General features: G+C 34.9%; 1 protein-coding gene across 12 annotated transcripts; it reads right to left on the bottom strand.

The window, feature by feature from the left end:
- Positions 1 to 86,535: 86,535 nt before the first annotated feature.
- On the bottom strand, positions 86,536 to 279,353 carry Adgrl2 (adhesion G protein-coupled receptor L2). 12 transcript variants are annotated; one of them, XM_071617972.1, is made up of 22 exons: positions 278,956 to 279,050; positions 277,748 to 278,092; positions 240,629 to 240,799; positions 180,626 to 180,839; positions 142,563 to 142,672; positions 135,655 to 136,455; positions 129,509 to 129,802; positions 128,867 to 128,970; positions 127,847 to 128,032; positions 126,993 to 127,031; positions 123,913 to 124,096; positions 114,694 to 114,819; positions 114,096 to 114,301; positions 112,843 to 113,016; positions 111,443 to 111,652; positions 110,268 to 110,488; positions 108,875 to 108,941; positions 101,292 to 101,383; positions 99,286 to 99,454; positions 96,357 to 96,485; positions 95,710 to 95,806; positions 86,536 to 90,511 (listed from the first exon to the last, which is right to left on the bottom strand). In XM_071617972.1, exons 3-22 carry the CDS (start codon positions 240,699 to 240,701, stop codon positions 89,757 to 89,759), a joined length of 4,251 nt encoding a protein of 1,416 aa, XP_071474073.1. In that variant the 5' UTR covers positions 240,702 to 240,799; positions 277,748 to 278,092; positions 278,956 to 279,050; the 3' UTR covers positions 86,536 to 89,756. The 12 variants fall into 12 exon arrangements, with proteins under 12 accessions (XP_071474073.1, XP_027790919.1, XP_071474075.1 ...); XM_027935118.2 differs by lacking the exon at positions 278,956 to 279,050 and adding an exon at positions 93,905 to 94,033 and having other exon boundaries at positions 277,748 to 278,530; XM_027935132.2 differs by lacking the exon at positions 278,956 to 279,050 and adding an exon at positions 93,578 to 93,630 and having other exon boundaries at positions 90,415 to 90,511; positions 277,748 to 278,530.
- Between the last annotated feature and the right edge of the window lie 9,005 nt (positions 279,354 to 288,358).

The following is a 288,358-nucleotide window of genomic DNA, read 5'->3' as shown; positions in this document are numbered from 1 at the left end:
AAACACAGGGTTCTATAACCATTTTATTGCCACATTTGACAGAAGTAACTTTGAGGCTCTGAGGTATCTGCAGTCTGCTTGCTAGTTCCTGATAGAGTTTGCATCTTGAGAAGGGAAAGAAAAAGTGAAGAGAGAGGAGAAAGGGGAAGGACACATTTTTACCAAGATTACTGAATCTTTAAGTAGTAGAATAATAACGAGACTGAGAGGGGAAGGGAAAACTCTTAGCTCAATCATCCATTGCATTTCACCAATATTAAAGAGTACTTTCTACTTGCCTCACACCTGTTCTTTGTGCCTATGTAAAACTCACCCATCTTCTCAAGGTTTCTCTGCTCTCCTTACGAAGTCTAGTGTGACTATCCAAACCAAGCATTCTTTAGGGGTTCCGGGGTCACCTTCAGAGTTCCTATAAATCTAAAATTATGTTTTAATGGGCATGAGCATATTTTCATTTTCATAGAGGAAAATTCCATGTTCTTAGAGGAATTTCAAAAAAGGACTTCAAACCATCAATTGATCAGTAGTGAAGAACCTCTGACGCTCTAATTCTTGCCCATATCTGTTTTTAAGTCATTGATATCAACATTTTAGTTGTAAAAGTCATCATATGCCATTTGAAAATGGGCTCCTCATGAGGCAATTCATGCTGCCAACCCAGTTCTGTGCTCTCACTTACTTTGTTCAAGAAACAAAAGAAAAAACAAAAACATGGAAGTTCAGCAACCATTGGGAGGGCCTCATTTAACTGTGGGACCTGGTATCTCTTCCCAATCTGGCATTCTTCCCTTCGTCCTTCATTATCCACTTTTGTCACCTTTCACTCTTACAGGATTGTTGTCACCATTCCTCCCTCAGCTTTGAGCTCCCCTGTGATCTCCCCAAGTGTGCCCTAGATGTTAAAAGCTATATTGTTCTACAGTGTGTCCTTCCTTCTTTGTCTCTTTCTTTTTCAAAATCCCATTCAAGAAACAGCAAAGAAAAGGTCAGGATTGGCCTTGGCCAGAGATCACAATATGCACCATCCCTCACCCTTAGCCCAGGGCCCCTGCAAAAGGGCTGCTATCTTTTTAATGCCTTTGAAATCATCAAGGGAAATCAAAGAAACCACTTCCAATCCTATCTTTATAACCAGAAGCCCATTGATCAGTGTAGGTAAAGGGACAAGCACATCAAGAGGGGGACGGCATTTTAGAAAGAAGTTATGATTGATCCATACAACTCAGTGACAGCTGCAAACTCAAATCCCACATGAGCTAGAGAATAAATCAGTACTAGGGTCAGCTCTGAACCACCTCATTCATGAGGAACAGGTTAGAAATCACCCTGAGTTGCCATTAATTATCAAGTACATTTGAGTTAAGAAAGTACTTTACCTATGCAGTGATCCACCTACAGCATGTGCAGGGTTGTACAATTGAGAGAAGAACATAAGCCACAGAAATTCAGTACAGTGTGGTATCTAACATCAAAACTCAAGCCATAGGCTACTTAATGGCTGGGAAATGCAGTCCCTCAAGTGGGCACACAAACTGTGGAACACGGTTTATCTAAAATATGAGAGTTGGGTGATCTCTCAAGAGTCAGGTTAAAGTACAGGTTATAATCTTGAACTCTGAAATCAGAGACACTTGAATTCAAGCACAAACTCTGACATTTACCACCTTGTGACCTTAATCAAGCCAACCAACTCCTCCCAGGCCCAGGTTTTTATTTGAAAAATGGGAATAAAATTTGTGCTGAACTTAGTAGTTATATACATATGTGTTATATGACTCAACAACATGGTCAGAATTATAAGAGCATATTTCAATTTTTAATCATTAGAAGGTACTTTCATTGACTCTAAGACCTGTTCTTCCTACTTATAAAGGTTATTGTGAATACCTACTGAGATAATGTCAAAGTACTTCAAAAGCTGTATATAACTATATAAACATAAGGAAATATTTTTCACATTATTTCACCTTTAGTATTTTTAAAAGTGCTAAAAAGATTCCTGTCACAATGTTTTTATTCCAATATCAGACTGATACTCATTTGAAATTTAGAAAAAAACTACCTTAGCCCTAGCAAAATTATTGCACAAAGGAAGTTTAAGAGAGACACATCCTTGAAAACAATTTCTAAAAATGAGTACAAGCCTCAGTAATTTCCATCAAAAAATTAGTATTGCTAATTATTAACCATAGTCTGGTTAATTCTGTCAACCAAATCACTAATCACTGATGGGGGATTGCCCTCAGTTTTCAACATTAAGATGAATCAGATTATTTTTACTAGACATGAATTTTAATGATAGGTGTTATATCACAGATAAAATGGAGCCAACCCTAATGGACTTCGCCTCAATTCTGAGAAACCTGAAAGTAATGATTAACAAGGAAGGAAAATACAACTAAAAAACCGACACATCTCAACCAGACATTTCCTGTTTCCTAATATCTGAGTTTTGGCCCTCAGATTTTTGTACTTATCATTTATTTATTTTTTTCCTTTTCAATTATTTCAGGTAGGACACATGCAAAATCCTAGCTATTTAGAAAACAAATCAAACACTTACATGAAGTTGTTGCTATTAGTACATCTCCAGGCTGTTGGATTAGAAAATGCTTTACAGCTGTTTAAACTGTATACTGTTTAAATTGTAAACCCTTTTATTATTGAAATTTAAAAACAAGTTCATTAAAATTTTATTATGACAGTCAAAAGTGGTAATTTTATCGGTTTCACTCAATTTTGTAATTTTGAAATTCCTGTTCATAAAGCATGAAAAGGGAAAAATTGGTAAAAGTAAGTCATACTGAAAAATTTTCTTAAACCACCAAGGTACCACTTCACAAAAATGATGTTGACCTGTCAGTTATACCTTCTTTTCTCTGTGGGTATGCCTCCATTTTGCAGGGGAGATATACATAGTGGCATGTATTAAAATAGTCTGAATCAAATTATCATCTAGTTGAGATGGGGATGTAGCAAGGGGATGTCTCCATGACTCAAAATTCCTCAGAGAGGAACTGCAGTGTCAAATTTGTGATATGGTGTCAAGATGAAATATGCTTTGAATTTTATTAATAGTATGGAGCATATTTCACTGCTCATTCAAGTGTCATGCTAGAACTAGGTAAGTGTTGCCAATATAAGCGGATGGAGATCAACACTTTTTGACACTCTTGCACCAAGTGCCTATAAAATGTTTATACCTATAATTGTGTCAAATTATGCTAATTGAGTACTGGAAAGACACTAGTAAGCTGAAGTATTCAAAAAGTATATTTTTCAGAATCTCATGGGGCTCTTCAAGCTAGGCACTCCAGGGACCTTTTTTCCCTCTACCAAGTACCGTCAAAATACAATGTCATAAAGTGTCATCTTGGTCTTAATTTAATTTTTGAAAACTAAGTACCAGAAAATCAGATTCATTTAAATTCTTGATCATACACATATAAGTTATTAGTGGTTTCACTTTCCAATAGGCTCCTTTTTAGTTCAGTCTTATCAGTACTAGTTAGGAATATTTATTTTATGTAAAATTTGTGTGTATTATATACTTCATTCACAGCTGAGGATCTTTAAGTACCTCAGCCACTGGTAGATGTTAACAATAAATCAGGTGTGATAGTGAGTCAGGAAGAAAATGAAATAAAATATTGGTTCCTGGGAGAATTTTTTTTTTCCTAACTCCTTCTCTCAGGTCAAAATAAATAGAGGTTTTTTTCTGAATGTCATTACAACTTCAATGAGTTCTCAATTTTATGAGCGAATATTCTACTTTCAGGAATACAGATAACAATCCTTGAGTTCCCAAATTCTGACCATATTCTATTAAAATCATTTTTCCACTTTTCTGTTAAACTGTATTTAATCCTTTGTGTCAATGTGCTGAGGAAGATAGTAAAGATATATCTGAACTTTGCCTTAAACTTCTTTAATCTTTTTTTAAGCTCTCATTCATGTAACACCGCTTCAGCAATCTGATTTCAACACCCCGTCTCCCGGGGGGAAAATGCTAAGATTTCCAAGTTCAGAGACCAGTGTGAAACTGGTTCTCCTCAACTAAAAGATATTTAATTCTAACCACAGATTCTCCACAGTGCCTCCTGGAGGCCTTTCAAGTCTTTTGAATTCCAATGGTAGTAAAGAGGGTTTTTGTAGTGGCTAAAGGGCCCTAGAGCTGAGGGGACTGGTAATGACATAAGGCACAGGTGGTCACAGAGGATTTTTATCTGGTGTTGGAAAAAAACATCAACCCTCTTACAAAAGCAGCATATGCTGCCAAGGACACATTTGCCCAAAACCTTTGTTCTTTGTGCTGGCTACAAGCACAACTTAGCAACCATTTTAAATTCTGTTTCATTTTCAAGGCACTTAATGATGGGGGATTCAGCTATGGAAGAAACCAACTGAGAGTGGCATGTTCTGCCACATCCCTTTGCCTTCATCCAGCACAGAGGGGGACAAATCTCTCCAGAAATGTTTGCTTGCAGGCCTGAGAGTCTCTTCCTGGCCTTCAACTCTTCTCTCCCAATTCCAAGAGTGCTCTCCAGAGTCAAGTAGTCCTGAACTATTTTGCCTACAAACAATGAACCCCACTGTTTTTGACCATTCCTCACTGCCTCTATTCAATGTCCCTTATCTCCATTAAAATAAAAGTCACTTTATCTCATGCCCCTTTGGTATATTTCTAATATTTTTTGCACAAGAAATTAGGTATTTAAATAGCAGTGATATTCCCAGGCCTAAGGATATCTGTTGGCAGATGGAGAGTAAGTCAGAGCTCTCTAGGCCTGAACTGACAATTAAAATATCCAGCCCAGATTGGTGGTGATTACTGTCTACCAGTTATCCAAAGGCTTTATGACCCAAGCTGACAGCAACAGTCCATGCTATGGCAACAAAACCAAATCACATTGAAGCACATACTTGATAAAGAGCCTTTCATTTATGTGAACAGCTTTCGCAATTAGTTTCTTTGTAACAGAGAGAGCAAGAGAGAGAGTGATAAATTGCACTCTCCGAGTAGCTTATGACAAAAATGTAGAATGATTTTTAAAAGCCTTAGCTTTCTAGAACAAAGATAAAAGCTATTATCCTTATGAGCAATATATTGAATTGCACTACTGATCACCTTTTACAGACGCTAAATTAAAAGAATATAATGCCCAGTGGTGATCACTGCACATGCCATTTTAATATCAGTTCAGTTTCCTGTTTCTAGAAACATGTTAGACAATGGAGACTGTTTGATTGTTATTCCAACAACCACTACTACTAGAAGAGTGTCTCTACAGGGCAGAACCAACTGTCTTAACCAACCTAGGTCTTTTAGCATTGCGCATTGTTTTTCCTTTGGAAGCCTGTAATTTCTCATAGAAAAATGATTTTTGTTGTTCATCGCACTTCAAGTCAGTGACAGTTTTAAATGATCATCTCATCAGACAGATAACTTGCTATCTTTCTTACCAAGTAAAGACAAGGCAGCAAAGTTGAAAGGAAAATATTAAATAATCAAAGTTATTTTAATGAATGGAACATCTGTACTACTAACACAACTTGGTAGAGGATTCATTTCTACAACTGTGTCAGCAACTGAGAAAATATATTTTTAAAAGAAATGATGATAGGGGGTATCTTAAGGGGACACCAGAGCTCCCAGTGGCTTAAGAGGAACAATTTGAGGGGGGAAAATTTTTTTAAGTAGCATTGGCTTATAACCCAAATCTTAAAATAAAAATCCAAAATTATAAATTTTGAATCAATGATAAAGTAGGAAAAAAATACAGATCCTTCATGCAAAACTCCAAATAATTTACATAGACATACCATGTTCAAGGAAGTAGAACCTAGCTCCCCACTCCATGTCAGCTGCTTGTAGTGACTTCCTTCCAAGGATACAAAATGGAAAGAAAAAAAACTATAACTTAACAGTGCAGAAACATGACAAAACTAACCTCAGCCAAGTGGTCAAGGTCAATATCAACAGTGATACATTGTGTTAATGTCACATACACTTGATATCATGTAATGAAATGACATTTACCCTCTGCAGTATTTTTCCCCAAAACCCATAATCCCATTCTACTCAGGAGAAAAGTGTCAGACAAATCTCATGGGAAGGATATCCCATAAAGCATCAACAGCCAGAGATATGAAAAGCTGTCAAGAGTCAAGAGACTAAATGTTATGGCGAGATTGGAATAAGTCACGGACTGGATCTTAAAGCAGGAAGATGCATTCACCAGCTGTAGGCCAAGGTGCAGGCTGCAAGTCTACACCCTTCAATCCCCTCCAAGGGTTAGAGTACATCTTTATAGTCCAAAACCACATTAATCATAAGTGGCTGTTGTTATGATTCAAAACCATAAGCAAACATCATGAGATCTAAAATCATAAGCAGGAGGGGAAGTATGTCAAAATGACCCTAGTTGAGTACAAGTTAAAGAATAGTTACTAACGTCTAGACAATCATTCTCTGACAGGGTATATTGTTCAAGAAAAGTAGGAACCAAAAAGAGAACAATTTTACATTGTATAAGAATTGCTGGGCTAAAGATATAGCTCAGTTGGTAGAGTGCTTGCTTTGCATGCACAAGGCCCTGGGTTCAATCCCCAGCACCACAAAAAAAAAAAAAAAAAAAAACTTGTCATTTTGTGTTGTCAAATATGCTATGTAAGCAACTGTTGATGGGTACAGAGATGAGGTATTCCCATGGGAAAAGCATTTCCTACATAACATGGAGTCTTAGGGTAAATGGAGTCTGTTTGGTCGTTGCCCATATAGCCTGGCCCATAATATAAGGAGAATCCTACTAAATGTAATGTGGTATCCTGAATGAGACCTGGGAACAAAATATCAGGTAAAATCCAAGGAATTCTGAGTAAAATATAGACTTTAGTTCAAATGATTGTTAATAATTGCCATACTAATAATAATATGTAATGTATAATATTAGGGAAAACTAACTGTGTATTCACTTTTTTTCCATAAATCTGAAACTTTTAAAACATTTAACCTCTACAATCCATGGGATTTGTCTACAGTTTGCTTCCACTTTAATGCTCATTTTATCTTAGCTAAGCCAGCTCACTGCCTATCTCAGATTCATGCTCATACATACATCTATATAGAAATTTTGCTATAATCTGTAGTGCTATTCAACATAATTCCTGTTCTCCTGTCCCCTTTGAAGTTAGGGACAATCCTATTTCTTACCTTGGTCAATGAACTAAGAGAGGAAGTAAATGCATTGCTTTCAGGTGCAAGATTTAATAGGAGTACCATACTCAACACGTTCCCTTCCCCCAGCCACAGTCATAGTAGAAAGACAGTTGAGATAGTGCTTCTATGGCCCAGATTCTCAAGGCAGTACCAGGAGCACAGCTCCCTGCTGTCTTGAAATTGGAGAGAAATAGCCTCTGTTGTGTCTATTTTTTTTTCCCTCAATGAGAACCTGAGGTTGCTGTTACAGTATAATTTGACCATTGTAGCAGATACACATAAGTTCACACATCCATCATGTGATGACACAGCAACTCTCGAAAAATCACAGCAGAGTGTTAATTCTTTAGGGAACATGTGCTTATCACAATGAACTTATATTATGGGAGTAAAACAAGCATTTGAATTAGAACTAGAATAGGAATAAGTTTCTTACATGTTCAGCTTACTGCCAGTTTAGAATTTTTAAACCTTTTCAGCAAATTTCTCACCTTGTAGCTATGCAGCGTTATTTCCAGTCGTAAGTAGGAAAATCCTTCCTGATATAGCTGGTTCTGGATTTTTCAGGTAAATTTAGGGTTAAATTCACTGTGCCTGGAGATAATTTGGGAGTTTGCTCTCTCCTCAAAGCACTCTTAACATCGGCTCTTTCTTCCTTAATGAGAAAGGACAAGTAAAGTGGCTAATATTTTTTTAAGAGAACATAAAAGTTTTACAAAAAGGAAAGAAAGAAAAATCTTGAAAACACATCCAGCAATAAAGCTGTGGGAAGATTCATTTTTTATAATGCAATTTTAAGAGGAAAAACAATCTTTTATGATACTTATAAATAGGTTAGTTAGATATTCCTTCCACACTGATGTACATTAAAAAACATAAAAACTGCTGTAGAGAAATAGACTAATGACCCTCTTGAGGAGGTGTAAAACCTCCATAATGCACTTGATAGTATAGTCTTCTGGGGTCTCAAGAATGGATAATTCCTTCATTTTCCTCTCAGAACTTGGCTTATGCAGGAAGCATTAGAATTTTAAGACTTCATGGCCCTCAACCAGACCCCAGTCAGGGCCATAACTTTCTACCTTCAATAATGTCTTCTGGAAACAAGCTCTAAAATAAAAATTTGTTTTATTTAAAATATATTTGCCAACTTAGAGAGAGACAAATGTAGACTTCCCTTTCTTCGCTAAACAAGGAAATATCACTGGGCCTAGGGAATTTAAGTCATTGTTATGTGAACTGCCCTTTCTTAAAAATAGAATACAAGGCCTACCATATTCCTTTCTAAAAGACTATTCTAAAGAGCTTATTTTTTATTAAAACCGACTTACCCTGGCCAGTGAAACATGAGAGGAATGAAAGTATCTCTTATTTTCCACAAAAGCATATTTTTAAATATACATATTTTATGTTTTATATAGTCTTAGATATGATATTTCAAAACATTGTCCCTGTGCTCATCTCAACAATCTCATTTAAATGAGTCTGGCAAAGAGTTTTTATTGCCTCTCTATCTTCATACGCACTTGAAATAAGGGAAGAAACAGAAAAAAACCGTCCTTATCCCACTTATCAGCTTAACCATATAATCATGGCTGACACTGAACAAAATTGGAGCTGGAATGGGAATTTTTCCCAAAGGAAGCAGAAGAAAGATTTTTAATGGGACCAAATATTAAGAATTGATGTCATAAGAAGATAGGAGGTTTTTATTACAGCTACATAGAAACATATGCAGGACCAATAAACTTTAGGTAGCATTAATAGAAGGAGATCATTGGTTTGGGGTAGTAGGATTGTAAGAATATGGCTTTTAAAACTAAAATAAACACTAACAAAATACTTAAAGAAAGAAGATAAGTTGATTGGCAAGGGCAATAAAAGAAAAATGTAAAAAATATAGGCAAAATATTCAAAATTTTAAACTTTTACAAGTAAAATCTCTTTTCTTTAGCACCTTAAACTCCTGAAAAATAACCAAATGGTATTTTTTTTCTCCTCAAAAATCCTTTTAAAATTGAATACATAACACCCAGGCATCCCACTGAGTTCATCTCTTCTTTTGAAAACTGCTATGTATACTTTAAATAGTCAGGGTCTGGATGTTATGGTTGGGTTTATAATCTTCAACAACACACTTCTTATTTCTTACAGGAAAATCATTTTCCACAATGACTCTCTGGCATTTCTCCCTCTAATCATCATTTCTGCTGCATTTAGGTACAGGATCCATGGTGTCCTCTCCTCAGATGCTGACAGAATGACAATGAGCCATGAGCTGAAAAAGACACTAAGAGGAGCTGAGAAGCTGCGCCATGGCTGCAGAGAGCATGCTGAAGGCCTGCTTCCCAAAGCTGGATGCTAGAAGCCTTCCAGGCAGCAAAGAGCAGGACACAAATGAGACTCATCAAGAACCAAGGATAGCTTTGGGGACATAGCTCAGTTGGTAGAGTACCTGCCTCGCATGCACAAGGTCCTGGGTTCAATCCCTAGCAACACACACACACACACACACACACACACACACACACACCCAAAAAAAAAAAAAAAAAAAAACAAGGATATCCTGAGAAGGAATTAAACTAGGAAGTAGCACAGGCTGTAGATTTCCAGATACTCTGCCTCTAGAGCTTTCACGAAGCAGTACCATGTTTGTGTTAGTCTTTTGAGATTCATGTAGAGTGAGGAAGCAAATACCTCACCAATTGTTACCTCTTCAACTTCTAATGTGATCTGAACCCTGTCACACCTCCGATGTTTAAAGAAAAAAAAACAAGTACCCTGGACAATCTACTGGAATTAAGTTCATAATGGTAAAATATAATGTTTTTAAGTAACTTTCAATATTCTACCCTTGTTGACCCTTGATAGTTAATCATATGTGTCACTTGACTTGGCCATAGAATGCCCAGACAGTTGACAAAACAATATTCTGGGTGTTTTTTGTAAAGGTGTTTTGGGATGAGGTTAAACTTTATGTTTGTAGATCAAGAAAAGCTGATGTCCCTCCACAGCATGAGTGGGCCTCATTCAAGGCTTGAATAAAACAAAAAAGCTGACCCTTCCCACAACTAGCAGAAAATGTTCCTGGCCTGACAGACTTCAACTAGGAAATTGGCTTATCTCTTGCCTTTGGGCTCAAACTGAAACTTCAGCTCTTCATGGGTCATGAGCCAGCCATTCTTCAGACTAGAACTACATCATCAGTGCTGTTGATTTACAGGCTTCAAACTCAGAGTAAAACTAGCCCATTGGCTCTCCTGGGCTTCTAGCTTAATGACTACCCACAGACTTTGAAACTTGTCAATCTCCATAATCACGTGAATCAATTCCTTATAAGTCTCTTTATTATGCATATAATGATATGTATTATATAATCTAAATATATATGTATAAATATATATACCTACATATACTTATATATAAATATATAGTGTATACACACACACACACACACACACACACACACACACCCTATTGATTCTATGTAGCCATTATTAATACAAACATCATTGCATAGGAAAAGAGTTTGGCTTTCCAATTTTATAATTTGCTGAGTAGTACAGTGGACAAATCTTGTTTCGCTGAGTTGGCCAATCAATTTAGAAAAACATAATCACAAAATGTTTGTTTTTGTTGAATGGTGTGGTCAGTTTAAAGGTCAAATGAGCTATATTAAGAGACAAGTCCAAAGGATATGTCCTAATTTATAAATTCTCACAAAAATTATAGCACAAAATGGAAAATCACAAATTTCTCAATTTATACTTAGTAATATTCATTTCTCAGATCCTTATTCTCTAGAATTGTCTATTAATCCACAGAGGGTTACTTAGATAGTAACATTTCTGAGAAAAGCATCATGACCATAAAGAAAAGACACCAAACAACTCAAGAATTATGGGAAAGAGTAATTCTTTGAGTTACTATGCATTGTTCCCAATGCTATTCATAAACTCTGAATATAGTTTGTTCTCTGGGACTCAAGGAATCCTGAGATGTTTAAGGCTCAACCTTAAAAAAAACAACACACAAATAATAACATCCTTCCATGTCAGATACGCCTACATGCTAATCCAAAAATTGGGGGTGGAGGATATTAACATAAAGTATGGGATAGTGATTAAGATTCTATATAAAAGAATATTTATCAAACATTTCACTTTAGGAAGTATAAAGTTTTCTTTTAAAAGCACTAAGGAACAAGTAATAGTTAGAAAACCTGCAGGAGAACTTTGTATCCCTCATATTTTTAAACTGAGACAATTTCCAATAACTGAAACACATGTCAGAAATATCATGTCCTGAATAAAGGGATCATGAATTAAAGGCAGCCTTTAGATATCTAAAGTTCCCTATACAGTGAATCTGGCAGAATATCAGAGGCAGAAATGATCTGACACATAATCTCTTAGCTGCTCTCAGAAGGATCTTTGTTCGGCGGTTGGACAGATTTCACTGATTGCTGGCCCTGTGGATGTCCGCAGTGCCACACACAAAAAGAATACACAACCCAGCAGAAATAGTGAAGACCAGGGAGAGTTGAAAGTTTATGATGATCTAGTCCAAAAGGAAGAAAATCTTTGCCTAGCCTGATAAATATAACTTTAATTCTAAGGATTACATGATCCTGTGGTTGTATCCTCATTTGAGAGAATTTCTGTGAGTTTCTATAATAACTTGAACATATTTTTAAGTGATTATAATTTCTCTGAATTTATGATTTCTCAGAATTTTTCTTTATCCTTGGCACAGTGATAATCAATTATAGTAACATTAATTTCATCATTAGCCTCCTTCACTAATTCAGTTCCAATTCCAATTAGTTCCAACAGAACCTATGTAATTTGACTGAAAACTTGACAAACTCTTACAAGCAAAATTCTGGGTTTCTATTGCTCTCAAGTTTATTTTTTCTCATTTTAAAATATTAATAAGATTATTTATTTTTACTTTCTTGGTTTAGGGTGGATTTGACCTAGCCATGACTGTTTTTGCCTTTTAGGTATAATTTACCAATCCATCACTTCAAAGGCTCTCATTTAATAGAAAATAAGGTAATAGAAATATAAAATAGAAAAGCAGAAAGATGATTGGGCCAGAGGGAGATTTTGCCATTCTATTTGTTTACTTTGCTATAAATATTATACCAAACTTTTTAAGCGTGGGGAAAAGGAACTAGGTTTAAAAATCAACAACAACAACAAAAAATATTATAACTCTGCAATCAATTTGTTAAGCAAAATTACTTAAACTCTCTGACTGTAGTTTCCATGTCTGAAAAATAGAGAAAAATGATACCAATCTTATATATAATATGTAAAATACCAAGCCCAAGAGTGTGGAATGTATAAAGTAGTGGAAAGAGATCCTGACCTCTTATTAGTCTATTACTTTTGTTATTAGTCTCCTGCTAACAAAGTTCATCTCATCAGACTGGGATGTAGCTCAGGGGCAAAGCATTTGCCTTATATTTGTAAAGCCTTGGGTTTGATCCCAATGTTCCAAAAAAGACAAGGAAAAAAAAAAAGAACCCCACCAAAAAATAATAAGATTTTTTGATTACTTCTTTTATAATTTATTCTAATTTGTTATATATGACAGCAGAATGCATTAAAATTCATATTTCACATATAGAGCACAATTTTTCATATCTCTGGTTGTACACAAAGTAGAGTCATGCCATTCATGTCTTCATATATGTACTTAGGGTAATGATGTCCATCTCATTCCACCATCTTTCCAACCCCATGTCCCCTTCCTTACTCTCTCACCCCTTTGCCCTATCTAGAGTTCCTTTAATCTTCCCATGCTCCCCCCACCCAACCCCATGGGACTCAGCATCCTTATATCAGAAAAAAAACATTCAGCATTTGATTTTTTGCAACTGGCTAACTTCACTTTGCATTATATTCTCCAACTCCATCCATTTACCTGCAAATGCCATGATTTTATTCTCTTTTAATGCTGAGTAATATTTCATTGTGTATATATACCACATTTTCTTTATCCAGTTATCTAGGTTGGTTCCACAGTTTAGTTATTGTGAATTGTGCTGCTATAAACATTGATATGGCTGTGTCCCTGTAATATGCTGTTTTTAAGTCCTTTAGGTATAGACCAAGGAGTGGGATAGCTAGGTCAAATGGTGGTTCCATTCCCAGTTTTCCAAGGAATCTCCAACTGCTTTTCACATTGATTGACTGCACCAATTTGCAGTCCCACCAGCAATATATAAATATGTCTTTTTCCCTACATCCTTGTCAACACTTATTATTGCTTATATTCTTGATAAATTCCATTCTGATTGGAGTGAGATGAAATATTAGAGTAGTTTTGAATTGCATTTCTCTAATTGCTAGAGATGATAAACATTTTTTCATATATTTGTTGATTGATTATATTTCTTCTTCTGTGAAGTGTCTGCTCATTTCCTTGGCCCACTTATTGATTGGGTTATTTGGGGGGTTTTGGTTAAGTTTTGTGAGTTCTTTATATATTCTGGAGATTGCTTTGCTGAGAAGAAACTTCTTAGTTTGAATTCATTCCATTTATTTATTCTTAATTTTACTTCTTGTCCTTTAGGAATCTTGTTAAGGAAGTCAGGTCCTAAGCCAACATGATGAAGATTTGGGTCTACTTTTTCTTCTATTAGGCACAGGGTCTCTGTTCTAGTGCCTAGGTCTTTGATCCACTTTAAGTTAATTTTCATGCAGGGAGAGAGATAGAGATTTAATTTCATTTTGCTACATATGGATTTCCAGTTTCCTCAGCACCATTTTTTGATGAGGCTATCTTTTTCTCCAATGTATGTTTTTAGCACTTTTGTCTATTATAAGATTACCATATTTATATGGGTTTGCCTCTGTGTCTTCCATTTTGTACCAATGGTCTACATGTATATTTTAATGCCGATACCATGCCATTTTTGTTACTATTGCTCTGTAGTATAGTGTAAGGTCTTGTATTGTGATGCCTCCTGCTCCACTCTTCTTGCTAAGGGTTGCTTTGGCTATTCTGGATCTCTTATTTTTCCAAATGAATTTCATGATTGCTTTTTCTAGTTCTTTGATGAATGTCATTGAGATTTTTAATAGGAATTTCATTAAATTTGTATAACAGTTTTGGTAATATGACTACTTTTACTATATTAATTCTTCCTATACAAGAGTATGGGAGATCTTTCCAAATTCTAAGGTCTTCGATTCTGCTCCATCTTTGAGACATCGTTATTCTGCTTACCACACAGATCTTAAAATATATTATCCTGGATTATCTGGGTGGGTCAAATATACTCACATGAGCCCTAAATGTAGACAAAAAATAGTGCAACAGGCAAAGAGATCCAATGACAGAAGAAGTAGGAGAGATTCCTACTCAACAAACCATTGCTAGTTTTGAAGATGGACTAAAGAGCTATGAACCAAGCCATGGGTGAAAGAAGCCTCTAGAAGCTACAGATAGCTCTCAAATTACAACCAGCAAGGAACAGGAACCTCAGACCTCAAGTCACAAGGAAATAAGTTCTGTAAATAATCTTAATGAGCCCTGTCAACACTTTGATTTTAACCCAGTGAGACTCAAGTTGGACTTCTGACCACATAACTCTAGGGCAATAAATTCGGATTGTTTTAAGTCACTAAATTGTGGTAATTTATAAGCCACCAAAAGAAAACTAACACAGTCAATATCCATTGTTGCCTATTATGTTCTAAGAATTGTTATAGAAACATTGAAGAAAAGTAGACAGGGTGTACATGCTTTTGTCCATCAGCAAGTTTCTAAGACATGCTCGACAATGATATATATCTTGGTTATGTATACTTATGAGTGCCTTTTCCTAATCATGAGTTTCTTCAGGTATGTGGGGGTCCTAATTTCTGCCTTCTCCCTTTTGAGTACATATAATATGTAATGAACTTAATAAACATATAATAATATATATTTAATAAACATATATTAATCACCCATTACAGCAGGTATCTTGTCAAATATAGGAGGCTTAAAGAGAGGTTGCACACAATTGTCCATTCCTAGAGCTCACAATATTGTGAGAAAGACAAAATAATATATTTTAAATATCACAAATTAATTGCATTAGTTTTTATAGCAAAGTATCATAGACTGGGTGACTTGGTCAAGGTCAAGTTTCTGCAAGGTCTCTATTCTGTATGCAGACTTCCAGCTTCTTCTTTTTTTTTTAAGTTGTAGTTGGACACAATACCTTTATTTTATTTATTTATTTTTATGTGGTGCTGAGGATCCAACCCAGTGCCTCACATGTGCTAGGCAAGCACTCTACTGCTGAGCCATGAACCCAGCCCCCAGCTTCTTATTATCTCCTCACATGGCAGAGAGAGGGTACGGGAGCTGTTTAGGGTTTATAGAGGTGCCAACCCCCTTAATGAGTACTCTACCCTCTCGTAATCTAATCATTCCCCCAAAGTCCCATCTCCTAATACCATCACATTAAGAGTAGAGATTTCGACAAGAATTTGGGGATATGGAATGGTGAATTTTATGCATCAACTTGACTGGAAAAGGGATGCCGAGATAGCTGTTAATACATTATTTCTGGTTGAATCTGTGAGGGTGTTTCCAGAAGAGATTAGCAGTTAAATCTGCAGACTAAATAAAGAAGAGGCCAGGCTCCGAAATGTGGGCATACATCATCCAATCTGCTTAGGGCTCAAATAGGACAAAAAAGGTGGAGGAGAGGTGAATTTTCTCTCTTTTTGAGCTCATGCATCCATATTCTTCTGCCCTTGGACATTGGAGCTCCTGGATCTTGGACCTTCATTCTCTGGTACTTACATCAATACTCACCCCCAGTTCTCAAGCCTTTGTACTCAGACTGAGACTTATCCCTTCATCTCCCTGGGTTCTTATGCTTCCCAGCTCAGACTGAGTCACACAATGGACTTCCCAGTCTGTAGGCAGCAAATGGTGAAACTTCTTGGCTTCCATAATCAATCATGCAAGCCAATTCTTATAATTTCTCCCGAAAGACACAGATATAGGCATATCATATTGTTTGTTTCTCTGGAGAACCTTGACAAACACAGGGAGACACAGACATTCAGTCCATAACAGTGAAATTAAAGTGATCTCAGGATTACAGCTTAAATTGCACTCCAAATTTCACTTATCTATCTGGCCCAGCAATCAATGTCACCAGCTGCCACTGACCCAGGTTCATAGATTTCTTGCCACCAAGCCCAGACCATGGGTTCACAATGTTCCCAGGCTCCATCATCACAGTTATAGTTGCAGGATCACAACACCAAGGATGATTTTACTTTGACTTTTTGGATATTGCAATGGACTAACTGTTATTTCTCCAAAATTTATATTTCCAAATCCTAATTGTCAAAATGATGGCAGTAGGAGGTGAGACTTTTGAAGGGAATTAGGTCATGAAGGTGGATCCCTCGGGAATGGGATTAGTGCACATATGAAAGGGACACTAGAGCACTCTCTCCCATTCTTTCTGGAAGTAAGAATACAAAGAGAAGTCTGCAGTCTGCATTCAGAAAAGTCTCTGCACCCAGAACTTGACCTTGCTGACACCCTGTCTTGACCTTCAGCCTCCACAACTGTCAGAAGTAAATGTATATGTGTGTGTGTATATATATATATATATATATATATATATATATATATATATATATTATAGTGCACTAATAAAAAATTTTTTTGGTATGGAGGATTGAACCCAGAGATAATTAAACACTGAGACACATCCCCATCCCTTTTTTATATTTTTATTTTGAGATAGAATCTAAGTTGCTTAGGACCAGCTAAGCAACTGAGGCTGGCTTTGAACTGAAGATCCTTCCTGCCTCAGCCTCCCAAGCCACTGGGATTATAGGTGTGCACCACCATACCCGGCATAAAAACTTTTTTTAAAAAAGAAAGATTTTTTTTGCTATTTATAAGCCACTTAGTCTACACTTTGCTATAACAGCTCAAACTAAGAAAAGCTATTTCAATACTCAAAGAAGAGCAAAATAAGGGTGTTTGTAAAAAAATAAATGCATTTAGACTTATTCAAATGAAGAACTTAGAAAGGTGACTCTTGTTTTTTCTTCTTGAAATATACACACAAAACAACATACTTTCTCACAAGTTCCTTATAATTTCAAATGTTGAAACTACCACATCAAGAAAAAAAAAATATAGCTATACAGAGAAGAAACCCAGCAGACACTTCCTTAACCAAGGGATCACACTCATCATCTCTAGTAATAACAAGTCTACGTCACGGACTTTATGTGTGGTGCACTGAAGAGGACAAAGCATCACCTCTGGGATATTTCTGCCAACCATGCTTAGCTTTAATCCAGGGACCAAAAAGTATTAGACAAACCAAGTTTAAAAACACATTCTCCAACTAACTGACTAATACTCTGGAAAAGTGTTAAGATCATGAAAGACTAGGAATGATCCAAGATCTGTCATAGATTTGGAGAAGACTAAGAAGAAATAACAATGACATGCACTGGAGATTCTAGGGTTGAATCCTGGAACAGAAAAAAGGCATTAAAAGAAAACCCAGCCAGGCTTTGGTGTTATACTCTTGAAATCCCAGATACTCAGGAGGCTGTAGAAGGAGGATTGCAAGTTCCAACCACAGCAACTTAGTGTGACCCTGTTGCAAAAAAAAAAAAAAAAAGTGAGGATGTTTACTTATAGAACGCTTGTGTAGCCTGTGTGAGATCCTGGGTTCAATTCCAAGGTGGGGTGGGGGAAGAAAAGAAGGAGAAAAAGAAACTAATAGATTTTGAATAATCTTAGATTTCAATAAATTTGAATATCCTAGAATTCATTTAATAGTATTAAAACAATTTTAATTTTCTGATTTTGATCACTGTACTGTGGTTACATAAGTTGTTAAAATTAGGGTATATGTGAAGTGTCTACACGGTTTTTGCAAATGTTCTGTTAAGGCTGAAATTGTTTACAAACAGAGTTTTAAAAAAAAACATATCCAGAGTCAGAGACCCCCAAGTAAACTTCCGTAAATTTACATTATTCTCCCTAATAATTCTCCCTTCTATTGTCATATTCATTTAAGTATCTCAAAACCTTTTCTTCTCCAAAGTAATTCCTGGCCAATTACAGACAAGAGGGAAGCTCAGGCATGAGACTGGTGAAATGTTTTGATTGAGTGGACTAGGGGAAGCTGGGAATTGAATTTAGACAGGCCTGCTAATTTCACTCAGACCACCTGCCTGGTTCGGATACAAGCCAGTGACCTAAACATGATGGGCCATTACCAGCCCTCTGCTGGCATTCTGAAATGACTACATGAGAGACAAATTCAGGAATGCCAAGATTTACAAATGGCATAAGAACAACAGAGGAGTAATGACTTTTCCTGGGCATTCTGAGATACCATACATGCGTGCACGCCACACACACACACACACACACACACACACACACACACAGTCACCAGGAGCCATGCTACATGAATTAATAGAACTATTCACCCAAAATAAAAGTTTTTCTTAATAAGTTGTGACATACAATGTGATATATTATTAAAAAAAAAACTCTAAATAGAACCTTTCATCACATTTCCTGAGGCAATTGAATGGAAACTTTTTTAATACAACAATTATTTCTTAGTTTGCTCCTTTTCTGTCAAGCATGCAACTGCTTTTCTTTTCTTCTGAAGTAGTTCATATTATGATGAGTGAAAGGAGAGAAAGAAAGGAGCTATGATCATGTCAACCACAACTGAACAAATACATTTATTAAAAAGAACTCCCACCAGAAATCTCAGAAGCCTCACAAAGTCTTTTTTTTTGTACACTAACACTATTATAAACTGAAACATCCCTCTCTTTTATTTTAAATTATTGTCATCGTCCCCTGTGCATGTACTAACCAGTGATTTACACTGTGTCAGATGATAATACACTAGTAAGTTTAGTATTTTAATGGCTATAATAGCTGTAATAAAGAAATTAAGTCAGATGTCATATGTAGAATGTACATTTTTTTACTGCTAACAATAAACTGAATTATAGCAGACTAAATATTAGAAAGGAAAATATATATCATTTGCAGTCGCAAGTGCCTGGTGAAATAACTATAAGATAAGCAGAAGAAGGTCTGCTAGTCTAGCCTTCTCTGACGCTTTTCTACTTCTCAATTCTTTCCAGTCATTCTTTATGACTATTCACTCTAAACTTCATCCTGAAGAGCATCACGCTGTACCATTCTGCTCCTCTTAGTCCAACCCAAATCCTAGAACCCCGGTCCATAATTTCAATATGCATATAGTTTCTCAGGGTTGATGAATCTAACACACCATGGGTAAACAGCAGGGAGGGGCTAAATGGAAAACTCATTTGTTAGTTTTCCCACTTGGAGGTGGTTATTTTTTAAATTACTGATATTGGACACTGTAGGAGTGCCCCTTTTCATATACACTGAAGCACTCCACTGGCCCCAGGAGTCACTAAGACTAGTGGATTTTAATAGTTATAGATCTTAAATGGAGGGTTAGAAATTGTTTCTTTTCATTACAATTACAACAAGGAATTAACCCCAAGGGTATCCACTTAATTTCATAATATATAGACTGGAACGCTAATGTGGCTCTTCTACAGTGTAATAAAGAGGCAACTGGCCCTTCTCTCCCCAGGGTGGGTTTCTGTAAAATGTATCACACAAAAAAATGTAAAATGAAGAAGATTTGAAGTTAACAAGCTTCATAATGTCACCAGCTCTGGTGCCCGGTGTGAGGAGGCCCTCATAGGCATGGAGCTCTGCTTTTTTTTCTTCCAGTGGGAGCTCAGCCCTAGCACTTTTCTTTGAATCGCTTCATTGACACAAGGAAAATGGAAAGTGAGAGAAGGAAAGATAATTTACAATCAAGCACAGAAAGTCAGAAGGATGGTGGAGAGACATGGAGCGGGACTTGTTAATTACCTCGTTTCTGAGATGGGACCAGCAGTGCATGCTAGCCAATTCTGGTCATGTCAGTTTAACCCTCTGCACTCTGCCAGTGACCTCAGCTCTATTATATGGGAACTCTGCCTACTTGCTGGAACCCCGAGTAATACCAGGGGTTAGGATTTTCCATCTTCGGGCTCCAAGTGTCTGAAGGTACTTCCTGGCAAAGATTTCAAATCCTGGATCCCTGCTGACTAGCCCTCTCAGTTAAAGGCCGTTTTATTTCCCAATGCTTTTTTGGTGATATTTGATGACAGCTCTGCGGGACAAATGAGAAAAGGACACTATTTCAGAAATAGAGCTTTAGCCAGAGGTGGGGATAGGGACAGCGGGAGAGGCAAATGGCAATTCGATAAAAGCACGACCCTTGGAGGAGAATGTTGTTCTCTTATATTATACACTTCCAACGGCTAGTGTAACATTTGGCCCACTACAGGCCTCCAGCCAGCCATAACCTGAGACTCACTTCTTCCTTTCTACTGAAAGTGTCAGCTCGGTAGAAATCTGCAGATTTCCCAGTCAACTGGGGAAAAACTGATGATCCAAAGAGAAGAAAGAGCAGATAGCCCGACTCACTTGTTCACATCCATCATGCAGATCGCATTTCCAGAGACAGATAAGGTTGTATATAAAAGCCACAAAGGAGCTCTGGCTTCAGTAAAAAGGACCCTTTTACAAATCAAAATTCCTAGCTTCCCTCCTGAGATAGAAGGCAGTGGCTTGAAGCAGATGTCAAGAGGACCACAGGAGAGTGTCAGAGATGGGAAGTCTCCAGGGAGGAGCAAGGCAGACGTTTGTCACAAGAGAAAGCGAAAAACATGGAGAGTCCTCCTCGCTGGCACCAAGCTACAGAAACAATGTCTAGAAGAGTTTATTATCATTCCCAAATGTACAAGTAGCAGAAAGAGGAAAGAGAAGGCCACACCATCCCCAGCACAAGCACAAGGAGGAATTCCCCAGAAAACAGTGAGACAGTGTATGTGACTTAGCAGGTGATTCTGTTCAGCCAAGTGGTCAAGCCTTTGCAGGAACAAGCCATGAATTGTGTCAGGGGTGATGGAGTAATGCAGATGCTGGTCAACGGTCACAGTTCCTCATTCTCCATTTTCATCCCCCTATACACCACCTGTCTCTATACACTATGTTTCCTGAAAATATCAAACTTTGACTTATTAAAGGTCATGTTTGTCTCAAAATAGCTCCTTAAGTGTTTTTCCCGAATGATTTTAATTGTGTTTATTCTGGGCTCATAAACTTGTGGAACTTGAAGCATTTTGAACACACACACAAGTGTGATACCAAGTGTTTTGTTTTTTTCTAAGCTCCATGCACCCTAATTGGCTCTTTCCTTTTAAAATCATAATTAAAAAGAGTAAGCTCACCTATGTAGAAATTTCTCATTGCTTTCTCTACTTTAAATCACTTCATGCAGGAAACTGTTACTGTTCCTTGTTTTGTTTTGGTTTGGTTTTTTATTAAATAGAAACAGAATACAAAACAATTCTCTAATTAGAATTACATGGGATATATACCTTACAAGTTTGATTTTCTGAATTTCCCCCTGACATTATCAAATTGAATATCATCTTCAATATCAACCTAACCAATAAAAAAGCAATTTAATTTTTAAAATGAACCAAGAGAATATCTAAATTTAGTATATTAGACAGATTTTTGTCTCTATTGAATTGTTTTAAGAGATGGTTTAGCTAAACTGACTCACAATAGCAAATTTCATATCCTTTAAGTAATATAAGACTGTAGTCTCCTGGCATATTATCATTATCTAGGGCTAAAACTTACTCATATCAAATAACACTTGGTAAAGTGTCCAAAATATCTAGTACTATTTATTCTGTTTACAACACTATTTGCTTTATAAGTCTTCTTAGAGACAGTAATCTTTTGATATCAGATACAACATCAGAGTATTTGATATGTTCAATATCACCATGCTAGCGATTATTTGAAGTTCAACCAAAACTTCCAACATAATTTAATGTTTCTTAAATGATAAAAACATGTGCTATAGACTAAATAGGCTAGGCAAACTATTGAACATATATTATTTCCCCAAGATGATAGAAGCTGTTTCAAAATTGAATTTAAAAAAAACGCACACTCACACCAAAAATGTTTTGATGTTTTCTAGACTCCCAAGACAACACTGGTAAGTGACTAGGTGAGAACAAAAATCATACTTCTGACAGTTATGCTAATCTCTTGAAATTTGCCCCAAAATGCCCAGTAACCATGAGGATGCGGTCCAAAATGAAGGCTTTGGTTTCTCTCATAAAACTCTTTCTTCTCTCATATTTCCCTCTTCGACAATAGGACAAATTATTTCCTAAGGCTGTAGGGACTTCTTTAAAATTTGTTTTTGATATGTTAGGTTAGATACTATGAGACTTGCATTTGTATATATTGGGCAACCTTTTAGATAAGAGTTGGGCCTCTAGTCTAGAGAGAGAACTTAGGGAGCGACGGATAAAGAAAGAGAACTTAAGTCTGTGAAATTGCCTAAGTGGTGAATGTAGAATAAAAGAGAGTTGACTCTCAGGAACTCAAAAATCTGGAGGAAATAAGAGGGAGTTCTCCAAGGATATGAGCAGGAACAGTCAGAGAAGTAGTAGCATGAATCTGGACAAGTGTAGTATCATGTATTTTGATTGAAACAAATATTTCAAAGAGGGTAATCAACTATGTTTACTACTATTGATAGTACAGGGTTAGATAACCAACACCACTGTGGTTATCAGTGACCTTGATAACAGCTGCTTCAATGAAGGGAGTAGGTGAAACATGGTCTGGATGACTAGGAAAGAGAATGTAAATACAAAGAGGAAAGATTTCAAGGAATTTCGAATAAAAGTGAATGGATAATTGAGAAAGTTCATGGAGAGAGATGGAGAGCATTTTTAATAATAGAAAGAAATTACACTATGTTCATGGATCAATGGAACTGAATTACTAAGAAGTGAAAAAAAATGTGGCTTTACAGTAAAGCAAGGAAATAATTGTCATGTGGTTTCCTTGAATGGGAAAGAGAGGATGGAATCCAGTTGACGAGAGGCAGACAGATGAGGGAGAGTTCCTCAAATGCACAGGGAGAAGAGCAGAGTTTGCAAGGTGGACAGAAGTAGTAGTGGTAGCATATGACACTTTCTCAAATGATAAGTTGTCTTATCATTCAGGTCTCAGTGTTGCTCTCACTGTTTGGGGAACCTTCCTTGACCACTCAATTCAAGCAGCTCTCCCTTTCAGGGAGGCTGCTGCAAACCTATTTTACCCTCTGATGGCACTTGTAGCTCTTTGACATTGTAGTTCATGCTTCATTTGCTTGCTCATGTATCTCCCAACTAAGAACACAGACTTCCTTCTTTTCTTTACCGCTATGTCCTTAATTTCACAAACAGAAATGCAAGGAACACAAAGAATAAGTTTAATATATAAATGTTGAATGAGTAAATCAATAAAAATGCAGAAACAAGCCTTTTCTAGAATTTAATTTGTTTTAAAATGTGCTGTTACCAGTATCAAGCATTTTTTTTCTAGATTTTTTCTTTTTTTTCATATAGGTAGCAAAGTCTGTCGTAGTTGTTTCTGTACTACTTGCTCTACTGTAAAGGCACACTCCTGAGAGTTTTGTCATCATGAACTGGATTTCTCACAGACATGTTACAGTCTGCAGACAGGGAGCATTAAGGGAGAGGAACAGCTCTAGCCACAAAAAAAGGTTCAGCTCATCTTGCTGAAGCACTGTAAAGGATGATGTCGAGAAAGGAAAAGATCATTCAGAACATTGTAAAAAGCCCAGAATTCAAAACCAATGAATAGGAGAGAAAATTACCCTTAAATGTTTGTCTAGCACTTGATATTTGTTTAGCAGAATTTTTATTAATACTGCACCAAATCACTTTGGAGGTCAGTTAATATTACTGCACTCATTCTTACACTTTTACAGAGCCGTAAACTGAAACTGTGAGAGATTAAGTGCTCTGTACAAAGGAAGTTATGTGCAGCTGCTGAAAAAGGAGCTCACAACCATCCTGCCTGCTTTTCTTAGCCCACCTAAGCCTCCTATCCGGCTAAGAACAACAGTGTGACAGAGTCAATGGCTGGATGATTACCAGCAGCAATAATTGACCACTATATATATATACTTTTTTATAATACTGATTTTGCTTCTCTGGGCTAACATGTATTGACCTGAAGAAAATATAGTTCATTCATGAATACTGAGTCCAAATCAAGCTAGAAGTGCATAGGCCTTGGTTGAACTATGCCAAAAAAAACAATTAGACATTACCCAGCGCCCTGCATTTAACCTGTTATTTATACCAGTTAGGCATGGGGAATCCTTGAAATTATCTATGGCTAGACACCTTGGAAATTTTACCAGTTTATTTTTCAAAGTTCAACTGGTCACCGTTGCCAAATAGAAATTGAAAAAGGCAAAGAAATTGGGGAACTGAGAAAAAGGAACACACACTATGAAAATAAAAATTAAATTTAAAAAGAAAAACAAGTTTGGTAGAATGCAAGGGAATTTTGATAGAAGAAATATAAAATGAAATCTAAGCATTCCCCTTTGCCTCTAGTTTTATAATTTTTAGTCCTGAAGGTTTTGTTTTGAAAAGTTGATCATTCTTCTTTCAAACTCGTGTTCCCAAATGAGAAATAGCATTCCATTCTCCTCTGTCTCCAATGAAGAGAATTTCACACCCCACTTCCAAACCACATATTAGAATAATAATATTCTGCCTGGGATATAGAATGACTTCCATAATCCTCCTCCTTATTCACCACACAAAGACTTCTGCAAAAATAGAACATAAAGAAATATTGTTTGATTATGTTCCCTCAAATGAGGTAAGTGTCATGTAGTCAAAGGGCAAAATAGAAGATCCACTTACAGGATCTATAAATGTGGAACAATCATTCAGGTTTGCTCATTCTTTTGTAATTTTTTTCCACCTTCCCTTCTTTCTTTTCTTCTAATTTTTTTCATGATGTTAATTGCTAATTTTTGATCTTCTCAAAGAATCAGGCCATGATCTTGTCATTAATAAAGGTCATCCTCCAACCTTTATTAATATAAAAGGTAAGAAAGTGGGTTCTATTGATAAAACAGTATCTTTCTATGCTTCATCTCCTTTATTACTCTCATCTTTTCAATTTCTTCCCCCTTAACCTTGAACCCTGATTCATTTTTTTTAACTTCTGGAATTCCATTCTAAATCATAGTCCTAATTTGAGGAGAAAATTGAGGACAAGACAATATTTGTAAAGTAAAAAATAGAATTGGATAAACCTCCCCAAATAGAAATAAATTCAATTTTCTTTTCTGTGAGATATAGTATAAAAATATTTAAATATTACAGAGAATATTCAATACTTTGGAAATTCATGTTAAATGAAAAGACTGGCACAAATAATATAAGTATATGATTATAAATATATATATGAAAAAGAAAAAAACAGAAATACAAGTCAATGTTAACATATTTGTTAAGTATTATTTTGTTCTTTTTTCTGTATTCTACATTTTTCTATAAAATACACCATTTTATTTAATCTTTTGTAATGTAAAAAGACCCACATTAATTCTTCTTCTTCCTTTTCCCCTTAAGGCATTTCTTGATTCTTAGAATGGATGTTTGTGGGCAAAAATATATATATTTGGATTAGACCAAGTTTCTGTTCTCTGAGCCAGTTGATAAGGCAGGGATTTAGAAGGAGAAAGAGTTATATAATCGGAATTTTATTAAAACTGTCTGGGATTTTATAGATCATCTTTTGAAAACCTGCATTTTATAATGGAGGAACTGAGGAGGATAAAACTAGAAAAATATAAAGAGCAGATATGTAGATGGAACTAGTAGACATGTTGGGAGTTGAATTGAGTTTTTGCATTTGTAATTATCTCAGAGGCCTCTGAATATGATTAACATATCTAGGTGACAGAATATTGCTAACCTTCTAACTCACCCTCCTTGCCCCCACTGCTTTGCTAATGCCTTTCAGTTCTCTGCACCAAATGGCTTCTTTCTCTGAGAAATCTAGAGAGCCAGTGTTTACAAACCCCAGAGTGAGAGAAGAAGATATGTGTTAAAATTGTCTGAGATCTCGGAACAGTGTGTGTAGTAGACCTGTGGAGCTCATCCAGGTACCCCTCCCCTGCCGAGGTTCCCATTCAGTCAGCTTCTGACAAAGGCTGCCAACTATTCCCTGATGAGTCACTCTCTAGGATGTGTCCCTTGTCTTTGATCAAGGAGACCTTCTTCAAGTTAGACCCCTCCCACAGAGAGAGCATTCTGCACTTAATGACGGGTCCTGTAAGGGAATAAAGACCCATTCCATTTGCCTCCATTTGGGACAATGTTGAGAGCCCTTTTATTCCCAGAGCTCTCTGTATAATCAGCTGTAACTCTGCTGCAATTGCACTGCAGGTCTTCAGGTCAGCTTCTCCCAGTATTCATCTCAGTTCCCTTGTTTTTCCAGTCAAACTCATATGGACAAATCTGTCTCAGTCTGTTTCACAATGAATCCATCCTAAACCAATAAAACAGTACCATCATTTAAGAAGTTCATTACAAAATTTATAATTCAGGTTGAATGAAAATATGTTGCTCTCAACTTCTTACTGATGATAAAAGAAAAACAAGGACCTGGTTTCAGAATTACAGACCCTCCCTTCCCAGAAGCAAAATCTGACAGAGTTGAACAATTATCTATTGAATTTTATCAATTTAGACAACTAACCTGGCTCGAGTACTCCTTCCTGTAAAAGGAAGTTTTTACACTGATTAATGTTCTTCTTTATTTCTACTTTTTACCTCTGTTGATGCTTCAAGTGTATATAATAGGAAAATTAATCTGTGGGCCTTCATCATCTTTACTACTCAAAGTAAGGTAACTGTACGAGCAACAGGGGCATTACCTGGGAGCCTGTAAGAAAGGCAAAATCTCAAAGCCTACCCCAGACCTACTGACATGATCAATCTTTGATCAAGATGCCCAGGTGTTGCCTGTACCTGGAAGCTTAACAACCAACAAACTACTCCATTGTTGTCAAATCAGCCTGCTCATTAAGCATAGACATTTGCAGAAAGAAAACAGCATTGAACAAGACTTAAGCTTCTGCTTTCATTGTACTGAGTGCCTTGGGCAAGTACATCTTCATTTCCTCAGTGTCTGCTCACTCTTAAAAATTCCTGCCTGAGCCTCCTATGTAGCTAGGATTATAGGCATGCACCACTCCACCTGGACATATATGACTTTATTCAATTTTTTTACAGATTTTTACTGAGCGTCTATTTGGGATCAGGCACTATTTTAAAGGTACCACTACTATAAAGAACAATACAGATACAAGTTCTACCTGCCAATCATTCTGCACATATGCACTGAGTATATACTGTATGTTGTACTATAAGGATTATAATAAATAAGAAAGATTTACTTGGAGCCAACAGTTGAAGACAAGACAAACACTGAATAAATCACTACCAAAAATGTGTCAGTGCTATAAAGGAGAACAAAAAAAGCACAGTCAGAGCTTATACTAAGGGAATTAGACTATGTTAAAGGAACTTCTCAAAACATATCTACCTTGATGTTACTTCCTTACTAATACAGGTGCACAGACAAATAAACATGAAATCCCAAAACCATGGCATGAATGATGTAAACAGTGATGTGTGGGTGCTTAGGAGGCCTTTAATGCAGAGTTAAGGAGAGAATATAGTACAGAATACTAATGGATGGGCAGGGCTGACAGAGTTCTCTCAGAGGCAATGTCATTTGTTAAGACCTTGTAATATTAGTATAAAAAAAAAAAAAGAATTCTGAGAAACATGGAAGCTAGAATGCCCAAATAGGGAGAAGAGCATGTATCAGAGTTTTGAAACAGAGAAGTAACATAATCAAAAACACATTTTAGAGGCATCTATTTTCACTATAGAGAACGGATCAGTAGTGCACCCTGTAAACACCTCCTAACTGGTCTCCTAAGTAGAATTCAGAATTACTCCATTTGAACTTGTTTTTAATTTCATCTCTGTGGCTACTCTGAGCCGGACTCTCACTTCTCCTGTATATTGTTGTATTAACCATGCCAATTTATCTGATATTTAAACATCTGAGGAATTGCTCACCCTGGAGGGACTCTGGCCCTCCCTGTAATAGAAGAGTGTGTTTTTCATACTCAGACAAACCAATACAGAGCTCAAGCTCTAACTACTTTCTTTGTCAGCCACTCTCCTATTTTCCTAATCACCTTAGGGCCAGCACCTGTCAACAAGAGACAGTTCCTACACCTCAGAGCCCACTGAAATTATACCAACTCTATAGCTTGCTTTGCCCATCCTTACCTGGAAACAACAAAAAATCCTTCCTTGCCTATATTTTCCCTCACTACCTCTACTTCTTAACCAGTCCTGGAGTTTCTCTGTGTGGCCCTCTGTGTTATGGTAACCAAATACAATTGGTTCACATATTGGTGAGCACAAAGTCAAAAATCACCACTGGGAGATGAGAGAGAGGAGAAAGATTTATTACCTGTAGCAGGTAAGGAGACATCTTGGTTTATTTCTAAAGTGATGTTCTCCCCGAGGAAAGAAAGCATTGGGTTTTATTCTGCAAACATATATATTCAAATAGGAAAACACATTAGGGGTTGGCACATTTCTGAGCATGCTCAGTTTAAGGTCATAGTTCAAGAAAGAAAACTGTCAGACATATTCCTGGGCATGCTCAGCTCAAGATCATAGAGCACATATTCAAAGAAGAGAGATAGCAATGCTAATGCTTCTGGCTAGTCTCCGTATATTATTATAATGAACCAAGTTTACTATAGGTCGCCTAAAAGAATGAGTGAGAGTGGCTCATGACCTTGCCTTCTTCTCTCCAAGTTCCTCCAAAAGGTGATAGCTAAAACAAAAAGAAAAGACAATTCTCAAGGTACATTAATGCAGGAATTTCCGCCCCCCCAAGGTGCCATCTTTACTTAGCAGCTAACATTATATCTTTCCCCTCCTCTTGGGAACTGTGAATATCAAACTATCTTTTCAATAGCGATCATCTTCTGATCTGTTGACTTTACCATTCTTGAATAAAAATAAAACCTATAGTTTAAGACAGCTATCTCATTTAGGTTGTATAACACTCTTATAAGGAGGGGTTCATTTTACCCATTTTTTGAGATGACTAAGCTGAAACTCATGCATCTTAGAGCTTTATATTTTTTTAAAACCAATATGATATGGGGAAAAGTAATATTTCTAGTATAACAGGCTAGCCAGAATTCAAATCCCACTTGGTATGAGTCTGGCAGTAACAAAGAACCTCAAGAATCTTAGTCTTTTATATATAAAATTTATGATCTATTCACCAAGCCCTTTACAAACCAGGATGCTCTCCAGGGCACTTCGATTCCCAGCATCGAAACCTGGGTCCTTCCAGGTGCTGTTCTGTGGCTCCACCATCTCAATACATGGCTTGTTTGGTATCAAAACAGACAAAGAAAGAGCAAAAAGAACTAATGACTGACCATAAGTATCCTAAACAGGAAGTGACACTGTCACATCTATCTATAGACCATTAGCAGAACTTATTAGCTAACCTAACCACAAGAAAGTTGTAAAATATAGTGGAGTGCATAGATTTTTTGTGAGTATTACTGCCTGAGACACACACTTCCACCAATTTTTAGGTTTTTTTACCGTGGGAAATAGTCTTACATTCCACCAGCATATTATAGTGTCCCAAGTGCAGAGTTCAATGGCTGTTGTATTGGAAAAACTCAGTTGTGAATCATTCCTTCCATTTTTAACACATGGACACATTTAGAGCTTAATATATTATTCCCTTTATAACCAGTCAGAGCACCAATATATTTTCATTGGTGAAATAACTTCTTTGCTTACTTATACTTACAATATAAATTACTAAAATTGGATTCTACTTTTTTCTGATAATCACTTTCAACTTTGGTTTGGGACATCTTGTATGCTTTTATTTGCAGTTGTTCAGACTTTTTTTTTTAATTCATATTCTAGAAACTGCATCATGCACAGATAACTCTCAATATTCAAATGCTGTAGGTCTAAAGAAAAAAAAGGTCTTTTGGGATACTACAGAAATTACATCAACCTCTCATTCCCTGTTTAATCCATGTCATTATTTCTCTATCAACTGCTTCTTCCTGTCGCATTAATAAGTGTCTGTATATTTCAAGATCCCCCAAGTGAATGATCTAATCGGTATAGTTAAACATTTTTTCCATTGTAGCAACTCTTTGAGGCCAAGTTCTCATAGGGGGCCCCTTCATGGACCACTGCTTAGGCTATCCACTTGGTGCCTTGGTCAGTCACACAACCCTTCAACAATCTTACACAGAGCTGCTGAAGCTCATATAACACAATATGCACTATAAGTCACCTCTGACTGCCTGCTCAGTAGATAGGTCAGGGTGTTGCAAAGTCAGAGTTTCATGGATCCCTCTCCAAAATAGCGTTTTTTATCCATGAATAGAGCTACATTTGTTATTTTCAGTTTAGTGTTGGCTTAGTATTCTGGAGAGTAGGAAAATATTGAACCACAGGGTAAACCACCCATGGCATAACCAGCAGATGGGTTCTTCCCGACAAAGAAAAATATATGAAAAGCATGTCTTCTAGCCAATTTCATCTCTGTCACTCATAGCATTTTTTTAAAGGATGCCTACAACCTTTTACAGATTTCCCCCAACTGTTTGTTGTACTATTGGATTTTGTTAATTTACATTTTGAATTATTGTAGAAATGGTACTGTTACCATGACAAAGAAAAACGCAAACTGGGTTATGATCTCAAACACCTAGGTCATCCAGTGAGTGCACAAGAGTAGTATGATAATTGTAAATTTAAACAAGAAGAGAAAACAGATCAATTATGAGCAAAGAGCATGACTAATCTATAAGTAGCCTTTCTACTGTGGAGCATTGTGTAAAATATTAAAGGATTTTTTAAAGGGTAAAAAAAAATACTGGAACAAAGACTAAAATCTCTCATAAATTCAGTTTTCCATAAACAAAAGGAAGATAAATTAAAGAAAAAGAGCCATCACTTAATTGGCAAGTATATTTTCCTAGATCAGTTCAGTGGAGCATTAGTTATGATTAGGGAGGGAACATTGGAAGTAGCCTGTGTTCCTTGCTGGTTGAGTGGATGACCAAGATGTGCCAGATGCATTTCATGGAGCAGTATGGACTTTAGAAGCAACATATTATATTTTTTTCTGGCAGCACACTTAAAAAATTGTAAGAACATTGAGATATTTACATGATATCACATATATAAAAAAATATATACATATAGTGTGTGTGTATGTATATATATATATATATATATATATATATATATATATATATATATACACATACATACAATAAAACACAAAATGAAACCAAAAGACACATGTTGATATATTTGCCTATGGCAATAGAACCAACACTTTTCAGTAAAATACCTGAATGGCCCAAGAACTTTCTGAGTACAATTCAAACTGTCCTGTGTGGATAATCCCATTTTCAATGGCCAAAGACGTGCCTCAAATTTCCAGACTACAATTCTGGCGCCCCTTCCATCCTGCCTACCTCTGCTCTGAGGAGATTTGGACTGGTAGAGATAAAAGGAAAGTAGGTTAAAGCAAAAAACAGTCTTTGTGTTGGACAGACGCTAATTTTCCTGTTGGGAAATAGACATTGCATCTGAGATCCCAGAGAGGAGAGAGAGACAGTCCTCTTCAGTCATGACAGCATGTTTACTACTTAATGTATATTTTAGTTTATACAGGGCTTTTTGGTTTTGTTTGGTTTTGCTTTGCATTGTCTTTAATAATAGTCCATCCAAACATCAACAGATTCAAAAGACTATCCAAACAGCCAGGGAAACTATTATAGTTAATAACCAAGCCTTAGCAACCATTCAATTAGTTGCTTAACACAGTACAAATAAATCGAAAAGCAATAGACTCAAAACTACATAGAAATGTGGATTAATTGTCAACAGTACATCCATCACCTGGTTAGGTTTGGGATTCTGTGAGCCACAAATATGATGTTCCACCAGCTAGGATGTGACAAGTAGGCAGGAAAATAAAAGGTAGTCATGGTACTGAGTATTACAGGTGACCAGGTGTCAGGTCCCAAGCTTTTGCACAATTGAAAATGATTACAGAGTATTCCCTTTGATAAAGGTCCAGGGCAGTAGATACTGGTAAGTGTGGCAAAGGGAACTTTTCAAGTATAGCTAAGGGAAAGTTACGAGGGCCTAAGTAATAGAAAAGAGCCAAGACCAATTTGAAAGCTTCCAATCACACGTAACAAAGCACTTTCTTTTTCATGGGAATTGTGGCCAGGTGAGGGATCGGCTTATAAAGGTAGTCTCTGAGTGACATGATTTATCAGGAGGCCCACAAACTCAATGACACAATTCCACACCATGATACACTGGACAAGTTATATGAGTTTCTAAATGAGATGGATACAGGATGAGAAATGGAGACAAGATTGTATGATTTAGGAAACAAATCATAGCCTTCCTGAATTTGCACATTTAACACTTAATCTCTAAATTATTGCAACCAGAGAAACCAACATTTTCATTCCTGCAGAATGACTGACACATGGTTTAATGTTGCTCTCCTCTCCTGGGAATGTGCTTTCCCTAAGAGCCTAGTGAAAAGAGGCTTGTCTGGTCCTATCTCTGGAAAGAGATCATTGACAATGCCAGCTTTGATATTTATTACCTTCACAGTGAAGCTAGAAAAATTATGAAAAGAAACTTATAAGTGAAACAAAGACTGTCTCAATATTATTCACATAGAACAAGTTGTGTTTGGGGCAACATTCTTTCTTCTCCTAAGGCCAAGGGTGACATTCAACATATGAAAGAGCCAATGTGGCACAGGCACAGACCAATCAGGCTGCATAAAAATCAACTATAGTTACACTGGTGCATATTGGCAGAGAACAGCCTAAAGCCACAATGAAGTAACTTCCAAATATTAAGAGACTGTTTTTCTACTTTGTATTGGAGGAAGTCCAAACAGCTAGTTTTGCTTTCCAGATTACATCAAAAAAACTTGCCAAAGGTGCCTGGAGTCCCTATGGTCCCCACTGTAGTTTCATATTGCAGGAATCCCCAGGCCTCTGCCAACCATTCTCTGTCCCAGTCAGACTTCACACACAATGCAAGAGCAGTTCCTTAGAGTGACACTCTGGACCTGGACCTAGCCCAATAGTGATTATCACTCCATTCTGTACTCAGCTAAAGGATGAAGAGGTCTCCAAGTGCCCACATTCTGTGAACAAATGCACCAGGCTCCAACAGTGCTTGAATGTCTGAAAGATATGGGAGCATTAACTGGCCACCCAGTCCCGTGGCTCCACCTTCATGGCTTCCTTGCTCCTTCTCCCTCCTCCTTGAAAGGCCTACTTCAAACAGAAGGGGGGAAAGGAAGGACAGTAGAATAAAATAGACATTATTATTGCTGTGTGTATATACGTGACTGCATGACCAATGCAACCTGTACACTCAGAATAATGAGAAATTATATCCCATCTGATTCAAATGTATGATATGTCAAGGTCATTGTACTGTCACAAATAAAAAATAAAAAATTAAGAAAAATAAAAGAAAGAAACATTATAGGTGTCATCTTTTCCACGTTGCTGGGGAAGATTCTTGCCATTGATTACAACACTCTACAGCCTTCCTAGAACAATGCTTGAGTACAATGGTCGCTTGGTATTCACAGGAAATAAACTTCAGGACCTCTCAGTAATCATAGTCTATGGATGCCCATGTCCCTTTAATAAAATGACCCAATATTTGCGTATAACATTCATACATCCTCTTGAATACTTTGAAGCATGTCTAAATTACTTACAATAACCAATGCAAAGTAAATGCTGTGCAAATAACTGTCATGCCATATTGCTTAGGCTGTAATAACAAGGAAAAAAGTCTGCATTTATTTAGTATGGGTATAGGGTTGTTTGCTTGTTTGCTATTATATTTTTGATTTGCAATTGGTCATATCCATGGATGTAGGAACTATGAATACTGAGAGTTGACTCTATGCACATTTAGGAATTAATAAGCACTTTACCTGGAAATGTTATCCTGTCACTGTTCTCTAATACAGATATTCTAGCCACTTCCATAAAACAACACTAATATACAAGGAGTCAAATAAATATAGTAGAGTGGCTAACAACACAAGCTAAAGCCAGACTCAAATTCTGGCTTGTCCACTGAATAACTTGGAAACCTGGGATCAGTATCTTACTCTTCAGGTTTTATATCTATAAAATGAAGACAATAAAACCAACATCCTAGAATACTTGGGAGTCTTAAATGATTTACATGTAAAGGTGCTTAGAGTGATATGCAAAGAGGGCATTCTACAATTATTAATAAATGGGAAATGTCTCCACAGCACAGACAAATTGGGAATTGATTCTGATAATTCAGTTGAATAATCAGATTTTCTAGGATCCTAGAGTTCACAATTTACCAAAATTTTGTTCTCCTAGATTCATCCAACAGACATCTCTAGAGAGATTGGAATGTGCCAAACTATGTGCCAACAGTTGGCAATATAAAAAGGAAAGAGATGGAGTTCTTATCATGTAAACTTTGCAATTGATTATGGGAGACAGATAGGTACACACATGAGAAAATACAGAGTGATTTTAGATGGGGCACATAAAAATGGGTTAACCCACATCAGAAGGACAAGTTGGTATATGTCCCACACAAATCTTTGAATAGTGATTTTGTGAGGTCAAAACTTATAACTATACTATAAATAGAGACTCACACTCCAGGAGGCCTCATTTTCATTGATGGAAGAAGCAGAAAACAGATCTTGGGACTTCACATTAACTTAAAACAATCTCTTTTGGATAGTCAGATGCAATGCTTTCCCCAACATTATTCACCCACCCACAGAGGGAGCTGTGGCTTGTCCTATTATTAAAGAAAGGACATCTAGCCCTTGCTTTGTGTCTGAGCTCTGGCCAGCCCCAGACACTGTACTGGGTGTGGTGCTGATCTGTGTTCTGATCTCTCAGCATAGGGATGGAGATGGTTGCTTTCAGGACGCTCAGCTTTTCTCTCATTACCCCATCAAGATTTACCTTGATGCTGGCACCATAGCAGGTGTTTTAAGATTTAACTACATTTCCCTATGGCCCTGCTTTGCGCTATCTGTTTACGCTGTGGAAACCTCCTGATAGACATTCTGATTTCTCTTTCTGGGATACCATCTCATGCCCCAGCTGTAAGGGTATATAGGGAACTTGCCTGGATCTGTTCTCTGGATCCAAAGTGGATTTGGGGGTAGTAGGAGGAGGTACCTCAGGCCTGGTGGAGAATAGCACCACAATTTCTGTTCTACTGAAGACCCCATTTGAGGTAAGATCTCTATCCTATGCTCTAGGCAATGTATGTAAATCCAGCCTCTCAAATCAAAGACTTTCAAAATCATCTGGATATCTGTCAGCCTCAGGTCCAGAAACTAGCCCCAATGCAGAGCTCACTAAACTTGCTATCCTCTCCCCTTTTTCTCCAGATAGCTCCTCCCCACCAGTTTTCTTATTTCCAGTGTATGGAAAATTACCTTTATGCCATACCCTACATTTTCTCTATTCAGTAGCTTACAGTAAATCTTCCTTCCTTCAGCCCTCTAAGTTCTTAATATTTTAAGGGACTAGTTAATATTTAAAGGAAAGCTTCTGATTTCTCTTTCAACAAGCCTAGGTATTGCAAAGTGAATACCTTGGCTTTTCACTACTGTTGTCTCTGAAATTAGCTTCAAGAGCATGTTTTGGAATTCAAAAACCGAACATTGTCTCCTTTGTTCTTGGCTGGGTTCTGCCTCTCCCTGAAGCAATGGATGTCATGACTCAACAGGAGGGAGCTATGGTGCCGAATGGACTAAGGGGAAATTAAAAAAAAAAAAATACACAGAACAGAGAAATTCAAAATATTATTAAGCCTTCTTGGTCGCTGTTTTTTTGGTGCACTTTTTTAAAAAAATCCTAATTCTGAAAGATCAGGGAACAAAATAGCATTGGGCACATCTGTTCTCTAACACACCTTTGCTATCCAATGGCCTAGAGTGTGTCACAAGAATATAAAAGCAGGAACATTCATGAACAGGTGAAGCTGCATCATCACCCTGATTCAAAGGGTGAGTGAACAGTCCAACATCAGCAAAAAGAAGGCTTTGCCTCTGTCTGCAGTAAGCAAGGTTGTTCAGGAAGAGGTGAGCAGAAGGACAATGTGGGGAGCCTGACATGAATGACAGAATTGTGGGTTGAAAAAAAATCTATATAACTTCCCACAAGTGGATCATCAAATTTTTACCTAGTTATATCTTCCAGAATCAACTGGAGAATAAAGAGAGCCATTGTTCTAACTCTCCACAATTAACTAAATGCTGTCCTGTCCGTTATCTTACTTGATTCTTTGTGTGAAATAATTACAGTAACCCAATTTCCACTTAAAGAACCCAAGCCTTGCTGGCTTTCTTTAAACCAAAAGGTAGTTCAGACCTCTCCACATTGTCATCCTTTTAGGCCTAACTCTTTTATGCTGTTTCCTAAAGATCAATCCTGATCTCTATCATATGGCTTATTATTATTTGCTTATGATGTTTATTCATCTCAAATACCTGATCAACTTCAACTGACAACTAACTCATGCAGCATCCTCCAACCAGTGTAGACAGCAAAGCTTGCTTACTGTGCTGAATATCAGGTATCAAGTCATCTGTCCCTGATGGTTCATCTGTCCGCTGAAATGACTTCCAATTTTGAGGAAGCTCGTAGTCTTCATGAGAAGCTTTGTCCGGTCTGCCTATTTTGTTTGTTCCCCAAAGAACTTTTTTCCTTTTCACTTTCCAAATCCATTGAAGTTATCTAACCCTCTATTTCCCAGGAAATCTCCTTCCCAAGGGATGGTCAGATCTTACCACCATTCTTGGCAAAATAAACTGTTAGGTATTTTATCTTACCTATCAGTGACAATTAATCTTTATGGCATAATAAGCCAAAAGTGTATTGGTTTAAAACATCCGTTTACATAACTTGTGATTCTGCAGGTGGGTGATTTGGGCTGGGGATAGCAGGCAGTTCCAGTTTCAGCTGGGCTCAATCAGCACCCTCTGGGGTCACCTGCCAGGTCAGCTGGAAACTGGTTGGTCTAGAATGACCTCAGCCAGAATGGCTGTTCAAACATACTCACAAAGCAATTGAGCAGAATTTCAAAGATCTAGACTTGAAACTGACAGACCATCATTCTGTCATATTCTATTGGCTAAAGTAAATTTCAAGGTCAGCCAAGATTTAAAGATTGAGTAAAGACACTTTGTCTTTTGAGGGAAGCTGCTGTAAAATCCCCATTGCAGAGAACACAAATACAGGGAAATTCGAGCAATTGTAGCCATTTTTCTAAGCTATCCACCAAAATATGACTGAAATTAATAATACAAAAAATATGTAAAGTTTTAACTACATAACACACTCTACTACGTGCTCCTTACATAAGTATACACTTAATCATTTTTCAACAAACATACTTACTTGTTAAAATGAAGCAGGTATTTAAAATAAATTCAATTAGGTTTGCCAAACATTTCTCTGTGTAATGCTAGGTATTGCACTACTCACGGAACATTATGGGCAAATGAGAAAATCACTACCACTAAGAAGCTTTCAGTCCAGTAGGAGAAACAAATAGGAAAATATATGTAATTATAGATATAGAAGCCCAAATGGGATTATAGGAGAAGGGCACATGATTTATAGCAAGTGACCCAGAGAAGGTTGTGGAGTGTCAGATATCAGAGAAGCTAAAAAGAATGGGAGATATGGCATTCCAAGCATTTGGACACATAACAATGAATTCTGAATTCATAGCTCCCCACCTTTCAGAAGGTGAAAAGTAATAATAATAATAACAGTAAAATTACTTAATTCACTGAGACTTGCGTTATCAAGAATAACATATTTGATACTAGAGATTGAACTCAGGGGCTACCAGTGAGTTACAACACATTTTGTTTCTTATTTTGAGACAGAGTCTTACTAAATTTCCTAGGTTGGCCTCAAACTTTCCATCCTCCTGCCTTGACTTCCCATGTTGCTGGGATCATAGATGGGCACCACAATCGCCAGCAATACAAGGAACTTTAAATAAGGTACCATTAAAATGGTCCACCAGTCCCTTTCTATTACTTGCATATATTAATCCCAGGCAAACTTTGGTCCTTGTTCTACACCTAAATGTAATATTAGTTTCATTTTAGTCAGTTTTTTTTTTTCTGCTGTCAACAGAGGACCCTACCAGAACAATTGTAGAGAAGAAAAAGTTTATTTAAGGGCTCACAATTTCAGAGATCTCAGTCCATATACAGACAGCTCCATCATGGTGGAAGAGTATGGCAGAGGAAACCAACTCACATGATAATCAAGAATCAGAGAGAGAGGTCTCCACTTGCCAAATACAAATATATATACCCCATAGCCACACCCCCAATGAGCTACTTTCTCCAGGCACACCTCACCTGCCTTCAGTTACTACCCAGTTAATCCCATCAGGGATTAATTTACTGATTAGGTTAAATCTATAACCCAATCATTGCTCCTCTAAACCTTCTTGCATTGTCCTGCACATGAGCTTTTGAGGGACACCTCAGATCCAAACCATAACAATGTTGCTTGTTTTTCTGACTCTCTAGCATTCCTTAACACTCAATTACATTTAGTATCCATGTTCCTCTATTTTTAGCATTTAGGATTTTAGGGCTAGTTCATTCTCAAAAATGATGTGATACCCCCCCTCCCACTTCAGTTGACTTGGGCATTTAAGTATGCATCCAATTTTTGAAGTCCCAGTACCAATCATACTTTCATTCATATAATTATCAAGGACTGGCTACAGGTTATTACTATTATATAATAGTAAACAAAACAGTGACAACCTCCCTTTTGGTGACTCTTATAATCTCTAGAAATATGTTGATATTGATGCAAGAATTACACAAATGACTTTCAGTTGTGATTATATACCCTATAAAAATAAGTGAGTATTAGAACAAAACAAGAAACATTTCATTAATCTCCTGACAAATAAACTGAAATTAACTGTTGGAGGGAACTGGAGAAGTGTCCCAGGCTGAGGGCATGTGTGCCAGAGCTGGGTGTGAAAGAATCTAGCAGTTTGGCAGAGCAAGAAGATGGCCAATATGGCTGGATCCAACTGAGGAGGAAAGAGACTCATAAGAGATGGGGCCAGAGGGTCAGGAAATATCTCATATTCAGGACTGGATCTACCCCACTGCATAAGTATACTTTTATCTGAAATCATGCCATACTTTGGATGTGTGTGACTTCAATGCAACCCTAACATAATTTCCTATTTTATTTGCAATTTATCATTCAAATGATATCTAACTTCTCACTTCACCAAATCACCTTCAATTCCGACAAATCATTTTCTTGAATATTTCTTGAAAAAATCCTCAGGAAAATAAGGCTGGATGAAATTTGACCAGTAGCAAGGATCTAAATAGTGTTCCTAGTATATAAAATGTTTGACAGTATTGAAAACATCTCCTAGGATATAGGATAGAGAATGGTAAAACACTAGAACTGGAGTCTGATTCACTTGGCTTTCTGCCTCTTTAAGGATAGCCAACCTTAAAGTTATGCTTCCCATTCTTATCCCTGGAATTTGAGAAGGTCAGACAATTTCCCAGGACATTTGAGGTATTCAGCCAAATCTTCCTCATCTTTGTTACTCTCCAAAATCTTTGTCTTGAATCTTCTGTTTTAACTTCTCTTGAATTGGAACTTGGAGCAAATGTGCCCCACATGCAAATACTTGGCTGTTTTCGCATGCAAGGCAAAGTTGAAAATCAAAACTATAAAAACAAAAATAGAAAACCCTAAAAACTGGGCAGTGGATAGAGAGCTCAGTGGTAGAGCACTTGCCTAGCATGCATGCCCTGGGTCTGATCCCCAGCACCTAAAATAAAGAAGAAAACCTTTAAAACCCACATTGATGGGGAGCATGCATGTTGTGTTTTGAGGATGGTGGGGGAGTTTGATAGAAAGCAAATCAATCCTGAAAGGGGAAGTCAGGCTCCTTCTTACTTCTCTGAGGCTGACATTCTTGATCACATTGTTGTTTAGTTTCCCTCTTTTCCTATATACTGTCTAGCAAAGAATTAACATGCTACCTTTGTTCTTTGCTCCTATATCCCCTGTGCTACCCCTTCCCCAAACCAGCATTAAAATCACCCTACTCTAAACTTACAGCCATTTGGGGTTTTCCCGTACCATAACACAAAAATCCATCCTTTATTTAATTCACCTACATTTTTCCTACACTTTACTCAGCATGTGACACTTTGGTACATACTTGTCAGTTCACCTGAGTGTAAAGAAAACCTGTGCAAACTTTGAGGTCAAAAGTTTCTGAATCACTCCTTTACCCTGGAGGCCACTTTATCTGAGAGTTGTGATGCCATTTATTATCAATTATCAGAGTTGGAAACGTAATGTTGAATTAAAACACTTTCCATTTTAGGAGCTTAGTTCCTGCGCTGGATTCTGTTATTTTAAAACTTTAGCTAAAAATTTCCCCGGAGGTGACTGAGTTTTCTTAGTCCCCAGGGGAAGCGGCTGTGAATGACTTCTCACAATGCTTTCTCTGAGAGTCGCCAAGTTCACTTTTTGCAACCTAAGTGTTATGAGCTTCAGTGCCTGCCAGGGGCATTCAAATTAAAGGAAGGAATGAAAATTCTAAATGAAAGCTTTAAAATAGAGAAAGCGTAAGGAAAAGAGGTAATAAAGTGGAAAACAAAGCTTGGAGTTCTAATCTCACCCTAAGCAGCAGAACCTGAAGCAAACGGCTTCTGTTTTCCAGTTCCATCAGAGACTCAAAGGCTTTCCTTCGGAGATGAAATGTATTAGCACAGTAAAGCACCCAGGACTCAGTTGGTACTCAGGCTTGTTAGTTTCTTGACCTTCGCTTTCCTAAGGTCTAACTAGCCAATGTAGGACAGGGAATAACTCATGTTTTGTTTTTTAAATGAACTAATGGAGGCTCATTGATTTATGCAGTCAATTATAAGTGTGAGCAACAGCCAAACAGGCAAGTTACTTCAGGAAAAAAAAAAAAAATCCTCAGGTCACTGAAGTGGCAATTAGCAAGTATTGTGGGGAGGAGGAGGGGAAGTGGAGGAAGGAGGAGGAGAAAGGGCTGATGAAGCAAATTGCCTTTAATTATCCTTAAACATTTTCTCCTCTTCTTTTGATGCCATAAGACCCCCTGCAGTTCCAAAATAAAATAAGCCTGAGTTTTGTTTTGCTCTTTTAAATAGAAACATAATAGCCACTGTGGAAACATGTTCTTAATCAAAGGTATTAAACTCCTGGCTGCTCTTCTCCGTTTGAAATTGCCTGGGTTCATTATTATCAAGGGGAAGAGAAGTCTAGTCACCATTTAACTCTCTTTTTTAGTAAATTAAAATATTAATTACAAAATACGTTATTTTTATCTTATATCGTAAGCTATTAGTTACTGTGGCTGGAGAAAAATCGGCTTCATTCTGCTCTAAAGTAATTTTCCTAACAAAGCATTCATAGTTACTCTCTAGTTCCTGGAAATCAAATCAGCACATGAAATGCTGCATTTTGAGAGCCATCTGAATAAATTAGATAGCAACTTCATTTATTTTTTGTCTCAGAGATAAGTGTGCAATTACAGTTGCCGGGTCCACGCGCTCAGGCCATGTGACCGCTCAGACTAAGCAAGGGGATGCAGCCAATGCCAGGCAGAGCTGGAGAGGAAAGAAAAGAATGTTTCCCTTTCATTTCTGCCGCACAATGCAGTAATCGATCTTATGCCCGTAGACACAAATGCTCAATCTCTGGGAAAGAGGCAAATAAAGCCACAGAATAGACATTAGAGCCAACTAAAACCCTCATTGTCTGCCTTTTCAAAGACTCAAATTACTAGCAAGGTACTGCAGTGACGGTAGAAAACTCAGGCCGGTGGCCATCAAGCCCACGGAGCATATGAAGATAACTGGTACCAGGGAACTGAAAGTCATCACAAGATGAACTGAAGCTGGAATCACTCCTACAGGTGAGAGTTATATATACGGTAATTATGCATTAAAAGGGGTTATTCAGGGGAGGGTCTAAAAGCCACCATCCCCCTTGAAAAATAGTTCCTCCTTTCCTACTACTGGTATGGTCCCTGAAATAAGATCTTTCTCTCTCACATTTGGAAGGATATTCAGCTTAAGGGGTCACCATTTAATTTTAGAAACAGCTAGGAAAGTAATACTTAGAGTCAACACCATTTATTAAGTGCCCACTATGTCCTAAGCACTTTACGTATATTATTTCTTGAATTGTTCCAATCATCTTATGATGTAGATATTTTTTATGGTACCATATTAGTCGAATGAAAATTGAAGCTCAGACAGATTAAGCAACTTGAACAACTGGCAAATGATAGAGGAAAGACGTAAATTCAAACATCTGATTGTAAACCCTGACTCTTGCTATATCTATCAACTTCTAACTTTTGGTGTTGTCTGAGGGTGTTGGGGACAGGGTGAATAGACTTTTGAAAACGGAAGGGAATACAAAAAGGGAGGTGGACGGAGCACCAGCAAAAAGAGAGAATCAGCCCTAGATATGCCCTCTGAAGAGAAACTGTTCTTTGCCAGACTGCCAGATGGAAACATCAATGCTTGGCCTGCTCATCCCTCCCACTAAACACCATCCAAACCAACCTTCTTTTTAGGCCTTTGTACATATGTCTCACCAAATTGCACAAAACCCACAGCTCCTGTGGATAAGCAAAGCAGTTTTCATTCTTTCACATGCAGTTCTCTGAGTCCTTAGCGAATTAAGGGCAGGCTTAACACATCAAAGATACTTGGAGGCAGGGGACTGCAGGGCAGTGTGGCAGGGCATGGCTGCACTGCCATCTGTGGAGCTTAGGGTAAATTACTTGACCCTTCGTGCCTCTGATTCCTCATCTGACAAGGGCGGGTAAGGGCAATGCCTCCTTTGCAGGATTGCTAGCAGGTAGAAAATGTTGAATGGATGTTATAGCAAATAACACTCATCATTTGATTTAGCTGAGTAGAATAGCATTCCTCTGAGGTGTTCTATAAGATAATTCCCAAGCCACGCAAGTTCAGTAAATGTCAACTACTTGATCTGCTCTTACAAAGGCACAACGTATCTTGGCATGTAAAAGATGCCCCCAACCCCAGTAAGAAACCTGTTTTAGTATATTTGCAATGATAGATATTTCATGAAGCACACTTCAGGTATTGGTGTTCCAAAGAACTCCCTACAGAAATGTTGAACTAGAACATAGTAATGTGAACACTAGTGCACTTAACTGTATATGTATATGTTTTACTGCATATGTTACAGAGCAGGAAAGGGAAGAAGAAAACGTTCATACTTGGAACCAAAACCCTTTAATTGATTCTGAAGTCAGCTGACCACGTAAGAGAACCACTATGAACAAGTTTCTAATTGCCAAATTCTCGGTCCCTAAACACATGTCCATGAGTCTGTCTCATCGATAGGAATCAGTGTTATGCATCTTTGAATTTCCAGCATCTCAGAGATCAAAACTTTGTCATTGCTCAGAATGTTTGTGGAACAAAAGAGCAATACCCAACCAGGAAGTGGATATCCAAGAATGGGTGATCCAGTGAAAACTTATCACCAACTCAATTGAGTTAACTTTTGCTGAGTCAATGCCAAACCCACCTGAAGCAGACTCTGAAGCCAAGCAAAGAGTGTAAGAGATTAACCGGGGAGACAACACTGCATGAAAGACAAAGAGCAGGAAGCAGAACTGGGTGAGGAGATTCCCCCAGCCTGCAATGCAGATCAGAGGGACATTCCAACCACCCAATGCAGAACCCCAGAACAGGACTGCAGAAATGGTCACAGCCCAGTTCCCCTGCTGAGCTCAGTCATGGGGTGGGGGGTGGGGGCTGCTGGGCCTTGGCTTGGACACCACAGCAGCAGATCTCCAGCGCTGCAGCTGGAGACTGTCAGCTAACTGCATTCCTGGAAGCTGAATGGGAAATTCTTTCTTGAAGCAAGAACCAGCAGTGCACCTTTTTTGGTTGCTACAGAGAGCCTCTTCTATGTGCCAAGCTCAGTAGGAAGAGATAAGCAAGGATTAACCTGTACACTAGAGGAGTCTGTAGTTTGACAGGGAAATAAACCAAATACTTAAATAAATCCCAGAAAGCTGAATGTGGATAGTCTTTCTACGGAAAGAAAAATCTACCATGGGTGATTGATTAACAATGTCTGCCATGAACGAAGGAAGAGGTAAGTTGGAATAGACACATATTTTCTATTCCTGGCCTATCCCTCCTCTCTGTCAATTTAAATTTCAAGGTGCCCCTGAAGTCTCACACTTTTATAATTTTCTTGAATATTACTATCTCTCCTTTCGTAGCCAGCTCAACTATTTATTACCTTCTCATAATTTACCACACAAATCACCCACTGTTCCTGTGTTATGCTCTAATTGTTCCTATTACACTTGTCCTTACAAACCAAACCATGAACAGTCTACAGTATTTCATACTTTCCTATCCTCCCCGTTTTTGAATAGCCCACACTCCTTAAAACATTAGAGAAAAAAAAATAGTATCAGTCCATATCTACACTTGTATATGAGGCTCATTTGACTAGATTCATACTTTCTGAGGAAATCAAAAATGTTGTTAAAGAATCCAACTATTTTATATATTTCTTTCAGAATTAATACTCCAAAAGAAAGAAGCATTGTTCTCAGCTGGGACATGTCTGGGTCTATACTTGTACTTGTTTGCTTCAAGTATATATGCTTTTACTGGACACCACAGCAGCAGATCTCCAGTGCTGCAGCCCATTGTAGCGGATTGAATTGGGTCCTCCTTTTAAATACGTTGAAGTCTTAGCCCCCAATACCTCAACATTTGACCTTATTCTGTGTGCAGCTATAGGTTAACTAAGGGAGAACATGAAGGCTTTAGGAACACTGTGATAATCTGGGTCAGTTTTGTTCCACCACCTTCCAAAATGTCTACCTTTAATTTTGTAAGTTAACGTAAATTGCCGTGCAAATAAAAAGTTATCACCCATACCCCTTCCAATAAAACTACCACCATAAGCTACAAACAGGAATTCTGGAATGGCTTTTGCTACTTTCCTTGGAAATGCATGCAAATAATAGAGTGTAGTCTCCAGTTCTATTTTCTCTGTTGAAATCCTCCAAGGACTGGTGAAGTCAACTCTACTTCCTTAAAGTCACCACTTCTGCTATTTTGGTTCACATCCAACCTCTCTCCAAGGATCAACTTTCCAGTTAACTCCCTATAGAAAGAAACAAATGTACCAAGGAGAGAAGAATAAGGTTGAAATGAATCATGATTTCTTTTTATAAATTAGTTTGCCTTTTATGCATCTGGCTTTATTTACCAGAAAAGAAAGACATTTGTTTCTAAATATACCAAAGTTGAATCTACTCATTTGAATCAGTTTATCTTTTTCTTTGTTTGCCAGTTCGTAATGTTCACAACACTTAAAGTAAATAACGGCTTTCATGAAAATCTCTTTAAAAGCTTATCCTAAAAATTAGTTCTCATCACGTTTAATATGTTAACATGGTCACAGTCACCATCTTTATTTTAAAGCTCACTTAAAAGAGAGTCAGAATATAAGTGATTTGCTGGAGGTCACGGTGAATCCAGGATGAGTCAGAAATAGAAGCCAGCTGTTTGGACGAACTGCCCTGGGCTCTAATCACCTCAAAAGCATTCATTCCCACACACCCCATTATTACAGAGACACTGGTCCCAGAGCCCTGTCCAATCCATTTTCTAAAAAGGGATTTTAAAAAGTTCAAACTTCCCCTCTCACTTCTCAAATTTGATTTTGACTGATTGCAATTTTTTTAACCAAAGTCAAGTATAGCCGTTTGATAATTTTCATACCAAATAATCTATTTAATAAATTGGCAGTCTCTTTCCTTATTTCATATAAAATGGCACTGTAAATTCTAAACAGTTTGCAAATCACAGGTCCAGAATTTTTTTTTCCACTTCATATCTTCCTGATATGAGTTCAGCAGAGGCTCCCAATATGCTAGGAACGGTGACAAACTATTAGAGACACAAATCTTAATTCTTGGCTTCAAATTTACCACTTATTATGGAAGACAAACAATGAAGCAGCAACACAATGTGTAAAGTCGCCTTGTTGGAGGAAGTGCCAAGTGCCAAAGATCTCATAAAGATAGTATTTAATCTCAGTTCAGGAAACACAAAGATTACTTAGAAACAGTCCCCAGAGATGAAACTAGCCCATTGTAGCGGATTGAATTGGGTCCTCTTTTTAAATATGTTGAAGTCTTAGCCCCCAATACCTCAAAATTTGACCTTATTTGGTAGTAAAGTCTTTACTCAGTTCATCAAGTAAAAAATGAGGTGATCAGAGTGGACCTTTATCTGAGAGGTGTCCTTCTGAAGAGAGGAAATTTGGACACAGAGACAGACCACCCAAAGGGAAGACATGTGAAGACAGAGAAAGACACATGAAAATGGCAGATTAGAATGATGCTTTTACAAACCCAGGAATACCCAAAATCGATTGTTAGCAAACCACCAGAAGCAAGGACCTGCGATGCTTTGATCTAAGGCTTCTGGCCTCCAGGACTAGGAGACCGTAACTCTCTGCTGTTTTAAAGTACCCAGTTTGTTGTACAGGTACAGGGAATTAGCAGCTCTGGAGTGCTCTGTGTGCCATATTTAGCCTGCACTTTGCTACAGCGGAACCTCTGCAATCCGTGTCTCTATGATGGACATTGTTCTGCACATCAGCTGATAAGCAGTAAACCCTGCATTTCCTCTGCAGTCAGCAGCTTGAAGCATCAAAGCTTCTGTTCCAACACCACATCAAAACTCAGGAAGCTTTAAAGTTCATCCAAATACCCAGCCCTTGCTGAAAGAAGACACCAGACATCGGGACTCCAGAAACAAGCCACACACTGTCTCAAGAATCCCTCTGAAAAGAAATACCAGATAGGTGGACCTTTATTTACATCCTGGAATGTCCTTTCCTGTTCCAAGTCTACTCCAGCCAGAAAATACAAGACGCAATGTCAGTTCCTTTTCAGGGAGGGCAGCAGCCCCCCGCCCCCCCCCCCCCAGGAGTCATGGGACAAGTGGAGCAGAACCCTGGCACCACTGTCATCTCCATCACAGAAGCATCTGAAGAGGGCACCCAGCCACATACACACACATTCTCCTGGGAATGCACTAAAATCAGCAGTTTCTAGTCCTCTTTGAAATATCCCTACACTAAGGAAGGCATTTTAAACAAACTGTGTGTCCAAAAAGTCCAGTTTAATATATTTCCTGCCAGGCAGTTAGCTCAGATGATCCACCAAATCAGGAAAGTCTGATTGTGGAGGAAGGCTTCAAAAAAACCTCAACGGAACAGAATGGAGAAAGGAATGGAAAGGAAGAAAGAGCCTTCTGGAAATTGTGTGAATGGTCCCCAGCGTTCTTGTTCCCTGGATGTGGGTAGGTGACACCTGAAGGAAAGGAGCTGCCTCCTGGAAACACAACAAAGAAAGTCCGCCCACAAAAAGTCAGATGCCTGGGATGCTTCATTTTGTAGGTTTTATAATTGATGACTGAGTCTGTGTTCGGAGCAATCTTTATGTTCACCAAACTCCCATTTGAGAGGCATGGATGCTCAAGGAGAACAGAATGGGGGCAGAAAAGTGAATTTTCCAACACCCTCTACAAGCATGTCAGGTCCGAATTTTCAGTTTTGGATTGTAGTTAGTTTGCTTGCTTTGTTTTCCCTGAATTGAAGCTAAGGAAAATGAAATATGGGTTTATTGCTAGGTACAGCACCAAACTTGCACAAGATCCAAAGAGCACTGAATTTTATGTTAGGATTGCATCTATATTTGACTCGTAGCAATCTTTACTCACCTTCCCTAATACCACTGGAAGGAATTTCCTCTTTCTCTTTCCCAGGGGTCTTTGTCCACAGTTTCATGACAAAATTTCCCCCATTTCATTGTGGTATGATATCATAATTCTCAGAAACCAACAATTGCAACTTAATCATCTGAATCCCCAGCTCTGAATATGGAATAGCTAAATATATCATTGATTCTTCCCAAATTAATACATCTTGGGCAACCAAAACACTATAGAGCCAAATTTTCCATTTTGACTCATCATTGCTTGCCCTGGGAGTTATGTCAATACTTCTGCATGAGATTTCTGAGAACACAATAGGGCCCAGGCATGGCCACCAAAAGAATGCTTTCCTATCAATTCTAGGCTTTCCTAGCTTTAGTTCTATAAGTCTTCCTCTGGTAGAACTATTCCTTAGAAAACAGAAAATAGCTAATCAGGTAAGCATCTTAGAAGATGTTAATATACACATTTAAAACACGGGAGCTACAACCTTACAAAAGCTTTATATTATACAGATGTTACTATTCACGTAGTATAAGGCTGTACTTATATAAACTGCATGGGAGACACAATCCCTACTCTTTATTTAAATTTGTTCTTTGCAGAATGCAATAAACTCTTTAATAATTATGGTAGCTTGACTAATAATAGTTTGTCCTAGTAATTCAAAGCATTTAATTGGCTTTCTCATATACTCACCCTTCTCATCTAGGGATATCAAGGTAGGGTATTATCCACATTTACCTGAAAAGGAAAGAGAACAGGAGGCAATGACTTTGTTTAAAAAGCAATGCTCCTAGACCACTCAGGAGTGAATATGGAAATTTCAGCATAAGGCTGAACTATCTTGGCTTTTATCCAAAAAGTGTTTTGTTAGGCCTAAAGAGTAATATCTCCATTAATGAGAAGACTATACTTAAACTGCGTATTTTATAGTCAGAAACTTTATTGCCAGAACTCAAAATAGATGAGGCATTAGGGATACATTCTAGAATCAGTCAAGGATCCAATTATGGTCTGATCGTGTCATCAACACAAATTGGGGATAACATCAAATGTCCTAGAAAATAAAATTAAGATTCAGAGAGTCTCATGACAAGGACAGGTAAAATTTGGGTTGGGGAAGTCTGAAAACTGAGAAGTTGTCAGATAGGCTACAGGGTATTGGAAGGAATGTGTACAAGAAGCAAAAGAATATGATCCTGGACTGGGGATATAGCTCAGTTAGTAGAGTGCTTGCCTAGTATGCACAAGGCCCTGAGTTCAATCCCTAGCACCCCACCCCCCAAAAAAGTATATGATCCAATGTCTCTATCCAGCCTCCACCCAAAAACTGAAAACGACTCTTCAAGAAATACCACCAGAGATATGTCTTTTTTTTCCCTAAGAGATAGCATCCATTCAAGGAGAGAGATCATGAGCCAGTGGTTATAATTCCAACTACTCAACAGAGACAGTGTAAGAAAATGGCAAAAGAAGAAAGGTTTTAGGACCAACAAGCCAGAGTGAGAATGTAACTTATCACGTACACTTGGATGAATTGTTTTACCCAATGGAGTCTCAGTTGTCCTTATCAATAAAATAAACACAATGATCTCTACCTGACCCGGTAGGTGACTGTGAAGATTTGAAATCATGCAGGTAAAGCACTTAACATGTTTCCTGCAAAATACCAGGTACTCAATAGAAGGGAGCTATTTTTATAGGTAGAACATTAAATTACATTTGCCATCAGCACAGACTTATGGAAAATGAGATTCAGAAGTATTTATGCCCCAAAGCAATTTGTCCCCTATTAAAAAGATTTCAAATGTCAGCAAACAAAAGAGGAGAAAGTCTTCTTTTTATATAACATAAAAGAGATATAAATGGTAAGTAACTGAAAGATTAAAACTACATTAGAATGTAATAAATCAATCACCAAGTATAAATTGTTGATAATGTATTCCCTCCAATTTCTATTTTATTTTACCAAGTGAGGGAAAGACAGTAGAAGCGGGGAAATAGAAGAAGAGAATAACAACCAGTATAAGAAAAGGAATAAGAAAGAGGTGAATGAGGTTACTTAAATTGAGTTTAAATTATTGAAATGTTTAAAAAATAAATGCAGGCAAAAAATAGAAGCAAGGATTGTTTCCAATATTATGAGGACTATATTCCTGATTCTTAAAATTCCCTAATTGAAACAAGAAAGAGGCTAGATGAAATATGAAATATTTTTTATACATTATTGTGCAGGCATGATACTAATGAATCCATAAAAGTAAAAACAGAGTAACAGCACCCTGGTAGACTCTAAATTTGGCTTTTACTCTGAGATTTTATGCTACACCTTGGAAATCCTGAGTTTCGTATTTGACAGATGAAGTACAAGCAGCAGACATTAAATAAAATCCAAGGTGGTCCAAGGCAGAGGGTCTAATAGAAGATACCTGCACTGAATAGAATTTCAAAGTCCTCTGCCTTCAATGTAATTAAAATAAAACATGCTGTGTAGTAGTGATCAGTAAAGAGAATTTTATGTCATAATTTTGATCCTGGATAGATAAAATTTTCCCCTAACAGTGTATAAATGCAACTGGTCCACCAACAGGTTAGTGACTAAATTTGTGTTTTCAATATGATGATAAAATTCAAAAGTAAATAATTTAATTTAATGTAACATTCCAGCATTGATAGTGCCAACATGTAATTGCCAGAGCAAGTATAAATCCTGTCTAAAGGAATTAAAATTTAATTTGATCCTTGGAGAACACCAGAGAATGTGTATGGTATAAGGAAAATATGCCACCCACAGTGAAAAAAAAAAAATCACAAAACATACCTAAATGGAGGAGACTATGAAAATCAGGAGAAACAACAAAATATGACTAAAAGGACTGCAGCAATGAATAGACATACACAGAATGTAAAATGAACAACACTGGTTTGTTTAAACAAAAAAGAAGACCGGGAAAATATGATCACTGAGTGAAAGATTATGAGAAATGACCAAACATATTCAAAAAAGAATTAGAATAGAGTTTCTGTAAATGAAAAATACAGTTACTTTAGTAAAAGGAATCAATGAAATGGATACCACTGAAGAGAGAATTAATGAACTGGAAGGTAAACTTAAGAAAAAAATACCTATTAAGAATGCAGTCAAAAGAGACAAAGAAGCCAAAGATATAAATACAGATTGACTGCAATAAAAATGAGAAAATCTAAGCAAAATATATGTTGGAATTAAAAGAGAATACAAGAAAAGAGACAATATTCAAACATGTAACAAGTAGGAAATTTCCAGACTTGATTAAACAACACTAATAATCAGATGCAGGAAATCCCCCAATTTTTCAAACAGAAAATTACAAAGACATCATACCTAGATAAATCAAAAAGGAATGACAAGATACAATGTTTAAAAAAAAAAGAAGAACTTGTTGAATACAACCAGAAAAAAAAAATTACAAGTTATATACAAATAACCAAGGCAATTAAATTGAAGACCAAATTCTCCATCGCACCAATAGAAGTCACAAAGTATGAAATTATACCCTCAATGTTTGAGAGAAAATATATTTCAATATAGTTTTACCTATGTTGCTATAAAGAAGCAATCTTTCAAAAACTGGAGACAGGAAAAGAAGAAGAACTGGGGATGGGGAAGAAACATACATTTTCACAGAAGTAAAACAGATTTTATTTTAATCACAGAAAAGAAAACCTTCACTAAGGAAAAGTGCGAAGGATCTTTTGTAAATGATTTATCCAGGAGTGATATCTTTATAATTTCCTGTTTGAGAATTTTGGGGGCTTTTTGCATCTGATCATCAGTGTTGTTTCAATTCTGGAAATTTTAAAAAGAAATAACTGAAGAATTACAAAATGAACATTGAAAATTTTATTGCTAAGTATGTAAATACTGTAAATATGTAAGCATGTAAATATATGATATTTATTGACTGTTGAATTGCTCTCTCTCTCTCTCTCTCTCTCTCTCTCTCTCTCTCTCTCTCTCTCTCTCTTTTTTTTTGAAGTGCAAAGAATTAGATTCCGGGTCTCAGGCTTGCCATGCAAGCACTCCACCCACTGAGCTACACTCCTATTCCCAATCCAGATATTTCTTGTGTACCTCTTCAAATTCTTTCAGCCACACCTTTGATTCCAGCCAAGCTGCACCAGTCATAGCACACAGGTTTCAATCAACTTCACACAGCTGCAGACTGACTGCACCCTTCACTTCCTACCAGGGGATTCTCACACTTGTTCAGCCCAAGACTACAATATAGTTAATGTCCTATAGTTAATGTCCCTAAGGGACACCTGGAATTTTTGACCAGGAGAAACTGGGAGCCAATGAACAATGCTTCAGTCTGAGAATCCTTTGGTAAGACTTAGCCAGTAGTCCTAACAAATTGCACCTGAGTCCTGTCTGCTGCTGCTAAACTCGACAGCCATCTTTGTGCTGGCTTTCCCTCTTCCCCATGTCTCTCCATCATGCTTCAGTTGACATACTCCCAGATAAACTACTTGCTTATAAACCTTTGAACCAGGCTTTTTATAGACAAATACACTACTATATAAAACAATGGCTACTTTGCTGAAGGTAAGTGCACCAAGAAATAAACTAAGTCAAAAATGTTTTAAAACCATGCTTGGTAAGTTGGTATATTAATCAGAGTTCTTCAGATAAATAGAACAAATAGGATATATTTATATATAAAATGAGGAATTGACTCATATGATTATGGAGAATGAGATGTCGCATCATCTGCCATCTGGAAGCTAGAAACTCAGGAAAGACAGAGATGTGATTTAGAGTCTGAAGACCTGAGAACCAGAGAGAACGATGACATAAATCACAATCCCAGGGTAAGAGACATTGAGGGATGTCCATGCTAAGCCAGTGAGGCAGGGGGGGAAGAAAGGAATAAATTCTTCTTCCTCCACCTTTTGTTCTATTCAGACTCTCAGTGGATAGGATAACACATTGGGTGGGGTACAGGGTGGGATTGGCAATCTTGACCACCTGTTCAAATTTAATCTACCCAGAAACACCATCACAGACACACCCAGAAACAGTGTTTTAATTTGAGCACCCCAAGAATCTACTCAGGACTTAGCATAGAACCAAACCATCACAGCCAAGAAGTTGATGAGGGGTTAAGCCTTCCAAAGTCCTTTTGCTATATGAGCAATGATTATTCACATTGTAAAATGTGAATAATTATAGACTTAGGTGTGCATGTTACAATATTCATGAAATGACTAAAGGAGAGTTATAAAGAATACAATTTTCAAAGAAGGTAGAGAGGGGATTGGAGAGGAAGGGTGTTGGAATCTCATCCATTACTAAATGGGGCAAAAAGGAATAGGGAAAAAAGTAACAGAAAAAGTGGCACAAAGATAAGACACAAAATAAGGAAGTTGAAAAAATTCAAATATATCAATATAAATAACCAAAACTCCTCAAATAAAAGAAAAATATGATCATGCTGGATTAAAACAAAATCCAGTGATATTCTATTTTCAAGAGATACCACTAAATATAAGGGTATAAAAAGTGAACAGACAATAAGAGAAATGAAAATCGAATAGGGATGGCTTAATGTCCCCAGGGTCACATGTCTCCACCTGCCATTCTCCTGATCCCTGCCATCAATTGTTGTCCACTGTGGCCTTCCAGCAACTGAGGGTGGGTCACTGTCTTAATCATCTTTATGTATCTACTATCCAGCATAGAAACTATGGCTTTCCAGTAACTGAGGACAAGTCACTATCTTTACTCATCTTTATGTATCTACCATCCAGCATAATAACAAAGCAATATCCACTGAATTCATGAAATCAAAATTGTACAAGCATGCAATTCATCAGGAACATATTGAGCATCCTCAAAGAGAGCAACAGTTTCATATAATCTATGATGATTGATTTGTTCTGATATTTGTATCATAATAGATAAGCTTCATTTCTCCCTGGAGAATAAAATCAATGCATAGCTCAACCCAGGAAAACATCTGCATGTGTGGCCATTTGTAAGGTGACAAGCATATCCATGAAGGCTGCCTCTCATTCATTCATTCATTTTACCTTTATTTATTCACCTAATCTGTGCTAGACACTGTCTGAAGGATAAAATGATAAATAAGAGGAACACAATCCCTGCCATTTTGGAGATTGCAGACTTGCTATATGGCAAGTCTCTAAACCAAAGTATTTTAATATATGAGTTACAATTGAAATTGTATTTTCTTTTGATTTTATGACTTTCAGGAAATTCCTTGACCACAAAGTAAAAATTCATCTCGTCTTAACTTTATTAACTGAACAACCTCGGGCATAAAATTCAGTTGGTTAGATCATTTGCTACACTGAAGTTCAACTTTCTTATCTAAAAATTTGAAAATAATCCTTACTTTTCGTTGTGACAATGACCTAGGATAATGTACCAGGCATGATGATGTCCAAGTAAATGCCAATTCTCTTTAGAACCAAACTGTTACTACCATGCTTCAAGTTAATATGTACCATATCCCATTTGTAAATATTAAGTTTTATTCATTCCAGGCATCAGGTTTCAGAAAAAGAAGGCTGACTAGATGTAGCAAGACTGTTATTTATTAAAAACAGACTTATTGAGGTCCAAACAGGAATGTAATGTATGCATATTTATTCATACTTCGTATCTGTTACATAGATGTTGGACTAGCAACTATGCTTTGAATAATCTACTGGCATTTATTTGTAATAATGATCCTATCCAATTCTGTATATTTAACTCATATAATTTTGATATTGCCCTTCATCCTTCAGGAAAGTATGTGATCTAGTGAAAACTTACAAAGCATTGTGTTGACCATTATCTCTAAGTTCACTCTCTCCATAGGCAGATGGAGAAATGTATTATTGGATATGCTGCATGAAGCTAAAGACTTTGAAATTAATAGAGACCTGGTTGTCACAGGATATGACTATACCTAATGGGCTATTAAAAAATGATTAATATATGTCCCAGTGGGACAGCAAAGAGAAGGGTCATGATTGGGCATAAAAATGAAGAATTAATTTGACCTATCACAGCAACAAAAAGGGTTAGTCCGAGTTACTGAGTAATGACTATGGGAAGAAGCTATGAATGTTGACCAGGTTTACTAGCTTCTGAAAAACAATATTTAAAAAAAAAAAAAAACCAGTATACTAAAATGAGCTTTGTGTTTGGTCTTGCTGCAGCAGCTCAATCTTTCAATGTTAAGTGGTATTTTGCCTTTGATTCACCATGTCAGTATGCTGCAAGTCAATTGCGTGAGAGGAGCATTAAACAGTGCCTTTGGGGAAAATACTGAACTCCTAAGGATGTTGGGATGAAAGATGCTTTGTAATTGCAAGAATTTATTATTAATTATTGTTATTCAGAACTCTCATTTTCCAATATTTCCCATTTTGGATGAACAATAGAAAGCGCCATTTCTGCCTTCCAAAACACAAACTAAAGATGCTTGAAATATTACAAAGCTTTGTCCCTTTACTATTCTGTATTCAGGGCCACATGTGAATAGATTATTTCTTTCTTCTCAGCAGCTATAAGATGAGCCATTAAATCTCTCAAATAGTTTGGATGTTTTAGTTGTTGAATGAAACATTTTAAAAATTCAGATTCTTTTTTTTTAAATTGTTTCTTTTAAAATCTTCCCTCTCTAGCTTCATCTTGTGTATTACTGATTATTTCTCCTTAATATTATTATGTTCTAAATACTATCAAATAATGGACACGTCCAAAAGACATACACAATAAAATAAGTTATAGAAGGGTCCCCACAAAAAAAACTGACTGTGGTATTTGTAAAATTTAAAATATACTAATTAAATTTCTTTGAAATAAATCACTGAAGATGGTTAAATACATTAGTTCTTAACTGAACAGTTTTAGGAAATGGGAAAACCAATCTGAGCAGCTTTAAATGCTATAGACAAGTAACTAAATCTCTCAGAGACTATTCAATTAGACAAACACAGAGTCATGAGAAGGGTCTTCTGTGGTGGGTGGGGAGGATGGATAACTGAGGAAATTTCTAGAAAATTACCTGGTTTTTTAGTACTTGTAATGTCTTTGGTTATTTCAGTCTTATTGCACAAGCACAAATTTACAGGTTTATGTATTCACAGAGGGTAGAGTACTATGTTTAGTGCTCAGAGGAATATTTGCCTGAAATTTCAAGTTTAGAAAAACCATTCTAAATGCAATAACAGGTGTGGGGAGTTAGGAGAGAGGTCACAGGATGAATTAGGTTGATGGCCAAAAGTCATGGTTTTAGATGGGAGCATGAGAAAGTTCTGAAATGTCTTTCTCACACAACGAAGGAAAATATTCAAATAAACAGTGAAATCTGTATCAGAAAAAGTAAATAAAATCAGTCTTCCAGTAAAATTGGTCTGAGAATGGAGTTAAAAAGCATTGTGGTTTGGGGAAGCATGGAACAGCTTGACCTTCTTATGAAATTGTGTCTCACCTGTGTGCACATCCAGGCCCTGGATGTATTAATGGAATCAGTGTATGCCCATAAAGATGAAATATAGTGTAGCATTTCTCTTTTCAGGCTCTAAACGCTCTCAAAGTGGGACAGAGAACAATTCTGTATCCTTGCCACATCAGCTGCTCTGTGACATGTTCTGGATCCTGCTCCTGCATGATATCTGGGGCAGCCTGGGGGGATATCATCTGGGTCCTTTGACTTAACCTGTGTATTGGCAGGTGATGGGCAGAAAGGTTGAGGGTGAAGTGTCCTGATTAGGATGCTCTGAATGTAACCCTAGATTGGACAAAGCCACTGACAGATTGGCTCGACCTGGCACCAGGCTGCAGAGATCCTTACCGGAAGCAGCTGCAGCACTCTCTTCAAATATCCTGACTGCCAACCTCCGAGAGACTTCCAGGAGCCTGACCAAGTGAGCCAGGCATTAGAGAGAGAGCACAGAAATAAGCTGGGGCCTCTTGACTTGAAGGTAACCCACTGAATAGCAATGTGCTCGATTCTGGGGCTGGGTGGCAGAGAGATGCAGGAGTTATTTTTCACTTTCCATTTTGTTGTGTACATGAATCTAAAGATAAAGAATGGTGGGCTGCAGACTGGAGTAACAAATTGCCCATAAAATATATTCATAATCATCTGATGACCAAAAATGGGAATCCAGCCACCAATCACATTAAATTCATGTGGCCTTGGCAAGGATTGTTAAATTAACCTTGAAAACAACAATAATCCCGTGGTAGCTCACCAGCAAGATTTTTGCATTCCATGTCTGTCACCATCTCTATTGTCGCCTCTATTGCCTCTCTACCTACTTCCTCTCTGCCTGTCTTTATCGGTCACTTCACCTTACCTGACCTCTTTCTCTTTATTAGTGTATTCCTCCAGAATTCTGCACTAATCCTGGAAGATGTGTAGGTGTCTGTATCATTGGCATAATGGCTTCATTTGCTAGATGGATGACAGTAGGTTCTTGACCAAATTAGAACACATTCTCAGAATTAAAACTATTCCTAGCAATAAATTGAGTCTCAAACATTATTTCCCTTTTTTCCCTCTCTCTAGAAATCGAGGAAAATAAACAATCAATTAGAATGAATTTTTGTGTCAAAAAATAAAGATGTTAACCAACCAATCAATCACACAGTCTTTCTTTCAAGCAATATTTCTTCATGCCAAATTTTCTTTTGCTTTCTTTGGAAAGGTGAAAGTTAGCAAACTGCCAAGTGCAGATATTGTTTCCTACTCAGGGGAAAGCACTTCCTTGGAATTCATGCCATATTTTAAAATAATAATAAAATTTTTTTAGTTACCTCCTAAACTTTATGAACGAACCCTTTATGTATCTAATTCTGTAATTTCTTAAAAACAGATTTGTAATGAACTATTTTATGCCCCTTAAATAATTTAAAATCCCAAAGATGCAATTCTCAGCCAAGTCTTAGCATATACATTGGTCTACCTGGCATACATTAGATTGCATTTTTTTTACATATTCATTCACAGATACATTTTTAGTATTTTTATATTTTCTGCACTAGTTTGAAAGGGCTATTTATTATCACAGAGTCATCTTACCAGTAAATATTTATAGGCAGCTTTTATTTCCAGTTCAGGAGTTGAGCATTGCATCTTATAGTACCTCAAAAAGCATTGTTGATTTGCTATTTTAGCTTTTGATAGAGAGTGTGTTTATGGCATGGCTGTGGGAGGTTTCTTCTTTAATAATTTACAAAATTACCTGCAGTAAAATCTTCACCTGTTCTTTGTTTTCTTAGCACCACAAAATTGGAATTACATATAAAATCTTTCCTCCAGGAGATTTATGTCTACCACAGAAAGAAAATCTCCACTTAAATTTTTATGAAACATCAAAATTACGGTCTGCTTTAGCAAAACAATACAAAGGAGCCTTCGTTGGGCAAGGAGTATTTCCAATATTTGAAGACATCATTCTTTATCTCCCATTTAATCTTTATTTTCCTGTGGCAGCTTCTTTCCTTGTTTCATTGATTCCCCTGTGTGTGTGTGTGCAGTGTGCTAATTTGTCTTTCATTACAGAAAGTTCCAAGTGCCAACCACAGGGGCTAACCCCAGCCAGAAGACAAGCCTTTCAGATGGCCCTGCTTTTCACAGTTTAATTTTAAGTTGTCACATGAAAGGACTGAGGTCCAGTTTCTTTCTTTTTCCCAGAACTGACCACTCCATTCTTGAAGAGGGCAGTGAACAGGCAACCTGGTGGCCCCAATTTAGCTGCACATAGAAGTGGAGAAGTCCTTCACTGTGATTCGGATTTAAAACTCTCTTTATTGAATTATGTTTTAATAAAGGGTTTATATAACATCCACAGAGCAGTTATCAATTAATTACCCATGGAAATTTAGGGGATGTTACACAGTGGTAGTTATCATACCCAGGGCATTAGACATATGTTACATAAAAGGTGCAGTCACCTTGAAATTATATTGGCAAGGCTGCCTTTTTCCTATGGAATATTATACATTCTAATGTAAAAATGAAGTTAAAAACCTATTAGGCGATGGGACTGGCATGTTCCAAATGGTTTAAAGCGGGCTTATACACATTTTCAGAACGCTCTGTGGGAAATCTTAGGAAATTGTGCTCACTGCTTGAGAAATTTCTTAAGTTCTTTGGGAACTCCTACCTTCCATGGGTTTGGGGATTTGTATTTAGAGAACAAATAGACAGCACATTTAGAACCCTGACCTCAACTGATTCACCCCATGGATCCAGAGCCACCTGCAGATCCAGTGTCAGCCTGGGGGAGGCGATGTGCCTCTCTCCAGGAAGAGTAGCTCTCACACTAAGAGCTTCATTTCTTGCACCAGCTTGGTCGGCTTTAGCAAAATAATACAAAGGAGCCTTCATTGGGTGAGGAGTATCTCCAATATTTGAAGACATTATTAGATTAGCTGATGCAGAGGCCAGAAAGGGCACAGGTAGAGTGAATGACACAAAAGACAGGTGGATAGAAACAGAGAAGGGAAGAAGGACTTCTAGGACCCAGACAGTAGTGGCAAACATGGGGAATGGCTGGGTAACAGGCAAGGTGACAGAGAGGAGACCCAGCCTATTCTCACATTCATGAGAGGGGTCAACAGATTTTAGAAGATTATCCCACTCTGTTCCTGCCCCCAGGACGGCTGAAACTCCCAGCCTCTGAACAACTGTGTCATGTTTGTGATGAAAGTTTAGCAGACATTTGGAAGCTTTGCTGTTTATGTTGTTTTAAAAGTTATCAGGAATAAAAATTACCTCCCTGCCAGGCTAAAGAAATTAAGGAGTTACATTAACTACATTTGAAGCTTATATTCTAAAATATAAGAAAATCAAGTCATTACTTTGGGGGCATTGTACTGCATTGATTTTTTTTATAGTTAATAAAAAAATAGTTTAATTTAAAAACACCAGAAACCTGTTTTCATTTAACTACTCACTAAATAAATCTGAATGCTATCTAAGTAAAAAATTTACCCCCACGCCTTGCTACCATATAAACAAAAAGAATCCACCCCCTTCATTCAGACTTCATCTCTGATATATCTGTCCCTAGAGAGTCATTACTAGACAAATGTGAACAAAGGACCCAGCCCCTGCCTTCAGGGAGTAAAAGGAGGAAGAAATGAAAGGAGTAAACACAACCCAGGCTGATAAGTGATCTACCAGGGACCTACAGGAGTGCTGTGAATCTACAAGTCTGAGTGCCTAATTCTTCAAGCAGAATAAATCTGGGCAAGGAAGTGGGCTGAGCACTGATGGGTTGACAATTCAGAGGCAGAAATAAATAGGGGTATGCTGTTCCACAGAGGAGATACACAAATCACATAGTAAGCCCCCAGGGTCCTTTCTCCTGTCCTAAAACTGATTATAAAAGGCACCTGCAGCAACAGTTGGGTTGGCCTCTGTTTCATGCAACCAAGGGTAGATAGGGAACAGAGGGGGGGGGGGGGTCCTGATTTTCTAGCCCGAGAGCCAAACGTTTCTTGAAAAAAATCCACCGACTCTAACTTGAGAGTGAATATTAAAGGTGCTGGGGAACCAGAAATGCCATAGATTTTGTATGAGAAACTTTCCATCCAAGGCCTAATTTTCCCTGTTGGAGTTTTGGTCACTCGCTGCTGTCAAAAATAGCTTGAATGAAAAATTCAACTAGGTACTTAGGATTAGTTTTTAAATGAACTACAATTGACATATTAAATATGAAAGCTCACACTTGAGAACGAAATAGATCTGCTGAATAAAGATTATTCTGAAGGTAAAGACACTACATTTTGGTTAAATACAGTTAGATTAGCTGTCACATGACAATAGTCTGTAATATTCAACAGTGCCGTCATATACCTAAGAGCCTTAAAACAGTATCTGAGAGTTAGAAAGACAGGTACATGTTTATGGTCACTTTACCACACAGACTTTTGATTTATCCACAGCTGCCTGGATTACCAATGGCAAAATTGCCCAAGTGTCCAGATTCCTAATACATGAGCCTGGTATTAGGGTTCTTCAGTGAGACAGTACCAACAGGTCAGATGGTTAGTTAGATACACAGATGGTAGGGGACTTATTAGGGCAATGGGCATATGTGATTGTGGAGTCCAAGTTGTCCAACCACAGGCCTTCTGCAAATTGGCGACTCTGAAATGTTCAGTCCAAGTCCAAAGGTCTAAGAACCAAGAAAGCCAACAGTGTGAGTTCCACTCTGAGACAAAAGGCCTGAAAAGCCAGGGGCACATTGGTGCAAGTCCTGAAGTCCAAAGGCGGGAGACCCTGAAGCCCTGATGCCTGAGGGTAAGAGATATCCCAGCTGCAGGAGAGAGAGACTGCACCTTTCTGTGCCTTTTTGTTCAAACCAGTCCCCCAGTAAATTGGATGGTGCCCACCTACACTGAAGGAAGATGTTCCCCACTCAGTCCACAACTCACATGCTAATCTCCCCCAGAAACACCCTCACAGACACACCCACAAGCAATGCTTTACCAGCTCTCTAAGCTTAATCCAGTCATGTTGACACCTGCAATTAACCATCACAAGCCTCCATTCTGAAGTACATACATCAACCAAAAAATGGTAACAAACTTTTCCGAAGGCAAATTTTAAAATAAGATTTTTGAACTCTCTTTTAAAAAAATTTCCTTTCATACTATGTGAAAATGAGAAGTATCCACTACTTGAACCTACCTCTCCTCTTGTACATACAGGATTTGTCATTTTCTTGCCAGTTGCAGATCATGGAATGACTTAAAGTTGACAAGAGAATTCAGAGCTGGCAAAATTCTGAGGCTGCCCTGGAGAGCAGCTGACAAGTTCTTGTCTATGACATTTAACAAAGATTTGGGAGATGTTGTTCGGACTGAAAGGGTAACTGCCACTAGAAATCTGTGAATTAATATATTTTATAGTGTTAAGGAAATTGTTTAGAAATCCCTTGCCTCACATGTTTATACCGTCACTGTATTACTTCTTAGACTACTATACAAATTAGCACAAATTTAGTGGCTTGAAAGAACAGAAATGTATTCTCTCACATTTCCAGAGGGCAGACGTCTGAAGTTAAGAAGGCAGCACGGCCTTGCTCCCCTGCTGGCTTCCTGGGAGGATCCTGCCTTGCTCTCCCATCATCTGGTGGCTCCGATCATTCCTTGGCTTGTGGCTGCATCACTGCAATCTTTGCCTTTGTTTTCACAAAACCTTCCCTTCTCTGAGCAGCTCTCCTCTGTGTGTCTTGTAGGACATTTGTCATTGGATTTAGGGTCCACTTGGCTAATCCAGTATGATCTCATTTCAAGATCTTTGATTTCCTTGCATTTGCAAAAAAGACCCTTTTCCCAAATAACATCAAGATGTTCCTGTCACCTTCAATGCTTTCACCCACCCAGATGTCATTATTGCCTGGCTAGTTTATACTACTAGTGCAGAGTAGGGTCTCAAAGAAGCTGAGTCCTTGATCCCATTGCAAAGTCCCAGTCACACGGACCCTGTGAGTGGGAAGGAAAAGCTCTGGGAGAAGCTTCTGCTTGTCTCGATCTTGTTGAAGAAGACTGAATGTTCCACTGTGTATAGACTGGAACACCATTACTACTGGTTTCTTCTTTTGGCACAAATTTTACCTAGAAGTTTTATCAACCAACTACACGTGTCGATTGTATGAGAAATTCAGCAACAGCTATTGACGTCATGTCCTACTTCTGGAGTTTCTCTCATTTGCCTCAACAGCAACTTTTTCCTATTAGGTTGGATCAACAGGTTTTCATTTAGGATATTTGTTCATTTTTTCATACGTCTGGGCCTCCTTCCGAAATTGGGAAGACCCAGTTTTCAGAGACATTTTCCAAAGACGTCCATTATGGCCTCTTTTTCAAAGAAAGCAACTGCCTTGGGAAAAAACCTACTTGTTGAACCTATTGGTTCAAATTTTAGATTTTTTTTAATGAGTCTGAAATAGATAAAAGTTGGAGTTCAACATTTTTCACTTGTGGGATTGAGCACTGGAAGACTTTACTGTTTTTTCTTTTATATTTCAGGACACTTTTGAAGACAGCATTCATCTTTTAAGAACTGATGTGTAAGATAGAGACCAGGTAAGGAAGCCCCTGTCTGCCCAGGCCATAGTGACCACAATTTTATTTTTCATCTCTCTACCTGATACTTTAGTCAATCCTAGCTGAAACTGGCAGATCAGTGAAATTCCCAATTTAAAATTTAATCTTGTTGATATTAATCAAGTTTCTATATCCTCTTATTTTAAATAAGAGCGTAACAAGTGCTGATTTAGAAGACAGCAAAAGTTCAATTTGGGGATGCTTCTGAACTCCGTGTAATGTATCTCTGCTTTTGGCACTGATTTCTATCTTTTTGCTGTGATGGAATTGTAATCATAGCCCCACAAGTTATTCCAGTGCCTTACCAACTCCATGAGATGAAGGAGAATCCCTGAAATTGTAAGCACTTTGTTAGAAGCAAGGATGACCTGTGAATTTTGAAGTTTATGGTTGAAGTAATTGTGATATATTAGCCAGCTTTTCATTCCTTTGACCAGAATGTCTGAGAAAGCAACTTAAAGAAGAAAATTTTTATTTTGGATCATGATTTCAGAGGTTTCAGTCCATAGTTGGCTGGCTTCCTTGCTCTGGGCACACATAAGGCAGAAAATCATGGCAGAAGAGTGTGATAGAAGACAGTTGCTCAGCTCATGATAGCCAATAAGCAGAGAGAGAAAGAAAGGGCTTGGGATAAGAATACCTTTCCAGGGCATGCCCCTAGGGGTTTACTTTCACCATGTCCTACCATTTTTACCACTTCCCAATAAAGTCATCAGCTATGAATCCATCAATGGATTAACCACTGATGAGGTCAGAGCCTTTATGATCGAATTACTTCTCCAAATTCCCACCTCTAAACATCACTGCATTGGGAACTAAGTCTTTAACACATGAGTCTTTGGGAGATACTCCATATCCAAACCATGCAGGTGGTCTTGTGGTAGGTGGACAGTACTCCTAACCTGGGGGCTTGGCCCACATCCACATGGTTAATGTTAAAAGCCATGGCAACCCAGAATTCACTTCTGGTTTCCAGATTCTTATATTGTATTAGTTTCATATTGCTGCCATCACAAATTACTATAAACTATGTGGCTAAAACTAACAGAAATTTATTATTTCATGGTTTTGGAGGGTAGAAATCTAAGATGGTAAGTATGGCATACTTTCTGGTGCCTCCAGGGAAGAATGTGTTTCCTTGTCGGTTTTAGCTTCTAGAATCTGCCCTCATTTCTTGGCTAAAAAGCATCACATACTGTCATCACGTCTCCTTCAATTTTTCTGCTTTTGTTGACTATCACTATCTCCAACCAGGTCCTTTCTGCTGCCTTTCTGTGAGGACCTAGGAATTGCCTTGAGCCTAACTGAATAATTTTCCCATCTCAACACTCTTACTTTAATCCCATCTGTAGTCTCTTTTGCCACACAAATTAACATATTCAAGGGTTTGGGGGATTTGGGCATGAGCACATTTGGGGGACCATTACTCTGCCTACCACATAGGGCCTTTGCCAGTGGAAGTAGACTCCAAAGGAGTAGCATTTACTAGGTTTTTGTTCAAAGCCAAATTTGTATTTTTTAATCCTTTCAAAAGGCACAAGTATATTTCACTAAATGTAATTGGTTTCTGTCTACATAGGCCTTTCTTGTTAAAATTTAATTATTACTACCCTTAGGGTTGTCTTTCTTTAATTTTTCTTTTTATTTCCTTTTGCATACCTATTATTATTAACCCAGATCTCTTATACCTGAAGTTTATATCTGAGAATGGATTCAAAATTCTATTGCTAACTTCATTATATTCCTCCTTAAAATGGCTTCTGATCTCAACACCCTCATTTTTCTCAATAGCAATATAATAGTATAGCAGTAGTAGATAAGTGAATGAGCTGGGGAGTTAATTGTATCTGAGTTACAAGCATGGCTTTCCCATTTAGCTAGTTGTGTTCTTAGAGAAGCCAATCTCTCTCAGCTTCAGTTCCTTCGTCTATATAATGACACTAATAGTTTTGTTGCACTGATATTAATTAGAATACTATGGGCTGGGGTTGGACTCAGTGGTAGATTGCTTGCCTGGCATGTATGAGGCACTGGGTTCAATTCTCATTGCTGCATATAAATAAATAAAATAAAGGTCTATACACAACTAAAAAAATCTTTAAAAATATTAATTAGAATACCATGATGATGAAATAGTGAAGAGCCTTGTACATAGTAGGTAAGAAAATCTCCTTCTTTTCTTTATCTTCATTACCATTGCACACCTGAGAGGGGGCATACTTGCTCTTAGGAGAACTAATTTACACAGGCTCAAGACACTAGACATCTCACCCTAAAGGTCTTCATTTCACATATCCCCATTGCTGTGCCCTGGAAAGGTGCTGTACTTCTGGTGTTAATAATGACTGTTTTTTTTTTTTTTTCAAATCATGCAAGTGTTTATTACCTGGATGTGGGTGGAGGGATGAAATATAATATGAGAGGAAGGGCTTTTCCCTAAAATTCAGTCTATTTTTTGAACTTCATTTCATTCTACTCAGCAGCCGACATGACTTCCTCATGGTTATCTGAAATCTCCACAAGAAATTTCTATTTTCTATATTTTCTATGTCCTCTTGCCCCCATTTCTCCAGCACCTGGCAGAATGTGGCACACCTATGCATCACCCCATAAATATTTGATAAGTTAATTGAGTAAACTAATAAATGCCTTGCTTGCTCTTGTGTTCTCATTTGAACTTTTGCTCTGCCTTCATTCTCCATTACTCTTTCTCTTTCTCTTTGAGCTATGGTAATAATTTAAGAGCCAGTCCAATTATTACCCAGGGCTTGCACTTTGGGTAAGATATTCTTACCACTCCATAACACCTGTTCTCTCCCTGCTTCAAAATTCTGCCAATTTACAATTACTTTCTCACTTATCTAAGACTTATTTTATGCTATATTTTTGCATAACCTTTTCACTTGTGTTAAGTAGTAATTGAAAATTCCAGCCAGCCACAGTGGCACATGGCTGTAATCCCAGTGGCTCAGGAGGCTGAGGCAGGAGGATCATGAGTTCAAAGTCAGCCTCAGCAAAGCTAGGTGCTAAACAACTCAGTGAGACCCTGTCTCTGACTAAAGTACATAATAGGACTGCAGGTTTGGCTCAGTGGTCAAGAGCCTGGGAGTTCAATCTCAGTACCTCTCCCCCACCCCCCCAAAAAGAAAATAAAATTCCATGAGGGTAGGTAATACTTTATGTACTTCTATGACTAGTAGTACCACTATGTGCTGATATAGTAGGCACTTGATAAATGCCTCTTGCATTGGCCTTCTCTTCCTCTATGTAACATGCATTGCAAAAGAACCTTGGTTGCAGTTGTATCTTTCTACTAATTCTATCATTTTGAATTGACAAAATTGTTCAACCAAATTTCTTTTTTTCAATGATATTACTGATTGATATTCTGAATTGATTATAAAAAAAATCAAGTACAATTCTTATTTGCCATTTGCAACCATGAAGTGGTATATCATGGGGACCACTAAAATGTCATTGGTATACTAATAGCACTCTCAGGTCACATTTTATAGCATTTTTGCCTCAAGTTTTGGGATTCCTCATTGTTTCTTTCATAAAGTAATCACTCCAAGGTGCGTGTAGAGGCTGGATTGTTATAGCAAATGGCAAACTGTGTTAATGGGAGTCAGCAAGGAATTTAATTATTCTCCCAATTTCCAAAGGCAATGATGTATCACATTAATACTTTTCTTTTGCTTTTCCTGCACACTGGTAGCTGAAAGTGAAATGATGTCCCAGTCCCCAGTGTGTTTGCAAAGGTGTCATAAATTACACCTCTGCACTTATCAATGGAAAAGCTGTTCTCTCCTGATGCTAGTTGTCTGTACACACAATGAACAGAATGGCAGAGGCTACAGAAGTAAAGCAGACAATGTATTATTCTGGAATTATTCTAGGAGTCATTTTTAAATTTGCAGATTTTTCTTAAGTGATTTTTTTCTATCAGGACTGATGGTTCTTACCCAATCTTCTAAGAGAATGATATTTTTCCTATCATATACAATCAATTTTAGTAATATTCTCAAGCCCTCTGAGATTCTGCAAATAAAGCATCTGCAACTTTACAATACAGATGCTCCTTCACTTAAGCCAAAGCCCTGTTCCAATAAACCCAATCATGAGTTGTGAGTTGAAAATGCATTTAGTACACCTAGCTGCCCAGCATCCTAGCCCAGCAACACAGAACACTGTGAGTATTGCTTGCCCTTGGGATCATATGGCTGGCTGGAAGCTGTGGCTCTGCATGCAGTTGCCCTGCATCTCAAGAATGCATCCTGTCTATGGTGAGATCAAAATTCAAACAAATGCATTTTTTTTTTTTTTGCCCTGTTGAAAATCTGTAAGTCAAACGATTGCAAATGGGGATCATCTCTAATGTGAGTGGGCAAATGAACTTCAGTCTTGAAAGGAAACAAAATCCCTGGTGTGGTTCCTAATGGAGTGTAACTGTGGCCAGTGCTTCCATGTCACCCATTGAGCAGTGAAGGTGAGGTAGTATCACCTGAACTGATGGTCTTCATTGTGTGATCCATTCCAGCCACGTTCTCAGGACATCATGCTATGTGACCTTGGGCAAAACAAGATCTGAGCGTAGACCATGCAAGTGTCAAATACAATCCTCTTATCAGAGATATTCTGAGAAACACCAGGTGAAATTGCTACAGTAGTACAAATTTGCAGAAATGAAACCTTTCCCTAAAATAAAAATATTATACAATCAAAAATAATAAGTATAAAAAGACTTTTTTAAAAAAGGACATTTTTGTATAGGACAGAGTAAAAGGGTAAAGAAGAGGGAAGGGAGGAAGGGAAGGAAAAAAGGAGGGAAAGGAGGAAAGAAGAAGGAAAGAGAAAACTGTTTCAGAGATATTTAAATTAGTTCTGGATATTGGGACTGTGTATCAGCTTATTTTATTTTGATTTTCTGCTTATTTTATAACCATATAGATTTATAAGCAAAAAATTAATTTTACAAAAAAATGATCTAAATAAAAATGACTATAGTGCCAGAATTCTTACTATACATTTTTGCCTGATACCCAAGTTTTCTATTTGTTTATTTGCTCCAAATATAGTTACTGATTTCTTTAGTTTCTTTTTTATGAAAAGTGACTGGAAAATAAATCTGAATTTTGCTTTTCCATAATATTTATTTCATTAATCTCTCCAGACACATCGACCTTATATGTCAGATATGAATTGATGGTTCAACTGTTCTTCAAGCTATAATTTCTTTCTTAGAAAGGTTGAGCCTCTGGCTCCTTATGGCTATCAATTTTGAGGTATTGAATAAAAGATGAAATGCTAACATAATATTCATGTTGGTTTTGTTGGGGGAGGTGTTGTGTTTTGTTTTGTTTGTTTGTTTTTGGCTTGTCTAGCTCTTTTCGTTCTCAGCTAAATAAACTGGAAATTTTTATGATGACAAGAATTAATGTAATATATTAGAAAGAAGCTGAACACATTGGTAAAAGGAAATTGGGCCTCTATCCTGGATCTTTCAGCTCTCCCACCCAGGAAGAGTAGATAGGGGATAGACAGATGTGAATGTGGGAACTTTGATTAAGAGAATAATTCTACAGAAGAGGGCCACTGCACTGACCCCAAAATGATTTCTTTTCCAAGAGGTGATTTACCTGCAGCCCTGCCTGGCTTAAGTGGACAGGCTATGTCACATTTCTCAGCAAACTCTACCTGTTATCTGCAGGACAAATGCAGGCCCAAAATAAGATGTCAATAAGATGTCAATAATAAATGTCAATAAGAGGAATCCAAGTTACCCTATATTTTTCTGTGCCTTTTCACAGACCAAGTCCTGAAACGGAGGGAGATAAGGATAATTCCTCCTAACCATAAATTCCTGCAGAATTTATTATTCATAATCCAATGAGAACCACAAATGGAGAATCCATTTTATTTTGATGGGCCAAAGTGATCTAAAGTTATCATGGCAATTGGGACTTGAAAGTCTAATGTCATCTTGCTGTCAGTCAAAATTCAAGAAGAGGACCTGAGTGGGACTCTCTGAAAACTTCTCTGGGATCTCCAATAAAACTAGAGTGAAGAAGAGGCACACTTTCCCTCTCTTCTTTGAAAGGAACTGCTCTCTACCTGATAGGGTCCTCTTTCTCTTTTCTTATCCCTTCGATAAACTCAAGCCTATTACTCTGAGCAATGTGTCTGAAATCTTTCTGACTTGATCACAAGAATTAGGGTTTTTTTTGGGTGGGGGGTATTTTTGTGTTGCTTCAGTTTCCTAAAAGACCCCAGTCATCTAAAGAGTGACTATGGGAAAGTAATTTAATGCCCATTTTCTTTATTTTCCCATCAGAAAAACATGAACGAGAACTGCGTTTTCTACTTCTTCAGTATCTAATAAGAGGAGAATCTATAATAAGTAAGGAAGTCCATCTGAATCCATTGCCTCTACACTACATAATGAAGAGAGAGAGAAAGTTGGAAAAATCATGCAAACCTCATTGTTCACTGCCTTATCACAAAAGGAATATGTGATTTTTTTATCATATGGCCTTACTCAATCCCAAGAAGTCTGGTAAACTGATCCTCAAAAGCACTGTAATCTGTGTAGTTTTCACAGATGAGGCATCTTTTGTTTTCCAGTGTTTTATGTTAAAACAAATGGGTGTACCAGAGATTAAACAAAATCAAAATTGAAATGTTTATCAGAGTTCATTGAGGCTACTTAATCTAGTAATTTACCACAGGAGTCAGAATGTCTCAATTCTCAACAAAACCCCATTTCAGTCCTATTGGGTCTTGGTTTCTCCATTTGTAAATAGACACTGAAGTAGATGATATCAAAAAATGTCCCTTTTATATCTCCATATCATCATTTTTGCCTCAGTTGCACTGGAAAAAATGGAAGTCCAACAAAAGAGATGGCCCAGGTTTTTGTTCGATCCTCTGCTGCCATCTCGCATTTGAACTGGAGGATACCACTTATTCCTATTTTCAGGACTGATGATGCTGGGGTCGCACCTGCTTGAGCTTGCTGTGCTACAGTTAAGTGATTGACTGTCAAAGAAAAAGTTAGTACATGACTCCTAACACAGAAAATGGTGCACTAAATTTTGTCATTTTCCCCACTGTTTTATTATCATTACCTGTTGAGAGAAAAGTGATTAAGCAGTCAGTGTTAGCTTTACTTGCAGAGTTAGAAGAAACAGTGCATGCTGGCAGAACGGCGCCTGCTTTGTGATTAGCTAATGAAGCAGAGGGGAGAGTCAGGAGAAGAGAGGACAGTAGCTAGCCTAAAGCCCCATGCACGGAGAACCATCTCTTCCCCAGTGGAATTAGAAAACTGACCTGCTAGGTGGAGTTACAGAGGACACATGTGGTTCTCATCCTCCATTCCCTTTCTCTTGTCCCTAACCTCTGACCTTGAAAGAATCCCTTTATGAATCATAGGATTCTAATTTGACACTATGAAACAAAAATATACACAGCCAGAAGATGGCCGTTCTGCAAAAACCCTTTGTCTGAGTCCTAGAATCAGGGATGCAAGATGGTGGACACTGCAGCATTTATTAATTGTGTGTTTAGTTCCATTGCATCGTGCATATGCTTCTCTGAGTGAGTTAAATGGAATCAATTCCTATTGTTTCCCTGCCTACATTTCAGACCACACAATATTAATGCGCTCAAAATAGAATTATCCAACCTGGGTGATATTAGAGCAAAAGCAAGCCTATTCTACATAAGTATTACGTTATGTTTTAAGTTCAGCACTTGTGGTTTTTGTGGAATGAACAGGTAGCACGTTAGAATAAAGGAGAGATTCAATAACACACACATTTAGTTCTGATGGGCTTTGGGGAAGAAGGGAAAAATGAAAGAGATCTTTGAAGGCAGTAAGGGAAGGTATTTGGCAAATAAAGGCAGAGGAAATACTCTAGACACAGGGAGGGGAAGGCAGAATGGTATGCAATTAGAAGAAAATTAAGGTGTCTCCAGAAGGAAGGAGAACAGGAACTAAACGAAGGGCATGAAATTGAATTTAGTGGTAAGATTAGTAGAGAGGGAGAGCGAGGAAAGGGTGCAAAGTTTGTGATGCTAAGAATAAATACAATGACTGGAAGAAAGAGTGACAGAGTAGGTCTTCCTTCCTCCCCCCCCCCCCCCCCCCCCGCCAGTACTGGGATAGGGCCTCATACATATTAGGCAGGCTATTACCTACTCAGCTATTTTAAAAATATTTATATTTTGAGAAAGGGTCTAGCTAAGTTGCTGAGGCTAGATTTGAACTTATTAGCCTCAGCCTCCTGAGTAACTGAGAGTACAGAGTTGTGCCACCATGCCCAATTAGAGAATCCATCTCAATCTTTTGCTCACCCATCCCATCTGTGTGGTGCTATTTCCTTGTATGTGAAATTGAAAGTACTAGCTCTCAAATTTCTACTTTTCCTCTACTTACTTGGATGCTGTGAGGAGCAAATTTCTGTAACTAGAGCTTTTGTCATTTAAACTTTTGATTATATTTTTTAAAATTACCAAGAAGTCCTCAACTTTAGAAAACTTTATCAGAAGGATCTGTAAGGATACTCAGTTTACCTATGAGACTCGTTCATTCAAGAAACAATATTAAACTGTTTTATTAACTGCCCATATCAGTTTGAGTCTCTTTGTTATTTAGTCACACATTCAAAAATATACCTGGCTTTGTTTTCCATGTATTAAAACACACAGGTTTGGGCAGAATATTTAAACACAAAAAAGCAAATTAAAAACTTATAAAAGCTCATAAGCAAAATAATCAATGCATTTCAGAATTATCATCAATTGTGCGCATATACTATTCATGAAATGAAATCCTACCCGCCCCCCCCCCCGCCCCCGCCCCCGCCAGACACACACACATTGCTGGTGATCAAACTCAGGGACTATACATGCTTAGCAAGCTCTCTACCAGTGAGTCACACCCCCAGCTCTGCAATTCTACTTTTTAAAATTAAATTTATAAGGAGAAAATGTCCTCAATGTTTTTTTCCCTCCATTGGACATACAGTTAGTACTAGGTCCTATGATTTCTTCCTCCATAATCTCCCCAAATAAATCCTCCTTCCTGTTCCCATGCCTTTCTCTTGCCTAATCTGAACCATTTCACTATTTCAAGACCACAAGTCTCACCTCCAGCACCTACTTACCAATGGATTAAGAACTATATACAATGCCAACAACATATCTGTGATTGGTCACACTTCATCTCAGACACTCACAAAGGCTTGCCTAGAAGAAAGAGAAGCTTGTCACATGGTGTCCCAAATGTCCTTCAGTCTGTCCTCCTGCTTTTTTCCAATGCAATTTTCCCCCAGGGCCTTCACATCTGCACACTTATTATGTTCTGTGCCTTAGTTTCTTCATAATATGAAGGGATAATAATAGTCCTTCTTTCACAAGGTTATTGAAGGATTAAACAAGTGTCTGGAACACAGCATCATCTGTAGTAATAGTCTCATTATAATTATTGTTATTTGCAATATAAGCCCAGCTTTGAATATGCAGACATATTCATGAATATTCCCCTCATTTTCTGCTGTCATGTCAGAAATCTTATTTACTGAGATGTCTCCCATGATCAGTTTCTGGGTTATTCATTTTCATATTATTATCTCATTTATTCATTTTCACATATACCCTAAAAGAATACCTGCTTTTCATAGACCTCAAGGAGAGTTGTTTTGATGGAGCAAAAAATTTGCTCCTAAATTTGCTCCATTCATCTGATCTTGTAACAAATCAAGTACCATGTGTAAGTGGGACTGGTAATATTAGAGGAATATTTCAGCTGAGATCATGAAACCTGGTTTTATCATGCAGTGAAATCTATATAAAACATGCTTTTTAAGAGCTGTGTTGCATAAGTCTGGATTTGGATCATAATTCCAAAGGGGTACTTGAGAAAGGTTTTTAGCAGAGCTCCCAACCTAACACCAAACCATGTGAGATAGAAGAAAATCTTTTCTGTTTTTAAATATCATAGAAAAAAATTTTTCAAACAACCTCCATAACCTACTATAAAATTGCTGTGTCAAAATACCCAAAATACTTTCACTGTGATAGAAATTATCCTGTAATATCTACCCCCTGTTTTTCTCCCTTCTGTAAAATTGAAACCAATTAGTACCTTTTGATAGAATAATAATTCTACTTTTGCATTTCTAAGCATATGTTTGTCTTTGATTAAATAAATACCAGCTTCTTTGGGTTTGCTGTGTAGGTCTTAGCAATCTAATTATCTCTGCACCTTTTCACTGAACCTGTCCATAAATTTCTCACATAAACATGCGAAGGACAAAACAGTACAAAGTATTCAGGGTTCATTTTTTTTATACATTTAGTAAAAATAGGAGCACAGGTGCTTTAGCTAGACATTTTGCTATGATGTTAGAATTGCCTATTTTACTAAATGACCCTGGAAATAATTTATATCACTTTGATAATCAGAAACTTGAATATACTTTAATGCTTTATTAGTTATTTATTCATAGTTTTTCATTAGTTTATGCTTTCGTGGGAGCTAATCATATTTATATCATGCTACCTGCATTACTGCTATGAGATAGGATCTTTCCCTATCCACACCTCTTTATTTATGTTTTAACTATGAACATTCTGACTTTGGTATTTAAATCTTTAATGCTCATGGTTTCGTTTTGCTTGCTATCCTGCTTTTTGCAGGTCAATTTAGGTAAAAATAAAATATTGATTTTTCCCCAGGAATTCAAAATATTTCATATTTTTATTTTTTTACACTAATTTCTCACAGAGACCAAGGATCTGCTTTAGGAAAAAAAAATATTTTTAATTAATCACTGTGTCTATTTCATACCAGTTGTAAATAAGGTACATTTTAGTTACATAATTGAATTTTATACTAAGACATTAAGCCTGTCTAGATAACTTAAGTTGTACTAAAATATACCCAATATGAAATTTTGCATTTTAACCATTTTTGTTTATACTATCCAGAAATATTAAGTAGATTTACACTGTTGTGTGACCATCACTCCAGAACTTTTTCATCATCCCAAACCGAAATAAAGAACACTTTAAGTGAGAAGCCTGGTGTCTTCCTTCTCTTATTCTGTAACATCTTCTCACAGTGCCATGCTGTTTACCTCATGTCCTCAGTAGGTATGTGTCTATCATTGGCCCTGACATTTGTCCCCTTAGGGGCAATCTCTTGAGTCCCTCAGCTGGTGGTCAGGTTGATATAAATAGTTACTAGCCCAAATCCTAGGAGTTGATATGTATTCTTGGGAGACAGGACTGAGGCAAGAAAAGCCAGCGAGGCCTTTTCCTGACCCTATGGCCATTGTCTCTACCAAAATGCAATATGCTCTTGTGATATCAACTTCCTCTCTCTTTACTGAATTAATTTAGAAATGAAACAAAAATAAGGATGAGTTTAGTACTCAAAATATATCACCACTGGATGGTAAGCTTCTTGGCATCACAAGTGGTTTAGGGACCATACCTAGGAATAGCAACTTTGTACTGTCTTTTCAAATAAGCAGGTCCTTTTTTTTTTTTTTTTTTTTAGTACTGTGGATTGAACACAGAGCCTCAAGCATGCTAGCCAAGCATTCTACAACTGAGTGACATCCTCAGCCCTATTCTGAATGTTTCTTTGAGAGTGTTTTTGAATGAGATTAAGATTTAGATTAATGGACTTAAAAAATAATAAAGATCACGCTCCATAATGTGGGTGGTCCATATCCAAATAGTTGAAGGCCTGAATAGTACAAAAGACTGACCTTTTTCTGGGCAAGAAAAAATTCTTCAGACTTAAACTGCAGCATCAGTGACCCCCCAGCACCCAGCAGTTTGGGGACTTGTCAGCCTCTGTAACCTTTTTTTCCCACCAGTTCTTCAAATAAATCACACACACACACACACACACACACACACACACACACTATTGGTTCAGTTCCTCTGGAGAAATGGAGATACAACAAATGTCACATAACAAGTATTAAATTTGCCTGGGAAAAATCCTTTCTTACTTAGACTGTTCATTTAGGGCAAAATTTATACTAGTTTTTGGATGATCAAACTCAACTGTAGGATAAAACAGCCTTCTCTAAGCTTTAGTGGGTGATAAAAATCCTCAAGGATACTCGACTTCATTTCAAACACTTACTTTCACTTCATGAAAGTGAATCTTCCTTACAATATTCTGTTAAACCTGGGCCTAGGAACATTTAAACTGCATCAACTTGTTACTGTTAAATATTCATATTTGCACTGCCAAGCAATAGTGTATTTTAATACCAATTGCATTTTTTTTTTTTTTTAGGAAGGAAAGAACTTGAACTTGCTGGAACAGATTACATCCTTGAAACTTCCAAACTTCTGTCACACTCCTCTCAGCTCTTTATTTTCTTTAGCACATGTTCTACTTTTCTGCTCCCCTTGGCACTGTTTGTATATCAGTCAGTGTAAGTCAAGATGACGATAATTAAATATCACTTGAAGTTCAGAGACAAAGTGATTAAATTTGAACTTAAATCTTTCTGAAATAGGTACCGCTCTTGTATTTCACATAGGGGAAATTCTACTTGCATATTAGTAGGAATATAATTATCTTATTCAAAATACCAAATCTCTCAAGAAACAATACAATATTATCTCAGGTAAAGAGGGTAATCAGAAATTCAAAGAAGGTTTTTCTTACAATTATTTTACCTATTTGGGAAGCGACTGTACACAGACTTTTGCCACAGTCCATGGATACAGAACTTCCAAGGAAACCTCTCTTTACCTCTCTTAATGTGAAAGAAAAAAGGGACAAAACCTGAAGCCTCTGTGTGGCAGGGAGAGAGACGATGAGGTAGCACAAGCAGCATAAACTGCTACAGACTTGCCAAGCCATGACAGCTGCCATTCATTTTTTTCAAGAAACTGTAAGAAATGAAAAACACATGAGAGACTCCTGAGGTGGGCTGGGCCCTCTCTAGCACAAGGGTCTAATCCCTGCCCACTAGGTCGGGTGTGAGAGAAGGATGATCTTTACCCAGAATCGGGCATGGTGGATGTGTGTCCCTAGATTGTCAAATCCAGCTTCGCCTATCAGTGATCTAATTCAAATTCACCTCCCAAATTGAAGAGCTATTCAATTTCCTATTGCACTGCAACTTTAATTCAGCCGTTTCCCTTATCCTACATCCAGCATTGATTAAGGAATCCAAATGCAAAACTCCAAGTTGCATTACAAGCGAAGGCTGTGCATCAGTGCTGAAGTGACAATCATCCCCATTCTCAGTGTGAACTGGGAGCAAGAGCTAATTAAAATTATAAGCTAGAGAGAACATGCATTGAGAAAGAGAAGCCATCCCTAACCAATAATTCCAGGGATAAATCATACTTGATTTGCTAACATATAGATGTGTCCAGGAACTATGATCTACAAATGTCTTGAATATGGTTCTAATCAATCTGCAGAACAATAATCAAGGAGGCATATAATTAGAACAGGCTCATAACGACAAGCAGCACATAATGCTGTGTCACCTTGAAACAGTGCAGAGCGTCCCATCTCCCAAGTCATAACTGATATTAAATAGAGGCAGTTTCTTCGTCTGAAATGCACCCTGACAGACTTCTGGCTTTCCTGGTAAGGCAGTTTCAGACTTACACAGGGTCCTGCTCAAATTTGATTGATCCTCCTGCTCTTCCTGTCCTCTGTTCCTCTTATGCTGGCCCTTTCTGTGTCAGATAGGCTTCTGACCTGAGAGGTCCCTAGGGACTACAGCTACCAACCCCAGCTGGCAATGTGCAGTCAGTAATGAAAGATGACCAGACAGGAAACTATGAGCTACTGGCCTCCAGGAGTTCTTGGTGTCATCATTGGGAGAGGTATGGCATTGGAGAAGAGCTGGAACAGTTTTCTGGGACCTTCTATGGATCTCATTCTTTCCACATCAGAGACCAGCGTAGTCAATCAGGAAAGAAAAATGTAGAGAGAATAATGGCATTTGGTAGAGAATGACAATGATATTCCAGCTCATGTCCACAGCTCCCAGATTGCCCTTGATGGAGGCCTCAATTCCCTCTACTTTCCTCCTGCTGACCCTCAAGGATACCGTGTACATTCCTGACTCAGTGTCTGTTTACTTGCTGATGTTTGTACTTGGAATGGTGTATCTCCGGATTTTTAAGAAAACATCCCCCTCTTCACTATTCTAGTTTCCAACTAGTACATCTATTCCTCGTCCTGGTCTTTGCTAGTATTCTAGCTAGACCAGACTTCTCACTGCAGTGTCCCTTATCATTTACTCTTCACAAAGGTGTGACCATGCACACCCTCTGGAGTGACACCACTTGGGTTTGAGTGTGGTGTCTCTATTTACCCACTGTGGGTCATGAGGCAGGGACTTCAGTACTGTTGTTCAGCATCTTCATCAGCAAGATGAGGGTTGTGAGAACAGTTGTTGGGTTTATTTTGAGAATGACATGAAGTAATACAAGTCTTTAGAATAGAACAAGGTCTGCATACTCTATCCATGATCATTGGTATTTTCTTCATAGCACCTATTGGTAGCTAAAGTTTCCTTCTTTGTGAGTCTAAATGTTTATTAGGAGGACAGGGAATCAGCTTTGTTTCTTACTCTGCCCTCAGAAGCTAGAATTTTACCTGGGAGAATATTTTACTTGGTACCTGCTACCAAATTGTTGTGTAATTTATTGAGTGCTCAATAAATTATTATTGTCTAGACATTGAGTGATTCAAACTTCTGGTATACTGCCTTTGGGTTTTCAAATAAGATGATACTGGACCATAGTTTTGCTACTCTCTAGGTCTGTGATTTAAAACTACTTATTTATCCTATTCAAGTGTTGGTTTTATCATTTTGAAAGAGATAATAATGTTTTACTAGCTGCACTAATCTCCCTCAAGTCATCTAGTGTCTTATCCTATTTGATTTTTATATAATTTTCCATCTATTTAGAGTACTCCTTCTCTACTTTATTCATCTGCATACTCCTATTTATCCCTCAAAACCCAGCAAAATAGACTTGTAGACCAATGATACAGAACAGAGGACTTTGAGACAAACCCATGTAAACACAGTCATCTCATACTAGACAAAGGTGCCCCCCCAAAAAATTGGATAAAAGATAGTCTCTACAACAAATGGTGCTAGGAAAACTGGAAATCCATATGCAGCAAAATTAAATTAAACCACTGTCTCTCACCATGCACAAAAATCAACTCAAAGTGGATCAAAGACCTAGAAATTAGACCAGAGACCCTGCACCTAATAGAAGAAAAAATAGGCTTTAACATGTCAGATTAAGGAAGGCCCCAACTTCCTTAGCAAGAATCCTAAAGCACAAGAAATAAAATGAAGACTCAATAAATGGGATGGATTCAAACTAAAAAGTTTCTTCTCAGCAAAAGAAACAATAAGTGAAGTCAAGAGATAGCTTACAGAATGGGAGCAAATTTTTACCACATGCACAACAGATAGAGTACTAATCTCCAGGATATATAAAGAACTCACAAAACTTAACACCAAACAAATAAATAAAGGGGTTAAGGAACTGAACAGATACTTCTCAGAAGACGATATATAATCAATCAACAACTATATGAAAAAATGTTCAACATCTCTAATAATTAGAGAAATGCTAATCAAAACTAAGATTTCATCTCACTCCACTCAGAATGGCAGTTATCAAGAATATAAGCAACAATAAGTTGTTGGCAAGGATGTGGGGTGAAAGGCACACTCTTACATTGCTGTTGGAACTGCAAATTAGTGCAACCAACTGGAAAGCAATGTAGAGATTCCTTACAAAACTTGGAATGGAACCATTTGACTCAGTTATCCCATTCCTTAGTCTATACCTAAAGGACTTAAAAATAGCATACTACAGTGACGCAGCCACATCAATATTTATAGCTGCACAATTCATAATAGCTAAACTGTGAAACAACCTAGATGCCCATCAACAGATGAATGGATTAAAAAAACCCTATGGTATATGGAATATTACAATGGAATATTACTCAGCATTGAAAGAGAATAAAATCATGGTATTTGCAGGTAAATGGATGGAGTTGGAGAATATCATACTAAGCGAAGTTAGCCAATCCTGAAAAAACAAAGGCTGAACGTTTTTTCTGTTAAATGGATGCTTCCATAATTGGGGGTGGTGGTGCATAGGAAGAATAGAGAAACTTTGGATTGATCAAAGGGGAGGGAGGGAAGGAGAGAGGGCAAGGGGGTAGGAAAGATGGTGGAATGAGACAGACATGAGTGTATGTATGATGACACGAATGGTGTGACTCTAGTTTGTGCACAACCAGGGAAGGGAAAAATTGTGCTCCATTTGTGAATTGAAGTGCATTCTTCTGTCATGTATAATTAATTAGAATGAGTAAATAAATAAATAAGTAGGGCTGGAGATGTGACTCAGTTGTTAAGCACCCTTGAACTCAATCCTTGGCAGCAATGGATAGATAGATAGATAGATAGATAGATAGATAGATAAACAAACAAGATAACGTTTATGAAGAGTTCAATTACTCAGCAAACAGTAGGTGATCAATACGTGTGAGTCATTACCATTATTATTTCAAGAGCAGGGACTGTCATCATTTCACCATCTACTTTCATACGTGAATCATACCATCGACACTCAAGCAATATATACTTGATGAAAGAAAACTGAAACTAGTACAGCAAGAGATGCATAGGAAAACTTTGTAAGAAGGCAAGAGGAAGGGAATGGGAAAATAGAGAAGTGAAAAAATTGGCCCACTTCTCTGCATCAGATAAATATTTTTTAATTAGCTCAATTAATATTCCATAAAGGAGTTCACAGCCTGCTCCTCTTTGGTCTCATTAATCTAGATGGCTGCCCCCAGCTGAGAATAACCCTCATGTGGAGCCACCTGATCTGGAGGGACACTGTGCATTAGACATAGAAAGTCAATGAGAATATTTCCTGGATACAGGGCTTGAGGAAGTTAACCGCAATCCAGTTGACTTCCTGATGACTGATGATTTTTCTAAAACTTAGTGTCTTGAGAGGTTTATGCTGCTTACAATTTCTTCCTGAAGAAATAAAAACCTGCTGTCCACCGAGTACCCATCACATGCCAGCCCCCACCCTGAGGCACTTGACACACATTAGTCCTCATGTGCAACCCTTGGCAAGGTAAGCTGATTCCGATTTTATGGAGGAGGAAACAATTTGAGGAAGGTTAACTAATTTGCCCAAGAGAGAGCAAAGGCTTATATCTACGTCCATGTGAATCACAAGTTTTCATAACCATAATACCTCTACTTTATTAAATTATTTACAAGAATATCTTATCAGATGAAAGGAACTAAAATTGGGATTAAATATATAAGAAATTAAAATATATTCAAGGATTTTCTGCTTTACCTTCACTTTTATATTAAAATATATGATAAATATATTAGCTACTATAATTATTGTATTGAATGATTGACTATGAGAGTGTAATTTATTTTATTGAACTAACTCCTTCTTCATCAAGAGCCCTTTTATGCAGTGGGCAAGACAATGCAAGACATTGACTGGTTAATCAAAAAGTTGCTTCCTGAAGGAACAAAGGGTTTTCTTTGAGTATGGGTTTGTTGGTTAGAGTCTCAACTGTTTCTCTTACAAATACCCTACCAAGAATGCAATACCTACAATGTTCAGTTTTGCTTTCTCCAAAGGGGCCACAAATATGTGGGTATTTATTTATTTATTTATTATTTATTTATTCTAAACTTTTCTGTTGTTTCATTCACAACTAACTTAGAAGTAAATATTTAGCGTTTCATACTTACTTTCCCCTCACTTATTTAATCAGTATATAATGTTTGATAAATTAATTGCAGAAGGCAGTGCAACCACACATACATTTGGTGAAAAAAAATAACATAATTGAACCCTGGTAAACATACTACTCTGCTGGTAAAAGATGTGAAAATGCAAAGAGTGGACAGCTTACTGGCTGGGCTCAGTGTACCAAGGGCTGCCTGTTCACTTAACAGAGGGTATGGTGAGCCGGAGTCATTATGGAAGGTTAGTTAAGTGAGGATCCATTTGGAAAGCTTTTATGGTATTAATATTGCTCTTTAATGAAGAGATCCATTCAAAATTTGCAATCTTTTTTTTCCCACATTTGATGTAATGTTTTCTCTGATATAAGGAGGCTGATTCATAGTGGGGTAGGGACAGGGGAGCATAGGAGGAATAGACGAACTCTACATAGGGCAGAGAGGTGGAAGGGGAAGGGAGACAGCATGGGTTAGAAATGATGGTGGAATGTGATGGACATTATTATCCAAAGTACATGTATGAAGACATGAATTGGTGTGACTATACTTTGTATACAACCAGAGATATGAAAAATTGTGCTCTATATGTGTAATAAGAATTGTAATGCATTCCACTGTCATATATAAATAAATTAATAAAAAATATGTCTAATGCCACTGAGCATTTAAATGGAGCTGCTGGAATTGGAGGCCAGGCTCCTTCAATGGCCACATCTAGGAAGATGACAAAGTACATGGAAAACCATCCTCCTCTGTAAGCATTTGTGTTGTTCTAGCATAACTTTGAGGGTGGATACAGACAGGATGAATCCCTAGATTTTAGCTCACCATATTGTTAGACTACCTTAAGTAGTAAGTTGAGCCTGCTCCTGGCACTTTGACTTTTCATTAAATATGATATAAACTGATTAAATGGCTGTGGCGAAATGAGACTTGTTAAGGCAACTCTTCTAAAAGAATTAATAGGGCTAGGGCTAGGGCTTTGGTTGTAGCTCAATGGTAAAGTACTTGCCTCACATGCGTGAGGCCCTGGATTCCATCCTCAGCATCACATAAAAATAAATAAACAAAAACAAAGGGAAAAAAAAAGGAGCACATCTAACTTAAAAAAAGAAAAAGATAATCAATAGGGCTAAAATGCTAAAAATTTAATGTAAAATTAGGTGTGTATCTTGTAACCAAAAAAATAGAGAAAAATCATAAAAATGTCATCCTGCATGTCACAGGATGAGATTAGAAACATGAAATCAGTCCCGCTGGTGTGTCCTATTCCCCATTACAATTTTCTCTTTGGATTCTTTCTACATAGCTTCTAAAATTTTAGGTGTCCTCTCTTTCTCACACAGCACTCCAATTACATGTAAGATTGAAATGCCTGAGACTCTCAATGTTACCTTCTTTGTGGTCATACTTCTTATTATTAAAAAAGAAAGTCAAAAAGAAGGGTGGGGGGAGGAAGGAGACTTTTATTTTTTAATGTAAAAAATAAATATAAAATTAAAAGGAAACTAAAAAGTAGAAAAGGAGAAATTTAAATATAATTTAAATATACTTAAGTTTATTGTCCAATAAAGATTAAAGATAATACCAAAAAATAACATAAAATATACAATGTTTTTAAAAAGATTTTAAGCATTGAGATGAAATAAAAGAGGAAACTCAGAATCACACACACACATACACACACCCACACACCCACGGGAGGCTAACTACATAAAGTGAAAAGGTTATATATAAAGGTAGAAGTGATTAAGAACTAAAATAGTGATAAAAATAGACAATAAAACACAACTGAGGATGATTAAGAGATAAGGCTTGAACAGGAAAAAAATGGAGGAGGAAAGTAGGGAATGAAATACTGTAGGCAGGATCCAGAGGAAGAAGTTACTGATATCAACAAGGTTATTTGGACAGGTAGAATGGCCACAAGAGACAGTGTCTTTCTTGGGCAAAGGACCCAGAGTACAGTCAGATCCCTTTGCTTCTGTAATTCCAGGACTAGCTATGTGATGAGCAGTCCCTAAGGCAGTGCACACTTTTTTGTTGTTGTTGTTTTTGTTTTTTTGGTGCAAACTAACTGCTACAGAGCTCCTGGCGGGACAGGAAGGGGGGTCAATCTGTGCCCAGTTGAGCAGTATCAAGGGACTGGGCTTAAGCAAGCATGAAACAAAATTCGAATTCCTAACCAACCTACCACTTTTTCATTGGCTAACTTGAAGTACTTAGGTACTCAGTTTCCTTATTTGTAATAATACTCATCTTGGACAATTATGAGAATTATTGCAATCAATCGTAAGGATTAGAACTGAAGGTGTAGCTCAGTGGCCAAGTGATTTTTCTATCATGTGTCAGGTGCTAGGTACAATTCCAAGCACCATAAAAAAAATTAAAAAAGGTGCTGGGGTTGTGGCTCAGTGGTAGAACACTTACCTGGCATGTGCGAGGCTGAGGGTTCAATCCTCAGATCACATATAAATAAATAGAATAAAAAGATCCAGACAACTGAAAATATATATATTTTTTTAAATGAAAAAAAAATCATATGGGTCAGCATAATGCTGCCCTAGTGGACTACACTGTCAATGACCTAACACACAAGGACCTCCTAATCAGCTTGCCTTTCTAAGCTGTCCCATGTAACTCCAGGACCCTGCAGAACAAATTCTGGAATGAAATGATACTATTTATTGCAATTCTTCACTTTTTAGAGCAAAAGATTAGGTTTCTGGCCAAATGCTGAAAACATAGATAGATTATGAAATTTAAAAGCCCTGAATACTGAAATATACATACTTTAATTAATTTTAAACAATAGTAATTTTAAGAGTGTAAGGAAACTCAATAACATGTTGGTTTTTCATATGGCTTTTGTGGTTGTTATAGCCAATTTAGGTGGGGAAATAAAAAACAAATACTTACATAAATTCTTAGGGTTTTTTTTTTTTTGGTCAGGTGAGGACAAGTTCTTTTCCCCATTACAATTACTTTCTCGTGGACTTTTAAAAGTCATTCAAAGGGTACAATCAGTAAACAATAATAAATTTCGCATATGACTACCACCCAGTTGATGGGTAATATTTTATCTTTTAGAGGTAAGTAGATTATCTTTTGTCAGGGAATTTTTTTTTTTTTCTCAAAACACTTTAACTTATTTAAACTGACTTGCTGGCTTCATTTTCCTTTACAGATCTAGAGACTCAAAACAAAATCCCATCACTGCCAGCAGAGAATCTGTGATGTATTAGGAATATTCTTGGAACTCAAGGTAAACCAGAGGTGATCCATGTTGGTTAAGAGTTTCTATTCTGGCATCAAAGAGAGAACATTCTGGTACAGGCTTTGCCATTCACCACCTGTGAGACCTCCGGAAAATTTTCTTCTTTTGCAAAAGTGGAATTCCATATAGAGCCTGAGATATATTCAAGCATCTCTTAAAATAAGATAGGTACTAAGAATTTTATTCCCATTGTAATATGCAAATAGCAAATTAGACAAAATCATTAGTGTCTTTTAAAAAATTAGAAATTCTTGTTTGGTAGTTCTTTTATTACAATGTTAAAAGAATATATTGTATGCTAGCACTGTGCTTTGGTTTTAGAGCCATCTATTTATTAAGACTGATATTTCAGCAAAACAAACCCACAAATGAACCTTTCAACTAATCAATAACTTTGATACCTATCATTATTGTTTCTGGGTGTTTCTATATAGTGGCTGTCAGCCTTTTCTAGAGTATATCAAAGTATCAGTCACAAGGAAGCCTTGTTACTGTGAGGGCCAACATGCTTTTTTAAAAGCTTAGTTCTGACGTGATTTAAAAATGCTTGTGAAACTCTTCCTAAATTGAACATTTATCAGTAGTCTCTTATGCTCACACAATATTAGTTTAAGATTAACTATGCCTTTTAAACATTTTGAAGAGATTGTGGTCTTGGAGCTCCAATAAGCAAATAATAGAAAAATGTGTGAAAGATTCCTGGGGCAGTAGTTTTTCTTTTCTCCACAGCAGTTAAGATTCCAAGAAGCTGGGACTGGAGATGTGGCTCAAGAGGTAGCGCACTAGCCTGGCATGCGTGCGGCCTGGGTTCGATCTTCAGCACCACATACAAATAAAGATGTTGTGTCCGATGAAAACTAAAAAATAAGTAATAAAATTCTCTCTCTCAAAATAAATAAATAAAGATTCTAGGAAGCTAAATTTTATTGGGTCACCTGTTATATTGTTTCTTATTTCATAGACTGATCTATGTTAAATGTCATATATCTAATGGCATTTCACACAACACATTAATTCAGAAAAATTTTGCCATTGAAAACAATAGATTTTAAAGATCAAATTGTCATCTGGAGACTTTTGAGTACACACTTAACAAACAGGAAGGCCATCAGGAGAAGGACAAAGACTCCAGAGAAGCCTTATTAGGAGAGGAGGAGTGGTCTATTGCCAATATTTGAAAAACACTTACAGTACATTTAATTAGCATAATTACATGGTGCACTTACAGCTTGTTAATGCCCTTTGACAGAGATATGTTACCCTGGCCTTGAAAGCTGGGTGGCCATAGAACCTTGAGATGAACTTGGATAACTTCCAGGAGTTCCCATTAATGCTGTACATTTTGCTACTAGGTACAATATGTGCAAAGTACATGTTGGTTAAAAATGTGATGTCTTTCTTAAACACTCTAATTTTTCTGCCTGGTGCATTTAGCTAACATAATGCATTCCTGTGATCATTAGTAGAATCACACTGACATAAAAGAAAATTCTCATCCCCCACCACTCATGATAGTTAAGATTGTCATGAATTATCTTCAAACCCAGTACCATTCACTTATCCTTTAGAACTAATGCTTCCAATCTGCCAATACATGCTGTTTAATGACCACTCCAATTTAACTTTCGACTCACTAGCAGGAAGCATGTGATACAGTTTTTCACCAAAACCACACTAACTGTATTACACTGTGAGGCAACTCTCTCATCTATTTTCAAAATGCCAGGAACTCTTTATATTGATGTTTCAGATTTAATGCAGTAATTTCATGGAAAGAGAAATCTCTGGAACACAGGAACATGTGAACTCTTGTTACTAAGTTTTATTTATAAAATACTGCAGGAGTACTAGCTTTTAAGAAAACTTCAGTATCAAGAAAATATGAAGAACTGTTTTTATTTTAGGAATTCAAACTAGTATGCATTCTTTCAAGGCTTTTGACTTAGAAGGTTTTAATTGCAATAAAAATTTTACTGAGTTAAATTTTTACAAACACCCCAATCTCACAAGAACATAATAAAAGTTAGTTTTAAGCCTGAGGTTCAAAGTTGAATTGATGGAAAAATACATTTTCTCCTTTCTTATTTAATAATCAAAGCATACTGAATACACCCATACAGTAAGTGCATGTGAGCTTTTCTTTTGAAATTTGGCAATGAATTTGTGCATACTTTTTTCTTTTGGGGGAGAGGACAGTGAGGATTTCTACCAAATAATTGCTGTTCCACTGGTTAAAATACTACATGTAATTACCCTCAAAGAAATGTGGATGAGTTGTAATTGACAACATATTTAAGTGATTTACATATATACTCTTCTACATAAATGAGTATAAAATCCAGTAAGATTAATATATATGTAGCATATTTCTTTTGCAAATAGAACATACACTTTTTGAAAAAATAAAAACATCAATGTAGACTAACCTTTATCAAGTCACAGCTAAATAAATGAACAAAAGCATCCTTATTATTAATGGACTAGTAGAGTAACTATCCCTGGGGAGAGGTATACAAATGCAACTTTCTAAGTTCACAGTTGTAACTACCACAAAAGAAGTAATCGGGGATGTGTGAATTGTATGTACAGGTGCAGGCTAGACAGATCCAAAGAAAACAGGCTAATAATGAGTGCATTGGCATTTAAAGACAGTAAATTGGTAATGTTAAACAAATCTAAAAAAAAACTACCTTGTACTAGAGATGACCCTAGATGGAATTTAAGGCAATATTAACATCATTTATAAGAAATCAGTATTGAAAATCAGTATCGAAAATGATTCTTTTGATGGCAAAGATGAATGAAAACTTCCAAATTCTAGTCTATAAGATAATGATCCATAATAAAATTACTTTTACTACAGAGAATACAAACCCTTTGGGTACTATTTACTTGTTAATATTGTAGTAGAGCTTTGAGAACTGCTTTAAGAGATACAGAGATGGGACTAGTAAGCAGAGTGTTCATTGCTGCCTTTCTTCATTTATTCTTCTTCTTCTTCATCTTTTTTTTTTTTTTAATTAATTAGCAAAATGGCCTGACGCTAGTTAGGTTGTTCACTAAGAAGAATATATTACAAAATACTGTAGTTTCAGGCACTGAAAAGAAAAAGTAAAACAAGACTGAAAATTGTATTTATAACATTCCTTTCCAGCAAATAAAATTTTGTAAATTCCTGAAAAATGTTAGCAAATACAATTATGTGGAAATTTTTTTCTCAGAGGATTGATAAATTTAATTTCAGTATTTAGTGTCTACTTCACTGTATCCACTTTTAGGTACATGAGTATATACTTAAAATTCTTCCTTACTCTTTTAAAATTCAATAGGCATGTCCAAGTATGCCCACATTAAAAAAAAAAAGTGATTTCTAACTTGGTAGAAGCATTTGAGAGAACCACTAAGCTTTAGAAGAATTTGGAATAAATGCTCATGATATAAATAGGAAAAATCTATTTGTTGAGATTCAATTATATGATTTTTGAACTTGGAGCAAAACCTTTCAATGATAAGAAATACTGTCATTCACAGCTGTCTATAGAGATACTAATAATCCTCAAACTGTAAAAGTATGTTTTAGGAATTTCTCAATATACTGCTGAAAAATCAATTTAAGAAAAAAAAAATTTATGATGCCTAAATGTGATGGTAGAAATCCCAAACCTTCTTTTATCTATTTATTTTTAGTTTGGGTGCAATGCAACAACAACAAAAAATACTTCTAATATATTTCCCTATTGAAAAGTTATCTGCCAGATTTTGTGCATATGTAATCCTTTAACATGAAGAATGAACAGGCAACTTAATGGTATTCTTTTACATATCCATGGATTACCTAAACTATGAAGTCACCTCAACCAAGGGGAGGAAGGAGTGGGAAAGGATCAATGTGTTAAAGCCAATTATGTATCATATATAAAAGTGCACATTAACTACTTGAAAAAATTCACATTTATTTACTGTCAAACCGTGTTAAACTTTACACTGGATATTAGTGATGGGCTCATTATTAACAGGTTTACACAAAGGGATGAAAAGAAAAGCAGAATTTTGCTGAAACAATTTACATTTCATTAGAACTTTATCATAAAATAAATTAATTACTAAATATAGGCAGAAGGGATATGGAAGAGTAATATTTGTTTTATTTTCTTTTTTAAAAAAAAGAATAGGCACCTTTTGTTCACTAGAAAGTTTGTGAGAAGTGCCCAGTGCCCTCTTTGCCCTCTGTTCAAGAATAAACAGAAGGATGACACACAATCTTTTCTAGATTTCACCACATTTGTGCAAGGCATGGCAGAACTGGCTTTGAAGCGTTTTCCCCCCATAAAACACGTTCTTTTGGCAATAAGAAATTTAAATGTAAGAATAAAGACTAACTGGTCAAAGCAGAACACTGTATACAGTGGAAAATAAGTGAAAACGGGTAGAACTTACCATGACAAAGTGTAAGAAAAAACATTTCATAACATATGTGCAACCAAGAGCTTTTCACAATATTTTCTTCAAACTCTTTTAAAATTATTTTAATGACAATTATATTTCAGTTGGACACAAATGTATTTATTTTTACCCTAGCAATAGAACAAAATATAATTTCTTTAGCCATTTTTTCATGAGAATAGTTCATTGTACAGTTGAGGAAACATATGAAATAAGGCCTGTGGCTTGATTGCTAGTGGTTAAACATGTTTTCAATCTTTGCCTTAATGTAAAAGATTTGCAGTGAACTGCAAACTGACGCAGAATATCTCTCCTGCTTTTCCAAGTCTTGTCAGGAACAGTAAGGTACAGTAAATTTGTCCCACAGGATTTTAAAGCCTACGTCTTGTATATAATACAATGCAGGCCTACAAAAATGGTGCAGCCATATTTACAAATTAAGTTCACAAACTGCTGCAGTAAAATGGCTGGAAAGTTTTGTTTTGCTTGTTTCACAATTTCTCTAAACAGCAGCAGAATCTTAAAATACCTGGTTGGCATCTCTTTTCTTTGTAACAAATAATTCATTTTAGTATACTCTGTGTATATACAAAGTTTTTGTATGTTTTATAAAAATTCACAGAACTGCAAGGTTCAGTCATCTTTTTTTTACACCGGAGAACCACAGGTCAACAGAGTCATCTCTTCAAGCAGACTTGTAGGGAGAGCTGCATGGGGCCAAAGGAGTCTTTATTTTACTTATTAATACTTGCATGTGGCCCTTGGAATTCCTTAGCTGTACTATTAAAGACTTGTTACCAGTTGCATCTGTCCTTCTCTAACATCCCCTTCCGGGATACACCCTTCTTTGTTAATGGGGATTATATAACCATCGCTATTGCCCCTGCTGATCTGGTAGCACATCTGAAGCTGTCGTCCAGCTCCAAGATTTGGCATGCTTTTATAGTAAATGTCCTCGTTCTCACTCCTCCTGGAGGGAGAGAGGTCTTCTTCCATGTCGGGGCTGCTCTCCTGATAGGGTGAGTCTCTAAGGTTGGGCATGCTTGTGTACAGAGAGTCTCTGTTGGGGGACTGCAGGTGATCCTCCGCCTCCGCGGTTAGCTGCGAGACATAGCTGTCAGTTCCCTCAGGTTTCGCTTTCTTCTGGGGTTGGTAGAGAAGGGAGTGAGTCCGCTGAGGAATAAGCGGGGCCTCGAGTTCTTTGTGATGGAGCTCCAGCCCTGGGTTGTCGCCGTGCATTAAAGATGAAGCATCTGCCACGATAGCATCATCTTCGCTGCTGCTGCCTCCGATCACTGGCTTGACCGGGAGTGTGAGCTCCAGGTTGTGAGTCTTGCTGCTGCCCCGAAGATTGTTGTGCACTAATTCTGAAATGATCATTTTTTCAAAAGCGGTATCATTCAGACTTAGTCCACAGTCCACAACTTGCACACTGTCGTTGTAGTCCCCCTTGCGCAGTGAGTAGCTGTTGTTGAAATTACCATTTAGCGGTAGAGTATCCATGGCACTTGTATCCCTGGCATTGTTCAGTGAATGTCCTGGAACAGAAAAGGGGGAGTTACCATTACTTCCTCTGTTTCTTTCTGAAGACACTTTATTTCTTTTGTACAAAACTTTTTAATGTCGTTCAGGACAAAGTTGTATTTGAAAGCCAGCACTTGAAAAGTGTCAGGCTTTCCTGCATTCCCAACTATAAACAGTTGCAACCCCTTAGATAACAGGAAAAAGTGTTAAAAAAAAATTGATACTGTTTTCCAGGGAGGGAAAATGGCATACAGAATATTACTTTATCAATTTTGGAGAGACAGTAGTTATTCAATGATTTTTTTGGTCAAATCTCTGACACTCTTATGAACAAGACTTCACTCCATGCCCTTGCATAGTTAATGCAAAGCAATTTATTACTGACATTTACATTTTCAGTACAAGACTATGGCTTATAAAAATAAAATTAACAGAATTTGTCCTAAACAACACTAAATTAAAAAGGAATAAGTCACATACAAAACCGAAAGGCAAATGTACAACATAAACCCACATAATTGGCAAGCAACTTTTTAAAACAACATTCTAACATTTCCTTTGTCTGAAGATGAAATTAAAAAAAAAAAAAGAATGAAAAAAATGGACAGATACAAAGAAATCATGTTAAACAGAGACAGCCATCTCTCATACTGACTGGACCGAGGGCCCACAAGCACCATCCAACAACACGATAGACGGCAGGTGGAATGACTCACTTTGGACAACTCACATCATGTCTGTCTGCTCAGGCTATCTGGCCTAAGAGTAGCTGATATATAAAAGAAAGTAAAATGATTTATTGTAACATGATGAAGAATTTCTAAGCTTCTCAGCAACTTAGTCAGAGCAAGGGTTCAACAAATTAGATTACCAGCAATAGCAGTCTTTACACTTAGTATTTATGTTAATTTATTTTGGTACTAATAATCTCTCTAATAGTAATGGCCCCAGGCTTCTAATGGTCAAAGTTTGCCTGCAGCCCTGCAGTCTGCATCAGTCACAGTGACAGTACCGAATGAACCAGCAGAGTCGACTGTACAAGATCAGCCCATAAGCACCATGGGCATGGAGGTCAAACGCAGAAATGTTAGAGATTTCTTAAGTATGGGTCACAGAAATTAAACCGAGAATAGATATTAACTATGGAATGGGAGAAGGGTGTCAGCCTTGGCTAATATATATTTATTTCTAACAGAATGAAAGATTGGATAATCTGCTTGAGATATGGAAGGAAGTTTAGGAGGAAAAAAAACATGGTAACATGCTCTATTCTGATGAATCAGTTGTATTTTCTACAGACACATAAACATGTAAACTAGGACATCACAGTGCTTCTCAAGCAAATGGGAAAATAAAAGAGAAAATTAAATGATCTACACAATGGAAGGTTGAGCTATTCATTCTCAAAATCCTGGAAGGAAAAAAAAAAAATCACTTGTCTACAGATAGATCTGTTAAAAAAAAAAAAAAAAAGAATGAAATGATGTTATTGAAATGAAACTGACCACTGTGAGGCTGCTGCATTGTATGCAAGGCTTGGAGGAGTTTAGGAAAAAATTTTAATTCTTGGAAAAGAATAAGAAATTTCCCTCACTCTTAAAGCTGCAGATATCCTAGAAAAATCAATTTCTTACAGAAAACACATACAAATTCTCCGTATGACACAAATTTCATGAACAATAAGTGTCTGACAATTGTTGGCTAAATTATCATTAGCAGAAATAATAATATGGGGGAGAATATTATATTTGTTACTTATGTTATTAAAAAAAAGAAAGAAAACACAAAAATCAAAATTCTGACCCAACTTCTACATTCGAAAGATTAACAATTCAATTTTCATCGTGCTTCAGGTGTTAACAAAATGAAATTATGATAGTTATTTGTAAGGCTTCCTCTGGCTTGACACAATCTTCTAGTTTATAAATTCCTATGTGCCACAATTTTATTTGTAAGCTCTACCATTAGAACACATTTGGCACTGTAAGTCGCAGGTGACATACGGATAACATGTTAGCATTTGTTTCCTTTGCAGAGGTTCAATGTTTTCAAACATTTTCTTTTCTTTTTATCACTGTTTTAAGAAATGTAAGAAATATACTGAATAAAATCCAAAAGGTGTTTTCTATGATATACTGCAGATTTAAGGCTTCTCTGGTTTTGAAGAGGCATCTTTTTCTGCCCAAGTTCAGGTAATTCACTTGAAGACTTTCCACAGCCTGTAGCAAGATGACTGTGAGAATGCAGAAATGATAAAGTCAATTATTAAGCATTTTGGCTGACAGTACTTCAGGCTTTATAGAGCAAATTATTTCAGCATTGCATGTACTTAAGTATGGACAGCATTTGCTACAGACCTCTATTACTGACAAAAGGAAGTACAGATAGATGTACTGTTTAAAAATTTGGCAACATTTTAGTTGCAAATTGTGAACCACTTGCCCGCTGAGTCTACTTCATGACTGCTAGTAATGTTTTAATTGTGCCCGTTAAAAATCATGCTGAAAAAATTTACATTTGATAGGCAAAGTTAAGTTTTACTCCCATACTTGTCTCTCTGTAGGTTGCTAGAGGAAAGCATAAGGAAGTAAGAAAACAAGAGAATGAAAAGAGAAGCTGCAGTTACGTTAAAAAGAATTTTAAGAAAAAAAAAAAAGGAAACCAAGTTTTGTGTTCAATTTAGTGGCAAATATTATTCACAAATAGAGATTATATGCTAGCAGTAATTATATAACTTTCCCCCAAAATCTCAAAAATTTTAATATTAAGTATATATGATTTTTTAAAAATAAGCTATTGGTATAATAAACAGGATAGGTTAGTGATAATCTCTCCCCCCTCCCCCAATTAAAAACTATTAGTTTAAACTTGACTAATATTAATTCTATTCTCATAAGTTTCCTTAAGAAAAAGAAAAATTACCATAAAGCTGCACTATACTATAGTTCGGTTATATTGACAATGCTGGATGTAGTTTTCTATACCCATACATCCAAATAATTATAACTAGTTCATTCCAGAAGCAATTTTGTCAGCAAGCTTTAGAGTCAACTGAACAACATATTATATAGATATTATACCTCTAAATGATATAAATCTTGAAGATGGGCTCTCGGACCATGTGATGTCAGTCCTGTAATAATATATTAAGATTTATGCCACCTGTGTTAAAAACATGGATCATTATTGTAAATACTATCATGATTGAACTTTTACTATAATATAGTGCAGTTTTAGAAGCCTGGCATGGGCAATACCATAATTTTTTTAAATTGAAAAATTAAGGATGTAATAATAATAATAATAATAAATATTAAGGCAACTTGAGTATTTTAGAAATAGGGCAAAGATCAGAGCTGTGTTTAGCAGCAAAGAAAGGTAGTTTTATTTGTTAAGTGTAAGCACACCTGGTGAGTTAAATACAGGAGCTGAAGGGGCATTACATACAACTGTTTCAGCGAGCAATGTGTTATAGGGGTTGTTAGTGCCGTGGGGTCGAAGAAGAGGGTTTGTTAGTAGGTAATTGCCAGTCATTCCTAAAGCAAAAAAACAAAACAAAAAACAAAAACAGAAAAAAAATACATCAGTTTTCTTATTTTAGTGTTACAGTTGCAATATATATATATTTTTTCCCCTAATTCATCAGGGTAGTGGACAAGTTGGCAATGGAAAATCTGTTGAAATTTTCTGACTGTATTTGAACTACTAATTTGAAGGAGAAAGGGGAGAGGGAAGTTAAATTTCAGTAACTCACAGGTGCTTTCTAAATCCCCCAAGTAAACACCTGCTAAGGATGACATTTACTAATTTATACAAAATCACTGTTAAACAAAAATGGCAATTAAATGCATAGAGATCAACATTATGTTTCAAGATGTTACTGCCTAATATTAAAAACTTCACCACAGAGGCCCAAAGGAGGGAATCTCAAACTTTCAGATTTACAGGTGTGGGATTATCCCTCATGAAAACATCTGTGTTAATACCAACTTTGATACAAGCAGGAAGAAAAACAACTTTCACAAACAGGTAAAAATTATGACACACTGCAAAAAGCTTCCTTTAGTAAATGCAAAAGCGTACATGCCGAGGGGGAAAACAACTCTAAAATGAATCATTGGATGATTCACAAATTGTATATAACAAGAATTCCTGTTTTATAATCTCATTTGCCAGGTTTCAAAAATGAATCTTTGAGTACTTCATTTACTTTTTGATAGTCATCTTAACAGAACTAGGTAAAACACCACTGCAATGGAATAGATGCACATTTCCCTCATTCTAATGGATAAATTATAAATTCTACCTATTCAATTAAAAATACTTCAAATTCAAGTTGGTTTTGATGTTACACATGCTCCACTCTTCATTTTAAACTAGAATCTTCCCAGAACAATTTCGACAATTTAAAATGTGTTTGAATATTTTCATTGTGGTAAAACTCTATATTACATTACAAATCAATACTTCAAAACTGAAAATACCTGAATAAATTACCTTTCCAGGATCAACACAATAATATGTTTTTTTCATACTAGATTGATATGTATTATTAAGTTATTATTCAGGAATACCTGTGTGTGCATGTGCTTGTGACCTTATGTTGCTAAATTAGTTCCTTTTCCAGAATTATATTGATTTATATGACAAATTTAAAGTTGCCTCTATAGACACATTGAACAATATTGAAAAAGTTACTATACAAACTTTCATGAATTTTAACTTTATTTATAAAGACTTACTATAACTCTTTTAAAGTTTATTTTTCAGTTTTTGAAAAATCATAAAATAATTTTACAAAAATTTTGCCATTTTCACTGTAAAATCAGCACTGTTTTACATGAATAGTCATTACTCTAATTTATTTTAATATTTTAAGAAGAACCCTTTCATAAATGTCTTGTTTAGAAAGGAGGAAAACATTTTAATCTGTGGCAAAGTATGCTTTTAATAATTACTTTTTCCCAGCCTTCTGATAGTGTGGAGTTTAAAGTTATATTTTTTTTGCATTACATTATTGAAGAAAATGAATTTATATGTACTTTAATAAGTGATGATAAAAGTAAACAGGTTTAAGAACGTGTGATATATACACCCATGAGAGAAAAGTTCAACACTTTAGAATTATACTATGTCTAGAATTATTCTAAGTTGGCAAAAAGTCCAAAATTTGTATTGTATATTGTACACTAAAATTTTCCTAATAACTGACCTTGATTAAGTGTTGAAGTGCTATTGATGTCACCTGAGATAAAAGAAGATTCAGATTGTTTTCTCACAGTGTCATTCCACATCCTTCTTATACGACTCTATTAATATAAAATAGCAAGACATATGTTAGTTTTCCCAAGCTCACCTTATTAAAAACACACAAAGCTTCATCCTAGACAATCTGTGTATGATTATCAGTTGGCCTTTTACAGAATGTGTGCTGTTTTGGGTCCAAAACTAAGGACATCTATGCTGCCCTATTGCTTGCCTTTTACTAAAGGGTATTTAATCTTCCACTCTTGAAAGTGTGTTATTTAATTGACTTTTTATATAAAGTTGAGATGACTGTTTATTCAACAATGCTGACTGAGTGACTGCTATGAATGCTGCACTATACGTCCTTAGAATATGGACTGTTTAGGATTCACTTCTTAAAGGACACGCTTCCTCCAAAAGGATGTTTACACCTAAATAAACACCTTGAGTACATATTTAAGAAGAAATTAAAATCAGCATACTAAAAAAAAGCAAGCATTTACTACCTGCATTATTATAATGAGGAAACAATTAGTGCATCTAAACAGAACATGTCCCAAAAGGCTTTCTATAAATAAGGTTAATTAAAGATGCTGTCAAACCCTTTGTTACCTGTGTGCCAGAGGAATACCGAGCACTGGTTCTGGTGGTTGATGCCTTCACAGAACTGTGGGGGCTCTCAGTTGGGAGTCCACCACAGCAATATGAGTGTCTGAAGCACTTGCCATATTCTTTTCGTACCTGCAATGAATAATCATGAGACCATGGGATTGAGATAAACATATACTTGCTTCTCTCTTTAATTAAATGAAGAGTGAAGACAACCAAAAAAAAAATTAAAGTAGCACCATGACATATCTGCAGAGAAAATAAATTGAAATTTCAAACTCAAGTTCAGCTGAAATTGCTAGAATCCTATCAGAGAAATATCTCTGACCATTTGATTAGCTAGTAGGATCTTTAAAACTTTGTATAACATGTGGACAAACTTTGTACCTGTTGTTACTATTATCTGAATGTTAGCTATTAATTCAGTAGCAATGTATTTAAAGTCTTATTCTGCCTACACAACTAGTGGCTTCATTTTATTTTGGGCTAAGAAAATCGGACAGTTTGTATATTCCTTGCTTGATTATATTTACTCAATCTGTAATTCAGTCATTTAAGTTTTACATGCTTCACATCTTCTTATTAGGTCAATACATAAACCTCTTTGACTAGATTGCAGAGTTTTGCCAGTAACCTCTTTGTAATGACAAGACTTCTTTGGCATAAGAACAAAGAAAAAAAGTACTTTGATACATTTGCCAATGATCAAAACAGAACGTTTTCTTCATTTTCTGATATGCCTAGCTTTAACATTTAGTATGGAGCATCTAAGATGTCTACTCACTTCATTCGCACTCACCAAAACTATTTAAAAAAGCTATTTCCATTCACATTAATGAGTTACCCATGTAATTTCCCTTTCTCACTGGATCCTGCATATATGAATGGAGAGGAAAATTGTTAGGTCTAAAAGGAAATTTAAATCAACCTTTAAAAAGTGGAGCCCAGGGCTGCAGTTGTAGCTCAGTGTTAGAGCGTTTGTTTGCCTAGCATTTGAGAAGCACTGGTTTGATTCTTAGCACAGCGTACACATAAATAAAGTTCCATCAACAACTAAAAACAATATTAAGAAAAAAAAATGGAGTCCAAAGAACTACCCTTCTGGAACAGTACAGAATTGGGAGAAGGGCAGAAGGTGCTGGATTGTGTACAGTTACATCAGCATAGAAATGTTTTATTGTAGATTAGAGCCAGCCTTTTAAATCACAACACAGACAGGGAAAAATTACAGAAGAAAAAAATTTTTTTTCTAGTAGATTACCACCACAATAACAAAAATCAAAAAACAAACAAACAAAAAACTCCCCAAATACTCAAGAAGCCTTTCCCCTTTCACAACTCAGTAATCCACTTGTAAAGACCATGACTTTAACACTTATTCCTTTCAAAATTAGAAAATTGAAGTCACCAGATGATCTTTTAAATCTAAGTGTACTTGCATTTTTTTCTTGGTTTATTTAATTATACCTATTAAAGCAAATAACAATGTGGTTGAGCTTTGAAGGCATTTTCTTGGCCTAAATATGCTCAATTCGAGCAGTAAGAACCATGATTTTAATGTAACCATTTTATGTCATATTCTTAACAATCCACCCTGGTAGTACCCAATAGGATGTATCCTAGAATAAGGAGAACATGTCAAAACAAGTGCATCAGGATGCTTTTAAAATGCAGTTGTTAAGGAAAAAAGCATGTTAAAATCTCCTTGTTCAATTAGCACACATAACTATATGAAGAAATAATAACTGTTTCACCCTTTCTCTGTTAAGTCAATGCATTATATCAAAACTGTTTGGCACAATAATCCAGAAATGATGAATATGTCATCATAGGCTTGTGCACAGACTGCTCATTTACATAAGAAATAAATAAAAACTAAAGTAGTTACTAAGGTTATCCCCGTACAATGTTTAGAAAGTTAGAGTTCACTGTTATTAAATAACACATGATACCTCACAAAAATTTTCCACACATTTAATGGCTATTAACTGTTCCAAAATGCTGTATAACCAAGACAATGGCAATCAAAATGGTATTTTATCCAAATAATACCCTCCAGTGTTGGTTTTGCCTAATGCCTATATTGCTGTGAATGTACATTATCTGTCAGTATTGCACATTCCACTGTCATTATCTCAAAATTATAGCTTATTCAAAACTGATGGAAGTAACAACACTATCATCTTGTCAGGACTGAAAACATAATAGTTTTCACTTTCACAATTCTATTTCTCTGTTCAATTTAGTGACCAACTAGTAATAACAGAATAAAAAGACTATATTAGATATGCAGACAGAAAGGATGATACCTTGTGTGAAACGCACAGAAATTTCAAACTCCAATGGCAGCTAAGAGATTCTCTTAGGCTTATGTCTTGCTACAGATTGAAGTTTTTCCTTTTAAATTTAATTTTTGAATCCTTTTTGCTGAATTCACTTAACATGAAGTCAGAACAAAATACTAGGTAGGACATGAGGTCTAAATTATTGGTTTTTAAATCTTTCAAAATTACTCAAAAGGAACATTAGCATTAATTTTTTATATGCCTGGTTTGTTTAAAATTGACATGATGTATTCTTACACTCAATTTCATTTAGGACTAGTGCATTCCTGTTAGTGAGCATGAAATAAATTTAACTTTTTTTTTTTTTAATCTTGTATATTCTGTGAGTAAAATATTCTACAGACCCTACTAGCAAAGAAGAAATCTTAACATAAATAATCTGGTTTACAACCTTCCCAAAAGATGACTGGTATTGTTCAACTTTATAATGTGAACCTAAATTTCTAGATAGGTATTAAAATTAACTTATAATAAAAAAAAATATGATGCTATTTAGTAATACGCCCACTGTAACCTCTCTATTACACCTATTATTTTCAAGCCACAGAATGGGCAAGCTGAGGCCCTAGGTGTTTCCATTCACTTACTTTCTTCTGGAGAGCACAGTGAAAGATGAAAATGAACACTCCCTGGAAAGCATTAAAGATGGTGAAGAGATACGCCATCACAACAGTCTCCTCATTAATAAAAAGCAACCCAAATGACCAGGTGAGGCCAAGAAGACACAGCAGAGCAAAAGCACCAAGCACCCAAGACCTGAAAAAACAAATTGAATTTTTTAACAGGTTCAATGAGGGAAAAAAATATTACACTTATTTATTAACATTTTAGTAGTAGCAGTTGACTTTCTCTATGTTCACATTCAAACTCAACAGCATTTGTCTTTATCCTTTCATTGATTAAAAAAAGAACAACAGCATTTAGTACTGCAGCCTCCAGTGAAAACCGCAACAGCAGGCATGACCTTTTCTTACTCCAGAATACACAGGTATCAAACTACTTTAAAATACAGATTGTAAAATAACCCCCAGGACTTTATTGCTGTTTATGTGCATTTTGGTTAAAGAAATTAAGGAGTTCTTAATTAGTTTACTAACATATTTTTATTCCTGTGGTCTACTCATATGACACCGAATAATGTGACACATACAGAAAGGTTAAATGGCAGATAATCACTTAGTACCTAAACTTCAAAGTCTATGAGCTAGTCTTAGGTGAACCTAAGGTTTTATAACTAAAGCATGAAGAAGCCTAGCTGAAATGAGGTAAAAACATGAGGACAACTTCAAAATAATAATTAAAAAAATAATAATAATTTTGGAGAGATTTCATCATGAATAGCTTAAGGAGAAAAGAACTGTAGAAAATAGGGCGGAATGAGAAGGAATTAAAGTCAGTGCATTCCATGTCTAACTAATGATCTTACTTGATAAATGGCTTATTATCTTCATAGCTAGAAAGCATTATAAGCAGAAAAGAGAAACAAAATTATTAGACAGAATTAAAATAGAAAGTAATAAGAAAGCATTTATATATTATATAAATTAGTCAAAATTAAGAAAGTCAAAATGCAGAGGCAAGCAATTAAAAAATAAAGGCATATTATAGTTAAAAATACTATAGCAAATTAGATATTTCAAAATAATTATAAAAATTAAGGGCAATTCATGATATTGACGGATTTGTAAAAAATATAAATCATGCCATAAATTTGTTAATGTAGGGTTCTACCTTACCCAGGTAAGTCCGTATTATAGTAGCCATCACAAACACGGTAATTACTGGTGTAGATGAGAAGACAGAAAGAGGAAAAGGAAGAAAAGAGAGAGATGCTAAAGATTAGCTCTCTCTCTTACCATGCAACATGCAATGAAGCTGGCACTAACCTATCTAAAACATCTTTTTTTTTTTTAATTTACCCTTACAATAGATCTGCCATTTTTTTACTCTAAAAGTATTTTCACAACCCCATTATAACTCGAATACCTCAAGTTCTAAATTAACACTCATATTTTTAAAATAACTCTGAAAATACCTCCATAAGATGATTTAATGAATCAACAGCTATCAATTTTTCGTTAATTAGATAGCATTTTTCCATTGATAGAATATTGCAATAACACTAGTGAGATAAAGTAAACATTTGTTTAATTAGCATAAAAACAACAGATCATCTTCACGTTAACAATAGTAATAGAGTAAATTCTCTTAGGAAAACAGGATTAGGAGGAGAAACTGCTTAGAATCCTTAAATCAAAAAGTCATTTAAAAAAACAAACTTAATAAAATCCTATCAGCCATGCAAACAAGAACATCATTTTGAATTGCATTTTCAATTCAAATGAAATTGCTATAGTGATATGAAATTTCCACAAAGCTACTGAAACAATTTCTTCATTCTAAATCAAGACAGAATTATCTAACTTTTGACCCATGTCTGTAACATAGTAACAGTGAGACTTAACCTTGATCAGTAAAACTTCATTCTGAATAATTTCTACAGTTGACAGAAGGCAAAAATACCTGTGTTCCCTGTGGAGAATATCTTTTACTTAGCTTGTCAAGTGCTAAAATTAAAATACAAAATACTTACTTAATGTTTTCCAACCTGCTAGAATCTGGTTTCAAAGTGTTTGAATGCTTCACCATTTTGCACAATGTGATCACCAGGAAGATGATATTTAACTGTTATAACAAATAAAGAAAGAATTGGATCACTATAAAGAAAGTAAAAACATCTTTTTTTCAAATATAGTTAACAAACTAATGCATCAATAGTATGTGGATATGGGAGAGAATTTAGGTATGTGATGATCAACTTCAGTCTATGTAAAACACGCTCCATATGATCAATTCTTCAATAGATCATTTGACATGAAATTGCAACCTTAATGAGTCAGTATCATGTGGTAATGATTAAATAAATTACCAAACCTAAATTAGTCTCTTTAGCTACATATACTCCAGAGCCTAAAACCCATGGAATAAATACTGAAGTGAATTTCTTAGAAGGACCATTAACATCAGCTTCAGGAAGAATCCCTGGGTTGGAATCATAAGACTTGGATAAGAGTCTAGCTCTTGATTTTGATTGATTAAATGAGATTGATAACATCTGCACAACCTACTTTCTAAGGTCATTGTGAGGAGAAAGTGAAATAAAATATGAAAACTCTTCTAGATGAGGGCAAATTTAAAAAATACATATATAGTCCTATTTAACCATTACTTAAGTCATTATTTAACCATGAGTCCTTTTTCTCCTGTATCTTTTTGTCACATGCATGGTAAATTCTGACAAAAGGCTGTTTCAGTTCTAAACATTCTGCTGTGCTGTGAATCTAGAGGCAAACAAAATCAATCTGGAGAAGATGGAATCTAACATAGAAGGTCTGGGATGCCCCGAGGTCAATAAGAGTGAACTCAGAAAAAGAGGTTGTGTTTTGACTGAGGAGAGACAAAGGTTGGTAATTTGTATTTGCTTCTACTAGCACCTGGCAGAACTTTGGAAAGGTGGCAGTTCCACTTTTATAGTTCTAAAAATAGAACTAAACTATAGTGTTCCTGGATTTTGACATTTGTTTTGGATTATTATTTTAAAAGAGATTAAAACATTACATGATTTAGTAACAGCTCAAATGGTATATTTATAAGGACCCACTGTAGGTGGAGATGAATTCAATTCCTTGGGAACAGATACAGTAATATGATCCTTTTTATCGAGTCACAATGACACATGATCAAATGATAACATTATTTTATTCATCCATCACTACTTCTAATTTTTATAATTAGGAAAGTTTATGTAGGACAATAAATTAAACTTTCTAAGTCCTTCCTATAGTTTGGGAACAGAGCAAAAGCTTTAATCCAAGCTCTTTATCATTTTGTCTACTATGCCTTATTCTTTACGGGATAAAATGAGGTTAATGGGCATAACTTATACATGTTGGCAGACAGGGTCCTACCCTTCCATGTTAATTACTGGAGGACAAAAGCAGCTTTTTGTTTTAAAGTATTTAAAGATTAATTTCTTAACATATTCTATCTAGATAAAAAGTAAGTAAAATTGTAGAAACATTTTATTTTTGCTTTATTTGCTAAAGATTATTGCAGCAAGTCACAAAATATATGCTTGAATTGTAAGGAATGTTACAATATAATACATTTCATTCGACAAATATTTATTGTCTTGACTGCTCTACATAAGATATGCTGATTGTATTGTGAATACAAGACAGTTTCTGCCTTTGAGAAATTAATTTGAGAGAACCATTTGATAATACAGTAAATATTGATTAGGTTTTAAAAGCATTATGGTAAAGTGTATCTCTAATTAAAAAAATAAACAAAATCAACATGTTATTATTCCTATAGCTTATACAACAGCAGCCTTAACTAGTAAAATTGATGAATGATTAAAAGGAAGAACTGCATAAATATCTTAAAAACAAACCAAAACCCATGTAAACAAACTGATACCCACCCTTGGCTAATCTGCTTCACAGATTCAGTTAAAATCCTTCACTCTGTTTCCACTTCTTTTTGAATGTCTTAATACAAACATTTCTTTTATTGCAAATTTCTAGATATAGGGTCCCCCCCCTTTATTAATTTCCCAAAATATATAAGGCCACAATTTGGTATTCATTACTTTCTAAGCATATTAATTATTTCCTCTCCTCATCTTAGGAACAAAATAGAAAGCAAAAAGGCTATTTATTATCTACCACATGTTTACAATTATACGTAGAGTAATGAATGTAAATGTGAGGAAATGTGGACTGTGTAAAGTATGCTGTAAAAATAAAACAAGTAAAAAAGTCCAGGGATGAACTTATCAGAACAATATTTTTTTCAGTGAACAAAATCAGGGAAAAAAAGCAGTCTAAGAATAAAAACATTTTTCAATAAAACTGAAATAAGAAATTAAAATCTACCTATAGGGAAATATAATTAAAGCTTATATATGATAAAGACATTTTTTTTCCTAGTTAAGAATGAAAACTAGCCCAGTTGAATATGTCACACACATACACACACACACACACACAAATTCTCATTTAATCCTTAAAGCATACACTGTTGGCTACTTTTCTCCTCTTTCATTCCCTTCACTCAACTGATGTTTTAAACAAAATATGTTTTATTTCTATTTAATATATCAACAAGTTCAGAAAATATATAAAATCTCAGGGGGAAAAAGCCAGCTATAGTCCTACTGCCAGAGGTAGCAGACAGTCTTGTATGCCCAATTTACAAATTATTAAGATGTGTCTTCCCAAAGATTACTTAGCTATTATAATGTCAGTGTTGAGATTCAATATACTGTGGTCTGGCTCCACAGCCCACAGTACTTCCAAATAAAATTAACCAATTTGTTCTGGGTAGGAAAGTTAAGAGTCTCTGAACAACAGATATACTGATTCTATTAAAAAACAAAACAAAACCAAGATTCTGCTTCTTCAAGGCAGAAGCCAATGTAAAAGTGAACAAGCAATGATAAATGAGGTTAAAATAAATAATCAATTAATATATACAATACTGCCTCAAAGAAACCCTGAATTGCATAACAGGGGTACTCTTGGAATGACTTCCAATTGATGGACTGACCAGAGTTAACTAACAATCCATTTCCTCTGGAAACTTCGAGCATTCCACAACCAGAATGCTCACCCTTCTCCCTACTAGTCAACCTGAATGCTTAACTGTCCATTGTGTCTTCTCTAAAGCTTGTTATGTCAGTTACATTCTCGTGTAACTAAATACTACACAAATTCAGAAAACCCAAGTGTGAATATAAAACTAAAGTTTTAAAAAGCTGTTCTCACACAGCTAGCATTGATTGCATTAAGAAGACTTAAAAGGAGTTTCTTTAAAGACAACTAAAAATACTGGGAAAATAATCCTAAAACCCTCGAAGGATTTTTGTACTCAAATGATTTTCCAAATGTTCATAAATTTTCCAATGTAAAGAAACTAAAAATTACCATTACAGTCAATGAACAGGTTGTCAAGAAATTTAGTTAAACTCTGAACAAATTTAGTCTATGAAATAGAAAGCATAAAAATAACGAATCAATGACAATAAGACAACATTTCATCATTTCAAAACAAAGAAAGTATTAAAAAAAGCATTCAAGTCATACTCTAAAATAAGATGGCAAAAAAAAAAAAAAAATCCTAAAATGAGTGTTTCCCCAATTCATTAAAAAAAAAAAACTAAAATTTCACTGACATGAATTATTTACTAGTTTATTAGAAAAATGGAATACTTATACCATATAGATATTAAAAAATTTTATATGGTACTGCCAACAGCATATGGCAGTGAAATATTTCCTGGAAACAAGTAGGATAAATACTGAAGCAAAAATACATCTTTTTAAAGTGTGGTTTTACAGTTCTCTTATTTTTTCAATGCTTAAAAAATTATACTGTTAAATTTTCGTTTCACAGAATAAATATTGTTGTTATGATCTTTTTCAGGAGGTAAGAATTATGATTTTTGTGGGATATATTTCAGTAGATTCTCACCACCCTTTCTTTCTTGTTCTCTTAAAATACAACAATAGGAAAAAAAAAACAGAGATAAAGAAGCAAATATAAACATCTTTGATAAATTCTATAATCCACAATATTCACTTTCAGACAAAACACCTGATTTTAAACTTCAGTCTGCAAACCGGAGTTCCTAGTTTCTTTGCATTATCTTCATGATATAATTCTTCACGGATCTTTCCAGGTGTACATTCATTTCCTTCTTCCCTCCCTGCTCCTTTATTTATTTATGGTTAAAATAAGTGATTTTTTTCTCCTTCTTATTTTATTTTTCTTCAATATATTTTCCTGACTTTGGTATACATTTAAAAATTAATCACACAAAGAGAGTTTCCCCTATTTTTCACTGGAAAGCAGATGAAGGGAGAGAACAGACATCATTCAATTGCTGCTCCTCTCACCTGCACCCCAAGGAGGTCAGTTTTTGCCTCTGTCTTTTGTAATTTTTTTTCTCCTCCCAAACATAAACATCACTCAGTTTAAACATAACATTTTAAGATAAGTTGAAAGGTTTTATGCGTAAGTCAGAAAGGAAAAAGTTGGAGCTATCAACTTTTTACACACACAAAGATTTGTCTAACCTGGTAAGTACATGTAGTTACTCAATTATTCACATAGAAGTCACCCTTAAGTATAGGTTATTAGGATTATGTTAGGTATGTATGTCAACCCACAAGCCTAAATATGCTCATGATTAATTTTAGAGATGAAGCAATTTGTTCAGTCAAAAATTAATCAAATATTAACTCTGCTCTATGCCTGTATGTGTGCAGGTATAAATAGATCGGTGGGAATGTCTTCATAGAATACTATGTAAAAGGGTGGGAGTAAATCCAGAAGAAAAAAATATTTTTCCCCCATATAGCTAAAAAGACTAAATCACCAAACTAGGGCATTCTTTCTGATCCACTGACCAATATCATTCTTTCAACACTTCCCAAATAATAATTGCAAAAATAATTATTAAAATAGCCTGCCAGAAACGTTTGCTACAAAATCCAATGCTGCTTAATAACATGGCATAGTTAAAAATCACCCATTTGATAAAATAAAAATACAAAGAAGTTTATAAAAAAGAAAAAGGTACCACAGATTATAGGAGAGCACAGTTTCCTTTATGGTCATCAACCTGCTCAATTGAATCACATCCGTCTGAGCTTAGCAGCTTAAAATTCATTCCACAGCTTGCAGTGCTGACATGGATATGATAAGACAGAAGAACAGAAACACCACTCTGAAATAACCTAGCTGAACTGCACATGTTCTGACCCTTTTTGTCCTCCCTGGAGCTTTTGCTACCTGGCAAATGCAACTCTAAAACTGTACTTGTATCTCTAGATCTTTGCTATTAGCCAAGCAGAAACCTATTTCTCTCTGGGACTAGCAGCCAGAGAGGTGTTCTCTGAAGAAGACTTCTAAATGAGTGTGTGAGCTGAACTCTTACTGAACTGAATTAATTATTAATGATGCAGATGGAGCTGTCCAAATGATAAGAACAGCTCCTGACGTGTCATGATCCAAGCTTTCATTAAACCATTTCAGGCATACTAATGGTTTCCCACTGCTCATTACTTACCAGCACTTTTCTCATAGATATAATAACTCCAGTGCCTGTAGGCAAGACATTCTATAGAGATGCAGAAGTGGGAAGTTTTATCTTCCTTAGCATATTATTTTTCTTCATAGAACATTATTATTAAAAATGTACACTTATTTAATACTAGGAAGTTAAATGGTTTCAATTCAAAAAAGCTGGAAATGCAACACTATATTTTCTATTTTTTGTTATAAGAATAGAACATAAATGAATAGTATACAATATAGTTTATATAAGATGTATGTCTGAATTGAGTTTTAAATGTATTGTCAGAGAATAAATGTAGGTAAGTGTATTTTCAGCAAGCTTATGCTGTACAATTATATTTTAGTTTAGGTTAGGTTACATGGTGTTTTGCAAGATTGCTTGGCACTCTTGTACCACACTTAGTTTCATTGTGTGTTGGGAGGATTAGAAGGCAAGGCAATTGAGGAGAAGAATTCCAAGGAGGTGTATACTGTGATTGCTACCTGCTGGTTTCTTTTTGTTGTTGTTGTTTGTTTGTTTTTAAGTTCAGGAAAATGTTCTAAAAGCCCTACACACATCTCAGCCTAAAGGATTTGGTAGAGGATAATAATAAGAGTCTAATTAATATGGGGCTGTCTTTTTAAATGGGTAATACAAATAAAATGTGTTTTACCTCTTTTCTTCCTCAAAGCTGAGTACGTGTGAACATTAGCTCCTTATGCCAAGTACAATGTCTTTTTCTTTTTAATGTTTTAAAGTCGGTACTTACCTTTATAAATATAAAATAAAACTTCAGTACAACAGAAGTAAACACATGACATTTTTATAGTGTGAATATCCCTAAAGTGGTCTTTATAGTTTCCAAAGTATAAATGTGTTTGGCCAAGGACTTAGGGGAAAAGAGAAGCCTGTGGTTTTAAAGATCATACCTCTTCATGTCAATTGTCTGTCATTAATTCAAGATAAACTTAGGCTGTATTCACATACACACACTAAGAACAAAAACTGAAGTAGTTACCTGGATTGAATAATTCTGATAAGAAATTAGCTCACCTAAGAACACTAGAGAATATTTTACTGATTTAATTCACATAAACATCCATCTCGTATTTTTATTTTGCTTTGTAAATATAATTGTGTAAAATAATTAATTTTAATGAGAATAAAAATGCACATATACTTGAGTGGTTTAAAGTTTCCTTCAACTACTAAAAGGTTTTCCAAACTTTAGGAAACACGAATTAACTATAAAAATATCAAAAGAAGCTCATGTGACAATTTTTTGAAATAAAGAAACAAAATTCTGAAAATAGCAATAAAAAGATAAAGGTAATTTTAAAGCTTGTGTTTCAACTTGTTTTCTAGTTATTAAATAGATATGGTTAATAATACCAATTCTTAATGCTTTAGTTACATTCTTTTGTTTTTAGTATAATTGAAGTATGACTAAGGATAATGTAAGAATTTTAAAAAACCTTAATGTCACTAATCTTAACTTGTATCAAATTCATTTAAAAATTAAAAATTCTTAAAAACCAGTTGCATCCCCAGTCCTTGTTTGGTATTTTAAGTCTTAGAAAAGTTTATTTTATTCCTAATGAGTTTAAAATTCGCTTTAAAGTCCTCTATTAATCTAAACTTTTAAACTTTAATATGCCTTAAAACAATTTAGTGTATGGACATTCACTTAAACTACTAAATTACTATGTTGACATTAAGGTAACAATTAAGGTAATGTGAATTCACTTTTCTAAAACATTCATTTAATTCATAACATGGCTTATAAGTAAGTATTTATTTTAGATTTTTTGACACAATTAATTAGAAATGGGAAATGGTATATTTCAGTAGAGGTGATTTTCAGAAAGTTAATTAGCAAGTGTATAAACACGATAATGATGTAATATTTAAAATATAATAAATAATATTATCCTGTAACATAAAATGTCTATATAATTTTTGAATACATAAATCAACCATAAACTAAGTTATTTTTGAATAATATTTCTAAAGTAGCAGCTAAAACGAAAGGGAAAACAGAGTCTTCTTACCAGAATAATGAAGGTGACAGGTCCAATGAAACTCCAAATAAAATAGTTGTCAACACGAAGCCAGCAACTGTTTTGAAAACAAAAGAATATATACCAAGTAGCCTCACTGGATATTTCACATCACAAGAAAAATAAATTTTTAAAACTTAACAAACACAAAACGATCTCTAAATTTGCTTTTGAAAATTCACTATGGACAAGAACAATTCTAATAATTCTGAGTTGGCGTGAATTTAACAAAGGACAGCAATTTACTTCAACCTGCCATTTTCCATTTCAAGTTATTTACCTGATAAAAGCATACAAAATTATGCTTATACAGGGAAAAAAATAAATCCCACCCACCCCTAAATCCTTAAGGACTCTTAATCTTATTAAGAAAGATCTGAAATCTCAAATTCCAAATGGCCTCATCATTTTAAAGTGCTATATGTAATCATCAAAATTTGCCTTTCAGATCTATCTGAAATAAAGTGTTTAGCCCTATGAAACAGACAAGGAAAAAAATGTTCAGATGTTATGTTTGTTATGAAACAGAACAGCATAAATATGCCTTCATTAGGAATGGACAAATACTGGGGAAAAAAATCAAAGCACAGAACTTGCAGAGAATTACAGTAAATGATGCATTAACTTATTAAGACATATTTTACTTAGTGGTTCATTTTTGACATAACCTTGAATCCCTGCTGAATTTCTTTTATTTGTTTTTCATCATCTTTACAGTCAAAAAGCTTTCTCTACTCCAAGAGTCTTCATATAACTAGTTTTATCAAAGGAAAAAAAAATAAACAGAATTGGAAGGCACATTCATGCCCCTAATAAAATAAAATCCTTAGAAACATGGCCATGTCTACCTTCTGTCACTTTCTGTAAATAACTATATTTTTATAAATGAAAGACAGAAACTTATTTTAATCCTTTTCTAACTGCCTCATAAAATATTATCAAAGTTAAACATATGGGATGGAATGTGCTGCTAGTGTCACCATTCAGAACAAGAGTGAACTACAGGGTCGGCTGCACAAAGAGAGCTAATGAAGCATTAGCTTAAAACTGAGTAGTTAAACCTGTCAGATGTGTTAAGTTCAGAAGAATTTTTACTTAATATCTTCTAAGGCCAAAAAGTTATTTACTCTTTCAATTTGTTTCAGGTCAATCTTTTGTGTTAAAAAGAAAGTCCATAATGTAGAATCTGCCTCACTAGAGTACAAATCCTCTGAACCTAGAAAATTACAAAAGACTTGATTGTAATTTGTGCACGGCATGCCCATTCTCTTACCAATAAAGCTTTCAGATGCTATTTTAGTCTGTCAGGGACCCTCACTGACAGCTAACAGGCTTTAAAAAATTATTCACTTGAAAAACACTCAGGTCGCTTGCAATTACTTACGCTTTTACTGTTCCATAGCTCTTATAGTCAATAGCGGCTGAAACTCCAACCACTGTGGCAGGAAACAAGTAACCAGCAACATAGTAATATTTCTTCCTTGAATATTCACTTTCGAAAACTTCAACTAACATTAAATAGAGCTGCACACCTTCTAGGCACATCCAAGCAAAAGCTGCCAAAAAGAAAAAGTGTAGAAGTCCTGCAAATATTGGGCATGCAATCTGTAAGGAAAGAACAAAAAGAGAGAGAGAGAAAGAGAAAACTTATGAATACAAATAGCTTGCTAAAACTATAAAATACTCACACACAAATCCTGTTTTTTATAAACACATCTTTACTTAAAACTACTGTTCTCTCAAAAAAAAATTAGATATCACTTTTCATAACTGGAAACAAAAGTTAAAAAACATTGCCAAACACGAAGAATATAACACTTGCATAGAATAACAGCAAGTGTGTTAGATTTCATCGGGGTAAAACATTACTGTTTTGGGTCAAACTGAATATCAAATAGAAAACAAATCTTAAAGTCTTCTTAAATTATCCATTATAAAATCTAACTATTCTGCTTGTCTATGATTTGCTTTATAAGTCTTTAGAAAATAGAAAATATTTTCTAAAATACTTGCGAAAAATATATTATTTCTATGTTTTATATAATAAAAATTTAAACTGCTTATTCTAGTGATAAATACTCTGGCCTTAATTAAGTAGGATTATTATCCTATCTTATATGGAACATTCTTTAATTCATCCCAACACAGAAAAATATAGGATGATGTATTAACTAATTAAATTCTGTTTCTGACATTGAGACCTCAAGATAACAAATACATTGCTCTAAATATGAAGAGGTTCACTAGTCAGAATGACTATGTAAGCACAATAGGAATTAAAAACTAGTATATTTTCAGTACCCTAGCATTCTTCTATTCAAATTACACATCTTAATAACCCAGAAAACACAATTGTACCTTAAAAACAAAATAAATTAATTCATAATATTACTTCATGATTGAGCTGTTTTTTAATTAATTACAAATTATACTTCAATATCACCATGTCAGTTTTAACAAACTATAATGTCAACAATTAATAGCAACCTCATACACAAATTCATACCTATTTAAAGAATTTTCAAAGACCCAAGGTCAATAATCTTGACAGGTGCTTACCGTATATTTTGTCTTATCAATGCCAATTAGAAAAATAAACTCAGCAATGAAAAGGTTGATACAAAGGTTCTTGTGAATAGTATTACGGTCACTCTGTAGACCACGGAAAAAACAGAAGGTGAAGATGCAGATAGCCAGGCATACAAGGGAAACGACAATTCCCACCCAGGTGATGACTGTGAGAAGTAATTCATGAACTCCATCTTTATACTATAAAATAAAAAGACATGAAGAACACTAGTATTCCTACAGTACATTAACGAGAAGCAAAATAGCTTTTTTGAATATTGAACTCTGAAGAATAATATCCATGTGAGCTAAAACAGGGCTCATTACTAAAAAGAGATTATTATCTCATTGACTATAATAATGATGAAGAATGACTTATGAAAGAGGAAGATATTCCCTAGAAAATAACTCAAAAGCACAAATATTTTAAAATAATGATCGGAATAATTACCTGCAAAAACACAGAAAACATTTTCATGATAAAAATACAGAATGCTTAGTTATGATTAAAAATAATCAACATTGTAAAGATCTTCTAGGATAACACACATAAGCCAAGTTTTAATTTCATTTTCTCTTTGGGTTTCTACATGCTTTCATACTGAGAGCTGAGTAAACAATAAACCTGAGTTCTCACTAACATTCTCCTCATAAGAAGAAATACCAAGATGTATTCCTGATGTCATTCAGGCTTTTCAAAATATGAAACTTTACATAGTGTGTGGTCAAAGTCTTAAAAGGAGATTCCAACATTTGAAACGGGAAGGGAATACTAAATTTTAGTCTTTTGTTTGTTGTGTGACCCATTGGTATTCAGTTTTTAAACCCTTAGTTCCAACAATTACATGAAGTGACATTGGAGAGCATGATTTTAAGAAAAAACGATAACAGCCAGGCTCGGTGGCACACGCCTATAATCCCAGCAGCTCAGGAGACTGAGGCAGGATGATCACGAGTTCAAAGCCAGCCTTAGCAACAGCCAGGTACTAAGCAACTCAGTGATAGATATACAAAATACAAAACAGGACTGGGTTGTACAATCAGACATATGAAAATGTGTTCTATATGTGCAATCAGAATTATAATGCATTCTGTTGTCATATATAACAAATTAAAATTAAAAATTAAAAAAATGATATAAAAAAAATAGGACTGAGGATGTGGCTCAGTGGTAGAGTGGCCCTGAGTTCAATCCCTTGTACCAAAAAAAAAGAAACAATAACAGAGTGATACTACTTCTTAAAATATATGGATAGTGTAGAAACTATTAGAAATTCATGTGTACTTTGCTTTTAGTTACGATAAGCACCTAAGAAACAGGACTACAATACAAGCTGTTTTGAATCGCTGAGGTTTTTTCCCTGATACTAATTAGAAGTGCAAATACTTACTGCAATTTTCCTGTGGGCCATGAGAATGGCAAAATTGGTTAGGTGGCTACATGCACACGTTGTACGAGTTTTATTAGTGTCAACCAGCTTGCAGCCCTGGGTAGACCAATATCCCATCATAGTTCTCTCTGAGTAGTTCCAGAAGGAACAGTTTGCATTGAAATAATTGTCAGGCTGGGAAATAAAATGACAAGACAAAATTAGGATTTTACACTCTAAGATGGCAATGGCAATTGTTTAATATGTGTAAAAGGTAATTTAGATTAAACTTTGCATGTTTCGGACTATAAAGTTTTTCATCAGCAAAATTGTGGACTATGTTATACTAGGCAGACATCTAGCTTAAAAGGGGCTTTATAGTCCGAAACACTCTAAAGTGTACTCTAAATTACCAAAGACCCATTTTACACAATTATAATTTCCATCTTATGATTTTACATACTGATGGTACATTAGAATCATTTCCCCCCCTTTCTGACAAAATTAGAGCCACGAATTTTTTTCTGAGAAAATTCTGTAAGGTACAAATGTCTAAAAATCCACTTTCAATTTGAGGCCCATTTTTGGTTAGTTCTAAGTGATACACTAGCAACCATTTGAATCACACAGAACATCAAGGCTCTTAAGAGTAAATCAACTGAAGCAGACATGACACGAGGACCATGACTGCACAATTTTATTTTTGTCAATTCTGTAAATCTACTTGGTTATCTGTAGGCACTCATTCCCTCTACTTGGAACATAGAGTAGGTATTTAAGTATCAACTTGAGGTACAGCAGAGGAATCACATCTCAGTCTTTTACTTTTGAAACACAATACTTAATAACAGCCCTGCCAAATATGATCAATAAAACCAATTTAAAAAAACAACAACAACAACCATTTGCCACTCTACAAAAGCAGAGTCCTAAGAGTTAACACACAGCTATCCTCCTGCTAAGGTAAGAGTTAATTTTCATTTGAAAACAAATTAGAGTCATTTACATTTTCCTGTTGATTACTGAATTAGCTTTCATTAAGAATACACTTAAGTTCTAATAATCACTGAACCAGGCTCATTTAATTTTATGTTCACAGACTTAAATAAACTTGTGTCTCTGACCTAGTCCAACATTTGAAATTCAAATGGAAAGGTCCTGTGTCCATCCCATAGTCTCCCTCTCCCTCTCAGCATCCCCAGCATGTCAGCTTTACTTCCCTTCCTCTCTAGTTTTATAACCTTCCACTGCTTCATTAGCATACATTAACTTACATCAATGTGTGGTAGGGTAAAAAGCACAGGATCAGTCAGGTACACGCGGCTGGACTCCTTATTGATTGAAACTGAAATGACGTGAGAATTCACTGCGATGGTGCTATTACGACCAATAAAGTCCGCACCCAGTTTTATGGTTGCATTCTCTGTACTAAGGAACTGTCCCAGACTCCGGTAAATGATGAACACCAACTTTGCAAGCCCTAGGAAGGTAGAAACCATCATATGACTTTCAGGAAATATGCTTATGCATAAAATAAGACAATAAAATGAGAATACATTGAAAAAATCCTTACAGAATCTTTATTTAAGAGTACATGTATGGGGCATTATTTTAAACATACTTTAAAAATTTTTAAGACACTTTTGTTACAGTCAGGGTCAAATGATATTTTATTTTTTTTCTTTTTTAATTTGTTCTTTTTTAGGAATATATGACAGTAGAGTGCATTTTGACAAATTATACATACATAGAGTAAAACATTCTAATTAGGATCTCATTCTTGCAGTTGTACATTATGTAGAGATCAATATTTTAGAGTAGGTTTAACTGAACAACAAAAGAAACAAATTTAAAGAAAACAGTCTGTCTTACCATTCCTGCTGTTTTGTTTGACAGTATTTGCAGAGAGTTGGATTGAGCTGCCTGCTCCCTTGATGCCCAGAGGAAACTTAAAGTCCTGGACCTGGCCTTCTGTACTGAGAACTGCAACCTCCAGAACTGGATGAGGCCAAGGACAAAAGAGGGGAAAAATGGAGAATTCTTTAGTTTAAATTAAAAGAGGCAAATGGTAATTGCACAGAAGCTGCTTTCTTTCACAGTAGTTGCAAAACTTGACTATTAGACTTTAAAATCAAATATACTAAATTACTCCAATAGATATTAAAACCTTCTGAAATATTTTGTATAATCATTTTGACATTTTCTTCATATTTTTATGGCTTTTGTCATGAGTCAATTCCAAACTTTTATCCTATGAGTGTGAACACTGCATAAATTTATAGTAAAAAAACTTTCAAAACTTTATTTAAATCATGAAGTTAAACAAAATATTTTGAATTGATATTTTTGCATCTCTTTGTTAAATAACTTTTCAATAACCATATTTGGCAGTGGTAGAAGTATAAATTTGTTTGTACATTTATTTATTTACATAAATGATACATTTTAAGATACAAAATTTCAGAGATCAAGACTTCAATAATATATTTTTCTTATTTTTGAAAGTAGTGAGGCCAGGAAAGAAAGTGTTTGTGAGAAAATGACTGTCATTATGTTAAAACTTCCCATTAATTCTCACTAATAACTGTTAATCTTACATACTTCAGGTTGGGCAAAATAGGATCTATAGTTTTTATCAATAAAGTTTTTCTTTGAACACAGTCATGCATAAAATAAGACAATATTATTTACACACTGGCTATTTTAGTACTACAACGCCAAGTAAGAATTTGCAACGGGAGGTGGGGGGTGGGGGGACAAAGAAACAAACCAAAAAACACACAAAAAAACTTCAAACCCTCAAAAGAAGTAGCAAACTGAAAAACACATAAAGAAAACATTGAAGATTGAGAACATTTATCTGATCAACAATGAGGGTGTTAAGCTTTACTTCATTTCAAAAATATAATTAATAGTAACTACCATCAACATAAATATTGGCTGTTTAATGTTATATTAAACATCGCCATGCTTTATATTGATATTTATTTAACATTTTAAAATAATAATTCAAAACTACAGTCTATATCTTTTCCTCTGACTTTTCTTCTTTAATAACTATATCATTGGATAAATACTCTTGCCTAGACGCAAATACATACATACACACAAATCTGATGAACTCACTCATTCCCTTTCTTTTTATAAGAATGAGCTCATGTACTTCTATTGAACTACTAAAACTTTTGGATGCTAATTTTTTTGTTGTTGTTAATCTTCCACAAATGTTTCGTAAACATACAGGTTTAGCTGTAAATCTGGAAACATTGATACTCAAAAGATTTTTATAAGCAATTAAACCACGTGTCAAATCACTACAATACAACTTCATAATGAGAATCATGTAATGCCTAGAATTCTATCAGCTGCAGAAACTGGTTGAGGTACTTATTTTACTGACTCATGTTTGGAAATATTAAACATGTGGTAGGTAGATGAACTCCTTTCCTCATTATCAGATTCCACGTGTGTGGGCTGAGAATATAAAGAGAATAAGAATGACAAAAACATATGTCTAGACAGGCCTGGCGGTGCAAGCCTATAATCCCAGCTACTGGGGAAATTGAGTAGCTGAGTAAAGAGGAGCTCTTTGCAACCAGCCTGGGCAACTTAGTGGGCAACTGTCTCCAAAAAAAAAAAAAATTGGAATGTACCTCAATGGTAGAGCACCCCTGGGCTCACTTTCCTCTCTAGCAAAAAACACAAAATCAATCAATTAAATATATACTACCTCCTTTTTACACTGAAAGGGGTTATAATTCTTAGTCATCCTCAAAACAAGACAAATGACAGACTAGAAGAAGAAATTCTTTGAGTTTTCATAAAACATTCAACCATTCTACATATATACATGTACAGATTTAGCATGTAAGCCCTGCACTTGGACTGAGGCAGGAGTATCACCTGAGCCTACGAACTTGAAACCAGCCTGGGTAACATGGAGAGACACTGTCTCAAAACAAAGAAAAAGAAAAGAGGAAAGAAGGACCAGTGCACAGGGATACGTGTACAAAGAGTTAATTCTGTTGAACAAATTACTAAAGTTCAAAAATTATGTCCAGAGTAAAGAAGAAAATGTTTGAATTTTCAAAAATAACAGGATCATTAGTACAGAACTTAAGTAGGTATATTTAAGCCATAAGAGTATGCAATAATCAACTTTACAACAATTTGTATCAATCAATAATTGCCGTTTTGTGGGAAAATGAAATTTTCACAGAAAAATAAAATGAAGACACTTTAAAATACTTTATAGCAATTAGATAAAATCAACTAAGTATACACTGGGGTTTAAACAAGATTTTCTGTTTCAGAAAACAGAAAAAGAATGTGTTCCAATTCATTTCAAAAGACTTCTATAATAAATAAATAAAACAACACAAGAAATGAAACAATAGGATAATGACACTGTTAAAATCTTTTATAAAATAGACATACACTTGATAATGTCTCAAACAAATTGTTTAACTCAACACACAGAAATTAATACATTAAAAAATGTACAATTATATCACCTAGTTAGAAATTAAAGAAAAATTATAAGTAGAAAGAATTCAGTAAATTTTAACACTCATTTAATATAAAAAGTCTTCACAAAATAATAGGACTAAAAGGAAAACATGTTGACCAAGGTTTTGTTGTCAGACAAAGGTTATCGATTCAAAACCTACAGCGAATGCACATTCCTTTTAAAGTCAGAATGATCCCTATCAACAGGATTTATTTAGCATTATACTAGAGAACTTTATCTAAAATGGTAATTCATCAAACACAAAAGACATAAAGACTACAAAAAATGGTTATTATTTATAGTAAACATAATTAACTATGTAGTAATCATGATAGAGTACACCAACTATCAAAATAAGAAGAATTTAGCAAGGCTGCAATCAGCAAAATCAGTTGTGTTCCACATATCAAGTGTCAAACAATTAGAATATGTAATTCAAAAAAGATTCATTATTTGTAACAAAAACAACAAGTATAAGTTTTGGGGAAAAAACTAATTTTTTTAAAAGGCACAAGATATTAATGAGAAAAATACTTAACTTTATGAAAAGACTAAAACAAAATTATGTAATTGTCTTAATTGAGCAAACTCAGCAGATCAATCTGTTATTTCTTTGGAAAACAATCTACAAAGTAAATCTACTTCTAATAAAAATTCCTCTAAGATTCTGTGTGGGAGGGGATTGGTGTATGTGTGTAACATCACAAACTGACTTTAATATTCATATGGAAGACACAAACCAAAAAGCAGCCAAGGCTTTTCCTCAAGGAGCAAGGTTGAAATACTCAAGAAATACTAGCAATATTGAAAACAAAACAATACAAAGCAAAAGCAGCAAATGATAGACTCGTCAAACAAGTTGACATGTATAGAAACTTGGCATATGACAGAGATATCATTAGAAATCTGTGGGGGAAAGAATGAATAGGCACTAACACAAGTGTAGAAAGCACTGGTTATTCATTTACAAAACCAAATCAGTGACCTACTTTGTATCAAAATAAAAAGTGTATTAAAGACAAATGTAAAAAGGCAAAACAGATGCCCAAGGGAAAATTTCTTAAATAAGATACCAAAATACCAACCATAAAAAACAGATTAATAAATATGACTTCAGTATTATGCAGTAAGACACCTTATGAAAAGTTAAAAGAAAGCAGACAGAGAAGTGTTTTTAGACTATATAATCCTCAAAGAATTAGTGTCCAGAATGCATAGAAGTACAAAGAAATAGAAAAATAAAAGGTCGTAGACGATGAATTCACAGGAGAGACACCAAAACAGGCAAATAAACACATTAAGAAAGAATCAAAAGCATTAAGTAATCAGGGGAACTGCAAATTAATAAACTAATGGGATCAATTCAAACTCATTAGATTAACCAAATTTATGTCAACGATGAAATGTTAGGAAATATTGTAATTCCTTATTGCTACTACCTACTAGTGAGAATGTAAATTCGTTTAAAAAAAAAGGTTAGAGAACAATTTGGCATTATTTAGTAAAGCAAAAATGGGCATGCTTTATCACTCAAAAATTCTATCTCAGAATGTGTGTACGTATGTCTCCAAAGGCACACAAATTAACAAGATATTTAAAATTTTCACTGCAATTTTCCTTGTTTCAGTGCAGAAATAGAAGCCACTAAAATGTCTATCAATAGAATAATTTTGATGTATTCTTACACCAAATAAAAAAATAGATATATACATATGTATATACATAGCATGTATAAATTAAAAAGTGGTAAGAAAAAATTATACAATCATATTTATAGTGTGAAATCAATGAAAAACTTGGGGGAAGTTACTATACATACACATCTATAGTGCAAATTTAAAAAAAAAAAAATACTGGTAGGCTGAAACAGGAGGACTTCTTGAGGCCAGGAGTTAGGAGGCCAGCCTGGGCAACACAGTGAAACCATACATACATACATAAGAAGCTTAACAGTGCTAGAAAATAAAGTAAGGATGATAATTAACCCCCTTTCTATCTGATCAGGAATGAGGAAACCAGGGAACTTCTACATTATCTATGATTATAGTTTTTCAAAAAAAAATGTGAAATGAATATGGTAAAATACCATGATGTGGCTCAGGTGGTGCACAGATGTACCATAGTATCTATACTATCTGTACTACTGAAATAATACATGCCTTATTCAACAGATTTCTGGAAGTGAATACACTTGGTTCATAGGAGAGCCATTCAGAGTCTCACAGCTAACACTGCAGACAGAATTTTAATATATCTCTCTGTCATGTTTTTTTCCAATTCATCAGAGTACTGGGTTCAATGAGATGAAAATGGAACAGTACCCACGAGCTGACCTCTGTCAGGAGACCTGCAGGGTCTTAGTAGGAGCTGCTCTGTTGACCTGGGCCCCAAGGTGAAAGCATCATGGAGTTGGATAGAAGACAACAGAAAGCAGGGCCAGAGCCCATCCTCAACAAGCTGCACAGCATGAAGAGTAAGTCTGTTGTTGTGAGCTCTGTGACTGTGGGATTTCCAATCACCCTAGCTACTAAGACCATTCTGAAAATAAGTGAAAGGAAATTTTACAATGGACAGATCAGGCTGCTAACACCTTAACTATCTAATTGATCTTATAGTCACAAGCAGAAACAAGTATTAAGTGCCTCATGATATGATGCCCTAGAAAGTTCCAGAGGAAAAAATACTTAAACCTTGCCTAATTAAGACTCTAGATCTAGGGCTGGGTTTGTAGCTCAGTGCTGGAGCACTTGCCTAACATGTGTGAGGCACTGAATTCGATTCTCAGAACCACATATAAATAAATAAAATAAAGGTCCATCAACAACTAAAAAAATATTTTAAAAAGACTCTAGATCTAGATCTGCAGGGCAGGGCAGATACAGATGCACAGCTATAGTTCCAGCTACTCACGAAGCTAAAGCTGGAGGATCATAAGCTTGACTCTAGTCTGCGAAATTTAGAAATCCTGTTTCAAATTTTTTAAAAAAAAAATGTATGTATGTATGTATGTATGTATGTATATATATATATATATATGAGAAAAGGACTGGGAAGGCAGTATAACTCAGTAGTAGAGCACCCCTGCTTCAATTCCTACTCACATACACACAGGACTCTACTTCTGATTATGGGTATACCAAGCATAGTTACATGGTATTCTGGGAATGAAATAAGCCAAATCTAGAATGTGGGAAATTCTACAGGACAACTCACCCACCTGATTTCTTTTACAAAAATGAAAAGGTGTTAAAAAAAATAAAAAGAAAAGAAAAAATCCAGTGTTTTGGTTAAAAGAGACTCAATCTCTATATATTACATGAACTTATTTGAAATCTAATTCAAACAAAGCAGGGATCAACACATTTACAAAAGTCAAGTAAACATAAACATATTTTGTTATTATTTGAACCTATTTTTGCTCATTTTTTTTTCAATGTGATAACCGTACTGTGGCTTTTGAAATGATATGGAATACAAAATAAGTTTTTCACAATGATAGGATGCTAACATTTGCTGTAAAACAATACAATAGTGAGAAGCATAAATGAAACAGTATTAGCTACATGTTGTTGAAAGCAGGTAATAAAAATTTTTGATCAAAATTAGAAACTTTTGCTCTTCACAAGATAATAAAAAATTAAAAAGAAAAGTCATATTCAGAGGAAAATATTCAGAATACATGTTATCTGGCAAAACATTTATACTAAAAACATATAGAATAATTCACTAAGACAAACCCAACTAAAAATGAGCAAAGTAACTGAATAGTCACATCATTACATCATTAAATTTGAAACATACATATATACATATATATAATTGCCAAAAAACACAGAAAAAGAAGTTATTAATGAAAAATTACTTTACATCGTAAAAATGTAAAGTAAACCCACAATGAGATATTACTACAAGCGACTATAATGGCTAAGATAAAAGGCTGCTAAAATTGGTGGTGACTAAGAACAAGTGGAACTTTCATATGTTGCTGATGGAGATTATTGGGGGAAACAGCAGCAAATTACTGGAAATAAATCAAACACTTAAAAAGTTGAATGAACATGCAAGGGGTGTTGTGTCTTTGTAATAGAATAACACCCAGGAATACAAGAGACTGAACTACTGACACTCCCTCTACATGAAAAAATGTTAAGGCTATTATTCTGCATAAAAGATGCAAGATCCAAGAGTTCACACTATACAACTCCATGCAACTGAACATCTTAGAAAAAACTAAACCATGGTGACAGAAAGCAGATGACAGACAGCCCATCCTGGGCTGACAGAGGAGCTGATTTTGGGAGTAATAAAAATGTTAACCATGTTGATGATTATATAGGTTTATACTTTTTAAAAAAAACTCATCAAACTGTAGAGATTTTAATATTCTTATTATATTTCAAAGTGAGACTATAAAATGCCACCATCAGATACAATTATGCCACTTTTATGAGGTCATGTATTATAAGGGTAAACCACGCTATGGAGTTAAACTAAGGATTTAAAGAGAAATTAGTAGAGGGGAAATCAATTTGTTTAATAATTTAAAGTATTATAGCCAAGCCCTAAATTTAAATAAGGGCTTCAAGAGAGTGAGGGCATAAGGGAATTAATAGCCTATTTGGGTTTTTATATCAAAAAAAACAATGCAAGTTCTAGGAAATAATATGATGTTTTCTTCATACTAAATACTGAATTTAGTTTACAAAATTATCTATGACTTAGAAATCAGAAAGAACTTTGCTAGAATATGTAAAATCAATTTCATATTAATAATTTTTGAGTAGTTAGCATAAGAACAGTAAATTCTAAGCATTATTTGAGGGATGTCAGTAAAATGTATACTACATTCTAGAACAATCTCTACACATAATGTTTCATAAAATGAAAAATTAACAAGAAGAATAATCCTTTAGAACTCTGAAAAACTTAAGTATTAAGAAAATTATATTTCATTTTTTGGAGTATATCTCAAACTGAGACATATAACAATGTGTCACACATCTGAAAGACTAACTAGAACTTCAACCTTCCCCTCAAATTTTAATGCACACTGGTCAAAAGCAGAAAAGGAAAATTTTAGTTCAGTTTCATTCTTTTTTCTATTTCTAGCTTTTTTTAAAAATAACCTTCAAAAGATTTAGAAAACAAATTGAGGTCATAATATGCATGTCCAGTAATATTTTCCATGACTTATCTCTAAGATAATCAAGTCTACATCCTGCTGTCCTTACAAGTCACTGGAAACCTTTGAAAAGTATTCTTCAATCTTTATCTTAGGAATTTTATTAGGTCAGTAATTTAAATTAGCTTAAAAATAATGAAAGTTTTTGACAAAGAAGGGGAGTTTTATTTTCTACTAAGCCTATACTAAAATATCCCTTTCCTCATAACTAGGTATTCCAGATCATAATGGACCAAATTATCTTGACTTCATTTACTTTGAAGGTTTTTTTAAATTTTTATTGTTTTTTTTATTATCTACATATGACATTACAATGATCTTGGCAATTCATACATTTGTATCATTGGGGTATCATTTCTCATTTTTCTAATTGTACACATTGCAGAATCACACTGGTCATAGAGTCACCCATATGTTTTTAAGTGATTTATCATTCCCACCCTCATGAACAAGTGATTTTAATTTCATTTCTTTTGAAAATTTCACTTATTTAAAATAAAGTTCTAAATTCAAATCAAACTGTCAAAATTTGTCTACTTTTTCTATTATATTTCTCCTCTATATTTTTTAATAGAAATTTCTACGAGATAAACAAGCACAGATGGGCAATAAGACATGGTAGCCCGGAGAGGAAGACTTAATGAAGTCTGCTAATGAAGTTAGCACTTCTTGGGGAAGAAAGAGTAGTGTGTGTCCCTTCTGGGTTTTTTGTTTGTTTTAATATTTATGCTTGAGAAACTTTTTACCTTCCTAAGGGATATACTCATCAAATTATCAATAATTCTAAATGGTTAAAACTAAATTAAGAAAATGTTATTTGTGTCAAGAATTCTGATCTCTCGTTGGCAGTATTTAAGTTCTAAATTATGCTTTAAAACTATCTGTAGCTCTTTGAAACCTATAAAACAAGGACATTCTGCATTATGGGAGATGTAGTTCATTGACCATTTTTACCTGAAAGCAGTTGTTTTTAATATATTTTGCTTAGGTTATGTGAGCTAAAATATTTGACTGGGAGAACACATTCCATAAAGTAATTTAAATTCATTTGAAACATATTATATAAAATGGGGGGGAAAATCACCAGTTTCATAGCAAGCACTTTCCTTACTTAAGCAATCCATATTCAGGCATTTAAGTGCTATTACACTTTTTCCTTTAATGATTTTTCAAGGGAAAAACATAAACATAACCATAAAACCAACTTTTAAAAAACATAGGGTATATTTTGGCTTTTCCATTAATTTTATTATAGTATGATCAATAATTTCTTTTGCTAATAGACAAATAACAAAAGAGAAGTTTGACACTGGGAAATAAAAGGCTCAGAATGAAAATATCATTCTCTTAAATGTATATGTTCCAAATAGAACTGAAACCTGGCAATAAATCCACTTACCAATGTTTTCTGTGGGCATTGAGACCCTTGTTGGTTCCAAGAGATTGTCAGCTAGGACAAAAGCACCTTCTTCCAATGTGTCCAGTAACATTGTTGCAGTATGTGCTTGTTCAGAGGAGTTCATGTGTTTCCAGGATTCCAAAGCTTCAGGTCTCAGAAGGTTGTCCACTGTGTCAACAATTGCCTGCATCCATTAGAAAACTATCATTAGTTTTGACTGCTTCTGGAACCAAGGCGATTTCCAATCACGGACTAGTGACAATTGTAATATTTATCTGTTGTGACGATATACTCTTATTTCAAGATGGAAGTACACTTGAACAATCTCTCTCTGATCAAGCTGAAACACACCTGGCCATTTCAAAATAGGACTAACTGAAGATTAGCAGATTTCTACCTGATTATAAAGAGTGTGTAGAATAGTCATGCATCTCTGTTTATACAATCTTACCTCAATTGTTGAAGAGAAACATTAACAAAGAGCAGCAACTGCTAACCTGAGACATGACTCTTGCATATGTGTTCACATTGAACAAAGTAACTCTATAATCTGAGACTAAAATGTTCTAAATGGAAAACATGGATTACTACTCTCTGGAGTAGACTAATAGTTATGCTTTAAACTTCAGCCATACAGTTTTGTTAAACATGAACTAAAATATTGGCTAAAATTTTGCTTTATCAGATTTTGTCTACTTTATATCATTTAAGAAAAAAAAAGCAAGGTGGTTTTAAATATTATAAGATATCTGAAAATATTTTCACTCTTCCAATTCCCTATCCAGCTAAAAAATACTTTAAAAGTATACCTTAATTCATAGACAATGGTCTGCTTTTAAAGGAATCAGGAAAGTAAGCAAAATATTTAAAGCCTTTACTGATAATTTAAGGAAAACAGAAAAGCATAAATAAAGCCATCATAAACATCCAAGGTATTAATATTCATATGTAGGTTTAAGTTATTACCATGCAAAATAACAATAGAAATATAAACCAGACAGCTAATCAATTGAAGGTAGACTCTTATACTGACACTTGCTGTTACCTGTGCCCTAAATATGCCTTAGATAGCTGAAATGACTAAATTTATTTACTCTTCCATTTAACTACTCATAATGTGTTGTTAAGCCCCCAAATGCAAGATTTTGATCTATTGGTATAATCACAGAAGAAAAAGAACCTACATTATATAAAGAACAATGATGAAAAATGCTAGTTTGAGGTACTACATTGAAATGAGGAGGGGGAAAAGTTGTTTGAGGCTACTGTCAGAATAAGATTAATTAGCTTAATCCATCTTAATACCCTCGTTCTGTCTGCCTTGTGAGCCACCACGACCTTCCTGGCAGGTGGAATATACTTCCAAGTGGCGTTAAAGACTTTTTTCTTTCTCTAATGGGAGATAGAATAGTCAAAATGCTCACACTGATACTGCAGCAGCCATTAACTAGAGTGGAACAGAAATTGGTCTGCTGAGGCCAGATTCATTAGTCACCAAGAAATACAGACTGGATCCTCCAATCTAAGTTACAAATGAATCTTCTGTCACAAAGTAGGAGCCCGCTTCATTTGCATAGTGTAAGTCAGCTTCTGATTTGTAATTTAAGGAGTTTTATTAGTCTTATCTGAACAGAGAAGCTCATTTGAGACACATTGGAAATCACACTGGTCAGAAATTAAGGTCATACTGAAATTTACTAAGTATACATGGAACTCCCTGATGGCATGCTTTATTAATTTGAAACACTCCTTATTTATTACATTTGTACTTTTCTAGAGGGATCAAAATGATCATTAGCCTAATCATATTCCAGTAATAGTCTTTTCCTGCTACAGAAGGGGTAGGGGAGATATTCTTCTTCCACTGAGATAAATGTCCTGGCAACATGCCCATTATTACATTTCAAACATTAACTAATAACTTAAAGTTGAACCGAACACCTGAGTTTGAAAAATCATACAGAATTCAGCAGTTATTTCTTTGCCCCCATCAGACAGGCTAAAATGGGACTCTTAGAACTTCACTAGGCAAAAACAGGCTCTCCCACCCACCTGTTCTTGCAAAGTTTCAGATCCAACAATGTCTTTTACTAACTAGTGAGATGCATTCTTTTCTTCTAGATCTTGCAAACTAAAATTAGTGGAGTTATGACTTTTAAATGACCTCTTTGCTATGAAACTACAAAAATTATTATTATTTTTTTCCATCATGATATATGGATTGGCTCTTCAAGGTCTGATTTGCCATGGTAATGGTCCCCATAAGAATGAGGTCAGAAAATAACCCTGAAAAGAAACTTCTAAAACTCCCCTGAAAAGGAACTTTTAGAATCCACAGATCAAACCAAACACAATTTGGCATCACATAGATCTATCACACAGAACTAGGAAGGCATAATTCCACTGTAAGCCTCAGTCTGCTTCCTTTTACTTGGGTACTTAAATATACCAAGAAGGAAAACCACCTGGAATACAGAAGTATTCTGAGCCAAGCAATGGCTCTAGCCTGATAAAAGCCAATACATAACATATACTGATGTCACTGTCACATTATTTATGTTTCATTGTTAGTAACCAATCTCCATTTCAACATAATTCTAGAAATGACCCCTAAAAATTTTGAGACAAAGCTTATTTTAAGAGTACACCACAAAGATAAGAAAGCAGTGACTTTTTCATGCACATACATTATGACTACACAGTCTTTGATATGATAAACTGCCAAGAATATATCATAGCTGTTTCACTCAAGTTGTTTTTTTTTTTTAGTCCACAGAAATGAAAACAAAAGAAAAACAAAACAAAACAAAAGACTGTATGATTACTTTCCAATTCAGAGGATGTTTCATTAAAATTCTTGTACTTTTGAATGAATGGAAAAACTGCAAAAATCATTAAAATAAATTATTTGCTTATTCTGAGAATAATATACCTGTGAAAAGCCAACATTTGTACAGCTGATATGGGGCACATTATATAATTATCAAAGACTGAAATACATTGGATCATGCAGCAAGATGATAAAGCGTGGCAGGTAGCTGAAGAAGGGAGAAAGCAGGGTGACAGCACAGGAGAGATACCTTAAGGTAAGCCCTGCATGTCTTCTCTCGTTTTTGGAGCTTTTAGGTAAAAGAAAAGAAAATCAGAGGTTAGACTTTATCTGTTGAAATGAGGAAAGAAGAATCCTCAAAACTTAAGCTGGTGTTCCAGAGTTCATGTTACGGTAGTCCTCTGGATGGCCCACACTAGTTGTCAAAAGTGCTTGTTTATAATTTTTAGCTGCATTTTGTTAAGTATACTAATGCAAAGCATGTTGACAATTAAAAAAAAAAGAGAGAGAGAGAGAGAAAGACAGCGAGAAAATATATAATGCGGTCAAAAAAAGGTTCATTATTTTTTAACCTTATAGAACCACGATAGCCACAGATTCGGGGTTGAAATGAACCTAAAGTAACTATGAAATTTTTGTTATAGCAATGATATAAAATTATCCTGCAGAGGGAAACCTATCCTTCACCCAAAAGCTGCCACTGAAAGGAGTATTTCAGTGACTAATGTTCCTGAGTCACAATTTTGCTGCAACCATAAGAGTTGCATGTATTAGCATACAAAGTATATCAACTGTATAACATACAATTTCTCCAAGTGCAAATAATGCATTCTTAAGGGAAAAAAAAAATGTATTGACCACAATCAGAGGGATGCAGTTTGCCACCAACTAAAATCTCTTAGGTAATTCATATTATTCACACTTTTTTGGAGGGTGGTTGATGCTCTTTTCTCAACTATAATTCTTCCATGGGAAATAAACCAAAATTAGAAGTTTTGTTCCTAAGTGTATGTCAAGGGAGCAAGAAGTCTGGCAGTAAACTGGAGCATAGAGAGCTGCCATACAAAATGTCTTAGTTTAAAATAGCAGAAGAGTTTTTCCTACCTTGTTATAACTCCGTCCAGCTGAATCCTTTTCACTAGGTTTCAGTTCTTGCAGCTGTGCATCAAGGATGTCCACCAACTGCTCCATCAATCTCACTGAAGAACTCACATCCCCTGCAAACACTGGCCCTTTGGTATGTTTAGCCAGTTCATTGGCAAGACTAGCAGCATTTTCTCCACTTCTGATCTGAAATGACAATTTATATGATCTCAGTAATATTTCCTGTTCTGTTGTGGCTTCTAGTTCTCCTTGAGTACCTCTGTTGTGGTTTAAAAAAAAAAAAATTAAAAGTCTATATCTGCAAATAATTGAAACCAATAACTTTCTCTTCATCTCAGAAGATTAAAGCCTTTTAGATCCTCAACACACAAAAGAAATTATTAACCAGACACTTAAAAGAAACAAAAGTAGAAAAATTTCAACCAGCTCTCATTGCACTGTAACCATTTTAACTTGTTATTTAAAAGTCTTATTCATTCCAATGATCTGGAATTTAAAGAGGAAGGTAATCAGTGTGATACTGAGGGTCATTATCTAGTGTTTGTAATTCAGAAAGATGGGTGGAGAAGGAGAAAATGAAAGGGCACTGCCTTACACTGTAGCATTTCAGGTTACTGGTCTCAATACCTTTGAAAGCCATTTTTACTTCCTGTATCATAATAATATGTAATAGAAACATCTGTTTGCATTCTGTGAATTCAGCTGCAAACCTAATAATATTGAATTATTAGGCGAATGCTTTATTTGTCTTGTGAACATCAAAAGAAAGAGAACAAACTAAATATGAATGGAATTAAACAAGGGCATTCGTTAAAAGGCTTAACACAAGAAGCATAATACCCCCCCCCCCCAATATATGTAACTTTCAGTAGTTTACAGACATAGTGATACATAAATTTTTGATTTTATACTGAACAAAGAGCAATGAAGCTGGTTTTAACATACAAAACTAAATTATTTATGTTAGAAGTCAAAGCCCTAAATCACCAATGTGTATCATATTAAAACGTTCCAACCCACCTTCTGAGCCAGCTGATTTACCCAGTGTGAGGTACAGTTGCTAAGATCGGGGCCCTTAGGGTTCCATGTTCCAGTGGAAACCATGCAGAGATATGAAGCAGTTCCTACAACAGATGTAGAAAACAACAGGGAAATTGAAACCATTTTTCTGCATGCATTCGGGAAATCGGCTATGATGATCCTAGTCTGTGTGTTAAATTTTGAATAAACACTAATGGGGGAAGTTGACAATAACTGACAAAAAGCAGAGTATAATGCCAATTATAAGCAGTAAATATAAACTTAGCAATAGAAATATCAGACATTTACAGCAAGCAAACAAAAAGCCCTTTGTTTTCTTGGGACTTGTCCAAAGTGATGCTTATGAGAATGGCAGCTGCACAGGGCGGCTTCACTAGGGTACTTAGGCAAAGCTTGACCTGGGTTTTGAGAGGCAGAGCCCATTCAGTACCTCACGTAACTGATGTTTACGGTATCAAAATCCTAAAGTTATCTATAGATGCTATATTACTAAAGTAACAGAGAAAATAAAATCAGCTCCTGTAAATATCTCTTCCTTCAAATAAAATCACTTTAGTACAATTTGAAATCTACTTACTAACTTTAGAGACATTTTAATGTACGCTGTTTTACAGGAAATACCTCTTGTTCCCTTGGGACACGGTCGCTCAACCATCATTCCCCTTTGTGTCTGAGGCCACTTTATCCCCCTCGCGTCTAATGCTTCGCAGAATCTCTCTGGCAGGGGAAAAATATTTGTTACAGGAGGAATTTTGGTTGTAGAAACTGCTGGAGGTGGTTTTGTTCCCTTGCTTCCTTCCTGGGATCCAGCTACAGTTGTGCTCATGGGGCCTTTCTGTGAAGTAGTGCTTGTGGTTGATACTGTGGTTTTGAACAGCTCAGCTGACGAAGTTATTGTCACAGCTGTGGTAGGCACTATGGAAAAAAGATGAGTGTATTAATCTCCAACACACCCTTGCACTTGTACACAGGCAGGTATGTGTGAATGTGCACGTGCGCGTGCACACACACACACACATACACAAACACGAACACAACCCTACCCGTCCATATGTCCCCAGCACAACCAACAGAATTACTGACAACATCAGTAAGGTGGAAGAAGAAGAAATCTGTTCATTTATTTCAATTTTTTCATATTGTTCGCTGAAAGATGGTAATCTGGATTTTACTATAGCTTTGCTTGTAAGACTTTGTGCTAGGTTTACTTCTCATTGAGATATTTGATAGTGCAGTTCAAGTATAACTTCCATAATATACCATCTAACAGGAAATGAAGGGTAGTTTATAATGTGGGAAAATTATATTCTTATATAAACTCGCACGCTATAAACATATTCAAAATATCGACAAATGTCTGACAATTATATGTAGTTAAGACAATAAAAAAAGATTTAAAGTCACCCACTCTATATCTTGCAGAGAAATAAATACTGTGACATCTTTTCACCCAGCAGCCATTCTTGCTTGAGAGATTTTTTGAGCATGCCTGATTAGATTCAAACAGAAGATAAGCTTTGGCATGCTTGTGCTGTTTTAGTAAGGAAATATCTCAGGCTTTGGCTTCTTTAATTTTGCAAGGTAGGTATGAAGCAGCAGCTACTTCCGGTCAGAAGTGATAATGTGACATCAAGATAAAAGGTTAGATCAAATCATAGCTAATTTGAAACCAACCCTGTATATCTTATGGACCCTTAAAAGAGAATATAAAAGGAACTACGGCTACACAATTTCAAAGGAGAACATTTCTTTTTTAGTAAAGGCTGTTTTTCGCCTTTTGACATTACTTTCAAACAGTTAAGTCAGCCAGGTTAAAAAATAATGGAGCTCAATGTTTTCTCCATTAATTATCATTTAATTAATTTAAATGAAAACAAAAATCTGTCAGCACAAATTTAATAAATACTACCATTTAAATTCTGTTAAATGAGATCACACTAAAGTTTTACCAATACGTACAGATTATTCACTCTTAAAACTACATCGATGCTTTAATTTTAAATTAAGAGTACCAAAAGCTAAAAATAGCTATTTAAAAATTATCTTATAAAACATTCATTGTTTCATGTAATGAATTTTGAGAAACAAGATACAATAATACAACTTATTAGAAAAGTTCCTATTATCACTAATATGTTTAGTACTTTAAACTGTGATCCACAAATATTATTTAATTCTGACACAATGAGGAGTATACTAAGTTTACCAGAAAAAGTAGTATGTAAATTTTTCCAGCTTTTACTGATGAACTTCCTGTTATCAATAAATACACATTGTCTTCCTTTTCCCTTCTATCTCAAGAGAAACTTCTTAAGCACATGTTTCATTTCCAGGGCATAATTTATTGACCATATGAGAGATGCCTGTTTACATCACTCAAGCATCATGCCCAGCCAGCTGCTGCAGAAACCTATTCAAACCTGTCTATCTTTCTGTAAAGCACTTCCCTGACATCTTGTTAAACCTCTGTAATTTTCTTTTGATTACAATGCAGCTAGGCTTTCAGTGCTTTCTCAATTAACATTTGTCAAAAGCATCACAATCTTTTGCAGAAGCATCAAATCACTGCTACAGAATCAAGTCTTAAAGGGGAAACAGGAACCAGAGCAAAAAGAGAAAAGGGCAGAACAAAATGGTTTAGTGTTATACCATCTATGTATTCCTCGACACTGTACTAATTAGTATGCATTTAGTCACTGAAATATGTAGAGCAGTGGTTTGTTAGATAACCATCAGTAAAGACTCATAATAACTGAGTCAAGGCAGATAATAAAAGCAAAAAATGTCATGCAACATCCTACAGCCATGTTTCCATGAATTCCTTAGGCCAATATATTTTCACCAATATATTATGAAAAGAAGACTGAAAGGAATCAACACAGTCTTCAAAAGTAAATGAGTAAAATATTGGGATTTCATCAAAGTAATCTTTAAATGACAAAACTAAACCCTTTAGAGGCAAAGCTAATATTCTAGAATTTTCCAAGATTGGAATTTAGTAATACTCCAAGGAAAGCAATTTTTTAAAAAATGTTTTAAGCTAGAAATACAGCTTCCACAGGTGGAAAAAAAAGTCCCAGAAGGGCATCTGGCAATGATAAAAGTTTATACTTATTCAGCATTTATGTGCCAGATGCTGTGCCAATCACCATTAATGGATCAGCATATCACCTTATTTAATCCCTACCACACCCCCATGAAGTAGACACAAAATTATCTTCCTTTCACAGATGTGGAAACTGAGTGATGGGGAAATTAAATGATTTATTTATGGTCACATGACAGCCCTCTTAAATGCTTCAATCTTATGTTTCTAAGTAACAGATTTTCATAGACTCTGAAAAAATGTATGGCATCCATCAAAAAAACCTACCCTTATTTTTTTACACAATTTTGTGTAAATCTCCAAAATAGCAATAATTATATAATATATATAAATTATAGATATAATATTTGAGAAGATAATTTAAAACTCGAGCAATAAATTTATGAAACTTACATGGCAAAAGGTTTAAAGCTCAAGAATATCCTGTGAGTAGCAGGAAACATGACATTTCACAATAGCATTATAACTAAAGTCCAAATCCTTTTGTACAAGGCTGTTTATCATAATACCATATCAAGCATTCGTATGAACTGACTCAGCATTCTGGCCACCATTTGTCATTTGATTACTGATACCTGAGACATAGTGCTAATGAACACATTTATTTACTTGCCCATGAAGATTTCAACAAACATATAGAATGGCTCAATTTACTATAGTAGTATTTACCAAGAGCTTGTTATTTATTACAAGCTTCTTTCTGTACCAAAGACTTGGAGGAAATACCCATTTCTGCTAAGTTAATATTCCCTTTACCAGGGGCCAACAACTCACCCATTGCTCACTCATTGAATGAACTCCAGCTAGAGTGAGTCTGTAGCCTGGTAAGGCAAAAAATGAGCATGAGGAAATGTTGACCATTTCCTAAGTAACAAAACTGGCTGCCTTGCTGAAAATTCTCCCTCATATCAGGGGAACATTTTACTTCATAGTCTGAAACAAATATTCTACAACTGCCCAAACTCAAGAAAAGATACAATGTTTTGTTGATAATATTGGGGATATCCAATTTGTAGAAAGAGGTAAGGAAATAGGAAGCAATTCAAATTAACAAATGGAAGAGTTAAAATAGGACTAGATAGGGTTTTTCCCAAGCTCGCTTTAGAGTGAGAGAGAGAGAAAGGAAATCAGACACTTTTAGGGAAATGAACTATAAAAAGACAAAATAAAGCTAAAAATCAACTTTAAAAAATATCAGGATACAAATAATTATGCTTGTACTGTCAGGCATAAAAAGGTTTGGAATTAAAAGGGGAGAAAGCACTGAAATGGATACACAGCAAAGAGAACTTAATAAAGAAGGAAAGAAATAGATACTTCATAGCACTTTCATCTTGGCCACATACATGGTAGCATATCCACCTCCAGAAAACTTTTGGGTGTGAATTTTAACCAAATAAGTGAATCAGTGCCTTACTGATGGCAAAGACCTGATTTCTGATTGTTCTGTCTTTTGAGTTTCTTAGATCTTCCTTCCGGAAAGCTGACAGTGGCTTATTGATTTGACCTAAATCTACGGGCCAGAACAGTCCTGCACAGTCCCACCTATGGGCATATAGATAACCCACATCCTGGAAGACAGAGACTGGAATCTCTAAAAGCCTATGAAGAAAAACTATAAGGAAGGAGAAAATAAGAATATGGGTCAAACATCAGCATGAGAAATTTAGGTCAGATAAAATTCTTTATTACTTAGGGTTTAATAAGGGGTCGATATGAATTTTTACATTCTGGGAATACTTAACTATGGTTATTTTGAATGATAAAACACTATTGTGGTAATACAAACTTCCTACACATGTCTAAGCTTCTCATTTTCAAAGGTTGCAACTGCTCTTTCCAAAAAAGCAACTAAATTATCAAAGATGTTTTCATCTCAAATGCATCAATGTACTGAGTAGAATACATGCCACATGTGGAGAAAGACATGGTTACTCATCCTTGTAAGAATGAAGAAAGTTGTGACAAATAATGACTCTTGGTTGAATTGAATTTACACTAAACTTCATTCACAATCCTTTGGGTGTTGCCTGATTAGGAATTTGCAGTTGCTAAAGCCTTTTCTTTTCCTAACAAGTTGAAAAGATTTACTGCCACCCAAGAAAAATGTAACAATTGTCAGAGTAATGTGGATTACAAAAAGGTTAACACAAGGATCAATACGATTATGGCCAATGCCTAAAGTCTGTCAATGTCTGTCTCAAGTTTGCCTTTGAGAAACCTGTAGGATAAAGGAGAAGCACTGGAGTAGCTTTTGGGGAAAACAAAACAAAACTGAAATACATGAAGCAAACCAAATTGCTTTCGAGAGGAAACAGATATGTATAAATTTTTTAAAAATGACTCACAGCTACTGTCAATAAACATTCCATGCTCTAAAAGAAGATTAAATGACTGAAACTTTAACAATGGACATTACTAATATCTTTAATGAAAAAAATCTAAGTCTACATGATTTTAAGAAAAGAGTGCCACACACTAAGTCAATACATCATTATTACTCTTATTTATAAACAAAATGCACATCTTAGAGCTCTCTATATACTCAAATTAGAAATTCAATTACAAAAAGCTGTAACTTGTTTTGAGGTCCTAGCAGTATGACAATATTTAGAACTTATTAATAGCATATCTTAAATGAATGGATATAAGTTTGTGGATGAGTACATTTATGCATATTGCATTAACAGAAAAAAAAAAGTTTTACCTTGTTGAAAAGATTAGTCACTCCAAAACCTTGCAGTCTCTAAAATTTTGAAGCAACTTAATTTGAAAACTCCATTTAAGTCAGTAAATGGAAATTTAATTCACATCTTAAATGCACAAATATCAACGTTCAAGTAGAAAAGACATAATTAGTGCAAGGTTCATAATAATACATTAACAGGTTACTCTTTTATCTTAAGTATGAGGTAATCTTCTTTTAATAAAGAATTCATTTATTTTATACTCAAAAATCTTTCTCATAGAAATGAATTCACTTGATCAGCCAAAATATATTTCTAAAAATGCAGCATTAATTTGTTAAGTAATGCTTGTCCACAAAGACACCCAAAGAGAACACAAATCAAAAAATGCAACAGATCTCTCATTATAAATCATCACTTGAGATCACTTAATGCTTAGTCCATGTGTGACAGTCATAAAAATATTGATTTTAAACTGTCCTAATGTATCAGGAAATAAAAACGTGTAATTTTACATGATGAACTAGAAAGATGTTTGAGGACTGCCTCTCCCATCCAGAGAACAAGACTCCAAAACTTCAGAACACTTACACCTGGCATTGTGCATCAAACCTAGTCGCTCCTCTGGGACTTCCTAAGACACATTTCCTTTAACCACTGGCGCCAAGAAGTTAAAAGGTCTGCACACAGAGTATCATCAATTCAGAAGCCAGGTGAGGGGAAAAAAAGCTAACAGGTTTGTAGCTGATACTGTATTTTCAGCAATGAAAAACTAAACTGAGTAATGATGCTACAATCTCATAAAGCCAACATTTAAGTGAAGAAACTCAGAAAAGAAAATTGAACAAAATATACCTCCTCATATTCTTTGCTTTAAATATGAGAAGGGGAAGAAATAAGGGAGAAAATTAATAAGTCTTTTACTAGTAAGTTGCTTATGAAAAACATAAGCATTAACAAGTAAGCATTCTTACCTTGGGCAGGATCAGGTGGACCAAACTCCAGAGAGTATCGTAAAATAAAGTTATTGTTCCACACGTAGAGTTGGTTGTCTCTTGGATTGTAATCCACCGCAGCAATGTACTGGTACTGGTTGGGAAAGGGAACATCTACATATTCTCCTCGGTTTAATCGGGTGTTATAGATGTAATCAATTGCATTCTTGCCTGTTTCGCTCTCATTGTCTTGATAAACTGACCTGACCACATAAAGGACTCCACATATCATAAAAGCATTTGATGCGGCACGTTTGTCATATACAGTCTCCCAGGTTGCTTCAAATCGAAGAGTGTATGGATTCAGCTGACTAATGACTATCATTCCATTGTTCTGTTCAGTGGCATAAATGACCCACAAGCCATTCTCATCAACTGCTAGGTCGATATCCGTCTTTCCTCCCCATCGGTATGGAGAGGTATCATGGTAGTTGGCATAGTTAATTATGGCCTCTCCACTCTTAATTCTAGTCCTCAAGTCAAATTTCACAATATTCCTTGTTCTTTCTTTGTTAAAGAAGACAGCACCATCATATACCACAAATCCAGTACCATCTACTCGATTTGGAAGTTTATATGTTGTTGTTTGGCGACTGTTTTGGAAATCTTCTAAAGAAGCATACTCTATTAAAGTATCAGTGCGGTAGGGAGTCCAGGGCATGAAATAAATTTTATCTGCAGCCTGAAGAGGGTCCTTGCACCAAGCACCTGCCTTTTGTTCAGCTTCATATATACATGGGGAGTCCACAATTGCTTTCAAGGTCCCAGGGCACACAAAAACTAACAGTCACAGAGAAAAGACAAGAATTAAGCCAAGTTAAAAAAAAAAAAATTACACAGGTAATCACAAGGTTTTATTGATCACAAAACAAAAAAGAAAAATTTGTTTTATTAGCATTTAATTTTACCAAACTTTAAACTTAAAACAAGCACTACCATTCTTTTCTGAAGTGACCATAATCGAATACCATCACACAAAGTGGTCAGGGTTTATTTTCATAAACACAAACCTATGTGTAAGATCATTCATAATTGAACTGAGAATTTAAGTTTTTGGTGGGTTTTTGCCTTATAATTTGGTAATAAATGGTTTAAAACTTTGAGCTTATGCATGAAATATTTTATTCCAAACATTATACTCTCCAACCCCTCGCCCACCTATAAGCCCCCCCGAAAGTAAAACTACAAAATAAGAGAAATAAAACAGAAAACCCATTGTGAAGACTTATTTAGAACTTTTACAAAAGTTAAAGGTGCTTTGACTTAAGGAACATAAATATTCGGAAAATGCAATTAGGAGCAGAGAAAAGTAAATATAAGGAAAGCAGTGATGAACGACCAGGAGACCCTGTAACCATGGCATGCTATGAGAGGGTTCTGGAAGCCAGGCAAGATGACACTTCAATAACAAGAAAATATCCAAGGGTGTTGGGAAAAGAGACAAAAAGAAACAGAGAAAGGGCAGCTGCCCCTCGCCGACTTCAGAACTTTTACCCCATCACCAGATTTAGCAGTCACATAATTTCATTGTAAACAGTCGACTTCTTTATGAGGTGCATTTATGAGATCCTGCTGATTATTTTAATGTAGGAAGGTCGTGGGAGAGGGGAGGGAGGAGGTTAACATCCATAAGGCACATAACAGGGAGCTGGGGTTCAGACTGTATACGTTATTTACCTTTTTGCTCCACTTCTATTTTAAGCATCGGAAGAAAAATAAAAAAAGGTGCAAGGAAAAAAGAAAAAAGATTAAAATAAATCGACTATTAGTCTAAGACTGAATTCGTAATAGATGCTAAATATAGGAAGAATAAGTTGTTGTACTACTTTGGATAAAGAGAAACACACACAGGAAAACCTAGCAGGAGAAAGATTCTAAAGTTACATAAAAGAACATGGATCAATCATTTTAGTAGATTAAGGAGGCAATACAAATATGCTGGCATGTTGCTTCACTTAGTGTACCTGAATAAATAATGAAACTCTTCACTAATGCAAGCTATACATACTCTTGCCTCTCCAAAGTCACTCAGCATTCTTATTAAGATTTTCTTTACATATGTATGCTATCGACATAAATGCATGCACAGGTGTACCATCCCCATTTATCTTATGTGAACTCAATTATTAAAATGACTAAAATTATATAACAACAGGAAAATACATTTATAAAATGCCATTTTGATTTTAAATTTTAGGTCAAATTTAATAAATAATGATATGATAACATTTTATTCAAAGATATTTATATAAGAAGAAATACATAATTATGTACCTCAGTACATATTTCAATTATTTTTCTATTATCTTCTACTCCTAGAAAAATTAATCATAAACATAAGAAAGATGCCTCCTTTTCAGGAATATTATCAATCTCCCCTCAGCCCCAATAGGGATTGTGAAGGGTGAGGTAAACTAGAACCTTCTTACCCATTAAAGATTTAGTAAAATTATGTATTTAGGTATATAGACTTTATATTACAAAATTCTTACTGAATTTTCTATATCACAGATATCAAACTTGTACTACTAAGTCTATAAAAAAAGTAAGCAAAATACATACAAGGGAAAAGCAAGCACAGTAGGCAAGGAGAAAAAGGAAGAAAGAATTATGGTTAGCTTATTATGACATTTTTCACTATCATTAATTTACACAGAAAGCAAGCCAGCATGCAACGACAATCATACCAAGCATTCAAAGCAAATACCTTGACTCCACAGACCCCATAAAAGGTAAATGCTTTCATAAAACAAACCTGATTAGTACAGTTATATGAGGTTGGAAAAAAAAATAAAAGAAAGAAACAAAACCCCTACAAATTTAAAGAAGTGGATTATATACTTAGGAAGGGTGCTATATAAGATCCTTGTTGGTAAATAGTGCTCTAATAACTAGAAACCATAAAGTACTATTTTAAATGTATGTAGGCTTTGAAGTATGTTGCCTGAACTTCATAAAAATGACTAGACTGATGCCTATGTTTCTCCCTCTTCCCTTGCTAAAATGCATTAGAGTGTGCTAATACTACATCTCCAAACTGATTACTCAAAGAAAGTATAGTATTATATTTAGTGTTCTTATCTTGATTCATTTTTTAAATTATAATTATTCATTAAGATTAAATTTGAACTTTCTAAATACCTTTGGGAGAAACATATCACACAAACATTTGTGCCACAGAAACAGCATATAAATTTCTACGTTAAGTCACAACTTCCCCTAACCAATTTGGTCTTAAATTTAACCACTTTCAGGAAACATACTTTTTCTATAATGTGTGATTCTGACTACATCTGGTACACAGGAGAGATTCAGTGTTGCTGTCTTGGAAACAATACTTGTTTATAAACCACCTGTCCTAAAATGATTCTACAGTGAAGAGCAAAAATATACCTGCTTAGAATCATTAATAAAAGGGCATGGTGGAAAAATGGTAAGAGAAATCATCAGTGTTGTGAATTCTCAGAATATATTTATACACAGCTGTGTTTTTATTCCTAAGGAAAGGAAGAGTTTACTAAAATAAATCAATTAATTTTATTCATTTGATACATTATATTAAAATGACAGTGTAGTTACTGAGAAAAATATCATACAGAGAAATCTTAATTTACTTGTGATATAACTACTATCATTTATTTTAAAGGAAAAGAAAACGGCTATGAATTGTCTTCAATTTATAGCTCTGGTGAAAACTGGGAAATAACATCCAAATGTAATAATAAAAAAAATAACTTTGGATGATTAACGAATCATCTAAGATATAAAATTTTAAAACAAAAGACAATTCCTACATAATGATTTTTATGAAAACCCAAAGGATAGATATGTCGAATCAGCCAAGTCTATCAACCAGAATATAAAAATAATAAAATTAATGAAATCAGCAATCTTTATCACATGCCATATACTGAAACTTGTCTTAAGAGGCTCTACTAATTAATTCATAATGATACATTTACTTTTCTATAGACCAAACACACAAGTACATGATCCACTGACATCAGTGGAGGACTACACAGATACACAAGACAAGAATTTACCCGAACTAACTGTAGCCTACATACTCTGTATCTGAAGTGACACACTATTTCATTTTGAACAATCTCACACTTATTTATTAGTAATGATTAGTCAATAGCAAAGCTATTGTCATTCTCATTAAATATATCTCGTACCTAACATGGCATCATTATCATGTACCATGGAAATTTGAAAAAAGAGGGTACCCAAATGAAAAACAAATACTACCCATAGGATGCAAAAATCCCAAGCTGATTATTCTCCTTTATCCTCCAAGATCCTGGAACTTCTTTTAAATACACATATATGCAATTTGTAACAGTTGGTCAACAACAAAGAATGCCCTATATACATGCATTGTTGGTGCAAAGGTTATCTAGGCAAGTACCAAAGTCACATATTATACATGTGCCTGTTTATAAACAAATTAAAATGAACCAAAACAACAGTATTTCTAATGCTATCTGATGAGCAAATTTATTGTGAATTTTTCATAAGTCATGAAAAATTTCTGAAATTGATTTTTGCTAGAAGGAAACAGTTTGGGTATAAGGTCCTGGAGGATATGTTTTAGCAGAAACTGGCATAAAGCCAAGTGAAAACAAAAGGGAATAAATGTGATCTGATGGTGGCAGTTTTTCATCAACCAAGTAAGTGTGAAATGAGGATGTAAGTTTTTCAAAATACAAATACATTTTTTAAAACAATGAGAAAATAAAAGCTAGATGCTTAAAATAAAAGGAGGTGTGAGCAATGGATATAATAGCACAACATCCCTCCCCGCCAACAAAGGGAACAAAGCACAAAAAATAAATAAGTAAATAAATGGAGAGGAAACCACGAAAGAAATATGGAAACACATGGTCCTATATAAGAATTAGAATAATCTAAAAAGACCTTTTGAATTTAAATAGTAGTTAAGATCATGTAATTTATAGTGTGTCACTACTGTACGGTATATAGGAATTGTAATTACTTCTATTCTTTAGCAAGGAGTGCTTTAAAATAAAAAGCCATAGACTTATTGCTGCCTCGTGCAACATCTAGAAAAGTAACAGCAAATTATTTACTGTGTTTCTTTTTATTTTAAATGACAAAACTAAAAAGAACAAATACTTCTCTGAATATAGCTATTTGCAAGTTTAGTGCACAATGTACAATACTTCTGGAGAACTGAAAAAGTAAAATTTTGAAAGTTAGATGTTCCAGAAGATATCCACATTTTCCTTTCTTAAACAGCGCAAGAAATTACTTAAGAGTCTGAAAATAATATTTGCTTAACACTGTTCTTGGTCTATAGACTAGATAACAGGAACTGGTTCCAGAAAGACACAATTCTTGGCAGCTCTGACTGATTCCACTGTTTGGGAATGGATGCTGTATTCCTTCTCTAATTTGAGGACAGAAACCATGCTGAATTCAAGTGAAAGGGACTTTATGGAACAAAATTTTGGTTAGCTCAAAAGAATACAATGTTCCTCTAGTGGCACAGGAGAATGATTATATAAGCCACCAACACTACACACTGGAGAAATGATATAGAGATCAGTGCACTCAGTAGGCTTCCAATCCTACAAATGGTATAGAAAATACTGAAAACATAAAAAAGCATCCATTTCACAGTAACACAGGAACACAGAGCAGGGATGAAAAGAAAAGATAAATCTGTGTTTGGCCTTTAAATGATAACACAAAATGCCAATTTATCAAAACTGGCAGAGAGGACAGAGAGAGTGCCTTTACAGTATGTGTAAGGATGTGTTACCAACACATTAGACACAGCATACCTATCTGGGTTGTTTTTGGTTTGCTTTTTTTCCTTTGAGACAGGGTCTCACTGTTACTCAGCATAGCCTCAAACACCTGGCCTCAGGTGAGCCTCCTGCTTTAGACTCCCCAGAAGCAAGAACTACAGGCATGCCACCATATCTGGCTGCAAATTTGTTTTTGTTTTGTATTTTTTTTAAATGGGAGAAAATGTGTAAAAACTTTCTCCAATCAGTAAAAGTTCTCCTGTAACACTTTTAATTCAAATACCTGTGAACTAATATGACATGACTTACCCCTTTTCACCTTTCCCAATTTAAAAAGTAAATAGACAACTCTATCAAAGTAGCTTGTGAAAATCAGGAAATATATTTAAACTTTTAAGTTGTCTAATATGTTGTTTTTTTCTTCCCCCTACTGAAAGTGTAGGAATATCTGAAGGAAAACTATACAGCATTAGAGTATAAATAAGCCAAAGCCTATCGAAAAAAATTTGTTTTTCAATTGAATTTCAAATATGCCTCTGTAGGATTTTAAATATGATGCTATAAAATTAAAATATGTACAAGATTTTGTTTGATTCATTTTTTTAAACATAAGATTTCATCACTGAATCTAGTAAAGAAATGCTCCCTTCAAGGACAAGAATCAAAAAGGGCAACACGTGCCTCAGTTTCTGCAAGGGTAGCTTTTACAAAGTTACCACGACAGCAGGTAGCCATTCAAGTAGCTCAAGATTAAAATTGAAGTCAATTCCTCCTTTAGAAAACCATGAGCCAAACCAATTTGTCAGCAACTGGTATTGGGCAAAAGTACAGATTTCTATCTGCCCTATTGAATAGCTAATTCAAGTTTGTTTTCTGGAAAAACACTAGCCTTAAAAGCCAAACACTTAAGAACACAGACAGACACTTGGCCAGCATCACACTATGGCTTCCTTCCACACTTCATGAAGCTAATTGGAGTCCCGAGTCTGTTAGTGCTCTGCATGCATAATGGTTTTGTAGGCCATAAACATATGCTGCTTTCACATGTGTAGTCTTTCAGCATCAATGAAGAATGCCAGGGAAAGTGAAAAATATAAATTTCATACTTACTGTAAGGAACACACTCATATTGGACTTCAAGATATTTGTATGTCCCAGGACATGGATCAGGAAATACATCTGACCCAGTAACTACTATACATTGTGTTCGATTGTTGCACCTGGAAAACAGAATGAATCAAACTTGTGTGACATATTTGTTTGATTGCTTTTACATATGAAATATTAATGTAGAACCAATTTGTATTTTCTCTAAGAAACCAGAAGCATAAAACAAAAATTCAAGTGGCATTAGGTTGTGCTACATTATTAAATAATTAAAGAAGTTATATTTCCTTTAACTTTGTGAGCTACAAAGTTAGATTAGGTTATACTAAATTTTAACTATAAGCAAAATACAGCTAATAGTTCTCCATTATTACAATATTATACATTTTAATTTGAGTCTTTGACATATTCAATATGTACTAGGGGAGAAAAAGAGCTTACCAGGATACCTGCTGATATACTTAATAATTAAAATTGCAAATAATAATAATACTATGATCAGAAACATGTAATTATAAATTGAATAGCTAAGATGGAAGTTTTAATAATATAAAAACAATGTTAAAGCATCCTCAAGTCCAGTTTTGTGTTCAATATTATATTATAGGCACTGTCTACACTCTTGAATACCAAGCTAGGAGATCTCACCTTACATATGATGGCCTGCATAAATGACAGAATCCTTTTAAAGCCTTTAGCACATACTAAATATCTAAGCATCATTGTTACCTTCATAGACCAATGTGCTCACACTATTAATGATAGGACAATGTACCTTGGTTCTTCTAAACATTATAAAGAATGTCAGTATATGACCTTGATTGTTAAATGTGATTCTATTTGAATAAAAAAATGGATTGTTTCAAAAAAAAAAGAATGTCAGTAACATAAAGCATAAAGTGTCCTACATATAATTCTACAGAATTTTCTTTGGTTGTCATTTTCACCATCAAAAGTCGTAGAATTGAGTCAGAATTCTAGGCAAGATATTTAAGTTCTATAAACTGGTCCAGATGTTCTTTTTATAAGCTTGGTAAAGGCAAGAACTATTTCTTTTATAATTTAATTTGATTACAACCCAATGGAATGGAATGTTTGCAGGAGTTTTATTGTGTTTTCTGATCTTATATGCATTAAAAAGGCAAAGCAAGCAGAACAACAGCATTATAACAAAATTTATTTAACAATTTGAATACCAAATATCCTATAGTGCATAAAATAACCAAACTACAAAATAACACTACAAAGAATTCTGAAGAGGTGGCCCCATTTCTAGCACAACTAACCAAACGGTAGTAGAAGCAGAATCACATTAAGAGGGTGGATATATTAACTCATGCACCTAGGTGTCATCAACCCAGAACCAAGTTGCTTCTCTTTTGAAGACAGACAAAATGTGAAAACATTTACAAGAATAAATAAGTACACTTCATAATTCAAAATATACTATAGCAAACTTCAAATGAATCATAAATGTTAAATAAATGACAATGAATATTGCTTGTACAGATATTAAAAAATAATGATTAACTTTCCTCGTGATTACTCTATAATGCAGTGTGGCACTCATTTTCAAAACACACACATAACTGTAATGTTTAAGAACACGGACAATACACACGGTGTACTGTCAGTCTTTTGCAATATTTGAAGACATTTGCCAGTGGTTCACCATTTATTGTAAATGAATTAATTTTACATGAGATATGAAAAATTGTGCTCTATACGTATAACATGAATTGTAAGGCATTCTGCTGTCATATATTTAAAAAAAATTAATAAAAAATCTACATGAATCACAAAACCTATTGTATACCCTGAAATTTAAAGAACATGTGGATTTAGGATTTCTCTAGCTCAATATCTAACGTTTCAATCAGTACAAAAACGGAATTCTGATGTTACATTTTTCTTCTTTCTTATATTGTACAAGAGGTCTCACCACTTTTTTAAAGATGTTTGATCTCCCAGGAATCTTCAATCAGTAACCTGATCATCATCAAAAACTAATGTCCTTTTATTCCCTTTCTTGTGTTTATTCATACCTATAGGGATCCTCACGTTATCTCATGTTCACATCTCTCAGATATGAGGAATATAAACTTCTGTATGTCAGATATCCCTTTCATATACTCCCTCAGTATACATTTCATAACCATTCAATCAAATTCTGCTGTTTCCAATAACTTTAAAATACTCTCATTGGGCCTGGGGCTATGGCTCAGTGCTAGTGTGCTTACCTAGTATGTGTGAGGCGCTGAGTTCAATCCTCAACACCACATAAAAATAAATAAATAAAATAAAGTTATTGTGTCCAACTACTACTAAAAATATATATTTTAAAAAATACACTCATTGTAGAAACTGCATAAAGTAACAATTCTACTAATGGACAAACTTGTTGTATACTTCATTACCCTTCCCTTCTCACTGAAGGCTCCTCTCATATCACCAAAGTATGAATAGGGAAAAGAGAAAAGGGCTTGTCTTCAAGGTTGAAATATATCAAGGAGAAAAAGGAAGTACCTCAAAGATTTGAGAATCTATATCACCTTCCAAAAAATAAATATAAAATAAAGAATACATTGTAGAGTACCAAATTTTCCCCATGATCAATCAGATGAATAAATATGACTTCGATGTGGAATTAGAAACCTTTTATTTTCTATTTCTCAATGTCACAGTACATTTTTCAAGAAGTAAATAAGGCAGAAGCAATGCAGCTTCTCGTTCAATTTTCATAGAACGAAGACCAATACCATAAAATGAAAAATAACTGCCCATATATAATCTTTCCCAAACAATTCTGCATTAATCATCTTACCACAATTATGAGTTAAAATTAATGTCAAAGGTGATTATGATAGTTTATGCCAACCACATTATTTTTATTTCTTTAATCTCATTGTATAAAGCATTCACTTTAATGCAGTAAATAATGTTAACTCTGTGTCTGTTTTCTTAAGTGAAACTGAAGGGAAGAAAACTTAATGTAGTTCCTGCAAATAAAATTATATAGATTTCTAGAATTCACAGTTTTCCGTGATATTAAAAATGTCATTTTACATTTGAAAATTTACAATATAGAAATACGAAGTATGAGAAATTAATCTTGAGGAAAAATTGGGAATTTTAGGACCGAAATAATAAAGAGTAAACAAGAAAAAGGAACTCAACTGTAAAAAGAATAAGAAAACCAGAGCCATGCGTACGAGTACCTTTATGCATGGAAATGAATCTAAACTTTTAAAGAACCAAATTGTGAAAATAAAAATATAGACCATTTATTCCTTTGTGAATGAAGGAAATGGCCTTAAATTCTCCAATCAGACTAAATTTGGAAACAGGAGGGGGAAAGAAATACCCAATATAATCTGTTAATGCTAAGAAAAATCTAAATGTTCATTGACTGATAAACTGTTAGAAAGATTGTAAAACTATAAATTGCTATCATTTCAAAAAATGGAGAAAAAGAAAGCAATTACTTAGCCACAAAAGCAAAGTAAATTTCCACCAAGGGCTCAGCTTTAAGTTTTCTTTCTATTTTAAATAAAATAAAGAGGCACACTAAGCCAAGAAAGGAAATGCATTCGGTGGTTTGCATTTTTAGTGCCAGGCATAGTTTCTGGTGTGAATTTCTCCCTCTTCCCCCACATAAAAAGATTTTGTTATCAATAAATTTATCATTGTATTAGCAATTAAAATATCAGTATTCTCTAGAATACCATGTGGATTTGTTACTATGTTGAGAACCTACACTTTTCTAAGATGTTAAGCATGAAAATTGAGTATAAATGAGTACAAAGCAGAAGAGAAAGAACAGGGATTTTAAAACTGATAAACCACTGGTCATAATTCAAAGAAACTGCAACTATATTTCATCATAAAATAGTGGATACTAGACATGTTTTAAACATTTCAACTTTCAAATAACTGGTTTTTTGTTATTTTGTATTTATAAAGTTCACAGCTGAGTTGGGGTAGTTAAAGCCATAGTGTTTTGCAAAGTGTGGTCTTCAAACCAGAATCAATTTGGGAGATTGTTAGAAATGCAAATTATCAGACCCATCCAGAAATACCAGCTTTCAGAAAGCCTGGGGTTAGGTACCTAGTCATGGCAGTATTAAGGCTCTGATGGTGATTCTGATGTTTGCTCAGATGATTGATTGAGAATTACATAAAACATGATAGCTTTAGATGCTTTATTTAAAAATAAATTCATATGATTACATATGCTTGAGGTCTATAAAACTAAATACCTGTAAAATAGAAAACAAGTTATAAGTTCAACTGAAGCAAAAGTATGTAACAAAATTTACAACAGTGTGTTCTTTCCTAATTTTAAACATAGGAATTAAGGGTTTTAGTTGTTCTGATTTTAAATAAATCATCTAATTATTTGTCAATTCCTGACATGGAAAGTCAAAAAAAAGTACCATATCTAATTACATGCCTATATCACATATACACCCTTTTAACAGATAAGAGGAAAAGTATAATCCTTTCCTAAAAATGTACTAGCTAATGAAAATCTCCAACATAACCTGGAAATTGAATGTTTGACAATCTATAAAAATAAACTATGTTCCATAGGAAGAAAACACAATTAAAAACAAAATATGATCCATTGTAGTCACTGCTAATTTTTCTATACTTAATCTTTGAACTGCATATTCAAATATTTATGAGTGGCTCAAATCTAAGTCAATAAAAATAATTGTTTTTAGAGAGAAATCAGGGGCATAATAGCAGGGCTTACAAATATCTAATCAATATCAGGGGTATAATTCATGATTTGATACTACCTAGAAGGCAAATCTAGAAGTATTACTTAGTCCCAAATTCAACACATTTGATCATTTTTAATATTTCTCTAGAGCCATTTCTAAAACCAAAAATCAAAGAGTCAAGAAAATAACCATATATATGATAAAATAAAAAATTTGATCATGAATCAAGAGTGGATAGGTGAATTGTGTAAATGTATTATTTCCTTTCTCTGTCAAATTTTAAGTTTTAGAGACTTGCTGATGAGTCTCCTTTATGTTATTTTCATTGTTTAGGGTTCTTTTGTCTTCTTCCCCCCTCCGTTTTTAAATGTGGATTTCATTGAGTTGATCTTTTGACAATCTGCAACCTAGATAATTTGTACATTTAAAGTTTTAATAAACTTGAAATTAGAAAATCAAAAGATTTTCTCCTCTACCTTGCTCACAATTATAAAGACTACATATAGTCCCTGCTATTGTTTAGATATGAGGTGTCCCCAAAAATCTCTTGTGTTAATGCACTAATGTTCACGGATGGAATGTTTGTATTGTGAGAGCTGTGACCTCATCAGTCCATCCTAGTTTGAATGGACTGACTTGGTGGTAACTGTAGATAGGTGGGGCATGGCTAAAGGAGGTGGGTCACTAGGGCATGCAAGAATTCAACTTTCCTGAGGCCCTTTCCACTCTCTCTGTTTCCTGTCTAGCATGAGGTGAGTAGCTTTCCTACTCCATACCCTCTGCCACAATGTTCTTCCCTACTTCAGGCCCAAAGCAATGAGGTTGGCTAGCCATGGTGGACTGATCCTCAAAAACCAATAGCCCAAAATAAACTTTTCCTTCTTTAAGTTCTTATCAGGTATTTTAGTCATATAAGAAAAACTGACTAACAGTACTACATTCAACATAAAAATTCCATATATAATAAAATAAATCCACTAATAAATGCTTTATAACATTTTCACAATCTAATACCAGAATAAAAGCATTAATTCTCACATTAATATTCATAAAACTTACATCTTACTGATTAAATCCATCAGACAAAACAAAGAAAATCCCAGATTCTGCTTTTTGGTCCTAAGCTGGTTTAAATGGGGTAAAAATGTAGAATTTTAGACATTATTTTAATACTCATCCTTATATTGTTTTTACCCTAAATGTGGGGAGGATGAGAATAAAAGAAGTGAATCCAAATGTTCATCTCCAAAAGCTGAAGAAATAATTTTAGAGATTAGTTGCTCAATTCACTTCGTATTTACTGAATACATTTTGTGATTAGCAAAAAAAAGTCAGAGTAATTGTTCAAAATTAGTGATACTGCTCAGGCTGTGCACAATATTTAGGAGAAGAAATGTTGAAAAATACTTTAAGAAATATCAAATATATATCTAAACAATCACAATCAGCAGATACCAAAAATGAAAATGTATTGTAAATAGTATATCTTATTTTTCATATGGAATAAATGTTCTCTGGTCTCAATAAGAACTTTTAGAGCATCCACAGTACATTTTTAAATCAAAGTTCTTAAGAAAAAAGTCTAATTATTGAAAAGGCACTTTATAAAAGTATGTCATTAGTTTATATACTAGTAAATAGAAATTACATAGAAAATGTCACGCACAGATTAGCAGAAGTATTTTGAAGAAAGTATTTTTTGTGGAAATAAATAAGTTTTGTTGCTTATGGAACACTAATAAAAATTATTTATATATACCTTTTCCTTAACCTTTAAAAATAAGTGAGAGGCAGCACAATGCACAAATTACTGATTATAATCTTGGAACAAATTGTATCAAAAAACATACCCTCTGTTATGAAGAAAAATCATGTGCTAATTGGGAAGATTAGTGTTTAAAAGCAAAGACTTTAAAATCAGAAAGAAATAGGGTGTAAGTTTCAAGTTGGCTGCTTACTTAACTGAGACCATAAGCAATGCATTAAGCCTTTCCTCTTAGCTTTCTCTTCTGTAAAATGTAATAACTGTTACAGAACTGTGTTAAGGATAAAGCAGGAAAACTCTTCCACAAAATGCCTGGAAAACAAATGTCAACAAGTGTGAATTTCCACCATCAGGGAAAATATCAATAATGATGCCCCTCATATAAAGTGGACATAGATCTACAAATCATAGAGAAGCAAAAGAACTTTTCCTTTTCCGGAGCCATCCTTGTACTACTATTCCTTCCTGTGTACAGCTTTAAAAAACAGGCCAAACTATTCATGCAAATTTGTTTCTACTGCAACTCTAATCTTGAATTGTACAATGCACAACAAATTGCTTTTACTCTTCTTTTGATTATCTTATGCTCATTATTACTCTTTACCAAGTGCAAAGTATGGAGATGAGATTCCATGTGTAATCTATTGTGAGAGGTGTTTTAATCAATAGCCTTGTTCTGCTGATTAAGCAAGAGCTTCTGTTTTGGCAAGATAACATTAGTTTCTCCAGTCATGCTCCAAAAACCATTGGGAATCTTCAGCAGATCATTAGATATGCTACAATAAAGCTTTGGTGCATTTCCTTTTCTTCCTTAAATTACTTCTTCACTGTCCCATCTTTCCCCCGTCACTGATGGCACTGCATTATTATTGTAGCTCCCCTGAAACTTGCACTAGAGCTATGTCTCCAGGCCATAGGATGCCATTTTCAATTGAAGCTTCTACTTGAAAATATAAATTAAGAAAATTTCATTATCTCCTGCCAGGGGCCATTATTCACCACAGTTCTAAGGAAGATTAAAAATGCAAAATCCACCAACTTGAACAAATACTTCAGCATTCAACAGCTCAGTGTATCATGACAAAAACTAAATTCAAGTTTGCTTAAATTTGAAATTGTCCTTTGAAATACAACTCTTTATTATTGAGATTCTACGTTAAGTGAAAATTGCCTCAATGATTTCTTTCTCTAATTGGCATCTGTTATTTTTAAACTTCAATATAAAATATGTCTTTTTTTTTTCCACTAAGTTACCTCTTAGTTAAAACTGCTCACTTTTTTAAAGATGAAATAAATGCTTTCAAGGTACCAGAATAACACGTGATGACATCTCTTTTCAAAAGGCCAGATATAAACAGAAAATTCACAGGAATATCCTAGAAGAACTTAGTCCACAACACAGGTGAATTATACATCCTAAATGAACACAAAATCTCTAGCTGAATCATTTAATAGAAATACATAGTCTAATTAATGGGAATAGGAATGACATCCACTCCCAAGCCTCAATTACTACACAAGAATAAATTATATGTTGATCAGTATATTTATTCTATTCAAATGCACAAGTTAAGAAAATTTAGAAACCCTGCCACAAAGGGATGAGTGAGGGAACTAAAGAGAAAAAAGAAAGAAAAACTGCCAATTTATAAATTTGTATTGGAATTGATTATATGCTTAGCACATAATAAGAATTTAGTAAGTGTTTCTGAATGAATAAAATGATAAATTTAAGGTTAACCTGGTTATTTTTGCTTGTAAATACAACATGCTTAACCGAAAATAAACACCAGAGATATCCAATTCTGTTTCAATCAGCTCTGCTTCTCAAAAGAATTCTGTCAATTTGGACAGTTTTGTAACATGAAAGCTGATAAGAAACACTTAAAATACAGATTATCTGCTTAAGAGGAAGAAAAAAAAATATTCTTTAACTTCCAGTCATTCCATATGCACTAACAATTCCAAAAGATCTAGTACTCTGGTCACTAGAACACTTGTTTATATCACTCCAAATTTAGAACAAATTTTTACAAACACAGCAGATGACCTTAATAATGCAGGAATAGGTGAGCTTCAATGCAGACAGATTTGCTCAAACAAAGTAATCAAGTGAACTAAAGGAGATACAGAGAATTTATGCTCAAGATACAGGGTTGCAATCGTTCTCTCAGGTGCAAAAGGAAAACTGTTGAATGTTAAATCAAACCTTTGTTCTATTTTTTTAATAATGAAATGTTCTTATATCATCTAAACTTTTGTGGAGCAAACAAAATTAGTTCCTGCTTTCTTTAAATATTTATTAAATCATGGTTTGTGAGCTTAACTAATTGCTAGGTAAACATAACATTAGAACGCTAAATGGTGTGTAATTAATGTGGCAAAAAAAAGGTGTTCTATAGTAATATTCTCATTTGTCACGAGTATGCTTTCATAATTTAATAATTTGAGAAGCATAAAATTTCTAACTATCATAGAATTTAATTCTTTAGGCACTTTATGCATCACACCACATTGTGTTACTTAAAGTATTCTGAAATTATTGCTGAAATGCAGTTGCTACTGTACAAAAATCTGAGAGGATAATATGTTTGAATATGGACAGATACATGGACACTAAAATTAGGAAAATTTACACAATCCTGATTTTTTTAGGTTTACAACTGTGATTAAATCTTTGAAACTGAATATGCCAAAAAAATAATAGAAAACCCGGATTTATTATTTAAATGATAACCATAAAATATAATTGAGAACCGAATATAAACATAAATCTATTTGACTGAAAAAGAATGTTGTGCATAAGAGAAACAGAAAGCCCTTTCCCCATAATGTAAGTATTAGGTAACCTAAAGCCTGTCAACAGAAGCCTGACAATAAGATCCTGTTCAAACTCATTTCTAGAAAGTTGCCATTCCATTTTTTCAGATGTTGAAAACAGGAATAACATAAAAGTGATATCTTGCAGTATCATTTTGTACCTGGGTAAAATATTGTCCCAGGAATCATAACCACAAAGCATGTATATTTTAACATTTATAGTTAATATGGATTTTAGAAACTTTAGATTTTTTACTTCAGAATTTCACATTAATTACTAAAACAAGCATTTTTAAATGAAATGCTGTGCTAAAAACAACTTTCTATGTTTTAGAAACCTCTGAAATTCCTTGCAGTTTTTACTGGACCTTGGGGTCAGTTTAATGCAAATGAGGCTTGACTTATTCAGAGCCTTATTAATCCAGTACAAAATCTCTTGTTTACAGAAATGCACATTCAACATAAATGTGCTTGCTTTTATTAGCAAAATAAGAAGTATTTATTTACAAAGCATGCCACTGAGACTAAGTTTCATTCACTGGGTCATCAGGTCTAACTATTTAATGAAAGAAATAAGATAATTTAAGTAGAGAAATAAACAATAAAATTTTAAAATATTTTTTAAAATTTTGCATCTGTGCCCAAATTTTCAAGACCTCCATTTTTAATAATTTAAAAAAATTATGACCTGTATCAGTTAAGAGCAATTATTTATAAAAATGTTAACCTACTACAGTTTGCACTTGCAGAAACTATCACATTTTTAACAAGGGAAATGGGAAATCGCTATGGGATGCCCTAGTTAGATTAAATTAGCAAGAAACTTGTTACCAGACTATATAAAAGACACAGTGTAATAAGACGTGACCTTGCAGAGCCTTGGAGCCAATCTGTGATGTTTTTCCTTCCTATAACCCTTGCTAATTATCTGCAAAGTTACAGACCCTTTTGTCGTGGGTTATTTTTCATCAAATTGTGAGGGGATTTTGGTTTCTAAATATTTAATTAGTTTTGTTATGATATGAGAATTGTTGTACATGCCAAGCAGTTCGATTTTCATACTCTATTCCTTCTAATTATCCTCAGGTTTAGATTGGTCATCCTGAATCTTTTCTGTTTGTAATTATTTACTTCTTAAAGATCATTCAGTGAAGAAATATTTTCACCCTTATGGCTCTTCTTTTCCACAAATGGCTTTTCTGGTCCGTTAATTACCCGCTCAGAGGATTAGAGTTTGAAATAATGCAAAAGAACCTGCAACTAAAAGGAGTTTTAGAGGGCAAAACCCAGTAAACTAGATTTGTGTTGTTGCTATTTTAAATTCATATTAAAGATTACTCCCTTGGTTTGGATATGATTTTGTAATAAGAAAATTATGCCATAAGGATTTTTTTTCTGACTCTGAAAATGTTAGATAGGGTGCCATTTGGTCAGCATTATAACAAATATAAATAAGACAAGCAAATTTCTAGTCTAATTGATAGCTAGTGTAAATAATTTCCACTTTTACAGACCTCACTGTGATTACAGCAAGGTAATGATGTTGACAAACTTCTTACAAAATCTAAGTGCAGAAGTAAAATCGTCCTAAGACTTTGGAAGTGTGACTTTTTAAAATTTTGTACTATGTGAAACTTGAAAGTATATTTCAATTATTTTAATCCATTTGGGAAAGGTATATTAGTTTTTATTAAAATGATTTTTTATTCTATTAGTACATTTTTGTTTGTTTATTTTGGGTTTTTCCCAGTGCTGGATATCTAATTCGATGCCTTACACATGCTAGCCAAGTGCCCTACCACCGAGCCACAGCCCAAGTCATTGACTTTTTTTGAACAAGAGTCAGAAAAGCTTTGTTATTCATTAACCATGCCAAATTTTGCATTTTTTGAATACTTTATTTCTTCATCAAACTTATTTTTCAGCTAACTACACTTTTCTTATTATTACTTCTATCTTAATTTACTTTCCTGACTCAACTTCTAAGATATTTTGGTAGTAAAATATTTGACCCTGTTTATTACAAAATGCATACAAATATCTTCTGTAAAGTATGAATAATATCTTAATATGAAAAGATTTAATAAATCAATGTTGCAGGGCACGGGAAATTCTTAGACCTAATATTTTTCCAAAGGTAAACATAGGGAAAACTCATTCTCAAAATCCTGTGCAACTACTTTGCACAAAAAAAGATTACATGAATCTTTTCCTAACTACCTATTTTTAACTTTGTACCTCACAAAAACCATGACCTATGCTTCCTTAGGTCACTCTTTCCAATCTAGAAAGAATATACCTTGTCATTTACTTATTGTGATTCTACCCTTCTAGTCAAATTACATCCCATCTTCCCAGGAATTTTCATAAAAACATTCAGTTCTAAGAAAATATTTTTCCCAAATTTAAAAATCTTATCAGCAAGAAATATGTTAATAACAAGTTTGAGCATTAATTCTAAATCATCAACAAATACAGTACTATCAAATTCTGGCCACAAAACCTTGATGTCAAGAAAATTTTTACTTAGGAAATTAAATGAGATTAATCAAATTATGTTATGTGGATATACAAATATGGCATGATGAATCCTACTGTGAAGTATATAGTACAATTGTAATGCACCATGTAAAAAAGTAAAACAGAAAACAAACAAACAAAAAACCCTGTTTAACTGCCTTGGATTAGAAATGGAGAATGGGGCCGGGCCTGGAAGTGTGGTAGCTGAAATTTTGCTCCAAGATACTCCCTTTGCTCTCCCTTCCCCTTCACCTCACTTACCTCTAAGCCTGAGGTTCTCCAGGAAATCAATTTTAAAATCACTTATCTAATATAATACTTCATGAATACGGATAAACAATTAAGGCCTAGAGAATTTGTCTGAATTACCAAAACCACACCCTACAAAAAAGCAACTCTACTATACCAACTACTCCATGTGTGCAGCTAAGTACTAGTTTCCACAAAAAGCATGGCAGGAAGTACAACCTTTTCATGTAGACTTTGAGAATTTTGAGATCTATGTAATTTAAAACTCAGCACAATAATGAATTACTATAAACGCTTCTTAAACTATTTCTTCCTTCCCCAGAAGATGGATTTGAAGGAACCTAAGTCCCTCAAGTGGGAAATTATCAGAGCTTAGGATACTATACTTCTAGTCTAGCCTGCTATTTTCCAGTTCCCAGGGGTGCCCTCTGCAGAACAGCCACTGCTCCTCACATTCTTGAGGAAGTTTTCCTGAAAACACATGTGCATGCATGCATGTGGGGATGGACACACACACACACACACACACACACACACACAGAGACCATCCTGAGGCAGATGGAAGGAAGCCAGCAGCAACTGTGCTGGCCAAAAGGTATGCACTTCTCCCCTGGCCACCCAAACATGAAGTGATCGTTCCCTCCTGTACTTACAAAGGTCAATGTAATTAATTTGACAATTAATCACATTCTGCTTTTTGTCACCTCTTCTACATTTTGCATTTTAGTTATTCAACTCACCAAGTATTTCATGTGTCTAGAGTTAAACTGTATAGATCATATGTTCTTGTTTACTTATTTCCCAAATACTCCAAAGTGGGTTGGGCACTTGAATGGATCAGGTTTCACACAGTGACCTTGATTTGCTTCCAGGACCTTAGTTTTACCCTTCTCTTAGATGTCAGGCTTCTTTCAAATCCATCCTAATGCCTTGTTCTATTTTCAGCAAGTGCTTATTCAATAAAAACTTTCTATACTGGAATACTTATTCTGCTCTATTTTAATCAAAAGTATTTTAAGGAAAGAACAACTCAAAATGTCTTGTGATATATACCAGTTATCATTTCCTTTAAAAAAAAAAAAAAAATATATATATATATATATATATATATATATATATACACACACACATTGCAGAATAGATACATATACATCTATATCTATATCTATATATATATACACACACACACTGCAGAAATTCTGTATAGATATTTACCCGACTATTCTGTAAAAAAAAAAAAAAAAAAGAGAGAGAGATTTAAATAAAAAAATAAAGGCCAAAAGCTGGAAACAAATTCTTGAGATAGCCTGAGCAGCAGAGTAGGTATGAAAGGTGTATGTGGGGTGTGTGGAGATCCTTAATACTGATAATCTGAATATAAATAACCAAATTCATCAGAGACTTATAAAGAGATGGATACTCTGTGGTTCGTACACTCTCAAATTTAATGGAGACTCACCTGAGTGATAAATATATGACAAATTTCACTGGCTTACTTCTGATAAATCAGAACTAATCTTTAATCATGACAAAATATTCATAATCTAATCCTTTTATCAAATTGACTACCACTGCAGGAGTTTCATGTGTTTGCACAATTAAAAACCCCATGTTAGCTGTATATAATAAGGCATTACATTTGATGCAAATCCTTTTCTATTGAAATAAGTGCCAAGCTGACAGCAGGAAGTAGCTGATAAGAAAGCAACAAGGCATTGCTGATGGCATTCCTGATAACTGAACACCAACTCATAAGCATTCAGTTTACAGCCTATTTCCCAAAGAGCTCTTTTCTAAAAAGCAGAGATCAAGGGAAGTATCCTTTTGCTGTAACTCAGTCACAAAGGCAAGAAATTATCTTTAATAAGAAAGAAAGATAGAGAGATACATAGATAGATACATAGATAGTAGAAGGGAGGGAGGGAGGAAAAGAGGAAAGAGGGAGGAAATGAAGGAAGGAAGGGAGAAAATATATGAAAATTTTATGACCACCTGTGATTCTGATACTAACAAAAGCAGTAGATGGCAATGTCTGTTCCTATAATCTAGGTGCCAAAATATCTACAATTGTGAAAACAGTAATACCCTAAATATGCTACATTTAAATAATATCAAAGCAGAGAAAAGCTAATAAAATGCAGAGAAATTGTATATTCCTGTTCTCTGCTATAAAAAAAAAAAGCTACTTACTCTTTCAAAGTTAGTATGAAGACTCAAGCCCCGCTGCCATTTTCTGTGCTGACATTACAAAGTTAAAAATAATTTTTAAAATATGTATGTTGCAGAACTATTCCATAATTTTGAAAAATATAAAGAAAACAATATTTGAAAGACCCTTTCCTCCTTAGCTCAGATGCAAGAGAGAATGCACAGTGCTCTAAAAGAAGGAGGGGGCGGATGAAGATGCTCCATAGAAAGTACAGAAGGTTGAGTTCAGGCACTGAGCAACTGCCCTGTCCTCTGTATGCCTTCAACAGCGTTTCCCCATCTCAGGCCCACTGCACGGCCCTTTCTCTTCTCCACTAGTGTATGAAAGTTTGTTGTATTTTTAAGGGAGATTTGGTATCATAAGTATTTCTGTATGTATCTGCCTTCTTCACCAGATTATATTATCTTTGAGGAGTCAGCAACTATTTTAAGAATCTCTGAAGCACATGCTATGTATGCATCACACTCTATTCAAATCTAAAATTTATTAGCTCCATAAACATCAGTCTGTACTCTTCCAAGTATATATCATTGCCGGTTGTTCATAAACACCTATAGATTGTGCATATGAGCTTGTACATTACAGAACACAGTAATCATTTGGTAGCATAAATCAGTGAATGAAAGACAAAAGTGTAATTTTCAGAAGCCAAGCATGGTTCCATTAACTATACAATACAAGCCAAATTAAAAATGGTCTTGATTTACACAGTTTGTATAAACAATTTATATACATTTAAAAAAATACAATGAAGGCAAAAAGCTTTCATTCAATATTATACTTCTAGCCTGAATTAGCTTCATATCAGTAACTTGTCTGAAACGCTCAGTTCATCAGGACCTATAAATGTTAGACTCAAGTGCTTTAAATATCGCTAACAACATGTGCAGGCTTGGGACTACAGGGCTGTGTGCTGTGAAGCAGCAAACATCGAGCTCTTCTGAAAGCTAACATGCACTCTTATGCCACAGATCTAAACAGGGTAAGCATATTAAATAATGAATGACTAGAAAAACATCTCTATCACTGTAGATTAAAGACATCATCATATTGTACTCTATTCAGCAATTTTAAGATTTTTCACATCTTAAAAGTTACAACTAAATATGATGTTGTCTTAATTTAACAAACTGAATTTGAGGTGGTATAGTTCAGACTTTCACAATGTTAGAGTTATTTTTATTTGCAAAATAAAAATGTAACGCTTAAAGTAGTACACTTGCATATAACATTATATATTTTATGTTAGGAATCATGATCAGTAAGCATATTTGATATGTCATTATTAAGAAAAGAAACATTGGAAGATCTTGCTACTGCTCTTATCTTTGACCCTTAAACTTTTCCATTTCAGCAACCTCATTAATGTCAAAATGCCATTAGAATGTCTGCCCACTTTTAAATCTCTACAGCCTAGACAAGTCAAAATCTTTTGGGTCTAATCAGGAATGCATTCTTTTTGTACTTAACTAAAAAGCTTGATAGAGCTACAAAGGTCAGGATATTACTTTTTTTAAAGAAAATGGTTGACATGACAATAATAAATTTTTAGAATGCAAAAAATCATTTTTAGATCTGAATTATACAATTTTTTTTAACTTTAAGATTCCTTTAGTTGTTACCCTTAATGGCTAGATTTCTAAATGCATGTATCTGATATCATTGGCAGGACTTGCTTTTATATTTAATACCCATGCCTTTCTATGGTTGGGTAACAGAAGTGGGATATGAGGCAGAGATCTCTAGAGGCTGCTTGGGAGTATCTCAATCAGGGAAGCCACTGAGAGACGCAGACTTAGGTAAAGTGCAAAGATGAACTGCAGTGCAGGTGCAAGCAGAGCCCAGGAAATCCCTCAGGGAGGCAGCTCTGGAGTTGGGAGAGCCTTTAGAGATGTCCTGAACGAAGCAAAAGGATGAAGAGGCAGAACCCAGCATTCAAAGAATGTCTGCATCTGGGAAGAAGGTTTTAAGAACTCAGTAGCTCTGGCAGTTCCTGCAGAGGGACAGCTATGACCCCATCAGAGAGCAAGTTTCTCAGCAGCTGGGGGAAGAATGCCAGAGCATGAAAGAGGAAGCTGGGAGGCACACCATGACACACACAACACGGTCATGGCAAGATGTTCCATGAATTGTTTCCAAAGATATTCTAATACGATGTCTCATTTCCATGTTTTTTATTCTATTTTATCTTCTTGTACACACTGACATGTCAATCCTGTTTACTAAGCGATATTCAATGGGTTTCCTATAGAGCAATGAACCTTAACAGGCAGCTTTTAATTGGCCCACATAGGAAACCACATTACTATTAATTCCACAGCTACGGCATAAAATAAAACCATTGCTTCTCAAACTCTACAGCAATTAGACCTCTCGGCTATTTGGCTAACTCTGCTTCATGATACCCATTGCAGTTAATTATATTTTTTGATGTTAATAGTCTCTGTCAGTCTCAAGCATAGCTTCTCTTTGATGAATATTTAAATTATATTTGAATAAAAAATAATCATGGTTACACTTCACATTCAGTAATCATCGTAGTTTAATAAAGGTCTCCTCGTCAAGGGTTGAAATAAGTGGCAATGTACATATAAATGTCCCAAGTCAACTTATCAGATAATATTTTTGTATGACCATTGTCTCTCTGTCTAACATACCTGTTTATATACAATTTTTAAAGATATGATCTCATTCACGTAACAACCCATAATCAGATTTCAAAAGTTAGTTATAAACATTTTGTAAATTACATATACAGAAATCCACAAATTAACAATGACAATATCTTAGGACAAGACCATACATTCAATGTATGTAATAAAATCATCATGAGCAAGTAGCAAAGTGTCCTGAAAAGGTCAGTAGAAAAGTCTCTCATTTCCTCTTGCTATATAGTTTTAGCAAGTTCCAAAAATAATAACAAAAAGAAAACTTTGATATAATGAACATAAGCTGCAAAATGTGTTATTACTGTTCAAAACTTTTACAGAACAGATAAACGTTTTGCTGTCTTATATGCTTGATAACCTTGATAAACCTTTTTTTTTCACTTTTTAGTCTCTCTTCTCCCAAATCCTAAATCTTTGAAATACAAATATATCAAAAATACAATGAAATTTTCCCAAACACACTTCATCCTATGAATGGGCAAGGAACACTATTCCAACTTCTCAAAACCATCACCTTATAAACTTAAAAGCAGGCATGGACTTTAGTTTTGTGGATTCTAAAACTTGTCAAACTTAAGGGTCTTTCTTAAACAAAATAGAAAGATTACAAGTAGAAAATCAGAAATCAATAAGTATTTCTGGAAAAAGAAAATAAATAACAAGAAATAAAATTTTAAAAGCCAGCAACCACAACAACCAACAAAACCCAGAAAACTAGAGTATGGCTTTAATTATGTAATTGTCTGGCAACCTTTTATCTAATACTTTAATTTTTAGCTGCATGTTTTAAGATTTTTATCTTTCAATAACAATTTTATACTGTCGCTTTCTACAATGTTCCCTTTCCTCGGGGGTGGCTGATCAACACTTCCTTTTTATATTATTATAATTGACAGCTGGATGTATAAAATTTGCACCTAAAGTACCACATCATACTGGATGCAATGCCTCACAAACACTGGCATTCTGATCATTTCTGTTTTGTAGTATTCTCATAAAAAGTGGAGGAAACCAAAGCATGTGTACAACTTTATGTACTAAAATTGACATGTGTTCTATGTAACCTATGTATTCCATCAAGAATACATAGGATAAAACTGCTTTGGTTCTATGTGTATGAAATCCAAATGTTTCCTTAATGTCTTACACATTTAATGACTGAAAGAATTTTCCACAGATTAGTTTCTGGCTTGATATACTACAAACATTATTTCTCTTCCACTTCCCACCTACCCCAAGTGCCACAAGACACATTTAAACTGTAACATGAAATCCAGCTTTGCACATTTATGTCACAATCAGTTAAAAGTATAACAGGTAAAAGGGATATTTCACAGGTCATTTCTTCACCACAATATCTAGCAATAACTAAACTGTACATGAGTATCTACAAACCACATAAAAATACCCCACTATACTCAAACTGAATTTATCACAAACTGAACTTCCACTAAACGGGACCCCCAAATGCTCTTGGCTACTTTTCAGTCACCATAATGAGGAAAAGTGTCACAGAGAAGTCAGAGAATTAAACCAAAACCTAAAAGGATGTATTTAAATACTGTACTCTTGCAAAGCACACAAAAACTATATGGATGGCCCTGTGAACCAATGTTTTGGAAGAGGCCCGTTTATGTGAACAGTTCTGAAACCTTAAGAATTACTAGATTCATGGATTTACCAAGAATTCACCTTAGAGACAGAGTGATACATTAAGAAACTACAGGTGAGTTCAATAAGAATGACGGATCTATGGTCTGGAAAAACCAACAGAAAGATCACATATACAGCAACTCTCATTTCAGGTGCTCCCATCAAGATCATAGGTGATGTGTTTGTGATAATTCTAAAACTATGTTTTCATGATTACATATAGCATATTAAGAAAACATAGAAAATCTGGTACAAGTATTTGTTACACAATATCCTTGATTGATCTATATGAAATAAATATTGAAAGATTACAAACTTATTTTTTTATAATTTTTCACAAAGAGATTTTCCCTAGAAATATGCAAAAGAGATATTAGCACTACAAATAGTTGTAGAATAACAAACAGCACTAAAAAACCTAATAAGATTGCTGTAATATATGTGAAGAAAACACTTGGTAAAGTAAGAATAATGGACCATTAAAATCTGTAAGACAGATTACTATGTGCTAAGTAAAATACCATCAGAACCTAAATTACTCAGAATAATTTTATATAAACTATGCATAAATTAGAATATAGATACTGGGTGTTTTCTTTTATTGCCACTATTGTGTTGCTATTATGGTATATATGCTTAAAATTTCAGTATATGATATATAGAAACTTAATTACAACATAAGAGACAATTTAACTATTTTTATGTATCTTAATAGTAAATCTTCACTCTTTATTTATAAAATTAGATAGTAAAGACTTATTAAGAGTGACACTGATTCACCCCTGCTACCCTTCTCCTAAAACTATTAATAAGAAAAAATACAGGGATTTGGGATAAAACAGTGACCAAGGATGTTTTCTGTACCAAATAATATATGGTCATTTTATTTACTTAGAAATCTCATTAAATGTACAAGAATAATTAGAATAAAAAAATTATCAATTTTAAACTGGTGTGGTGGCACACACCTGTAATCCCAGCAACTAAGGCAGGAGGGTCCAAGTTGAAGCCAACCTTGATAACTTAGGGAGACCCTGTCTCAAAATACAACATAAAAAGGGCTGAGGAAGCGGCTTGGTAATAGAGTGCCTCTGAGTTCAACCCTTAACAAAACAAAATACAAAACAAATTCTAAATCGTATTTTGTTACTACTCATTAAATAATTACATGTACCAAATAATATATATTCAGCAGTATTATTTTCCTGATAATAAACATACATTTGTGGGCTGGGGTTGAAGCTCAGTGGTAGAGAGCTTGCATGGCACTAGGTTTGAGTCTCATCACCATAAATAAATAAATAAATAAATATCCATCGACACCATTAAAAAAATGTTTGAAAACCGTACAGCATGCTTAAAAAAAAAAAAAAAAAAAAACTTCTAAATTATTGATTTCGTTCTCTCTCTCTCTCTCTCTCTCAGGAGTGGTATGGGGGTGGGGTTGCTGGGGTCAAACCCAGGGTCTTATATGTACAAGGGAAGCACTCTACCTCTGAGCTACTTCCCCAGTCCATTTGTTCTCTAATTTAAAACTGGCAGAAAATATGCATTATATTTTAGTAGTACTGGCCTAAGAGAGTATGGGGTATTGAATAGAAGAAAAAAAAATTGAAAGCAAAATTTGTGACTAGGCTTTGACTTGAAATTCTAAAATAAATTTCATTATTATTCTCTAGAACTATGGTTAAAAGCATAACATTTTAGAAAGGATGCTGATAAGATAAATTTTTATATTATTAGTAGTATGATTCAGAAAGCAGGTACATACTAAAAATAAATCACACCTAGATACAAAATACTCAAAAGGGTATTTGAACATTGTCTTATGTAAGCAGCTCTTGTGTGCTTTCATTTAGATAAATATGTTTTAGTAAAATGCCATCAGAAACCTTGTTGACCACAATGATTTTCTTTAGCTAATAAATGAATGTATTTGAATTTTAAACATTTGATTCAGAAATATTAATTAGGGAAATAAAGTTTCTATCAATTAATAAACTGATTTGAATTTATTTATACTTTGTAAACAGAAATCAATATTTTTGTGTACACCAGGGAATGTTCTAGTTGAATAAAAATACTACAAGATAGAGGACAATATATGTGCCACAGAAATACCTGTGCCATCCCATTCATAACATTCATCTTTGAAATGAGAGAGCTGGAATAAATAATCCCTAAGGCTATGAAAAGAACTATAAATAGATCATTATGATATACTGAATTTATAGGTCAAATGAAGAAAATGTTCATGTTCGCTTTTATGGATTTTGATCCTAGTTCTTTACCTCTCCACTTTCAACAATAAAGATAACTATGAAAAACAAAAACTGAACCCAATCACCAAAGTTAAAATTATGGCTTTGCTTTAAAAACTAACTTACCTTACCCTCCCCACCCTGCATCTGTCCAAAAATAAAAGAAAACTCAAAGTTTTAAGGTATTATTCAAATGAAAGCCTCTGAAATTTCATTGACTAATCCTTACATTATATTGAAAACCAGTTATATAAATGTCCTCAGAGAAAATGGCACTGCTTCCTTGACCAAGTAACATAGGAGGTAAATCCCATATATAATTAGGAAAGACCTGTGAGAACAAGCAATTCACATCTATACTCTTCAGTCTTCATTATCTAGTAAAGAAATTGTTTTACTAATTTTCATTTTAAACGGAGAAACAGAGAACCCTGTGATGCAGAAGCACTGATGTGACCACTTTTTTTTCCTTCATTTGACAAGCAAGATTGTAAGGGATATTCAGATGATTTGTCTTCTAATTTATTAATCTTTCTTGCACACTAAATGTGAATGTTTAATATGGTCATGTTTTTTTACTGCCAATAGTCTCCCCTTCTATAATGAGAGCTTAGGTTTAAATGTCCGTCAGTAAGTGACATGCAAAGAATGTGTCCAATTAGATATACCAATTTGAGCTTTAATGGTTATTTATTACTATCTTTAGGTTCAAGAATCTATACTTGTACCCTCTCAGTTCCTTGGCCAAAAATATGTGGTTGTAATTCCACTTAGCTGTCTTAAAACAACTCAGTGGCAAGTGAGAGAATTAGTGGAAATCCATCAACTAACAGAAAATAACCTAAGTACATCACATGGAAATGATGTGTTAGTAGCATCACAGTTATTTATTTTTCCCCATATGTATCCTATCCTAATGGACAAATGGCTGATAAACCTGACACCATAGATAGATAAAAGCACTTGGGATAAATAGCATAAGGATAAGAATGTAGTTTCTCAGAAGTAGCAGGCATAGATCCTATGGGAATGAGTAAGTATACTGAACAAATACTAAGAGTATTCCTAACTAGTAAGCACTTATAATAATGTAAGAATAAAATATACCAATTCCCAAAATGCTATGAAACATCAGCTTGGATGAAAAGACAGATTAGCCTGATATTTTCCTTCAGGAAAACAAAACAAAACAAAACAAAGTCTACTAATCAGAGACTGATCTGAATACCTTTTAGGAAGGTAAATGTAATATTTATTGTTACCTATAAAAAGAGATCAGGAAACTCGTATTAATAAAATAAACTCTTTCATATGCCTCTGACTTGGACACAAAGCTTCTTTATGAAGACTGAATGATCAATAAAAAAGTTGAGAGGCTTGTGTGTCAAAGAGAGTATGTACAAACTGAAATCTATAATCATGAAGTCGGCCGGAGAACGCCAGCAGAACTGTGACTGTGTTTTAATGGATTTTCTTGGCTAAATTCTGAGAAGCTTTGAAGTTCATCACTTCTTATAGTAAAGATGTGTGTGTGTGTGTGTGTGTGTCTCTGTGTGTGTATGTGTGTGTGTGTGTGTTTTCAAGGATCTCATTTTTTAAATACTTTCTACAAATACCTATTAATATCTGAAAATTAAAATGTAACAACTGAAATTCAAAGTTATTTAAGAATACAATTTTATAAAATTTCACTAAGGTAATAATCACTCAATATATAGACAATCTCAGATTTCAGCCCCTGTGGCAAATAATTCAAACCTTTTTCAAAGGCTCACAATGTAAGAAAAGTTATAATGTATTGCCACTCCTTCCCATGGATGTTTTAAAAATCAGTGAGAATACACATGCAGCGATGAAATGAAATGTACTGTCTAAAATGGCAAGGATTCTTTAAATATAATGAAAGGAAGTTAGAATATGATGAGTCCCACTTTTCTGTACATCTCTAACTGATATTCAGTAACCTTTTAAAAATACAAGCTATGGCCTAATTACGCCATACCTCCCACCCAATAGAGGGTCCCTAGTTACATTCCCTGCCTACTAGCAGGGACAGACAGGTGGCATGGCAAAGGGAAAGATCACTCTGCACATTACAGTAGGCATAGTCCTTTCCAGGCAGACTTACTTGTTACCAAATGCTGTAACTGACACTTAAAATTTTCCAGTCTCGCTTTGCATGATGATAATGTAAAGAAACAAAAGAAAACAATTCACACATTCCTTCAAACCCTCAGGGGCAAAAGAAAATTTCTTGGGTTAAAAATGTTAAATAAAATGTAATTATCATACATAGAATAATATGTTAGGCCTTGATTAGTTTATACAGAGAAAAAATCAAAAACTGAAAATTACTGAATGGGGTATAGGAAGAAAACAGATTTATCTGTTGCCCACATCTTAGAGCCTACTTTCATCAGCCCAACCTCATTGTCACTTAGCTTAAATTAATTAAATTAATGAGTTCTAGAAAGTAGATAGTTTTCTTTCTCCCTTAGGATAAAAATCCCTGATTTATGCCTCTAATTTGTAAGTCATATATTTACTCACTACCTGGTACCATATGAATAGATTACTACCTAATTCTTGCTCGGTTATACAAGGCTGATTACCATTTTCTTCATTTCTATGGAAAATCGGCTATCTTGAAAATCGTGTGTGTGTGTGTGTGTGTGTGAGAGAGAGAGAGAGAGAGAGAGAGAGAGAGAGAGAGTTAATTTGAGCTGTCAAAAAAGATCAGAAATCTTAAACATCAAGAAAAAAATTATATCTCTCTTTTGTACTTCACTGCAGGCTTATAAGACATCCTCCAATGCCAGTTGTGTTTTCCTTAAGGGCAATTTTATCTCTACCTGTTAAATACAGGTGTTCTCTAGGACTTCTATATGCTCAAACTACATAATATTGTTGGATGATATCATCTATTTACCTGAAACTATCAACTTTATGCTTATTTCTGCTTCTTCTGTATGTTCTTCTTTAACCACGCATGTGAATGGCTAAACAACCAAAATTTTATTTAATAAGAAAGCTTGGGGGTGGGAGGTTTGCTGGGTAGTGACATTGGCCAAATTATAGTTATATTGTGTGCATGTACAAATATATAACAACAAACCCCATCATTACATACAACTGTAATGAACCAATAAAAAATATGTGGAATAAAAATAAAAAGGCAGAAGCCTAATGAAGTCATGCTTTGATATGCTAGCCAATTGCAATCTGTGTGTGTTAAAAAATTTGACTGAAAGTGTGTAAGTAACCAGGCCAATTCCCTAATCTAAGCCATACCTGTATTTTCCTTGGGACAATTCAAAAACAAGCAATCAAAAGAATCTATCTTTCAATCAATTACACAAAACACCTTTCTAACACAGAGAATAACTGAAGCACCTGTTCTCACTAACTTCTTCTGGTTAGTACTTAGTATTTTAGTGCCTCTTTGTATTTACAAAGGTACACTAATACTCATGAGATGATAAGAATTACTCTGTAAAACAAAATATATCTATGCAACTTAACTTTACATTCAATATTGAAAATAAATCAAAAAATATTGACATACTTAATTTCTTTTAGGTATCTAGTCCAAAATGCTAAAAATTTTAGGACATATTTTAAAGTATAATTAAAAATATCAAACTACCTTGCTCACAATGGACAGATTCTCAAGTGAAGAACATAAATTGTTTGAGAAGAGAACCGTGGGTACAATTTAACACATTGGTTTAAGACACCTACTAGATTGTACTCAAGTATTGCAAAGTACAACACAACTTAGCTAAATTCTAATTTACTTATTAATCAAATACTTCACAGTAATAACAGAAATATTTTTGTGAATAAATTCCAAATGTTATAATTCATTTTATTATTTTAAGTTGCCCCATAACAATTACCTTCAGAGAGTGCTAAAAAAATTTTTTTTAATCTGCAATGGTGACTATTCTGTAATGTATTAAAATATAAATCATTTTAAGAAAGAATTTCATTTCATACTTTTTAGGATGAGCTAGGCAGAATATTTAAAAGCAAACATAAAATTTGAGCATTCCTAATATGAAAATCAAATCTTTGAACTGTTCCAAATTCAAAATTCAAATATTCAGATGGAGAATTTTCAGTTTTAGACTTTCAGATTAGGATGGTCAACTAGTAACGTCTGTGCAAATATTCCACAATCAAATATCTGAAATACCTCTGATCCCAAGCAATTCAAAGTATACTATCAGTTATTAAGAGAGCTTTAGTTTTATACTTTAAAATTGAACAGAAAATAGAAAATATGAAGTGAATAGAAATACTTTTATGATCACAAATATGAATTACAAGTTAATTTATTTACTTCATTCTGAACTGCTAAAGTGGAAACAGTAGAGCAGAGGGATGAAAAAACGTGAAATGCAAAGCAAAAAATACTGTAATTGGTACTTAAATTTCTTGATTTCCATCATTATATGCAGAAAGTGGTGCTTTCAAATTTAATGGAAAAAGTCTAATGTTCTCATTTGAGCTTTCCATAGAGAAACTTCTATATTAAATAATACTCTCTCTCTTTATTGCATTACTTTTTTTAAAAAAAATCACATTTTTTTAGGAGTACAAATATAAAAACATGCTAAGTTATTAGGGGCCTGGTGTTTTTTAAAGAGCCAAAATAGTCTACACTTTCAAAAATAATTATTCATAGGCTGTGATTGTGCCTCAGCAATAGAGTGCTCGCCTAGCTCGTGCGAGGCCCTAGGTTCAATCCTTAGCACCACATAAAAAAAAAAAACGGATAAAATAAAGGTTATAATAATAATAACTATTATTATTATTCACAATAATACAGGGGCAAAAATGCTGCCCTCTTGTTTCTCTTATAGCTATTTGAAATGCTATACTGAATGGCAGTCTTATTTAAAGGTTAATGTTCTTACATACAGAGTCTGGGGTGCTTATAAGCTACCACTAATTTTAAAATCATCTTATGAACCTAATTTTGAAATCACCTTAATTTGTCTTTCTTTTAAATAAAATGTTTGTGTTTCAACTGTCATTCTGATTATTAAATAATTATAACTCCTGTGTAATACAACTTAAAGGGGGGAGGGGGTTAACCATTAATAGTTTTATTACCTTTTTATTTGTTCCAATACATCATATACTGTTTGAGGTTTTGATAAGAAGGGTAGAGAGAACAACTACTTATGTTCATAGAATTTAAATACTGACAATCTCTAGATCTTGCTAAAGCACTTAAATATCTAGAAATGCAGTTGCACATTCATAAAAAAAAATGATGAAAATAACTTGACATTTTATTTTGCCTGTTTCCTATAACATGTAATGATATTCATATGAACAAGCATAAGTCTGACGTCTGTGACTGGGTATCTGCTGTGTACTTAAATGCATATACAAACAGGCAAACAAAAATTAGCTACAATGTACAAGACCATAAAGCAGGTTTATTCCAAACATTATCTTTGTACCAACTTCCACTGCTTTTTATTTGTTAGCCTAGTAAAAACAGGTAATCATCAATAAAAATTCTTCACTTCCTACTTCTTTCCAGGCTGCTTTCAGATACCTAATTCATAATACTAGCACTGAACACACAGATCAACATGTGAAGAATAAATAAATGGTTGTTTCTAAGTATGAATCTTATAGCCTCCCTGACATAAGCAGTTCACAAATTTTGAAATACTAAGTACAAAATGTTCTACAGGTCTAGCATTCCTCATCCAAAAAGTTTGGGACCAAAATCATTTCAGATTTTCAGTACTTTGGATAATAATATTATCCAAAATATACAAGGTAAATCTTGAAACTTAACCCAATCTGGATATATAAAATTAGATATTGTGAAGATCCAAACATAAAATTTGCTTATGTTTCAAAAGTATCTTATATATACAGCCTGAAGATAATTTTACACAATACTTTGAGTGGGTCTATGTTTTGATTGCAACCTGTCAAAGGATTTCAGATTTTGAGTATTTCAGATTTTGGATTTTCAGGTCACTGTGATTTCATGGATCACAATTCTAAACTTATATAGTTCATAAAAGATTTATGTTTTAAATAAGAATACATTTAAAACATAATTTATTTTATGCAAATGAGATTTTTGACTAATTATTAATAAAATTCATTAAGAATTAAAAGTAAAAACATTTTGGTGAGAATCTTTCAAAAGTGCACTTATGTTTTTTGGTTTCTTAAAAAACTCTGATGTTCAGTATCAGCATTTTAAATAGCAAGTTATTATATAATGCACTACTTTCTGCAGTTAATGAACTAGGACTTAGTGGAGAAATAAAACTGTTCAAATTCAATTATCAAAGTGTACTTCTCAACCCAGGAATTCAGGTATTTTATCGTATCTGAATGTATGTGTACACACACACTTAAGACTCCTTTCACAATTGCTAGACTGTGGAACCAACCCAGATGCCCTTCAATAGATGAATGGATAAAAAAAAATGTGGCATTTATACACCATGGAGTATTACGCAGCACTAAAAAATGACAAAATCATGGAATTTGCAGGGAAATGGATGGCACTAGAGCAGATTATGCTTAGTGAAGCTAACCAATCCCTAAAAAACAAATACCAAATGTCTTCTTTGATATAATGAGAGCAACTAAGAACAGAGCAGGGAGGAAGAGCAGGAAGAAAAGATTAACATTAAACAGAGACATGAGGTGGGAGGGAAAGGGAGAAAAGGGAAATTGCATGGTAATGGAGGGAGACCCTCATTGTTATACAAAATTACATATAAGAGGTTGTGAGGGAGAAGGAAGATGGCGGCGAGGGGAGTGCATTGCCCCCGTGTGCTGCTTCACTGTGTGGGAGTATGACAAGTCAGGACGGCTAAAGGCTATCTTGTTAGGAATTTCCAGCAATAGTGGGGTGCTCCAGAACCTGGAGGAAGGATTTCCATCGCACGAGGATCGGCTACAGGGACTCAAAAGCGAGAGGTTTGTCGCACGGAGGGTAACACTGCTTATTCAGCAAATCGCTCCGCGGCTAGAGTCTGCAGCGCGCGATGGGATACAGACGCAGGGTTACAGCGCTGCAGTTTCTGCCAGCCGCGCAAGCACCGTACTCAGGGCTGAATTCTGGGTTCGAGACGGGGGAAGGAAGCGGTCCATCTCGGTTCTCCACACCGGTCAGACCACAGAGGAGGCCAGCAGCCACCATGTTGGTAAACTGACGTCACCTTCCCTGTTTTCGACTGACCGCAGCTCATTCAGCCATAGATCAGGTAATTTCAGGCTGCAATTCGCCTGCGGCTTGCAGACAGATTGCTAGGGTTCAGCGCCTGGGTGCTTCTTAGAAACTGATCCTATCGGAGCGAACACCGAGCGCGGGGCGGCCGAGTTCCGGCTCCCGGAACCGTCCCGGAACCGCCCTGGCCCAGGGCTGCAGAGCCTGCGGAGGCTGCTTCTTGGACCCTGCGCCTATCAGAGCATACACCAAGCACTAAGCAGCCGAATTCCGGCTCCCGGAACTGAGCCCGCGGGGACTGCTTCTTGGAGCTTACATTTATAGGAGCTTACACCGAGCACGGAGTGGCCGAGTTCCGGCTCCCGGAACTTCCCTGGCCCGGGGCTAGGAGCCCGCGGAAACTGCTTCTCGGTCCGGGTCCTGCTGAGGGCCGGTCAGGACTCACCCGTTGCTTTGGTTGCCTGGCAAGAGGAACGAAATGCTGCCATTCGCATAGGATACCAACATGGCAGAGATCTGATGTCAGCAGAAAGCGGCGGAGGAGGGAACTTCATCAATACCAGTGGTGACATAAGCAGTTGGTCTCCTGGTAGGGGGGGTGAGGCACAGTCACCCGAGTCTCCTCAATTTGTCGTGGAGCCAGAGGGGAGGAGCCGGGCCGCCGCCAGCACCCGGAGCAGGCCCAGCGGCTCGCCAGCGTGGTGACCACGTGACCCCAATTAGAGAGGGAGCGGAGCGGAGCCGCCACCCGCACCCGCAAGGTGGGCAGACCCGCGACCCAGTGGTACATGGGTGTGGTAGGAGGGACAGGGCAGAGCCGCCGTTCGCGCTTGCAAGGTAAACAGACCTGTGACAGCCTGGCGGGTCAGGCCCAGTGGCCTGCCAGTGTGGTACACACGTCACCCCAAGTGGAGTATGGGCAGAGCAGATCCTTCTCCCACGCCCGGATCAGGCCCTGCCGGTGTGGTGGTCACGTGACCCCAATTGGAGTGGGGGCGGAGCGGAACCGCCACCCGTGCCCGCAGGGTGAGCAGACCAGTGATCAACCTGCAGATCAGGCCCAGGGGTCCGCAGGCGTGGTAGGAGGGGCAGGGCAGATCCGCCGCCCGCGCCTCCAAGGTAGGCAGACTTACAACAGACCGGCGGATCAGGCCCAGGAGCCTGCCACCGTGGTACAAACACCACCCTAATTGGAGTAGTGTCAGAGCAGAGTCGCCGCCCGTGCCAGGAACAGGCCCAGCGTCCTGCAGGCGGGGTAGTCACGACACCCCAAATGGAGTAGGGGCAGAGCAGAGTCTCAACCCGTGCCCGAAAGGTGGGCAGATCTGCGACCGACCAGCAGGACAGGACCAGTGGCCTGCCGGTACGACAGACACGTCACCCCATTTGGAGTAGGGGCAGAGTAGAGCCGCCTCCCGCGCCTGCAGGGTAGGCAAACCTGCAACCGACCGGCGGATCAGGCCCGGTGGCCTGCCGGCGTGGTACACTCATCACCCCAATTGGAGTAGGGGCAGAACAGAGCCGCCTCCAGCTCCCAGAACAGGCCCAGTGATCTGCCGGCGTGTTAGCCACGACACCCCAATTGGAATAAGGAGAGAGCAGAGCCGCCGCCCGCACCTGCAGGAAAAATACGCAAGCAGTATGAAAAGACAAGGAAAGAAAGGACCACAAGCAATGCAGGTCAACGCAACTTTAGAAGAGGTAACAGCTGCAGCAGATGGAATGTCAGATAAAGAATTCAGGATATACATGCTTCAGATGATCTGGAGTATCAAGGAAGACATTAAACAGCAAAATCAGACAATGAAAGATCACTTCAACAACGAATTACGCAAACAAATCCAGGAAGCAAAGGATCAACTATACAGGGAGATAGAGGTTATAAAAAACAAACAAACAGAAATCCTAGAAATGCAGGAAGCAATAAACCAACTTAAAAACTCAATGGAGAATACTACCAGCAGAGTAGAACACTTAGAAGATAGAACATCAGACAATGAAGACAAAGTATTTCAACTGGAAAAGAACATAGACAGCTCAGCAAGACTGTTAAGAAACCATGAGCAGAACATCCAAGAAATATGGGATAACATTAAGAGACCAATCATTGGGATACAGGAAGGTACAGAGCTCCAAACCAAAGGAATGAGAAGTCTATTCAATGAAATAATACAAGAAAACTTCCCAGACTTGAAGAATGAGATTGAATCCCAAATCCTAGAAGCCTACAGGACGCCGAATGTGCAAAATCATAAGAGATCCACACCTAGACAAATTATAATGAAGATGCCCAACATACAGAATAAGGAGAGAATTTTAAAAGCTACAAGAGAAAGGAAGCAGATTACATTTAGGGGTAAGCCAATCAGGATAACAGCTGATCTTTCAACACAGACTCTGAAAGCTAGAAGATCCTGGAATAACATATTTCAAACACTGAAAGAAAATGGGTTCCAACCAAGAATTGGGTATCCAGCGAAATTAAGCTTCAGGATGGAGGATGAAATTAAAACCTTCCACGATAAACAAAAGTTTAAAGAATTCGCAGCTAGAAAACCATCTCTTCAAAACATCCTCGCCAAAGCATTACAGGAAGAGGAAATGGAAAATAACAATGAAAACCAACAGTGGGAGGTAGGACAGTAAAGGGGGGGGGATAATCAAAGAGGAAAACAAACCATGTTTAGTAACAGAAATAAACAAATATGGCTGGAAGAACAACCCATATCTCAATAATAACCCTAAATGTTAATGGCTTAAACTCACCAATTAAGAGACACAGGCAAGTAGAATGGATCACAAAACAAGACCCAACAATATGCTGCCTACAGGAGACGCATTTGATAGGAAAAGACATACATAGGCTCAAGGTGAAAGGTTGGGAAAAATCATATCACTCATATGGACTTCGGAAACAAGCAGGAGTGTCCATACTCATATCAAATAAAATAGATTTCAAGCCAAAGTTAATCAAAAGAGATAAAGAGGGACACTACATACTGCTTAAGGGAACCATACAACAACAAGACATAACAATCATAAATATTTATGCCCCAAACAATGGTGCAGCTATGTTCGTCAAACAAACTCTTCTCAAGTTCAAGAGTCTGATAGACCACCATACCATAATCATGGGAGACTTCAACACACCTCTCTCGCCACTGGACAGATCTTCCAAACAAAAGTTGAATAAGGAAACTATAGAACTCAATAACACTATTAATAACCTAGACCTAATTGACATATATAGAGTATACCACCCAACATCAAGCAGTTACACTTTTTTCTCAGCAGCACATGGATCCTTCTCAAAAATAGATCATATATTATGTCACAGGGCAACTCTTAGACAATATAAAGGAGTAGAGATAATACCATGCATCTTATCTGATCATAATGGAATGAAACTGAAAATCAACGATAAAAGAAGGAAGGAAAAAGCATACATCACTTGGAGAATGAACAATAGGTTACTGAATGATCAATGGGTTATAGAAGACATTAAGGAGGAAATTAAAAAATTCTTAGAGATTAATGAAAACACAGACACAACATATCGGAATCTATGGGACACATTGAAAGCAGTTCTAAGAGGAAAATTCATTGCTTGGAGTTCATTCCTTAAAAAAAGAAAAAACCAACAAATAAATGATCTCATACTTCATCTCAAAATCCTAGAAAAAGAAGAGCAAAACAACAGCAAAAGAAGTAGAAGGCAAGAAATAATTAAAATCAGAGCTGAAATTAATGAAATTGAAACAAAAGAAACAATTGAAAAAATTGACAAAACTAAAAGTTGGTTCTTTGAAAAAATAAACAAAATCGACAGACCCTTAGCCATGCTAGCGAAGAGAAGAAGAGAGAGAACTCAAATTACTAGCATACGGGATGAAAAAGGCAATATCACAACAGACACTTCAGAAATACAGAAGATAATCAAAAACTATTTTGAATCCTTATACTCCAACAAATTAGAAGATAGTGAAGGCATAGATAAATTTCTTAAGTCATATGATCTGCCCAGATTGAGTCAGGAGGATATAGAAAACCTAAACAGACCAATATCAATTGAGGAAATAGAAGAAACCATAAAAAGACTACCAACTAAGAAAAGCCCAGGTCCGGATGGGTATACAGCAGAATTTTACAAAACCTTTAAAGAAGAACTAATACCAATACTTTTCAAGCTACTTCAGGAAATAGAAAAGGAGGGAGAACTTCCAAATTCATTCTATGAGGCCAACATCACCCTGATACCTAAACCAGACAAAGACACTTCAAAGAAAGAAAACTACAGACCAATATCTCTAATGAACCTAGATGCAAAAATCCTCAATAAAATTCTGGCGAATCGGATACAAAAACATATCAAAAAAATTGTACACCATGATCAAGTAGGATTCATCCCTGGGATGCAAGGCTGGTTCAATATACGGAAATCAATAAATGTTATTCACCACATCAATAGACTTAAAAATAAGAACCATATGATCATCTCGATAGATGCAGAAAAAGCATTCGACAAAGTACAGCATCCCTTTATGTTCAAAACTCTAGAAAAACTAGGGATAACAGGAACATACCTCAATATTGTAAAAGCAATCTATGCTAAGCCTCAGGCTAGCATCATTCTGAATGGAGAGAAACTGAAGGCATTCCCTCTAAAATCTGGAACAAGACAGGGATGCCCTCTCTCTCCACTTCTGTTCAACATAGTTCTTGAAACATTGGCCAGAGCAATTAGACAGACGAAAGAAATTAAAGGCATAAAAATAGGAAAAGAAGAACTTAAATTATCCCTATTTGCAGATGATATGATTCTATACCTAGCAGACCCAAAAGGCTCTACAAAGAAACTATTAGAGCTAATAAATGAATTCAGCAAAGTGGCAGGATATAAAATCAACACGCATAAATCAAAGGCATTCCTGTATATCAGCGACAAATCCTCTGAAATGGAAATGAGGACAACCACTCCATTCAAAATATCTTCAAAAAAAATAAAATACTTGGGAATCAACCTAACAAAAGAGGTGAAAGACTTATACAATGAAAACTACAGAACCCTAAAGAGAGAAATAGAAGAAGATCTTAGAAGATGGAAAAATATACCCTGTTCATGGATAGGCAGAACTAACATCATCAAAATGGCGATATTACCAAAAGTTCTCTATAGGTTTAATGCAATGCCAATCAAAATCCCAACGGCATTTCTTGTAGAAATAGAGAAAGCAATCATGAAATTCATATGGAAAAATAAAAGACCCAGAATAGCAAAAACAATGCTAAGCAGGAAGTGTGAATCAGGCGGTATAGCGATACCAGACTTCAAACTATACTACAGAGCAATAGTAACAAAAACAGCATGGTACTGGTACCAAAACAGGCGGGTGGACCAATGGTACAGAATAGAGGACACAGAAACCAATCCACAAAACTACAACTTTCTTATATTTGATAAAGGGGCTAAAAGCATGCAATGGAGGAAGGATAGCATCTTCAACAAATGGTGCTGGGAAAACTGGAAATCCATATGCAACAAAATGAAACTGAATCCCTTTCTCTCGCCATGCACAAAAGTTAATTCAAAATGGATCAAGGAGCTTGATACCAAATCAGAGACGCGCCGTCTGATAGAAGAAAAAGTTGGCTACGATCTACAGTCGGTGGGGTCGGGCTCCAAATTCCTCAATAGGACACCCATAGCACAAAAGTTAATAACTAGAATCAACAAATGGGACTTAATCAAACTAAAAAGTTTTTTCTCAGCAAAAGAAACAATAAGAGAGGTAAATAGGGAGCCTACACCCTGGGAACAAATCTTTACTCCTCACACTTCAGATAGAGCCCTAATATCCAGAGTATACAAAGAACTCAAAAAATTAGACAATAAGAGAACAAACAACCCAATCAACAAATGGGCCAAGGACCTGAACAGACACTTCTCAGAGGAGGACATACAGTCAATCAACAAGTACATGAAAAAATGCTCAACATCTCTAGCTGTCAGAGAAATGCAAATCAAAACCACCCTAAGATACCATCTCACTCCAGTAAGATTGGCAGCCATTAAGAAGTCAAACAACAACAAGTGCTGGCGAGGATGTGGGGAAAAGGGTACACTTGTACATTGCTGGTGGGACTGCAGATTGGTGCAGCCAATTTGGAAAGCAGTATGGAGATTTCTTGGAAAGCTGGGAATGGAACCACCATTTGACCCAGCTATTCCCCTTCTCCGTCTATTCCCTAAAGACCTAAAAAGAGCATGCTACAGGGACACTGCTACATCGATGTTCATAGCAGCACAGTTCACAATAGCAAGACTGTGGAACCAACCTAGATGCCCTTCAATAGACGAATGGATAAAAAAAATGTGGCATTTATACACAATGGAGTATTACTCTGCATTAAAAAATGACAAAATCATAGAATTTACAGGGAAATGGATGGCATTAGAGCAGATTATGCTAAGTGAAGCTAGCCAATCCCTAAAAAACAAATGCCAAATGTCTTCTTTGATATAAGGAGAGTAACTAAGAACAGAGTAGGGACGAAGAGCAGGAGAAGAAGATTAACATTTAACAGGGATGAGAGGTGGGAGGGAAAGGGAGAGAGAAGGGAAACTGCATGGTAATGGAAGGAGACCCTTAGGGTTATACAGTGGAGGAGGTAGAGAGAGAGGAGGGGAGGGGAGGGGAGAGGTGGGGAGGGGGGAGGGTGGAGGGTGGGAAAGGCAGCGCAGCACAACAGACACTAGTATGGCAATTTGTAAATCAATGGATGTGTAACTGATGTGATTCTGCAATCTGTGTATGGGGTGAAGGTGGGAGTTCATAACCCACTTGAATCAAAGTGTGGAATATGATATGTCAAGAAATTTGTAATGTTTTGAACAACCCACAATAAAAAATTAAAAAAAAAATAAAAAGCAATCTTTATATTATGAGAATAAAAAAAAAAAGAGGTTGTGAGGGGAATGGGAAAATAAATAAGGAGAGAAATGAATTACAGTAGATGGGGTAGAGAGAGAAGATGGGAGGGGAGGGGAGGGGGGATATCAGAGGATAGGAAAGGTAGCAGAATACAACAGTTACTAATAGGGCATTATGTAAAAATGTGGATGTGTAACCGATGTGATTCTGCAATCTGTATTTGGGGTAAAATTGGGAGTTCATAACCAATTTGAATCTAATATATGAAATATGATATGTCAAGAGCTTTGTAATGTTTTGAACAACCAATAAAAAAAAAGACTCCTTTCCTACCTTATTGAATGGTGATCTTTTTAAAGTTAGCTAAAGACTGATTTATAACCAATACACAAACTACAGTGCCTTACATATTCAATGATATCACATTTTATATTGCCCTGAAATTTAATTTTCCTGCTTGTGGAAGGTAAGGGTGGGGGTGGGAATGTGATTCTGAACTTCAAGGAAAAGACAATTTGCCTATGCCTTGTCTTAAAAATAATCTAAAGCAATGTACAAGGTAATAAAAGAGTAAGGAATTGTTTGAATTATAAAGAGTAGAATCTTATTAGAATGTTTACCCCTATCGATATGCTCTTTTAAAATAGAAGAAATCCCAGTTACTATTCAGAAGAAATCCCAGTTACTATTCAGAAATAAGTTCCCCATATTAACATATGTGTTAGATTGATGGCACTCTACACTCCTCTAAATTTAGATGCAATCATGAGTGAATGAAGCTCAATCTTCTAGGAAAGACAACCAAAAGTTGTCTGAACTGTTGAGAGGATTTTATCCATAGAGTGTATACTCAACTATGTACTCCTGTAACCTGAAAGTATTGTTTTATTATGTTTGATCTAGCTATGGATCAAGAGCATGAGAAGTCCAAAAACTGGAAGAAAATATTTGGAAAAGATACAATTCTTTTTTTTTTTAATATTATCCAAAATATACAAGGTAAATCTTGAAACCTAACAATAAGAAAAGAAACAAGCTATTAGAGAAATGAGCTTAGACTAAATAAACACTTCACTAGGGAAGACATACAGAGGGCAATATGCATGAGAAGACGTACAACACCTTCCATCATTAGGGAATTATAAATTAAACCAAGGAGATAGATGGTACCACTGCATACAAATTACATTGGCTAAATCCAAACATGGTCAGTACCAAGTGCTGGTAAGAGTGTGAAGTCAGAAGCATTCCCATTCCTTGATGGTGGAGATCCAAAATGATACAACCACTTTGGAAGACAGCTTGACAGTTTCTAATCAAAGTACATGTACTCCTGCTATAAAACCCAGCAATCACAGTCTTTGTAATTACCCAAAAGTCCTGAAAACATGTCCACAATAAAAACCTGCATACAGATATTTACAATAGCTTTATTCACAAATGCCAAAACTTGAAAGACATCAAAATGCCCTTCGGTATTTAAACAGAAAAACAAACTGTGGTAATGTCTGGTCAATGGAATATTACTCCCTGCTAAGAACAAATGAACTATGAAGGAAGAAAAGACATGGCAAAAACTTAAATGCATATTATTAAGTGAAAAGAAGCCAATCTAAAAAAGCTATATATGATTCTAACTATATGACAGTATAGAACTGTAGGGATAGTAAAAAGACAAGGAATTATCAGGAGTCATTGGGGAAAAAAGGGGTGGGGGGAAGAGAAAAAGCACAGAGAATTTGTAGGGCAGTGAAACTATTCTGTTTGATACAATGGTGGACACCTATTGTTAAACAATTTATAAAACCCATGGAGTGCAAAACACCAAGAATGACTCTTAGCGGGATTAAACTATGATCACAGACATAGTGGTGCACACCAGTAATCCCAGCAACTCGGGAGGTAGAGGGAGGAGGATCACAAGCTCAAGGACAGCTTCAGCAACTTAATGAGAAACCTATCTCAAAATTTAAAATAATTAAAAAGCCTGGGGATGTATCTCAGAGATAAGTGCCATGGGTTCAATTCCCAGTACACCCTCACCCCTGCCGCCAAAAAAAAAAAAAAAAAAAAAAAGCATAAATAAAACAAAAGATAACTATGAATTTGCGGGGTAAGGATGTGTATGTAAGTTCACAGACTTTAACAAACATACAGCTTTGGTAAAAGATACTGATAACGTACTGTGCTTATGTGAGGATAGGAGTTATATGAGAACTCTCTGTACTTTCTGTTCAATTTTACTAGAATTTAAAATTGCTTTTAAAAACTAAAGATTGGGCTAGGGTTGAAGCTCAGTGGTAGAGCACTTGCCTAGCATGAGTGAAGCACTGGGTTCGATCCTCAGCACCACATTAAAAAACTAAATAAAGGTATTGTGTCCATCTACAGCTAAAAATATTTTTTAAAAACCAAAAAACTAAAGCTTACTATTTATTTATTTATTTATTTGTGAGCGGGGATACTGGGGACTGAACTCAGGGGCACGTGACCACTGAGCCACATCCCCAGCCCTATTTTATATTTTAATTTACAGACAAGGTCTCACTGAGTTGCTAAGTGCCTCACTTTTGCTGAGGCTGGTTTTGAACTTGCTATCCTCCTGCCTGAGCCTCCCGACCCACTGGGATTAGAGGCATGTGCCACTGCACCAGGATAAAGCTTACTTTTTTAAAAAGCTAAGGAGCACCTATTGACAAAGACCTAAACATTTAAACCTTCTTAATTATTACCTAAAATACTTCAAATTTTTGAAGCTCTAAAAAAGATTATATTTGAATTATTATTCTTCCTCTTTTATAATATATAAAAGATATGTAGTATATAATCCTTCTTTCAGACTATATTAAAATAATATACAAGTCTGAATATTGCAGAAAACAAAGTAAAAATCAATAGTAGTGTGATAAAAATCCAACTCAGTTTCATACATAAACTGAGATATGGGCTGTGTCTATTCACTTTGGAATTACATTAATTCTACAAACTTGGATAAACATACTAGACAAACACAACCATAAATACTTTAATATTTACCTTTGAGTCATGATTTTGAAGGCATCTGGGAGGTAGCAGTCTGTATTCTCCATCTGAAATGGGTCCGCATCACAAATCTTGTCATCTGTCCTACCGTAGTTAGCGCTCTCGATCATGATGACATCACTGCCCGGACAGCGCAGATCTATGGAATAACCTTCACAGGACAATTCTCGCCTGACTAACCCAAATGGTAAAGCTGCTCTGCTGAAACCTTAAAATAAGAAAAGAAAATCAGACTTTAATTAATTTGTGAAACTATTTTAACAATACACTTTCCAGTAATATGATTCACATCTACAGTCAAAAGATGTCAAAAATTCATTTAACTCTAAGTCTGAAATTTATTATCAGTTTGCTTTAATATATCTTTACTTGGACTCACCCTTATAAGATACTTTAAAATGACTCAAACAAAATATTTTTTGCGTAACCTAGTGTAAACACAAGCTAAAGAGCTCCTTTTCAGTAAATGCAAAGAAAATGACAAATTTGATCAACTGTATATACAGTGACAAGTTTTACAAATATCATATATAACCATTAATCAAGGAAAAATTTGTTTGTGCAATGGATTACAAGTTCTGTTATACTTTCTTGTTTAATGTATACATATAAATTTGCTATCAGCATCATTATCCCCAAAATACCTTTGTCTTAGCAGTTCTTCCCCAAAATAAGTAAGACACTTAAGACAGTGGAACACAGCTGTTAACCTTTTCAACTTATAGACACTGACATGGTTGAAAGGATTCAACAGACAAAGGAAACATTATTGCTCCAATCAAATCAATTAAAAGACCCAAAATGGCAAAAATTTCTCTAAGCTTCAGGGTTGTAATCTGCAAAATGAAGATGAAACATCTGTGATATTATTTTTCCTACCTGTATGGCTCTAAAATGACGAGAAGTGTGCATTAAAATACTTAAAATGCTATATGAATTTATTTATTGTACATCCAGTCAAGTGTAGACAACCACTGTTCGTGTGTGCCGAAAAAAAAGTTCTTGAATAGAATAATAGGTTACAATTTGATGTCTGAATTACAATTTTCAAATAGGGTTCCCATAAAGCTACAGAACATAGGACAAAAGGTAAAAAAAGAAAGCCAAGGATAGCAAATATGTCTCTGGGGGGACAAACATCTGTGCTATGCCAGCCTGGTAGGTACTTATGGATCAGCCTCCACATCAAAACCCTCGTGCATGAAATTTTTATGTCAGTTCTCTAGGTTGTCACCATTTATAGTATTCCTATTATAAAAGACAATGCTTTATTTTTATCTTTATACTTTCAGTTACTCTGCATGATATAACTTATCCCATGTGTCCTATTGGGTGGTCCTGACACTCAAAATCAAAAGTAACATCCAGCTTGAAGAGCTGGGTTGTGTTCAGGTCAACCCAATGTCAAAAACTGTTCTCTGAATCCTTATTGTACAATGCTTCTTACTAATTCAATGGAAGAGAAAGTCACCTAGACAAAAATGCACCTTCTTTCCAAGATACAAATAATGTTGTTAATGGGTTATTGGATCATATATTGGTGTGATCTGGACTGGCAACTCTCAAACCTGGCTGAACGCTCAGTTCTACTGAGAAAACTAAAGGTGTAACTGGATTGAACAGTGGGTGGGGTGGGGAATGTGATATCTGAAACCTGGAAACCATCAGGAGATCATAGCAAACTATTAAAATTACTCAAACAAAATATTTGAGTAAAAAAAAAAAAAAAAAAAACCTGGGCAGGCTTCTACTGAGATCTGTGGTATTATGAGCACATTGAACATATATGTGAGGCACACTGTCAATGAAGAGGAAACACAGAAAAGAGAGAACAGAACCAGACAAATGTCAGGACAATAGCAGTAGGCAAGCCCAACTTTGAAAGATGGTATGTGTGTGTGTGTGTGTGGGGGGGGGGGGGACAGACATACACAGACAACAGCAATTTCTTCCTTTCCTGTCAAATAACTAAGCTTAAATCAGTACTATTATATAAATACTTTCAATTAAAACAAATTTAGAAGCTGATATTTATTTGTGGAAAAAGCTATGTGGAACCTCAAACGAGTGACATTAAATAATATTTTGAGCACAATCTACTTTAAAGGCAGAGGTGATTTGCAATTTTAATTCCATAATAAAACAGAATAAATCATATTATTAGAAAATGTGAGGAATATTAGAACATGCTATTAAAAGACTGGCTTGGAGCCATAATTCAAAATTCTTACTGTTTTGTCAGAAACACAGAATTGATTATGAAGCTCTTTGATTTTTAAACTGAGCCCTTTAATTTTTATTGTTGTTAGTTTGCAGGATCATAAACATGGCTGTAAGTGAAGCTTTTCATGACTGAGCTTCAAGTTGTATTCCAGACCTACTGAATTTGAATCTCCAGGTTCAGATAAAGGTGGGATGCACTGGGGGGTGGGGTGTTAATCTACAACGCACTGATAAAACAACTAAGATGTACCAAGATTTTCTCTAAGGCCTTTTAAAAGTAATATTTTATTTCTCTACTGAGATTTCATATTTGTTAAGTTATTGTCATGATGTTTCCTCTTAATTCTCTAATACAGTTTTACTGTAATCTTTGCACATATTCATAATAGATGCTTTGAAAAGTTTTCCTGCTGAATCTATCATCTGGGCCTACATGAGAAGCGGTTTCTATGGAATGCTTTTTCTCCTGACTATGGATCAACTTTCCTGTTTCTTTGTGTATCTTGTGAACTTTCTGTTGTTTTTGAAAACTATACATTTCAAATAATATTCTGTTATTAATCCACCAACTGTGGATTCATATTACTTTCCCCAGAGAAATTGTAGCTGTTGTGTTTTCTTTTTAGTGTCCTGACTTGATCTATAAAATCCGTCTCCACCACTGTGTACAGCTACCGACATCTCTGCTTGTTGCTTCGTTTTTACCTTTTAGCCGAGGTTCCTAGAAGTTACCCTCTGTCTTCATATAGCTTAGTGATCAGCCAATGATCAGACATAAACTCTGCACAAAAACTATGAGCCCATAGTAATGTTCCACTCTGCTGAGTTGGGAAGAGTATTCAAAGTTCAGATAGTTTTCAAATCAGTCTGCTATTTGCTTTCTGCCAGCCCTATCACACCTCTCTGTACAGGTGTGCACCTTCCTAGTTAGTCAAGAATGATTAAAGATCTAGTGGCTCCTCATTTCCTGGTGGTGCCTGCATAGTGCTTTGTAACTTGGACCACAGCAAATGGTAGAAGAGCTACAATGTGGGGAGAGGCAGGGGCAGATGTTTATTTCCTACAGCGTCTACTGTTTTCATTGACAATGCTCTTGGGTCTTGGTTTCCACCTTGAACTTCGAATCAAGTCAACTGTCTCTGGCAGCAAAGTCACTGTGTTGGAAGGCCAGCCTTCTCCTGATGAAGCTACTACAATGACAGCTAACCATGAGAGATGAGGGGCAGGAGCAGCCTCACACTTTCAACTTCCACTGCTCGTAGGGGAAGTTCTAACAGATTTTCAAAAGTGTATACTCCCCACTAGTTGTTTGGCTTTAGTTAATTTTCAGAGGTCAAAATGATTGCTTTTGACAATTTTGTCCAATTTTACATTTGTTTTGGGGGGAAGAAGATTCTCTGTACCATCATTGACACAAGTTCCTTTAAGAACTTTACAAATATTTCCTAACTAAAAGTCCTCAAACCAACCATACAGATAGGTACTACTGTGATCACCATTTTACAGAGAAGGAAACTGAGGTACAGAATGACTATATTTTCCATGATTACATATCCAGTAAGAATAAAATTAAGATCTGAAACTCAGCCAATTGTAGATGACAGAGTTATGGTATAATGGGTGCCTTCAGTATTGGGTGAAGAAGAGGAGCAGAAAAGTAAAGAGTACATCACATGGCCAAGTATTTAAATAAATGGCTCAGTCAACATAATCAACATCAAGAAATCCCTAAATGAAAGACTTTTAACCACACCATTACTATGATATTTATTTTAAACTCTATTTTTAATCTATTTTTATTTCAACAAAGAAAAAAAACCAAAACATCCCAACAAGCAAAGAGTAATACAATCCATCTTGCATTCTTGACAATTGTAGAAAGAACTGGTGGGAAGCCCAGTGAGCAAAAATAAATAAATATTGCAGCTTTATGCTGTGCAAATGTGAATACCACCAAATAGCAGTGCTTAGAGTAAAATGAACTGTTTTGCTCCATTTCTCCTCTGGGAACAAATGATTCTGAAGAGACAGCCTCCCCTCCTCAAGCTACAGAATGTCAAGCAGTAACTCTCTGTGCTTTAGGACGGTGGCTGGGAAAAAATACCTCCCAGCAACAGGTGCTGGGACACAGGACTGAAATCATCCACATTCAGGGGAGAAGTCCTAATGAACAGATGCACTACTACTAAGTGGGAATCCTATGACCAGAATTGGAATTCCGTCACTGGATTTCCAATCATGTATAAACATTTTTACAAAATCACAGGATGCTCTGACACCAAATAGTATGCATACTTTGTTGTAATGGCCTTCAAGCACTTGATTAGAAACATTTTGCTTTTCTCCCATTATCTCTGCTCAGTCTATCCTTTACACATTTTTATAAAATCATGCATTCCTATAACAAGTGTTATTAAGCTATAATATAAAAATTTCAACTTTTCTGGTACTGTTTTCCTTAATTACTTTGAACTAAACCCTGTCATGGATGCTACTGCTCATGGTGTCTGAGGGCCCCTGGAAGCACAATGCTTTTTGATTATCAGGGACCTCTATGGGACTCAGGCTGTGACTCCAAGCTGTATTGAAACATTAACTCAAGCCACAGTCTATTATGAGAGAAGGCATATGAAGTCTCTGAATTATTCTTATTTATATATGTTAATGAGATTTCTTCCTAAAATGGAAATGAGTGTTAAAAGTAAATCTCAAAGATAAATTAATTCACTAATATTTCAACTGTTCCATTTATCTCTGCATATTCATGGAGTCATTGGAACACAGTTTTAAAATTCAAGGATGTATAATAAAACTTTTTATATCAAAAACTGTGTGTTAAAACCCTGTTTTATTTAAATTTATAGAAGGTCACTCTGTTTTTCCATTTATTTGATTAGTTCCATTTCAGAAATAGCTATCAATCAAATCCTAAAATAACTCTTTTGTGTTCATTAACACATTATTCTCTTGCAGATCTGAAGTATGTGACAAGACTAAACTGTGACAGGCAGAGGGTTTAAAAAAAAAAAACATGCCACCTATAACCTTGTTTTCATGCTAAAAGAAAACAAAAGAATACAATTGTTACTTTGTAACATAAGCACACTGGCCAAAAAACCACCAATTTGTACCCAAATCTGGTTAGTGTGAAACACCAACCAAATCCTCCCAGAAATATGGAACTTTTGTAACAGAAAATGCTCAATTTAAAATCATGTTAACTACAAAATAATTAGCTGAATATAAATAATAATATGCCTTAGCTTCTTGTGTCATTTTTATTAAGAAGTTCTATTCATCTTAGATAAATTTCAAAAAAAGTGAATTGGATGTTTTAAATTATAAAGCATTTTTTAATTCTAGAAAAAAAATGTTTGCAGTTTATTTAAATATTTACAATATTTTGTTAAGCAAAATCAGTTTGTCAAAAGTGCTGTTTTCCAATAGAAATACATTAAAAATATCTAAGAACTGTGTAATAAAAAAATTAAGACAAAAAAATGGACAAAAATCAAATTACATAAACCTCAAGAAAAAAAGCTTTAACTTTCATATTTCCTAAGAGTCCCAAATTCTAGATACTTGGGATGCTCTAAAGTAAAAAAAAAAAAAAAAAATGTACTTGTACCATATCTTCAGCTGTTAAGTTCAAATATTGCCACTCTGACAAGCCTCTCAATATTTTAAGGAGAAAGTATGCACTATGAGTCCTTCAAAACATTTGGGATTAAACTCCTTATGAGAAAGAAACTGATCGTGCCCATTTAAAAACTTCTAAATTATCTACCACTAAGTAATAATTAACAAGTACCATTTTAAAACAGTAATTTCAGTTATAAAATACTATCTATTTAATACTGAACTTTAAAAGGAAAATTCCTGACAAGCTTATCTATTAAAAATAACATAAGTCACAAAAGAGACACTCTTGATAGTTTCAGCACATAGCTGCAATTTTTCCAAAGTTCACATGTATAATACTTTAATTCCAATATTCTTTTTTTTTTAATTGACTGAATTTCATATCAATCCTCAATATCACACAACTACCCAATGCCAATGTTTAAACTACTCACTCCACACAGGATATTCTGCTCATCTTCTCTTAGGCAACAATTAGCCTTTATGATCCAGTTCAAGGCATCCTTGACCATAGAGAAAGAAAATCTGACCTCAGGTATAGGCCACCAATTTCTTCCAATAATTGCCTAGGACCTACTATGTGCCTCTGTTCTTTTAGACACCAGGGATATAAAGTAAACAGAAATGAAAATGATCCTTGTGTGAGGGTAATAAAGATGCACTATCTACCTAGTTCAACACTAGAATGCCAAAATTTCATAAAAAGACATTTTGTAGTATTCTTCACAGAGGACACAAAATAAAGATATGTTAAATAAATGGGTGTATTAGTGAAATGAGTGTGCATAATTGTGAGCTCTTCTAACAGAGTAGAAAACATGCTCTGAATTTGTATTTCTTCCCATTCTGGACTTTGAGATTGCAATGGAACGGGAATAAATTCTATTTATTTTTATACCCTTGATTTTCAACAAAGTACCTGGAACTCAGCAGGCATTCAATTTTCACTGTATTTTGCCATATGCTTCATACTTTAATTCCTATATTCAAAAAAGATGTTAAATACACACTAGAATATAAAATTATTTTTGAAGAAAAAAAAGCCTCTACAGTTTTATCTTTATTTATATTAAAAATTTCTGATATTACATTTAAGTATGCATATTATCAGAAAATATTTTATAATAAAAACAAATGTAAAGAGATAAAAATATAAACATGACAAAGATATCTTCACAAGAGCTCACTATTCAATGAGATTCCAATTTAAAGATGTGCCCTTGACTGACTAACTTCTAGAATTCAAAATATCCCAGAGTTGTGATCATTAATCACTTAAAAGGAAAAAAGGAGACTAGTAACTTTACACTGTCTCCCCTCCATTTCCCCCGCCCCCCAGGGAAATAGGAACTATTGTTTACAATTCTACTTTTTTATACTTATTTAAAAACCAGTTTAACCTTAAGAAGTTAGCATCAGAAATGTAATTTCTTAGGTTGTTCACATTGTATTACCAAATTAAAGTTCTGAAGTAATTCTGTATAATTTATTCACTGTCAACAGAGAATAATTACAGAATAACAAAACACCAATTTCATCATCTCAGGTAAGACAATTTCTTTCCACCTCTATATTGATTATTTAATATAATCTTCTATTTAATGATTTCTTTTATTATCCTTTTCTTATCAGAAATTCCATTAACTTTTCCACCCAGCCTCAGAGTACTAATGACTGACCCAAGCCGTGCTTAGCTAAATAGAATTCTTTTCCTTTCCTGTCACTGTATTAAAGTCTGATGAATAAAACTAATCAGAGCAGAGACTTCATTTGAAGGATTTCCCAGGCAGGTCTCCCAGATCAAAAAGTGTTAAAATTTGGGTTCTGTATCTTTTTGTTATTACCATGCTATATTTAAACATAAACAACAATATTTTTAAGTCACAAAACTACTACCCAAAATTTCATTTGTAAAAAGGTATATTTAAACTAAATTGCGAATGTATGTAAGGTTTACATGTTAATGTGTTTTTATTAGGCAACAACAAACTCTAAATATGTGAAGGAGTTCCCTGCGAACTCCTTCTTCATCAAAGGTATCTGTAAGGGGTCCAATTAATATTAACACCAGAAGTTAAGAGTTAACAACATTGAAACTGCACTAAAACCACCCCCTCATTTCTCTCCTTCCCACACAGGAATCCAAATGCAATCACTTCAACCACAGCTGACTCAAACACATGTCCTACAGGAGAAAACCTTACATTCCCAGATGCATGCCTGTGAAGTATTCGTTTCACAATTCATACGGAAAAAAATAACACAACCTGAAATCAGTCTCAACACAAAGTATTACCCATGCTAACAATTTGATCATTTAAAAAGTGCCAGATATTTAATTTCTTCTTCACTGATGAAAGGAGCAATTTCATGAACTGCTTCCTACATACTTTCCAAAAAGGCACTGTTTTCCTCTAAAACCTCAAAGAACTTTGTAAGTGAGGATTGTTTTTGAAAGTGAAATCACTAACATATAAGACTCTCTAATAATAGAGTTATTTTTATCTCACAACCAGATGCAAAGATAAATTTCTAAAAGATACATGGAGCTTATGGGAACAACTAACCAAACAAGGAATAAGACAAAAATAATAATAGCGGGTTGGGGATATAACTTAGTTGGTAGAGTGCTTGCCTCGCATGCACAAGGTCCTGGGTTCAATCCCCAGCACAACACACATACATGCACAAAAAAATAAATAATAATAATAATAGTAGTAGTAGTGGTAGTAGTAGTAGTAGTAATAGTAGTAGTATAAACAATACTCCCGTAAACACTGCAATTAGTGTGGCTATTATTTTTGTCAATAAATGCTCCTGGACCAATAAGAAACTGCAAAATGACTTAATAAGAGAAATCAAACGCAGTGGTGAGCCCACTTTGTGAACCTCATCTCAAGGTGCAATGGATATGAACAAAATAATGAAGACCATCACCAAGTAGAAAACAGCATTTATTAATTGCTCATTCATTTATTCCTGAAGTATTTGTGTCCTTAGCACATTCTGATTCCTCCTTTAAACTATTCTGGAATAAGGCAAACAAGCCATTAATACTACCTCAACACCACCATTCCCACAAACTACAGAAAGCCCACCCAGTGTTCAAGTCCTTCCTGAAGAAAGCAGATGACTTACAGAAGTACTTTACCAACTGCAATCTATGAGTTAGGACAGAAACTAAGCCCAAAATAGTATCTAGGTTATAAAATCATTTTTTAAATGACAATGTAGTAACTTTGAATTCAGGTTAGTTTGGGTGTTATCATGTTTGTGCTTTGCTATTCAGATGTGTTCAATTTTTAATGATATGTTTTAAAGAACATACTCAAAAGTTTTCAAATCTGTGTCACCATAACATTCAGGGAAGGAGTCGGGGGGAGATATATTTAATCTGACATTGCAAAGTTATAAAATGTTACCTTAAAAGAGAAATAATACTACTTTTCTGCAGAGTTAAAATTATATCCTTTCTTGTATTTAACTGTCAAGCTGAACATCAAGAGAACTAAGAAACAGCATGGTAGCAGATCCAATGGTATAGGCCCTGCCCCGACACACTAAGGCCCATTGTAGTCTTTCATACCTGCTCCCTACAGGTACCAACAGTGCAGAGGCAACAGAGCAGTTCCAACTTCTAGACCCAGAGATTCTAACAAATTACAAGGAGTTCCAGGAAAAAAAGGTTCATAGGGACCCGTTTGAGCTAGTGTTGCTGTGCCCTGGTGTACGACTCTAATGCCCCTTCCCTAGTACTTTACATGTTTATTTCCCTTTACAACTTCAGATAATTTTAATTTCATCCCTTTGATCCTGAATGTTACCGGATTTAAAAGCTTACTATTCAAGGAAGGAAGAACTACAGAAGAAAGTCTTGCTAAGGGTTCCAAGAATAATCAAATGCTTCTTATCAGAAAATGAGAGTAAGTTTAGAATTTGATTTATACTAACAGGCATGTTTTAGGAAATTACATTTCTCAAATCCATGTAGCATCATGACTAAGATGAGTAATCATGACTAATATCCATTGTGAGGATTTCCATGATTGATACGAAAGAGATAACAGTGAGCACATAAAAGAACCTGGGCAATGAGTGCTAGTTCTGCCATTTGCTGACTGGAAACATGTAAATACATTTCTTTACAAATGAACTTCATTTTTCTTATAAAATTGTGGTGTATTAATATATTTAATACAAAAATATAGTAATTACTCAAATGTTCTGCAAATAAAAGACAGATTTACTCTATTAGATTACCCACACACTTTATTCTCAATAACATTTTGACTGCTTGTTTTTCCATGATCCATGACAAAGAATGACTTTTTTAATAATATAATGTGTTAAAAAAAATCAAAGGAACAATATTTCGTGATGCATGCAAATTAGATAAAATTCACATTTCAGTGTTCTATAATAAAATTTTAATTTGTCAATAAATTTTTTAGATATTCATTTCTCTCGTTATATAAATATTTATGATACCCTTGGTTATGCCTTTTGGCATACAAAGCCTAAAGTATTTACCATCTGGTCATTTACAAAAATATTTGTCAACCACTATTTCAAATAATTCAGGCAAAATAAGTGAATATTACTACAGTTTCCTCTTCTCAGTGGATGTTTTGATATTGAGTAGAAACAGTTATAGAGTCTTGCGGTTTAAATTTATCACAGAGGTAATTAAATCAGGAAGAACAAGATCATTAGAGTAAGTTCTCTGCTTACCAAAGCACTGAAAGGTGATGTAATATGGGAAGTGGGGATATGATCAGGTGGATAATTGCATTTTAAAAATGTTCCATTTAAATATTCCTTCCTCCTAACATTAATTTAATGATCTTTACAGATGTTATTGAAGTGTTTAATTTTACGATGGATAACTATTTTATAACAAAACAAATCTGGACAAGGGGTATACCTGATTTGGCTTAGAATCCCTGAAAGAAGTGTGTGACTAGATAAATCGCTTCAATTGCCAGTATCCTGCTGTCTTTATTTGAAAACCAGGTAAAAACATTGATGGATATAACAATGTACATTAACCTAAAAGCACTGACCACACAGAAACTGAAATTCATTAGAAATTAAGATAAAGCAATTCTGAAATTTAAACATCAGAAAACACACACATATTTAATTAAGCACAACTTATGTCCCCCAAGATACTAAAGCTCTAGTAATAAAAGGCCTCCAAATAACTATCAGTAGAAACATAAAATATTCAATTTAGTTGATAAGCACAAAATATATTTAAAAATTAAATTTGGTAACATTGTCTCCTATCACATCACCAAAGATTTGTTTGTTCAGGTATTACAAAACAGGCAGCCTCAAATATTCCTGAGATTATGAATGGGTACAATCTTTTTTTAAAAGAACCATTACCAAATCTCATTTATAAGCATATATTCTAAAAGTTATCCAAAATTTAGACAAGAATTTGGGTAAAAGGTATTTATGAAAATTGACATAAAAAAACTTCCAAAATACAGAAGTGGTTTAAATATACACTGATAAAATGTAATGTGATGCACTCCAAAAAAAAAAAAAAAAACCACAATATCATAATACAAAATAATAGAAGGTACAAATAAAAATAAATATCACAAATAATGCAGTGATAAGATTTATTGATTTAGTAATGGGTTCCCAGATAAGTAGGCAAAAAAAATTATTAATCTACTCCTGCGGACACAGCCATAAGGGTAAAGGGACCTAGGAAACAATAACACATTTTGGCCTAAAGTGATCCATTCATTGAAACCCATGGAGCTCAGTAATCCAGGAGCTCAGGAAAACCGGCCACTAACCCTGAGGTACCAGAAAACAGAAGTTGAGTTAAGGATTTAAAGCAGACTAGGAAGATAAGGAAGATTCTGTACCCCTTTGTGAGAGCAATTCAAAAACATACTATCTCATTCTAAGAACTAAAGTGATACCAAAGTGTGTTTAATTTTTCTTGTTTGGAGCTAACAGAGACTATACACCAGAACTCTAGAGGGACATTGAGAAACTGTAGTGGCTTTTCCAAGACTGCCTATATCAGTGCTTCCTGCAGCAAAATTACCTTAATGTATCCTACATTGCCCAAGTGACCTATGCCCAAACATATTTATGCAATAAGAAAATGAGCATTTGTCTCCAACAAAATATTCCTATAGACTGAAAGGGTTTTTCCTAATCTCCACCTCTCCCAACTGTAAGTCCCTCCTTGCAGTTTGTTCCAAATGTCCTCAACTTAGTCTAGGTTTCTTCCCAGTACATCCCATAGCTGGCACTTTGCTGTTTTGTAAAATTTTACATGTTGAAAGGCAGATGAATGAACTATTTTTCTGGAAATAAGTTACTCATATAAAAGACAGAAGCAAATGCTACTTGTGCCAGGACACTATTATAGAAAATCCAATAATTTATTGATTACACGTAACTTACTTAAATGACAAAGTTAATCTGTTTACACTATATAGACTTGAGTCTTAATTTACTCACTATTTAAAATCTGGATATGCATGACTGCCTCTATAATGTTCTTCATATCATTTTTTCCCCCTAGTTGCAATTTCATCCTATATGCTCAGATTTTAGCTCACCCTCTCCTTTAGGGCTCAAGCGCTTCCTCCTCTATCATGAAACCATCAAAACACTTAATTAAGTGATAGGATGATAAGCTTTGCAGTTATACAAATTATGTGTATAGGACCTCCAAAATCAGAGTAATAAATGCCATGTTTTTCAAAGAGAAGTTATCTACTGTGAAAGGAGAGAAGCATTAAGGACAGAGTCTGAGGTGACCCACATGCACAACCCTGAGCACCACACTTAACTCAAAAGGCAAAGAGTAGAGTCAGTACATCTTTATTCCTCAGGATGCCCAAGATGGCAAAGAAAGAACCCTTCCTGCCCTTTAGCAAAATGCTGTCTCGCTCTCCCCAGTGATGTGGACTTCTGACTTCTACTGTCTGTTCTGCTTTGAAACAGTATTCTATAAGCTTCTCAGCTAAATTAACTTGTAGAAAAGTATCCACTTACATTCCACGGGCTAGCTAGTTTGCTGGCTTTCTTTCATGTGCTTTACAACCTATTTGCTTGCAGCACAAATACCTTGAAAGTCTTAGGTCTTCTGTGACAAGAAAGCTTATTTCTAAGAATTTTTATTCATATGCTATACTCAGATGTACACTCTCTGAAACAGACTGGGTTTGAACTAGACTCCTCTGTTTACTTGTTGAATGTACCTTCTTACGAGACCAAACTGTATTTCATTTTCCCTATCAGTAAAATGGAAATAATAATAGGTGGGTCCTACATTGCATTGGGTTTTGTGAAGATTAAATAAGTCACATGTGAAGTACTCAAAACAGTGCATGACAACTGTTAAATGCTTAATTTTGTGTGCACAGAGTGGTAACTCAAAACCTGGTTACTGCAGCTCCATTGGTATAATTGATAAAAGTTCAAGCTTCCAGCCTGGCATGGTGGCACATACCTGAAATTCTAGAGACTCAGGAGGTTGAGGCATGAAGATCACATGTTCAAAACTAGCCGCAGCAACTTAGTGAGACCTTGTCTCAAAATAAAAAGGGCTAGGGGTGTGACGCAGTGGTTAAGCGCCCCTAGATTCAATGCCAGGTATCAAAGAGAGAGAGAGGAGAGAGAGGAAAGAGAGAGAGAGAGAGAGAGAGAGAGAGAAGAGAGTTTTCTGGATTCCACCTATAGTAAGCCAAGGAAACAATCTAATTGGTAAATTATTTACTAGATATAATTGAATAACTCATATATCTAAATAATGTACAGATAATAAAATCATAAATAAAGGTAATTAGAATTATACTAATCTCCATTTTCCCCATCCCTCTTTCCTATACTTTCTTGAAAGGAACAAAGCACACTGATAGATAGGTCACGAAAACAGAACATCACTTGTAAGGACTTTAGAAGATTCTAGACTCAGTGCATGTTAACTCAATTAATTCTATAATGACAGGGGGTAGGGGGTAGACTATGCAATATCCCTGTTGTTGGTGAATTCTTATTCCTTCCATTTTAAGAACAGAAACATAAAAAAAAACCTCCCTGAAGAGTGTTCTGTGACTGCATACACATACTATCCCACCTCTTCTCCACAACTGTATCTAATTCTGGCAATGCTTTCATGGGGATTCCTTACATTTACCACGAGGCTTCAAAGTTACATATCTATGTGATTTCCCTTTTAATCAATACAAAACATCCCTCACCTGCATGATGGCTATTTATTCATAATTATAATCCCAAGCATCTAGTACAGTGCCTGGCTGTGGCATGCACTTACTATATATGTGCCATTAAATTTATAGCTCAGAAAATGGGTGCTAAGGAGATTTCACTATAGTCATATGCCACAAAAGGAATCTGAAAGATGGCTTAAATACTCTTCTCACTGTGCATCCTACCTTCCTAAGTCCTATCAGTAGATGCTAGTTTGACTTCCATGCTACTTCACTTAGCACAGTGAGCTTGTTTTATCATGGGTATCACTGCAATCCTCAGGAATCAATAAAAACTTTTTCTGGGCATTTAAATTATATACATTAAACACAATAAAAGAATACAATGGTTATTTGAAATAAATTTTCTACACGCTACAAAACTATTTTGTAAAATCATAGGTTTTTAGCCAGTTGAGGTACCACATGCTTGTAATCCCATCTTGAGGTTGAGGCAGGAAGATCACAAGTTCAAGGTCAGCCTGTGCAATTTATCAAGACTGACTCAAAATTAAATAAATGAATGAATGAATGAATGAATGAATAGGCTGAGGGTATAACTTAGTGATAGAAAACTCTGGATTCAGTCCCCAGAAACACCGCCCCCCACCCCCAAAAACAGAAAAAGAATTATAGGTTTTTATTTATATCTCCCTGTCCTAGTAACACTTTTGTGTATTATGCCAGGGGAGAATATATTTGGAAATCAGATAGGCAAAATTTCAAAGCTATCTAAAGCTAGTAACAAACATTTTAATGATGGAAAGATCATTATATGTAAAAATATTCCATTTCTTTGAGCATTCAGTTGTCAGGATTTTTATTAACCACACCAAACAATCAAAGACTGTAAAACCTTTGCAGAATTCAAAGTAAATAAACTAAAATGTTCTCTTAGTCTATTGTCTTGGTCACCTTCACTTTTACAGTGTCTAGCACAAAATCACTTTGTTGAATAAACTAATCAACTTACTGAAACTCTATTGCTCTTGAGGAAATGTGCTTGCCTACACATTACTTTGTAACAAATACCAGGATTTTGTTTGGGTATGCCCTCTGTGGAAAATGGAAAGAAAGAGATCTACTTCACTACCACTTTCCTATATTATTGAGTATATCTGCTGTATCTCAATATTCTTCCCACTCACTTTTCCAGACTCATCTGAATGCTATTGTGCAAAAATAGGAGGTATTATAGAGTCAGAAATTTTATGTCAATGGCTTCAGGATAGGAAATTATTTAATCATCTTTAATAAGAAACTGCACTATTTTCTAAGGTATAATTAGAAATTTCTTTGTGCTATCTTCCCAATGACCATCATACTATACTTATATACTTTCAGCTAAAGATCCAGAAGAAGATATGAATGACAACAGAGATAGTTTCTATCATGTTCACAGTCACAAACATCTAACATATTAACAAACAACAACCTGTAATATGTACACATGTAAATTAGATCAAATTTTAAGTCTAATTCCTTGAGAGAACTCCATTTATAATCTTTGAAACTCAATTTCCTATCCAGCCATACTTCTGTTGGATATTTTAGGTTTTTAGCTCACTTGTTCATTACTGAAACATTCATTGAGTACTCATCATGTTCTTGGTAGGGCTCAATCTACTGAAATGAATTTTGCAATTTCTACTTTTAAGCACCTCAGTCTTAAAAGTAAGAAATGCAAGTACATCATACACAGAGAGAAAGATAGACGAAACATAAGAGGAACAAAAGATAGAAAAGTATCTAGATGAAGGATGTCAGAAAAGGTGACGTTTTAAATTCCCCATTATCACAAATACATAATCTGTACAGGTAAGGTTCTGATCAAAACTTAAACAAGGAAAGATCACATTGAGATGATTTTCTAACCTGTTACCATTATTTAATTCTAAGAACTTTCATTAAATTTTTAAAAGAACTACAATATATGAAATGCCTATGTTGAAAGTATTCAGTCAAAATGTTTTTTTTTCTAACAAAATGCTGTTTCATCAACAAGGAAAATTCCAGTATGTTTGTTTCATTTCAATCATTCAATATTTCACATATACTTACTGAGTACTTTGCAAAAGTGTAGGAAGCTGTTCCAGTATCTCCAAAATATTTAAATGAGACAATGTGCTGTGAAATTCAATGTAACTCTACTATTTTAAACATGCGTTTATCTTACTTTTATCAAAAGAGGCAATTCTTACTCACTTAGCCACCACTATCATTATTTCACAGGTGACCCTTTTGAAATTCTCTTTTTTAACTCCCCCTGTCTCTATACCTTGAGTTTTTCTCTACTTTAGTTCAACAACCACCCGATGACCCATACCTTGCTAAAAGCAGATCTATGCCCTGCAGGCCTAAGGGGTTTGACTGTTCCCTCTGGTCTTCAAGATAAATGCCCAATGCCTAAAGATGGCATGCAAGGCCCCACACTCTCCAGTTTATTCCCTGTATTCTCTACCACAAATGAACAAAATCATACTCATCTTTCAAGAAGAAAATATAAAGCATTTTCTGAGCCTGACAATCAGAATGAATCATTTGAAAGCACTCACCTACTCCAAAGCTTTAAATTAAGAAATAGGAATATAAGAGCTGTGGTTCCCAATGTTCCTAAACTAGATAGTGTTATTATAAGACACCGGTCATACTGCCTTAGAAGCTGATCTGCACATTCTCAATACACATTTTGTACATCCTATTAATTGGTTCAGTAAGAAATCCAAAGATTTCATGATGTTCAAACCTCTCTTTTGGGCAAAGTAATAATTCTTCCCCAAATCATCTTTATTATCAGTCATAAATTTACTTACCATAATCCATATTAAACACACAACAAAATATATTCAGAATGTCTGTCTTTAGCTAATTACACTAGGGGGCACTTAATATTTCTAGACAGCAGGCCTAAGTGCATCTTTCTGAGAAAATGTGTCACATTCCTGGAATTTCAGAGCTCTGGTCCTTTAATCCATTACCAGTTTGCTACCAAGGGATTATCCTCTTGTTTTTCTTACATTAATTATATATGGAATCCTCAGGCAGAAATTCTGACAGAAAGAATGTAAACGAGCTAAGCAGACACTATTTTAATTAAAAAGAGTACATGCAAATACTTCATTTTGAATAGAAATTCAATAAAGGTTTAAAATTATTTTATTTGGAAGGCTTTTTGTTTAAATAAAAACCACATGCTAAAAATCTTATCACATTTGACTATAAATTAATGCTGAATAAGTAGTCCATACAAAGTTTCAACTGCAAAGGTAATAAGAAGCATCTGAGGAATATTTGGGAAGAGAAAATATAGAAAATACAAAATTATCTGGTGGCTAACTTGCTCTAAGAAGCTGAACTTTCGCTTTCTGGCAAAAAATTATCTGATTACAATCAAATTTAAAAGACTATAATTTGGGCAATATAAAAGGTATGTAATTATGTAGGTAGTTGCAAAGAAAGAACACACTGGTATTTTACAACTATAATGATACACTGAAATACAAATCAGCACAAACTATTTAAAGTTGCTTTCAACAACAACAACAACAAAAAGGTAAAATTCACTTGTTGCAACCACCCTGCTTTCATGATCACCAAAGGGTGTTTTTTATTAAATTATTAGTAATTATTGATTAACAACATCACTCAATATAAGATCCATATAATTTTCAGTTAACTGTTACCTAAGTGACCTGTCTAAATTTTCATGAAACTACAGGCTCGGCCTAAGTTGTCCTTGTTTTAGAATACCATCAGTTTGTGGTTGTTTCAGTATACGACTTTTTATTTTTTTTAAATATTTGTTAGTTGCCGATGGATTTTTCACTTTATTTGTTTATTTATATGTGGTGCTGAGGATCGAACCCAGGGGCCTCACACATGCCAGGCAAGTGCTCTATCACTGAGCCGCAACCCCAGTTCTTCAGTGCACAGCTTTACAATTGTAACAGGGCACACAATTTTGGGGAAAAAAAATAAATTTTATGGAGACCCCAGTCCTTAATTAAATCAGAGAATGAGGTTTTGAAGTAGTAAATAATAAATCACAATGAATCTTCAATCTGGTTGTCAAGGAAACTACTTTGCCTCTGCCATAATTGCTGTTATCCCCAACTTGCCCTTTTTGACATCAAGCCTTATCATACATTCTGGTCAGAGACTGAGAAAGGAGCTTTTCTATTCCTCTCAGGCAATCATGTAACTTGCATTGAGCTTGACTGAACAGGGCCATGCGACCGTACAAATGCTGAATTCAAGGCCTTTGCTTTTCTAACTGGAGGCAGTAATTAGCCAGAAAGCAGCAGTATATTCCTATCAAGCCATTGGGAAAAAAAAAAAAAATGGAAGCAAGAAACCCTGGCAGGTCTTTGCAGCTGTGTTTACAGGAAGTTTTTACTAATTTACTAATTTATTATCAGAAGACTTGTTTGTGAACCATTAATCACTAATGTCTTAAAAGTTAGTATCATATTTTTTAATTACTCTGCAAATACAAATGAAACATCAGGTTTGAAAGAACCATGTTTAAAATAAACACAAATATCTACATTAAAACATTACATTTAATATTTATAAATCAAGCATTATAAAAGTAAAACCAGTGCTGAATACATTTTACCAGCTCATTAGTTTTTCTTGTTTCCCCTCCATATTTCCTTTGGGGGTAGGGGGGCATTTTTAGAAAAATCACTATTGTAAACTAAAATTGTGAAATAAATTGACAATTTTAAGTCATTAATTCCATATACTGCTTCTACTGTTCTCTATTGCTTTTATTTCCTTGACTTGATTCTCCATTAAAGATATCTGCTTTTCAATATAATCCTATTCATTTTCAAAATTACTCGGTTAGTTCATTTGCTATCAATTTTTAAAACTCTTTTAGATCACTCAATTCTGATGTTCTCCTCATTACAACTTCTAAATAATATGAGCACTATAAACAATATATATTTTTAATTCTATGAATCTATACTAAAAACCCAAATTATCTTCATCAGAACAATGGCCTTCACGCAATGCATTCATTCTTTTTGTTTTATTTACTTAGGCTCAATGTGGAACCACATACAATCCAGGTTTCTCTAGAGCTGTTCACTTATCTAGCATATTTGTAAGTTTGTTTCCCCATCTATATAGATAATAACAGTATGTCATAAGAGTTTCTGAATGCTATATGAAAGAATGCATACATGGTGCTTAGCTGTGTTCATTCAAGAAAGCATTCAAGAGTCCTGTTTTTAACATAATTAGCAATTTTTTAAATTTTCAATTCCAAAATAAAATACTAGGAAAAAAACTGTTATGACTTAGGATTAGCAAGTCAGAAAATGTGATAAGACTTTAGTAAGAAAATGTAACAGTATCTTTTAGAAAACCATATTCTGTTAACATATAATTCCAGGGGAGAAAGTGTTAAGAGTCTTTAAAAAATCATTCACCTACACAGGGTTACTCTTATGGAATGGAAAATGAAAAAAAAGCAGTTTCAACTGGAAACAGAAAAATTTCTTATTAATCTAAAACAGTGGCAACCAAAGACTCTCCTTTTAATATGTATAGTGTGTCACTGTTAAGGCTACAGTTCTGATCTCAAAAATACCATGCACTTAGCTCTTAAAAAGCAGGTAAGGAAGAAAAGGGAATGCTAGTTAGTAAGTCATAAAAGAAGATAGAGTAATAATCATGGGAAGTCAGATGGATTGTTAAAAGTAGAAAAATAATAATATTGAGCTGCCTAACACCAAGAATAGGTGCAGCACGAGGTGAGCACTCTGGATAGCTTTCTGAGACCTACTGGGTGAAGGTGATCAGGATATAAGAAATCTTGTAGTATGAAAGTTATTGCTTAAATATGAACTTCCCGTTTTTTACTTTACTTAATAGGTTGATTCATTTATTTTCTTTTAGAATTAGTAACTACAAAGTATCTTGAAAATAGGAGTGATAGGAAGGAACTTAACACTGCTTCAAAAAATCTACAAAGAAAAGTATTATTATGCACACAGGTGAAGTGAGTGGAACATGATCACAACTGGTCTGTGTTAACTAGACATTTACACTGAATATTGACATCTGATTTTCTTGGTTTAAAGAGTAGCTTTTAAAAACAAAACTAAGGTATTTTTATAGTACTTCAAGTAGTATTCAAATAGTGTTAGAATGTTATACATGTTCTCTTATTCTTTAAAATTCTCACATATAAAATGTATCACACTGAAAATATACTGTATCACTTCTTAGACTAAAGCAATATACTCTGTAAAAGCCCTTCTCTCCCATTGAAACAAACCATACCTTAAATGGGGAAGTTAATTATGTGCTTTGGTTTCACAAACCAACTGCTGTTGCCAGCTGCATTCTAAATAAGAGTAAATAGAGACAGTTTGAGCTGTCAACAAAAGACATAATTAAGTAGGAAAAATGCTGTCAATAAAACATGGCTACATTTAAAACTTTGGAAAACAAATAGAGCCAACCAGATTTGGACTACATTGTATACTCGATACATTCTTAACCACTAACTAACTGGGCCAAAGAAGACCAATCTAGGAGAAATGTCTTCAAACATAACTTTTGGGGATGTAAGACTTTGTTCTAATGAAGATTGTAACAGGTTGTTTTGTGCCTTCCTCAGCTAGGATTCCACAAGAGAGAAAAGTCCCACATAAATTGAGGTGAGGGCCTATTTTTCCAAAGCTATTATTGGATTGGATTATATGGGTGCACCCAAGAGAACTGCATTCATTACCTACAATGAATATGTTAGGTCTCGATTATCCACTAGAATTAGATGAGTGGGTTGTATAGCATCTTATAAACAATGAACAAAGACGTAGTATCTTTCAGTTTGGAAAATGTCACAGATAATAAAAGGCATTCAGCCCTTCCCTCAAGGAAATCTTCTGGACCAAAATGTTAACATATATATATTTAAATGTTTCTAATTTCTCAAACTGCTTTCACATTGACTGCATCATTATCCACATAAACAGGGATTTTTTTTTTTTAACGTGGTTTGTAGAATATACGATTTTCTACTGTTTAAAGCACACGCCTGTAATCCCAGCAGCTCAGGAGGCTGAGGCAGGAGGATTGGGAGTGCAAAGCCAGCCTCAGCAAAAGCCAGGTGATAAGCAACTTAGTGAGACCCTATCTCTAAATAAAATACAAAATAGGGTTGAGGCTGTGGCTCAGTGGTTGAATGCCCTTGAATTCCTGGTACAACTCCTACCTCTCCTCCCAAAAAGGTTTATTTTAATCCATTAACCTTTACTCTGATGAACCACACAAAGTGTGAACTATATGAGATATTTTTATTAGTAGTAGTGCATTTGGCATAAACAAAAACATTCACTAGATCTGCATGAAAGCATTGTCTCCCATTTATAGCAGAAAATTCTAAATTACAATACTACAAGGATTGGTGAAAATAACCAAAAAGTGTTTTTTGGAGTTTTTTTTGTTTTTGTTTTTTGCACCAAGTTGCATTTTGAATGTGCAACTAATTTTTGCATTTCAAGTTAGAACAATATATTGTGAATCATCATTTCTGTCTTCATGTTTTTCCTCAGAAAACTAAAATCAGGAAACAAACTGTACGAATTTTACAAAACCTTAAGGCTTTTGTAATACATTTTGGAGTACTGAAAGGGTGGGGAGGTCAGATAAAAAGAAGGAAGAGGAGAGTTATTTCCAGCAATTTTTACCTTCAGTGAAAGAAAACGGCTAATGAGGAAAAGATGTGGGGTTAATGAATTGACACAGGGTCCACTGAGCAACATTTAGGTGCCTTACACACTGAGGCAGATTCAGGAAGGACTGAGGCAGACTGCGGTTTAAAGCCCACTGGGTGGGGACAGGGGGCAAAGAAACCCCAGTCCACACAAGGAGCATATGTAAGTAAATATTCAATTATATGGTAGCAACTGTAAGTGGAGTAGGTTTAGAAGTAAAGAAAGACTAATGAAAATGGAAGCTGTTACAGAAGTTGTTTAGAAGGAGGGGAGATCTCAGTATTTTTTTTTCCCTCTTAAACAGTAGAAAATCATGCTTTCTATAAACCATGTCCAAATAAATTAAGGTACAGAAGATGTTTTGAAGGAGTTGAGTTCTTCTTAACCTCAGAGAATAAGCAGGGAACAGAGAGGACAACTGCCAGCAGGGAACAATCTCAAAAGCCAATTTCTTTTTCTTTTTTTAAGTACTATTTGTAACAACTTGAAAATAAAAATGATTGGACTAATTTTTTTTAAATATTTACATAGGATTAATATTTATAGTACTCAGGAATTAATGCCTTACCAAGACTACATATACACAAATATATGCACACACACACACACACACACACACACACACAGTTCTGCCAATCATTATTTTGACTCCCAGATCCACCAATACCCATATGATGTCATAACTATATAATTTCACATTTCAGCATATAAACCTATTCATCCCATACTATGCAATATGAGCATTACAAATAAAAATACAAGAAATGGTGTGGGGGGGGGGGAGGGCGGTTAGGTTGAGAAATACCCCCAGAATGTATAAAACTCAAGGATGCCACCATACTGGTTTACGTCGGGATTTGAGAGGGTGAGACAAAAAGATATCTTCAAATTGCTTTCTTTTCTTTTTAATGTACATAGGTATATGTATATATTTAGTTGTTGATGGATGTTTATTTTATTCATTTATTTACATGTGGTGCTAAGAATCCAACCCAGTACCTCAAACATACTAGCAAGTGCTCTACCACTGAGCCCCAACTCCATCCCTTAAAATTGCTTTCTTGAAAACACAATCTCAGGAAAGAATTTAAAACTGACAATCTAATTTCTATACAGAGAGGGCTCTTTCCTTTCTTTTACTATCAGGAAGACACATAAAGTCCAACTACTTGAAAGCAAACTCCCCTGACAAATGAAGTATCTGAGGCAAGTAATCTGCTAGAAAGCATTCCAACTGGGGATCCAAAAGTATACTGAAATGGTCTCTCTGAAAAAGGCAACACAGTAGGACAGCACGTTAAGCACAGATGGCCTTTTAAGTGACACTGAGTTACTTTATAGTTGGAAAGAATGACCTGTTAATTTAAAAGGGCCTATATCTCTCTGGCACTTTTAATATTCTAATTTATTTTTTGAAGACAAACCAGTTGGAAGGTGACCATCTGCTAGTATGTCAGTATTATTCCAACAAAGTAAGGCATACATGTTCTCCTTTACTCTACAAAGGGAACCATAAATGAAAGAAATCAGGGTGGGTAAATGAAACCAACAGTTTGACTCAGTGCTGTGTAAAATAACTTTTTACACCAGGTACTGGGGTGCATGCCTGCAATCCCAGCGACTCGGGAGGCTGGGGCAGGAGGTTCTCAAATTCAAAGCCTCAGCAACTTGGCGAGGCACTAAGCAATTTATAAAGACCCTGTCTCAAAATAAAAAATAAAATAAAAAGGGCTGGGCATGTGGCTCTGTGGTAAACTATCCCTTGTTTCAATTCTGGGTACAAAGAAAAAATTTTTTTCTTTCAATGTCAAACTATAGTAATTTTTAAATCCATAATTTAATTGATAGAATAAATAAATCTCAGAAATCTAATTTATACACTAAGGTCAAAATGTTACAAAGCATACAAAAATCATATCTCAATCCTTCTCGTGTAATTTCTTTAACATTTATTCATACATAGCTATATCCCCAAAATGAATATCTTCCAAACATGTAATTTAGAAAACATAAGGAGAATAAGTTAAATTTCATAGGTTGAAACAATTATTTCTTTTTCCTTTTCCTTTTCTTCTTTTTTTCCCTGTGGTAATAGGAATTGAACACATGGTACTCTACCATTCTACCACTGAGCCACATCCCCAGCCCTCTTTATTTTTTATTTTGAAACAGGATCTTTCTAAATTGCCCAAGCTGACTTTGAACTTGCCACAAGTCTCCGGAGTCTCTGGGATTAAAGGCTTGTGCTACCATGTCTGGCTTCTTGCCCGTACTTTTAGAACATTTTCCAAAACTATATGCCATCAATATTCTATGAGTTGATGTACCTCTTTATTTACAAATAAATCTGAAGAATGTCAAATCAAGTAACATAGATATTTAAACTTTATCATGGTAATTTCTATATACATATAATGTAGATGCTATAGCAGGTAAATAAGCTGTGCACATAATGAGGAAGTCCACCATGTTGGTTATGTTGTGGGAGGAAAACAAGGCAGGCCCCAACAACAGTCTTCTTGAACCTGAGTGATTGGCTTTGAACATAAAAGATTTATTTATTTGTGAAGTACGGCTTCTCTGAATCTCCTGAAAGCCGATCCGATGATAATGAAACTTCCACCAAATTGTAGTACAACTTTTAGGAATAAGAACAGTAAATGTTCCTTAAAACTATATAAAGTTCTAATGTAATAAACAAGATTATAGACTTTTAAATTTTTTTAGTTGTTGATGGACCTTTATTTTATTTATTAATATTCAGTGCTCAGAATCGAACCCAGCTCCTCACACATGCTAAGCATGTGCTCTACCACTGAGCTGCAATCCCAGCTCCTAGATTTTTATAATAAACATTCCTAGTCAGTTTTTTTAAAATACGTAAACATGATTCATACAGATTTTTTTCTTCCCTTTGAACAAGATTAACATGTCTGTGTCAAGCATGACTCATGTGAATAACACATCTGGTAAATGTTTTAAATGGTTTTAATTGCTCTTAAATAGATAAGCCACATTCAGTAACTTCTAAGGGCAATTTATCCATGTAACTACCAATAAATGCCAGGAGGAAAAAAAAAAATCCTAAGATCTATCCCTAACCCCACGCCCCAGAAAATTGCAACTATTTTTTACACATGAGATGAGAGACTTAACGCATGCAAACAAAAAAAAACTCCACATATTTTCCTGTACTTTCTAGATTGAAAGTTTCAGTAAAACATTGCTCTAAAAAATAAATGTGATGCATGCTAAATACTTCAGTATTTCACATTCGTGTAGGTCAAACTAGGGATATGTGTCAATCTATAGTATCTATATAACTCAAAAATACTGAGATAATTTATTGTATCCTTTCAATATTTAACACAGAGTATCTACTATATATCAGGCACTGTTTTCAGCACCTTACAAACAGTAATTCCTTTAACCTTCATACATAACAGTCACACTTCAATCATCATTTTAAAGATATGTGAAATAAGGCAGAGAGATGTTAAGTGGCCCAAGGTCATGAACAGGAGAGGTATGATTTACACTGAATCAATCTGGCTTCTAATTTTGTTATTAAGCACTACATTATATCACTTTAGTCATACCAATTGCAGCAATAAATTTTGATGTACAGAGATAAAGGTAAATATTTTTCAGTTGAAACATCAATCCTGAGAAATATCCTGTTTTTTATCACCTTAAAGTGAGAATATCTGTCCAAAAAAAAGACATTGCTACTTCATTGGCACTCTCAAAACAAACAAACAAACAAACTGTTGAAAAAGATGGCTAGGGAGGCAGAAATAGGAATTAAATCTCAATATTTTAGGATGAGAAACTCAGCAGAGTGGTTAAGTAAGAAGAGTATTTCTCTAATCCTGAGTCAAAAAAAGGAATTGACCAACTTTCAACTCTTCTCCATAGGAAGACCAAGATACACATCCCACCCCAGTCCACAGCTTGCAAACCATGGCTGAAGGTTACTGAAGCTGTGAGCTTGCACAAGCAGATCCCACTATATAAAAACAAAGTCGAAAAGTTTTAATAATCTTTCTCTCACTCTGAGATGCGAGTTATCCTGATTCTGTCATCAATTCACTATTTTCCTGAACAAAACATTAATTTATGAACTACTGTAAATCTGACTCCTTAAATAAAGAAAGAGAGCTATGCTGGGGATGTAGTTCAGTGACAAAGAACTTTCCTAGCATGTGCAAAAACCCTGGATTTAATCCTCAGTGAGAAAGACAGTCTACAGTCTTTAACTTAGTCATTCAAGCTAAACAAGCATTTAACAAGTACTTACAGACAACTAGGTAACTACCAGTTAATACATTTTATGTTAACTATAAATCAGGGATTTCTTTAGTGATCAAAAGTCTAATAGAATCAATGCATAAAAGCAATTTTACAGAATAGCTTTATGAGTATAAAAAGCATATACTGTCCACTTTTGTATCATTAAGAATTTGAGGAAAATGAAATATGTACAGATTACAAAATAATGAATATGTAGACGACCTAAGGAAAAATGTTGGGATCCTTAAAAATTTTTTTCATTAACAGAACATATACAAAATTATGGTAAAAAAATGTATTAAAAAAAAAACCCTCAGAAACACATTCAAATTATACATTTAAACCAATCTTAGTCCTGTATCTAACGAGGCTTTTAAATGTCTACATTTTTTTTTTACTGCACTTATATCATAAAGTCATATGTAGAAAATATTGACAATTTAGCTTTTTAAAAAATATGCCAAAAATTAACTCAGATATGCAAACTTTTTTGAAATGTCTACTTTTTAAATTATCTTTACTATCATTGAAAGACATTTAAAAAATTGATAAAATTCTCAAGGTCTGATTCTTACTCAAAAGACTTGTTTCACGAGCACTTGATATACAGTATTCTCCTTCTGCAGTTTAAAAAAAATGGAACTATAGCAAATGCATAATTGATTTATGGAGGGAAAAGTTCCAGTGAAGGACATATTGCTTACGATGCATTAGAAGGGCAGGGTGGAAGAACATGTACCTCTCCAGAACATTTAAAAAGCAATATTACCAAAATGCAAATGCCAGACACAGTGCTGCTCTCCACTTCAGAGCACATCAAAAGTCACAGAGCAAATCCTAAGCCACTCTCCAAAATACCAAGAGGACTATTTTGAGGCTGCAGATAAAAGGCAGCTCTTTTTTTATTCCATCGTGGGCATGTAAGTAGGGTGCTGCACTCAATTACTTCAGTGTTGTTCCAAATTTATAAAATGACAACAAGAATCCAGTTACAACATGATGAAATATTAAATAGATTCAAATATGTCACAATTCAAATCCTACATAACAATGGAATTAAATGTCTGATGGAACATAACATACCCAAAATGTTTCTGTCACTCAAAAGCAGTCTCAAGATGCTTTCATCAAATTTTACTTCATAATTCTGTATTTGGTTAAATGGTAGGCATGGATTTTTATTTTCATGTGCATTTTCACCCCAGGTCGTTATGAATAACTACTTTCTTACCAGTAAGTGTTTCAACGAATCACTAAAAGATAAGTATTATTAGGGAAGTGGGCCAGCAGTTGTTCACTCTGCTTGTCATATCCCTTTAATGCAACTCTGATTTGCCTTTGTTCTGACAGTAGCAAACAGCTGCTTGTAAATGAGCCACCTTCCCTGGGCTGCTTCCCATTATTCCACACTTCTGTTTGACAAGGTCACTTGCTGCAGGGATTTGGGGGAGAAAGAGTGTACAGCCTATAGAATTAGGAGTTTAAGACACAGGCAACCCCGCTATTTTTCTTTTCTTTTGGTAACACAAGCAAATCAAGACTTAATAAAAAGAAAGAAAAGAAAAAAGAAAAACACACACCATGCACAAGATTTCTGTTCATGAAAGCATATAACTTTCCGATAAATCCCTGTTTAGTTAAATTTACAGAACACTAGTATAAAAGACTTAATCACAAACACTATTAACAAGTGAATAATAATAAAAAGTAAGATTTAGCTCCTCTGCTGTCTTATAATGAGGTGATTCCTATCAGGAAGACAGCAAGTGCAGAAACATCTTGGGAAACTTGAGGATATGATCCTCTAGCTTTTTCTTGGTTTCAAACCTCATTAGGAATTTAATTTATGACTAATTTCATTAAAAAAAGTGGGGAACTCCAAGATCAAAAAAAAACATAATTCCATCCTATGTTGATTTTGCCTGTAATAAACTTTAACATAATTTATAAATTAAGCCAGTCTAAAAGTTATTAAAATGTTTAATCAATATTTCACCCAATGCTCTAAATGGTGTAATGGATGCTATAAACCAAGCTTCACCTTTAATTTTCAGCTTGACCTGTGATCTTTGGGAGGGCTTAATGCTACATCATGACAATGTCATACAATTAAAGTTGCTTCCAAAGATGGGAGTGCAGCAGGACTGGAATGGCAAGTTTTCAGTGCCACAGATGAATTGAGGAGGGCGTGCTGGAGAGCATCCATCCAAAATGAATCAAATTTTGTCACTTAGGAGTCTTTTTACACATTCTGAGGATAAAACCTCCTTAATGTCACATACAAATCTTGAGCTAAGCAGTAATTCACAAAATAATTTATTACTATTTCATCTTTCTACCTAGAGTCTTTGTAAACTTTTTTCTCATCTTAATATGCAACCATCAGAAAGAATATGAATAGTAAATCTTAACACTTTATTAAAGCTTAACTAAAATAAAACTGAAATTTATTTCATCAATTTTGCTACTTTTGATCTTTCTATTTTTAGAGTTAGGTATTTTTACAATGAGAGAGACAAAACTAAGAAACAATAATTATCATAACTGACCTCATTCTATATTCAAAGATTTTAATAAAATTCATAGAATATGCTACGCAAGTTTTCAAAAAATTTCACCAACTAATATACAGAGCAAATTTTATCAATTCTCACCTCATATGGAAAAAAATTAACTTTTAAAACTGTTTTTACTACCTTAGCTAGGCCAGTGATAGATACCTTATAAAAGCTACTCCATTTTCTCTAATTCTTAGCCATATACTGATCCATCATTTTTAAAAAAAATATTTTTTAAAGTAGATGAACACAATACCTTTTTTTTTTATTATTTTTATGTGGTGCTGAGGATCGAACCCAGTGCCTCACATGTGTTAGGCAAGTACTCTACCAATGAGCTATAATCCCAGCCCTCATCCATCATTTATGATGTTCAAGTAAAATGAGCTTTCTACATTTCAGTCAGAATTACTTCTTCACTGTCAAAGCACATTTACAAAGTACCATATTTAGAGACATATTAAAAAGTAAGTATCATAACTGAATTATATTTGAATTATCCTTTGCTAACAAGTATTCATGTATTTAAAAAAAATAAAAAAGAGGCTAACAGTAATCCTTTATGACAGCCTTCACTTCCACACAAAGATCTGAACACTCTGGCAGTTCACTATTAAGAGTATATAAGACAGAAGATCCTTCAGCTTCATTTATATTCAGAGACAGCACATCACCAAAACTCATTTACATCTCTCCATTTTCCTTACAGCATGTTAACAGCAGGTGGTCTGTCCACACCATCTTTGAAATAGGTAGGTGGCTTTAAATGCCTTTATATTTCAGTCAAGAGCTTGAATTAAAAATAAACTTGAGCTTTAACTTCATCATTTTCTCTCCGAGATGCAATAATACAGAATAAACATAGTACTTAGTTTGCTCTCATATTAATCTACATTCTATACAGCAGTTTCATATCATAAATCTGCTCATTTAATCCTACATGTTCTCCAAAGAGTTAAGCATTATTTAGGTTGCAAAAAGATCTAGTAAGAAACTATGTCTCTGACACTATTAATTTTATTTACTTTTGCTCAAAACAGAAGTTTCAGCATGAACACTAAACACATTAACACTATCACAACAGGAAGACCATGATTATAGTGGCTATGTACAGATCTTTAAACAGGCAAGAAACTATATATGTATGTATATATAAAAATATCTAAGTGCCCTCTGTTGGTTCAGAAATAATGATACAAAATAATGAAAACAACTTCCAAGGGCATATACTTTCTTTTTATAAAGGATAACAGGAGCCAAAGTGAAATGCAGAAGTCAATCAGCACCTGTAGTTGATTAAAGTGTGAATAAACAGTCTTTATGAGAGAAATAACAACTTTAAAAGGTTATACAAAACATTCAAATCATCAGCATTAAAAATGCTTTCAAAATAATTATATATAAGATTAAAAACACATTTTTTAAAAAATTGATATATTGCTTCAGAAGGGGAAAGAGGATTCTACTACTTGTTTTTCAGACTAAAAGTTAAGATTTCTAAGGAAATCTGGCTCCACATCCACAAAAACTTAATTTCAGCAGGTTGTGTTCCAATGTGTAAGTTTTTCATTAAAACCGAGGTCACCTGCATTTCCTCTGAGACAAAATAGGTAGGAACAAACCAATTTATGCCTTAGTCTTAAACAAAGAAAGCTGAATTTAATTTCTCAGCAATCTCTCTGGATCTAGTCACATCTGGCAACAAATTAATACTTAAAAACTCAGTAAGAAATAAGATAAAAATTACTGAAACATGTCAGCTGAGAAAGTTTTATTTTTCATCTTCTACCAATATTGTAGTCATTTGTTTACCATCTGACCAGTCTTACCTTTTTCAAAACAACAAACAACAACAAAAAAGAGATTTCCTAATGCTTTAACTAGGTAACACCTTTAACTGGATAAAAGGGTGTGAAGTTTAAAAAGCAATTTGATGGAAATAATACCAACCAATCTAAATGTTTAAATTTTCACCAACCGAAAAATGGAAAATCACAAAAATATATGATTTTGGTTGTTTCATTCCATGCTAACCCATAAATGAATAAAATATGGGTAAAACCCACTTTTATCAACATCAATAAAAATCAAACCTTGATCATTTCATAATATTCCTCGTCTGCAAAATACTTAAATGGAGTTTACATTCCTCTATCTTTAAAAAAAAAATCAGTCCATCATTTTCTACTATACCAAAAATTAAGTATTATGGTCATACCAAAAATGTAAAACTATTATTTGAAAGTAAAATAAAAAGTTTCCCTTTCTATTTTGTTTCATTTTAAAACTGTTCCTTGGGGGCTGGGGATGTGGCTCAAGCGGTAGCGTGCTCGCCTGGCGTGCTTGCGGCCCGGGTTCGATCCTCAGCACCACATACAAACAAAGATGTTGTGTCCGCCAAGAACTAAAAAATAAAAATTAAAAAATTCTCTCTCTCTCTCTCCCACTCTCTTAAAAAAATAAAAATAAATAAATAAAACTGTTCCTTGGGCTGGGGTTGTGACTCAGTGGTAGAGAGCTGGCCGTGCATATGTGAGGCTCTGGGTTCGATCCTCAGCACCATATAAAAATAAATAAACAAAATAAAGGTATTGTGTCCATTCATAACTGAAAAAAAAAGTTTAAATAAATAAATAAAACTGTCCCTTGTGATTTGAAATGTGACTTCCTTTAGTTTTATATTGTGTTATCAAAGATAAAGATGTCTCAAGAAAGGATAGAGAGGATTAGTTAGTTTTACTTGTTAGTTTTGCTTGTCTCTTTAAAGGTAAAAATACAAAGGAATCGCTGGTTATCATCTGTTTTTGAACTGGGTAGATGTGCCAAATATGATTAAGGAATCCAAGTATTTAAATTTAGATAATTAGGAGTAAATGAAAGTTTTTGTATAAATCTTTGATTTCAACAAATGTTAGGTTACCAACAAAAACAAAATCTGTAATAAATTAACTACATTTTTCTCCTCTCATAAATATGTATAAAAAGTTTTATGTGCAGAAACATATACAATGCTTAACTGAATAATTGGCTGTCTTTAATTTTACACAGATCTCACAAGTGTTATTAATTGTTTCTGTTTCATAAGGAAATGTACATTTCCTACTTGCTTGATTATGACATGATATAGTATTCTACTGTTTTCAACATACATTAAACATAATATTTTAAAATGTATCACAAATAGCCAGCACTTTGATCTGAACACTTAGTTAATACCAAGGAATTAACAAACTTGGCCTCATGAAGATTTACTTCTAATTTCCCTTTAAAAAAAAAAAAAAAAAGCTGCCGGGCATGGTGGTGCAAGCCTGTAATCCCAGCAGGTTGGGAGCCTAAGGAAGGAGGATCATGAGTTCAAAGCTAGCCTCAGCAACTCAGAGAGACCCTGTCTCTAATTTAAAAAAAAAAAAAAAAAAAACGGGATGAGGATGCAGTAGGTAAGTGCCCTGAGTTCAATTCCTGGAACAACAACAACAAAAAAAAAAACCTAACAAGCCTACCTAAATAAAGAAAACATATATCCAAACATATAATGCATATTATCCAATTTAAATCACATCATATTTTATTTTTTTAAACTATTTAATAAATCAATAGTTTCAATGAATATTTTGACAGTCACCATCCTCCATAAAAAATTCCAAGCTCTACAGTATGTTAGGGCCTAACTATCATGACGTTTCCATAGGTCCATGCTCTTAGCAGACAGACAGCTCTCTGCATGGTGAGCCACTCAGTACTTTCAATTATCTTTAAGAGACAGATTCACCCATCAATAATATAATTTTATGACTTGTTCAATACGATATGGCAAGTGTTTGGTAGATTTCTTGGAGAAAAACACAGCAAGATTATACTCTCTTTTAAGAAAATAATCTGATCGGTATAAACATACACAGAGATTTAAAGTAATAAAGCAAGAGTTTTCCAACTCTTATTTTTTTTAAGAAGTGTTTCTTTTGTTTTGTTTTGTTTTGTTTTAATCACAGAATTCTGTTCACGCAACAGGTCTGAAACTGTTGATTCCTGATAGTCTGGCTGAAAAGATTTAGAGAGTAAAAAAGAAAAAGAGAGAGAGAGACTTGAGACTTCAAAAAAAAGAACAAAGAAAATGATTCACAACTGTACCTCATCAACAATTTGGTCCTCCTCTATCTCAGCCAACAGCAGTACCATATATCCAGGTTGTACAGCCATAAACCCAAGACTCAGCCTTGACCCACCTTAGCCACCTCCACATCTGGTTAATTTTAATGTTTTAAGTATCTCTAATATATTTTTTTTCTCTATCTATTCTTTAGCAATATAATCCGCTTATTGACTCCCTGCTTTCGATGCTCTCTTTACATCCCTTCATATCCTCTACATATGCCTTCATATACCCCTACCCCTTCCCAAATATTCTCTCCTCATCACAACCATAATAACCTCTCCAAACACGGTCTGATCAGAACAAACTCCTGGTTACTACCAGCTCTTAAGACACAGATGAAAATCCCGACACAAGCCACACTGTATCATTTGGTTTGATGTAAGTTCTACAAACCCACCAGCTGCATTACAGAATGAGTAGTCACTCAACTTTACCATGCACCATTCAGTAGTCCACTACAGGTTAGTTGAGCCCCTAGATTTGATCCAATATCCACTCCCATTTCCCCATCTTTTTAATAAATATTGACTATACTATTTAAAAGACCATTTTAAACCAAGACAGTATTCCTGTTCACATAGAGCCAATATGCTACTGCAAATAACAGCTGCCCACCCCACCCCACCCCTGCCATGGGGAAAAATGTAAAATAGGTAAACAGTTCATGTTGTAAAAGTACTAATAAAGAAATAATGGGGCTGGGGTGTGTGGCTCAGTGGTACAGCGCTTGTCTAGGATAGTTCAGGCCCTGGGTTTGATCCTCAGCACCACATTAAAATAATAAATAAGCAATCAAGATTAAATTATTTTAAAAAATAAAGTTAACAACATGTTATATGTCTGCACGTTGTAGAGGGGAGACATGTTTTAATTGAGTTTCTCTGGGATATAAATATAACAATCTAAACAACAATAACAAAAAATCGTAAGAAGGGGAGGAGAGAATTAAAAGAAAGAAGCCGCAAATAAAGGCCCGCAGATGTTTAGAGGAACTAAAAAAAAAATCCAACACACCTGAAGTCAAGGGTTCCCCAAGATGACAATCTCCACAGCAAGCTGGAAAGGGCACAGGAGCTGAGTCCATCAAGGATTTGTACCAACTGAGGCCACTGAGGGGTTGTTTAGGAAAGGAAAGTGATCCCATCTGAATTTCGCAAAGTCCACTTCTGCTTAGTGGTGAAGAATTAATATAGAACAAGGAGGGGAAGGATGAAAGTGCTCCTGCAGCAAGCAGCTACCCTTAGAGAACATGCCACAGTTGTAATTAGTTAATGCCTGTCTGAGCTCTACTAGGGTAAGAACTGAAGGGGTTATTCCACAATTACCAGCAAGGCCTACCGTAATGTCTAGCATGCAGAAATGGCACAGGTTAACATTACCAATGCAACACTTACAACTTAAGAACAAAGGTCTATAAGCTACAAAATGTTAAGATCCCCTAAAGCTAGAAGGTATGAGTTATCACAGGATATAAAGCAGAAAAAAAAAAATGAAGAAGCAATAACTCAACAAAGGTCAGGGGATGAAAAATCTTAAGTTTTTCATAGATGGACAACTTAAGTTCTAATTACTCAATCAAATGAAGTACAAATATCATATGGAGTAAACATTTTCTACGTTATTTATTCCCAGCTTTGCGATTAAGTATTTGGTTTGCCTTTATAATTGTATTTCACTTAGTATGAAGTATTAGCAATTGCCAATAAGCAAAAGCAGTTTACAATTAGACTTTCTGTTTTTCTTAATCCAACATTTGGATAAGAATTAAACTACAGATAGTCAGATAGTACTCTGAAGTCACTTAAGTAAAATAGTTACTTTGAAGTATAAAATTAAATATAAAACTCACTCAAACTCAATATTGTGTTTTCTCTCATGTGTCAGCACACCTACTTTCTACCCTGACTTTCTGACACAAATCCAAAAAGAGCCACATGGCACAGACCATGAGCACATAGCAAAGGAAGTCAAAAGTACCCCAGGGAAGAAGTTTGCTTTGTTTTTATAGCCATCCCAAACAGCACTTCACTCTTCCCATGGGGTTCAATGAAAATTAGACCTTGTCCAATGACAATGCTACCTTACTAGCAAAACATATTACATAGAAGTGACTTTTTTGGTTGTTGGAGAGCAGACATCTCAAAACACTGAGATTTTAGTGATCATCAAACACTAATTCTAACAGGAATTTATAGCCCAAATCAAGTAGAATTTATTGGATTTTTTTTTCCTACCAAAGCTTAAAAGTAATTACTATTTTATATGAAATATTTCAATTTCTTCTCAAATTCAGATACAGTTTTTAAATAACTGTATACTTAATTTGTAATCACCCATACCAACTTATATTCTAGCAATAAAGGGTTTATTTGCCACATAATTCTGTGTTTCAAGCTCACCCTTGGTTGATGTTTGTTAAGAATCACACATAAGAATTCTATGTATGCAAGAGAAAAGGATCTGAGAGTATTTTATGCATGCACACACACACACACACATCTCATACATTCTAAATTATCAGAGAGTCCTTTCTTTTGTTCAAGAAACACAATCAAGTTAATAACTGTCATTAAGATATATGCTTGCAGAAGTGAATCTTAAGTAGATGATGACAAATTACCTTGTATTTTGCAAAATACAAATACAAGATTACAAAATGTCTTACATAAATAAAGCAGTTTCAAAAGAATTGCCAATAATTTTCAGGCAAAGTTATACACAACTTACTTTAAAACTATTTTTCATGGCGACAATAACAACTCAAAGTTAAAACTGAAGTGCGGTTTTAATTATTTCCCTTAGATGTTTTTTGAAGACTTACTTATTTCTACATACTTAAAAGGGAGTCATAATCTTCAAAGTTATATTTTTTCATTGAATCAATGGTTATACTGTGCTGTTATGTGTGAAGTACTATACTGTGAAACCAAATTTGAAACATAAAGGAAAATAAGAGATTCCTGTCCTCATAAAGCTTATATAGAGAGAAACATACAATTAAAGTATTTAGATAGTGAAAACTGTAAAGAAAATAAATAGGATGATGTAACCTGGGAGATGCTTTCCATTCAATGGCTATGAAAAGCCTCTCTGGGGGTTGACATTAATTAGAGCCAAGACCTAAAGGATAAGCAAAAGTCAGTAAAAAGTGACAAGCCAAGAAATGAGTTCCAGATCCAAGAAAACATCCTGACATGTTCCAGAACAGAAAGAAAGCAAGAGCATGAAATGTTGTTTCTTTCCTACTCTGTTAAGAATAACAAGGCTTAACAGTAAGACCATGAACTCAAGGAGCTGAACTGGATCTGAATCTCAGCTCTACAAACTAAAGAATTATGTGTTCTTAGGCAGCAGTTAATACATTTTAGCCCCTTTTTCCCTAATCTATATAATGGAGAAAATAACACCCTGTATCTCTAAATGGCTGTTAGCACAAAAAATATTCAGCACACACACACACAAAATGAACAATTCCTTCCTTCTTCTAACACTGATGTCATTCACCTTTCTAAATATTAAAAAAAAAAAAAATTCTCTTTAAATTTTACATTCTATACAGAACATTTTCAAGGAAATTACTGCGGGTAAAACTTTCAATGCCTCAAACTTTCATGGAAAGTGATGATGTAAACCCTTTCCCCTTCTCTTTGGGGTGATGAACAGTCTCCATGGGAGTTGTGTTCTCTGTATTGTCTGTGGGGCATTCAACAAAGGTTACTAACAAAAGGCCATTTCACTTCCCTGGCATCTCTCAGGAGAAATGTGCGACTGGCTCAAAACTAGTTGACTCAAAAATAGTACTAATCTCACATTTGAGAAAACATAATCAGTTCAGAAGAATTGGAGACCACTGCCATTTCTTAGAACAGGTAGCTCCTGATCAAAGTGATTGTGGGAGGGAGGGAGGGAGGGAGGGAGGGAGAGGGAGAAAGAGAGAGAGAGAGAGAGAGAGAGAGAGAGAGAGTGAGTGCTGGGCGGGGGATTATCATCCTCAAAGTAGAAATTATGTGATCATTCATATCCGTAAATAAAAAACAAAATCTAGCTGCATTGTGTGAAAGCTGCCAAATACCTTCAGTTTTAAGATTTTTATTAAATTCGTACTAGTACATTTAATAATATTTATCTTTTATATCAATAAAAGCCTAAGAGGATTCCAAACAGCTCATTTAACAACTCTCAATATTGAAAATTCTGGCCACTGTCACAACTACTTTTGTCAAGAGCTAACATTAGATAAAATTTTAGGAAAATAAGTTACAGTTTTAAAATATCAAAGGAAAATTGAAAGACATGGGAACACTTTTGGCTAACTTACTCTTACTTACCACCTCTTTCAAAGAATAAAGCCTGTTTCTTTTGAGTACATAATCAGTAAAGGAAAAAGAGATACTAATGCATGTGGCAGTGTGCTATCTGTAAAGTAGCATAGTGAAAAACTTGAGTTTAGAAATAAAGCAAAAGGGCCAATCAAATCCAAAGCAATGGAGAATCCCCATTTCCTACTTCATTAAATAAATACATTAAGTGTTTGAAACTCTCACATTAAGAAAGATGTAAATAAGCTTAACTGTCAAATCTAATAGAATCTGTAAAATAATCATGGAATTTTTAAATAATTTTACCCTCTTCTAATGTCATTGATGAAATATTCTGCACATGTCAATAATAGCTATTTCAGTGGGCAAGGGTCCTCATTAAATATGCACATATTTGCCAAGGGATATTCTGCTTTCGAACACGTGAGGTGGCACTTAATTCCTCAGACAACAAAATCTTCACGCTTGACAAGTTTTGAGGTTCACACTGAGCACCTTATTTAAAGAAGGATGTACAAAATTAAGCCATGAAATATACTTGACAACTGACTATTTAGGAACACTTATGATTGCTGCCATGTCATTAACTCATATCTCTAGCTAAAGAGTGCAAAGTGCAGGGTAGTGCTGGGTGTAGCTCAGTTGTAGAGTGCTTGGGTTCAATCCCCAGCACTGCAAAAAAAAAAAAAAGAGTGCATGATAAAGTATAAAACATAAAAACCTGAATTGTTAAAAAACTGAAAATAGTTTTCATAGGTCTTATAGTGACTTGTAACAAAGAAAAATTGAATTCTAGCATTTTCAGTTCTTTCTCCATAGTAGATTACTACTTCTATCCAAAACTTTTAATTATTTTATAATGTTATTCCTATAAACACATTAAATTGCTGAAAAAATAAAATATCTACTGCTTTTCAGATTAATTATTGGTACAAAGGAACTACAAGAATCAAAGAAGTGATTTAATACTTTTTACACATAATTTAATAAGTTTGGGACAAACGTATTGACTTCTAATCTTCTCAGACAACTACATTATTCTTTTCTAAAACTGAATATATTTAACTCAACTACCAATCTTCATGTATGAGAAAACATGCTTGTTTATTCTGTATCAGACTCTGTCTCCATGATACCCAGTTTCTTGAGTTTAATTGGCCCCAATGTAAACAATTAAATCTGAGTTTATACTAAATCAAACTTAAATAGCAGGAAGAGATCGAGGCCTCCCACCCATCTGCTATCTTTCACATCTGCTCACTTTCAACAACCCACTTTCACAACCCACTTCCAGCAACCCACTTTCAGCAATCTAAGAATCTTCACAGCAGGTAGCCACTGTTGTCTAGGGCAGTGTCACATTGCTCAAATTTGGAGTCTGGGGTAGTGCAGCAAAAGGATTAAGGGGAATGGCTCATTAAGGATCTACCTCCCGGGGAACTTATCAATAATGAACAATATGCTCAGGCCAGGCTCTGGCCAGGCATGGTGCTCATGCCTATAATCCTAGCAACTCTTGAGGCTGAGGAAGGAGATACTGAGTTCCAGTCCAGTCTGGGCAACTTAGCTAGAGCCAGTCTCAAAATAAAAGACTCGGGATATAGTTCAGTGGTAGAAAGCTATTGGGTTCAACTCCCAGTACAATCAAAAAGAAATTTAAAAAATTAATTTCCATCTTGCAGGGCATGTGTGTATAAGTGTGTGTGTGTGTGTGTGTGTGTTTTAATACTTTGATAACTATGATACCATGATGACTCCACATTATAATCTGGTATAATTTCCACATTATAACCAGGCTTAATTTCTTTTCCCTTAAGCTACAAAGTTTCTAGGTTTAACTTTGGCAAATGAAATAAAATCTTAGGGTAACGGTATCGTTTCTTATTTTGTAAATTATCTTTTGCCATATTCCATGACGACAAAAGCATATATAAACAGATTGGTCTACGTAAGGGGAAAAAACACTTTCTACAGTCTTCTGTAGCAAAATAACACATGACAAAAATGTCCAAGGTCTAAACCAAACACATTCATGCTGTTTGTCAATAAAGAACTAATATCAAATGTTAAAGGACATTTTAGAAGTCATGCTGACAGAATCAAGGAAATACAGAATTTCTCTATGTAGCATATAATGCTGAGCAGCAACATCTTTAACCCAGAACCTACCATAACATTCTGACAGCTCCTATCAAGTGGTAGGTGGGTTTCTTCAATTGATTTAACTTCATGAAATCACTACAAGTGTTGAAAAACTAGCTGTGATAAAATACTTTGATGCTTTATCATCCTACTAAAATGTCAGTAAACATGAGCATATCCTAAATTAATGAGGATATATAATGAAAATGATCAAAATCTGCCAGTTAGGCCACTGGAAGACACGTGTATCTTTAATGAACAATCACCTATCACATGCTGCAAAGTGGCTTTCTAAGACAAAAATAAAAAACTATCATGATAAGAAGTATGCTAAAGGTAAGCAGATAGCAAAGATTCTGTCCCATGAACTTCATTTTAGTTGAGTCAACATTGAAATAGGCCCTTTGCTGATTTAATTTCTTAATTTTTAAGATAACAAAACTCAAACCAGAGAAATTAAGTAGACTTAGAGTTACACCAAGAACTCAAATCTTGAATTCCTAGAAAGTATTTTTTTCCCAAAGCACTTCTTATCTATGCTATTATGGAAAGTGACTGAACTCAGACAACATAAACTGTAATGCTTGCTACAGATATCAAACACTTAAGACTTTCATGTACACATGCTCTTCCACTGTGCTATACCTTCAGTCCACCAATAGGTCTTAAATTTTTCATTATTCCTGTACCTTTTTAAAGTTATAGTCATATACCAAGAACCCAGAAACTTAAAATTAAAAAGTGGCATTTTCAACTCACAAGGTAATCATTCAATTGTATATTTACTATTAGGGGAAAAAAACAATGTCTGCTACATCTATCAGTGTATGGTGAATGTGAGTGAAAAAGAAATGGGTATTATGTGGAAATTGCCACTAAGAGGAATCATCTGTGAGCTGATAAAACGTTTTTCTAACATTGTATCTATGCAATGTCAAAATATCTAGTTGGTGTACTTAAAAAAGAAAAGTTAAATAAGGTGTCTTAACCAGAGACAAAAGCATATGCTGAATACTGCATCTTCTACTTTCTCAATAGCTGTCTGGGGTTAAGTAGACCTAGCCGGATGTGAACAGTGCTTGTACATTTATGAACTTTTAAAGTCATTTTCTTTTACATATATGCATCAATTTTTAAATCACTGGGTGGATAAATCGTAGTACAGTATACACATCTAGAAATATTCCTAAGTTAAAAAAAAATGTTTATTCCTAGCTGGGTAGGTGGGGCCCACCTGTAATCCCAGCAGCTCTGGAGGCTGAGGTAGGAGGACCCTGAGTTCAAAGCCAGCCTTAGCAAAAGCAAGGTGCTAAGCAACTCAGTGAGACTCTGTCTCTAAATAAAACACAAAACAGGGCTGGGGTGTGGTTCAATGGTCGAGTACTGAGTTCAATCCCCAGTACCAACAACAACAACAAAAAGATATTCCTTATTATACAAATTAAAGAACACTGTAGCCGAGTATGGTGGTGCATACCTGTATCCCAGTGGCTCAGGAGGCTTAGATAGGAGGAGTGCAAATTCAAAGCCAGCCTCAGCAAAAGCTAAGCACTAAGCAACTCAGTGAGACCCTGTCTCTAGATAATATACAAAATAGGGCTGGGGGTGTGGATCAGTGGCTGAGTACTCCTGAGTTCAGCCTTGGTACAAAGGGGAAAAAAAAAAAAAAGAACATTGTGCTAGACTGTCCTGGGGATGAACAAATTTTATCCCTGAGTTAGTTCATGCATATGTAACTTTACCAATGTCCACTAATTGTGCCTACATTACCTCAGCTACTAAATTGAGAAAACAATATAAACCCACAGGTCTCCTGGGAGCACCACACTTAGTACAGTGCCTGATACCTGGAAAGAGTTCCATGAAGGTCAGCCAATTGTTTTTATATTTAAATATAAAGTACAATTTAGAGACATTAAAATGTAGTCATTTCTAAATACTTGCATAAAAGTTTTCCAAAATGTTATGGATTGGACAAGATGTCCCCCCAAAAGCTCATGCAGGAATGCAGGAATGTTCACTGATGAATCTGTTTGCTGGATTAATAATTTGAATTAATTACTGGATGATGACTGTAGGGACATGAGGAGGGGCTGCAGGAAGGAGGTCACTGGGCGCATACCCTTGGAGATTATATTTTGAACTCGGCTCCTCCTGCTCCCTCTCTGCTTCTTGGCTGTCCTGAGTTGAGCAGCTTTCCTCCTCCACGTCCTTCTGCCATGAGGCTCCAACATCACCCAGAGCAACAATGGAGTAGGCCAAACATGGACGGAACCTCTGAAACCATGACCCCAAATAAACTTTTCTTCCTGCAGTGTTCTTATCAGGTATTTTGGTCAAAGTGACAAAAAGCTGACTAACCCACAAACTTTACTCATGTTTATTATTTAGCAATTAAAGCAAGCCTCATGGTAAATGCATATTATACATTATGGAAGATTAAGGCCCTAAGACTACTTTTAATTCTGTAATTATGTATACCCCACTGACAAGTTTGTCAGTCTCTGCATATTACTATTATGTTTTTAATAGCAAAAAACCTCATTACATGGATATCACAAATGATCAATCAAATCTGCTTCTTTTGGCATTTCTTTTCTTGGCTAATTCATGATCCACCTTAACTCCTGGCACATATCACCCACCATACCTAGATAGAAATCATTTCCATCAGCACTGAATTCATTCTTACTCAAATGCTCTGCTTACAGGCTCTGCTAAGGGGGCAAAGCTAGACTGACTATATGAGAGCCTACCAGCAACACTACACATACATTTGGTTGAAAATAACGTGGGCCTTTGACAAAGACGTCCAAGAGGCTGTGCATGGTGGCACACGTTTGTAATTCCAGCGCCTAAAGAGGCTGAGGAGGCAGGACGACTAGAAGTTCAAGGCAATCCTCGGCAATTTTGTAAGACCCTAAGCAACTTAGTGAGAAAATAAAAAGGGGTAGGGACATAGCACCAGTGGGCTCGATCCCTGGTGATGGAAGGAAGGGTGAGTGGGTGGGTCCATGAGTTTCTTTTTCTCTAGAACTCCTTTCTTTTCTTTTCTTTCTTTTTTGGTGATGGGATAGAAACCAGGGCCTCATGATTGCTAGCAAAGTGCTCGATCCCTGGGCTATATGCCAAGCCTTCTCCAGAATTTTAACTGGAAAACTTGGGGCAATTCCAGAATTAGAGCAAGAGCTGAAACTGACAGGAGGCATAAGCTTGGGTGAGTACACTGTAAATCACACTAAAACAAAACTACAAGAGAGACTTGAAGCTTTTAAAAGACGGAACAGGAAGTAAGCAAATACAAAGAGATGTGGGTCAAATAACCAGACAAGTAAAGAGAGCTAAGGTTTGGGATCCTTGTTAGATGTTACCAGTTTCCATCCACCTTTCGAACTCTGCAAGGGCTTCAGGAAATAAGACTCCCGCCGTCCAGGGGAGTCCTGCTTACTTTCTTCCCAAACAAACATTACTATCTGTTCCTTATCACCAAAAAAAAAAAAAGTATAGATCATCATTTCTCTCATCAGAGATTTACCAAATCCCATGAAGACACCACTGATATCTCAACATTCATCCCTTTTTATCTAGTCTTACTGTAATTTTTGTTCTTATCTCTCATTTGTTTTTCTCACCTGAATTACCACTGCAGTCTTATTTAGAAAAAGATCGTAAAGGCATAGAACACGGAATAAATTCAGCTCACCGGTATGTTTTATTTGCCCCTCAGTGTCTGAATTTATCTGGAACTAGTTGCCAACATTCCAAAATATGAAGGCAGAACATTCAAACCCAATTTCTGACTTTCCTTAGGGGGAGAAAATCATCTCACATAACAACATACACTGAAGAAAACATCTAAATAATGACAAAATGATCTCCTAAAGCATCTGCCTACTTTAGTGAATATTTCTCGAATAAAAATTGATATTCACTTTTGAAATTATTCAATGTTATATCACCTAATATGGTAAAATTCTAATTCTTCCACAAGACATAAAAATAGCCGTCTGTGGTTTGGCTCTAACTTCATCCTGTGCCATCTCACCTCACCTTGAACACAAAATGAACAGCTTGCAAGTCACATTTTTTAGTGGCAATATTTTTTGCACCTTGTGCTCCCTCTCCTGGAATGCCTTTCTCATTCCCTTTTAGCTAGCCGTGTCTTTTTTCTTTGAGATAGCTCTGCTGTTTCAATTTCATCTGGATGTACCACTTAGGCAGCTTTCCATAGCTCCTTGTAGGTGTTAGAACATGCACCATAACCAGTAAGATCCTTAAAGTTAAGAACTATGTCTAGTACACAGCACACTCTGGGCACATGGCAAATGTTAGATAATTACTGATGAATACATGTTTAAATATTTGACTTCTAAACATCAACAAGTCTAAAAGATGGGCATTTTAGCAATTTTATGGTAAATAAGAAACCTCAAACTCAGGTAACTTGCATAAGTTCATGTAGTTAGTAAACTGAGTCAGAATTTGAACCATTGGACTTTACGCCAAAAGTTGCTGCCTTTGAATATGTAGGTTTTGTTGTTCCCGTGAGAAACCTGTATAAATGGAATTTCACTACAAGTATGTCAGTGAAAGGAAATGAGGATAGTTAATACAACAACAATAATACCTAATCCTAAATCAAAGCTGACACAATAAATCTTGTGAAATGTTCTGCTGCATCTCAGAAATGTGCCCAGCTGTAGAAATGCCAAGAATAACTTTCAAAGACCAAGGAAAATTATAAGAAAACTAATAAAATCTTCATATTCTGAGCACTTAGCATTTCATTATCTTACCATTAAGCAAAGATTAGAAAAAAGAAAACAATAATGCAATCTTTAATGGAAAATGTATTAAGAAAATTCACTGTCCACAGGATAGGCAAAAAATGGACCATAAATTCTTGAAGAAAAATATTTATGATAGTCAAGAAAACATGATTAACAGAACTAATTAAAGAATAATTCTGTGATCCAAGTTCTTAAATTACAAGAATAGTAACAGATATAAATGCTTCAAACACAAATTAATTTGATCAGAACTTAGCAACAGCTTGTGATATAAAGCATAAATTCTTAAACTTTGTTTTCAAACATCATAGTACTATATTACAAAGGAATTTCTTGGGGAAAAAAATGACAGACCAAAAAACAAGCAAACCTTAACAGTTATATATTATGCAGCATTAAATTTCTCCAGGATGATCAAAAAACATGAACAAAAATTGATCTTCAATATTCCTTTACTAATACTTGGATTTTTTTTAATGATCTTTGAAAATGTCATGACTTATCCACACAGGTTGCAAATCAGTGTGTGTGTGTGTGTGTGTGTGTTTACTAAAACATAAAGCCTAATTAAATGTTTTTCTTAAAAACCAACTCCCACCTTTTTTGCCCTTACCAGTGTCTCTGGGCCAACAAAATACTGCCAATTATTACTCTCAATACATTAGAGAGTAAAACTTCTGAAAGCAGTAATCTTCTCCACACAGATGGATATAGATGTTTTGAGTGTTCTATATGGCATTCATTTGCCACATAAGCACCTGCAGTCTCTTAGACTGTCCTGCTAGGCATTCCTAAAAACACCTGGGCAAGCCATTTACTCAAAGAACTAGACACTGGAAGAGATGAGAGATAATTAGCAAATAAAACTATTCCTGGCACTCTCTCGACATTTGTGCAGAACCAAGCTCCAAGCCAGCACCTGGTGAAGGGAACTGCTAGATGTGATAATTCCAATTTACACATTCAGCACAACATTCTGTCTGCCTGTCAATTTGAAATAGTTTCCTATTCAGTGATAACAGATACCCCAAAAGAATGCAGTGTCGAAGTGCTGACATGAATTTTTTATGCACCAACTAGACCCTCTCTTCTGGACCAGCTGTATCTGCCTTCTTAACTCTTGGAATGGACTGACAGTTCCGTTTTTTGCTACTATACCAAAAAAACATTTTCTTTTATTATAGGGTAAGTTTAAAATACCATATCTTCATGTGGAATGAATACTAATAAGGCACAGTTTAAAAAATAATAATAAAGTTTAAAAAAAATAAAGTTTCACTGGGTTGGGATATCTTTATTTAGTGCAGTTATTTCTCAGTTGCCCATGAAACTATACATTTCTACTAAACACAGGATTTGCTAACTCTTTTTTCAAAGTTAACAGAGAAAATGAGAAGATACTCAAGCAAAAGAGATAGACACAGAGTCAGCACGGTAAATCAGATAAGAATTTGCAAATGCTAAATAGAGAAAAAGAAATTTTTTACTCAACTCTATGGAGACTATTTTCCTCCATATATTTTTATATGACAATTTTTTGAAAAAGTTTTATGAAAGGACAATTAAATCAACATTATATTCAGACAATCATAAATCTAAGAATACTTTCATATTCCCTTCATATTTAAATGACAAATTGCTTATAGAGTATTACTATTTCTTCCCACATATATACCAAATTATATTCATTAATAACTCCCCCCATAATAAGCTATACCATTCTCTCTCCAAGTAGTTACCTAGATGATTCATTTGTTCTAAAAAAGCGGTAACTTGGGGAGGGGGAGGGGTCAAATAAATAAATAAATAAATAAGCGGTAACATTCCTCTTGTATTTGTCCTATGAAATAGCAATATATTCTTTTTAGTTAATTTCAATGGTGCCAAGCTTTCATTTTTTTATGTATATACATATATAAATATTTTTTTCTTTTTTAGTTGTTGATGTACCTTTATTTTTTATTTATTTATATGTGGTGCTAAGAATCAAACCCAGTGCCTCACACATGCCAGGCAAGTGCTCTGCCACTAAGCCACAACCCCAGGCCCCCAAGCTTTAATTTTAAGAATTAACTTTCTAAAATAAATGTAAACCTTTTAGGAACAAAGTGTTAGAAAACAATGCTTTGATCTGGGAGATCACACTTTTGTTATAAAACAAGAATGATAATAAACTATTAAATGTGAGGATAAGAAATCTTTATTTTTGGAACCTTAAATCAATGATGAACATATCAATGAAAAAGTGAGTTTTGTGAGTGAATCTTTCAGTTACAAACTAATTTAAGGGTAGAATTTACTTAGTAATGGTGTAGAATATAAGTTAAATGTTATCTTCTTCAAAGTTAATGAATATAAACAGTACCTCCTATATTGTACTCTAAATTTACCTCAATTTCCACTAAAAATAGAATATACTTATTTTTTAATTTAAACAAAGAGATAGTATGGTAAATCAAACCCATCTGCAAATGTTAAATAGAGAATAAGAAATTCTGACTGACTGCATATATATTCAGACATACACATAAATGTACATGTGTGTATACATATACACACGTAGATTTCCCCCAGCAAAGCCAGTGGTTTTAATACCAGAAGCTTGAAGTAAATCTTTTAATGTTAACAGTAAAGTCACCAATAATATAATTAAAAATAATATATTTTCATGTATGGTAAGTCTACATAATATATTATAATACAATATCATTAGTCATTAAGAGGATAAAATTTCCTCCTTCTTATACTGAAGTTTCAATAACAGGAAGGATTTTCTTGTTACTAAATGAAAGTTTACTGAGTAAGTAGAGATACATTCATTATTAAGCATTTTTAAACTGATACCTTCATAATTATCTATCTTCTAAAGCATTTTCTCAAACCATGGAAGGAAAATGACAATGTACCTAAGCTCACCACTGGATTTAAGTAGGAAATGCCACACATAAGAGAAAAATGTCAACATTAGTTGATCTGGTTCAGTGTAGGTTTTTACCATCCAGATAATTTAAAGAATTATCAAAATCATGTAAGAACTAAGGCTACCTTCAGTAACTAGCATTTGCTACAATTAAATTTTAAGTTAGACTCAGCTGTTAATCCTGAAGACCACAAGCTATACACTCTGTGCATGCACCAAAACTTGCTTATTTTCAATATTGATAAACTTGCCTTGTATGTAGGTAAAAACGCAGCCCTAAGAATGAAGTACACATTTAAAATATTGCTTTGGCCTGGTATGGTGGTTCAGGCTTTTAATCCTAGCCACTGAGGAGGCTGAGGCAGGAGGACTGCAAGTTCAAAGCAGCCTCAGCAACTCAGCAAGACCCTGTCCCAAAATTAAAAAAAAAAAAAACAGGCTGGGAATGTGCTCAGTGGTTACATGCCCCTGCGTTCAAGCTCCAGTATGGGGGGGGGGGGGGGGAAGAAGGGGATGAGAGGAGCTTGAGAAGATAAGCAAAAAGGTACTGGCACATGTTTCTTTATACTGTGCTCCAACATACAGATTAGTAAGGAACCGAGTCATAAAGTAGCTTTCAACCTGGTGAAGGAGTTCAGTATTAAGGTGAGCTCTCATGGTGTGCAGGAGTATTTATAATAGGTAAGTTAAATGTGGAGTTTATCCACTAGCTGCAACACAATGTCAGCCTTTCTGTGTGTCCTTCTACTCCTTGGTATGCAGCATCTTATCTGTAAATGAATCTCTGATCTGTCCCCAACTTGAAAAGCATTCCGAAATACAAAATTAAAGAAGTGCCAATCATTTGAGCTTTTTTATGTGTACTTTTATTCTACATCTATTATTTAAAATTGTCAGAATAAATATCAAGGATTACAAAACAAAAAAATACTTAGAAAGGTGTCCACTGTGACAAATCTGTCCTCATCCCTAAAGTCAATACTTTAGGAAAACATGCAATTTTAAAACACATTTATATATTTATATTTATTAATATTACAGTGAAGTCAATCTTCTAAAAAGACCAAAATATTATTTTAAATTAACTTTTTTTTTTTTTTGGCAAAATGACTAGAAACATTTATTTGGACCTTGTCAGAGGGTTTCAATTTTACATCATTACATTTTTAACTTGCCTAATCAGTTGAACAAAAGTACTTTATGTAAAATGATTCTTTTAGTTGCCTTAGCTACAAATCCCTGCAGGATACTATAATTGAAATCTACTCACGTAAGTTAGGAATAATTAGGGCCCCAAATTAAGCCAAACACAAAGTTAATTCAAATAGTCAGCTGCTGTCATTTAAATGGTTATGGGTTTTATTGTTGCTTAACATTTCCGAATTCTTTTAAATATACTTTGTTCTTCTAATCTATATGTACAATTTTAGTACAGCTAGAAATGGGATCAGGAGGCAAGGATTCACCACCTTTTAAACTGAAGTCACACCTATATTCAGTTTTTTGTCACCAAAGGTTTTCCACTCAATCTTTGCTATCAGTCAATTAACAACATTGTTGAAAGGATGGAGTGACATCTCTCAAAGGCAAGCTTTCTAGTAAATAAAGCCAGATCACAGAATCTACAGCCAGTGCCCTTAATGCAACAAAAGTAAGAGCTTTTGAAAGCTACAAGGGATGGTCTCTATTTGCTTAAACTCTAAAACAAAGCAAAGAATTAAATGGGCTTCCTGTTGTAAGCCAACTAAAGGGAACCAATAATGTACAAAACTCATGCCTGAAGAAGGAGCTCAGAAGGCATGCCTTTTAACTATTTTAAAGACGACTGACAACAGTGTGAAATAGTAACAGAGTTAAAGTTAAAATTATGCTTAAAATTATTACAGGTTCTCAGTGTTCTTGTAATTAATCATCTCAGTAATATTTGATATTTTCAAAGAAATGCTTTTAAAAAAAATTATCTATATATGCTTGCAGCTATAAACTTCAGAGGATTATTTGAAAGTTGCAGAGTTAGCAAGATTAGTCGTCCTGTATTATAGATGCTTTTCATTACAAAACAGTCAATGTTAATATAGCTTTTAATAGGAACTGATCATGAATAAAGAAAACTTTTAAATAAATTATCTATTTTGATAATCACCGTTAAGTTCAACAGTGCTGTGCAATATTATTTAAAGTATATTTTAAAGATTCTTGAGTGACAGCCTCATGAGGCAACAACCCAAAGCTAAGTATAAAATTCTTCATGAAGAAACTGTACTGGCATAGTAAATCCTGGCAAATGGACAATCCCCTGCAGGTTTTTCAGTAGTGTCTTCATCTGTAAAGTGAAAAATTCTACACTGCCAATCTCCAAGTTGTAACTCCAAGTCTAAAATTATTTATTTCCAACAAAAAAAAAATGAAAATAAAAATATCTAACATATGTATCTATATATAATTCTCTGTTTCAAAACCGCTATTTACTTAATTTGATTTTGGCTTTAAAAGGCCAAAAATTCTAATGAAGACACAAATTTAATTTGCAATTTGTATTATCATAAAATAAATCATTATCAGTAGCCCATCTCCTTTGACAGGAAAATCAAAAAGAGATTATGGACACTATTAAGAAGAACTATTATGTTCACTACTGAGAAGAAAAACATCTTTGACTATGTGTAATACTAACAAATGGAAAAACCATTAAATTACATTAGGCAGATAAAATAGCTACTTTTAATGCCCAGTTTACTATCAAGTAACTCCAATCCTACAGTCTTACAGGGCAAACATGGTTAATACTGAAATTAAAATTATATTTCTTAGTTACTTAAAAAGACTCTAGAAGGGGTATAAAATAATAAACTTTTTCTAAATGAGTTAAGGTAAACAACACATACTTTGCATTACATGATACAAAATGTTCTTTAAATAATAAAAAATGCATTAATATATGCTTTCAAATAACATTTCCATAATGAGAGATCAATAGAGAATAGAGAGAGAAAGGAGCAGATTACATTGTCCTTGGGGATTTTGTTTTTTAATAATTAGATGAAAGATGAATAGAAAGCATATAAAATAGGGCTAGAAATGTAACAATACATAAAAATGTTCAATAAAGCTTCAAGGTAGTTTAGTCCCTTTCTCAATAAAATGAGTTATAAAATTGAAAATGATGTTATTTCTGAATTTCAGCTACATTGTTTGGGTTAGAAACAAATATTGATATGCAGTTGTGAAAATCATTGTCATACAAAAATCTAATTTTCTACACTAAACATTATAACAAACAAAACTCCCTGAACCAGATGTCCTCTCATAGACCTGTAACCTCAGCATCACCTGACAGCTTGCCAGAAATGAGAATATCAGGGCCAGTTGTGATGCTCAGCATCTCAGAAGGCTGAGGCAGGAGGATCATGAATTCATAGCCAGCCTCAGCAATTTAGCAAGGCCTGAAGCCACTCAGTGAGACCCTGTCTCTAAATATAAAATAAAAAGGGCTGGGAGTGTGGCTCAGTGGTTAAGTGCCCCTGGGTTCAATCCTTGGTACAAACAAACAAAAAGATATGAGAATATCAAGGCCCATTCCAGATTACTGCATCTATATTTTACCATGACCCCCATGTGATTTACACATGCACACACATTAAATTTTAGGAACACTAATTTTTTAAATCCAACATGACCTCCCTAAAATTTTTCCTCCTCCCATACACATCTTTTCTTGAATTTTCCTCTCCCTGGATCCTTACAAACATTTCCTTCTTTCACAGATGAGCCCTCCTGCCCCTGCACTGAATTCCATTTCCATTCCTTCTGCCTGAATGATCTTCAGGTGTTTGGCATATCTACTTAAAGCAATCCCAAAATAAAATTATACAGCAATATTTTCCTTAAACAATTAAATACTCTTGGTCTACACCACCTTTCTCCTTTGCTTTGCTAGACAATTTTTTGAATCACCTTTGTCACCTCACCACAGCATTCTACCATGTAAAAGTTTTTCTCTTAAAATCCAACAGGCTCTCTGCACCATGGACAAATATGCTTTGCTCATCCTTATGCTGCATTTGAGTGAGGTGGTGAAGTCCCTGACTCCTACGAGGCATGCCACCTCTAACACCTTAATTAAATATAGGCATATTTGTCACCTAGTTTACATCTTTAATAAAGGCCAAGTAGCCCTTATTTGAAGTACTTGAGACCAGAAGTGGTTCAGAGTTTTTTTAGATTTTGAAATAGCTGCAATCTTCATTTTTTTTTTGTTTCCTTATGTCAGCCCTCAAAAAGTTGCATATTTCAGAGCATTTGGACATTAAAATTAGGGATACTCAATCCATACTACATGAAAAGACCCAGAAAGGGAAGAGAGAAATCATTTTAACTGCACAAGCATACGCACGCACACCCCCCCATTTAGATATAAACAGAAGGTTTACAAGGAATAGTAGGTATACCCCACAAATAAGCAACAAAGTGAGAATTTTACTTAGAACTCTTTTTCAGAGCAATCCATATATAAAACAAAATTCTATATTATTTGAATCAATTTTCCCCCCAGAAAATTACTGTTTCTTGACACTCCAAGAATCCTGAAATTTCATTTTCACTATGCAATGCTTTCATTAATCACTATATTCATGTTTTTGCTCCTCTCACTCTCTCCACCCACCCTGTACCAAAAAAATTACTTTCTTAAAAATAAACCTTATTAAACAAACTTTATGCAAAAGTAAATCATTTATGTAGGTAAGGGCAGTAATATAAGAATCAGAAGAATAGTGAGATATTTTTTATCCACACTTTATTCTGTATTGATATAAAGGATGTTCTTTTTTCCTTTTTTATATATTTATTTATTATTGCTCACCATGTGTTTTTAATTTGGTTTTGTACCTACTTAGTTAAAATTTAACTAAAATTTGTTTCATAGCTTAAAATTTGTTAGTTAAAATTTGATTCATAGCAATTGGATTAATATTAGTTCACTTCATTTTAAATTAACTGGTTAAAGAATTTAGGTAATAGTGATTGATACATGTAGCTCAGTAGTACAGCGCCTACCTAGCATGCATGAGAACCTGTGTTTGATCCCCAGGACCTCAAAAGAAAAGGAACTTAGCTATCATATCACCATATAACAATCTTGAGTACTGATGGATTAAAATTTTGAATAAAACCATTGAAGTGCCACAGGGAAATGCAAGTAAACAAACCTTTAACTGATGTCAAACTATGAGATTTTTAATCATAAAAATAATGGAGGACTTCAAAAAGAAAATAGCTATATATTAAAAAGCAAGAAAATAAAGGATGAATAAGTCAAATGTAATAAAAATCTTAGTAACTGATAAATATAGGAATAAGCAATGACTACAATACTAATTAGTAATGTGTTACATTACAAATTTCTTTTTTGTTTTAAAATATTTAAGCAGTATAAATAAAACTAGAATAGATTTTCCATGATACAACTGACAAAAGGTTATTGTCACAAATAAACTGTAGACAGGTAATGAGAAAAATTGGTAAAGGTATTGAACAAAAAATTTCACATCAAAATTATAACTAGCCAATAGATAAACTAATAAAAAATCTTTTTATCCTAACAAGTAGATATCAAATTACAAATTTAATTTACATTAACATACCCTCTTCCACATATCAAAATGTCAATTATTTTTAAAATTCAAAATCGATGCTGATATAGAGATTGATATTCTCATACACTGGTAATCAATGTGAACATTCACATAACTATTCAGAGAAAACAATTTGAAAGATAGCTACATCTCTGATAATAATCAGAATTCTAAAATTCTAGCCACCAGATATGAAAAAAAAATGTTAATATGAAGATATATATTGTACTTCCACCTGAAAAAATTAAGAACAAATCAATGAGGAGTAGAAGAGAAGGAATAATTTTTGGAATATATAAAATAAATTACAATACTGCTGTTAAAATCCATTATCACAATATATAATGGCATGATAATTCAGGTGATGATAATGTAAAATTGAAAAATCTTAATGCAACAATAGATGTAAATGAAATAAATGAAATGAATTTTATACATAATTTTGTTCTCTAGAATATTAAGTATATTGGAAAAATAAGACAAAAAGGAAACGTGTAATGTTAATATTCAAATTATGAACAATTTTACATTTTTATCTTAAGGTTTTTATTTTCTATCCTTTCTTGGGAAGATGTATTACATTCAAAATTAGAAAGAAAAAAATACTTTAAGAAAAATAAGCCCTTATAGCAGGAATTATGGCAGACCTAAAAGTACAACTCAAGACAGTCTCATGCTGATAAGGAGAGATTAGAAACGTTGTTTTTGCTTCCTGAAGCATGGATATGGAATTCTCTCCTCAGCTTTAAATTTTAGCCAAGAGATCCCAAAGCCAGGACTAGGTATTCTCCGAGTGCTCCTGCACTCTCCTGTCAAGTTGAAAAAAGGAAGTTCAGGACCAAGGCTGAAAGATGTCATGAGATATTCACTAATCCACACTGATGTCTAATACACATAACCTGCATGCTGTCATGTCTTTCTCTGTCATGCAGAGGAGGCAAATAGAAAATAAGGAATATCGTGGGATATTAAGTATATGTTTCAGTAAGATACTCCCCTAGTATTAGGGCAGGTAAGTCAGGTTTTCAAGGCATACCTATATTCTTTAACTAGTTAATCTAAAATGAAATGAACTAATATTAATCCAATTGCTATGAATCTAATGCCTTTTTCAAGCATACTGTAAAATCACAGTATTCCAACCTAATACTCAAGATATTTTCAGTCATCTGTATTATCTTATTCTCTAATACCACAAACTAAGTATATAGCATATAAAAAAGGGAAAAGGTATTAATTCAAAAATGAAGCAAGAACTTCATCAAAACTGAAATTAATGAATAATGAGTACTTAACAGAATCACAGGTCTGCAAAATGAAGATGCTTTAAATGCCTCTTGTACTTTTAATTAAGCTATCTTTAATATATTATTGATTTTTTCAAAATGTAAAAATAACTGATAATATATAATATGCACATAAAATCAATGTATCTAAAATGTATTCTAGTTTAGATAAGTTAATAATTTACTTTTAGCATATTATTGTTTAATAACATTTACTTATGAAATATTTGATGCAGTCTTTTCTGTGAGAAAATGGAGGCTTGCAATATTATATTATTGAGGTCTACTGGGCAGCTGTGAATGACACACTTATTTATAACACCAGAAAAGACCTGCTCCTTAAGTTACTGGAAAAGAAGCAGTGGGGGATAGAACAGAGTAGAAAGTGAGAGGAAAAGAGAGAAGGGGGGAAAAAATCAACAACCAAGCACTTGAATGTACTCATCATTTATGAGACGTGATATATTGATGATGCATACTAGGGTAGAAAATGACCGAATATAATTCAAATTAGCTTTTTAAAAGATGCTAGTATATCTATTAAGTTAGTTTTAATTTTTGCAACTTTGTGTCACATTCAGAACAAATTTACCTGCATCTTGAATCTCACTAGTCATAATAAAAAGACAGCTGGCTTTTCCAAGATAGAAATAATATCCTTTAATTTATAATGGCATTAATATTTATATTTTTAAAACCAAAATACTTCACTAATTATGGAGAAGAAAGTGCTGCAATCAAATTACATTACATCTGTAAAACACAATAAAGAATTTAAAGTGTCCAAAGAACAATATAGTTAAGCACTTTCTTAAGGAGTAAAATCACACAGGACAACACTAAAAATATAAATAAAATCATTTAAAAAAATTGTGTTGGTTTGAGCAGATGTTAATTTACATAATTTGTGAATTTAAAAAAATAAGGTTACATTTGCTGTGCAGCAAGCACAGATATACAATTCCTATTAATTTAATGGGAGTTATGACTCCCATTAAGCTTAATAGGAGTCATAGAGCCAAATCCCCATGTACCTTGCTGAAAATTTACCTTCAAGACTTCAACTAATCAAAATTACTGAAATGAACAAAAGTAGTCAATTTTGCTAGATTAGAAAATGTAATTCCCTAACATAAGTCAAATCAGTATTATAGTGATGGCCATCTACTTATTCCCAACAAGAAAACGAATAAAGTTATCACAATGAAAAAAGACAAACTGAAACAAGAGTTTAGGAGTTCTGCTAAATGCAGCAGAAAATATGTTGCTTTTTCCAATTTGTTGTGAATATTTCAATATTTTTTCTTTCTCAGTACACTATCCAAAAAAAAAAGTTAAAAGAAATTTCCTTTTTTAAAGCCTAAAATTACAGGAGCCTGATCAGAGGGATAAACAAAATCTGAAAATATACTGACTCAATTCCCAGAAAGCAACCAGTTACTAACTTCTGAATTACACCGAATAAAATCATTTTCTTCCCCCCCCCAAAAAAAAATAGTTTTGAGTTTACATTTAAAGCTGGGATATAGTTTAGTGGCAGAAGACTTGTCTAGCATGAACAAGGCCCTGGCAATTATCACCCTGTTATGACAACTGCTCACTGGCCCCTCCCCACTATTAAGACTATGAACTTCAAAGACTTATGCTGCTCATGTGATAGGAACAGATTGAGTAGTTGCTAAAAAACAGACATCATTCTAGGCACTTTAATATATGAATGAAAAACAGCAATGAAAAAAAAAAAAAAAACCCTGCCTTTGTGGAGCTGACATACTGTGTGTGTGTGTGTGTGTACATACATATTCAGATATATGTATGTGTATATTTTCTTATGTGTATGTGGAGGAAAGAATGAAAGAAAAAAGAATATTCTTCAAGTATTAAGTTTAAACTTGAAGAATCATTATTTCTTCCACAAAATTCAGACTATTGGGAAGTACTTACATGTAAAATAAAAATTATTTTTTAATTAATACTTAACCTCCAGACCTGCCTATTTTCTTCTACTAGATACTGAAAATACCCTACACATAACATATCATATTTTACGAAGATAACATTGATTCTAAAGTCATTAGAAAATGTGTTTAGAGAATTTAAATGTCAGTTAAAAATTGGCAGGATACTATTTCCACAGTTATGTTTGTAAATTTTCTTGTTTTATATAAAATAAACATATAAAGCTATATCTGGTATTTATACCTAGAATAACATTTTTCACTGAAATAAGAATAACAACATTATAATTTGAGTTAATTACAAAAATTCAGACTTATGAAATTTAGTTACGTATTAACTGTGTAAAGAATTCAACCTGAAATTCATATTACCAGCTTTGCTGAAGAGCCACTATTATTTGTAACTTGTCACTTGAGCAAGCTTTCATATGTCTGACTTATGCTTGCCAGGGCTCCATTATATAGCATAATTTAATTCTCTGGGACACAAAAATTCAATTTCCTTTCCTACTTACTGATACATGATTCCACAGTGGGTTACTATGCTTATAAAAATTGGCCAAAATAATCAAAGCACACCAGTTTCTCAACAGACTAACTTGTGAAGGGCTTGAGTTTAGTTCTCCAGGAATAAAATCAATTATATAAAAATTTTACAAAATATTTTTAAAGTTTGGTCTTCATTCAATCATTGTTTATTTAGAAATTCTAAACACAATTTTTAAAAATATACAGAAAGAAAATGTTTCTATCTTGCAAAAATATTCACTAAGACTGACTGACAAATAATGGAGTAATTCTAACAACTAGGCTTTTATATAATTAGCTTTTGCCATACTAAACTTCAAAAGTGGTTATTGATTTGGTTTTTTAATATGTATAAGAGGCACTGGAGGTATAGCTCAGTGGTAGAGCATGGCCCTGGCGTGCATAGGCCCTGGGTTCAAACCCAGCACCATAAAAATAAAGGAATATGCACAAGAAACAGGACATATTTATAAGGTCTGTCTGAACACAGAATAAGTACTTCTCACAAATTTGGAAATACACCTCTGATAGGTATAGATCTAAAATAAATCCAACATGTTATGAAGCCTTTAAATAATACCAAGGTAAATCAGTACTTTGGAAGATAGAAATCAACAAGAAAGACATGGTCCATGGTGATTCTACAATATGTAAACTGTTTTGTTTTAAAATATTAGTTGGTTGCTATTATTTAAAATCTTAATGTCTGGTTTCAATTGAAAAGTTGGAAAACTGGCAAAACTGGGCTATACACTGGAAAGGACTTAATCATGGTCCTTTGGCAAGCACTTCCCTGTCTGTGGCAAACCCCAGACTGCCTGATACACTCAAGTTACTTTATCTGTTTGACCCTAATAGGTGTTTGAGGTTCCAAAGCTGTGCAAGAACATGAGCTCCTCAGAGTAAGAACTGTGCTTTGTGTATCTCTGAAACCTCATCTGAGTTTATGTGCAAGGACCTGGGAACTGTACAAAAAATACCATCTCATTTTTTAATATTTTAAAAGGTAACATTCATGGAAGGGCTCAGAAAAAACTTAATGGCTGAACAATTAAATTTCTATCTTCCTTCCTATACCCTCATACCTAACTTTGATTGGTTTTCTCCATAGGTGTTCACAGACCATTATCTGGTTTCCTGCAATAAAGGACTATCCTGTCATGTAAAACTTTTCTAAGACAAACTCATGTGATGCTGAATAAATGTTCTAACAGTGTGCATTAGCTGTGTATACTCTTAGAATAAGCAGTGTGAGTTCGTCCCCAGTTCTTTTTATCAGTAGGAGGGAATTGCTTCAAAAGCAATACCCCCTAGCCTGATGTGCCAAAAATGATATTTCTCTTAACAGCAGATATGAATCCTGACCTGATAGGTGACACTGGAAATAAAACTGCAGTATCTCATGAAAAAGTCTCTGTCTGCTAGCTCTCCCCGCCCCCCACTGAGTTATGCTACTGCGCCAGCAAAGTGGTCTCCACACCAATTGGAAATTTTTCATTATTGGACTAACGATCCATTGGTCCACACCTGGAATCTTTTTTAAATGTATAAAAAAATCAAACATAACAGCAGGAATTCAGTTATTATTATTTCTAAAAACCAGATGCAAAATTATAAGCTATCCATATGATTTTCACAACAATCCAAGCCTGAGATTCACATTAAAACTCAATTCCTGCTTCTTTTTTATCATTACAGTACTATTCTTCACTCAGACATACTATACTTTTAGAGTTGATGTATCTCCAATTCTAAAACAAAGAGGAATATAATCTGAAAATAAAATAGTAATATATTTGTAACTTTCAAGTATGACTTAAATCTAATTGAACACTATATACTTTCTGGTTACAGAAGTTCTTATTTTAAAATATTTCTAAATTTCTATATGTTTAAAATATATTATCAAGTTATATCAATATATTGAGTGTAGGATTGGTAGGACAGGAAGAAAATGACAAAACCTAAACTTGAAACAAACAATTCAAATAAAATTCTTTTGGCAAAATTAAAAGGTTAATGTTTTGAAGCTTATTACAAACACATTGGAATAATAAGCTCCTATCTATTAGCTGATATTATGCCTTTTTTTCCCCTGCCAACCATTTTATTAATAGCTATAAATAGAATAATTAAAAGCATATATAAAACCAATTTAAAAATTCTAAAACATTTTTATCAATACTATTTCACTGGGCCTTAAAAAAAATCCATTATATTTTATATGAATTTATCAAAGATTCTGTATTCTTCAAAGCTTTTATAACTTAACATTTTCATGCTGAATAACACCATCAACTAGCTATAAAATTTACACATCTTTCCTCCATATTAACTTTCAGTCTGCTTTATGCTCTATACTATCTGGATGAATGTTCTTTTCACATGGGAATATTATTTCAGACTGCATAAATAGTGGGTACCAGAAAATCTACACAGTAAATAATAAATGATCATTCCAATTATTTCATTAAGCCGCAAAAATGCATTTACTTCTTTAAAACTCAGTCAGGTGTGATGGTGCATGTGATAATCCCAGAAGTCTGAGGCAGAAAGATTGTGAGTTCAAAGCCAGCCTCACCACTTTAGCAGGTCTCAAAATAAAATATAAAAAGGGACGGAGATATAGCTCAGTAGTAAAGTATCTCTGGGTTCAATCACCAACCCAGAAAAAGAAGTTGGTCTGTCTTGAAAACTACTCACCATTAATCAAGAGTTATACAGTTTTAGGAGCTGGAAGTATAGCTGGTAGAGTGCTTGCCTATAATGCAGGAGGGCCTGGGTTCCATCCCAAGCACCACAAAAATACAAAAGAAAAAAATTTTAATAGTGCTCAAGAAAAAAAAGTCTTCCTGCATTTTTACAAGTTTTCACATGATGAAGGATATATATATATATATATATATATATATATATATATATATATATATATATATATTTAAAAGATACAGATAACATTAAGAAGTACTACAAAAATGGCTTTTACAAGATGTGAACTTTTTTTGTTTTGTTTTGTTTTAGGCATTTTAAAACTACAACTATACTTGAACAAACAAAAAATTAAATACGAAGTGAAAAGATCACCACAAAGGGCTGAGGTGGACGGCTCAATGGTAGAGTGCTTGCCTAGCACATGTGACACACTGGGTTTGAGCCTCAGCATCACATAAAAATAAGAAAACATAAAATAAAGGTGTTGTGTCCACTTATATCTAAAAATATTTTTTTAAAAAAATCACTACCAAATACTTCAAATTTCCTAGAATAAATAAATTTACTGCAATAAATATAGTCAATAAATGTAAAATATATCCAATATGTCATTTAGTTCCCTTAGGATTATTTAGAATTGTTGTAGGTCACAAATATATGTAAAATATAAATTCAGACATCTAGCACTTTCTATACTTTATAGCAGTGTAATGAAATAATTCAGCCACCAAAAGAAGAATTCAGCACCTCTTTTAGAATAATAAAACAATATTCTAACCACTTTCACAGAAAGAAGATTGCATAGCTCAAGTTCTCCTTGATTTAAGGAACAAAATTTAAACTGTGTCTTACCTTCTATATTCGGTAAGAAGCTGATTATAATGATAAACCACAGACTTCGCATTCTGCAACCAGAAGACACCATTATTGATCCCTTTAGATATTTCTTTGTATTCCTTAATGAATCTAGTTATAAATGCCCAGCTTCATCGAACCAGCAGTCTGCATCATTGATCCTCATATCTGAAAAACAAACAAATCTATCATTGGCTTTATGGTCCTGCTATGTCACTGAAAATACAAAAATAACAAGTCTCTCCCCTTCCCTCCCTTTTTTAAGTATAAAATATATTTTGATTCTAAATCAAATGTGGAAGTTGCTCCTGTACATTGGTTACCTGAGCCTTGCAACATAAAGTAACAGTAAAGGTGCATAAATTCCTAATAAAGAAGCCTTCTTAGAAAAACACAAAAAACTTGAAAGTCATTCTAGGATAGGTCAAAATTTTAGATTTCATATGTTATTCTTTTTCACAAGGTATAACTTAAAATACATCCTTGAGTCCACTAGGCCCAAATAAAAAACCCGAAGATTTTGATCAGTGCACCTCTCCAAGGTACATAACTGGGGGAAGGATCACAAAGAATACCAAACCTGGGGTCAATTCTAATTTTGACTAGCCCTTATACGCCCAGTTCTCCAAACAAGATACAAACACTATCAGGAGTGTAACTTTAAAAAGTGTTTTCTGGATCCTAGTATCACCTGGAATTAGGTCTTTTGCAGGGTTCTGCACAAGAGCTGTGCTTTCTAGAGTAGTATGAGGAACTGCATTATAACATTAGCTTTGTCAGACTCATAAAATGAAGGCAGTTCCCAAATATATCTAGTCTCCCAGTCTAGCCTCTGAGGGTAAAGAAATCACAAATGTTCCCTTTGAGGGGAACACCTTACACTTTCTTCAAATTAATTTCCTATTATTTGCTACAAATTAATTAATCCCCTACCAAGTTTTCTCAAGCCACCCTTGACAAGCTGCTACTGACGAGTTGTATGAAGTGAGACAGTGAGGGGACTCCCACCCTCCCCATTATGAGGTTGTATTGGTAGTTCAAATAAGACAATTCTTAATAATTTAGATGCTGTGACTAAAACATAAGCATAATTTAGAAAACAAAATTCTCCTGATAACTTTGAGATCTCTTTCACATCATCTGAACTACTTTGTAGCAAACACATTCTTCATGTATCATAGGGATTACAGTAGCTGCTCATTATGTTCTATTCACCATAAAGGAGTTTCTATGGAAAAGCAGATTCTAAATGGTTTGGAACATATTTCACACAGGAAAAGCACGATCATAGCATTCATATGAAGAAATACACTACAAAGAATGTAAAAGAATTAATCTAGCCCAGCCATGGTGGCACATGCCTCCAATCCCAGCAACTCAGAAGGCTGAAGTGGAAAGATCACAAGTTCAAGATCAGCCTCAGCAATGTAGAAAGGCCCTAAGCAACTTTAAGTGAGACCCTGTCTCAAAGTAAAAAAAAAAAAAGAAAGAAAGAAAAGAGCCGGGGGGGGGGGGGGGGGGGGGGGGGTTGGGGGTTGGGGTTATGGGATATGGTAAATTGCCCCTGGGTTAAATTCCCAGTGCCAAAAAAAGGCAATTTAAAAAAAAGGAATGAAATGATTAATCTAAACTTTAATTCATTAAAAAAAATCACAGATGAAACAAGCAAAATATCTCTATAATAAGGAGTTTGTTTTATCATGCCCACAGTCTGAGATACAACTGTTTTTCTCTATACCATGGCCCATGACCACCCCAATTTTAGCTCTCTCTGAAAACATTAAAGACATTTAGGTATGACAGGGGTCACAGTTGGCATTATGCAGCAAACAACTCAATGCTTTTCTGTCGAAAGAAACAAGATAAAAACAAAAGAAAGGGCAACATGCTTCCTCTCCTGAATGCCAAAAATACAAAAAGAGCCACACATCAAAAATCAGTCTGATGGAGACATGACACACACACATGTAGAAATAGCTGGCCCATTCTGTTCATTTTTGAACTGAATTCCCAAAAGGTTAGTCAAAAGACAATCTAAACTAAAACTAAAGTTTACATCAGCTGTGGCCAAGTTCCTACCTTTAAAATGAAAGTTAGATCAAAAGGCTAATGGCCTGACACATCCAAAGGCTGATCCATAAACAATTTCTTACATCTTACAGTCTGTTCAATAATCTGATCAAGCAATTAGAGTAATTTTAATATGTGGATGAGGTACATTAATTGCTACAAGTAAAACTGAGTGACCGTCTGGACTGTTCCACATTCCAACAAAGAATTTTGACTGTGCAAGTTTTACTTGTAACGGGTACTTTGATTTCAATGAGCGAATGCCTACAGGCAGCTGGCCTGCATGTACAACTCTTCAACACAGTTACATTTTCTTAAGGCGATCCAAGATCATTCAGTATTTGGTCACTCACTATTTGAAAGAGTCCTTGTTTGTGGGAAGAAAGGGAAGGAAGAAATCAGGGACTGATGACTGCCTTGTAGGAAACAGCTGCCAAAATAGGAAAACCTCTGCTAATAAGAGGAAAAGGAGGAGGAAACCACACAACCAAGACCTCTACTGTGGTCTTTGGCAGGACAGAAAGCTTCATGAACAGACCCTGTACTAAATCTCTGTGTGTTCTTAAGGCTTGAGAACGTGAAACATAATTCACAAAGTACACTCCAGTTGACTACGACACTTTGTCAAATAGAAACAGGTTCTGGAAAGTACAAAATCATGGCTTCTATATGCAAATAAAGCTTATGTTCATCTGCAGAATATCGAATTTATTTTTTCTCATTTCCACAACCTATATGCAATCAACTCTCATATCAAATAAAATTATTTCCAGAAGTTCAAACTTGAAGTGCAATTTTGAAAACTAAATCAAAAGATTTTACTGCTGTGATCCAAATTAAAAACAACCCTTCGCTGAACAAATGTTAATGAAAATTGAAATACTTAGCAAACCACAGTAAGCTAAGAATAGAATGAATAAACAATCAAATATGGTGAAACTAATCCCCAAAAAACATTGCTCCTAAACTAAGCTGGAGCCAAAGGGCACTCAGACACTGATGCAGCTTAGCAGACCATCCTTCAAACTAACTACCTGTAAAAATAAGCTCAAGAGTGTCTCACAAGGCAAAACAAAAACAAGAAACAAAACCAGAAAGGGGCTATTAAATTTCCTTTCAACAAATAGAAAAGATTAACTTAAATAATGTCCCACATTAGTAACTTATTTGTATTTTGATTTTTCCCCCTCTTTTGAAAACCTTTTTCCCAAGAACATCAGAGTTCTTAGCATAAAGTGTGAGAGGAACTGAGAAGATATTTAACAGCTCATTTCTTAGTAAAAACAGAAACAGCACACTTCCACTTAAACTATCAAGGATTATGATCTTTAAAGATCCAAGTCACTTCTAATACACAGTCTCCTACCAAGGCTTTTTTTCTATCCTCCAAATAAAAAGATTCAAACAATTTCATCATAATCTTGTTTCTATGAACCACAAGCCATTGTCTACCAAACCTCTGCCATGATTTTTTTAGATCTAAGTATCCTATTACTCTGTCATGTAAAAAGGCAATTAATGCATCATTACTACCAAACCTTCTAAAGCTGAATAGTGACTTCCAGGAATCCGCTTCAGCACTGTTTATATCCCAACAGCCTTCAATGTTTTATACACTACTTACAATGTACAGTCAGCTGGAGTCTTCAGACAGTAACGTGCTTATATTTATTAGCTGTAATAAATATCCTGTGCCTTAAACTGTCAGCAAAATTATTTAAAAGGAAAATACCACTCACCAGTTTATAGTCACATATTTGTGTTACATTATCAGGAAATCGCATTTAGCCTGATGATGTGATATTTATTTAGCAAATATAGAAAAAGTAAAACCTGTTTGTTGATCAGCATCAATTAAATAAAGTAGAATAACAACATCAGTTGTAATTAATTAGAGGAAAAGAAAATTTAACTAAAAATTTCAAAATTGGTTAACTAAGGATGTTATTCTGTCAAGAGCAAAGATTCATATTGACAGCTTTATCTTTGATTTCTAAACAGACAAAAAAAAAAAAAAAAACCACTGTGAACAATGGCTATTAAGCCCAGAAAAACTATAAGCAAGAGAGCAGGGAAAGCAAAAGCTACCCAAGCACAAGACCTACCCGTCACCCATCTTTGCTAGTGTGCACTAATGTTGTATAAAATGAAACATCAATACTCGGGGTAAGCCTACAATTGTATGCACTGTGTGTGTGTGTATGTGTGTGGTGTGTACGTGTATGTACTCTAAATGAAAACTGAAGATAGCTTTACAAAATTACTCATTCTGATCTTATTTGCACTATAAAATTATAATAATTATAGGATATAATTTGCTAGTAAAATAAGCTGTTATTCTGTTTTACTGAAACAAACACAAGAAAGGATGATACTAACCCCACTGTGTCCCATACACAGGCATAGAAAACAAAAAATAAATTACAGTTTAATATCTATTTCACTGGAACTCAACCAGAGCATTTACTCTGCAGAACTATTTTATATGTGATCTGTAAAGTCTAGTTTCCCCTTCTCATTGGCATCTGAAAAAAAAAAAACATCAACACCTCTGGGAGTTTTTCTCCGGTAAGTCGGCTAAGCAAACTGGGCTATCACTAATCAGAAAGGCTTTCTTCACTCCAGACATACCATTTGGATTTGAGTTTATTTTCTTTGCTTCATAAGGACAGCACCAGGGATGGGCTGGAAATGCTCACAGAGATCCTAAACCACGTGGCCTACCATTAGTAACCACCCTGTCCCTCTGTCTCATTTCTGAATGCCATGGTACGTATCAAGACGACTGGCATCAAGTCTAGAGTACTTTAATTAAACTATTTATACAATAGTCCCCTTAATATTTATTATTCGTCTTACCATTTACTGAAATTTCTTCACTGTAAAGGAATAGATTCTCCTATGAGAGGGCTTAGAGGAGCAGAAAGAAGAGGTCAGGAATACTCCTAGTAAATTACATCTGCTATATGCTATAATATCTAGGAGTCATGCTGAGCATGCAAAAGAGGCTTGTAGCTGTGGACATCAGAGGAACAGTCCAGGGCAGTCTGCCATTCTCTTCATTAAAATCCATCCAATTGAAATAATAAAAACAAATAATTGTCACTTTCAAACCAATGTGGGGGACATTTCATGACTGTAGAAACTTGCGATTGAAATTGTTTAAAAATATTTTTTTTAGTGGTTGATAGCCCTTTATTTTATTTATTTATTTATATGTGGTGCTGAGAATCCAACCCAAGTGCTCTACCACTGAGCCACAATTCCAGTCCTTGCAATTGAAATTTCAAAAGAAAAAAAATAAAACAGATATATGCCTTACATATCAAGAAAAGCTGGTGGCTTCCTCAAACTTTATACCAAAAATAATTATTAATATATTTGAATTTACTGTTAGAAAACATTGTAGCACACCTATAACACAGGGGTTAGTACAACCCCACCCTGTAAGAGACAGGGAAAGGAAAGTTAGTTTTGTTGTTGTTGTTGTTGTTTTGTTTTGTGTTTGGTTTGGTTTGGTTTGGTACTAGGGATTGAACCCACGGACACTTTAACTCTGAGCTAAATTCCCAGTCCTTTCTATTTTTTAGAGAGAAGATCTTAAGTAGTTGCTAAGGCTGGCCTCAATTTGTAATCATCCTGTTTCAGCCTCCAGAGTCACTGGGATTACAGGTGTGAGCCACTATGCCCAGCAAGGGAAAGCTATTTTTAAACAGTAGTCCTCTCCAATTTTAAAACATCATGCTATATTCCTCTTGACTTTATAATAGTCTAGAATTCTCATGCAAATTTTAGAGTTAAATACATATGATGGGTTACTATGACTAGAAATATTTCCCAAGTGCCTTCTCTTTGTGAAATACTGCATCAGACACAAATCATTAAGCCTTATAAAAATGCAAAGTAAATATTACAAAGCTTAGAAGTCAGAATGAGATGAAGTAATTAGACTGAAATTACTTGGCTAGTTAAGTGGCAGAACAAAGATTGCAATCCAGACTAACAAAAAAAAAAAATTCCCACACCACACTATTCATGAACAAATGTTTAGTGAGCACCTATTATTTGGTATATACTGAATGACAAAACAGATAAAACTCAAGGAAATTACATTCTAGCTCAAAAATAAGCCATCTGAAAAGATGGTATTATTTCCTGGCACATAATTAGGTTTCCAAATAATTAAACTGAAAGTAGATTAACAAACTAACTCCACTTATTATAATATTTCCTCTGCTTTCCACAACAACTTTGAAACATAGATGTATACTATCTCCATTTTACCTTAAAATGAGAAGTTTCACCTGCTCAAGAAGAGTAAGTAGCTAGCAGAGCTGGGAATTAAGTCCATGTTCTAAAATCACCATTAACTAAATAAATCAGATAAGCTTACATAACATGTTTTATTATCTTTTTTAAAAATTAAAAAATGAAGCAAGGCATGGTAGCACATGTAATCCCAGACACCTGGGACTATGAGACAGAAGGATCGAAAGTTCCAAGCCACACCTCAGCAACTCTTTGAAGCCCTAAGCAACTTAGCAAGATCCTGTCTCAAAATAAAAAATAAAAAGGGCAGGGAATATGGCTCAGTGGTAAAGTGCCCCTAAGTTTTATCCCCTCGGTTTTTGAGAGAGAGAGGGAGGGAGGGTAATAAATAGAAATAGAACAAAGTCATTTTGGGTTTATGAAAATGATAAAACACCAAAAGAATAATGAGTTGATTTTCAAAATGTTTACACGAGTAAAACTAACATCCCCCAGGTAATGATATCTACATATTAACTTAATTTTTACTATTTCCAGTTGAGCTACCTTAATTCTACTCATTTATATTGCTATTTAAAGTGCTGGCAATTACATGTTATAAATTAACAAATTTTCCTAGACAGATAAATCTTATCAACCACACTACCTGAGAAGTTGCTTATAAGTCAGAAAAACAAACACTACCTCCAACACAAACTAGCAATGCATGTTAACAGTCATGGAAGGGATGTTTTAATGTTAACATCTACGAGATTACAGACTAATCGTTATTTAGGCAAAATAAAAGAAAAATTAAATGGGGCTTATAAGATGAAATCTTAACATTTGGCTCACTACACAGGATTTGTTGTTCATAAATCATTGTTACTAGCCATTCCCTGAATCAATATTCAAATTCCCTCTTGGTCTATATATACAACCACTAAATGAAATAATAATGACCCAGGATCTGTTGTATATTAGATCATCAATATCACCATCAGAGGTTTCTTAGAGGTAATGAGGTAATCTGAGTAAAGTATATCAAACAATCTTAAAAATAAATGGAAAAAAATATGTATAAAGAATATATAGCAAGAAGCTGAAGAAAATTTTGTTATGTATATATAGTACATTGCCTTTTGAAATCAACAATTCATTTGCAAACTATGCCAATCTATACAATGTTATCTAAACTTGCACTTCTTATTTTTAAAATAAAGTAGAACAATTAGAATAACTGCATGTATCTCAGTTCAAGTCAATTAATACCTAGTTAGTACCACCTAGATATTTGTGATACTAGGTGCTGAAGTCAATGTTATTTATTTTTACTTCGTATATAAATTGGTTCTGTTAAGTTCTAAAAAAAAAAAAAAAAACCTTTTTTAAGATGTAGCCAAATGTAGAGGTGAAAACATGTAATCCCAGGTACGCTGGAGGCTAATACAGGAAGATTGTCAAATTAGAGATCAGCTTGGGTAATTTAGCAAGACTCTGTCTTATGTTTTAGATATGCAGTATCTCTCCCCCACTGCCCCCGAAAAGTTCACTTGTGAGAGGGAAGCTCAGGCAAGAAAATCACAAGTTTCAAGGACAGCCTCTGTAATTTAGTGAGGCCATCATCAATTTAGTGAGACCCAGTCTCAAAAAAATAAAAAGGGCTAGAAATGTTGCTCAGGGGTAAAGCACCAGGGATTCAATCCCTAGTACAACCCCCACCCCCCAAAAAAAAAGTTTAAAAAATGTTCAGGTGTGAAATTGTTTGCTTATTTGTTGTTTGTTTTGTGTTGCTGGGGATCAAACCCAGGGCCTTATACATGCAAGGCAAGCACTCTACCAACTGAACTATATCCCCAGCCCCAGAGGTGAGATTGATTAGATTAAGAGACTTGTGGCCTATTTGGCAGATTAACCTACTAATATGTATTAACTGGGTGTTTAACTGTGGGCAGATAGGGTGTGCCTGGAAGAAGTAGGTCACTGGGGGTGTGACTTTGGGGTTTATATTTTGTCCCTGATGAGAAGGGCTCTCTCTGCTTCCTGGTTGCCAAGTCCTAAACTATTCCCCTCTGCCACGCCCTTCCACCTTGACGTTTGGCCTCACCTTAAGGTCCAGAGCTTTGGAGTTGGCAGACCAAGGACTGAACTTCTGAAGCCTTGAGCCAAAATAAACTTTTCCTCTGCTTAAGTTGCACTGTTCAAATATTTTGATCACAGTGATGGAAAAAGCTAACTAAAACACTGTCTCAAAATAGAAAATAAAGAGCAAAAGAAATAGTTCAGTGGTAAGGCACCTTAGTACAATCCCCACAAATTCAGAACGATACATACACATGCACTAGTATATGCAAAGCCCTGGGTTCAATCCACAGTACCACAAAAATACACACATAGATAAAAAGATATAGCTGCTACCTTTAGGAAGTATATATTCTTCTAAGGAAAATTAAATATAATGGAAAATGACTAAAATCATAAATATACATTCAATAATAACTGCTAAAATCCTAAAACATAATGACAATAAATACATTTAATATCACAATAATGAGATAATTAAGAACAGTTTCTATATCTGTATATCCTTGGGTCCTGTACCTAGATCAACAAATGCTATCTTATCAAAGAGTCCAAGATAGGGGCTGGGGTTGTGGCTAAGCCATAGAGAGCTCAATTAGCACGTGCCAGGCCCTGGGTTGGATCCTCAGTACCACATACAAATAAATAAATAAATAAAGGTATTGTGTCCAACTATAACTAGAAAATAAATATTTTTTTTTTTTAAGAAAACGAGTCCAAGACAGATCAAGAACATATTTAACCTGCCCCTATAAGATTTGGGACTCTTCACAAGCATCAGACCACAAATTCAGAACAATACATACACATGCACTTCTTACTTTTAAAATAAAGTAAAACAATTAGTATAACTGCATGTATCTCAAGTCAAGTCAATTAATATCTAGTTAATACCACCTAGATATTTGTGATACTAGGTGCTGAAGTCAATGCTATTTATTTTTACTTCCTATATAAATTGGTTCTGTGTTAAATTCTAAGAATAGAAATATGTGATAAAACTACCATTCTACCATTTCCCTAGTTTTACCCATTATAAATTATGGTACTGCTTCTACCTAAAGTAATCTAAGGAAGGCATTTAGGGGATTCTACAATATGTTTAATCTAGACCTTGCCTTTTCTGTCAAAATACATCTCAGCAATTACTTTAATTTCCATATTTTAAAATTATATCTAAAGAAGTAGCTATTTTAGAAAAATATTTTTTAAAACCTACTTAAGAGATTATTAGCCGGGCGTGGTGTTGCCTATAATCCCAGCAACTTGGAAGGCTGAGGCAGGAGGATCAAAGACAGCCTCAGCAGATTAGCAAGGTACTTAGCAACTCAGTGAGACACTGTCTCTATTTAAAATATTAAAAAAGGGCTGAGGATGTGGCTCAGTGGTTAAGCACCCCTGGGTTCAATCACTGGTAACAAAAAAAAAGATTATTATATTGGCGCCCAAGATAAAGTAGCCTGAGACTTACTCAACTCACATAGTTTACAATCCACCTTCCTAGGAAACCTACAGATGATCAAAAGACAGCAGAGACCTTCAAGAAAGAACAAGTTCTTGGGCCTTCCCTGAGGTTAGTCCCCATTAAGTCATAATTATGTTCCATTTGTTTTATATCTGTGTCTACAAGTAGAATTCAAAATAACAGGATTTTCTTGAATTATAGAGAAAAGGAATGTATGAATTATTTCTGAATAATTAAGTTAATTAACAATATTAAAGTTACAGTGTGAGTAAATGAACAGAACAGATTTTCTTCCAGATCAGAATGAGATTCTGTGAGAATGGTGGGGTAAATTTCACTAAAAAAAATTAAGAAATTCATATGAGAAAAAAAGAGGAGGATTTACGGACACACTGTTAAAAATTTTTTTAAAAACACTAGGTCATTTTGAATGATTATTACATATGGAAAAATTAAAACAAAACCTTTAGTTAACAAACAGAATCATCAATGCACACACCTGAATCCCAGCTAGTTGGCAGGCTGAGGCAGGAGGACCTCCAAGTTCAAGGCCAGCCTCAGCAATCCAGCAAGACCCAGTCTCAAAATAAAAATAAAATAGCTGGAAATGTTGATTCGTGATCGAGTGCCTCTGTATTCAATCCCCAGTACTGGGCAGAGCGTGAGGGCAGGGGTATTAGAAAACATCTATGTGTTTCTGTTTCTTACCCAATCACAGAGTGAAGGCATGTGGTTTTTAGAAAAGGGATTTTCAACTTTAAAATATAATTTTATAATCTCTATTAAAATTTCAAATAACACTAAAGTTGTAATAAAAGTAATGTTTAATAAAATGAAACAGGTTATACAAAAACTGAGAAGAACTGAATAGAAGCTTAAATTACTTGCCAAGCCTCTCTTTGTAAATGACTAATGTAGTTTTCTAATAGTTTTGTAATATGTATAGTGGCAATGTTAAGTGACTATATATTCTTTTAAATTTTTTTTTAATTTTTTTGAAAGAATAAATAGTCACTTAATATTGCTACCATACACATTTAAAAAAAAAAAAAAAAAAAAGCAAAACTGCCTAAAAATAACTACCAACAGGGCTGGGGTTGTGGCTTAGTGGTAGAGTGCTTGCCTAGCACATGTGAGGTACTTGGTTCAATCCTCAGCACCACATAATAAACAAATCAAACTACTTTTTGTCAAAACTTAAAAAAAAAAAAAAAACTAATGATAACTAGTGATTTTTCAGGGCATCAGGGAACTTTTCCTGTAAAGGATAATATAGTAAATAGGTTAGGCTCTAAGGGCCATATAGTCTCTGTCACAGCTACATAACTCTGCTACTGTACCATGAAAAGTGCCATAGACAATGAATGCATAAATTAATGGCCATGGCTGTGTGCCAACAAAACTTTACCTACAAAACAGCCCGCTGGCCCTAGTTTGCCAACCCCTGCAACAGATGAACAAGCACAAGACCAAAATACATTCAAGAAATGACTTCAGTCAAGTAGTAAACTAAGAACTGTGAATGTCTGCAAAAATAATGAAAGCAATGCAATGTATTGTTTTAATAAATTAACTTAAATGTTAAGATAAAGGTAAACTGACCACGATGGAAGGAGAAAGATAAAACAAAGCTGCATAAAACAAACCAACTTCATGCTTCAGTATATGTAACAGAACTACATGTATGGCTTACAAGGTTTAGAGGAAATTCCAGAAAACAGAAGACACTGCCACAGCAACTTATCTTGACTAACTCTGCTTGGTATGAGAGAATATAAAACCAATCAAAACAGTAAGTAATGAGAGAATGAAAAGTAATGAGGTTTGCACAAGACCTCTGAGGTATTATGGCATTAATATGATGGTTTCAAATAGCTATTGGTAAAAGTGGCTTCAAACTCGTACTAAATTTGTCACCATTGCTACTCACCCTTATGAAATACTGGCTAGATCTCACTTCTACATGTGTATTCCACAGGAAACTGCAAAATTCTGATTTTCCTTTCTTCTGTAAAGCTAAAAATTCTACCAGGCCAAAATCGCTAATCTTATTTCAAGTAACTAGGAAGTAACAATGTATGAACACCTTTAAGAAGTATTTTTACTTCTTAATTCCCTCCACCAAAATACATTGTGACTTTTATAGTACATATTCTTATTTTATGCAAACCTAATGTTTTTTAAAAATTTAACAGGCAAACTAAAGCATACTATTCATAAGAATAATATTTTAAGCTACAATAGGTATCACATTAAAACAAATGAAGGCTAAACTCTTCTATCAATATTATATATATAAGACAAAAGAGTAGAGAAGGTTACAAATTTTTAATAAGAGCATTATATTATGGTGGTAATAATCTAGGTGTTTTACTGGAAGTGAAGTGGATTACTGTAAATGAAATTTTAAAATGTCCTTTCCATTTTAGAGATAACACAGAATGACTTTTTTCATGTCTCTGGCGATAAGGATAAATTTGCCACACATTTAAATGGGGCCTTCACCCTTCCCACCCTGGCTCATGAATTAATAATTCAGTGACATTAATACAAGAAGATAAATGATAAAAAGGTTAAGGCATACGGGCCAGCCATACACACATACTTCTTTTAGCACAGTTAATACTTCTCTGCCAATTATAGCTAAAACTTTTTAACAGTTTTCAATAGCCTTTTTACAATCTAAGTAGCAGCTTATGCACACACAATTTCACACAATTCAGTCTTAATAAATCTCCTGCTGGTACCAAACAATCATTCTAGGGGATTAAAGTGCAACATCTGTTAACATTAATAATGTTTTATATACTCACATGTATTAAAGAAGCCTCTACTCCATTATTAAGTCTCCTGGAAAACCTTCTAGACCAATATACCGATTTAGCATGAATTATACATATATTCTAAAATTGCTAACTTACTATAACAAAGGAACACATTAGTGTGAAATAGTAAAAGAAAAAATCATATCTACTATGAAGTAACAGATATTTTTGAACCAAGCTTACTAAACATAAATGGATATATACACACATAAATGAAATTAGCCCCATCTCTAAAAATTTTTAAACTAAAAGGTCCTCTAGAGCATTATTCATCTTAAATAAAACATAGCACTATTAATACAAAAGGTACTTCATCTTAAGGTGTTACACATTCACTGTTGTGCTGATTCTTACTCTGAAATTCCTCAATCCCCTTCCTAGTCCTTTCTTCCCTCTGCCTTAACCTCTTCCTCTGCAAAAATCTCAGAGCTTATTTCTCGCTCTCCATCCAGCTTGCCAACTTTCATTAGTTTAATCCTCCTAATTTCACTCTAAACCATTAAATGTGTAAAACTGGAACCAATCCTACAATTCATTTTTATATAAGAAAAAAGAACACGGGGGATCATGATGACAAAGGCAGATCTTGGAACTGCTGTTTTTGTTATTTTTCCCACAAGTACAGGAATTATTTTCTCACTGTAATGTATCACAACAAATCTATTTTTCAGCAATAGGGATAATGAGGAGGGGGAAATCTAGTTAAAAAAGAAAACTAGAAATACAGTCTAACCTGATTTTAAAAATACTTAATTCAATACTCTGCTTGTTAAATTTATTTGCTCGATAATTCTAAATATGCCTCTCCAACTGAATTTCATGCAAGATTTTTTTTATCCACATAAAAAAACCTCTCCTTTCCACCTAAAAAAATTCTGTACAGATTTGACAGTTTAAAGACCACCTGTGCCATGAAGTCAACCAGACTATCTCAGACTGAAAAAAAAAAAAAAAACCTCTCCCTCTATGAGTCCTATAGCCATTGTGTCATTTCTTTGATAATATTATAATGCCAATTCAATTAAACTTTGAAACTGTTTTTTAAATCTTTTTGTCAGCCCAGCATAGTGGTGCATGCCTGTCATCCCAGTTACTCGGGATGATGAGGTAGGAGAATCACAAGTTTGAAGCCAACCTCAGCAATGTGGCGAGACCCTGTCTCAAAGTGAAAAATAAAAAGGGCTTGGGGTGTAGCTCAGTGGTAAAGCACCCCTTGGTTCAGTCACCACTACCACAATAAATAAATCTCTTTTGTCAACACTTTTCAATTTTTATCTTTCTTCAACATAAGTCTCTTCAAACCAAGGACAAAAAAAAATTTTTTTTCTGGATACATAGTTTGTTCCAGGTACTGTGGGTGGTACTGCAAGCAATGCAATGAAGAAGATGTGAAAATGAGGCAAGTACACAACTTTACCAATTACTTCAGTGCAATCAAGGAAGCAAGCACTCCTTATGGCCTTTGGCTTTTGTTCTTCACTTTAATCTCGATTTTGATGAGTAGTGTAACATCCTGGTGATCAATACATTAACTGTTCAATAAACTGACTGGGAAATCATATAATTTTTAATGAATTCCCTTTTATCATATATATATATATATATATATATATATATATATATATATATATATATATATGAATGAGCATTCTTTTTTTTCCCCCTGGGTTGGTAAAAATATTACAGCGATTTGATTTTATGTTCTGGGACCACAGGAGGTTTACCAGGCCTCTATACCTTTTACTTTTGCATGCTATCCTCTCTGCCACTTAGGCCTAGACCAAAGTAGTTCCTTTTCCAAAACTCAGTTTTGGCCCATCACTTAACTGTTTCTAACTGGCTCTTTCATTTAACCTCCTACATTTCAGTATACCTGACAAAAAAGGTAGCATATCATAAACATTAGGGAATGAGAGAGGAGGAAAAAGACAGGGAGGTAGGTGAAAGGAACAGGGGGAACCATGGGAAGCAGTATATGAATAGAGGTAAGGAAAAATAAAGTCACTGGAACTCAGGAAGTGTGAAACAGAAACATAATTTTTTAAACTGAAATCAAATTTAAAGAGATGCCCTAAAAAGAGATTTTCCAGATTTTTTTCTTAGCAGAATTTTCCTTCAATTAAAAAATTAAATATTGAATAGTACAAATTTATAAGACAGAAAACAAATGAGCAGAATATTCTGTCAGGAAGTTTACTTTTTCATTACTTTTTGGCATAAAATACCTTATCATCTTCATCATTTATAGGAGTCAAATAAACTCCTCAAGGAGAAGTTTAAAAACCCCTGAATCTTCTCTTTCTAAGCGGGAGGAACCAGAAAGCTCCATAATTACCAGGAAGCAAGAACTGCAATTCAGACCCAAACTCCAGCAGAATAATCCCTTGATGAAGCTTTTCTTTGAAATACTTAGAAATACAATAGTATCTATAAAAACAATTTATAATTTAAGATAATTTAAAATTTTAAAGTACTAAAAAATGCAAAATACTCTTTATATTAAATAGACTTGATAAATTTTGCTTTTAAATAACAAGTACACCCACAAACATGGGACATTATACTCCATGTATGCACGTCAGAATACACTCCACAGTCATATGTATCTAAAAAGAACAAATAAAATAAAAAAGAAATTTCCGTTTTAAAAAAAAAAAAAAGATGCTAAAAATCTAGGTTACTTTTTTTTTTTTTTGTAGAATTTCCTAAAAAAATAAGCTTCCACATCTACATATTTCCCTGGCAATGCTTTGCATTTGAGAAAATACTGTTTATATCCAAAAATACCACTTAGTAGTGAGATTTTTTTGAATATAGGACAACATATATGTAAAAAATGGTTTTACGTCCATTCAGAACAAAGAGAGAAACTTTTTTTTTTTGTAATTAAAGCATCTGATACTATCTACAGTTCATAGAAGACTGCAGATTCTCTTTTCAATATTTGTGACTTACAAACTCTGCTGGAAAATCATGGCTACTTTCAAATCCTAACTTATTTCCCATTGTTCCTTTGACCAGCATTTGCAACCTAATTGGCTTCAATATATAAATCAAACAAGGTTCACAATAAATCTAAGAAATTCATTTACGAGAATTTATCTGAATAACAAATATAAAATTTAACAAGTTTTAATAATTAGACTCTATAAAGGGTATAATGTATTTGTCTGTCCTAATTTGGAAAGAGCGATTCTCACATAACACTCATCAAACTAAATACAAGAAATTGTGCTGGCATTTCACTAAATTAAAATCGTGCAACCCTACAGCTTGAATGTACAAATTTAGATTTTATTAATACTTTAAATCAAACTATAGTTATTATTCAGTTTCATATAATGCAATTTATAATAGTCTTCTGCTGTGAATGCAAGAACACAATAAGATTTTAATCAGATTTTAATATAAGATATTTTGGTAGGCAAAAAACCACCCTTCCTCCAAAAAAATTATCATTTCACAATTAAAAGATAAAGATAATCCACCTGTGATATGTAATTACCCAATGAAGAAAGAAATTGTAGAAAAATGGCTCCTTGCCAGCCAGAAAATATCTCTGATGCTAAAAATTTGTGCTACCTGTGTTAGAAGTTTATATAAAATATTAAAATGCTATTGTCTCACAGGTTGCTAAGTGACTAGATATTTCACAGATTGATAACAGTTCAGCCATAAATTTGTTAATATTGTCAAAAGATTTCTTTATATTAGTTAATCTTATAAACATTAAAAATGTCATTTTTAAGGATTGCTTTTATCTTTATAGTAAATAAAATTCACACTGCAGTATCAACAAGAATATTTAGTTAACCTCCCTTTATCTCATTCTGATTACCTTACGCATATCTATGTCTTCAGCATGACTGATCCTTTCAGAGAAAAAGGAGATACAAGCTATCATACCAGGACACAGTTCTCACAAGATCCTAAGCTGACTTCCTTTTAAAGCTGTTAAAATGTGGGAGGATCCTAAGGTTCAGGATGATTTGGGGGCAGGGACTTCAGAGCTGTGATTGTAGGTCAGGGAGAAGAAAAAGAATGCCACTTGCATGCTTTCTGTATGGTAACTCCGTCAGGCATCAGATTACAAAAGTGAAGAAAAATGAGGGAAAACTATTCATCTTTTTTCATTTATTTCTACAGTAGAAGTGTAAGCAAAAGGCAGTGATATTTTCAGATGGACAGGCAGACGTGAACGCTTCCTGTTTTCAACATCAGAACATCAATTTGATAAAGGCGAGTTGAGCCAATTACTGATTTATGATGTAAGAAAGGTAGCCACAATAGAAAATCCTATCATTTTAAATAAATAAATAAATAAATAATAGAAAACCTTGAGCAGAATTGAGAAAAGGAGGAGAAAGAGAATCTCTCTAACAAAAATGACAGGAAAAAAGATCCAAATCACAGTGAAAACTGCATGTCAAAAGACATGGTTACTTAAACCAATGTTCACTACATATATTAGTTTACCGAGTTTCCACGTAGGAAGCTCTTCTTGGCACTGTAGCTGAGTCACAGTGTATTGTAAGTATATTCCCATACAATATAAATTTGAATACAAATCAATATCATGATGCTTTTATTTTAATTTTTATCATTTTTGTATCTATGAATGAAATCTGTAATTGGTTAGATTCTACTGCAATTTCTTGGGATCTTCATGATCAAGGATAAACATTTATTCAAAGGTATATTGAAGGGGTTGGGAGTGTAGTTCAGTGGTATAGCTTAGCTTAGCAAATGAGAGGCCCTGGGTTCAAGCCCCAGAACCAGAAACAAAAAACAAGAATGTATGGACTAGGGTGTGGCTCAGTAATAAAGGGCTTGACTAGCATGAGTGAGGCCTGGTTTTTATCCTCAGCACCACCACCAAAAAAAAAAAAAGTGTGAACTGAGAGCCTACTCTGGGTTAATCACTGATGAACAGGTGCTGATTGATAGGTGCATTAGGTTACTTTAGGTTGTTGTTCAGGCTTGTCAGCCACTGTTAACGTGTTACAAAGGATCGGCTGTAGAACTAAAACCTATTGCACAGTATAAAAAGCTGAAATGCTATTGAATAAGTGTTTTTCCTTTTACACAAATTGAGATAATAGGAAAATTTCCTATGTAACAGTGAGATAAATACATACCAGAAGTTCATGATAAAAGAGAAAGCCTCAGTAAAAATCAATTGCAGTGAATTAAAAAGAGAAAAAAAAAATACAGGATATTTCTAAAGGTCCTGAAAAGAGGCAGGCTGCTATAGAAAAAACTTAACATCAAATTAGTTGTTCACAGAGGTCTTAAAAATGCTACTAATGTGACCCTGAACAATATCAAGAGTTCTAATAGGTATTCTTTAACACAATAAAGATTTCTTTTTAGCTAGATTATGACAGTTGACTGTTAGTCTTGATTACCTAGTAAGAACCTCATATGACAGTTGACTTTTAGTATGATTACCTAGTAAAAACTTCATATAAATACAAATAAACCAAAAAACTTAGACCATAGAGCCTGACACCTAGTTAAGATGATTTTTCATTTTATATGAACATTTTAACAAATATCATTTAAACACATCCAGGTTCATAACTTTAAAAAAAAAAGCATTTCTAGAGACATCTATAAATGAAGCAAAATTATGTTTTGTGACAAAAATTCCATTAAAAATATACATATTAACATGGAGTAATGGGAGGTAGGACTGGTATTCTTTAGACTTAACTATGCACTTCAAAGTATTATCAGAAAAAAAAAAAAAAATGGGCTTATTTCTTCTCCCTTACTCTCAAACAGGTTGTGGAGGAATGAATAATTTGTCATGGCTAGAACACTGGTTCTAGACTCTGATTCTCAACTCTCATTGTCTAATCCCATCCCACCACACAAACTTCTTGCATCTGTCTGCTGTCATTGTCTCTCACCAGGTTGTCACCCACACCTTCTAATTGGGTTTCCATTTCTTCCAGTATTTTCCCAACTCTGGTTCATGGGTTATACCACTTTTGAAGCTAGCTATTAAACTTAACACGTTCTCATTTGAAAATAAAGTTTTTCAGAGCCTACACAATCTTAAGAGAACAGGCCCTTTATAAACGCGTCCCAAACTGACATTCCAGTCTCATGTCCTTCCTCTTCTGGTGCAGTTCATAGTATCCACACCAGTTCCTTGTAAGGCACCGGGTTTGGCCTGTTTTCCCATGGTGTTACCCTTAACTTCTCTCCACCCAAAGCAGCCAACATCCTGCAGTCCTCCTCTCCCTTCTGATCCACTTAAAGGCATCTAGTTTTTCATACCACTCATTTTTAATTCATTCACCTACCCTATACTTCCACAGCTTTTTTTCACTATACTTCATTTTCTTATGTCATTACAGAGTCTGTGCCTTGTATTATATTATTTGTGCAAATGTCCTGTTTCCTCTCATGAACCTAGTGAGTACAATCCTTATATGACAGTACCTTTCTTCATTCAGGACCTTAATAAATGGTCTGAAATTTATTCTTGGAAATGATAAAACACAATATTTAAAACTACGGTCTTTTTAAGAGCAGTGGAAGTAAATGCATGTTTTTAGTCTGATAATTTTGGCAAACTCAGTACCAGAAGTTCTGTCAAATTTTTAAAACCACATGTGTTGCCACAATAACCTCTGTGGCATCGTAGGAAACCAAAAATAACATCTCGAAAGTAAAGTCCAAAGCATTATAAATATTGTGGATTGTTAAAGTAAATCCAACCCCTTACTTATTGTCAGATAGTAGTAGCTATTAACTATAACATAACATACTTTAACAAATCTTACCCACAGGTAAAATACCAGATTTTTCAAAATTTGGTACATTGTTATATTGTGTGCATATAACAAATATGTAACGATGAATCCCACTATGATCTATTATATATCAATAAAAAAAAGTTAAAGAGCTGAGGATATAGTTCAGTTGGTAGAGTGCTTGCCTCCCATACATAAGGCCCTGGGTTCAAGCCCCAGCAACACACACACACAGTTAATTTCCACATAACTTATATTCTAATGACTCTAAAAATAAGTTTTTCATAAAGCAATAATTTCCTAGTACTGTACATCTTAATATAGTTTGTCAAAACTGGGAGCAAGAGGTAGGATAATGGCAAAATTCAAATCATTCTAGCTTGGTAATAACTTGTGGCCTTAATAAAACTATAAACTGGCCAGGCATGGTGGTTCATGCCTATAATCCCAGCAATTTGGGAGATTGAGACAGGAAGATGACAAGTTCAAAGCCAGTCTCATCAAGTTAGTGAAGCCCAAAGCAACTTAGCAAGACCCTGTCTCAAAATAAAAAGGGGTGGGGATATGGCTCAGTGGTAAAGTGCCACTGGGTTTAATCCCTGATAACAAAAAAAGAAAAGAAAGAAAGAAAACTACAAATTATACAGCAAACGAGTAATAATAGGGCTGTCAAATATCAAGATTAATGCATTCAAGTTTACTATTATGATCTTCACTGAACCCTATAAATTCCCCTATAAATGTAAAGTTGATTTAAGTTTTAGTCAGATTCAGTCTTGAATGTAAATTAATTCCAAAGACGAAACATCTGCCTTTCAGCTAAATATCTAACTAAATTAGAGATCTGTACTATACTTTAAAAGACAAAGATAAGCTTCTGATTATACTTAGAACAATTTCAATATTTTATAAATTTGTAATATCTACATGTATTAAACCAAAAGCTGTGTTGTTCTATGTATTGTTCATTATCTATTATGCTATCAAAGAATCAATAAAACTCAAAATTCACATAAAGAAAACTCACTACGATAGATACCTTCTGACTTCCAATAAATGTATAAGTCTTGGAAAGGGAAAAAAGAACTGAAGTACTACCTTTAAAACTGTTTCCACACCAGAATGAAAAATGATTTCAAAAAAATTCTAACTTGGATATTTAGCATTTAAATTTCACTTTGTCAGAGGCATGCTGGTGCTGGGGTTCAAACCCAGAGTCTTGTGCAAACTAAATATGTCTAGCACTGATCTAACCTTCGGCCCTCACCTATTTTTGACTGCATACTAATACAATGGAAAATACCGAAGCTTTAATATGTTCTCAGCATCAAAAAGCTAATTTAATAAATAAAAACTTGATACTCGAAGCAATAAACAGAGCTGTGAGTTTTCAGAATGGCACCATGGTCAGTGGCGCACACCCATAATCCCAGCTTCTCCGGAGTCTGAAGCAAGTAGATCACAGGTTTGAGGCCAGCTGACCAATAGAGCAAGACTCTTCTCAGGATAAGGGCTGAGACATAGCTCTGTAGTAGAGCACTTGCTTATATGTGTAAGACCCTGGATTCTGCCAAGAAAAAAAAAAAAAATACAGAATGGCATAGTTGCTATACAGTTCAAAAGTGAACCTTTATACAGAGTACTAAGGAAAATTTTAACTATTTGCCAAAATTATGTGTGCTGTTTACTGGGATTCCTCCTAACATTTTTAGTTTGACATTCCAGCTAATTTAATTATTGAAACATATATTAAGTCCCTACCTAAAAGTCTATCTATCCTCCCTTATACAGGGCTGATATACTTTTTAATCTTTCAGAATTTCTTCTATGCAATAAATATAAACTAATAACAAAATAAAATAGCAAAATTACAAAAATACCTGTCATCTATTCCAACAGAAAAGCAGATAAATAGAAAAAAAATCAATAGACATGCAAATCATGCAATAATTTTATAAATTTATATAAAAGACAGAGCCTAACTTTCAGTCAAAAATGAGACACAGACAATGAAAAATCTTGGCCAAAAATTATCATACATTTGCTTTATCATACATTGCAATGAAATATATCTAAATGAAATCAAGTAGGATGGCAGACTAATCAAAGACATTATTTGTACTATATAAGTACCCCATACAAATCCTGCTTATTCAAAATTTAACTTTTTTCTCCTTTTAAAAATTATTCTATTTATTTTTGAAATGGCAGTATGTGTACATCCTTCAAATGTCATTTAAGATGCTTTAATGAAAACATTTGTGTGTGTGTGTGTGTGTGTGTGTGTGTGCTGTTTTTTGCAGTGCTGGGGATGAAACCCAGGGTCTTGCACAAACTAACCAACGAAAATTCTATCTTCCTTCTCAGAAAAAGTACATGGAATGAATGAGCTGGGGATATATAGCTCATTTGGTAGAGTGCTTGTCTTGCATGCACAAGGCTCTGGGTTCAATCTCCAGCACTACAAAAAAACATAGAAAAAGTACATAGAATAACGTTTGATTTTGTGGGTTAAATAAAGTAAGCAAATACACAAAGATCACTCTTACATTGTAATAAATGATCATCAGAATAAATGATTAAAGAAATGTTTATGAGCTGAAAAATGCCAAAAATTTAAATTATAGTGTATGACACTATAAAGAACACCTCCACATAATAATTCCACATTAAATAAAAAATCCTATACATTGATATTAATCACTACTTTTCTGCTTTGGCTTTTTTTTAGGTGGTCAAACAGCACAGCGTATTTAGGATGTCAAATGAAAAAGAAGACTTAGAGAAGAATAAAGCCCTCAGTCATTGAATTCGACATGAAAAATGTAAAATTATTAAGATAACATCTAAAAAGAAATATTCTATGAGAGGACATACTAGCCTGGCACAATGGTGCACACCTATAATCCCAGTTGTTCAAGAGACTGAGTTTGAGTTGGAGGCCAGACTGGGAAACTTAGCTACAGCCTGTCTCAAAATAAAATAGTCTGGGGATGTAGTTCAGTGGCAAAGCACTTGCCTAACACATGCAAGGACCTGTGTTCAATCCACAGTACTGGAGGAAAGAAAAGAGGACACATTAGAAGTCTTGAAAAATATACAATATTGAAAAGGTGGTTGGTTAATTGGGTTTTTCATGGCTCTGGGGATTTGAACCCAGGGGCAATCTTCCACTGAGCTACATCTACAACCCTATTTTATTTTTTATTATGAGACAGTCTTACTAAATTGTTAGGTTTAAATCTGGGATCCTCCTGCTTCAGCCTCCCAAGAAGCTGGGATTACAGGCATGTGTCTCCACACCCAGCTTGAAAAGGTATTTTAGGAATAGTGTAAAAATGTCTAATAATATCAATTTTATAATTACATAGGAGTTTATAATGACTTATTCTTCATAAACAAGCAAGATCAATTTTAATAAAGTAAGCTAACAAATCAAAGCTACATTTTCATTTAAAAGTTAACATTGTGGTGATTTAATTGCCACCTTCTTGATATGTTCTTCTTGATTTTCATAGAATTAACAAGCAATAAAGAGAATAAGGCCATTAGTGTATGTAATCTACAAGATTCTTAATATTCTTACAATACTTATGCGATAGCTTCATTGCAAGCTATTCAATTTAGTATTGTTTTAAAGTGTTCCAATACTTACTCTCTAATTTTTAAAGAAATAGTCAAACTATTAAAAAAATCAATCCCAAATATTTTTTGAAAAATGCAACCTTAGAAAAAGAAACTTCTAAGATTCTTAAGCTTTGTATTTGGTTCTAAGTTATTTCAATATTAATTGAACAATACTTGGGTTTTTTTCAATGCATTCTCATTTAAACATGTCAGATACGGATTCCAGGCTGAAATTTCAGGAGGATTTACATACCTCTATTTAGTAACACAGTAAACAAAAATAGTGAGAAATAAAGCACACAAGAGGTACACGGCTACCTCATTAAAATAAGCAAAGCATGTAAGTTATGTTTGACCGGCAAGTTCACTAACAAATCTAGGTCACCCTCTTTCTATGACTTTTTATGTCACCGTAATTCTATAAAATACAAGCATCAATCAATCTTAAATTCCTATGGAGATTATAATAATAGAGAAGTGCTCTGATGTATATTCTCAAATTAATGTGGTGCAGCTATTATCTGAATCTCACATAGCACAGAACTAAACAAAGATTTTTCTTGAAAGTGTAATTCAAATAATTTCCAAGATATAGGTATTTTATTCTTATCTTAGTCAAAGCTATTGGAGGTCAGTAACTACTACTCAGAGACAGCAAAGCATTTCTGATTGTGCTCTGACAAGTGCTGAAATGCCTATGTTAAATCTTTTGCCTGATTCTTAGTTAGCTTTTGTTGGGAGCCTCCAACACAAGTAATAAACCTATTTTTTCAGCTTTGACTTGTATTTGGTCAAAACAATAATGTCTTTAGAATCAACAGTGTCATTCAAAGAGGATTAAATATAAATGTTTTAAAACTGTTACATATAATTCAGTGATAAAATAATTTTACTGACTGCGTTTTAATTTTTCTTTTTAAAGAAGAATATTAAAAAGTTCCAATCATATTTATATTAAAGATAAAGTTACATAGAGTAGTAAGCATCAGTATTTTTATTTTGCATTATAGGTATTTCCTTAAATGCTGTTTTTATTTTTATGTAAAGATAAGACTACTATCTTTAATTTATTGGGGGAAATCGGTAAATTTTTCAACTTTATTCTCTGAAAAATAATAGAAATTTGATATTCTAAGATTTTAGCATTTTCATTCTTAGCACAGTTTTGATTTGGTAATATATCTGAATGCTACCAAATTTACTACATAAAGTGTACATAATAGAAAATATGTTTAAATCTTTGTTAGACTTCAACTTGAAAAAAAAAATCTATGAAACAGACCAAAGAACTGCCTCTGAAATATACCCAAAAAAAGCAACAAATATTGTTTTCCTATTTTGTAGATAAATTAAAAAATAAGTTTTTTTTAAATTCTAGGACTAACAAGACAATTTAAAAATGTTTTATTGCTTTTGAATAGCTATTAAAACATGCATCACATTACAGAGTTCATATATGTACATATAAATTATTTTAAATATTACTAGAGTTTAATATGTTTTGTTAAATTCCAGCTAAAATGCTTAACATATTTTTACTCCTGGTTCAAAAAAGATTATTATAAAAATATAGTTTTTTCTAATAGAAAGCTTCCAGTTTTATAAAGCTTATAAGAAAATCATTTGAAATCACCTCACAACACATTACTCTTTCTTGAGATATTATTCTTAAAAATATATAAAACTCATAAATTAAAAAAAAAAATCAATCTGCTCACATAAATGTAGGAGCAATAATTCATTTACTCTTAAATAACATGCAAATGAGCAGTAGATGTTATATCATAAATTTAAATTCTTCAAGAACATTTAATAAAAATTTCTTTGATAATTTACAAAAACTATCTGGGCTATTTTAAACTGAAAAGTTGGTAGTAATTAACTTCTTTGTCATACATCTCCAATATAATAAAATACCAATAATCCACTTACAAATTAACTTTTTAATGACACTTTTCTTTTTTTGCTATGGATTCTAATTTCATAATTTTACAAACCACTCAGTAGTCTACCTTCAAATTTAAGATAACGCTAGTAGAACTTACCCTAGCTGTGCCTTTCCAATAACACCACAGAAGTTATGCACTCCGTGACAGTTACTGTGCCTCTCGTAACAATTTTCCTGGAATGAATTCTCCAGTAACCCTTACTTCCCTGTGAAGGGAGCTACGGTATTTACTAGAAGGAAAAGGTAGTGAACTGTAATATCAGATTCCATTTTCCAGTGCCTATCATACTCAGTATCAAGTATTATAAGAAATCTTTTTATCATATTTTTTAGGACAATGACATAAACTGAGCAGCAAAGAATACCTATGGATCATTCTATGGAAAAGAGCATTTATGTAATTTTGTAAAGCACACCATCATAATCCTATTGAAGTAGAATTGCTGTTGCTAACATTCTTGCCCTGTTATGAAAATACTCTGCACAAATGTAGCACACAGACTTTTTAAGATAATGCAGGGCCATGCTGAGAGGGTAATACTCATACAAAAGCCCCTGCCAATACCATAAATATCTTTAATAAATAAGTTTTCTTAACTAGAGAATTACTCTGTGTAACAATAACAATCTGATTTTTCATATTAGTAAAGACTAGTTAATAATAATAAATCTAAAACAATGAATCATACCAAGAACCAAAGCCTTTTAAAATACAAAATAAATATTTTTCTCGGGCTGTGGTTGTGGCTCAGTGGTAGAGCATTCACCTAGCACGTTCAAGGCCCTGGGTTTGATCTTCAGCACCACATAAAAATAAATAAAAGTAAATTTTTTAAAAATTCTCATATCATTCTGCAGTAAAACAAGGGAGAGAAACTATTATATCTGTTTTGAAGGAAGTATAAGTGGATACCCTTTCCTCTTCTCACCTTCCATCAAGCGAAATGATGAAGTAACATTACCAAAATGTAAAATTACAGAATTGATTTTTTTTTATTTTTATTTTTCGTTGTCAATGGACCTTTACTTATATGCTATATGAGGGGCTGAGAATCGAACCCAGTGCCTCACACATGCTAGGCAAGTGCTCTACCACTGAGCTAAAATCCCAGCCTAGAACTGATTTTTAATAGACTTTAATGTACTACCCTATCATTCAATTTCCTAGGGAAAAAAAAAAGTATAAACAGGCAATGTAAAAAGTTTGCTCACTTTTAGTCCTGAATGCTTACCTCCCTAATTACCAAAACACCTGAATGCAAAACTCAAACATTTCTGAGTATTTGTCTTACAATTTCTTAGAAGTTTAATTAACACACATTCTTAAAAAGAACTGTCCATTTTGTTTACGTTCTTTTTTTTCCAAGTTAGCCAGCGGTGTTCTGGATCACTTAATATTAGGTCCTTACTGGTAGTATCCTTATTTAAGTGTCACTGCACTAATTTGCCCATTATTGCATGTAGAAGTCATTAATCCAAAGTGATCATCTTTGTTTTTAGAAAAAAAGCATGTGCAATTTATCTAATTTGATCTAGTAAGTGTAAAGGCATGTAACTTACTCTTTTGTTTAGTGATCATTTAATATTTCACATAATCAGGAAAATTATCTCAAAAGCTGGTTTGTCTATTTTAATGGCCAACAGATATTTAAACAGGGACAATTCTGTGGTCACTTTCCCAGACGTTTAGTCAATTATACAAATTTTTAAAACCTCAAAATGAATCTAATAACAATTATCTTTCACATTTGTTTTACTGATTAAGATAAAAAGTTACATTTGTAATCTATGAATATACAACATGATAAACACTTGGCACTGATCTATTAAATTTCACTATTATTTGGCTAATCTTAAAAAGCCTTACTTCCCTCAAAGCCATTTTTCTCAAACAAAAACTTAAAATATATTAATAAAATGTAATTTTCAAAAGAAAATCATCAATTTATAGTGCCTTGATTATTTTTCTCATATACAAGCTCCCTCTGCAGGTAATAACAAGAGTTAGCAAAAATATTTGAAACACGCAGGCAGTTGCCTGTGTAAAAATGCAGGCTACTCTTTTATAGAAATACTACTACCTAGCCTTGTTTCCTCCTCCTTTATGAGTAAAACAACTGCTTTTCAAAATTTGTGATTCAGCATGAATATTCTTGTCCTCTAGCCTGTGTAATAAAGAAGATCTAGCAGGCAGAATTCACAGACTTTTGAGTCATCCAAGAGCCAGTTACACAAAGTATATTTCAAGGAAAAGAAAACACTGCCTTACTTACACTGTACCAGCCTAAAATGATAGACCACCCAAAACAAAGCTGTGCAGCCTATTTATTTGATTAATCTTCTGAACACAAAATAAACAATCAAAGGTGGAATCTTATGATTGATTTACAGTGAAAGACAAAAGATGGATTTTAAAATATTTGAGTAAAAACTATATTTCTTTCGTATTTTAATTCCAAAACTTAAACCAGGAGAATATTTGTGTGTGTGTTGATGAAACTGATCTCAGTTGCAAAACCCTTCTGTAATTGTCATTTTTTAAAATGTTGTAGATTTCTCTTTATCTAAACCTAATTTTTGCCACATTCTCCCCCCCCCCCCCCGACACCAGGCATATAGAGATTAAGGTGTATTTCTGTCAACCGGGCAAAAAAGAAAAAGTAAGGGCAAAAAAGAAAAAGTAAAGAACAGTTTCAAAGTCTTTGGGTACAATGTTACCAAAAATTGTTTGATGGATGCTTGATGCCCCTTATTTATGACTTCTCTCTTCTAGCGTGCACACAGCACTTTTATAACATATAAAGAATGTGACTAGAAATCTGTACCAAATGGAGTTTGATTTACCTATAAATGAACTGACAAATACTTGTCAGTTCAGTAACTGTAAAATACTTACTAAACAAATATTAAATTATTTTTCTAAAATACCACTGAACAAATGAAATCATGGGGCTGGGAGCCTAACTCAGTGGTAGAGTCCTTGTCTACCACGCATAAGACCTCGGGTGGGTTCACTTCCCAGCACCACAAATAAAAATAACTAAAATTGTAAAAGATAAGCAAACTTTCATACTCAACATACAGAACTATCACACAGAGAGAACAGATCGTAGTTATATACCTTTTTTCCATGGAAACAAAGGAAATAAGGTTAAAAAAAAAAAAAAGCCAAGGCAAATAAGCAGCATTTTTAGTGATTTTTTTCCCCTAAGAAATCAAATTTTGTTTCTCTGATATTTTAAGATTTTCAAGATGTAGACACAGTTTAAAATTAATGAAAGGTGGCTTCTGTGGCACTATGGATATCATACCACTTGCAGCAGAAAAAGCATGAGGGGGTAACATTCGCATTCGTTTGCTGCATTATCAAGAGGAAGCCACATATTATCTTCCTCATGACAGAAATGTAAAAAGGGAAGAACAGTTAAATGTCCTTAGCAAAAATGAAAATGTCTAGGACATCATAATCTTAGCATAATTGTTGGTGCATAGGAAGCAAAATTACTTTTGTACCCATTTTCTGAAAATGAAAAATAAGATGGTATCTTCAGTACATCAATTTTCAGTTTATCATCTGTCGCCTAATACACAAAACCACCCTCACACTCTGAACATAGGTACAATTATTGGGATATAAATGCATAAATCTATAATATTACCCAAATTAAATTTTTTCCAAGCATTCTCAGTCTTTAGCAGGAAAATGTAAGAGCTAAAATACACCACGAATCCTCAGATTAAGAACACAATGATCAGTGGAGAAAATGCTGTATAAGTAATGTGTACTATAATTTCTAATCAATAACCCAAGTAGCAAACACTAAAAAATGGTAGGCTTTTAATGTCAAGAAATAAAACTTCCATATGGAAGATATCAGTGGAATAAAAAAATAATTGCACACAAAGAAATCCTTTGCTCCAAATAAAGACAGGGAGAAAATTATTTTCAATGAGATTTTTTTTATGTAAATTGAAGTTGAAAACTGATTAAGTAAATGTAATTGACATAAAAGAGAAATATAAAGACTTTATCTAAAATTTTGTAATGCTTCACCCCATATATAGAAAACTACTGTCTCGGTATTTGAATTTTAAGAATGATAAAAATTAAACCTTACTTTATAAACAAAACTGAATTCTCTTCTACTTTTTCTACAAATAAACTCTGTTAATATCCTCTACAAGAGAAAGCATTAGTCAAAAGCAAGGTCACCTGGTGGGGGGTGGGGGGAGACGACCCCCCCCAGCAGCCAAGAGCCATTTCTGACAGTAATTGGGGATAGATTATACTGTCCTCTAAATCCAGGGTAATAATCAGTTTGAGGTGTAGACTGACGTAAAAATACCTACAAAAAGATGCAAAGTGTGGGTAATACAAGCATTTCATGGTCCAAACGCAGAAAATATCTTTGAGAGCAGAACAGATATTAAACAAGTCACCATTTCCAAACTCGGTTTTAAAAGAGATCTTAATTACACAGATTTTTTACTTTCAACGTGCACTACTTTTTAGCCAATATCTGTCAAAAATATTGATACACAGAAAGAAAACACAGCAAAAATTGTCTGCTCATATGTGTATATATTTGGCCAAGAAAGGAATTAAAAGGTATTATTTAATATCTGAAAGAGCAAAACTACACCCCTTTTTAGTATTAGGAACCAGCCTCCTGGCACATCATTCCTTGCTATTACTATGGTTGAAAATTTTATTAATTCATCCAGAAAATGATGCAGGACTGTGTCTGGTTTTGTTCTAACAAAATAGTATTTGTCTGAATTCATGTAAAGTCTAAAGGTAATCATCTTTTCCACTCTTACTGCTCATTGTGAAGAACTAATAGTTCATTTTTTAATCAAAATTTCTTTTCTCTACTATCAAATAATTTTTTAAAGGCACGTAATACATCTTAAAACAGAATATAGACTTTATCATATTATTTCAAGTTAACTTCTGCTTAACCTGGCTGCTTTCTCACCTTATATTTTTGTTCTAATTCCAGTACTGACTCTATTCTTAAAAAAAAAAAAAAAAAAAGTCTTCCTGAGATTATTTTGCCCTAAATAGGCTTCTTTTAAGGCAACTAATTTTGACACTGAAACTCGAAGATTAAGTAAGGTGCAATCCCCATGGGTGAATTTTAATGTTTATAATGTACTCCTCCTAGTTTGGGGGGGAGAATCAATGACAAGACCAACAGGGGCCCGTTTTGCTCAGCATACGTTCTCTTGTCATGTCGTCGTGATTAATGCTGTGCTCTGTAGAGGGAGACATTACATCCGGGCTAAAACAGACCTAAATTTTACCCTCAGGCAGAAATCTGATTTAAACATCTCTATTTAAAGTGACATTTGTCCTCCCTTTTCAACTGGTTTCCCCAGAAATTCCAGGAAGTTGACTTCATGACCCAAAAACAGCCGGGTGGCTTTGAGCAATGGTTGTGGCTGTTCTTGCACCTCCGTAAATCTGGTACCAGAATGAATCAAGGTGCTAATAAAACAGGTGCCCAGCTATCTGCTTCAATGAATCCCATGTTACTTTACTGCTGTAAGAATCTAAGATTTAGGATTTGGTACAATTCTAGAGTCAGTAATAAAAAATTGTGAAAAATGTTTATATTGCTCATAATAAACTAGTTTTCCTCGCTGATGGATTAGGTTTCTTCTGGTTCACAAAATTGCATCTAATATTTCACTACACTAATCTGAAATATCAACTGATTACAAATTCTAGAAATCCAGAAAAGCAACTACTAAACAAAAACCTCTAAATCAAGCCAAAACATGGAAGTGGACGTAGTTTTTTTTATGTAATAGCTTTCATTTAAAAAAAAAAAAATTGAAAACAAAAAGAAAAATAATGTTCACACAATGAATATCACCAAGTAAACAAGTGTAGGCACCAAGATTCCTACACAGTGAAAAGTGGTAACTTTTGATATTATTAAGCAATTTAGACACTGCTGGCAAATTCCTACTAACCAAGGTAATCTAATTTCTGTTGCTTTTCAACCTAAATTGATTTTTTTTCTTTTAGCCGTTCTAGTAATTGAACAAATTTATACAACTGTGATGGGATTTTACTTACCACCACACAATGCATAAAATCCTCTATGAAGACAAACTATATTACTTCATAAAACTGCATTTTTGTTGTAATTAAACAAATTGTATTTAAACTTGCTCAGTGCTTCTGAAACAATCAATAGCATTTTGCTATAAGCTGCACTTCACTTGCAGGTGTTAAGCGCTTGGTTCCTTCATTGGATCAACTTTTTTTTTTCTTTAGAAAGCATTTATTTGTCAAATACAGGAGGATTTTTGTAAGCTTTTTTAAAATTGTTGGGTAAGAATATATTTTAAAATATCTAAAAAATACATTTAGTCATCAGATAAATGATGTAAAAAATTGATTTTTAAAAAAGTATTTTTTTTGGTTGATTAAGACCTTCCTTTTGTTATCACACCATGACTCACCTAAAAAATAAGTACTTAAACTGAAATAACATTACGGGATTGCCAGTTTATAACATGTGCTTAACAAAACCTACATACAAAACTCAAAATACCAAATTGACGTCCTGAATTAAATTTAGGAATAAAAGACCCTAGTTACACCTCTAAAAGTTATCACACTAGGCCAAGATATCATTTTAGGATTGAAAATATACAGTTTCAATAATTAACTATTTACCTGTATATTAAACAAAACGTTTCCTAAATCATTTTCTTAAAGCACTTAAAAATAATAATAATCACTACTCACCAATCTTTAAGAGCATCTTAAGTAACAAAGAATTCAGAGAATAGTCTCAATTTATTTTTCTGATCACATCACCTCTGATTACAGTAATCTAAGTGATTAAATACTTTTCAACCTTTCAACCTTCAATCAAGAATTATTTGAAGACATAAACATTGGGTGGGGCTCCAGAATTAGTATTATGGAACAGAAGTTAAGGCATCTCTGATTTTAATTTGTCCTTGAAATAGAAACATTTAAATCTTTGTTGAAAATAGTTATAAAATAGTTATGGAGTTAAGTAACATGAGCTAATATTTAAATTACAGAAACTGACATGGCCAAAACATTAATAGGATTTCAAGTTCTTTTAAGGGTTAGTAGCTAAAGTTGCCATTTTGGGCGCTTTATCAAAATCATCAATTTGCAGAGTTTTTAGTTAGGCATACTAGCCTACCTAAATAATCTTATGAACCTATTTATGTGTTCTATTTTTAACACATATTACCTCAAAAATAATTGCACTTTTGTTTTACATGAACCTTTTCTGCAGAAAAGCAGACATGTGTCAAATGTGAAGCCAGCCCTTCAAGACTCAAAATCAGATACAAAGAATTAAGAGGCAAAGGTGTTAAGTCTTTGAGGAACATTTCTGTTAAAATAGTTAAATTCTTTCATTCCCAAAACCATATTTCATTCTTACTCTAATTACATCTAATCTGTGTTCCTTAAATATCAGTAATGGAGAAAGTGGTAAAAATTTTTGTTAAAATGAAAACAGGTTTCTCATAGGTAGGTACAAGTGTTTTTAACTCATAGATTGAAACAAATTGTAATACTTCCTTTATTCCATGCCACACCTGTTAATAAACTATTATTTAAATATTTATTCACAAAAGTTAGGTCAAATAAATATTTTGTTAGAAAATAAAGCAATAATATTTTATTACTAAGGTTTGCATATTTCTAGTTACCTCTTGACCTTCATGACAGCTGAATTTTAGTTCCCATACTCCCATATTACTTAAGACACTAAAATACAATTTTAATTTTTTTAATGAAACATAGAAAGCTTTAGTAATGATCAAATAAAGATCTAACCTTAAGTAAACCTTGGTTTTAAAGTTCTCCTCTTGTTCATTTTAAGAAAGGAAACACCCAGAAGCCTGGTGTTAACGTTTCTGTTGATTGTGAAAACTGCAGCAATAAAAACTCCAACTACTTGTCTTAAATTAAGACTTGTAGCAGTGCATGTGAGATCTGTATATTTATATTAGTTTTTATAACATTTGGAAGTTTTGTTGTCTGCTTTGATGTGTTAGTCCACTAATAAAGCAGTCAAATGCCTGGAATAAATTTTATTTATTGGAAATTCTCAAGTCAAAACTTGAAGTAATTGGTTTGTTCTACACCACATGATTCAATATTCTGAATTCCCCCAACTACCTGCTCCCAGAGCTATCTGTATTTCTAAATTCGTTTTGTTGCCAACACATAGTAACCCAGTGATTGAAAATGGCAGCTGAAGTGCTTCTACAGCATGTTAATTTTTTTCTAAGTAGTCCAATTTTGTCATCTAAATGTTGAAATATCTTTTTTTCACTGCATTTTACACCTTTAGAGAGTTGCTGAATTTAGGATCACCACCATAAAATGAAGATCAATGTTTTCAAGACAATTTTTAGATTATCACTAATAGTTCTAAAAGATTATATATTTTCTTTATAACATTCTGCATTCAAAGCAGACTAGTTAACAGCAACTTAAATGCAATAACAGCAATTACATCAATGTAGGTGGGTTTTTTTTTAACCACTAAATTACTTCTTAGATAAGTGAAGTGATCAGATAAACGATCATAAAATGATTTGGGGGTAATGATAAACAATTTCAATGGCAGTAAAAACAAAAATAAAAACCTCACCTTAATCTGAAAAAAAAAAAAAAATCACCATTCCTATTAAACTAAAGATGAAAATGTTGGGCAATTAATGATGGCTCTTCCTCATCTTAAACTGTCATATTAGAATTCATTTCCAATATTAAAATTAAACCAAGGAGTCTGAATATTAGTAAACAACCCAGTCTCTAAGAAAACAATATCAATTCCCATTCAAAGACAACCAACCCTCAAAGGTTAAACTCTATAAAATACATGAACTTACAAATCTCCAAACCTTCTATGAAATTCGTTTTCATCTTAAAACTAGGTTTCATCCTTTCCTAATTGAAGATAAAAGTTATTCTCCCTTGACCCCTCTGCTCTCTATAAACTGACCTAAATGACCCAACTACTTGTTCTTACTTGTTTCTTCATTCATGGACATTGAGTTGTTAAAAGGAATTCAAACAACATAGCTTTATAAGAATGTAAAATATACAAAGCAAATAAACCATAAATATTAACAAATATAGAACAACTTTGAGCATAATAATTCTGCTTGGCAAAATACAAAAAAAAAATTTAAACAAAACTCAATATTGAAACAGAATTGCCTCTATTTAAATAGCATTCATAAAAATTTGGATCTTTATCACCTAGAAAACTTTTCCAACCTTCTACTTCCAATAGAAGTTGTGTTTTCATAAAGTTCATGTTGAGTTTTTGATTCTAAATGTCCTCCACTGGCTTTTTTCCCTACTAATTCATCAACTATTAAAGACATTTCCTGTGCATAGAATTGTCTTTATCACACACACACAAAAAAAAATGTTTTAAGACTAATTAAAAACCTTTCTCATTTTACTAATATAACAAACCGAAGGCCCTAGAAAAGCATTAAGTTAGATGGAAAGGATTTCTCACTTCCACTAAAGGGACCCCAAAAGACAGGCAACAGTGAATATCATAAAATAAAAGGTCACCCTTTTTCTAGGAACAAACCATTTATCAATAGAAAATAATTGTCTTGCCACTTGCAAGGGATCCACAGCAATAGACAATGTTTTTGGCTCACATAATTACAAAACAGTAAAAGTTCAGAAACACAAGCCTGAATCCACCTCCCTATTTCTACCCTTTAGAATTCTCATTGCCCTTTGGGCCTCCGCTTGGAAGCAAATGGAAGACAGGCTGAAGTTTTCTCAATTGAGCTGAAGCTAAGAAACCTTTGATATGCTAATAGTCCCCTTCAAACGGTAAGAATTCACACTTGCATTAATTCAAACAATTTGTGCAGAATGATGTGAAATGGCACCTCTTTTAGAGGCAACCAACAAAAGGAGAGAATTGGAATGTCTAAAGAAACTAAACAACAGAACATTTGTTCTGTTAGTATTCTTTCTATCATGCATAAATTTATTGGAGGGTGGAAGGAAAGAAAACAAAATATTCCACAACACACCTGAACTTAAGTAGAGTTTCTTATACAGTGTTTCTCAAGAAAAATAAGGATACTAAATTTAAAGTTACAAAGTTACCTTTAGCTAGGTCAAGACAGTCCCATCCAACTTGGAACGTTACCATTGGCGCCCCATAAACTATTTTATTTTTCCCCTATGGATGAATATTGCCTCTGTAGTGCCTATTTTTTAAAGTTTGCCCAAGATCAAACCTGATTTGGTAAGAGATTCCCCAACAGGTAATTATTTACCAAAAGGATGCGACTTTCTTCATTGTGCAACTTGAGGTGAGCAAAGAGCAAATTCGGTGGGAACAGTTCCAGAGAGAAACACTGACAGAGAAATGAATGAACCAACTACGTCCGTTAAACATACGCCTCTGGAGGGAAAGAAAGGAGAAGCACGCATAGTGTAAAAAATGCAGAAGAAAATCAAAGAATTGGGGGTGGAGTGAAGAGGCGACTGCCACAGAACCTGGCCTTTGTAACGGGAACCATATGGTTGGTGGCTGCAGCTCAGACGCTCCCAGGCTGCTTAGAGAAGCTGCTAAGCAGCCTGACACCTTTCAAGAAACAGGAGGAAAACATTTCCTCGGTCTGAATCTGAGACAGCACAGTTTGCATCAGGAAGAATGGAATGAGGGGGGCGAGAAAGAGGGAAAAGACAAAGGGGGAGGAGTCCCTCGAAGACCGGGAAAGGTTAAGACGGATACCGCTGGATACTGCTAGACTTGTCCCTCCAACTATGCATTTAGAGGACAAAGTAAAGGCAAAACTTAATATATATGTATACATGGAAGACATATATACGTTCCTTAGCTTCTGCTCGGCGATACTTTGACCCTAAGTGAAGATTCCAATCCAAGCCCCGTAGTTCAGGGAAAGGAACAAACTTTACTGGTCCCAAGCAAGAGTCTTGCAAGCGCGCCTCCACACTGCAGGGGCGCTTTCGCGGTTTGGATTGTCCTGGCCCCTCTGTTTGGGGGTCGCCACAGTCAGTTAGCACAGGAGTCTCCTCTTTCCTCGCGGTCTTCCCACGCCTTATTCCAGCAGCTGGCTCCCAACCTGGCACCCCTATCCTACAAATCAGGCTCCTCTAGGTTTCCTACACCAAAGGCATCCCAGGAGCCCACACCCGGTAACTTCTCCTGCAGGCCCAACGCGGCCCGCTGCTGCCCTCTCACTGCGGGTCCGGGAGGCTCTCTGCCCTCCCCGTGGCCCACCGGGTCCTTGGCTCCGCCACCCTCCCGCCCCGCCAGTCTTCCCCGGCAGCGGCTGCTAGCCGCCCCTAATCGTTGCCAGCCCCAACGCTGGCGCGGCCACATCTGGCTGCGCTTTGCTGTCATCCTCGCTTTTCCACATTACCTAACCACCTACAAGAAGAAACAACAACCCGTAACAACTCCTGCAAGCCCTCCCCCACCGTCCACTTTCCCTGAACTCGCTCCCAGGGCTCAGCCTCCGCGCTCCACTTACAGACCCGGACGGGTCTGCAGGCGGGAGGGGGAGCGAGGGGGACTGCGCGCTCTCCGCCCGGCTTCGGCCCAGCACCTCCGGAACCGAGCTGCCCCGCGGAGGGCGAGTCTCACACTCCCCTCCCCATCCCGACTGTGAAAGGGCGAGTGGCACCTTCGGATCCCAAGCTTTTAAATAAATTAAAAAAAAAAAAAAAAGCATGTTATGGCAGCTCCATTCTACAACCCTACACCGGCCCCACATAGTCCCCACCAACGACTGGTGCCTCGAAAGCGTTACACTAGATCCAGGAGAAAAGGAGCAGGCTGGACCGGACTGAGAGTTCTGCGTATCGATTTCTCCGGGGGGGAGGGGGAGAGCTGCGAGCGCGGGTCTCCCCTTGCCGGGCGGAACAGAGACGACAGAGCCCGACTAAGCCGCGGTTCCCTCCACCTCCAGCACCCACCCCCCAGGCAGGAGGCGCAAAGCAAACAGGTCTCCGAAGCCGGGCACAGAGGTACGATTGTTCGCTCCCGCGGCTCTTACCTCGGTCTGAGAGCGTGCCCCGGGGGAGGGCCGTCTGGCACAGGGGCCGCGCGCAGGGAGAGGCGCAGAGGGCAGCAGCCGGGTGGCTGGAGAAGGCCGAAGCCCTCCGCGAGCGGGTCGCCGGTTGCGGAGTCCGCGCGGGAGGCAGAGCCGCGGCTTGCCGGCCGGACACGGCCCCACAGCTCGGCGGGTCCTCCTGCTCGGCCGCCGCTGCCGCCTCCAGCCAAGCAGCCAGCGCCGGGCGGCTCCAGGGGTTAAGTCAACATTTTCCCGCAGTTTCCCACACGCCGCTCGGCGAAAGAGGTCTTTTCACACACGCGCACGCACCCCCTGACTGCACGCTCCCTTAGTAGAAAAAAAAAAATTCGGGAATCAGAGCGAAAGGGGTGGTGGAGGCGAAAGCCTGACAGAGGTGCACAGTCTTGGGAGTCCCCTCGAAGCGGCAGCCGCGGGAGGGGCAGGCGAGTAGACGCCCGCGGCACGAGGCCAACTCAGTTTGTCAGGCAAAGCCCCTCAGCCCGCCGTCCTCACTGGCATCCCTCGCGCCGACCCTGCGGCCCGGGGCAGGAGACAGCAGCGGCCCCTCCTCACATTTCGGATTTCCCCGCCGAGGTTTGAGCGGTGGCCGCTGCACCACGAAAGGTTGAAGACGAGAACTCAGGTTCGGGGAAGCAGGGAGGATCAAGGGAGAGTCACGCCACGCACAGCAACGGAGGGGAGATGCCCCCAACAATCCCAAAGAATTCTCCGGTAAGCTCCCGATTTTGCTCCAGCACCTCTGCGTGTGTGTGAGCGGAGAGAGAGTGAGAGGGAGAGAGGGGAGAGAGGGAGAGGAGAGGCACAGAGACGGGGGAATGCGAAGTCCTGACACAGACTCTCGGAGAGGTCTGAACTGGAGTCACCTCCAGCCTCCTCCTCCTCCTCCCCACCAAATCCCCACCTACCCCCCTCCCCACCGGAGTTCGGCTAATCATATAAACATATTAGCGTGTACAGCAGCAAAGGACAAATCTCTCCCTCCTGATTTTTCCAGTAAGGGGCTTGGGCAAACTCAAAGAAGATTACAGGCAGCTAAGTACAAAACGTGGAGCAGATAATCTATAACTCATTGCCGCCCAATGGCCATTTTCCACTCCATTTGAGCAGCTGCGGCGGCAGAGCGCCCAAGGAGGGTGGGGGTGTCGGGGAGGAGCGAAGGGGACACTTACGGGCTCGAGCCTTTCGGGTTTTGGTGGCGACTGCAGTGCTGCCGCCCGAGGACAGGCCGGCCCCGGCTCCGCCGGCGGGGCGGCCGCAGGGCTGTCCGGGCGGCGGCGGCGGCGGCGGCGGCGGCGAGGGACGCGCGCTCACGGCCACGGAACGCGCCCGGGAGGCGGCCTGCTCCGGCTCGTGCCCCTCCCCTTCCCTCCTCACCCAGTCGGCTCGCGTTTCCCCCCGCCGCAGGTCTCGGGGCTCCGCATCCAGCCGCCCCCCCCCCCGCCCCATCAACGCACCCATTCAACCTTTAGACGCCCCACCCCGCCCCCCCAAACTCCACTTACTGCGCGCCTGGTCCTCCGCGCGCTCTGCCGGCGCACGCTCTCCATCCTGTCCACACACACGCACTTTAAAAACATTTATTTTATTTCTGGAACTGGGTGAAGGGTATTCAGAAGAGTGCGGCGGAGGGCAGCGCTCCAGCCTCGGAGGGTGGGCGCAGGGGGCTGGCCAGCGGCTCGGGGTCCCCCTCCCCTCTTCTTCCAGGCCCAAGAGCTTTCTCCTTGCCTGGACTTCGGGAAAGACGCCCAGGATGCGTCTTTTACCCACCCCGTCTCCAGGTTTTCTCTTTTCTCCACGCACCAAGCCGGAGGCCCTTAAACTTTTAGTTTCCGCAGCCCTCCTTTTGTGTGACTGCTCTGAGGAGAAAGAACGTCTGTTCGCCGCGGCTGCCTCCGTCCGGCTGCAGCGCGCAGGGGACGCTCCAGGGTTAATGCGTCTTTGATACCTGAGATTTCCGGCGCGCTCGTTAATGAAAGTTACATTTTTTTTAAATTGCGATGACTTTTTCTTTGTAGTTACATTGAGCTAGCTAAACTTTGACTTTATTGACTATATTTCACAAGAGCGTTTTGTTTGTTTTTGATTAAACTCACCAGGATAAGCAACGGAAGGAAAGGAGACTACAAGGCTCTTTACTCCAAGTATATTCATAGTGCTGTTCGGTCTGTTTCCCCTCATTTCCTTACATTGAAACTGCTTTTGCTCTTGTCCTCTGACCACACTTCCTTGCCCCTCTCTGTTGGCAGTGTCAGCGGACAGCCAGGCAGAGCAAGACCCAAACTGAAGGGAACAGACCACTACAGGAAAAATCACATTGGAAAAAAATATATAAAACCCAGTTAATTGTCTTATACATACGAAGAAAATCAAATCTGGAATTTTTTTTATTTCAAAATCTCTGAGCTGAAAACAAGTTTTCAGGTTTATTCATAAACCACTGATTCTACTAATGAATGAAGCCATTTGCTTTAGTTTTCAGGAAAAACTGATTTTCCAAGATTTAAAACCTCTAGAAAAAGGATGAAACTTGATCTTGTTTGCTTTCAGAAACAATATGTACTTTTTGTTTCTGTGGGTATGTTGCAGTCATCATTCTTGAGAAATCATTCCAAACAATGTTATTAAAATGTCAACAGTAGATTGTTCAAAAGACACAATGATTCTAAATACCTATCAGCATTTTGTCACAAAGCCAGATATCTTTAGTACAGAAGTTAATCCAACTATTGGTCAAGTTTGTTCTTGACTTGCATAAAATCATAAGTTAAATGTACATGTGTCCAAATAACTGAACTTGCTCTTTTAGTCAATGCATTATAATTCTCAGATTAAAACAAAAATCTTGGCTAATTCAGTTTCTTCTATTTGATCTTGGTATTTTAACATTTCACCATTTTAAAAAATAAAAGGAGCAATTCAGAGCATTTGTTCTTTAAACTACAGGCACACTTCAGTTTGGAATTTCTTAGATAACATAATTTAAATATTACCAGACACGATTCAAACTAGTCTGGAAAAAAAAAAAAAAAAGTACATTTATGAAGACCTGGTGTAAAACCTTATCATGTACCTAAGTTTTTACATATGGCAAAATTCACAAATACAACAAATCTACCTTGCAATATTGAATCAGACTACTTAGTTGAAAAGAAGGCACAATTGGAATTCATAGATCTCAGATGTTATTTATATCGCAGTCCCCTTTAGCACTTATAATTAATTTATTTGGAATTATAAAACATAGTATGTCAGACTAATAATTTGATTATTCAAAAAAATGTTGCCCCTTTCTTTTGTTCATCTTGAACATCATCTGGGCATAATTCACAAGGAGCCCCAATGAGTGCATAGATCAATCTAATCCTATTTCCTTTTGGAAAGCAAAACTTAGGCTGAAGTTTTTATTAGTGAGCCTAGTAAGTAATCAATAGACATTTTTGCCTGAATTAAGCTGCCCATATGTTGGCTCATTTACTTATTTATTTAACTCTCCCAGAAAGAATCTAAGAACCCACTGTCTACATTTCATAGGTCTGACATTCTTTGATGTTCAGAACATAAAGTGAGTCACTTCCCACTATGTTCCTAAACAGACAACAGTCACAAAAAAAGGAGACTTAGAAGGGGAAAGAACTTATCAGAAGACAGTTAAAACTATAGGGAGTGGAAAAATCCCTATGCAAATTGCAGATCTTAATGCAGTTAGATATGAATTCTAAAGAGTTCAAAGGGTTCAACACTTTTTTCCTAAGAATATAATAATTCGCTGCTTTTTTAAAATTATGTCCAAAATTATCTTTCTTCAAGGTGTTTTAAGTATGAAGCAATTTTAATTCTTTTTTTTTCTATTTATACATAATACATTTCAAATTTCTTTGTATATCCATAAAGAAAAATTGAAAGAAAGCATTCAATTATTTTGATACATTCAAAATTAAGCTGTTAGCCACAAATCTGCCATTACAAAGGAACACCTAAATGACATACTCCACAGAGTATGTCCACATCCCCAAAACATAGTTTACCTGACACTTCATGACAATTCAAAACATAATTTATAACAATACAGGTGTTATGGTAAGGGAAAAAAAAAGAAGCTTAATAATATCTGCAGATGTGAGCATGTTAAGGAAAGTTAGAATATGTTCTGCATTCCCTACAATCCAATCAATTTAACTACTCAATCTAAATTTTTATTTAAGTAATGGCAAAATCATTGACTTATTCATAATACTTGCTAATTGTTTTTAAAAATAAATCTACAAAGGACAAAGGAAACACCCATTTCCATTTGTTTTATGTTAAATCAACATCTAACCACTCATGGTGATTTCATTCAAAGAAAACAGAAGGAACTCATTAGTTTATGTGGTTAGAGAGATTGATGGGCTTCAAGCATTTTAACCATACATGTTTTTTCCAACTGTAGAAACTCGTGTTTTTAATTTAAGCAACTTGAAGAAACTAAAGATTATTTTATTCAATGGGCTTATGTATTTCTGATATAGATAGTATGCTAATTTTTAAATTTATTTACCCTCCAACTATATTTATTTAAAGGGAAGTAATCAGGTATTTGTCAAAACAGAACATGAATAATAATAGTTTAGGAAATGAATTAAAGAACCTAAAGAAGTTTGGAGATGGACATTATTGAAAAATACTGTGATTAGAGTAAGTCAAGAAAATGGTAGCTTCTTCACACTAGCAAACTTAGATATATACAAGCCAGTGGTCTAAAAAGGGGCTGCTCAGTGGTGGGATGAAGAAAAGATATTGGGAATTGACCGAGGGTGGAAAATTTCCAAGAAGTTTGAACTATTTAGATGTTGAGAAGTATCAATGAGGGAAGACTGTGTCTATTTGAGGGAGCATAGTTTTGTCTGTGATTAGAGCTTATAAAAGTTTTCAAAAGAAACAAACATCAAACAACAATAACAACAAGAAGAACAAAGTGAAATTACTCTACACTCTAATTCAGAAATAGAAGTAAAATCAACTAATTTTATCCTAAATTTAACTCAGGTTCCTTTTCTTCCTAATTACTGTTTGATAACACTTGGTAGTGAAACTAGTTTTCCCTACTCTAGAAAATGAACTATTTTAAAGGTCTAGAGCAGATCAAAGCAATATATGAATACCAAACTCAACTAGAATTGGTTGGAAGTTGCTAGCTTTGTTTTTCATTTTGGCTTTACCACACATGTAGGCTGAAAAGAAATAAAAACTCATTTTCCATGAGAGCAGAAACATATGAAAGCATTTGGCAATACCAGTAAGTTTTTAACTATTCTCCCAGCTCTCTAGGCTGAGTAAATTTTGTCCAAGGTCAAACTTTACCCAAAATGTAGAGGTGAGTCATAAAAGTACAGATAATTTAAAGTATAATATACATATGATTATGGTTTGCTGTGCTTAAGGACATTGTTTATAAATATATAATCACACATACTATTAATAGCCATCATTTTGTAATTAATACTTTTTAAAATATCTACCACTACAACTGGCTACATGACATTTTCTGTGTTTCAAGTGTTTAAATATGTATAATTGTATATAAAATATAATTTTTTATACAATTACAATCATGATACTCAAAAGCAGGCAAATTTAAAAAGATATCCCTCATAATCATGACTATGATTATTTTTTGTTATGCAGAGTTTTGCACAAACTTTGAATTAGTCTTTCCCATAGATTGTTCCCATAATTCTTGTTAATCTCTACACCTTGAGGATTTTCTATAATTGGGTCTTATAGATCTTCTTCTATCAATGCTCTGTCAAACCAAGAAATGTAACTGTAAGAACAGCTTTTTATAAAAGCTATTTATACTAATTTACAATCACTATTTTGTTCATGATAAATACTCATAATCAAATGTTTTCTTATTTAAAATATGTGGTTTAAAAACAAACCTCCAAGACTGGAGTTGAAGCTCAGTGATAGATTGCTTGCCTAGCATATGTGAGGCGCTGGTTTCTATCCTCAATACTACATATAAATAAATAAAATAAAGGTATTGTGTCCATCTACAACTAAAAATATTTTTAAACTTCCCTATCTCCTTTTAATGTGCAAACCTCTACCCCTGTAAACAAAGAAGATGAAATGTCGTTAAACTTTCTTTGAAATTATTGAAGATAAATTGAGTAACCTAAAATTACAATTTTTTGTTTGAATGTGCAGTTCTTGGTAAAGTATAATGCATTGCTTTGGTGTAGAACAAAGCAAAGAGAAGGCTAATAGTAGCAGTAACTCTCTATCAAATCTGAACCCTTAAAGATAGCCAAATAGGAATTGTGCAGAATAGTCAAAATGGAATTTTTAGTGCCTCTGGGAATATGACTTTGATTATTCATGTCATATTTTGTTATAGTATGGCAAAACTTGCTAAAGGCAGTTAAGAGTCACAAAACTAGTTCAAATGCCTTCTTTGGATTTTAGAGAGCCAAAGCTATAATTATATCATACTTCAAATGTATTAAAAATACATTAAAGTTTTCATAATTATACAGCATGAAATAATAATTGTAATATGTAGCCTTAGTATTTTTTTAAACACCAAATTTGTTTCATTATTGAAAATATTTTATGGTTGAAAACTGTGTAATATGAGATGTTGACCTTGGCTTTGATTGATCATGTAAATTAGGCGTTACACATTTTCATTATTTTGTTTTCTAATATGACGTTTGTTTGTTTGTTTTTGTACTGAGGATTGAACTCAGGGATGCTGTACCACTGAGCTACATGCCTAACGCTTCTTTTTTTTTTTTTTTTTTTCATTTTGAAACAGGGTCTCACTAAGTTGCTGAGGCTGGCCTTGAACTTGCAATCCTCTTGCTCCCACTGGCTTCCCAAATCGCTGGGATTGCAGGCATGATTGTGATTCTTTTTACTCCACTCTGTAGCTTTATTTTTCAAGGCTTTCATTTGTTGTGCATATTTTAGTAAAAATAAATTTGTCTGAACATGTAAGAACTAGAACAGAAATTTGCAAATTAAAATGCTGTCTTTTAAGCCCAGTTCTCCTCAAGTCACATAGTTTCTTGATAGGATAATAGAATGTTTCTATCTCTATTCTCAAGAATAATTTAAATCTTTATGGTTCAGTTTTCAACCCATTGCAGTTCTTTACAATGCATTCTTAGGGTCACAATGAAATCAATCACTCAGGTCCTAGACCAAACAATGATATATAATAGGCATATGCTTTTGTGATAAGTAAAAGTAAGTATTTTAGGTAAAAAAAAGTGAGTTTTCTCTAGAATTAGCTTCCGAATTTAAAATCACATTAGAATATTATTTATACCTCAAAAGAATATTGAAATTATCTTATAGTGATAAGTTTTTGGTTTTGTCGAATGATATTTACTGAAGAAAGTATGGGGAAAAAATTAGGCTAAAAATAAAAATACATAAATAACCTGTTCAGTAACTCTACATTAAAAAGATATTGCTGAACCATCACCTGGATATTCTTTGAATGCTTTTGTTTTGGTGATGGAAATGTGTTTTACCAAATCATCCATACTCTTTTTAAATTGTCCTGCTTACCAAAATCACAAATCTACAATATAACTAAAGAGGATGATTAGTATATTAAGAGTGCCCACCATCATTTTGGAAATGTAATTTAATCTCTGACCCCAGTTTAATTAGGACTATGTCCTTAACTACTTGAATTAATGGCCCAAATTCAAATCACATATTCTTGGGGCAGGGAGTTGTTTGGTTGGTTGTTTCGTTTTTGTTGTTATTGTTTGGTTCTGCAAAGCAGAGGATTGAACCCAGAGCCTAAGGCAGGCTACAAGTCTTCTACTACTGAGTTATATCTCCAACTCTCAAGTCATATTTTTAATTGTTCAGACAGTATAAAATATATTGCAAGAAAAACTAATTTCCTGCTTATTATCTAATGATAATTGAAACACAATAATTCATTATAATACTAGGGAATTGCTGTATGCAGAGTGGCATGTCTAAAAGAAAAAGGTGATGGGTATAACAAGAAAAAATATTTATAGTTTGCTAAAATAAAATTAGAAAAAAGTTGAGGATAATTGCTGACTATAAAATGTAAATGTTCATGGAACACAAGAATATGAATTATTTTTAAATAATATGAATCCCAGGAAGGCTATCATTTCAGATTTAAAAATAAAGTTGTGTAATCTAGTAAGGAATCTGAAAAATATCTACAAGAATGAATTTTGACATTTTCATGTAATTACTCAATATTTACTTTCTTTCCAATGCCCTATTTCAAAATGATTATGTACAGGCACATACATATAAACTTATGATTATATGATTATATATGTATAATGTACACTTATGATTACATATATGTTTATTTTATGCAGGTATAGATTTGAGATGATAATGCTCACATATATGCATATATTGAATATTTTTATTCAGGAATAAATCATGTAATATCAAAAATAGATACTAGGTTGAATACTTAGAAAACTATTTTTAACTGCTTGGGTAAATTTATAGATTATCAAAATTTGGAAGTAAAGTATTTTGTACCCTCTAACCAAGGGAAGTCTCTTCCTGCATGAATTTTCCAGTTAATGAAAGAAGTGTTTAAATACTCTGTAGTTAGATTATTAACTTCTACAAAGCTGAAACAGATGTGTGTCTTAATATACCATTAAATTTATGATATACATAGAACCCTCACATAGAGCTGAGCAGAGGCCAATGATTCTAATTTGCTCTAGATTTATAATAACCTGATCTGGTTTTTGTAAGTACTGCAACACTTTAAACAAAATTAGAAAGCAGTTGTGCTTTGTGTGATTAAAGATGCAATTCCCTTTGGGGTAATGAGAAAAGTTAGAACATGTTTCTTTCTTTATGGATGTTTCTATCATAAACAAAAGTGCCATACATTATATATTTTTGTTACTATGATTTCCTTGTTTTTAATTACAAAATAAACCAATTGAATTTCAGCAGAGTCTCAAATTGAAACTATGCCAAAATTTAGCTGAAGAATGTGTACTGAGCTTCATAAAAATCTTTAAAATTTTTCCCAGGGTCTTAAGGTCTCGTTATACAAATGCTAGTTCACAATCATTTTGTACAACAAAACATCTTTCTGGTCCAAATCTACGCAGTAGAAAATCTTGAGTGCCAAATACATTTCAAAACCTAGGAAATGATGTGAATAAAAGTGTTCAAGAATAGTGACTACTGGATTCATATGTTACAATTTTTTTTTCTCATTATTAAAATAATAACATTTAGAGCACATTAATTAAAACTTGGGTTCTATTTGGTGAATTATTATACATCAGCTCCTAAACACAAATCATTTTAAATACTTTAATTCAAATACTATTACTATTGTTTTATTTAGAAAGTCAGAAAATGTTGGTCTAAATATAACTGTAAACATATATGTGCATATTTATGTATACAGAAAATAAGTATACACAAAAGTATTAATTCATTAAAAGTTTATCTCTTATAAAACCTTTATTAGCCCTTGAAGTCTTTGCCACTTCATATAAAATGATTTATCTTTTGAATAACAAGGTTCCATTAATCTGTTTGACAAAGGAATTTTTAAATCACTTAAATAATTTATTTGAATGAATTATTTAAATTCTGTAAAATATATATATGCACATGTAAATGTATATATCTGTGTCTATATATTTGTGGTCTAGCACAGTATCACAAAAGAAATACAAAAGAGAATTCAGAATACATTGTCCTTGATAGCAGCAGTATAACTTGGTGTTACTGCCCATGTGTTCTCTGATCACCCACTGTTTGCATAGGACCCCTGTTAGAAGGCTATTTATGCTCCATTTGGCAGACAGAGTGATTTAATGTCAGAGAAACTTGCACATTGTTTTCTATATGCATTTTTAACTTTGCATTTTTACTGAAATTGTAGGCTGACAGTTTTCAAAATGTAAGAATAATAAAGACAATTATTCATCAGAGATCGAAATCTTGCTTTCCTCAATCTAGTGCTGTGAGTGCTAATGGAAAGTGGTAAACATACTCCTTCCCAGAGAAATAAATCATCTGTGGATAAAGAGGGCAAATATTTATTAAAAAAAAAAAATAAGGATATACATATACATATAAAATTATGAAGAAATACACAAAACTAATTAGGACATAAAGATAAAAAATTCCCTCAAATAGAACTTATTCTTGTTATTCTTCCTCTGAAGATGTATTTTTACTCATAAAAGTAATGAAAATGATTGAATAATTCTTCAACTATGGTGAGGTTATAGAATAAATATGTGACAGGTTCTTGTCAATTTATTTTTAAATGTGCAAGAAAATTAACTTTCATTTAAGTATCTCCGTCACTGAACATAATGGTATGTATCTGTTCTTTTGTCCTGCTAGTCTCTTTTTTGAGGGGAGACTTTATCCGGTTTTCTTCCCTGTGTGTGTACTCGTCTCTTTATTGTGTTAGGTTTTGTTGGGTTTATTCAGTTTTTATTTCAGTTTTGCAACTGATCCTTTTGACAAATTCCTTTAATTTACCAGAAAGGTCCTAATTTTACATATAAAAATCCCTAT

Source organism: Marmota flaviventris, chromosome 10 (assembly GCF_047511675.1).
Source record: "Marmota flaviventris isolate mMarFla1 chromosome 10, mMarFla1.hap1, whole genome shotgun sequence".
NCBI classification, from domain to species: domain Eukaryota; kingdom Metazoa; phylum Chordata; class Mammalia; order Rodentia; family Sciuridae; genus Marmota; species Marmota flaviventris.
This window is presented reverse-complemented; position numbering and strand designations above follow the sequence as displayed.

Excerpts from the sequence above, each read along its gene's own strand:
- Adgrl2 (XM_027935118.2), bottom strand. The coding sequence starts at position 240,701 with ATGGTGTCTTCTGGTTGCAGAATGCGAAGTCTGTGGTTTATCATTATA. Across the intron at positions 129,803-135,654 it reads TCCACCTGATCCTGCCCAAG|TGCCTACCACAGCTGTGACA; the intron begins GTAAGAATGCTT and ends TTTTTTCCATAG. Across the intron at positions 95,807-96,356 it reads GGTATTCCTCTGGCACACAG|AGTCGTATAAGAAGGATGTG; the intron begins GTAACAAAGGGT and ends TTATATTAATAG.